This window comes from Carcharhinus amblyrhynchos, chromosome 25, assembly GCF_965287045.1.
Source record: "Carcharhinus amblyrhynchos chromosome 25, sCarAmb.v2.hapA, whole genome shotgun sequence".
NCBI lineage: Eukaryota > Metazoa > Chordata > Chondrichthyes > Carcharhiniformes > Carcharhinidae > Carcharhinus > Carcharhinus amblyrhynchos.
Window position 1 is genome coordinate 13,015,317 of NC_137348.1, and position 231,351 is coordinate 13,246,667.

The 231,351-nt window shown below is 42.6% G+C and overlaps 2 protein-coding genes across 6 annotated transcripts; one reads left to right on the plus strand and one right to left on the minus strand.

Annotated features, from left to right (window-relative positions):
* Window positions 1-272: 272 nt before the first annotated feature.
* LOC145358264 (netrin-G2-like) lies at window positions 273-120,820 on the plus strand. Of its 3 annotated transcripts, XM_080212134.1 has the most exons (15): window positions 273-477; window positions 1,138-1,722; window positions 21,940-22,583; window positions 81,638-81,810; window positions 86,150-86,176; window positions 90,351-90,416; window positions 94,771-94,809; window positions 95,144-95,179; window positions 96,888-96,926; window positions 106,990-107,055; window positions 107,966-108,031; window positions 110,151-110,222; window positions 112,663-112,830; window positions 116,516-116,650; window positions 120,360-120,820. In XM_080212134.1, the coding sequence occupies exons 2-15, from the start codon at window positions 1,489-1,491 to the stop codon at window positions 120,581-120,583; spliced, it is 1,989 nt and encodes a 662-aa protein (XP_080068260.1). In that variant the 5' UTR covers window positions 273-477; window positions 1,138-1,488; the 3' UTR covers window positions 120,584-120,820. The 3 variants fall into 3 exon arrangements, with proteins under 3 accessions (XP_080068260.1, XP_080068261.1, XP_080068262.1); XM_080212135.1 differs by lacking the exon at window positions 90,351-90,416; XM_080212136.1 differs by lacking the exons at window positions 90,351-90,416; window positions 94,771-94,809; window positions 95,144-95,179; ... (2 more) ...; window positions 107,966-108,031; window positions 110,151-110,222.
* Window positions 120,821-145,617: 24,797 nt separating this feature from the next.
* setx (senataxin) lies at window positions 145,618-230,722 on the minus strand. Of its 3 annotated transcripts, XM_080212469.1 has the most exons (26): window positions 230,645-230,718; window positions 210,479-210,684; window positions 201,694-201,878; window positions 192,304-192,514; window positions 189,377-189,486; window positions 187,777-187,996; window positions 184,811-184,930; window positions 183,299-183,464; window positions 181,356-181,452; window positions 175,959-180,545; window positions 173,525-173,633; window positions 172,209-172,382; window positions 166,978-167,210; window positions 165,765-165,917; window positions 164,215-164,371; window positions 163,158-163,259; window positions 162,525-162,637; window positions 159,003-159,074; window positions 158,061-158,210; window positions 156,418-156,525; window positions 154,173-154,360; window positions 152,831-152,923; window positions 151,913-152,089; window positions 150,332-150,430; window positions 149,242-149,329; window positions 145,618-147,937 (listed from the first exon to the last, which is right to left on the minus strand). In XM_080212469.1, the coding sequence occupies exons 2-26, from the start codon at window positions 210,594-210,596 to the stop codon at window positions 147,155-147,157; spliced, it is 8,613 nt and encodes a 2,870-aa protein (XP_080068595.1). In that variant the 5' UTR covers window positions 210,597-210,684; window positions 230,645-230,718; the 3' UTR covers window positions 145,618-147,154. The 3 variants fall into 3 exon arrangements, with proteins under 3 accessions (XP_080068595.1, XP_080068596.1, XP_080068597.1); XM_080212470.1 differs by lacking the exon at window positions 210,479-210,684 and having other exon boundaries at window positions 230,645-230,722; XM_080212471.1 differs by lacking the exons at window positions 210,479-210,684; window positions 230,645-230,718 and adding an exon at window positions 206,687-206,822.
* Between the last annotated feature and the right edge of the window lie 629 nt (window positions 230,723-231,351).

The following is a 231,351-nucleotide window of genomic DNA, read 5'->3' on the forward strand; positions in this document are numbered from 1 at the left end:
ACTGACTCTCTCTCCCGCTCCCAACATAACGCTGACTGAGAGTAAACTCAAAATTAACTCCTTCAGATCGTTAAAAAAAACACTCCCCTGTGGATTTGGACTCTGGCCTTCCCGCTTCGGCCGTTTGCTCCCACGGCAGCCTGCCCTTTTAAGAGCCGCCGCGGAACTAACGTTTCCCTTTTAAGGTGATTGGGGAGAGCAGAGCCCGGGGCTGTGCAGGAGGAAGTTGCGCATACTTCAGGCAGACCTGCCATAAAAGCACAGATAGTGATTGAAAGTGATGTTAAAAGGATTTAGCCTCCCGCATTAAGTTGGACCGGAGCATTAGCCTAAAGCCCCGGCCATCTGCCCTTGAAGCCGGGAGGGGGAGGCCAGAAGCAGCAAACCCTGAAGGCAGAGTCAGCCTGTTTTATATAAAAAAAACCCAGCCTCCGGCACACGTTATGTTTAAAAATCCGGATCGCCTCTTGGCTGCAGGTTTGTGTCTATCTCCCTTTTTTATTGTCCTTCTGCCTTGTCCCTGATCTCTTCACTTGTGGCCCCAGAGTTGTCCTCATCCCTGCAGTAAAGTGTGTGTGTGTGCTTCTAATCTGGGCCGGGGAGAGGTGGGGGGGGGGGGGAGCTGGCTGCTGTGGGATATGGAAAACCTCTTGTAGATGTGGAGTAAGCGGGAGATAAGGACACGGGCAATCCAAACAACCGGGGGATCTTGTGTGTTGTACCCAGGTCATTTTACTCTTAACCCTTGTATTTCCCCTTCTCAATGAGTTCTAATCTGGGGTGAGGGGAGGGGAGGGGAGGTTCTGGCTGTTGTGGGATATTGCGAACCTCTTGTGGATGGGGGGGGGGGCGGGTAAGGACACAGGCACCCCAAGCAGCGGGAGATCTTGTGTGTTATGTGTTGTAGCCAGGTCATTTCACTCCTCTTAACCCCCGTGTTTCCTTTTTTAATTAGTTCTAATCTGGGCCGAAGGTGGGGGGGGGGAGGAGGTGGCTGTTGTGGGATATGGGAAACCTCTTGTAGATGTGTAATAACCGGGAGATAAGGACACAGCCACTCCAAGCAGCGGGGGATCTTGTGTGTTATACCCAGGTCATTTTACTCCTCTCTCCCTGTGTGTTTTCCTTCTTAATTAGTTCTCTGCAATGCACACGCGGATTTGGAGATGAGTGGACACGAGTAGGAGCTGGACCCCGCGTCCGGATGGGTCGCCAGTGATTTCCCCCCTCCCGGCCCGGTTGGATTTGGGAGAATTCCCGAGCGGTTCCAGTGAGTTTGGAAAGGTGACCAAGAGAGCCTCTGCCTGTGTGAGGTTGCCGGAACGCCTGAGCCTCTGCCCGGGAGGGCTCGCAGCCATGGAGTTAGTGGGATTTCCCGAGCCCCGGGAGCTGTGTCACCGGTGCCCATGCTGAAGCTGGCGCTGCGCCCGGTGCTGTGCGCCCTCGCCATCCGCCCCCGAGCCTGCGTGTGCGCTCCGCCCGGGGACCATGCGCTCCGGCCCCATGCCTATGTTGCAGCTGGCCGCCCTCGTCTACTCGCTGCTGCCGGCCAGGACTCAGTACGACAGCTGCAAGTCGCTGGTGAACACCGATGACGCCGGCCCTTCCTGGGAGTTTTACGCCTGCCAGCCCCGAGCCGTGCCCATGAAGCAGTATCTGAGTGTGAAGGTGGAGCCGGCGGGGGTGACTTGCGGAGACCCTCCTGAGCGCTTCTGTGCCCTGGTAAGAGCCGGGGGGGGGGGGGAGCGGGGGGGTGGAGGAGCTTGTGGAGGGGGGAGAGATGAGGAGCTTGTGGAGGGGGGGGTTGATGGAGAGGGGAGATGGAGGGGTTTGTGGTGGGGTGAGAGGGAGGGAGGGATATTTGCATTTGGGTTTGCATTTCCATCTGTGTGAACCCAGAATTGTTTAAGACAAAGCCTCTCACTAATCCCAGTAAAGTTTCATGTCACAACTGGGAATGGATCGGAAATATCGAAGCACACCCAGAAACTTCAATGTTAAGGGGAGGACGGTGAGAATTGATACTGTATATAGTGTGGAATTCAGTGAGACAGAGGCTGAGCCGCCGCTTTATTTAATGATCCAGGGAATGGAAGAGTTCAGATCTCAGGAGCTGAATCCAGTTCTGTTGGTTTTCCTCTCTCCGGGTCTGTTACACAGCTAGGAACCCCCCAATTACCTACATGTACCATTTTTGAGGGACCTTTTTTTTAAGTGCAATTTCTCTGCGGCTTTCGGCAGCTTATAAAGTTGCCAACAATACGCTGTGAACAAGAAGCAAAACTCCAGAGAAATTCCGAATTGTTAAATTGCGTGTCAGAGATTCCCTCTGAAAGATTAATTCTCCCCTTGTGCAGCGCTCTTGGGGAGCGTGTGGCTCCTGGTGTCGGACTGAAATGTCCCATCCCCCCTGATGGGACATTTCAGTCCGACACCAAGAGCCACACGCCCATTCGGCCGCCACTCTCCGTGCTGTGGGCAGGCGGGACGTGGGATGGAATATTATTGACTGGCTCCAGTGGTATGTTTCATCGCCGTCCCGTTGTACCAGAGTCTGGACCGCTGTGGGGTTCGCTAAACTGGGACTCAATAGGTCGCACAGGAGCCGAAATGAATGAATGCACTTTGCAACATTAATAATTCAGTTAAGAGAGAATGCCGCCGGTTTAGTTTAACAGACACTTGGCTAATAGACATGCAGTTATTCAGAATGGGAGAGGGAGAGTATAATGCATGTGTTTGTTTTTAAATGGGCCAGTTCACTTACGCGGTAATGTGTCCTACACCCGAATTAATAATAGATGGCTAAAATCCTCAAATGTTATTTTTGTTCAGATGCGTATAATGTGAGTGGCTGGGAGGGGAACACAGTGGGGTGCTTTTGTGGCCCCGGGTACAGTCAGTGCTGCCGCTGAACCTTAATTCACTGAGCAGGGGATAATTTCGTTTGAAAACTTTAAAGATGCTTTGGAGTATTGAGCATTGAGTAAACGGGACTCCAGCCGAAGTGATCTTGTAAGGACTCTCAAAAAAAAATACTTTTCACTATATACTAATACATGTGACAATAATAAACCAAAGATGGAATTCCCCTCAACTCTCCGACTGGCCCCGTTTGATTTAATTGCTCAGTAAGCAGCTTTAACGGTCGCGACAGCGGGACCTGTTGTGTACTTTCCAATTCCAGGGAACCACCGCTCGAGTAACACTTGACGGAAATAAATGGGAAGGACGGGGGAGAAATCTCAACTGAGCTTTAATGGGGCGGCTGGTTTTTAAGGCAGTTTAGACTCGGGCATGTGTGCGGGGGAGGGGGGGCGGAGAGTTAGCGAATATTAGCCAGGCTGGAAGGAATACTGGATTATCAGCCTCTCTCTCTCTCCCTCCCAACACACCCCCATGAAACAACTCTTTTTTTGGAGTATCGTTAACAAATTGACAAGGCTTCCCCTGGTCAGTAATAACCCTGTTGAATTTCTGAGACCAATATGTGTGGAAGTGGGGGGGGGGGAGTGAAAAAAAAGTTTCAGATATTTTTCGCCCAGAATTATCGACTCCCACCGATCATCGATCCCACCGTCAGGATTTATGTGAGGTGGATGCGGAACTTTGTGGACCGGAATTATTCAGCAGGGTCAAGGTTAAACCAATTGTAATACTTCCAGAAACCAATCAGTCTCACCTCTGGCTGCTTTAGGAATGGGAGCTATTAGCAAATGGAATCCTGCAATAATTAAACTCGGCAAGGGGATTGCAGGGAACCTCTTTCTCGAGTCTAATAATGTTTCGGGAGCGCAGGGACCTTGAAAATATCATTCACCAGGATCGAAAACAAAAGCTTATCGATGGGGACAGAGAGTGAATGTAACCGATGGCGGGGCAGACTCCAAATGGTGGCCTGTCTAGGTGGGTCCCCAGAGGGTCCAGGTTTTAATCCGCTTTCTATTCAGGGATAGTCACTTATCATAGCCAGAGCACCAACTTGTAGGAAATCAATTTATGGCATTCACTCAGCCCGGGTACCGTACGGAGAGGGCGAAATAAAACTCCTGCAAACTGGAAACATTGCAAACGCACTGTACGGACCGCAGACCAATCATACTTGTACAGAGAAAATTGGCACTCTGTTTAAGCCCCCAAAACGTTCATGTCTCTTTTCCAGCTGTGTCTGGGCTGAGTCCTTGCTTTTCCCACACCTCTGCTAAGTTGGTGCGAGCTGATATGACTAAGTTTTATAAATAGGCCACATGTTTCAATTATTGAGCAGACACAGCAAAATTAAACTTGTTCATTGGGATATCATCAAGTCTTCACTCGCCCGAGTTGCGAGTTCACCGCCAATGCTCAGGGGAAAGGGGAGGTGGGCCTTCGTAATGGATTTTTTTTTGTCGACAATTGACTAGTTTTCTGAGGTACAAATGCGACCGCTCCGACAGGATCGATAGATTGTCCATGGCACAAGATGTCTGAGGGTGTCTTTAACCTGCTACCCCCACCCTATCACCGCCCAAGCGGTAGGGGCTATAGAATCTTTCCTCCCTGTTGAAAGCTGTCCTTTCTATATATTGTGTTTCAGGCTGGGTTCTGAACGGATCCCCGCAAATTCTAAATTATTGCCGCTTTGGGGGAACCAGGCAGCGATTGTAGGTTATTTGGAATTGGATGCAGTGTAATTTTAAGTAATTGGATTTCTATATTACATTCATCTAATGTATCACCTTAAACATTCGCTCCCTCCACCACCGACGCACAGTGGCAGCAGCGTGCACCATCTACAAGATGCACTGCAGTAACTCACTGAGGTTCCTTAGGCAACATCTTCCAAGCCATGCCCTCTGCCACCTAGAAGGACAAGCAGATACATGGGAACACCACCCTCTAAGCCACTCACCATCCTGACCCGGGAATATATCAGCGTTCCCTCATAGTGACTGGGTCAAAAGTCCTGGAGCTGTCCCCTAACTGCACTGGGGGTGTACCTACCATCAGATGGACTGCAGAGGTTGAAGAAGAAAATACCGCCACCTTCCCAAGGGCAATAAATACTGATCTAACCAACAATACCCACCTCCCGCGAGTGAATAAAATTTGAAGTACTTTGGACTGAACTGGCGCTACATAAACGCAGGCGTTTTCTTTAATTTACGGTCAATTTTACAAATAAACATGACCCTGGCTGCAGGCAAGTTTTTCCTAAGCATCTGAACGCCTATAGACCACAGCCCATTAAAGAAAGGTTTGCACTCAGGCAGCGTGCCGCAGTGTGGGCCCACATTGTGGCTGTTCTGTACAGAATCGAAAATCCAGTTACCAATGTGTGTGTGTGAGGGGGTGGCTTCACAGGGAAACTGCCTGCTCTTCAACCAATTAATGCCACAGGATCTTTGACGCCCACCCAGGTCTGGGGCCTCTCTGCATCGAGTGAGCGCATTGTGCGACCCTCAATATTGGAGTTCCCGAGTGCGATTCTCCGACACCGGCTCAGGTGGATTCTGAGACCAGAGAAAGACTGCGACAACTGAGGCCAAGTTCGCAAACCCCTTCCAGCTAAATAGCACGTTTATGAGACCCACCCCACAAAGCACATCGGTATTAAAATACAGCAACATCTAAACGGAGTGAACTCCCTGTCATATCTCAGCCCTTGGAGTCAGTGCAATAAGAACTGAATGTCTAGCTGGTGTGAATTTTTCCCTCTGAGATAGGGCACAGCACTGAAGCAATTGTGTCTGCTCTCAGTCACTGGGCGAGGGTAGATTGGAACCGCACCAATTTGCTCTCTCACTATCCAGTATTACCAATGCAGTGAAAACCTTTCTCTTTAATTCCCAGTGGAAGTTTGAAGAGTGTGTGGGAGCACAGAGTGTAATAACCAGCAACTAGAACAAACTGCAAACTAAAAATGCTGAGTAGGCTGGTCGGGTTCACTGTCGAGTGGGACTAAATCCCTGTCTTAATGCATTTCTAGAACCTTTGTGGCTGTTTATTTGTAATAGTGTCCAGGACTCGGAGTAAGGAGTCGCTAGGGCCTTTCACACATGGAAGCCTGTTTATCTCGCCTGTCAATACCTTGCTGCTAACTCCCATCCAACCGGCTGACACAGCCAACCTCTTTTACTAGGTTAGCGGGTAGGTATCTCAGCTCACAGTCACTTAACACTTAGACAAACTAAATAACGCCGGATACTCGTTGACTGAGAGGCTCTGAACAAAGGTTTGTAAGCGCGCGTGTGTAAGTGTATATTTGTATGTCTCAGTCTGTATGTGCCTGTGTATGTATCTGTCTGTTTATAGGAAGCCGACAGCGCAGAAGGAGGCCATTCAGCCCATCGAGTCTACTTCGACCACAATCTCACCCAGGCCCTATGCTCATAACCCCATGAATTTACCCTAGCTCGACTCCCTGATACTAAGGGTCAATTTATCATGGCCAATCCACTTAACCCGCACGTTTTTGGACTGTGGGAGGAAACCGAAGCACCCGGAGAAAACCCACGCAGACACGGATAGAATGTACAAACTCCACACAGACTCAAACCGGGAATCGAACCCGGGTCCCTGGCACTGTGAGGCAGCAGTGCTAACCACTGTGCCACCGTACTGCCCACTGAGAAACCTCTGTGCAGCAGTGTGTCTGTGTATATGTGTTCCTGTGTGTATTTTTTAATCCGTTCATTGGATGTGGGTGTCTGGCGGGGTCAGCATTTATTGTCTGTCCCACGCCCATTTAAGAGTCAACCACATTGCTGAGGCTCTGGAGTCACATGTAGGCCAGACCAGGTAAGGGCGGCAGGTCTCCTTCCCTAAAGGACATTAGTGAACCAGATGGGGTTTTCCAACAATCGACAATGGTTTCATGGTCATCAGTAGATTCGTAATTCCAGATTTTTATTGATTTTTATCGGTGTGTGTATGTCTAAGTGTCTCTGTTTATGTCTACCTCTGTGCGTTTGTGTCTGTGTGTGTTGTATTTGTGTGTGTGTGTTTGTGTGTGTGCTTTCTGTGTGTATGTTTATCTGTGTGTGTGTCTGCGTGTATGTCTGTGTGTGTGTGCCTGCATGTATGCCTGGTGTGTATGTGTCTGGCTGTATGTCTGTCTGTCTGTCTATGTCTATTCCTGCGTGTGTCTGCGTGTCGATCTGTGTATGTGTATGTCTGTGTGTGTCTGCGTGTCTATCTGTGTGTATGTATGTCTATCTCTATGTGTCTGTGTGTGTCTATCTCTATGTGTCTGTGTGTGTGTGTGTCTATATCTATCTGTGTGCGCGGGTTATTTTCCAATACAATATCGGGAAGCATTTCAAAAGTTTTTTTTGCAACGTTACAAATCCAAACTTTGCCCACTGTCCAAAGGGAGAATGGCGCTGAGAACCGCCTCACAGCGGGGACCGACCCGGATTCCCTGGGAGTTACTCAGGCAATCCCTGACACACGCCTGGAGCGTCTCTCCAGGGTATGCAGATGGGGAACAGAAGGGACTGGATCAGCTTAGTATTAAATATTAAATACTATTTTAACTATCCATTCTAATTGAATTTAAGCACACTGACGGGCGCGAGTGTTTCTGAGCGGGGTCTGGCCTGCGGTGGGGGTGGGGACTGTCCATTTGGAAAGTTCACTGGATTTGAACAGGGGAGTTTACTAAGCCACTGTGTAACAGCCACGATAATTCCCCATGTCCCTGCCAGCAGGGAAGATAGATTTCCTGATTTAAAAATAAATAAATCTGCAGATTTACGAAAAGATGAGCCGGAACTGAGCTTTTAATATTCAGACTTCAACAATTTAATCAGCAGAGGGGTCAGGGATTTGGAGGCGGGATGCCTCAGCTGTGGAGGGTGGGTCAAGACAGCAGGGGAGCCAGCAGCAAGCAGCAGCAGCCGGGGATATAGAGTCTGACCCAGCCACAGAACTTCTTGGATCAGTAACTAAACCTTTGCAGATTATTTATTTACTTCTCGGCTGGCTGTTCTTTGCATTCGTTTTAAGCCCATAACAGAGTTAAGAAAACGGAAATTATTAAATGGAGATAACTATTTATTCCCTGTTCAGTCGAGTGTTGATGTCCAGTTCGGGATGGCGTGGGAAGTCCTACCCAACCAGATTGATAAATGTCCATTGATAAATGTCCTTTTGTGATTTATTACTGTCACACGTATTATACAGTAAGAAGTCTCACAACACCAGGTTAGATTCCAACCGTTGGACTCTAACCAGTTTGGCTGGATTCTAACCTGGTGTTGTGAGGCTTCTTACCGTGTTTACCCCAGTCCAACGCCGTCACCTCCACAACCGAGTGTTAGTATTGTTTCTTGCGCGCTGTACAGCCAAAGCATACCGTTCATAGAGAAGGTAAGGAGAGGGTGCTGTATGTAGTGTTAGAGTCATAGCTAGGGTGTAGGGAAAGATCAACTTAATATGAGGTAAGTCCATTCGAAAGTCCGATAGCAGCTGGAAGAAGCTGTTCTTGAGTTAGTTGGTATGTGACCTCAGACTTCTGTATCCTTTTCTCCACGGAAGAAATTGGAAGAGAGAATGTCCGGGGTGCGTTTATAGTCCAGTTATGGCCCCCTGGTTGTTCACACGTGAAGAACGCATCCCAGGATGTCCAAATGAAACCCTCTGACCGGGACACAAACCTGCGCTGCTGACTGAAGCGATACAGCTGGGCATTTTGAGGCTGGTTGGGTGCAGTGGCTGCTGGTGCAGATACAAAGTTTCTCCACTTGCTACAGTTCATCTCCTCTGATTCCCTATTTCCTTCTCCATCACTTCCCTCTCTCCATAACTGCTTTGCTCGGAAATGGTGATGAGGGTTTGGAAGGGACAATTTGTCACGTTTAGGATTTGGGATAGGAACCCGCTTTGTCCAGGGCTAACATGAATGGACGAATTTCCCATTCTCCTTGTCTATCTGAGCATCCCCTCTCCTCCCTGTTATAGACTCGAAAAGCCCCTTTTAAAGATCATTCCTGATCTTCACCGAAGAACATCTTCGCAATCCCTTATTGAAGGGCGACCTTGGTTTCAAACGATCCTTCTTAAGGAAAAATCGATGAACCTTGAGTGAGAGTCGTTAAGCGGCGCTTGGATTAGTAACTGTTCTTTTAAGAAGGCGTTTCCGGGATATTAATATTTAATTAAACCTGGGAGTTGTCTTACTGGAAGGGAGTGCTGACTGAGGAAGGGAGGGAGACAAAGAGAAGACAATGAAGAGTCCAGATTCCCACTGAGAAAGCCCCTTATCAGTCAGATCATGCTCAACTCCTGGAAAATAACTTCGCATTTTCCACAGATTGGACTTTATGTGGCGCCTTTTATAGAATAAATATTCTGGACAATGTTATAGAATCGCGTTTATATTTAATATCTAGGAAGCCTAAAGGAGACATTTTAAGTGCCTATTTGTGGTTGTCAGTTAAACTCGAAGAGGAAACATTTCACAAGTTTAGATACCAGGGTTTGCATTAAAAAAAAGATAGTGGCGGTTTGAAAAGCGAGCGAAGGAGATCCGAGCCTGGACGAGATGTGTCTTCCCGTCTGTTGAACCCTCGCCCTTTACGTGGATTGACGTGGATCTGCCTGCATTACACTTCCATTCTTGTAATGTCTCCTGTCTGCAACATCAATCCTTCCATTAGTTCAGTTTCATCAATATTTACTGTTGTTTAAGGTCAAACAGGCTTTTTAAAAAATGGACCCATTCAGCAGTTTGACAAGTAAAGAAATCTCAGCCGCTCCATTACCATCCGAATCATTACTCGTCGAAAACGCCCATTTATGAATAATAATGGAACTAATATTTCCCATTAATATTTCATCACAACTCCCCCCCTTTCATGCAAAACCAAATCGTTAAAGCAGGCAATTAGGAACAGATTAGCAAAATTTACAGGCGTCGAGAATGGCATTGGCGAAATTCCCAAATTTCTTCATCCCTGTTGGATGGCGAGTGATCTACAAAAAAAAACCGTGGCTTGGGTTGAGTCCGAAAAACAATGGTGTTTTTTAAAATTTAGACTTAGCGTGTATTCATTTTCACAAGCTTCAAACCAATCCCTTTGGAAGTCCAAAGATGTGCACACAAGGTTACGGGGATAAATATGGCAGAGGAAAGGGCCTGGATGGAATGCCATTGGAGAGTAGGGGTAGACTAGAGGCCAAATGGCCTCTTTCTGCACTATAGGGATTCAATGCTTCTATGGTTCTTAAGTAGATGTCCTTGCAAGGTTTTTAATCAGCTTTGTACACATATTAAATTCAGCTCATTATTCTTGTGGGTGAGAAAAATATCAGCCATGATTGAATGGCGGAACAGACTCGAATGGCCAAGTGGTCTAATTCTGATCCTGTATCTCATGGTGTTCCATTCATCTGGTACATAATTGTAGAAGCAACTATTGTTCTACACCCACTTGTTTTTCAAATTCGGTCTTCGCCTTAGTTATATTCCAATTATAGAGCTGTAGTTAATAATTAAAAAACAACCAAAATGCTAAAAGAGTTAAACTTTCCAGTTCAACATGATTTGTTCGGGGCTCGAGCCGTTAACCTCATATCTCGATCCACAGATACTGCCGGATCTGTTGAGTTTGCCCAGCACTTTCTGCTTTTGTCTCAGATCTCCAGCCAATATGTTGCTTTTATCACAGAGTTTCGGTTTCCTATTAGTCCAGAGACAGCCCCGGAGTCCCCGGTCACCGCTGTCTCCTCTCCTCTCGCCTCCAACACAAGTACAGCCTGCAGTGCCTCTGACATGAGGAATAGCCGATTGTAACCCAGCCTCTTCCCCTCCTCTCCCCATTCTCCAACAGATTAACTTCCTCCACGTCCAGGACACCCTTCCAAACCGTCACTTGGCCACTCCCAGAGTTGCATGTTTGTGGGGCCTTTTTCAATAATTGCCCCCTTTCAAAACTACCATGCACTCCATTGACAGAATCTATGCTTGTAACTGCACAATCTTCGCAAACGTTCTTTTGAAAGTATATAAAATGGCATGTGTAAACTGGAAGCCTGCACTGCTAAAATGCTATGTCGTGAAAATTGACTGTGTTGGTCTCTACGTTGAATGTCCTCCCAAATCAATCTGCTTTTCTCCCCCCCATAGCCACTTGCATTCTTCCACATATTTTAAAGATTTGGGAATTTTTTTAATGAGTAAAATGTTGTTAAAAATGCATCCGGTATACCATTTCTAAACTTCAAAGTTGTCAGATCTGAGAGAGTAAGTTATGCTAATCGCCGCGCTGTCAATTTCCCAGGAGAATTTACATTTTGTTTGAAGTTCATTAAAAAAAAACACTTTCACTTTAGTTAGCATCCAGTCAAAATATCCAATTTTTTTGCTTTTGCATATCTACAAGTTGAAATCAAGATTTTCCAATGCAAAGTGCAACTGTTGAGAAAAACGCCTGGAATTGCAAATCAAAATATTTAACCTGCGCTTAACCCTCTCTCCACTCGCATTGTCTGCACCTGTAAAGACTTGATTACCTGTTAAGACTCGCATTCCAACCATTATCTTGTAATTGTGTCTATATATTGCTCTGTTTGTGAACCAAATCCTCCACTAACCTGATGAAAGGGTAGCGCTCTGAAAGCCCCTGCGACCAAATAAACCTGTTGAACTTTAACCTGGTATTGTGAAACTTCTTACTGAGAATGGGAACAAAATAGAGGATAGCAGAAATGATGGCAGTTTTTATCCCAGATGAGCACATTTTAGATCAAACCCCCTTGTAAGACTCGAACGAGTCTACACCTAGAAAACGGGATTAGGTGGGAGGTCAGGTGTTTAGTCGGTGCTGACTCGTTGGACAGAAAAGCCTCTTCCGCACTATATGATTCTATGGTGTAAGCCTGTCATTGATTTGACAATATCACTAAAGCCTCAGCTTTGCTCTTTAATAAAAATATAATTCCCGTGACGGTTGAGTGATCCCAGCATCTGTTACCCTCCTGATTTCCTGCCAAATTAACTCTTCTGAGCATGTAGATATTCCATAACGTTTCAAATTCACCACAACCATTAACCTGCTTTAATAAAAATAATAGTGGGGGAGGGGAGGAAACATGGGTCAACAATTTAAAGACAAGAACAACCCAACAAATTCCAAAGTTAGACTATAGCAATCACTCTATTTGTTCTCAGGTGTAGAATAGCTGGAGTCTTACAAGAAATTTTGATCCAAAATGTCCAAACCTTATCTGTAGGTGCACCGAATAAATCCAAATCTTACCCATTTCAATGCTTTTAGTAAACCCTGCCAGAACTGTTTTGTTTACCCACTATGATAGTAGCAAGGTTTTTTTGAGGCTACTTCAGTAGTATAGGTTACCTCAGAACTTGAGTGTTGCTGCAAAAGGGGCACGCTATTGAATCTTTTCATCCTGCACTCATCAGGACAGACGCAAAATACCAAATTTGAAAGGAAACAACAATCTTAACAACATGAGAAGAGGGTGCTGATTGGTTGGCAAGCTGCTCTGATTGGTCAAGACATTACCATGGTGAATGCACCAGAGAGTTTCCCATGCTTTTATTCAAAAGCTGCAATGTCTGGACATGGTCATTTTGCCTGCAGAGGAAAGGTGCTGCATATAAATATACATAGCTTCCAGCAAGCAAAAGTGTTCTACATTGTGAGTCCAACTGCTAATCTTAAATTGGCTGTTGGTGTCATTGTAGCACAGCTGGGAGCAAGTGCTGTCCAATTGTGGTATCACATCTAATGTTAGGCATTATGTTCTGAGTGTTGTAAGAACAGTTTGGTTGAGTTTGATCTGCACCCTGCCTATTATGAACAGCCAAAGGATAAAGTATCTGAAACATATGAGTAACAGGTGATGCTGGCTGTTTCACACTGCTAATCTGCAATTGCAGCATGAGTGGTGTTTTCCATTCAAGATGTTATCTCATGCCAAAAAGACATTCTGCACAAGGGAGTAATGAGGTGTGTGAATTTCAGTACCAGGTATGTAGGTGTAAGTCCTAATGACCGGCAAGTGTATCAAACCATACATTCCTTTAGCTGTTCACAACCATACTCAAACCTGTGCATAATAGACGGAATTCTCTTGCTGCGCTGGTCTATAAGTCAGAAATTCCTGCCTGACTGTCAATGGGGTTTCACATTGTCCGCAACTCAGTGGCAGGTGGGATGTGAGGATTCTGGCCAATGTCTAATTCTGCAATTTGGCTGCATTTGCTGAACAATCCTGAATTTGCTAAGAATGACGCTAACACCCAAGTTAAGATTATCACTTTCAATGTGGCTTACTTATACTTGATAGGACTTTAAGTTTATTTTCTATTGTCACAATTAACATTGCAATGAAGTTACTGTGAAAATCCTGCATACACAGCTATCTGTCCTTTGCAGGCAAAAGGAATATGTCCAGACATAGCACATTTTTCGAATAAACAACAGCACAATGCTAATAGCTCCCTCATGCATATGTCACAGCAATGTCTCACCCAATTAAAGCTGACTTGTCAACAAAACAAAATCCCTTTTCTTGTGCAGTATAAATTATTGCTCCCTTTGAAATTTAGAAATCTATCCTGATGAGTGAAAGATGGAAAGCTTCTTTAGCATGTATCCCTTTTCAGCAATACTCATTCTGTTTCACTTGGATTTCCATTAGTACATGATACAATAGAAGTTAATGAAGTTAAATACATGAGTTAACTAACTATTGATGAGATTGCTTCTCCAACCATACTTCACTCATTCCACTCAAGCTGACTGACAATCCTCCAGACATAGTTCATTCACATTGATGCCTAGTTACCACAAAATCATATTCATAGAAGAATAATAGCTTGTGTGTTCCATACTTAGTAGCTGGAGTAGTTTTATATTATTGGGTTTCCTCTTAGCTTGTGATATTTTGGTAGAAAGTAGCAAGCTGGTTTAGTGCCAATCTATAATAATGACTGTTGCCAAATGGGAATATCGTATATACTTTCCTTACAAAGCAGTTACTGTTACTACCAATGTCAAACAGGCTCCATTTTAAAAGCATCATCTGACTTTTAGCTCTGACTTGAAATATTAATTTTTTTTCACTTGACCAACTGTCCATTCAGTTTTATTTTTGTGCTGCTAAGGTTTGAATGATACTAGTCATAGGTTTTTAAGAACATTTTTACATTTGAATATATACAAATGGTTCTCAGCCTTTTCACACCTTAAGTCACACTGAGTCCTTACCTCAATATGTTCAGACATAGGAATTGTCCCTTAAGACCATAGGACATAGCAGCAGAATTAGCCCACTCGGCCCATCGAGTCTGCTCCACCATTCAATCATGGCTGATGTTTTTCTCATCCCCATTCTCCTGACTTTTCCCCACAACCCCTAATCCCCTTATTAATTAAGAAGCTATCCATCTCTGTCTTAAAGACACTCAATGACCTGGCCTCCACAGCCTTCTGTGACAAAGAGTTCCACAGATTCACCATTCTCTGGCTGAAGACATTCCTCCTCATCTCTGTTGAGGAGATGGGGGGTTGTGTGCTCCATTGTTTGGAGGGGGGTGGGCTATGTGCTCCGATGCTTGTGAGGTGGGGGGTTGAGTGCTCCATTGTTTGGGGGGAGGGTTGTGTACTCCAATGCTTGTGGGATGGGATGGTGGTGTGTCTTGAAGCATGCATGATGGTGTGGGGGGAGTCACTCAAAGTCTTTGTGGTGTGGAGTTACCCCAGTTTTTTTGGGGAGTGGTCCCCCATGTCCATGGGCAGGTTTAATTTTCATGCCACTGGGAAGTCCTTTAAAGACTGTGCCCCGATCTCTGGTTCTATCAGAGTGACAGCACAGACCACCCACAGATTTATTGTGCATGGTGCGCACTAAAACCTGGAGAGAAAACACAGCTATGCATTTGCAATGCTGCATGCAGCTTCCTTGTCTCAGGCAGCAGTCTGTGTGCCAAGGGGGAGATTCCGCCCATGAGATGGGAAGTGTATAAAATTTGCGTGTTCAACATCATCTAAAGTGCGGTTGGAAGAAAATGTTAACTTAGCTCAGTAGATAGAAGTCTTAGTTCTGTGTCAGAAGGACCTGGATTAAAACCCCACCAGAATTTGAGTCCATAATCTTGTTGATACTTTGGTGTGGTGTTGCAAAGCCATGTATCATAAAAGAAAATTCATGAATTTACTGGCTGGAAATCACTAAATTAATTTTTAGAAAGACTGAAACCAAATTCTAATGACTTGCAATCACAATCGAAGAGGATTGAAATGCTTCATCCTTTAGAGATTACTGGAATGGTTCCTCATTTGACTGAAAATAATTTAAGATAGGAATGGTCCCAACACAGAATATTTGAAAATAATTATTCCTTTTGAACCATCAACACACCATCTAAAAATCAAAGCTGTGGAGCCTTAGGCTGGTTTCACCTTTGGAAGCTTGTTAGAATTGAGTTTGTCTGATGTAATTAAAGCTTTGGTTGGCTGGAAGAGTTGATTCATAAAAACAGCTCAGTTGGTCTCAGCCCAGTGGGTGAGTTTTCATCACAAATTGATCATAATCAATTGCTGTCTAACTATTCTTCATGTGTTCAAAGAAGACCCAAGCATACCTAGTCATGGTTGCCTTTCTTAGGTTGTGATTAAGACCCGTTTTTTAGGCCAATTTATTGAGTGATATTTTGCGCCTGACCTGTACTACTTCCAATCTGGAAGCACTTGGCACAATTGTTTGGTTTTTAAAAAATGGGAAGAGCTTCCCTGCTCACACAGACATTCCTCACATTGAGGAGCTGTGAAATCTGAGCAGCCAGCTCTGTGAGGCATAAGGGGTTAGACTTTCTTCTATGTGGAATGTTCATAATTTATTTTAATGAAAACCATTGGCTTATAACAACACAAGATATTTTCCATAACTAACAGAACTACATATATATCGCAGTGTGATAGAATAGAAGCTAAATCTAAAACTCTCTGAATAGTAAGTATCTAATCTCTTATCCAGACGACCATGACAAGTGCCCAGAAGCAGTGAGGTGTTTCCATAGGAGGACAAAGAGAAGGGTAAAGTATGCATTATAAAAGTCCTGGGAATGTGGACACTGACGCTGTTGCCATTTGTGTTCTCATCCAATTTTGTCTTCTCCTGAATGGGCTAACCAATGGGCTGAGCTACAGTTCACAAGTGCTAACAGCTCTGTAGTCCTTCACCCAAATGGTCTGAATGCCTGTGCCAATCTGTACTGTGTTAGCATCACAGTCAAGAAGCCTGATCCAGGTCCCACCAGGCACCTACACAGAAATACAATTTCCACTTCAGATCACACTCTCCTTCCTTATTAATTTGGAGGCTACTACTCCAAATCAGCTCAGCTATCCAAACAGAAGCTCAAATCTTAAGCCTTCTTGGCTAACATGTCTCAGTGCTAAATAAAGTGCTACATTTAGCAATTGAGCCACTGAGGGAGATGGACAAGGAATTTAAAACAAACCTGTAAGCATTGTTTGCGATGCTCACTGAAGAAATAACTCTTCAAATGCAGACAATAAAAATAGAACAAAACTTACTCCAACTTATAAATCAAAGAAAGGGTTTAATAAAGAAACACCATTACTCCAAACTTAGCATCACACCCTGAGCCACTCCAAGCTCCCCACAATTCCAAACAGGTTCTTATTTATAGTGGTCAGCTGGTCAGCTGACTATTACATCATTCTGTAATTGGTTCCATGGTTTACTGGGTCAGCTGAGCCTTACATCTTATTCCCATTGGTCACATTACATCCAATACAAAGTTGTCACCGGTTGTATTCTAACACTCACTGAGATCTGATTTCAGATATTCAAAACGTGCACCAGCCACCGTGCTTTGCTCTTTTGCATTCAATATATTTTGATCATCTTTGTTGCAATTCACTTGTTACTTAAAAAAAAGTAATTGATAGTCAATGTGAATGCCAAGACAGAGTGGAAATGAGCCTACAGAGTAGAGAGTCTGGAAGATTGAAAGGTGATTTAATTGAAATATATAAAATTCTTAAGGGCTTGACACAGTAGACACTGAGACAATTCTTCCCCTGCCTCGGCAGTCTAGAACTAAGGGTCAAAGTTTCAATTGATGAGTTCGGCTATATAGCTGGATTAAGAAATCTGTTCACTGAAAGAGTTGTGGGGGATCTTTGAAATGTTCTAACTGAAAAGACTGTTGTTGAGTACATTTAAGAAGTCTCACAACACCAGGTTAAAGTCCAACAGGTTTATTTGAAATCACGAGCCTTCATCATACTCACCTGAGGAAGGAGCAGTGCTCCGAAAGCTCGTGATTCCAAATGAACCTGTTGGACTTTAACCTGGTATTATGAGACTTCTTACTGTGCCCCACCCCAGTTCAATGCCAGCATTTCTACACCATGAGTATATTTAAGAGAGAAAATGATACATACTTGGGTGCCAAGTAAATTAGTGGATGGTGACAAAGGTGAAGTTAAGTTGAAGATCAGACAGTAAAGATTTTATAGATATACAAAAATGGAAAGAATAGTTGAAATGAACGCTGTCTCTCAGAGGTTGAGACTAATTATGGGAAACAAGGAAATGATCTAGACTTTGAAAAAACTATTTTTTATTTAACCTCACTGCATTAAACACAAAAGCATTCCAGGAATAGTAGAAAATCAAGAAGCAAAAGGGATGGAAGAGCTTAACCCAATCAGGATCACTGGAGAAGAAATACTGGGAAAACTATTGGGTCAAAAGTCTGACAAGTCCCCCCGGACCTGATGGTCTGTTTCCCAGGGTCTTAAAGAAGTGGCTGCGGAGAGAGTGGATACATTGGTTGTAAATTTTCCAAAATTCTTTAGATTCTGGAAAAGTCCCAGCGATTTGAAAACCGCAAGTGTAATATTCTGATTCAAGAAAGGAGAGATACAGAAAGCAGGAAATCATAGGCATAGTCTCACGTCTGTCATTGGAAAAATGTTAGAACCCATTATTGAGGATGTTTAGAAAAGCAATAATACAATAAGTCAGCATGGTTTTGTGAAAGGGAATCATGTTTGACAAATTTATTAGAGCTTTTTGATGACAGAACAGGGGGAACCAGTAGATGTCATGTACTTGGATTTCAAAAAGGCCTTTGATAAAATGACAAAAAATTACTGTCCAAGATAAATTCTTAAAGTATTGGGGGTAAACAAGTAGAATGATGGAGGATTGGCTAACTAGCAGGAAACAGAGAATTGGTATAAAAGGGTAATTTTTAACTTGGCAAACTGCAACCAATGGAGTGCCACAGGGGTCAGTGCTGGGGCCTTAACTATTGAAGTTCTTCTTAGATGAACTAATTGTAGCTAAATTTGTTGACAATAAAAAAAACTAGGAAAACAAATTGTGAGGAGGATACAAAGAGTTTGAAAATGGATATAGAAAGGTATAGAAAGGATAAAGAATGGGCAAAACATTGGCAGAATATATATATAGAAAAATGTGAGTTGGCAAGAAGAATAAAAAAGAAGCAGAATATTATTGAAGTGGAGGGAGTGCAGAATGTAAGTTGATGTGAGGAAGAATTTTATTGTGTGGAGTGCTAATGACACTGCTCTTGAAGATGGTGAAACCAGTTAATGTTTTCGATTAATGATTTCAAAAGAAAACCAGACGGACACTTGAAGGTTTTTATTTTATTTTTATTTTCTATGGTCCTATGGAAATAGATTCAAAGGGCCACAGGGATCGACTGAGGGAATGGGACCCACTGGATTATTTCATGGAAAGGCAGCATAGACTGAATGGGCTAAATGGCCTCCAGTTGTGATGTAAATTACTCTCTCTTAAGGAGGAGTTTAGCAATAGCAGTTAGTAGTTTGGATAAAGGTGCCTAATGCAAATAAACTCCAATTCATGTTAGGAATTGCAGACCAAACCACCTGTGGCTCCTGTTGTGTGCAAGAACTGATTGAAGGATAAATTATTTATAGATTTATCCGGATTCAATTTTAACCAAATAAATTAGATTCAGTGTACCTTTATCCTTCACCCATCTAGTCTCTCCCCACGTTAGAAAGCTCTGAATCTTGCAGGACTGCAGTTAGGAGGATACCAGTTGTACTCTGGTACCTCACCAAAATGATTCATTCTTCATGTATCTGAATGCTGGTTGGGTGTTTGATTGTGGGGGGAGCATCATTCCTGAACTCGTTTTCACCCTTTGTCCACAGATTATTTTCTACCAGGAACCAAAGGTAGCAATTTGAATGATTTTTTTCTGCTTCCACTTTTTTCTTGTGTGCCAGTAAAGGCTTAGTTGCTGACATTCTCATCTCCTGAACCCCAAGGTTCCAGTTTCAAGCCCCACTTGAGGCTGACACCCCAGTGCAGTACTGGAGGTGTGTTGCATTGTTGGTGGTGCTATCTTTTGGGTGAGACTCTAAACTAAGGTCCAATCTGCTCCTGGTGATTGCAAAATATCCCGTGGCACTGGTTAAAAGGAGAGCAGGGGAGCTGTCCTTGGTGTCCTGGCTGGTATTTATCCCTCAGTCAATATCCCAAAAACAGATAAAAATAAAATATTGTAGACGCTGAAAATCTGAAATAAAAACGAGAAATGCTGGGAAAACTCAGCAGGTCTGGCAGCATCTGTGGCGAAACAGAGCTAACATTTTGAGTCCAATGTGACTCTTCCTATAGACTCAAAACATTCACCGAAGACCTCCAACTTTGTCCGTGGCTAGAATTCTTTGGTGCCACTGCAGTGAACCGAGTTTTGGCTGAAGCGCCAAATTCTCTGTTCTCACTTGCTGCAAGGCGGGCACGGAAAAGATCGGAGTACCAGCCCATGAACTCTTGAGGGGGATTTTCAGGTTGAGCCTACCTCAGCTCCAGGAATTCCCACCCGAGGTCAACGAACCTTTCAATGGTCCGTGAAATTGTCTGTTCCACCTGCGATGATCCCCGAGGCAGGAAGGACTGGAAGATTTTCTCTCCATGGATGCTGCTAGACCTGTTGAACTTTCCCAGCATCTCCAGTTTTTAATTCCATAAACAGATAATCTCAATATCACATTGCTTTTTGTGGGAGTTTGCTGTGAGCAAGATTGATTGCTGTGAAGATACTTCATTGGCCACAAAGTACTGTGAGATGTTCAGTATTCATGTTAAATACTCCTTTATCCCCCTTCACCAAGCCAGGAGCAACGAGATTGCCATCAACAGATGTGTTGAGGGCAGCACGGTGGCATAACGGTTAGCACTGCTACCTCACAGCGCCAGGGACCTGGGTTCAATTCCTGGCTTGGATCATTGTCTGTGTAGTTTGCATGTTCTCTCCATGTCTGCATGGGTTTCCTTCGGGTGCTTTGGTTTTCTCCCACAGTCTGAGAGACATGCTGGTTAGGTGCATTGTCCATGTTAAATTCTTCCTCAGTGTACCTAAACAGGTGCTGGAGTGTGGCAACCAGGGGATTTTCACAGTAACTTCATTGAAGTGTTAATGTAAGCCTACTTGTGACTAATAAATAATAATTTAACTCTGTGTGCAGTTGGATGGGGGAACTCTTCTCACTTAACTTTTTACCTCTCACAATTTCTTTAGAATATTCTGACTGTCACCCAATGACTTACTGGCACTCTCCAGTTCTCCTAGTCAGGCCTAGTATCCTGTGCAATTTTGGTGTTCTTATCTGAGGAAGGACGTCCTTGCTATAGAGCAAGGACAGCAAAGGTTTAACAGGGATGGGAGGAGAGATATGTCATATGAGGAGAGACTAAATCGGTTAGGGTTAAAGTCACTGGAGTTTAGAAAAGGGGATCTCATAGAAGTGAGAGGGGATCTCATAGAAACGAAAAAAATTCTAACAGGGTTCAGAAAGAATGTTCCCAATGGTGAGGGAGTCCAGAACTAGGGGTCATAGTTTGAGGATAAGGGGTAAACCCTTTAGAACGGAGGTGAGGAGAAATTTCTTCACCCCGAGGGTGGTGAATGTGTGGAATTCACTACCATAGAATGTAATTGAGGTAAAAACATTGTGTGATTTCAAAAAGCAATTAGATATAGCTCTTGGGGTTAAAGGGATATGGGGGGAAGAGAGATCAAGATATTGAATTTGATGATCAGCTATGATCAAAATGAATGGCACAGCAGCCGCAAAGGGCTGAATGGCCTACTCCTGCTTCTAGTTTTCATGTTTCTCCCTTCTGGAAAATAAGAGATACCAACTAGGACTAGAGGACACAGCCTCAAGATAAGGCGGGGGGGGGCGCAGTTTAGAACGGAGTTGAGGAGGAACTTCTTCACTCAAAGGGTGGTGAATCTCTGGAATTCTCAGCCCGTTGAAGTGGTGGAGGCTGCCTCGCTAAATATTTTTAAGACGCAGATTGATAGGTTTTTGATAGGCAAGGGGATTAAGGGTTATGGGGAGAGGGCGGGAAAGTGGAACTGAGCCATGACAGATCAGCCATGATCTTATTGAATGGTGGGGCAGGCTCGAAGGGCTAGATGGCCTACTCCTGCTCCTATTTCTTATGTTCTTGTGTAACTAGTGTCCTACTGCTCCATAATGCAGTCTATAAATGTTTAAAGAAAATGAACTAATGAGGAAAAAAAATTGCAGCTTCAGCAGTAGATGAAGGCAAACTCCAGTAGATATTATATTTGGTTCTTGTTGTGAAATCTCTCTCGGAGTTTACACCTCCAGTTGTACAGAGTGTGGGAAATGTGGTTATCATCAATGATTGGGGAATCCTAGTTTGACTATCTGAGTTGTGACTAAGGACAGCTGCAGAATTACCACTGGAACCTTAATCAGGCAGAGAAACCCTTGGAAATGATGCTTGGGTTATGAAGTTTCATTCGTATTTACCCGATGTCACTGTTGTTTTTGTAAGCATGCTTTGGTAGATAATTTAAAAAACACAAATTAACTCATACTAAATCGACCTTCTTTGATGTTCTCATTTCAGGGCAATCCCTACATGTGCTTTAGTGAATGTGATGCTTCAAACCCAGACCTCGCTCATCCCCCTAAACTCATGTTTGACCAGGAGGGAAAAGGGCCTGTAACTTACTGGCAAAGTGTCACCTGGAGCAAATACCCTGAGCCTCTGCTGGCCAACATCACCCTCTCCTGGAACAAGAGCATCCAACTCACCGAGAATATCGTCATTACCTTTGAGGCAGGCCGACCCACCACCATGATACTGGAGAAGTCCTTAAACTATGGGAGGACATGGCAGCCTTATCAGTACTATGCAGAGGATTGCATGGAGGCTTTCAGAATGGAGGCCAAAAATGTCCGAGATCTCTCACCTGTGACTGCCCTCCAGATAATCTGCACTGAAGACTACTCCAAGTGGGTGGGCTTTGAAAATGAGAAGAACTTGCACTTTGAGGTCAAGGAACGCTTTGCCATTTTTGCAGGCCCACTCCTCCAGAACATGGAGGCTCTGTACAAGAGGATGGACATTAACAAGGGACTAAGGGACTTTTTCACGTTAACAGACCTTCGAATTAGGCTGATTAAACCTGCAACAGGAGGGACATTTGTGCAGAGGAAATACCTAAATAAATACTTCTATGCCATTTCTAATGTTGAAATTATGGGCAGGTAAGGGATCAGATTATTATTGAAATAGAGTCATTTTCAAGATTTTATTTGCTTTTTGTGAACTGGTTTTGGACGAATCATTATTGAAAGTGATGTTACTAACCCTTGAATGTTGCAGTTGTCCAGCTCAGAGGTAAAAGGCAAAATAACCAAAGCTTTTGAACCTCAACAATTTGCATAAAATCTACCAATCCACTGATTTATGAGAATTAGCAAACAAAGGAGCAATCAACTCTTAGGTTCTGAGATTAAGTTTCCATCTTGTCCATACAAGGAAGGGATCCAGCCTCACATCCATTGACTCGGTCTACACTTCCTGCTGCATTGATTAAAATGAAACATTTGAAATAAATATCAATTTTTCAAGGGTAATAATTCCACAATGGATGGTCAGATGAAGAACTGAACAGAATCTATCTGAAAGATTACCTTTGATCTGCAGCCATTATTTTTTAAGAGAATCCTCTACTACTTTTCCCTTCTATTCATTCTGATCTTTTTGTGTATCTTTTTGATTTGGTTTATTATTGTCAGGTGTATTGGTATACAGTGAAAAGTATTGTTTCTTGCACGCTATGCAGACAAAGCATACCATTCATGGAGTACATAGGGGAGATGGAAAGGAGATGCAGAATGTAATCATAGTCACAGTCATATCTAGGGTGTAGAGAAAGATCAATTTAGTGATGGAAGAGAGTGGAAGAGAGTATTTCTGGGGTGCCTGTGGTCTTTGATTATGCAAGCTGCTTCTCCGAGACAGCAAGAAGTGTAAACAGAGCCAATGGATGCGAGGCTGGATTGCATGATGGATTGAGCCACGTTCACAACCTTTTGTAATTTCTTGCAGTCTTGGCTGGTTTATCCCAGCCATAGCTAGCTTCATTATAGTTATCAAAGAAACATGGGAGCAGGAATGGGCCATTCAGCTCGTTGAGCCTGAATTGAGCTGTTTCATGCTATCATAGTTAATCATATTATCAGCTGACAGGAAGCTCTTTTTATAACTCTTTATAAAAACAAGCTTGGGGGTGGGTAGGAGTAGTGGGTTTAATACTGGTCTTTAACCATCTAGACCTGGGTTAAAATCCAGGCTAGATGGTAGGATTAGTGTCTCAGCTGCTTGCCGAGTGGATGTTATGGTTTGGGCTTTCTCCAACACGGCTTCCCTTGTTCAAATCAGCTTACACACTGCCTAATGAATTGATTATAGTATGGGTCTAACACCATGGGCATCCTTCCATCGATAAAAGGCGATGGACGTGCAGCAAACAAATCCATTCAGGTGGGGTGTCTTCATACAGCCCAATCTTTCCGATGGCTGAAGAGGCCCCTTGAGAGGCAGGTTTTGTCATGGGTTCTGCACATGAAGCTATCAGGTATCGCTGTGGTTTGTTGTTTTCAGTCCAGCCAACTGTTGTCAATCTGCTGACAATATGGATTTGCTATCATGTTGATTCGTGCCAGTCCACAGGAGGTGTCACCATTTTCCTTCATCACCAGATAATGACTCCCAGATAATTCATGTCTAATGTCTAACTCAACATTAGCTGAGTTTCTGGATTAATAGCCTAGCGATAATACCACTGCGCCATCGCCTCCCCTGTACGTGACTGTCTTCCATCCCATGGATATACATGAACAAACAAAGCCTCCAATAGTTTGGTGATTGGGAGCTCTGCCTTTGGGAGGACGGCTGCATTCCTGATCTTGTCCTGCCAGGATATATTTATAATGCACTGCAGGCAGCAAAAATGGAAATTATTGATGAATTATCATGGAGTATTCTCACCATGTTTACAAACAGCCTTGAAGTGGAGCTTTGAGTTTAATATTGGTCATCCAACTCTGGCTGTCTCACAATGCAGAAAGTCCTTGGATTTTGTTATTCATTTGTAGGATTTTGGCGTCACTGGTTGGTCATCATTTATTGCCCGTCCGTAGTTGCCCTTAGAGGGTAGTTGAGAGTCAACCACATTTCTGTACTCCTGGAGTCACATGTAGACCAGATCAGGTAAGGACAGCAAATTTTCTTCCCTAAAGGACATTAGTGAACTGGATGGGTTTTCCTGACAATCGACAACGGTTTCATGATCATCATTGGATTCTTAATTCTAGATTTTTTTATTGAATTCACATTCTGCCATCTGTTGTGGCAGGATTCGAACCTGGGTCCCCAGAGCATTAGCTGAGTTTCTGGATTAATAGCCTAGCGATAATACCACTACACCATCGCCTCCCCTGTACGTGACTGTCTTCCATCCTATGGATATACTTGAACAAACAAAGCCTTCAATAGCTTGGTGATTGGGAGCTCTGCCTTTGAGAGGACGGCTGCATTCCTGATCTTGTCCTGCCAGGATATATTTATAATGCACTGCAGGCAGCAAAAATGGAAATTGGTGATCTTCTTGGCAGCTGTTAAGTTGTCCATGCTTCACAGTCATGCAGCAAGGTGCAGAGAACACAAGCCTTAGAAACCTGCAGCTTTGTCCTGAGGGTCAGTTGGATGTATTTCGTCAGTTGGCCAAAGGTGGTAGCTGCTTTTGCTATGTGTGTATCAAGTTCTGCACCAAGGGACAGATTGTCTGTCACGGAGGTAGCAGAAGTTGCAAAGCACTTTCAGTAAGATGTTATTTTGTGTGGTTAGGGGTGGCACCTTGTCTCATGACCACAATTTCCATGATGCTTATAATTAAGGAAAATGCATTACAGGCGTGGGAGAGACAGTCCCTGGGTCCTTGCAGTTGAGTGTCCGTATGGGTGATGAACACAGCACCATCAGGATTCACCGATTAGGGTGCATTGTGTTTTACCTTTCAGTCAGCTGGATCGAAGAACTTGCTGCCTGACCTGATATACAAGTAAACTCCTTCCATATCCGTGATGGAGATAAAGGTCAGAAGCATGTCGAAAATGTCAAATTGAGTGGAAGCTAGGACTCAACCCTCTTTTGTTCCATTCTTCATTCTGAAACTGTCTGAAGTGGAACCATCAAATTGTACAGTGCAGTGCATTGGTCGTGGATGAGAACATGGAGCCTTCTCGGGCAGCCAATTTTCACAAAATCTTGCCGATTCCTGCCCTGCTGAGGATGTTAAATGCCTTACTGAGAGTATGAAAGGAAGGTAAAGGGTGTTACCTGTTCCCTTCCAGCTGATGTATGGAGAAGATCGTGTCAACAGTAGATCTACTGGCTTGGGAAACTTCACAGTGCTTCCAGGTACAGTCAGTCTGCAAGTAGATGGTGTATTTCAAGTCTGACCCTAGCAAAGGCATTCCAACTGACGCAAAGAAATGAGGTGCCCCTGTAACGGTGGCAAGTTCCTCTGTCACCTTTATTTTTGTATAATATAATGACTTTTGCAATACATACCTCTTATGGAACTTGTCCTGCCAGGATATATTTATAATGCACTGCAGGCAGCAAAGATGGAAATTATTGATGAATTATCATGGAGTATTCTCGCAAAGGAGGAGAAGGTTTGAAAGGTGTGGCCGTAGATGGAACTTCCCATGCTTGGGCAGTTTAGCTGGGGTTCCATCCTTCTGTTTGTTAATCAGTCTGTGGCCTTGTGGAGTTCGAGTGATGAGCGTTCTTCATCTGTCTCATCCAAGACAAGAAGCTGTGAGAGAGGCGTCAAGCGTGGACTGGAAGATTGTCTGTCTCACAGGAGTACAGATCGCAATAATGTTCAGGCCAGTGGGATAATTGTTTATTTCTGTTGGTGAGTACTTCACCCTCTGCTAACTTCAGGGGAGGCAACTTTGGTGATTGTAGGATCAAACACTATTGTGATCCATTCGGAAACATCTCATAGATTTCCATTCTTAATGCAGTTCGGATCTCTTGACAAAAGTTATGCCAGTTTAGTTTTTGCAGTAACTCCCTATCTTTTGCACAGCTTGCCTTGGCTACTTCCAATGTTTTGGCTGTTGGGTTTATGTTGTGCATCATGTAGTTTTATTTTTAACAGCACTGACACTTATCATCTCAGCTGAATAGGTCTCTAACCAGTCTGTGTTCTGGGTTCTGCTTTGACCAAATGATGCTTTATCTTCCTTACAGATAATTGAGCTCAGTAACCTCCAAGCCTCATCCATATCAGCACTGGTGCTATCTGGTAAATCCTTGATGAGTAGCAATCATTCTAGCAAGACTGCTGGAATTTGACATTATTAATTGTGTAACATCATTAATTGTCCATCACAAATATTGATTTATGGTGGGCCGTCATGTAAGAAAATGTGAAATTTTCTGGGGTGCATCTTCACTCTGCTGCTGACGAGAAAAGTCATAATCTTCAGTATGGTAGGGGTGGATGTGGCGAACACTGGGTATATTGTGTCTTCTGATAATGATCAGGTCTAGTGGGTGCCAACGTCTAGACCATGAGTGATGCCATGATACCACGTCGCAATGTCTATCCTGAAAGATGGCGTTGGTGATGCAGAGTTTATTCAGGGCACTAAGCTCAATGAGCTGTTGTCCATTAATATTGATCTGACCCACCCCATGATTTTTGAGGCACGTTGGCTGTGGATCATTGTCTGTCCCAGCACGACACTGGAGCCACCAGGATGAATAGCATCTTGCCATTTGGAATGTTCCTCAGAATGTCACCTAAGGTCTTTGTCTGGGACGTTAGCATACAAAGTTGGTGTGTAAGTGCAACTTGGTGTTGACTGTGTCTCCATATGACAGCCGCAGGGAAATGAGGTACTACCGGTGACTCACTGACTGTCAGACAGTTGGTCAGTGCGATCTACATCATGTTTCCAGCGGTCTCCAGCATTTCTTTCCATGCCAGTTGAAGGTGTCATTAGCCACACGAATAGAGCCTGTGTTGGCTCGTCTGTTTTCTTGTTCAGTGGCAGTCTCAACACCAAACTTGCCTAAATCAATCAGGACCATCATGCAAACACGTACTCCAGAATGTGGGTCATTGTTCATGTCGTGGAACATAATCCTCACATTCTAGCTTGCAAGCTGAAAGCTTACCTTTCTTGCTTGTCACTCTAACAAATGCAATCATTTAGCAATGCTTATCGTTGATCAACCAACGATAAGATGGAAAGTATTGCAAAACTAAAACTCTGTCCAGGTTTATTTACAAGTGATTTACAGATTCAGAGACACAGACACGATACTACAATCAGTAACGTAACCTACATATAAATGCGGTCACTGTTTAATTATGTCAATGATTCACCCAATTACTCTGGTAAACTCTCAGAAAGACAGAGTCTCTGCTTATGAGTTACTCACACAACTCTGTACAACATCCATACAATCAACAGAAATTAATTAGAAATAAAAACAAAAAAATGATGGTTGATCTTAGCAGGTCAGTGGAGAGAGAAACAGTTAACATTTTGAGTCCAACATGACTTTTCTGTGAAATTAATTAGTATTGGATTATTTTTGGTTACAGAAATATTTTCCCCTTTCAAATTCAAATGACTTTTCAAAAGACAAGTCATTGAGTTTGCTTACATCAGAGAATGAAATGATGGCGCTCCAACAGATGGCAATAACTTGTCTTAAATCACTCTTTATAAGACCTACACAAACACTATTGACATCAAATTCAAAGCACATACATCCACAGATTAGTATGACAAGATTACAGTTAGATGAATTCAACTGCCAGAGGGCTGAGATGAATATTCACCACAAAACATTCTTCATCAATCCAACAGAGATGAGGACTACCTGAACTGCAAGCAATTATGTGGATTCACCTTCTACAGAATAAAGGGAGATTTTATAAAGAATTGCAATGGACCCATCAGGCTGATGCCATTTTAAATAATAAGTCATCCTGTTTAAACCAAACACTAAACACACACTTAGTCACGAGAATCCAATACAAATGGGATCTTGTTAGTTAGTAGGTAATGGGGCAGCACGGTGGCACAGTGGTTAGCACTGCTGCCTCTCAGCGCCAGGAATCAGGGTTCAATACAGAAGTGATGTTAGGGGTAAGTTTTTCACTCAGAGGGTGGTGAGTGAATGGAATCGGCTGCCGTCAGTGGTGGTGGAGGCGAACTCGCTGGGGTCTTTTAAAAGACTTCTGGATGAGTATATGGGGTTTTATGGGATTGGGGGTTATAGATAGGTCTATAGATTGGTAGGTGTTGATGTGATCGGCGCAACTCGTGGGCCGAAGGGCCTGTTTGTGCTGTAGTGTTCTATGTTCTATAATTCCCGACTTGGTCACTATCTGTGTGGAGTTTGTACTCTCTCCCTATGTCTGCACTGATTTGCTCCAGTTTCTTCCCACAGTCCAAAGATGTGTGGGTTACGTGTATTGGCCATGCTAAATTGTCCCTTCGTGTTTGGGGAACTAGCTAGGGTAACTGCTTGCGGTTATGGGGATAAGGACTTGGGTGGGATTGTGATTGGTGCAGTCTTGATGGGCTGAATGGCCTTTTTCTGTACTGTAGGATTCTATGGTTTCAAATAATGGGTTATCCTAACTGTTAAAAAACCAAACACTAAATATACGCTTTGTCACAAGCATCCAATACAAATGGGATTTTGTTAGGTAATCCAGTTTCTAGTTCATACACTGGACAAGACTGGCACTAACTAATGCTAAATAGATCATTTTACTTACAGCAGTCACACAATGGCTAGTGTGGAACATGGAAAATTGGCACAGTGAGCAGGGTTAGGGGAAGTGGTTCTACTGTGGGGTTATTTAAGCACCATGTATTTGATTATATGATAGATACAAGTTATGATTGCGGCTGTGTTTGATATTGGGGAAGAGTGAAGGATGTTTTCTCTCTGCTATATCTGAGCGACGTGTGCTTGATGGTGACACTGGTGACACAAAATGGACCATTTGTTCCCAGTACTAATGTTCCACACTTCGATAAGCACATATATTGCAAAAAAAATCACATTTATTTTACTTACAAGCCGTGGTAATGAATAATGGAACTTATGTCAAAATGCATCACATCACTTAGACTTGGTATTTACCATGTTGGAGAAGACACATGTCTGTTCTCCATTCCTGTGATAAAGTCTATGCTTCTTTTAAAATCTGTATCAAAAGATCACAGTGACTTTGCAACAGACCTCTATCACTGACCTTATGTTAATACAAGTCTGAAGCTCGTAGGTGTCACATTTATAAAACATTGATCTGATATCTGCACTAATTACACCTGTCATCTTGTCATTGCCTCTGTCCTTGGTAACATTTACACCTCCAGTACATGCCCTAAGCAGTGTGTGTGGGCCAGCAAACAGAATACTGTCAGACGTGAATCTGGTGCAGATGGGGAGATTATACAGACTGTGATTGGAATCACCATCTGTACCAGCACTGGGGAAAGAGGAGGCTGGTTAAGGGGGAAGGGGAATCTGTCCTGTTTTAGCCCCTCAGCACTCTTTAACAAGTGCAGTGACCACACAATGAAGGTGCAGAAAAGGGGGCCTGTGGAGCTGGCAGGACTTCAGGAGGTGGAAACTCGAGGGCCCGAGAGGTGGAGGGAAATGTTTTTGAAAGAAAGCTGGCACAGAAACTTGGAGCTGAGTCAAGTGAAGATGGATGAAATTTCAGTAGCTCACATTTTAAAGAGCTACTCACTTATCACAACTTAAATCAGCAAAATCTGACCATTAGAAAGATAGGATCCATCTAATGCGTTATATTCTGACAGACTCAGCACTGTGTATTTTCATCTCTTACTGAAGTAATATTTCTATGATCCTGATAGGGGAAGGTAATTAGCCACAACCCACAAATGACCATAGGTATCTCTCGCTCTTAGCCATGATGTGGAGTTGCCAGCGTTGGACTGGGGTAGGCACAGTGAGTAGTCACCTCACAACTTTATAAAGTATTGCAATGGACACATCAGGCTGATGCCTTTTTAAATAATGAGTCATCCTAACTGTTTAAAACCAAACACTAAACACACATTTTGTCACAAGAATCCAATACAAATGGGATCTTGTAGGTAATGGGGCGGCACGGTGGCATAGTGGTTAGCACTGCCACCTCTCAGCGCCAGGAACCCGGGTTCAATTCCAACAGGTTTATTTGGTAGCACAAGCTTTAGGAGCACTGTCCCTTCATCATCTCTTAGGGCAGCACATTGGTTGCACTGCTGCCTCACAGCACCAGGGACCTGGGTTAGATTCGCGGCTTGGGTCAGTGCAGAGTCTGTATGTTTTTCCCCTGTCTGTGTGGGTTTCCTTCAGGTGCTCCTGTTCCCTCCCACGGTCCAAGAGATGTGCTGGTTAGGTGCATTGGCCATGCTAAATTCTCCCTCAGTGGAGCCGAACAGAGTGTGGCGACTGGGGGATTTTCACTGTAACTTCATTGCAGTGTTAATGTAAGCCTACTTGTGACACTAATAAATAAACTTTAAAACTGTATTAGTTATATAGTTTGAGAGGTTGTACACCACAGTAAGTGTGGGGTAGGTAAGGGTTGTATCCGCGCTGTTGACATTCTACTGATCCACAAGCTTAGCATCTTGGCCAACCATCTAGCTATCTGAACGAGCCAGCTCCAAGTCCTGATCTAACTTATAAAAATGACACAACCTGAAAAGAAATACAGAAAATGCTGGAGAAATACAGCAGGATGACCCGGGTCACCCAGGCTCGAAATGTTGGCTCTATCCTCTCTCCACCGATGCTGTCAGGCCTGCTGAGAGTTTCCAGCATTTTCTGTTCTTGTTTCAGATTCCAGCATCTGCAGTATTTTATCTTTATCAACCTTAAAAGATTTTTTTTGTACTTCTGTTAATTTAAAATAAGCTGAAAGCCATCATTAGGTAACAATCTCCATTTTAACTACAATCCATGATCTGTGTAAAAACTGTGCTAGTTTTAAGAAGCCTTTATTTCAGTTCTTGATATTTTCTTATCACTGACACACAAAAGCTGACTTGAAATAACACAAGCGGGCAGCATTTTGGAAAGTAATTTAAGTTTTGCTTTGAGAGATATTTGATGAAGGCACCTGGCAGTGAGTTCATTACAAAGTTCACATTTCAAATCAGTAAATTCACCACCTGTGACCCAATTTACAAGCTGGTTACATTGGCAAACACTGGTTCGATTCCTCATATTTAATAAAAATCCTCAAAAGCCTTTCAAATGATTGGAGTCATTGAGAGCATCCTCACCATTAGTGTCCTCACCATTAGAGAGTGTCCTCACCATTAGTGTCCTCACCATTAGTGTCCTCACCATTACAGAGAGTCCTCACCATTACAGAGTCCTCACCATTAGAGAGAGTCCTCACCATTAGTGTCCTCACCATTAGAGAGAGTCCTCACCATTAGTGTCCTCACCATTAGAGAGTGTCCTCACCATTAGTGTCCTCACCATTAGAGAGTGTCCTCACCATTAGTGTCCTCACCATTAGAGAGAGTCCTCACCATTAGTGTCCTCACCATTAGAGAGTGTCCTCACCATTAGTGTCCTCACCATTAGAGAGAGTCCTCACCATTAGAGAGAGTCCTCACCATTAGTGTCCTCACCATTAGAGAGAGTCCTCACCATTAGTGTCCTCACCATTAGAGAGAGTCCTCACCATTAGAGAGAGTCCTCACCATTAGAGAGAGTCCTCACCATTAGTGTCCTCACCGTTAGAGAGTGTCCTCACCATTAGTGTCCTCACCATTAGAGAGAGTCCTCACCATTAGAGAGAGTCCTCACCATTAGTGTCCTCACCGTTAGAGTGTCCTCACCATTAGTCCTCACCATTAGTGTCCTCACCATTAGTGTCCTCACCATTAGAGAGAGTCCTCACCATTAGAGAGTGTCTTCACCATTAGTGTCCTCACCATTAGTGTCCTCACCATTAGTATCCTCACCATTAGAGAGAGTCCTCACCATTAGAGAGTGTCTTCACCATTAGTGTCCTCACCGTTAGAGAGTGTCTTCGCCGTTAGAGAGTGTGCTCACCATTAGTGTCCTCACCATTAGTGTCCTCATCATTACAGAGAGTCCTCACCATTAGTGTCCTCACCATTAGAGAGAGTCCTCACCATTAGAGAGAGTCCTCACCATTAGTGTCCTCACCATTAGTGTCCTCACCATTAGAGAGAGTCCTCACCATTAGAGAGAGTCCTCACCATTAGTGTCCTCACCGTTAGAGAGTGTCCTCAACATTAGTGTCCTCACCATTAGTGTCCTCACCATTAGAGAGAGTCCTCACCATTAGTGTCCTCACCATTAGTGTCCTCACCATTAGTGTCCTCACCATTAGAGAGAGTCCTCACCATTAGAGAGTGTCTTCACCATTAGTGTCCTCACCGTTAGAGAGTGTCTTCGCCGTTAGAGAGTGTGCTCACCATTAGTGTCCTCACCATTAGTGTCCTCATCATTACAGAGAGTCCTCACCATTAGTGTCCTCACCATTAGAGAGAGTCCTCACCATTAGAGAGAGTCCTCACCATTAGTGTCCTCACCATTAGTGTCCTCACCATTAGAGAGAGTCCTCACCATCAGAGAGAGTCCTCACCATTAGTGTCCTCACCGTTAGAGAGTGTCCTCAACATTAGTGTCCTCACCATTAGTGTCCTCACCATTAGAGAGAGTCCTCACCATTAGTGTCCTCACCATTAGAGAGAGTCCTCACCATTATAGAGAGTCCTCACCATTAGAGAGAGTCCTCACCATTAGTGTCCTCACCATTAGAGAGAGTCCTCACCATTAGAGAGAGTCCTCACCATTAGTGTCCTCACCGTTAGAGAGTGTCCTCACCATTAGTGTCCTCACCATTAGTGTCCTCACCATTAGTGTCCTCACCGTTAGAGAGTGTCCTCACCATTAGTGTCCTCACCATTAGTGTCCTCACTATTAGTGTCCTCACCGTTAGAGAGTGTCCTCACCATTAGTGTCCTCACCATTAGTGTCCTCACCGTTAGAGAGTGTCCTCACCATTAGTGTCCTCACCATTAGAGAGAGTCCTCACCATTAGAGAGAGTCCTCACCATTAGTGTCCTCACCATTAGAGAGAGTCCTCACCATTAGTGTCCTCACCATTAGAGAGTGTCCTCACCATTAGAGAGTGTCCTCACCATTAGAGAGAGTCCTCACCATTAGAGAGAGTCCTCACCATTAGTGTCCTCACCATTAGTGTCCTCACCATTAGAGAGTGTCCTCACCATTAGAGAGAGTCCTCACCATTAGTGTCCTCACCGTTAGAGAGTGTCCTCACCATTAGTGTCCTCACCATTAGTGTCCTCACCATTAGTCCTCACCATTAGAGAGTGTCCTCACCATTAGTGTCCTCACCATTAGTGTCCTCACCGTTACAGAGAGTCCTCACCATTAGTGTCCTCACCATTAGAGAGTGTCCTCACCGTTAGAGAGTGTCCTCACCATTAATGTCCTCACCGTTAGAGAGTGTCCTCACCATTAGTGTCCTCACCATTAGAGAGAGTCCTCACCATTAGTGTCCTCACCGTTAGAGAGTGTCTTCACCATTAGTGTCCTCACCATTAGTGTCCTCACCATTAGAGAGAGTCCTCACCATTAGAGAGTGTCCTCACCATTAGTGTCCTCACCATTAGAGAGAGTCCTCACCATTAGAGAGAGTCCTCACCATTAGTGTCCTCACCATTAGTGTCCTCACCGTTAGAGAGTGTCCTCACCATTAGTGTCCTCACCATTAGTGTCCTCACCATTAGAGAGAGTCCTCACCATTAGTGTCCTCACCGTTAGAGAGTGTCCTCACCATTAGTGTCCTCACCATTAGTGTCCTCACCATTAGAGAGAGTCCTCGCCATTAGAGAGTGTCCTCACCATTAGTGTCCTCACCATTAGTGTCCTCACCATTACAGAGTGTCCTCACCATTACTGTCCTCACCATTAGTGTCCTCACCATTAGTGTCCTCACCATTAGAGAGAGTCCTCACCATTAGAGAGTGTCCTCACCATTAGTGTCCTCACCATTAGTGTCCTCACCATTAGAGAGAGTCCTCACCATTAGAGAGTGTCCTCACCATTAGTGTCCTCACCATTAGAGAGTGTCCTCACCATTAGAGAGTGTCCTCACCATTAGTGTCCTCACCATTAGAGAGTGTCCTCACCATTAGAGAGTGTCCTCACCATTAGAGAGAGTCCTCACCATTAGAGAGTGTCCTCACCATTAGTGTCCTCACCATTAGTGTCCTCACCATTAGAGAGAGTCCTCGCCATTAGAGAGTGTCCTCACCATTAGTGTCCTCACCATTAGTGTCCTCACCATTACAGAGTGTCCTCACCATTACTGTCCTCACCATTAGTGTCCTCACCATTAGTGTCCTCACCATTAGAGAGAGTCCTCACCATTACAGAGTCCTCACCATTAGAGAGAGTCCTCACCATTAGTGTCCTCACCATTAGAGAGAGTCCTCACCATTAGTGTCCTCACCATTAGAGAGTGTCCTCACCATTAGTGTCCTCACCATTAGAGAGTGTCCTCACCATTAGTGTCCTCACCATTAGAGAGAGTCCTCACCATTAGTGTCCTCACCATTAGAGAGTGTCCTCACCATTAGTGTCCTCACCATTAGAGAGAGTCCTCACCATTAGAGAGAGTCCTCACCATTAGTGTCCTCACCATTAGAGAGAGTCCTCACCATTAGTGTCCTCACCATTAGAGAGAGTCCTCACCATTAGAGAGAGTCCTCACCATTAGAGAGAGTCCTCACCATTAGTGTCCTCACCGTTAGAGAGTGTCCTCACCATTAGTGTCCTCACCATTAGAGAGAGTCCTCACCATTAGAGAGAGTCCTCACCATTAGTGTCCTCACCGTTAGAGTGTCCTCACCATTAGTCCTCACCATTAGTGTCCTCACCATTAGTGTCCTCACCATTAGAGAGAGTCCTCACCATTAGAGAGTGTCTTCACCATTAGTGTCCTCACCATTAGTGTCCTCACCATTAGTATCCTCACCATTAGAGAGAGTCCTCACCATTAGAGAGTGTCTTCACCATTAGTGTCCTCACCGTTAGAGAGTGTCTTCGCCGTTAGAGAGTGTGCTCACCATTAGTGTCCTCACCATTAGTGTCCTCATCATTACAGAGAGTCCTCACCATTAGTGTCCTCACCATTAGAGAGAGTCCTCACCATTAGAGAGAGTCCTCACCATTAGTGTCCTCACCATTAGTGTCCTCACCATTAGAGAGAGTCCTCACCATTAGAGAGAGTCCTCACCATTAGTGTCCTCACCGTTAGAGAGTGTCCTCAACATTAGTGTCCTCACCATTAGTGTCCTCACCATTAGAGAGAGTCCTCACCATTAGTGTCCTCACCATTAGTGTCCTCACCATTAGTGTCCTCACCATTAGAGAGAGTCCTCACCATTAGAGAGTGTCTTCACCATTAGTGTCCTCACCGTTAGAGAGTGTCTTCGCCGTTAGAGAGTGTGCTCACCATTAGTGTCCTCACCATTAGTGTCCTCATCATTACAGAGAGTCCTCACCATTAGTGTCCTCACCATTAGAGAGAGTCCTCACCATTAGAGAGAGTCCTCACCATTAGTGTCCTCACCATTAGTGTCCTCACCATTAGAGAGAGTCCTCACCATCAGAGAGAGTCCTCACCATTAGTGTCCTCACCGTTAGAGAGTGTCCTCAACATTAGTGTCCTCACCATTAGTGTCCTCACCATTAGAGAGAGTCCTCACCATTAGTGTCCTCACCATTAGAGAGAGTCCTCACCATTATAGAGAGTCCTCACCATTAGAGAGAGTCCTCACCATTAGTGTCCTCACCATTAGAGAGAGTCCTCACCATTAGAGAGAGTCCTCACCATTAGTGTCCTCACCGTTAGAGAGTGTCCTCACCATTAGTGTCCTCACCATTAGTGTCCTCACCATTAGTGTCCTCACCGTTAGAGAGTGTCCTCACCATTAGTGTCCTCACCATTAGTGTCCTCACTATTAGTGTCCTCACCGTTAGAGAGTGTCCTCACCATTAGTGTCCTCACCATTAGTGTCCTCACCGTTAGAGAGTGTCCTCACCATTAGTGTCCTCACCATTAGAGAGAGTCCTCACCATTAGAGAGAGTCCTCACCATTAGTGTCCTCACCATTAGAGAGAGTCCTCACCATTAGTGTCCTCACCATTAGAGAGTGTCCTCACCATTAGAGAGTGTCCTCACCATTAGAGAGAGTCCTCACCATTAGAGAGAGTCCTCACCATTAGTGTCCTCACCATTAGTGTCCTCACCATTAGAGAGTGTCCTCACCATTAGAGAGAGTCCTCACCATTAGTGTCCTCACCGTTAGAGAGTGTCCTCACCATTAGTGTCCTCACCATTAGTGTCCTCACCATTAGTCCTCACCATTAGAGAGTGTCCTCACCATTAGTGTCCTCACCATTAGTGTCCTCACCGTTACAGAGAGTCCTCACCATTAGTGTCCTCACCATTAGAGAGTGTCCTCACCGTTAGAGAGTGTCCTCACCATTAATGTCCTCACCGTTAGAGAGTGTCCTCACCATTAGTGTCCTCACCATTAGAGAGAGTCCTCACCATTAGTGTCCTCACCGTTAGAGAGTGTCTTCACCATTAGTGTCCTCACCATTAGTGTCCTCACCATTAGAGAGAGTCCTCACCATTAGAGAGTGTCCTCACCATTAGTGTCCTCACCATTAGAGAGAGTCCTCACCATTAGAGAGAGTCCTCACCATTAGTGTCCTCACCATTAGTGTCCTCACCGTTAGAGAGTGTCCTCACCATTAGTGTCCTCACCATTAGTGTCCTCACCATTAGAGAGAGTCCTCACCATTAGTGTCCTCACCGTTAGAGAGTGTCCTCACCATTAGTGTCCTCACCATTAGTGTCCTCACCATTAGAGAGAGTCCTCGCCATTAGAGAGTGTCCTCACCATTAGTGTCCTCACCATTAGTGTCCTCACCATTACAGAGTGTCCTCACCATTACTGTCCTCACCATTAGTGTCCTCACCATTAGTGTCCTCACCATTAGAGAGAGTCCTCACCATTAGAGAGTGTCCTCACCATTAGTGTCCTCACCATTAGTGTCCTCACCATTAGAGAGAGTCCTCACCATTAGAGAGTGTCCTCACCATTAGTGTCCTCACCATTAGAGAGTGTCCTCACCATTAGAGAGTGTCCTCACCATTAGTGTCCTCACCATTAGAGAGTGTCCTCACCATTAGAGAGTGTCCTCACCATTAGAGAGAGTCCTCACCATTAGAGAGTGTCCTCACCATTAGTGTCCTCACCATTAGTGTCCTCACCATTAGAGAGAGTCCTCGCCATTAGAGAGTGTCCTCACCATTAGTGTCCTCACCATTAGTGTCCTCACCATTACAGAGTGTCCTCACCATTACTGTCCTCACCATTAGTGTCCTCACCATTAGTGTCCTCACCATTAGAGAGAGTCCTCACCATTAGAGAGTGTCCTCACCATTAGTGTCCTCACCATTAGAGAGAGTCCTCACCATTAGAGAGTGTCCTCACCATTAGTGTCCTCACCATTAGAGAGTGTCCTCACCATTAGAGAGTGTCCTCACCATTAGTGTCCTCACCATTAGAGAGTGTCCTCACCATTAGAGAGTGTCCTCACCATTAGAGAGAGTCCTCACCATTAGAGAGTGTCCTCACCATTAGTGTCCTCACCATTAGAGAGTGTCTTCACCATTAGCGTCCATTCATATCTGACTTCTTTGTTCTTCACCTTGATACTTGGGATAATTCCGCTCAGGGATTTTCACAGGAGTGCAGTTGGTCATCTTATTAACCAAAAAAATGTTCAACAGATTTCTCTTGAATGAGTCCTTAGGGGCCATGGAGATTAAGGCTTGTGAACGATTGTTCCAGCAAAAGCTCTAAATTTGCCAAGGATCTCAAGGACGCCCCCTCCACCCCCCCCCCCCCCCCCTCAGACTTACTGGGTAGGATTTCATTTTGTTTCAGCTGCTGGAGTTTCAGATAGATTTTCTTGTCGTTCCTCTTCATTTTTTTTATCGAGAATATTGTGGTATTTGTAACCTTCTGTTCTTGAGGAATTAATGAGCTGACGAAGGTAACGCATTGGGGTGTGTACGTTTGGAGCTCTTCTGAATTCTTTGCATTTGAACACTTCTGGGCTTAGTGTAATCCTTAGAAACGTATAATTGTCCATTGAAAATGTTAAAGAAGCTTGTCAACCTATGGGGATTTCCTCAGTTTTTTGATTTGATTTATTATTGTCACATGTGTCACATATTGTTACATGTGAAGTCACACAGTGAAGAAAGTTATCTCCAATTGCAGCAGGATCTTGATCAATTGGGCCAGTGGGCTGACAAATGGCAGATGGAGTTTAGTTTAGACAAATACATTTTGATAAATTGATCCAGAGCAGAACTTAGTTAATGGTAGGGTGTTGGGGACAGAACAAAGAGTTCTAGGGGTACATGTTCATAGCTCCTTGAAAGGAGTCACAGGTGGACAGAGTGGTGAAGAAGGCATTTGGCATGCTTGGTTTCATACAGGAGTTGGGACGTCTTGTTGAAGTTGTAAAAGGCATTGGTCAGGCCACACTTGGAAATACTATGTGCAATTCTGGTCATAGAAAAGGATATTATTAAACTAGAAAGAGTGCAGAAAAGATTTACTAGGATGCTACCGGGACTTGATGGATTGAGTTATAAGCCGAGGCTGAATAAACTGGGACTTTTCTCTCTGGAGCGTAGGAGGTTGAGGCTGCGTGGTCTATAAAATAATGAGGGACGAGATAGATAGTCAATATCTTTTCCCAAAGGTAGGGGAGTCTAAAACTAGAGGGCATAGGTTTTAAGGTGAGAGGGGAGAGATAAAAAAGTGTCCAGAGTAGCAATTTTTTCACACAGAAAGTGGTCAGTGTCTGGAACAAGCTGCCAGAGGTGGGTACAATTTTATCTTTTAAAAAGCATTTAGATAGTTACATAGGTATGATGGATATAGAGGGATATGGGCCAAATGTGGGCAATTGGGATTAGCTTAGGGGTTTTTAAAAAAAGGCGGCATGGACAATGCTGTAAACCTCGATGACTCTATGGTATTAGTATACACTGGAGAGTATTGTTCTCGCGTGTTGTACAGACAAAACATACCATTCATAGAGAAGGAAAGGAGCGAGTGCAGAATGTAGTGTTACAGTCATAGTTAGGTTTAGACAAAATGTAAGATAAGTCCATTAAAAAGTCTGACAGCAACAGGGAAGATGCTGTTCTTGTGTCGGTTGGTACAGTTCTGGAGACTGTGCCAGCCAGGCAAGGTGACCAATTGAGAGATACCAGAATTGCACCAGTAGTTGTTTATAATGAAACAAGCTGCCCGGCATTAAATTTTCTCAATGAGGGTAATGTTTTTAGTAATCTTTGGGTCCTAAGCAGCTATGCCGTATCTAACCATTGCATTTTCTTTACTGTAATTGAAGAGTGATGGGAGTTCTATTCAGGAACCCCAGCATTTTGAATGTCTTGAAGGCTGCATATTGACTTTGTACAAACCCATTTAAATTATTTTGGACATGGATTCCTCAGCAACAACATTCTTTAGTAACTTCAAGGTGCATTGTGTAGCTGTCATGAGTAAGTACTGCATCCCTACTGGAGACCTGCTGAGGATTTCACATCCTCTTTGTAATAGGTCTGTGGAGGCAGAGGTCCCTTCACCAAAATCCCTTTTTTTACAAACTCTGAACAGCAGTACACAGAGTCTGAGCAGTCAGCAATCTATCTCCAGGGGTGTTAGAGGAACAGGCATTCCCAGTTAAGTACAAGACAAAGACTCCCTGATTGGCCCAATTGGATGCTTAATCAGGGATATCTTTTAGTGTCCAAACCCAAATAAGCAAAATCAAATTAAGAGATCCTTAATCAGGGACATCTTTTTGTCTCTGGCACCTGGTATTCCCAGGCAATCTCCCATCCAAGTACTGACCAGGTCTAAATCTGTTTAGCTTTTGAGATCAGACTCTTTATTAAGTCCCTCAGACTGGCTGTTGAGTAGGATTCCATTTTGTTTAAGCTACCACATTAAGAGTTTTGGATAGATTTTTTTCATTCCTCTTCACTGGAACACTGAATATTGTGGTATTTGTAACCTTCTGTTCTGACAGGTGTAGGAATTTCAGGACCATTCCCTAAGCTGGCCTTACATAGATATTCGATTCGATCTTGCCAAACTCTGCTGCAGCCCCACAGAAGCAAGCCATGTGCATACGCAGCAAGACCTGGACAATATTCAGGCTTGGGCTGATAAGTGGCAAGTAACATTCACGCCACATAATTGCCAGGCAAAGATCATCTCCAAAGTGGGAATCTAACCATATTCCCTTGACATTCAATGGCACTCCCTTCGCTGAATCTCCCACTATCAAAATCCTGAGGATTACCATTGACCACAAACTTAAATGGACCAGCCATATAAATATTGTGGCTGCAAGAGCAGGTCAAAGGCTAGGAATCCTGTGGTAAGTAACTTACTTCACGACTCCCCAAAGCCTGTACACCATTTACAAGCCACAAGTCAGGAGTGTAATGGAATACTCTCCACTTGCCTGGATGAGTGCAGTGCCAACAACACTCAAGAAGCTTAATATCATCTGGGACAAAGCAGCCCGCTTGATTGGCATCCCACCCACAACCGATGCACAGTGGAAGTACCATGTACCATCTCCAACTCACTGAGGCGCCTTTGACAGCATCTTCCAAACCTGTGACCTCTGCTACCTAGAAGGAGAAGAAAGTAGCAGATGCATGAGAACAAGACCACCCACAAGTTACCTTGCAAACCTGACTTGGAACTACAAGACTGCAATGGTTCAAGGTGGCAGTTCACCACCACCATCTCAAGGGCAATTAGGGATTGGCAATAAATACAGATCTAGCCAGTGAATAAATAAATAAAAAGAAGATAGCATTGTAAATATAGTTGTTGCCATCTTTCTTGCAGGAAAATGGCATTTTCTGATTAATGGAAATTGGTTTTGGAAACATGGTCCTCTCATTGTTGGGCTTCTATCAGTGGGAGCAGAATGTTTTCTCTACTATTTTTTTCACCAATCAGAAAGCATTTTCCAATATATAAGCTTTGTATTTCACAAAGCCATTAATAAAATAAAAAGTGCTGGTAAAACTCAGCAGGTCTGACAGCATGTGTGGAGAGAGAAACAGAGTTTCAAATCCAATGTGTCTCTACTTCAGATTCATAAATCATAAGGGTTTGGGGGCTTTATAAATATCGTGTAGACAAGTGATGGGCAATTTAGGCTAGTGAGTGGGCCACATGAGTGTTTCGCCTTCAACTCATTGGGCCGCATGACTGAAATCAGGTTTGTCATGACCCCATATATTAAGTATATTTAATACATGCTGAATGTTTCATAAGTTGTAGAAAATGCTTAATCATTTATAGATTAATAGAACTATTGTCAACTTGAAATGGTAAAAAAAGAAATGTTTACAGCTTGGACACAGAGGGAGCGCACGGTTCTCACAGTCACTTTTGTGAGCAACCCACATGTACCCCACTTCACTTGCCGTTGCTTTACGTGCGAATCACTTCAGTCACACCAGTAGGAAATAAATTACACGGACAAAGATCAGCAAAATATGGCAACACTGCGCATGGACAATGGACAACAAAATGTCTCATGGGCTGCACTCAGAATCTAGATGGGCCACAGGTTATCCATGGCTGGTGTAGACAGTTAGGGTATAAAAGCCAGGGAGTAATACTGAACCAATATAATCACCAGTTCATCCTGAGCTGGAATATTGTGTCCAATTCTGAACCCTATGAGTTAGGAACCAATTGAAAACTCTCTCAAGGTGGCACTGAAGAGTTTCAGGAGAATGGTTTTAGAGGTGAGTGATTACAATTAGATAGTATGCAGAAGCAGGTGATGTTCTCTTTAGAGCAGAGAAGGCAGAGAGGCGACGCGTTAGAAGTGTTTAAAATCCTGAAAGGTTCAAATAGAATAAAGATAAACTGTTTCAAATAGCTGAGGCATCAGTAACGAGGGGTGGGGGACCACAGGTTTAAGATATTGATAGAAGAAATTGAGGTGACACAAAGAAAAATGACTTTGAGTAGTCAGAATTTGTTATGCACTGTCTGATGGGGTGGTGGAAATAGATTAAATAGTGGCTTTGGTTAAATACTTGAAGAAGAAAAAAATGCAGGAATAGGGAGAAGGGAGTGGGGGGGGCGGAATCAATGGATTTCTGTTTGAAAAAGCCGGCATAGGTTCAGTGGGGCAAGTGGCTTCCTTCTGTGTTATACTATTCAAAGAAAGGAGATTATTCTATGAAAAGACAGTATTCCAGGTACCTCCTAGTAGCATCATAGCATCCCTACAAAGCAGAAGGATGCCAATTGGCCCATTAAGTCTGCACCAACTACAATCCTACCTCGGCCCTATTCCCATAACCCCACATATTTACCTTGCTAATTCCCATGACCCTAAGGGGCAATTTAGCATGGCCAATCAACCAAACCTGCACATCTTTGGACTGTGGGAGGAAACTGGAGCACCCGGAGGAAACCCACACAGACACGGGGAGAAAGTGCAAACTCCACACAGACAGTGACCCGAGGCCGGAATTGAACCCAGGACCTAACGACTGTGCCACCTGCTAGTCCTCCTGTTTCATACAGGGCTTTAAGACTTTGAATCATTTCTCTTTTGCATATAATTCAACTCCAGTTTATCATAAGTGGTTATTTCCCCAAGACTGTTTGCTTCATTTGGGCATCTAATAGACAGGCGCAAGTCATACTGTGTTAATCAAAATCAGCATCTGTCTCTCATGAACAAGGACAGTCCATGATTGGTTTCCATTCAACAATTCTTTTTAGACTTAGACCTTTTAAATGATTCTCTTCAACTTTTCTGTACCCCGTGCATTTCAATTGATTTGAATTATAGTTTAGTTTATGTGAATTATCTGAAGGCATCCTAAAAGATTCCACATAAAAGTTGATTTCTAAGAGATTCTTGGACAGAGTTTGAGTTGGTTAAAGGGAAGGAAACTGAAAGAACATCGTTGAGGAACATGATGGAGAACTGGAAGGAGGAATTGGAGTCCCTCAGGGGGATACTTGCTGCTTCTCACATACATAAGTGACTGAATATAGTTCCAAGGTTGTGAAATTGGTAAATGCCATTAAAATAGGCAAACCAATAGAGAAGGAGGATACAGCTAAGGACTGGCAATTGGAGTTGTATAATTTGTTCAAGTGAGTAGACAGACAGAGAAAGAAACTAATCTTGGCAGAAGTAAAGAAATTGAGCTGGATAATATGTGAAATAATGAACGGAATGGAATTAGGAGTAAAAGTAGACACTGTCTAGATAAATGTCTAGTTATTGTGGTAAAATAACTAAAATGTTGATTATAATATGGCCAGTATAGTGGAATGAAGTCCATGGAGATTATGCTGCTGCTGTACAATACATCTCCTTTGGGAGCAACAAGAATTGTTTCAAATATGAGGGGAATTAACTGTGGGGACAAGTATATATTTTTAAAAAGGCCTCATCTCGAAATGGCGGACAGAACAGTTAAGATAGAGCTTTGTAGAAGTCTATGAAATATTAAGTGGCATTTGAATGGAAAAAGTATGAGCCACTGAAAATAAATGATCAAATATCAAGAGGATCTTCCACACACGGCACGTGTGGCACAGTGGTTAGCAATACTGCCTCACAGATCCCAGGGAGCCGGGTTTGATTCCCAACTTGTGTCACCGTCTGTGCAGACTCTGCACATTCTCCCCGTGCCTGTGTGGGTTTCCTCCAGGCACTCCAGTTTCCTCCCACAGTCCAAAGATATGCAGATTAGGTGCATTGGCCATGATAAATTCTCCCTCTGGGTAATCGAACAAATGTGCAGCGACTAGGGGATTTTCATTGCAGTGTTAATGTAAGCCTTACTTGTGACTGATAAATAAACTTTACTTTTTCACAAAGAGGAGTAAATGCTTTGAATTGCTGACCATGTAGCAGAATAAAACATTCAATGCTTGGTATGCATTGAATGATCAGCTGGGAAATGCCTTTACATGTGTTTGTTTCAGAATACTGGGCCATAAGCTCCTTTGTTCTTTCCAGGACTTATCTCTATTAACATATTACGCTTGTAATTTAGATTTAATGCTGCAGCTTCATGTGTCAGAGCCAATTAAGATCATTATTTCTTTCTGCCAATGTGTTGGAACATTAAGTTGTATTTATATAGCGCCTTTAACATAGACACCACAGGACTGTTAGCAAACAAAACACCAAGCTAGACAGGGAGATAACCCAAAGTGTGGTCAAAGAGGGAAGAGGAAACATAAGTTTAGGAGGGAATTCTGGAGTTTAGGGTCCTGGCAGCTGAAGGGAAGCAGATGTGGCTATATAGCTATACCTGTGTGAGGCGATGAATTTTAAGGTGACTAACAATGCAAAGGAATAAACAGTGAGCTGTTGGGTATTAGTAAACACAGAGGACCAAGGAGCTGTTGGGGTGCAGGTCCAAAATTCCCTGAAGGCAACAAGACATGTAGATAGTGTGGTTAAGAAGGCATATGGGATATTAGCTGAGGCACAGAATACAAGCTATGATGTGGAGTTGCTGGCCTTGGATTGGGGTGTGCACAGTAAGAAGTCTCACAACACCAGGTTAAAGTCCAACAGGTTTATTTAGGATCACGAGCTTTCAGAGCGCTGCTCCTTCATCAGAACAGTGCTCCCAAAGCTTGTGATTCTAAATAAACCTGTTGGATTTTAACTGGGTGTTGTGAGACTCCATACTATTGAATACAAGAGCAGGGAGGTTATGATGAGCTGTGTAAAATGTTCATTAGGCCATAGCTAGAGTACCGTGTGCAGTTCTGGTCGCCACACTATAGGAAGGATGTGATTACATTAGTAAAGGAGATTCACCAGGGTGTTGCTTGAGTTGAAGCATTTCAGTTATGGAGAGAGGATGGTTAGGCTGGGCTTGTTGCTCTGAGAGCAGAGAAGGCTGAGGACAGTCCTGACTGAGGTGTACAAAATTATGAAGGGCATAGGGTAGGTAAGAAGAAATGTTTCCCCTTAGTAGAGGGATCATATTCAGGGGGCATAGATTTAAGGTAAGGAACAGGAGATTTAGAAGGGATTTGAGAAAAACCTTTTCACCCCCATGATGGTGGAATCTGGAGCTCATTGCTTGAAAAGGGTGGTGGAGGCAGAAGCCCTCATAACATTTAGATGAGTACTTGAAATGCCAGAGCATACAGACCAGCTGGAAAGTAGGGTTAGAAGGGTGGCACAGTGGTTAGCACAGCTGCCTCACAGCCCCAGGGACCCAGGTTCAATTCTAGCCTTGGGTGACAGTGTGTGTGGAGTTTGCACATTCTCTTTGTGTCTACATGGGTTTCCTCAGGGTGTTCCAGTTTCCTCCCACAGTCCAAAGATATGCAGATTAGATGGATTGGCCATGCTAAATTGCCCCAAAAGTGTCCCAAAATGTATAAGTTAGGGGATATAGTGGGGTTACAGGGATAGGATTTGGGTGATATGTTCTGTTGGAGCGTTGGTGCAGACTCAATGGGCTGAATGGACTCCTTCTGCACTGTGGGGATTCTATGAATAGATCAGTGTTTGATGACCAGTGCAGACATGATGGGATGAATGGCCTCTTTTACATGCAGCTAAACTCGATGACTCTAGGTCAAGTTTGTTGAGAGTTTCTATTCTTCAGCAGGGCTGTTACTTGCCTGCAGTAAACTATTAAAACAAAAATCTTCAGATCAATGCTGCACCAATCGCTGTGATCAAATCGAGGGATTGACTCTTGGTACAGTGGTTAGCACTGCTGCCTCACAGTGCCAGGGACCCAGGTTCAATTCCTGGCTTGTGTCACTGTCTGTGTGGAATCTGCATGTTCTCCCCATGTCTGCATGGGTTTCCTCTGGGTGCTCCTGTTTCCTCCTCCAGACCAGAAAGACGTGCTGCTTAGGTATATTAGCCACACTAAATTCTCCCTCAGTGTAGCTGAAGTGTGGTGACTAGGGGATTTTCACAGTAACTTCATTGCAGTATTAATGTAAGCCTACATGTAATATTAATAAATAAAATTTACCATCTCACTGGTTGCTGCCAAATTGACTACATCTGAGCACCAGGGCGGGAGGGGAAGCCAAACCTTGACATAACGAAGAAAGCAGCCAATGAGCATCCCCCCCCCACCACCCCCACTCTCCCGGCTGACCAATGAAAAGATGTCCTGTCCACATGGGCATGGATCTTGGGAAGAAGATGGGAGAAGAAGGTTTTGAGGTAAAGCTGAGATGGGGGAAGGTTGTTAATCCCCTCAGGTTAAAGCTAACGGGGGTGGATGCTTTGACACATCTTTGGACATGAAGCTCAATCTTGAATCTTTTATAGAATCCATTTCACATGCAGAACAGACTCTGCAAGAACCAATCCCTGGAGGGCTGGGGCTTTGCTGAACCTGCAGTTTCTGAGCTGGCTCAGTTCCGGACCATGGACAGCAGTTTTTTTTCAATAAATGTCCTGTTCCTATTGATCTAGCGTGTAAAAGGAGACAGATGGAACTTATTAGAAGAGAAACCCCAGCACCAAGATGAAAGAGCAAAGCCTTTCCGCTGACGTCTAAATCCAGAGCTATATTTTCACCCGAGTTTGGTAATGAGACAAATTGAAGCTCTTGATAAAGTGGACACAGTTGGTTTATCCTTGTCCGTTTGTAATATGAGGTCCAATCGATAGGCAGAACAGCAGATAGCTGGACTGCCATCTCCAGCATAACATGTACTGGCTGCTCACAGATACAATATGCCAATCTCTTTCAGGGAGGAAGACAAAAGATAACTTGAGCTCAGGATGCAGCTGCTATCTGGTGTCAGGAAGTTAATAATTGAGCAGAATCATATTGCAGACATAATGAGCTTCCCATTCTCAAGTTGCAGTGTGGTCAAAGATATTTGATTGATTTTTGGATTTGATTTATTATTGTCACAAGTATTGGGATATCGTGAAAAAGTAGTTTCTCGTGTGCTATACAGACAAAACATACCGTTCATACAGTATATAAGGGAGAAGGAAAAGAGAGGATGCAGAATGTGGTTAGGGTGTAGAGAAATATCAATTTAGTATAAGATTCACGGTGGCCCAGTAGTTAGCACTGTTGCCTCACAACTCCAGGGACCCAGGTTTGATTCCCGGCTTGGGTTTCTGTCTATGTGGAGTCTGCACATTCTCCCTGTGTCTGTGTGGGTTTCCTCCCACAATCCAAAGATGTGCAGGTTAGGTGCATTGGCCATGCTAAATTCTCCCTCAGTGTACCCGAACGGGAGTACGGTGACTAGGGGATTTCCTTAGTAACTTCATTACAGCATGAATGTAAACCTACTTGTGACAAATAAATGGATTTTAAACTTTAAACTTTCAAAAGTCTGCTGGCAGCGGGGAAGAAACTGCTCTTGAGTCGGTCGGTACATGATCTCAGACTTTGGATAATTTTCCCAATGGAAGAAGGTGGAAGAGAGAATGTCTGGTGTGCGTGGGCTCCTTGATTATGCTGGCTGCTTTTCCAAGGTAGCGGGAAATGTAGACAGAGTCAATGGATGGGAGGCTGGTTTGCATGATGGACTGGGCTGTGTTCACAATCCTTTGCAGTTTCAATTATATTTTATGTGAGAAAAGCAAATCTTGCAAATTCAACATCCCCACCCCCCCATTCCTCATATATTTTTCCATTGTTCTAAACATACATTAGAAATGGAGTGGGAGAGCTGAGTATCCATCCTGGCTAACAGGGTGGCTACCAATTCTGCTTTGCAACTGGTGGACAGAAGGTGCAAGTGCGAATCTAGGAGCCAGAATGGACTTACTGACATGTTTTCTGGACTAGATACAGGGTAGAAGTGATCAGTGACTGTCAACTGCTCTTGGGCAATGAGGGAGGGGTAATAAATACTGGCCAGCAGCTGATGCCCATGTCCCACAAATGAATAAAAAGTTCACAGACATTGTGATGAGACCCTTGCTAAATGTAACTTGAAATAATACCCAGCCATAAAATTATCACCCGTACATTTAACATATGGACCCCCCTGTGGAGGACAGGGCATTACTGACCTGTCCTATCCAGGCACAGGAACAATACTGATCTACTCATAGATTTTGCCTGCAACCAACTCATCCGTTTAACGTATGGACTCCCCAGACTGGCTGGCTGGCCACCATTTACGGCCCATCCCTAGTTCCCAAGGGCAGCCAGCTCTTCCTTTCAGTTGGACGCAGGGTGGTGAGAGAGCAAAAACAGAGAGACAATTCAACCTTGGGGAGCATCGCATTATCAGCATACATGATGAAAGTTTCACAGGGCAGTAATCAGGAAGAGAAATCCAGGCTGATGTCCCTCTCCCTGCCCCAGACTCAAGAGTATCACATCTTCAATGCACTTACCATTGAACCATTGTGAAAGTGAAGGTTTAATGATAGTTTACTCTTCCACATAATGAACATTGCACTTTCAATGTTTGGGTGGGATTTTACATCCTCACTCATCCCAAAACCATAAAATCCCACCCGAGGTCAATGGGCCTTTCAATGGTCTGCCCATCACTTGCTCCAGTTCCCGTGGCAGATGGGACGGTAAAATTCCAGTCTTTGCCTCTTTTGTTTTATGAGTTCTTGGGATGTGAGCATCATTGGCAACGCTGGCATTTGTTGCCTATCCTTAACTGCCCTTGAGAAGGAGACCTGTTGCAGTCCGTGTGTTGCCCAAAGTGCTGTTGGGAAGCGAGTTCCCGGAGTTTGACCCCATAAAAGTGAAGAAATGGTGATAAGGTCCCAGGTTAGGTAAGTTTGAGACGAAGGGGGAATTTGTTGCTCTTTTCCTTCTGGGTGGTTGAGGTCACAAGTTTGGAAGATGTAATTGAAGGAACATAGGCTGCCGTGCATCTGATGGTGCAGGCTGCCATCACTGTGCATTGGTGATGGAGGGAGATTGTGAATCAATTGGGCTATTTTGTTCTGAACGGTGTCAATCTTTGTGAGATATGCACTCGTCCAGGCAAGTGGAGAGTATTCCATCGAACTTCTGACTTGTGTCTTGTAGATGGTAGTCAGGCTTTGAGGAGTCAGGATATGAGCTAATCACAAGCAGAATTCCCACCCCTGACTTGCTTTTGCAGTCACAGCGTTTATATAGTTCGTCCAGTTAAGCTTCTGGTCAATTGTATCCCCCAGGATGTTGATACTGAGGTTGACAATATGACACTAATGACATTGAATGTCAAGGAAGATGGTTAGATGCTCTCCTGTTGGAGATGGTCTTTGCATGGAACTTGTGTGAGACAAATGTTACTTCTCAGCCCAAGCCCGAATGTTGTTCACTTCTTGCCACTTGCAGGCGTAGACTGCTTCAGGATCTGAGGAGTTGCAAATGATACTGAACACTGTGAAACCAATAGTGAGCATCCCTCTTTTTATTAAAGAGAAGGTTCTAGATGAAGCAGTTGAAGATGGTTGTGTCCTGGACACTATAATGAGGAACAGTTGGCGGTTTAGCCAAAGGTTTACCAGGCTGATTCCGGAGATGGCGGGACTGACGTATGAGGAGAGATTGACTAGGATTGTTTTCACTGGAATTCAGACAAGTGAGGGGGGAATCTCATAGAGACTTATAAAATCCTAACAGGACTAACCAGGGTAGATGCAGGGAGGATACTCCTGATGGTGGGGGAGTCCAAACCAGGGGTCACAGTCTGAGAATTCAGGGCAGACCATTTAGGATGGAGGTGAGAAGACAGTTCTTCACCCAAAGAGTGGCGAACCTGTGGAATTCATTACCACAGGAAGTAGTTGAATGTATTTGAGAGGCAGCTGGATATAGCAATTGGGGTGAATGGGATTAAAGGTTCTGGGGAGAAAGCAGGATTAGAATATCGAGTTGGACAATCAGCCATGATCGTAATGAATGGTGGAGCAGGCTCGAAGGGCTAAATGGCCTCCTGCTCTTATCTTCTATGTTTCTATGGTTCTATGTATGTCCTCGGCTGAGGTGATTGGCCTCCAACATCCACAGCCATCTTCCTTTGTGCTAGGCATGACTCCAACCATTGGAGAGTTTTCCCTGATTCCACTTGACTGGAAGTGTTTGATACAACACTTGGTCAAATACTGCCTTAACGCCTGTTAAAAACAAATAAATAAAAATTCCTCTGAAAAGACCTGGTGTTACCTGGGCATCTAACTGGAGCACTTAGTACATCAGAATAAACAGTATTGTTTGTGATGATTGGCATCAGATACCTGACCAGAGCAGAATGTTCTCCACAATTAATTCTTGTTGAGCCATGGTTATTGTTTCTCTTCCGGCACTGAGTGATGCACAAGGCAGATTTTTAGCTGTTTCCGTAGCTAGCTTTCCCTGGAACAATTTGCTAACCTGTTGCCAGAGCTTTAGGGGCACCACTCCACATCAAGCATGGGTAACCAGGAGTCCCTTCCATTCTTACCGCCTGCCAGATTTGGAAAGTTTTGGCAGGTTGACATTCAGCCTGTTTGGCTGCATTATTGATGCACCTTCCCTGGCCACCAAGTCCTGGGGTGGGATTTGAACCCAAAGTTTTAGACTCAGAGGCAGAATCACTGTGTCATGAGATGTGTTGAGTTGTGGTGCCTAACATCTAAAGAAAGAGTAGGGAAAAGTACTGTATGATTCTCTATTTTCCACAGTTCTCAAAAATCTATAAAGGCTAATCTTTTTCTGTTTTTGGGGACAGCTCTCAGCGCTCTTCCAGGTTGTCCCATTCATAGAATAGAATTCCTACAATATAGACAGAGGCCATTTGGCCCATTGAGTGTGCACTGACTCTTCAACAGAGCATGCCACCCAAGTCCTATCCTTATAACCCCACGTATTTACCACACTAGTTCCCCTAACCTACACACCTTGGGATACTAATGGACAGTTTAACATGGCCAATCCACTTAAACTGCATATGTTTGGAGTGTGGGAGGAAACCGGAGCATCCAGAAGAAACCCACGCAGACGCGGGGAGAACTCCACGCAGACAATCACGTAAAGCCAGAATTGAACCTGGCTCCCTGGCGCTGTGGGGCAGCGTTCTGCCGTTCTGCCACCCCTAATTTTATCCCACCCCTCAGTATTTTTCCCAGCTTTGTAACTGCGGCTTTACTCTGTGCTTGGGGAGGACTTGAAGCAAATGCAATAAATATTTTAACAAAACTATGAAAAATGTAACTGCAGATGAGGTATAATGTATAACTTGCAAGAATCCAAGCAGTTTTATATTGTGATGGATCAGGATCTGCTGTAGGGTAAATATCGATTGTCGTTAGTCAAGCGGGGGGGTCAATAAAATAGCCTCTCAGTGCAAGTGGATGCTTCACATTGAAAACCATCTGGTTAATCCCACTCTGCTGCCCAGTGAATTACACTCTTTAATATTCTTCCTATGAAGCAACTAGCAACTTCTTAAAAAATAATTTATAGCCTCTGCTTCAACAGTTGTTTGATTTAAAACTCCAAATTCCAGTCATGCACTATGTAAGGAACTTTCCTGATCATTTTTAAATAATTGTATGCTCACGAGTGGGACTAAAAATGTTAGGGCAGTCTCGGTTTATATGGTGGCACAGTGTTTAGCAGTGCTGCCTCACAGCGTCAGGGACTCGGGTTCAATTCCCAGCTTGGGTCATTATCTGTGTAGAGTCTGCATGTTCTCCCCGTGTCTGCATGGGCTTCCTCCGGCTGCTCTGGTTTTCTCCCACAGTCTAAAAAGACATGCTGGTTAGGTGCATTGACCATGCCAAATTCTCCCTCAGTGTACCTGAAGAGCGAGGTTTACTTATTAGTCACAAGTAGGCTTACATTAACACTGCAATAAAGTTACTGTGAAATTCCCCTAGTCACCACATCCAGCACCTGTTCTGATACACTGAGGGAGAATTTAGCATGGCCAATGCACCTAACCAGCACATCTTTCAGACTATGGGAGGAAACAGGAGCACCCAGAGGAAACCCAGACAGATATAAAGAGGCTCAGCATAGACAGTGACCCAAGACAGGAATTGAACCAAGGTACCTGGTGCTGTGAGGCAAGCAGTGCTAACTACTGTGCCACTGTGCATTGAGTAACTTCATTGCAGCGTTAATGTAAACCTACTTGTGACACTAATAAAATAAACTTTATTCCCTAGAGTTTAGGGGATCATGGATGATCTGTTTCATGGAATATGGGCATATTTGGCAATGCCAGCAGTTGGTACCCAACCCTAATTGCCCTCGCTCAGTTATTTCAGAGGGCAGCTAGGTGTCACCCACATTGCTGCCAGTCACAGGTAGGCCAGTTCAAGAAAGGATGGTAGATTTCCTTGCTTGGCGAATCAGATGGGTTTTTATGATATTCAATGACAGTTTCATGGTCACCATTACTGAGACCAGCTTTCAATTTCATATTTTGTTCATGAAATTTAATCCCACCAGCTGCCAGAGTGGGATTTGAACCCTTGTCCTGCGCACCTGGGCCTCTGGATTATTCAGCTAACAACTTTACCACTATGCCACCATCTCTCCTTATGAGGGTGTTTGCAATGACCAAAGGAGTTGATAGGTAAGCAGAGCGCAACTATTCCCTCCAAAGCGCAGACTCCAGGGGCAGAATTATACAGCCCCCTTCAGGCAGGTCTGCGGAGGGGGGCGGGGGTCTATAAAATTCTGTGGGTGACTTTCTGCCGCTTACTTGCCCTGACCTCAATATGATTTTACGGGCGATTGGATGGTCTGTTTGATCTTGGCTCATCCTCTCCCTAAATCATGCCCTTAAATGGTCCCCTTTTACAACCGGAGGTGTCCCAGCAAGGTCTGCCACCCACCCCCCCAACATACCACCCCTCCCCCTCTCCCATCTCTTCAGCCTGTTCCTCCCTTCCTCAGCACCCCTCCCCCCTAATTCCCCCTCCATCCAGGCCCTCCTTGTTTTACACAAGCTTAATGGAAATCTAGAACTTTCTTCTTGGAAGGCTGTTACTGCTGGAGCATCAATTGAACTCTCCAAAACTAGCATTGTTCGATTTTGTTAGGCAAGTGTATTGAAGGTTATGGTTTAAGTTTAAAATATTAGTGTCACACTGCAATGAAGTTATTGTGAAATTCCCCTAATCACCACATCCAGCTCCTGTTCTGATACACTGAGGGAGAACTTAGCATGGCCAATGCACCTAACCAGCACATCTTTCAGACTGTGGGAGGAAACCGGAGCACCCAGAGGAAACCCACGCCGACATGGGGAGAATGTGCAGTCTTCACACAGACAGTGACCCAAGCCAGGAATCGAACCCAGGTCTGTGAGGCAGCAGTGCTATCCACTATACCACCCTGAACAGCAAGGTTTGCCTGAGATTTGAACTCAGATCACTGGATTCAGAGTCCAAAGTGCTCACCATTACACCACGGAGGCAGATGGATGGAGTTAGGATTCAAGGTAGTTGTGATTTAATTGAATAACAGTACAGGTTTAAGAGACTGAATGCCCTGCTCTCATTCTGATGTTCCTCAAGATTCTGCCCTCCCATTACCATTTCATTTCACTGACCACTGGGAACACCAGCACCATTTACCATAACACAAACTCAGAGAATCTTGAACAAATCCATCAGGTCACCATTTAACCTTCTCCGTTTTAGAAACATAAAACATAACTTCTCAAATCTCGTCATTGGTAACATCATCCTCAAATTGTGCCTCATCTTTTCCATTTCCTTTTATATCTTCCTTATGACAGAGAGCCAACTCTGTACATAATATTCTGAGTTGCCACTGAACCATAGTCTTGTACAAGGTCATTGTTACTCTGTTTGCATTTTTTATGCCTTTAGTTACAAAACCAAGGATTCCAATTGCATTTTTATGACCTTATCTACTTACATGTCACCTTTAATCTCCCATATATTTGCACACTGAAGTCTCTGCTCAGTTTTATTTAAAATCTTCATCATTCTTATTTCTGAAATGAATTCCTTTGCAATCTGGCACATTGCAAGGTGCCTCTACCCATTCTGCTAATACCAATGTTCTCCTGAAATCTTTTACAGTTCAGCAGACTCCCACTTTGGTCTCTTCAGCAAACTTTTAACATCTTTTACTCGATTAGAGTTATTGAGCAGTACAGCACAGAAACAGGCCCTTCGGCCCAACCGGTCCATGCCGACCGTGCTGTCCTCCCAGCTAGGCCCAATTGCCTGCGTTTGGCCCATATCCCTCTAACTCTTTCCCATCCATGTACTTATACAAATGCTTTTAAAATCTTGTCATTGTGCTGCCTCACCCACTTTCTCTGGCAGCTCATTCCATAGACACACCACCTTCTGCATGAAGATGTTACCCCTCAGGTCCCCGTTAAATCTTTACCTTCTCCCTTTAAATCTATGCCCTCTAGTTTTCAATTCCCCTTTCCTGGGAAAAAGACTATGTCTGTTCATCCTATCGATGCCCCTCATGATTTCATACACCTCAATAAGGTCGCCCCTCATTCTCCTACGTCAATAGGAATAAATCCTAGCCTGGCCAACCTCTGTCTATAATTCAGACTCACTAGTTCTGGCAACATCCTTGCAAATCTTCTTTCTAATTCCTAAGCCCAAAGTATTTATATACTAAGTGAGTAAAGGCAGCCCCAAAACAGCTAACTGTGGAACACCAGTCACCATGTCTGTCCACTCCAAGGAATTTCCTTTACCCTTAAACTTTGTCTTCTGCTTTCCAAACATCTCTCAGGCAGTTTTCTTTCTAATGCCACGTGCTGTTGTTTTTGCCATGAAGATGATTTCTGTCTTCTTGCTGTCCTATTTTTCAGTGCGAACAGGGTGGAAGTGGGACAATAAAATGAACAGAATAAAGAAAATCATGGAGCGGCACGGTAGCTTCACAGCTCCAGGGACCTGTGTTCCATTCCCAGCTCGGGTCACTGTCTGTGTGGAGTTTGCACATTCTCCCTGTGTCTGCATGGGTTTCCTCTGGGTGCTCCGGTTTCCTCCCACAGTCCAAAGATGTGCGGGTTAGGTTAATTGGCCATGCCAAAAAATTGCCCCTTAGAATCCTGAGATGTGTAGGTTAGAGGGATTAGTGGGTAAATATGTAGAGATACGGGGGTAGGGCCTGAGTGGGATTACGGTCAGTGCAGACTCGATGGGTTGAATGGCCTCCTTCTGCACTGTGGGGTTTCTATGTTTAAAACCACTTGCTTATCATCCAAGGGCCATCTATTGCAATTTTGGCCTCGGCTTTAGGTTAGTCAACAGCCTTACACTGGATACAGGCATATGCCTAATGTTTACATTGAAGTGAGGACATTATGACATGCTTGGGCCTCTGGTATCACTTTTTATGTGAATTGGCCCTGCTTAAACCAGCTTGTAAATCATTGCTGATATCCACTGGGAAACAACCAGTTCATCACTACTTAATCCAGCACAGGCACAATGGGCCGAATGGTCTTCTTCCACGTTGTGTCAGTCTATACTTAAAGCTCAATCTTTTTTGAATCCTTTTGCAAGTCTTGATCTCGAAAGCTTCCTTAATTTGAGCTTTTTAATCTCAAGTGTGTTATTTAAATGGAGCCCTCACATTCCATTCCAAGCTTACCTTCTCCATCTCTTAGGGGCTTTAACCCTATCCCAGTTGTCCCCTTTATACTTAGGTGTCTATCGAGTGCCTTTTGTTTGTGTTTATATTGCCTACGTTTTTTCCCAAAGTCCATCATTATCTACCTTGGAGGTCTTGTTTTTAACTTTCAATTTGCCCTGAAATTTATATTCTTCAGCTGTGAGTATATTTATTTGGTGGAAATGAAATGCAAATTTTAAAAATTTTAAAGAAGTCAAATTCCAGCCGTGGCCTAGCCGGCATTTTGGGGCAGCACAACAGCACGGTGCTACTGCCTCATGGCGCTGGAGAAGCAGGTTCGGTTCCGGGCTTGGGTTGCCGTCTGTGTGGAGTTTACACATTCTCCCTGTATCTCCTCCAGTTTCCTCCCACAGTCCAGAGATGTTTGGGTTGGGTGGATTGGCCGTGCTAAATTGCTCCTTAGTGTCAGGGGGACTAGCTAGGATAAATGCATTTGGTTATGGGGATAGGGCCTGAGTGGGATTGCGGTTGGTGCAGACTCGATGGGCTGAATGGCCCCTTTCTGCACTGTAGGATTCTATGATTCTATGTATAGACATGGTTTGTATCTTCCTTATTCCTCATTGCTTAAATAAATTCCCAGCTACTTTCTGAATGTTCCCTGATGTCTATGTTGCCCACTCACTACACTGCATTATCTGAACCAAGCCAAGCAACACTTCCTTTCCTGAAGAAGCAACATGTTGATGAAGAAAACTCTTTTTTTTAACTATTCATTCATGGGACATGGGCATCACTGGCTGGGCCAGCATTTATTGCCCATCCCTAGTTGCCCAAGAGCAGTTGAAAGTCAACCACATTGCTGTGGCTCTGGAGTCGCATGTAGGTCACACCAGATAAGGAAGGCAGGTTTCCTTTCCTAAAGGACATTACCGAACCAGATTGCTTTCAGTTGACAATGATTTCCTGGTCATCAGTAGATTTTTAATTCCAGATATTTTTAATTGAATTCAAATTCAACCATCTGCCATGGCGGGATTTGAATCCAGATTCACAGAGCATTAGCTGAGTTTCTGGATTAAGTGATAATACCACTAGGCCATCACCATCAGTTCTCTATATACTGCAAATTGCTCCCCTTCTCTCAAACATTTACCCCATCTGTTCCTATTTTTGGATAATTAAGGTCTCCAATGGATACAGTTCTATTGTTGATATACACTTTTCTAATTAGTCTACAATCAGTCTCTGAGACTATCAGGAAGTGGGAAGTAGTGCCCCAAGGTGTCCTCTGGCAGGACCACTCTAGTTGCCGTACACATAAATGATTTGACTTCATGATTTGGAAGTATGGGTTGAAATTTGAAGATGATGCCAATAATGTGAAAGGTATTATTATTCCAAAACACAGGCAGATATAAACGAGTTTGCAGCGTTGTGGGACGGACAAACAAATGACAAATGAATTTCAATATAGCCAAATGCTTCATTTTGAAAAGGAGAATAAGAAAGCCATTTATTCTTTGGAAGGCAAAAACCTAAATGGAGTGGAGGAGCAAAGGGATAATTCTCTAAAAGTAGCAACTCAAGATGATAAGGCCATGTTCATTGCAAAGTACTTAGCAGGCTTGTGGAATGTAGAAAATCTGACAACGACCAGTTGGATCAAATGGTCTGCTTCTCTGATCACAGGTTCTGTATAAATTCCATCCCCAGTTTCCTTTCCGCTCTATAGCAGTCTATAACATATACTCTCAGTAATGGGACTGATCCATTGCTACTCCTTACCTCAACCCAAAGCAATCCTGTTTGAATCACTTCTCCATTTAAATCTTTAAGTTGTGACATTATGATATTGTCCTTACAATATTGAGTGGGATTTTCCAGCCACGCTTGCCCCAAGATCGGAAAATCCCGCCCAAGGCCAATGGGCTTTTGTATGGTCTATGTCCCACCCACTACAATTCCATTGGTGGGCGGGAAGGGAAAATTCCACCTAATTGTTTTTTGACACATTCATCTTTTCTTCCTTCCTTACCCTTCCCAAAATCTTTATACCCAGATATTATATAACCTTTGTGATATTTTGGCTATTTCCATTAAGTCTTGATTGTTCATTATAATCACTAACCCTAATAAATGAGCAATTATGTGTCCCTCATCTAAAGGATTTGAACTTCGATAAATACTCCCGCACAAGAGCCAATGGTCACCTGACACAGGTTTGCCTCTCTTTTCTGCATCGCGTCTCAGTATTTTGGTGAATAGAAATAGGGGGAGTTGGTGGTGATTATCAGTCCAGTGATTGTGTCACTGGACTGATAATCCAGAAGCCCAGGGTAATAGCTTCAAACTCCATCAATGCAGATAAAGAACAAAGCACAAAGAAAACTACAGCGCAGGAACAGGCTCTTCAAGCCTGCACTGGCCATGCTGCCTGACTGAACTAAAACCTCCTACCCTTCCAGGGACCATATCCCTCCACTCCCATCCTATTCACGTATTTGTCAAAATGCCCCTTGAAAGTCACTATTGTATATAAGAACATAAGAACTAGGAGCAGGACTAGGCCATCTGGCCCCTCGAGCCTGCTCCACCATTCAATAAGATCATGGCTGATCTTTTCGTGGACTCAGCTCCACTTACCCGCCCACTCACCATAACCCTTAATTCCTTTATTGTTCAAAGATTTATCTCTCCTTGCCTTAAAAACATTCAATGAGGTAGCCTCAACTGCTTCACTGGGAAGGGAATTCCACAGGTTCACAACCCTTTGTGTAAAGAAGTTCATCCTCAACTCAGTCCTAAATCTGCTTCCCCTTATTTTGAGGCTATACCCCCTAGTTCTAGTTTCATCCTATCTGCTTCCACTACCTCCCTGGCAGCGAGTTCCAGGTACCCACCACCCTCTGGGTAAAAAACTTGCCTCTTACATCTAAAAATGTTGATTTTATGTTAAATGTTAAAAAGATGTTGAAATTTGAGTTTCAACAAAAGTCTGAAAACCATTGTTGATTGTTAAATAAAACCCATCTGGTTTGCTAAAGTCCTTTAGGGAAGGGAATCTGCCTTCCTTATTTGATCTGGCCTATGTGTGACTCCAGATCCACAGCAAAGTGGTTGACTCTTAATTGTCCTCTGAAATGGCCTTAGCAAGCCACTCAGTTCAAGGGCAATTAGGGATGGACAATAGTTGCTGGCCCAGCCGATAATGCCCGCATCCTGTGAAAGAATTAAGAAAAGCATTAATCCCCCTCATCGATTGACACGAAGGGGAATTCTTGATGGTAGCCATGATCTTCCTTTGATTTTGGCTTCAGACTTCCTTTTGCTGCTCTTGTGGGTTATGAAGATTGTTAGCAAGCGTTTTGTTTGCTCAGCTATCGTTTGACCAGTCTGGGCCACTGCCGTCTAGTGCTCTGGACACAAGTAACATTTTGTCAATACAATTTTTGTTGGATGTAAAAATTCAACCATTACTCAAAAAAGTTAATGTTGTTCAGTCAATAAAATGGAAAATGATATCTCTGGATATGTTGAGTGCATGAAAGCTTCTTGGTAATGGTATTTTAACATTGATTAAAAAAAAATTAACCTTGTTATATATTTAGCAGCTTAACAGGGAAATGCTTTCTCCAAGCTCGGGGGACTGACTAGCACTCTATCAATAAATTGGATTGCTGCTTATGCAGCAATACAATACTGCAGAACCACTATGAGCTGACCAGGGGTGCTATAATTAGTCTCAGCGCTGGGGGCCAGTGGCGGGGGGGGGGGGGGGGGGTAACAAAAGTTTCCGTGTTCTTATTCCGAATCCAGGATAGTGCATTCATGGGGATTTTGGGTGAAGACAGAAGCAGGTTTTACAGTTGATGTCCTCTTCCGGTTGAAATTTGGCAGAACTCAATATTAATTTCCAAACATGAAAAAGAGAATGATGAGGGGGTGACCTGACTGAGGTCTTTAAAATTCTGAAGGGGGTTGACAGGGTAAGCTTGGAGAGAAGGTTCCTGTTTATGGGGGAGTCTAAAGCTGGGGTCAGTTTCTGTTCTGTAAATACCACGCAGGTAAAGATATCCCCATCCATCATCCTATAAAATCAATGCTTCCATTTTTCTTTGCCAATTTTATTTCCTCCTGTAAGTACTGTTTCTATATCGGAGCGGAACGCCACAGGCATCACTTACCCTTCTGTTTGCTTGATCGCTTGACAATGAATCGTATCCGTGCCTAGAATATGGGCAGAATGTCCTCAGAGCTGCTCCCATTCCACCCACTTTATGGATAGCATGATAGGAATTCTGTTTATGTGCATGAACAGGCTTTCTGCTGCTCTTCTGGTGAAGCTGGGGTGGCAGAGTGGATCAGTGTTGTTCTCCCCTGACATTCATACACTCACACCAGCCAGATAGCAGTGGAAACCTCACCCAATTTTTCTCTCCCTAACTCAGGAGCACTATAAGACTCCTCCTTCTGTCCCAGCTGAGATGAGCTAATTCAACATAGCCTGACGATCAGAATCTCCCTGCTCCATGTGACTCAGAAAGCCATTAGGATAAGTTTATTGAAAATCATCTGCCCACCTTCAACAAAAATCCTGGTTTGCTGAGAAGCTTCTCTTTTTCTGAAGGAGAGAGTATCTTGTCCCCTTAACCATTCGTCATGAATGAATGCTGGCGGTGAGTTGACACACAATTTACCTTTTGAGGGGTGTGAACACAAACCTTCACTGGGTCTTCTCCTCACGGGCATAAATACATTGTATCATTATCAGAGCGGTGACCCTTACTCAATTCTTTTACCTCCTCTGTGGCTTAGTAATACTGAGGCCCACTGTGGTGTGCCTGCTGAATGAGATGACATTAACTAGGAATCAAAGCTCGACACCTTCTGGCCCATCATACAACCTCCTGTCATGCTGGGGCAGTGTATTTACCCACCAAGTTGTTGAGTAAGGCAAGGGAGGAACTAATAGGGGCATTGGCAATAATTTCCATTCCTCTCTGGCCACAGGAGAAGTCATGATGTGGAGATGCCGGCATTGGACTGGGGTAAACACGGTAAGAAGTCTCACAACACCAGGTTAAAGTCCAACAGGTTTATTGGGTCGCAAACGCCACTAGCTTTCGGAACAAGCAACGCAAGCAAATTGGATCCAGAATTGGCTGAGTGGCAGGAACCAGAGGTTAAGGGTTGAGGGGTGCTTTTTGGACTGAAAGACAGTGCCCAGTGGGTCCCGCTGTTTGTTGTTTATACAAATGATTTAGATTTGAATGTAAGACGGTTGATCAGTAAGCTCGTGGTGATATGAAAATTGGAAGGGTGGTAAATAGTGAGGAGGATATCCTTGGATAACAGGGGGATATAGACGGGCTGGTTGATGGCAAATGGAATTCAATCCGGATAGGTGTAAGGTGCTGCATGTGGGAGGGAGAAAGAAGACAAGGGAATACATGATGAACAGCATGACCCTGGGAAGCACCAAGGATCAGAGGGATTTTGTGTGCATATAACTGGTCCCTTCAGGACAGGTGGATAAAGAGGTTAAGAAGGTTAATGGTATTCATGTTTTCATTAGCTGAGGCATAGAGTTTAAGAGCAGGGAGGTTATGCTGGAATTATATAAAGAATTAACTAGGCCAGGGTTAGAGTATAGTGGGCATGTGTATAGGAAGGATGTGATAGCACTGGAAAGGGTGCAGAAGAGATGATGCAGAGGAGATTTAGCAGGATGTTGCCTGGGCTGGAGAGTTTTAGTAACGAAGAGAGATTGTGTATAGACTAGGGCTGTTTTCTTTGGAGCGGAGGAGACTGAGATATATAAAATTATGAGAGCCAAGTTTTGGAAAATGAGATTAGAGAATAGTTGGGTGGTTTTTCTTTGACTGGTGCAGACGCGATGGGCCGAAGGGTCTTTTCTGTGCTTTAGACCTCAATGACTCTAACTCTATCACTCAGTGTTGCTACAAGTTTCTGTAATGCCAGGGAAATGAAAGTATTTCCCACAACTTAAGACATTATTTATCTGTTGTACTTTAATTGGCATCAAAGTAAGTGAATATCCTATTTGACCTGGCGTATGCAGTCTAGAACAAAACATCTAGGTTGGCATCAGATGTAAAAACCCCCCGGTGGTGGTAAAGGTGATTTCATTGTATTGTATAGTTGTGTGTATCAGTTGCAAGTCTAAATGAGGATGATGATTGGACTGTGGTTGGTACACAGATCGGGATTTCCCTATTCTATTGGTCCTAGACTTTTACGTTTCTTATCTACTTCATTAACATGGATATAAAGCTGGTGAGCCAGGATGTAAGAAAGCTCTCTGTTGTTCTACCTTAGAAACTTAGAAAATAGGAACCGGAGTAGGCCATTTGGCCCTTCATGCCTGCTCTACAATTATGATCATGGCTGATGTCCAACTCAGTAGCTTGATCCTGCCTCCCCCTCTATATTCTTTGATACCCTTCACCCCAAGAGCCATGTCTAACTCTTTCTTGAAAACATCCAATATTTTGGCCTCAACTGATTTCTGTGACAGCAAATTTCATAAGCTTATCACTCTCTGATGAAGAAATTCCTCCTTATCTCTGTCCTAAATAGTTTACTCTGTATCCTTGGACTATGACTCCCTAGTTCTGGACTCCCCACCGTTGCCTCACAGCACCAGGGACCCGGGTTTGATTCCCGGCTTGGGTCATTGTCTGTGTGGAGTCTGCATGTTCTCTCTGAATCTGCATGGGTTTCCTCCAGGTGCTCCAGTTTCCTCTCACAAGCTGAAAGACGCGCTGGTTAAATACATTGGCCATGTTAAATTTTCCCTCAGTGTACCCGAACAGGCACCAGAGTGTGGTGACTAGGGGATTTTCAAAGTAACTTCATTGCAGGGTTAATGTAAGCCTAGTTATGATACTAAAGAATAAACTTTAAGAAATCCTTCCCACATCTACCCCTGTCTAGTCTTGTTAGAATTTTATAACTTTCTATGAGATCCTTCCTCATTCTTCTGAACTCCAGCAAATATAATCCTAACCAAGTCAATCGCTCCTCACACATCAGGCTTGCCATCCCAGTCTGGTAAACCTTTGCTGCACTCCCTCCATAGCAAGAATATCCTTCCTCAGATAAGGAGACTAAAACTACACACCTTGGCAGCCAGTACCCATTGCAGTAAGCGACATGTACACTTCACAATTGTCAAGAGAAACTTCCAACCAAGTTGACTCTGGATCTGATCTGGAGTCAGTAGATTTTCCTTCAAATCCCTGCTCCAGACCAATTATCCATGGTTCCAGCAGCAAGCCTGAAGTGAGTTTAGGTGTACACTTCTGTTTAAACTTTTTTCATGGTTGTTTTCATTTGTCAATCGCTTTTCATTCATGCTTTTGCTGTTAAGTAGGTGCCTTAGGCTTGCAATATTTTCCTGGATCATCTTTCATGCTCCAGTTCGTTGGCTACACGGAGAGATTTCCTTCTGATTTCCTGTCTCCACTCCTCCACTTTACAGGAAGAAGTCATGGTTTCCCACTGGCATGGCTCAGGTTGGTGCAGGATCGGTGTGGGATTAAATACACGTTCATTGCAGTCTGCAGAATCTGTCCTACCTCTGGGATGCAGCTCTCTATGGGTGGCATGGTGGCACCGTGGTTAGCACTGCTGCCTCACAGCACTGGGTTCGATTCTCGGCTTGGGTCACTGTCTGTGCAGAGTCTGCACATTCTCACCGTGTCTGCATGGGTTTCCTCCAGGTGCTCTGGTTTCCTCTCACAGTCTGAAAGACCTGCAGGTTAAGTGCAGCGGCCATGCTAAATTCTCCCTCAGTACAGCACCGGAATGTGGCTACTGGGGGATTTTCACAGTAAGTGTTAATGAAAGCCTACTTGTGACACTAATAAAAAATAACCCACACTGAAACTGGAGATTATGAGATGCTCTGGAGTGGTGTGGATGGCTGGTAACCCTTCCAGTTTACACAAGCGGAACAAGATATAACTTTTCACCAAATGGTTCCTTCATTCCCTGCACAAAGCAACTAACATTCATTACTGAAGAATGATTAAAGATCATTTTATCTCGAGTATGAAGAGTACCTTGAAATGTGTGAAGGGTGGTCTGGCTCCACAAAACCCATTTCTCTTCTTGTTACTCAGAAATGCAGTTTTAAGATCCAATATTCATTACTAAATAATGCGTCCCCATTGATTTACTTAGCACTCTGAAGTGTGTCTGTGCTATTGGGCCCAAATCCTCAGCTAATACTTTTGCTGCAGACTGATGGGTCTCAAAGGCTAAAATCAGAAAGAAATTCCCAGTAAAATTGATCTTCTAAATCCAACTTCAGAAGGACTGCTGGAAGAGATGTCCTCTGCAGTTAGAAGTGGTGGATTACACAGTTCCATTAATTGGGAATATCCAGAGTACTTTTCAGTAGCAGAATAATTAACAAGGTTCAGAAAAATCCAGCTTCTGTTCATCAATTCTTACGTTTGACTCTGATTTGCATTCAAAATTTGTGGCTGGCTCTTTTCCTCAGTTTTCCTCCTTCCTACCCTTGGGGTACGACTCTACACCTGGGGGGACATATCATCCTAGGAGCTCTGCTACAGGACAGAGAGGTGATAGGATATCCAATTGTGGATGGAGAGCAATGTCACATCCAACTTCAGCCCTGTTCCCCAACCAGCTTACACACACACTTTCCAGAAAAAAAAACCTTCTCCACTATCTCTAGGCACATGGGTGGCACAGTGGTTAGCACTGCTGCCTAACAGCACCAAGGACCTGGGTTCGATTCCCGGCTTTGGTCATTGTCTGTGCAAAGTCTGCATGTTCTCCCCGTGTCTCTGTGGGTTTCCTCCGGTTTCCTCCCATATTGCAGAAGATGTGCTGGTTAGGTGCATTGGCCGTACTTAATTCTCCTTCAGTGTACCCAAACAGGCGCCCGAGTGTGGTGTCTCGGGATTTTTCACAGTAATTTCATTGCAGTGTTAATGTATGCCTACTTGTGACAACAATAAATAAACTTTAAACAAAACATTTATTACCATTTGCATTGCAATTAAATTCTACAGCAACTTTGGTGAGTAGCTACACCATTTAGCAAGTCCCAAACTAAATTCCCATTCAGTACTTGTGATACTAATAAATAAATAATAAGCATGTGAACCAATTCAAGTATCCCTACTGATGCCGTACTTGAAATCAGATAATGCAGCTAAGATTAGAACTCCAACCGAAGAATCCCTACAGTACAGAAGGAGACCATTCTGCCCATCGAGTCTGCACTGACCCCATGTAGGCCCTATCCCCATAACCCTATGCATTTACCCTGCTAATCTTCTTGAGAAGGTGAGAGGGCATGGGATCCAAGGGGCTTTGGCCTTGTGGATCCAGAACTGGCTTGCCTGCAGAAGGCAGAGAGTGGTTGTGGATGGGTCTTTTTCAGCATGGAGGTCAGTCACCAGTGGAGTGCCCCCGGGATCTGTTCTAGGACCCTTGCTGTTTGTCATTTTCATAAATGACCTGGATGAGGAAGTGGAGGGATGGGTAAGTAAGTTTGCTGATGACACGAAGGTCGGTGGTGTTGTGGATGGTCTGGAAGGATGTCAAAAGTTGCAGCAGGACATAAATAGAATGCAGGACTGGGCGGAGAAGTGGCAGATGGACTTCAACGCAGATAAATGTGTAGTTGTCCATTTTGGCAGAACCAATGGGATGAACGAGTACACTATCAAGGGCAGGAGTCTTAGTAGTGTTGAAGAGCAGAAGGATCTTGGGGTCCGGGTCCACAGGACTCTTAAATCGGCCTCGCAGGTGGAGGATGTGGTCAAGAAGGCGTATGGTGTACTGGCCTTCATTAATCGAGGGATTGAGTTTAGGAATCGGGAGGTAATGCTGCAACTTTATAAGACCCTTGTCAGGCCTCATTTGGAGTACTGTGCGCAGTTCTGGTCACCTCACTATAGGAAGGATGTAGAAGCTATTGAAAGGGTATAGAGGAGATTTACAAGGATGTTGCCTGGACTGGGAGGCATGCCTTATGAAGTTAGGTTGAGGGAGCTGGGACTCTTTTCCCTGGAGAGACGAAGGTTGAGAGGCGACCTGATAGAAGTTTATAAAATGTTGAGAGGAATAGTTAGGGTGGATTCTCAGAAGCTATTTCCCCGGGTTGAAATGGTCGCTACGAGAGGACACAGATTTAAGGTGCGGGGAGGCAAGTACAGAAGTGATGTTAGGGGTAAGTTTTTCACTCAGAGGGTGGTGAGTGAATGGAATCGGCTGCCGTCAGTGGTGGTGGAGGCAAACTCGCTGGGGTCTTTTAAAGGACTTCTGGATGAGTATATGGGATTTAATGGGATTGGGGGTTATAGATAGGTGTATAGATTGGTAGGTGTTGATGTGATTGGCGCAACTCGTGGGCCGAAGGGCCTGTTTGTGCTGTAGTGTTCTATGTTCTATGTTCTATCCCCCTGACACTAAGGGACAATTTAGCACAGCCAATCCACCTAACAAGACTTCCTAGTTCAGGGATGCATGAACTCACTCTTGGGAGAGCTAGCAACCTGTTTTCTCCCTTTGTGATTGGTCTCTGCAGAGTCCTCGTTGTTGCAACAGTTGGATATCAAGACCGAGAAAGCAGCAAAAGAAATAATGCTGGAGATGCTTAGCATGTCGGGCGGCTCCTGTGCAGAGAGAAACAGAGTTAACACAGCTGGGATTCACTGGTCTTATTTGCAACCCCCCCCATTCCCACCTGGGGGTTTCCTTCAGGTGCTCCAGTTTCCTCCCAGAGTCCAAAGATATGTGGGTTAGGTGGATTGGCCATGATAAAATTGCCCCTTAGTGTCAGGAAGAGTAGCTAGGGTAAATGCATAGGGTTATGGGGCTAGGGCCTGGGTGGGATTGTGATTGGTGCAGACTTGATGGACCGAATGGCCTCCTTCTGCACTATAGGATTCTATGGTCTCTAAGTATAAGTAGGTCACTGCTGCTTCCCACAGGAGTGTTTGGGTCACTGGATAGTGGAAAGAGAGGAGTGTGGAATTTCCTGTGCTTGCATGGCATGGGAAGGGGAGGGGTGTAGGGAGTGGAGTGGATTCCAGAGGGAATAATTCCTTCGGAATGCTGTAAGGGGAGGAAAAGATAAATGTTTGGTGGTGGGGTCATGCTGGATGTGGCAGAAATAGCAGAGGGTGGTCGATTGAATTGCAGAGTGGAGGGTGAGAGTGAGGGAAGTCTACCTTGGTTCTGGAGGGAGAGGAAGGGATGGGGAGAGAAATATATGAAACGTTCCTCTGACCCTCTGCTTTGCAGTATTGATTTCCTAACCATTTTCTGCAGGAGTAGCAAAACACCATTCCTAATGTCCCAGCCCAGTGGAAAAGTTTGAGTTTGCCTAAACTGGGTCATTGCCAGATATTCTTGTGATTTTGCGAGATCAGCTTTGAGGATTAAACAATTGCACCATTTCCAATAGATGAATTCAACAAGGAAACAAGGACATCGGCAAAAAAAACCCTCAAGCGATGCAGAACGAGTAAGCTTTCAGAAACAGAGCAAATATCTCTAAATAATTACCAATTGACAAATGGGGACAATATCAATCATCCCAGTCTACGTCTCAGTGACAGCTACAGGCAGAGTGGATCAGCAGCAAGCCTGGGCGCCCAGTTAAGCAGTATCCATTCCAGACTTGATTAAATACAAACAATTTCAGAATCTCAATGCCGTCCACATTTAGCCTGCACGTCCAGCAGGGAAATATAATCTAATCTGATGGATATACACAGACAATGCGAAGAAGCAGCTGGTGACTGAAAGCAAAGCATCAATTGGAGTGAAGTTGCCAGTGCGTTGGAAGTGAATGAGTTTTATTAATCCCATCCTAACCAGTGCTTTATCCTCTGCATTTCATGTTTGTTAAACTGCTATTTCATTTTAGTAATTTAACCAGGGCACAGGAAAATAAGGCTCATTTCTCTTCTCTTTAGCTTCCCCTCTGAGGTGGTACACCATCCTTGGGAAAAGAGGATAAGCAAGCAGCCTATTCCAGCTTTCCAGCATTTCCACTGGTGGTGTGCCCCTATCCTTTAATCTCCTCTCGCTGCTGTTGGGAGTGACTGGCTTCTGTTCGGTGCCTCCCAGCTGCTCCAACTGAGAGCGTGATGTACAAATGTTAGGGAATCACAGACACAAACTCCTTCTCTGGGCCATATGTTCCACAGCACCTTCCTTTGTAAATTCCTATGCACGTTTTAACAATGTTCTGATGTGTGCAGCGGGAGGCTGGATGGCACCATCCTGCAGGACGGTACAACTGAGTCACAGTTTGACGAGATGAAGATTGTTTCAATGAAGACTGTAATTATTCACGTTAAAAAGTCTCACAACATTAGGTTAAAGTCCAGCGTGTGTCACCTTACGTGTAACCCTCACCATTTGGCCTGGGCTTGCAAGATCTTACTAACTCTGCTGGCTGGAGACAATTCACCTTTAACCTGTGTTTATCCCTTACTCCACTCACATTGTCTATACCTGTAAAGACTTGATTACCTGTAAAGACTTGCATTCCAACCATTATCTTGCAATTGAGTCTGTGTCTATATATGCCCTGTTTGTGAACCCAGCTCTTTACTCACCTGATGAAGGAGCAGTGTTCCGAAAGCTCGTGCTACCAAATAAACCTGTTGGACTTTAACTTGGTGTTGTGAGACTTCTTATAGTGCCCACCCCTGTCCAACGCCAGCATCTCCACATCATTATTTACTTTATTGTTGCCCGTGTGACGCCCGCACAAAATGATCACTATATGAAGGTCTACAGAGCAATAGTAACTGTTAATTCTATTGCTAGTGTATGATGGAAAGATAATACAGCAGCCTGTATTTTACCTTCAGCAAGTTTATTCTACATACAGCTCCGCAGAGATACAAACTCCTTAAGATTCGCCCACACCAACTGTTCTGGCCATGTTCACTTGTGCTCTTTTGGAATTTGGACCAAAAATCATCGCTTGTCGTTAATAAGGCAGTTAGCTTAACAATGCGATTGCCAAAGCATGAACTTGCTAATAGATTGAGAGTGACTGCATTTCAAAGTAATTATTGTGTGAATGCATTTGGCTCACCAGAGCGCTCTCATCTCTGAATCAGATAGTTATGGATCAAGCATCACTTCAGGAATTTGAGTACATAATCCAGGCTAACATTATAAAACACTAGTTAGACCTCAGTTGGAACATTGTGTACAGTTCTGGGTGCCACACTTTAGGAAGGATCTGAACTTATTGGAGAGCGTGCAGAAGAGGTTTACAAGAATGGTGCCAGGGATGAGAAACTTCAGTGATGAAACGTTGGAGAGGTTGAGACTATGCTTCTTGGCTAAGAGGAGATCTGACTGTGGTAAAAATCATAAGGGGGTTTGGACTGAGTAAATAGAGAGAAACTGTTTTCCCTTGTAAAAGGATCGAGAATAACAGGACACAGATTCAAAGTGATTAGAAAAGGAGGAAATATGGTGGGAGAAGAAACTTTTTCCCACAGCGAGTGGTGTGGGTCTGGAGTATGCTGCCAGGAAGTGTGGTGGAGGCAGGTTCAATCGAGGCTTTCGAAAGGGAACTAGATGATTATTTGAATAAAAACAATGTGCCAGGGTATGGGGAGAATTCAGGGGAATGGCACAAAGTCATAAGACTTATTTGGAGAGCCAGTGCAGACATGATGGACCAAATGGCCTCCTTCTGCACCGTAACAATTCTTTGATTCTGTGAACACTAAATACTGAGGGAGCGACAAGTTGTTTTTTTGGGTAAAACATTAAAGTGAGCTGGACAAAAAAGATTTTTCTTTCTGTTTTGAGCAAGAGCAGTGGTGTGCTGCAAGATTTCTGGCCAAATCTTATCCCTAAATCAACAACAATGAATCAGATGATCTCATTGCTGGTTGTGGGACCATGCTAGGTGAAAATTGTCTGTTGTATTTTCCTACATTACAATAGGGACAACAGTGAAGTCGATTCTCCGGCGTACACTCCACTGACTGCGAAATATTTTGAAATGTCCTGAGCTCATGGCGGCGCTAATTAAATGCAAGTTCCTTCTTTCCCTATTAAAGGGAAATTAAGAGAAAGAGAAATAAAATGTAAGTAACATTTGTACATGGCAGAAGTGCATGAAGCAATAACCCATCACGTTGAAGCTAGCATTGATGTGCTTACTACATTATTTCATGCATTTTTAAGTTGTCTTTGTGTAATTACTGGTTAATTTAGTTAACAGCACAGATAGTGTGTGATTCCTCAGCTTGATGCAGACTCTCAATTCTCTGTTTCAAACTCTTTGAACAAATAAAATCAGGATGGGGGGGTGCCTGTTAAAACTGCTGCCTCACAGCACCAGGGACCGGGTTCGATTCCCAGCTTGGGTCATTATCTGTGCGGAGTTTGCACATTCTCCCCGTGTTTGCGTGGGTTTCCTCTGGGTGCTCTGGTTTCCTCCCACAGTCTGAAGGATGTGCTAAATTCTCCCTCAGTGTACCCGAATAGGTGCCAGAGTGTGGCAACTAGGGGAATTTCACAGTAACTTCATTGCGGTGTTAATGTAAGCCTACTTGTGACTAATAAATAAACTTTACTTTTTTGATACCCCCACTGGAGTCAGTCCAGCAGAGAGAGAGAGAGAGGAATCTGCTACTGTACTATCCCACTGTGCTTTGCAAAGAGGAAGAACTTCTGCACTTTAAAACATTCCATGTAATTTGTCTTTTGGCTGTGATTTGGAAGGCGGTGTATCTGGGACAGCGTGCGATCTTTGTGCATTATCAGAGCAGTGCAAACAGGCCCAGCTTTCCGAGTGAAGTAATATCATGTGTGCGAGTTAGTGCATTTCAACCTTGGACATAAGTTGAAAGTTTGCTGTCTTGTCAGCACTGCTCTCCAGGATGGAGCAGCAGTATTTAGGACTATGAAGCATTTACAACAGGTTGCAAGATGCATTTAATTCATTTCTAGGATGTGGGTGTCGCTGGCCAGACCAGCATTTATTGCCCAACTTTAGTTGCCCTTCAGAAGATGGTGGCAAACAGCCTTCTTGAACCGCTGCAGTCTCTGAGGTGTAGGTATTCCATGGTGCAGATAGAGGGGGAATTCCAGAGTTTTGACCCAGCAACAGTGAAGAAACGGCAATATATTTCCAAGGCAGAATGGTGAGTGACTGGGGGGGGGATCCTCCAGGTAGTATTCCCAGGTGTCTGCTGCTCTTGTCCGTCCAGATGATAGCGGTTTTAGGTTTGGAAGGTGCTGGCTAAGGAACCTTGATGAGTTCCTGAAGGTACACCTGACTCCCACTGTTCTTCAGCAGTGGAGTGATTGAATGTTTATGGAAGGGGTAACAATCAAGTGGGCTGCTTTTTCTTGGGTGGTGTCGAACGTCTTGAGTGTTGTTGGAGTTGCATTCATCCAGATTAGTGGAGAGTATTCCATCATACACCTGACTTGTGCTTTGGAGATGGTGGACATGTAGGGGGTTAGGAGGTGAGTTATTCGCTGCAGGGTACCTAGTCATTGTCCTGCTTCGGTAGCCAGTATTTATCTGACTAGTCCACTTCAGTGCCTTGTCAATGATAACCCCCAGGGTGTTGATAGTGGGGGATTCAGCAATGGTAATGCCATTGAATGTCAAGGGGCGATGGTTAGATCCTCTATTGTTGGAGATGGTTATTGTCTGTATGGCACGAATATTATGTTCTATTTGTCAGCCCAAGTCTGGATATTGACCAGGTCTTGCTGCATTTGGGCATGAATTCTTCAGTATCTGAGGAGCTGCGAATGGTACTGAACATTGTGCAGTCATCTGCGAACATCCCAACTTCTGACATTTTCACTGATGGAGCAGCTGAAGATAAGCCAAGGACACTACCCCGAGGAACTCCTGTAGTGATGTCCAGGGGGGTGAGATGATTGACCTGCAACACACAACCATCTTCCTTTGTACCAGGTGTGACTCCAGCCAGCAGAGAGATTTCGCCCTGATTCTCATTGATTCCAGTTTTGACATGGCCCCTTGATGCCAAAATCAGTCAAATGCTGCCTTGATATCAAGGGCAGTTAGTCTCACCTCACCTCACGCATTCATGTTTGAACCAAGACTGTAATAAGGACCGGAGCTGAGTGATTCGGGTGGAACCTCAGTTGAGCTCCCGTGAGCAGGTTATTGCTGTGTAAGTGCTGCTTGATAGCCCGGTTGATTACATCTTCCATCACTTTGCTGACGTTTGAGAGTAGACTGATGGGGTGGTAATTGGCCAGATTGGATTTGTCCTGTTTCTTGTGTACGGGACATACCTGGGCAATTTTCCACATTGCTGAGTAGATGCCAGTGCTGTAACTGTACTGGGACAACTTGGCTGGGGGTGTGGCAAATTCTGGAGCATAAATCTTCAGGACTTAATGGGAAAATGTAATTGGTGAGAAGCCTGGGAGGTTACTTCGTTCAGTCAGTCAGACCCTTGCTTTTTTTTGTGAGAAAGTGACATTCTTGGGTCCTGATTCACCAACCTGACTTGGTCATGTATTGTCATTCCGTGTTGTAATCCACGTCCAGACCCCCAAGTTGGTCGTGAGATCCAGTTACGGACCGATAACATTTTGTTTAAAGTGGACAAAGTTTGAGATCCAAGACATTCACTCAGTGAATAAAGCCACAATATTCCATGAATTTTGACCAAACAAAAATAAATTTGATAATACAAGGTCAGAAAGTTAAACCATTTATATCATCTATCTTACATTCTGACGTTCAGGGTTAGTATGGGCCAGATGTGAATTAACAGGCAAACTGTGATCAAACACATCGCCTTGTACACAAAATGGCAAATGCCATCAGGACAGAGTCCATGGATTTCACAACAACCCACCCAGATGTCAGTAACACTGAGTGAACCAATCTCATTGAAACTCTGGATGGGATTTCCCGGCTCCTCCCACAGGCAGGATCTTCCAGTTCCACCAAAATAGACCCATCACAGCGGGTTCCCCAGCAGCAGATCAGGTGAGCCATTCAAATGCCTGTAAACATTGGCAGGACTGGAAGATCCCATCAGTGGCCAGTGGTTCACTAGGGAACAGGAAACCTGCTGAGGGTAGGGTGGTGGGGTGGTGTGTTAAAATCCTAACTTCTGTCTCTCCCATGAAGGATCCCAGACTTCACCTCCGAAGGTTTCACTTTGGAAATCTCTCCACGAATTACTCTAACTTGGATGGCAGCAACAATAGCCCACCTCACATGGTTTCAATCTCGTCTCCCGCGATTCCACTCCTCTAGATACCTGAGTACGTGCTCAAGCTCCAATCCACAAGCACAACATCGGCTCCTTGGCCACACCAAGCAGAGCACCAGAGCTCCAAAGTAATAGCTTCACCCCAACGGTCTGCAGCACAGACTCACCAACCTTCCACTGCTTTTTTTTTGGCATTTTCAGGGACACCTTCTGAGACCTCTTTATCTAGGCCAGGAGATACAGGAGCAGAATTAGGCCATTCGGCCCATTGCGTCAACTCCGCCATTCAATCATGGCTGCTAAGTTTCTCAACCTCATTCTCCCACTTCTCCCCATAATCTTTGACCGCTTTGCAATCAAGAGCCTATCTATCTCTGTCTTAAATACACTCAATAATCTGGCCTCCTGTGGCCATGAATTCCACAAATTCACCACCCTCTGGCTGAAGAAATTTCTCCTCATCTCATTTCTAAAGGGTTGTCCCATTACTCTGAGGCTGTAGCCTCAGATCCTGGTCTCTCCTCCTAATGGAAACATCTTCCCCACATCCACTGTATCCAGGCCTTTCAGAATTCTGTAAGTTTCAATGAGGTCCCCCCTCATCCTTCTAAACTCCATCAAGCACAGATCCAAAGTCCTCAAAACGCTTCTCAATATCAAGCTTTTCATTCCTAGGATCATTCTTGTGAACCTGCTCTGGAGCCTCTCTTAACATCTGCTAATCACAGCCAAAGCCCCTTTTCCCATTTGGAGCCTCTTTTCCTTCTCCTTGTCCACTCCTATACTTGGCACCTAACTGGTACCTCCTTTTGTCCCCGTCTATGACTCTTCTTTTGGGATCTGTTCCTGTCCCGTCACCCTTTAGGCTCCCTGTCCCCTGCCTGGGATATTTATTTTCAATTGCACTCCCCTGTCAGTCACATGATTGGGGTTTTTGAGCCTTTTTTTCTTCAAGCACAGACACACTGGCCCAAAGAACTTCAAAATACAAAATTGCATCTGTGGAGCCCATTCCCAATTGGCACACGGGTGGAAATCGAGGTGTGTCAGGACTCGGAGTTCCCGATCTCCACTCTCAACTGCAAAGTAAGTTTGACCTTCATGACAATCAAAATCCTGGGAGTCTCTCCCTCCCAGCACTGCGGGAGAGCCTTTAGCACACGGACTGCAGTGGTTTAAGAAGATCACCTTCTCAAGATGCGGAGATGCTGGTGTTGGACCGGGGTGGGCACAGTAAGATGTCTCACCAGATTACAGTCCAACACATTTATTTGGAATCACGAGCTTTTGGAGCGCTGCTCCTTCACCAGGTGAGTGAGGAAGGAGCAGCACTCCGGAATCTCCTGATTCCAAATAGACATGTTGGACTTTAACCTGGTGTTGTGAGACTTCTTACTGTGCCCACAAGAGCAACTAAGGGTGGGCAATAAATACCAAATTTGCCAGTGATGCCCACATCCTGAGAATGACTATTGAACAATGATTGATCACACACTGAAAACACTGGTTTCAGAGCACAGTCAATAGAAGCGTGGTTCACTCGAAAGTGCCACACTATGGTAGCAAATTATTGTAGAAGATGCTGTACCAGGTTTATAAACGGAGATGGGAACAGAAAAGTGATTATCCTGCCTCTAAACATTTTCAACGCTATCAAACAGTATGAAATACATCTGCTGCGCCAGACACCCATTCTATTCTGGTACAATATTGGAACCGATGGGGCGGATAACTGTGAACGATTTTTGCAGAAATATAGTTGGATGTAACACTGTCCAGTGTGGGAGACAGCAACTTGGAGCACTGCCCGATCAGAGCGTGGACTCAGTTCCCGATTAAGCAGAAAATAACACGGGCTAAATTGCTTTCCTGCGGCTGTGCGTCTCTGTAGATTGGAGAGCTCACACCCTTTGCCCTGCTGCATGCCCCAATAATCAATTAATAACCCATATTCATGTAACCAAAACCTCAGAGTGCATTAATAGACTGCATAAAAGGAGGAAATGCGCAGATCTGTCACATCAACAGCAAACAGGCTGTTCCTAATGGAGTATCTATGGACTGCCAGCTGCCAAGGTTTGTTTTAAATAAAAGGAAAAGAAAAAAAATCAAGGACAAATGAGGGGCCTTCAGGCTCATTGAGGCTCACTCTTCCCGTAACTCATCCAGCTGCGCACCATCAGTTACATGTTGGTGTTGTCTAACATGATTCCATTACGTTACCTGGGAGCTCAGTCCAAACACTTACCAGCCATTGAGTAAAAACAATTGATCGAAGATCTGTTTTAAATTAATTTTCCACTAATGTTGTTTCGAAATGAGATCTCTCCATTAAAAGTGTGGGCGTGCAGTACTGCTTCTTACAAAATAACCTCCAAAAGTATTTGAAACATGCTTCATTCAATCCCGATTTCCTGTTCTGGGATGTGACATTATAAAAGGTGTTATGGGAATTTAAGTACAGTAAGAAGTCTCACAGCAAAGTCCAACCAGTTTTATGTGGAACCACGAGCTTTTGGAGCGCTGCTCCTTCATCACTTACCTGGGACAAAAGTTAAATGCCCAGATGATCAACAATGTTGACAGGGTGCACTTCTGGTAGTCCAGTTGATTCCATTCTCACCTCAGAGGCAAACTGTTGTGAGCTTGGTCCCTGCTGCAGGATGTAAGTGCATTATCTTTGAGCCACTCAGCACTGAGGTGTTCTCTTCAGATTAAGATATTGATGCAAGCCCTGACGAGGTAGTTCAAGCAGATTTTCAAAATAATTATTCTATCATGGGATGTGGACATCGTTGGCAATTAAATTTGTTATCCATCTCCAATTGCCCTTGAACTGAGTGGTTTCAAGGCCATTTCAGAGGATAGTTAAGAGTCAACCGCTTTGGTGTGTGTCTGGAGTCTCCAGACTGGGTGAGGATGGCAGATTTCCTTTTCTAAAGGACATTAGTGAACCAGATGAATTTTTTACAATCAATGATAGTTTCATGGTCATCGTGACTAAGGCTAGCTTTTAATTCCAGATTTATAAATTGAATTCTTGTCCCCATGTCCAATGATGTTACCACTAAGCCACTGTCTCCCCCCTCTCCCACCATGGTAAGAAGCCCATCAAGGTAGAATAGCTCTGTCCACACTTCTTTCATGTTTTCATGGACGAGTTAGTTACTGGGATGAATTTCACCTCATCCATTGCTTCTTCGTTGCTATAACTGGTAGATCAAGGACTGAAGACCAGCGATAGATAATAGATTGAGCTGAAGACCACATGTGTTGCTGCACTGTACATTCAAGAGCTATCATTGAATCCTGGCAGTAGAGAAAGAGGCCATTCGGCCTATTGAGACTGCACAGACAACAATGCCATTCAGACCCCATAACCCTACGTGTTACCCTGTTAGTCCCCTTAATACTAATGGGCAATTTAGCATGGCCAATTCACCAAACCCGCACATCTTCAGACTGTGGGAGGAAACCAGAGCACCTGGTGGAAACCCACACAGACATGGTGAGAGTTTTCAAACTCCACACAGACAGGAGCCCAAGGCCAGAATTGAACCAGGGTCCGTGGAGCGGTGAGGCAGCAGTGCTAACCACTGTGCCGCCATGCCACCCTAAAAACACATTAACCAATCAGGGTACCTGGATTTGAACTGGGGACCATTTGGTTTGCAGTCGAATGCTCTACCACTGAGCTATACCACCTCAGAATATGAAAGGCCTGCCGGAGGTCAGAAGCCATCCACCCTTACCCCTGGTCGGAGGATTCCTGCTGCTCACTAAATTGGTTAAATTTGAACTTTATTTGTGAGACTCTGTGCCCTGCTTTGCCGTTCCTGAAAACACTGTCTCCCTTGCTGGTGAGGTTGGGAGACACGAGGGGCGGACCTCTTTGAGGCAGAGGAATTCAGGTGCAATCACTCGTGCTTTCTATGCCCTCTGAGGTGAGGTGGCATGTCCTCTTCCACCGACCCGCCCAACTCAGCACAATGCCACCATGACCTCCTGCTGGGCACAAAAGCCCGGAGCCAGTCTCCAGGCACAAATTCTCCACAAAAGTGAACAGTCACCACAGCAGCACTGAGATTGATCATAAGGATAACAGATGGTATCTTGATTCAAAAGATCCAATGCTCCCAGGAGATGCCAAATGGTGGCGTTCTAATTGTATAGATGGGAAAATGGTTGGCTTATGTAAAAAGGCAGCCAGTGTGGCTCAGGTGCAGAATTTGAATACCTTGTGAGGTATGTTTCCATAAAAAGAACTTGAAAAGAACAAGCTGTTTGCACTTTGTGTAAACTAATTTGGTGTCTGTGAGGCAGTTTTGCATAATTGGGAATATTAGTGTGCCAGATGTGCACATTACAACATCTCAAACTTTGTGAGTGCTAGCTGGCATCAAAAACGTGTCCAGAATAGAGCTGGCATTTTTATCTGTATTTTCTTTCCATTCGTGGCCTGAGGTTCCAGACTTGTGCTGGGTTAGACGCCCCTGGATGTGCCGGCCACCTCTCAGAAGCTCAACCAGCTGCCCATTTCTCATCAGTGAGTCTAGACAGGGGATCAAGGCGGGCTATTTAACTGTGAAAGGCTTCGCAGCTGGGACTCATCTGGTTCTGAGCTCGTTTCTACGACACTCCCCAGCCTGAGTTTAGTGATTAGTAACGCTGAGAGCTACATCAGCAACCCAGCTACAAAACAGATTAGCGTCAGCTAACATGGAGTGCAGTGCAAAACCCAGCCAGTTGTGCTTTTGAGAAATTATGATGCCTTTTGATAAGGTAAACAAGGGAGGGGGGATTTATTTCTGCTGATAATTGGGAGCCAAAGGCCATTGAGTAAAATGGTCACCAAAAAAAGAAACAAAGACAGTCATTGGGAGGAAATGTTTTTCTGCAAAGGGTTATTCAGGTGTGGAGAACGCAGCCTGGGAAAACAGCTTGGAACAAAACAAGATGGAGCTTTCAGAGAGTCAGGCTGAGGGCACAACAGACCCCTCCCTCTATCCTGTAAATGATTCCAAATGTAAACTGGAATTTATTGGGTCCGCCCCTCATGTCTCCCAACCTCACCAGCAAGGGAGACAGTGTTTTCAGGAATGGCAAAGCAGGGCACAGAATCTCACAAATAAAGCTCAAATTTAACCAATTTAGCGAATAGCAGGAACCCCCTGACCAGGGGTATGGGTGGATGGCTTCTGACCTCCAGCAGTCCTTTCATATTCTGAGGGGGTATAGCACCACCGAGCAGACCAGACTAATTCAAGAACAGGATATCGCAGCTGCAGCTTTGGTTAGGCCACATTTGGAGTATTGTGTGCAATTCTGGTTGCCAAACTACCGGTAGGATGTTGGTGCATTGGAAAGGATACAGGAGACATTTACCAGGATGTTGCCTGGTTTGGAGGATAGAGACTATGAAGAAAGGTTGAACAAAATTTGGATTGTTTTTATTGGAGCTTTGGAGGATGAGGGGGAACCTGATGGAGGTTCACAAGATTATGACAGGCTTGAATAGAGTGCATAGTCAGAGACTTTGTCCCAGGGTCGAAGGGTTAAAAGTGAGAGGTGGAGAGTTTAAAAGAGATGTAAGGGGCAAGTTTTTCACACAGGGTGGTGAATACAGGCTGTGGGGAGACCATCTTCAGGTAGTTCATGACCCTGAATCAAGTAGACTACCTAGGTTGGTGAGGGTCTGAAATGAGCTGCCAGAAGTAGTAGCAAAGGCGGGTACAATTTTGTCTTTTAAAATGCATTTAGGCAGTTACATGAGTAAGATTGGTATCGAGCGATATGGGCCAAAAGCAGGCAATTGGGTCTAGTTTAATGGTAAATACTGAGCAGCATAGATAATTAGGGCCAAAGGACCTGTTTCCCTGCTGCAAACCTCTGTGACTGTCTGATCGTTAGACTATTAATCCAAAAACTCAGTTAATGTTCTGGGGACCCGGATTCGAATCCCACCAAAGCAGATGTGGAAATTGAATTCAATAATAAAAAAATCTGGAATTAAGAATCTACTGACGACCATGAAACCATTGTCAATTGTCAGAAAAACCCATCTGGTTCACTAATGTTCTCGAGAGAAGGAAATCTGCCGTCCTTATCTGGTCTGGCCTACATGTGACTCCAGAGCCATAGCTATGTGTTTGATTCTCAACTAGGGATGGGTAATAAAGACCAGCCAGCAACACCCAATGCACTTAAATGCAAATGAATGCATTTTTAAAAAATTACAACTGCAGTGCCAACCCAAAGGGAACAGCTGACATCTGTATGCATTCGGACAAGGCCTTTGTTTCATTATTATACCCATCGCCACTCTCATTGGCTGCAACCTTAAGAAATCTTTTATTATTTCAGCTCCCCTGCTTTCCACCCAATCACGCCTCCTTCTTTGTTTGTCAGATTCCCCCTTCCACTGTCTCAAAAACTCTTTCACCAAAACTGAAGAAAAATGGAAATGTACGTCCATCTCAATCTGAAATGTTTCTTTCCACAGAGGTTGCCAGACCTGATGAATATTCCTGGCATTTTTGCTTTTATTTCAGATTTCCAGCATCAGCAGTATTTTGCTTTTGTTGGGTCAGGTGACTAACCTTGGTACTTCTCAATGTGACACCAGTAAACACCTTGGAGATGTACATGACTGGAACAAAGTTAGGGTATCTCCCTTCAAACATCCAAAGCGAATTGCTGTAGGTGATGAGATGGGGCTGGAGTTAAGATTATTGCTTCAATTCTGGGAGATGGATTTTCTTTAGCGTTTTCTCGTGGGACCTGGGCACCGCTAGCTTGACCAGCATTTTTATTGGCTGTCCCAAATTGGCGGTGGTCTGCCTTCTTGAACTGCTGCACTCCATTTATTTACTTTATTTATTCATATCACGAGTAGGCTTACATGAACACTGCAAAGAGGTGACTGTGAAAATGCCCTAGTCACCACACTCCTGAGTCTGTTAAGGTAGATTGAGGGGGATCAGCCAATGCACCTAACCAGCACGTTTTTCAGATTGTGGGAGGAAACCGGAACACACAGAGGAAATCCATGCAGACATGGGGAGAACGTGCAAACTCCATACAGCCGTGACCCAAGAATTGAACCAAGGTCCCTGGCACTATCAGGCAGCAATGCTAACCACCGTGCTACCGCCACCTCCCCCCATATGGTGTAGGTACACTCATTATGTTGTTAGGATTGGAGTTCCAACATTTTGACTCACTGATAGTGAAGGAATGGCAATAAAGTTCCAGGTTAGAGTGGTCAGTGGCTTGGAGGGGATTTTATAGGTGCTGCTGGCCCCATGCATCTGGTGCCCTTGTCCTTGCTACTGAAGGAGTCCTGATAAATTGTTGCAGTGCATCTTGTGGACGGTACACACTGCTTCCACCGTGCATCAGTGGTGTTCTGAGTGCTTTGTCATGGATGGTGTCAAGCTTCTTAAGCCTTGTTGGAACTGCAGTCATCCAGGCAGATGAAGAGTTTCCCTTAACAAAATGTTGATGCTTAAAATCAATTACAACAGTGAATAAATATATTTCCAAAGATATTTCATGGGTTGTGAATCACTTTGGATTATCCTGAGTCTACATAAATGTAACCTCTTTCTTTTCTCTAATTAAAAAGTCGAACAGTTTCTGCCTCTACAATTGGAATGAGAGTAATGAGGAGAATGGACAAAGAATCTGATTTCTGGTGTCCCATTTGTATTGTCAGAATTTTTGGACTGACCATTTAATGGATCACCTGGGAAACAACCTTCCCGGCTTCACCTGAAGGATTGATGGTGCCTGGTGAAGGGAAATCACCGGGAAGGGAATGGGGAGAGAGAAATCCGTCCAAATTGCTTTTTAAATTATTTACTTTTAAGTAACTGTGCATCAATTAGAGGTTGATGAATATCAGAATCCATCGATACAGCTGGTAGTTTAATTCCAGGAAATGGCTGCTGTCTCTGAATCACGATGGCAGATGCTTTCATTTTAATTGGAGCTGCAGATCACACAGTGCTGAGGTTCCCGAGGCACACAGACTCAACCATTCCAATAATTGATCAGTTCCACGCAGGCAGAACCCCCAATTCCAAACAGCGCTGGTGTCAGGAGGTAGTTGCCATTGCAAATTCTTCTCTTGGTCTGTCACGCTCTCTCTTTCTCATTCCAGGTGTAAGTGCAACATGCACGCCAACAGCTGCCAAATCAAGGAAGGCAATCTGATGTGTGATTGTGAACACAACACAACAGGTCAAGACTGCGGAAAGTGCAGGAAGAATTACAAAGCCAAGTCGTGGCGACCTGGCAGCTACAGTCCATACCCAATGGGAACAGCTAACAGCTGTATGTATACTATTGCTGTGTCTTTGCCACTGAGATTACGTTTCAGTCTGTTTCTAATCCTCCAAAGGCTCCAAGTCTGTTGAGCTTTCAAACCCTCGACAGGTCCCCCATCGAACTCTCACAAACAGCTCACAGCTCTGGTCAACTCCAGTGGTTGCCAGTGGGAAAGAGTTTGTCATCCCTCAGAACAGGATATTTTCACCACCTCTTGTATAAAATCACAGATTTGCCCGGGAGTCCACAACTTGCCTTAAAATGTGGCGCAATTTGGCGAATTTCTTGTGTAGCAACGAGGGGTGTTCCAAAAACATGTAAAAACAAAAGGCTGTCTCCATTTAGGGTAAGCCGGTTCAAAGCCAGTTATAAATCTTATCACTCAATAAAATTCAGGCAGACAACAGGTGATTCCAGCCAAATACATCCGTACAGACATTACGGGGGTGATTCTCCCAGGCTGCTGCACGGCTCTGGCAGATCTCACAGGTTCCCCACTGGGCATCTCTGGCTCCAAGTCTTTTGGAGTAATCAGCCCCCCACCAATTTCCGATGCGCAGATAATTCAAGTATTTATATTAAAATTTCCATCCGATAAGCAGGCCTGGGACTGAAGACTCTGGGCACTATAAATTCTCCCCCCTCCCCCCACCAGGAATCATTTACAACAGGCAGCCAGAGCCCACTGGAGAGAACAGAGGCCATTGAGGTCCCCCTCCCCCAGTCAGGGGTAAGGAAGGGTGCCCCCCCCCCCCCCCCCCCCGGGCAGTACTACACAAGAGGCAAAGTGATCATGCCTAAGAGGCACCCTGGCACCGTCCACCAGGCATTGTTGGGCAGTACCAAGGGAGGGGGCATCGGCAGGGACGGTCTTGCTGCCACTGTATCAGAAGATCACTGGGAGAGGGAAGGAAGTGGGTGATCAGGGCTGGCATTTTTATAAAAGGGCTAAATATGCGTGAGAAAAAAAAAGTCAATTTAGTTAATAAAGCAATGACATTATTCTGTCAATGGCAAGGTACCTTTTTTAAAAGAAAGATACAGATATGTCAAATTAGCTAGAATCATAGAATCCCTACAATGCAGAAGGAGGCCATTCAGCCCATCGAGCCTGCACTGACAACAATCCCACCCAGTTCTCATCCCCATAACTCCACATATTTACCCTCCTAATTCACCTGACAATTTAGCATTGCCAATCAACCTAACTCACACGTCTTTGGACTGTGGGAGGAAACCAGAGCAACTGGAGGAAACCCATGCAGACATGAGGAGAATGTACAAACTCCACATAGACAGTGACCCAAGGCCAGAATAGAACCCAGGTCCCTGGTGCTGTGAGGCAACAGTGCTAACCACTGTGCCACTCCCACTGCTCAGTATCATTCATTTTACTATTAACACAGAATGCTGGAAATACACCACAGGTCATTTCAAGAAAGTGAAGAGCAAGTCAAGCTTTGTCTTGGAAGATCCTTGGTTTGATGAAAGGATCTTATCCTCAAAATCCATTTTATTTCTCAGGTGCTGGCAAGCCTGTTGTGAAATTCCAGGATTTTCTGCTTTTATTTCATTTGCTGTACAAATCTAAAAATATTCCTCCACATGTCTGTGAAAAGCCCTGAGTAATGAGTTCACGCTGTCAGCTGCCCAATGGGGGGAACTTGCTGAATTAAACTGTCACACGGTGAAGATTTACTGACCTCCAGAGCTGCAGTAAGTATTACACGGCACCTTGTGCCATTCACGTCTATAATGATCTGACAATATCTCAGATGTGCCTTCTTCATTCAGAGAGACTTTGCATTTAAAACTCAAACAAGTTGTTAAACACCATGAAGCTCCCTTTGATTGCCAAGTCAACACAACAGAGCTGAGAATTGATGCGGGCACCAAGAGGCATGTTAATGAGTTCATCCGGGAGCAGTTTCTGGGCACACATTCATGCGAGAAGAAGGATGTCGCTCAGGAAGACATGGGCACTGGCTCAAAATGCTGACATCCCCTCCCTACACCACATGGACTGTAGCTGCTCAAGATGGCAGCTCATCACCATCTTCTCAAGGGCAATTAGGGATGGGCAATAAATGCTGGCCTTGCCAGTGACGCCCACATCCTTTAAATAGTTCAAAGATCTGAGGTTCCAGCCAGGAGGCTATGTCACACGTGTTTCAGTTCATTCTGAGTACAACATAACTCCAGTACATGTTGTAGGCGCCACAATTTTCTGCATGTAATTTCTTCCCTGGGCAGTCTAGACGGATGAACGTACTCTGGTGGGTTGCACAGCTGTATCACAGCACCAGGGATCCAGGTTCAATTCCTCTGGTCACTGCCTGTGTGGAGTTTGCACATTCTCCCCATGTCTGCATGGGTTTCCTCAGCATGTTTCAATTCCTCCAGAAACATTAGGGTTAGGCTGATTGGCTATGCTAAATTGACGCTAATGCCTGGATTAGCAGGGTAAATGTGAGGGGACTAGGGCCTGGTGGTATTGTGTTCGGTGCATGCTCGATGGGCCAAATGATCTCCTTCTGTATTGTAGAGATTCTACGATTCTAGCTCTCCTTCAGTCGGTGACATAAGACCCCCAGCTCCCCACTCAGCAGTGACTAGGAGTTTCCTCAATGGCCTCTGGAGCTGGTCGGCTAGTCGCTATCTTGAGTGGAGCATGCTGAGTGAGTTTGGCATTTTGGCCACACTGAGATGCTACAGCTGCCAACGTTAACCATCGCTGGAAAAGCTCACACAACTGAGAGATACTGAAAGCTGTTTCCTCTCCTTCACCAATCCTCATGAGGATAGACTCTTTGCTGGACCAAAGTTCCACAGACCTCAGTTGTCCCCCCCCCCATTTCAGTTATTTCCGTGCGGATATCTGGAGCAGTCACCTGGTGCCTGGGATAGAATTAATGCTGATCTCATCAAAAAATCCTGTGTACAGGAATTCTCTGAGTTTAAATAGGCAAATGTGCAAAATTACTGAAGGTGCAAACATTCTAGAAATTTTTCCATCACATTTTACATTGGCTAATTGCCTTAGACATGCAAGGTGAAGGTATGATCATACAGCAGTAACAATGCCCAAGATTTGGGAAACTATGGAATGGGAATTGGTTATTCTGAGTCCAAAGCCAGTGGCTTGCCAACATGGCATGCCAACCAGGATTGAGACCAGCCTGATATTGTTCCTTGGGCCTCAGTAATATTTTGTGGCAGCACTTATCGTTCAGTCCTGCTCCTTTCCAACGCTTGTATCCACAAGGATGATCTTTTAAAAACTTACTAACATTTAATGTTGCTTGTTGGTGGCAGCAACTGCTTAAACGAGAACCCAGCACTCACTGTATATTCATATACTATCTTTAATGTGTCCTAAAATGCTCTGTAGGAGGGTTATAAAAAACATGTGAGCTATATAAGGTATCAGGACAGATGGTCAAAAGCTTAGTTAAAGAAATTAAATTTTAAGGAGCATTTTAAAAGGAGGAAAATTGAGAGGTGGAAAGGTTCAAGGAAAGAATTCCAGAGCTTCGAGTCCCAGAAGTCAATTCAAAACAGTGAGGGCTAAGACTGGTGTCCGAGTCCCTTACTTTGTATATATATATGTGACGGATCCAATGCTTGTTTTAGGAAACCACCTGGCACACCTGTAGTGCTGTCTTCATCAAGATGGCAGTGCCCATAACATTGGTAGGAATTGGGCATGATGGACTACAATTCAGAGTTGGTGCTTTCTGCCCTGGGAGAATGAACATAAAAGAAAAATAATTTTTATCCCCATATCTAGGGTGGACTACTGACCTTCAATGGGATAATATCAGAAGTCAACAACACTTTTGCAAGTTGACGAATGCATTTAAAACTGAACTCTAGTATGTAAAAAGCAACAATATTAATGCAATTGCGGGGGCGGGGGGGGGTTGCGGTGGGAGGCTGTGTTTTCCTCTCTGTGTGGAAATCTGTAATTCCCACCTTACACCGACAGAAAGATTTTAAAGTTTACTTCTTAGTCACAAGTAAGGCTCACATTAACGCTGCAATGAAGTTACTGTGAAATTCTCCTAGTTGCCACACTCAGGCACCTGTTCTGGTCAATGCACCGAACCAGCACGTTTTTCAGGCTGTGGGAGGAAACCAGAGCACCCGGGGGAAACCCACACAGACACGGGGAGAACATGCAAACTCCACACAGGCAGTAACCCAAGCCGGGAATTGAACCTGCATCCCTGGTGCTGTGAGGCAGCAGTGCTAACCACTGTGCCACCCAAGCAAGTAGAGATCAGCAACTGGAGGGAAATACAGCTCTGTCTCTCTCTAAGATCTTCCTCTGTTTCCCTTTCAGGTGTGGCAGCCAGTTCCGCTTATGGCAGTAAGTACAACCATCCCCACCTCTCTCCTTTCTCTGTTCCATTTCCTCCACATCCTATTTTTATTTAAACATTTCATTTTGAACATCTCTTTCTGAAAAAACAACTGAATTTGTTCTGCTTTGTTTTCCAGTCTGCATGCTGTGCTTTTTCTGACAATGTTTTGAAAATTTTTCCACAGTTTTCAACATAAATCAATATTTTGAGAAAGTAATTGTTTGGAATCGCAGGTCCTGACCTGGCACTATCATTTCAGAAGGTTCTTGATCTGCATCGTGTGTATTTTTCTAAACATATTGTAATTTATTTGCATTAGTTCCTGTCACTCATGACCTCCGGATAATCTCTTAGAGTGAACCAACATGTCTAGGTGGGCAGCAGAGACATGACCACAGCTCTGGTTAATATTAACAATTCCAATCGGGCCTGATTCCCAAGTTACACAATGTAGAAGCTGCAGGACAGACATCTATTCCTCCCACTCTCACCGGGGGATCTAAAACAATGTGAAACACTCCTCACTTCATATTGGGAGTGGATCTCTGCGCTGGCAACAGTGGAGGTAGAGTCATAGCATCCTTACTTTGCAGGAGGCAGCCATTCAGCCCATTGCGCCTGTACCGTCAACAATCCCTCCCAGGCCCCATTCCCGTAACTCCACATGTTTATCCTGCTAATAGCCCAAACACTAAGGGGCAATTTAGCATGGCCCAGCCTGCACATCTTTGGAGCTTAAGAGAAAACAGGAGCACCCAGAGGAAACCCATGCAAACATGGGGAGAACATGCAAACTCCACACAGACAGTGACCCGAGGCTGGAGCTGAACCTGGGTCCCTGGCTCTGTGAGGCAGCAATGCTAATCACTGTGACACTGTGCCACCCAATGCTTGAATCCTCCTAACCCATCCCCTGATTTAGGGGAAAGAAGTTAAGGTTTCACAGCATTGCCCCTGAATCACGATCCAGAGACTTTTGGTTATTGTGGTGTGTGACTTGGACATTGAAGCAGAGAGGATAGGGCAAGGCTGTGATATCCTCCACAGTCTCAATGCTGAGGATCACAAGGTACAAAAAAAACAGATATCAAGTCTGACCTTTTGGATTGGTGGTGCTGCTGGTAATCACTCATGGGGAGGAAACTGAGGGCATTTTTTTCTGTTAATGAGAAGAGGAGTGGATTCTTTTCAATGCTGAACAATGACAGAATTTACCATCTCAATATACTGTATTGTGAAGCATGGTGCCTTCTCCAGTCAGCAACAGATTTGTTTAATATCCACCAGAAATAAAAACAGGAAAAGCTGGAAAGTTGGAGCTGAAGTTGGAAAGTGAAACATGCACTGTTTTAAGTGGGGCTCATGGAAAGATTCCACTTCAATAACTAGGCTACTTTTCTCAGCTAATTTAAACAGAAAGAATACTAAATGCTGTAACTTAGTTACAGCTTATTTATTAGTCACAAGTAAGGCTTATGTTAACATTGCAATGAAGTTACTGTGAAATTCCCCTAGTTGCCACACTCTGGCACCTGGTCGGGTCAATGCATCTAACCAGCACGTCTTTCAGACTGTCGGGAGGAAACCGGAGCACCCAGAGGAAACCCACATAGACATGGGGAGAACATGCAGACTCCACACAGACAGTGACTCAAGCCGGGAATCGAACCTGGGTCCCTGGCGCTGTGAGGCAGCAGTGCTAACCACTGAAAACCACCTAAACTGATGCCAAACACCAAGTTAGAAAGATAAACCTCAACTGTTGGAAAGGTAAAGGAGCTATGCCAAAGTCCAGAAACAGAAAAGATGGGTCATCATTTCAAGTAGAGACTTTTGTCAAAATGACTGTCCTAATTTAAATGAGAAGGGTCTTAGACCAAATTATTCACCATGTTGTTTCTCTTTCTTCGTTACCCTGCTGCATACTCTCAGTTTTTAGTGTTACTGCAGTCATGGTGGTTTTACCTTTTCATGCGGTCTGGTTGAGCAGCAGCAGAGAAAATAGCTCCTAGGATTGATTGCCACGACTCCCTGTCATTATTTGGAACCTCCCAGGATAACAATATTTTCGAGCACCAGACGGCTGTTTCTAAATCTGTGATCAGCGGGGAATCAGGGACTCGCGTCACTCCCAGTGCCATCCTGAGTTAACAATCCCAGTACAATACACAGAGCAATTACTTACTTCGCTATAGAGCCTTAAACACAGTAAAACTCTGTGCATCACCGAGACTAAAGCAGCCACGCCATAGATGCCATGGGTACCCGAGAGAAAGTGAATGGGAAAGTAATCAAGGCCGGTGAGCCCTACGTCCGCGGTAGGGAAATTATTGGAGAGGATTCTTTGAGACAGACTTTATTCCCACTTGGAAATAAGTAGATGTATTAGTGAGAGGCAACATGGCTTTGTGAAGGGGAGGTCGTGTCTCATGAACTTGACTGAGTTTTTTCGAGGAAGTGATGAAGATGATAGATGAGGGTAGGGCAGTGGATGTTGTCTACATGGACTTCAGTAAGGCCTTTGACAAGGTCCCTCATGGCAGACTGGTGCAGAAGGTGAGGTCACATGGTGAGCTGGCAGGGTGGATACAAAACTGACTGGGCTAAAGAAGACAGAGGGTAGCGGTGGAAGGGTGCGTTTCTGAATGGAGGGCTGTGACAAATGGTGTTCCTCAGGGATCAGTGCTGGGGCCTTTGCTGTTTGTAATATGTATAATTGATTTGGACAAAAATGTAACTGGATTAGTTAGTAAGTTTGCAGACAACACAAAGGTTGATGGATTTGCGGATAGCGATGAGGACTATCAGAGGATACAGCAGGCTATAGATCAGTTGGAGACTTGGGCAGAGAGATGGCAGATGGAGTTTAATCCGGACAACTGTGAGGTAAAGCATTTTGGAAGGTCTAATATAGATAGGAAATATACAGTAAATGGCAGAATCTTTAAAGAGTATTGATAGGCAAAGGGATCTGGGTGTACAAGTACATAGGTCATTGAAAGTAGCAATGCAGGTGGAGAAGGTAGTCAAGAAGGCATACGGCATGCTTGCCTTCGTCAGTCGGGTATTGAGTTTAAAAATTGGCAAGTCATGTTGCAGCTTTATAGAACCTTAGTTAGGCTGCAGTTGAAATATAGTGTTCGGTTCTGGTCATCACACTACCAGAAGGATGTGGAGGCTTTGGAGAGGGTACAGAAAAGATTTACCAGGATGTTGCCTGGTATGCAGGGCATTAGCTATGAGGAGAGGTTGGAGAAACTCGGTTTGCTCTCACTGGAGCCACAGAGGTTGAGGGGAGACCTGATAGAAGTCTACAAGATTATGAATGGTATGGACAGAGTGGATAGTCAGAAGCTTTTTCCCAAGGTGGAAGAGTCAATTACTCAGGGGGCATGGGTTTAAGAGGTGAGGGGCAAGGTTTAAAGGAGACATACAAGGCAGATTTTTTACAGAGAGTAATGGGTGCCGGTGGAGGTAGTGAAAGTGGATCCGGTAGTGACTTATAAGGGGGTGTCTTGACAAATACATGAATAGAATGGGAATAGAGGGATATGGTCCCTGGAAGGGTAGGGGGTTTTAGTTACATTTTAACATGGCCGGTGCAGGCTTGGAGGGCTGAAGGGCCTGTTGCTATGCTGTAATTTTCTTTGTTCTTTGTCCTTTGACCTATTCCCCTCAGCAGAGATTTTGGAGACCAGAGCCGTAGGTTTAAAGTAATTCACAAAAGGATGAGAGAGGATTGAGGGAGAAATCTTTCCACCCAAATGGTTGGAATTCACTGCCCGGAAGGGTGTTGAATACAGAAACCCTCATCACAGTGTAAACTATACTTGGATGTACCCTTTAAGTGCAGCACCCTACAAGGCTACAAGGAGTGCAATTAAGCTGGATAGCTCTTTGTTGGCTGGCACAGACATGATGGGCCAAAGAGCCTCCCTTCTGTGCTGTAAATGTTCTATATTTCTAGCGTGCAGTGTTTATGGGAGGTAAGTGAAAAAGGGTGGCTCAGGGAATTAGAATGGTTTAAGGAAAGCACTCTGGGGTGTGGGGGCTGCAGGACACGTGCACGCACACACCCACCTACATCCAACAGAAAAAGTACCTTGAAATGATCACAAACTGTATCCTCCAGGTGATTCTGTGCAGCTAAATGTTTGTTTTGTTTTTATGCATATGCAGTTATCCAGAAATCACAAGCGGTGAAGCCACCCCTGGCTGCTGCCCAGAAGCCACAGAAAGTGTCAGGTATCATCACCTCCTCTTAGCTTTCCATCAGACAGCAGACCAGTTAGAGAACAACCCAGAATGAGGTCCGCGGACTCCTGTTAAACAACTACGTGAAGGAGAAAGGCAGTGAAACTGTTTGCATTTTGATTTTCAATTTAATTATTTGGAAAGGGCTACATTGATAACAATATTCTGATGTACAATCAAACCCCATTTAAAAGGATTATGTCCATGGAACCAGAGGAAGATCTCATCATTGAGATGGGGGGCTCAGCCATTGACTGGATCATCCAGGCTCATAGACTTTCTGATGCCACAATAGCCTCCCATCCATTGGCTTTGTCTATACATCCCACTGCCTAGAAAAAGCAGCCCCACGCACCCCAGACATTCTCTCTTCCAGGTTAGGTGAATTGGCGATGCTAAATTGCCCCTTAGTGTCAGGGGGATTAACAGGGTAAATATGTAGGGTATGGGGATAGGACCTGGGTGGGATTGTTGTCAGTGCAGGCTTGATGGGCTGAATGGCCTCCTTCTGCACTGTAGGGATTCTATTCTACAGAAATGCATGTTCCAGACTGACCAGAAATCAGAAATCTCAGCAATGCACTGATTTGATTTATTATTGTCACATGTATTAGTATACAGTGAAAAGTATTGTTTCTTGCACGCTATACAGACAAAGCATACCATTCATAGAGAAGGAAAAGAGAGCGTGAGGAGAAAGATTAACTTAGTGCAAAGTAGGTCCGTTCAAAAGTCAGATGGCAGCAGGGAAGAAGCTGTTCTTGAGTCGGTTGATAGGTAACCTCAGACCTTTGTATCTTTTTCCTGACGGAAAAAGGGGGAAGAGAGGATGTCCGGGGTGCATGAGGTCCTTAATTATGCTGGCTACTTTGCCAAGGCAGCAGGAAGCCTAGACAGAGTCAATGGATGGGAGACTGGTTTGTGTGATGGATTGGGCTTCATTCACGACCCTTTGTAGTTTTTACGGTCTTGGGCAGAGCAGGAACCATGCCAACCTAAAATACAACCAGAAAAAATAACTTTATATGGCGCATCTGTAAAAGTTGGAGAGAGTCATAACGGGCATGCCAAATTTCCTTAGTCTTCTGAGAAAGTAGAGGCATCAGTGGGCTTTCTTAACCATAGCGTCAGCATGGGGGGGCTCAGGATAGGTTGTTGATGATCTGGAGACTAGAAACTTGAAGGTGAGTCGAGAGGAATCAGAAGCTGTAAAAAAAAAGGTTTAGAGATACTAGTACTTACTTAAAGCATACCCAGAATATGACATACACTTCCTAATCTGGCTCCATGTACCAGAAATTACTAGCAGAACAAAAATTAATCGGGAGAATAATATCAATGAGATTTATGAAACAAGACAGACTGTAAAACCATTTCAAAATAAATAACATTTTTAAACCAAGAATGAATGAGATTGGGACATGTTACATCCATTGGGAAATAGGGGTAGGTACGGGTTGAAATGAGACCTACACAGGAATTAGATATGGTTATGGCGAAAACCCCTTACTGAGGCAGATCAATTATCAGAGTTAGTGATGAATCTCAGCTTTTATAATTCTGGTAACTAATGAGAAACATAGAAGCACTAACTGACTGTGTTAAATGCTGCATAAGGGCTCTTCAGCTTGAGCCTAGCTCACCTATTCAACCCTCATCCCCTAATGGTTTGCCTGAGAAAGATATCTTCTGTTAACATGACTAGAGACTCCCTTATTGTTGCAAGAAGTCACTGGGATATTGATACTGTTCATCCTCCAGTGACTTTACAAATCTTTCACAAAGATCCATTACATTGTGGTGTGATACTGAATGGAATAAAGCCTAGCGATTGTAATCTTGAATGCTAAGTGGCAGTCCTAGCGACATTAGGGAAAAAAACCCATCGATAGCATTGATTCTTAAAAAATAAATACTTGAAGTAATTTTCCTTAATGCAAATTGATTCCCAAAGCCCGTGGAAATAAAGTTTAATGGTGTATAGTTCCTTTCATGTAGAACTAGTACTGATTAATCTTTTGGCTAGTGGAGTATTTTCTGTGCAATAGTTCAGAAAAGGCAGATTGTAATAAAAATGAAAGGCTGAGAATTGTGGTGAATTATTATTTTTCACATTTGGGATCATTATTCTTCTCCATAATGTTATGGGTCAGAGCAGAAACTCCAAAGTGCTTTATTGAAACCGCCCAAACTGTAAGTTTTATATGTTGAATTTGGCTAGGAATAGCATGATATGTTTCACTTCAGGTTTGATTCAACAACCCACTAGGAAGCTTTTATCAAACAAAGTTTATTTAAGAATATAGTTAACTCATATAGTAAGAAAATTAGCAAGAACTTTTAACAATTACAAACAAAAAAAGAAAACAACCATAATAATTTATTAACACTTAATTGAATATTAAAGCTGTTCCAACAAGCCAAAACCTTTCATAGACAAAACCCTTTTCACAGGCTTAGCACAGATAGATGAAATCTCACTTGACTGGAATTAGTCAACATGAAGGCTACATTTTCCTTCCAGAAGGCAAAACGTTGCCTTGAGATAACCAGCAGACTTTCCAAATAGAATGAGGAGACAGAGAGAGACAGAGAGACTTCAGCTTCTTTCTTGCTTGATACCCAGACTAAAACTAAAATTAAACTGCAGCCTCAGGACTCTCCAAACTGAACCTTAAACACACTGGAAAGAAACAAAAACTGTCCAAAAACACATGACCTTTTTTCCTAACAATGCAGGATCATAAAACTAATCCCAGGGTAAACATAAACAACCCCATTTAAAGTATTTAAGAAGCAATAAAACGACTGATTGTAGTCAAGCCGGCAACAATGACATCACTGAAGCTGTGAGCTAAGAAACCACAAACTGTGAGAGCTACAGAAATCATGTTTAAAAAAAATCTTTCTTAAAGGGCAATTAACATCACTATGTACGCAGGGAGCACTAACAAAATTTTCAAATAACATATATATATATAAGTGTGATAAATTGTGAAGAGGACAAAGTGACTTCAGGAACAGATTGCAATAAGTTTAATCTGACAACTACCTACCCAGAGATGGAAAAGGAAAAGTAAGCTTGAGGAAATGACAGTGAATGATAACATTTTAGAAATAATCAGCAGATGGCTTGGGGATTAGTCAGATGTTTAATTCTTAAAAGAGAGAGGATAAGTTGACAGAGCTTTATTCTTTTTAAAGAATACATGATGCAAGGTTTTAGAAAATAGAGGATCATGAAAGGGACAATGTTAAATTAATGCAATTCATTGTTTAGGCTGCAGATAGAATAATGGATCATGCTTTGTAAATTACTTTATGCTATGGAGAAGGTACAGAAGGAAGTCACTAAAGGTGATACCAGGGCTGGGGAACTTTGTTTCTTTAGTCTCCCTTCATAGAAGTAGAGTTCTTCTGAATACAACAGATAAAGTTAAGAGGAGACTCTAAATTATGAGGGGTTTTGATGAGATAAATTTTCACTGGTCAGTAAGTCGATGACTAGAGCACATCAATTTCAGATAAAAACCAAAAGAACAAAAGGGACAGTCAAGCGAATTTTGCTTACATAAAAGTTTAAAGTTCATTTGTTAATGTCACAACTAAGCCTACATTAACACTGCAATGAAGCTACTGTGAAAATCCCCTAGTAGGGTGTTGGAACATGGAAACTGAGGGTGGGATTCTCCAGTCTCATCTGTGGTGGACCCGTTATGAACGAGAATGGAAAATTTGGCATTCCAGCCAAAACTTCATTCACTTTCAGCGGTGCTGGAAAATCCCAGCTGCAAACAAGGATGGAAAGTTTTGGCCAATGGTGGGAGCAGAACTCAGAACATCACTTTACAAAGGAAAGTGGATAAATAGTTGAAAAAGAATAAACACTGAGGAAAACGAAGGAGATCAGAGGTATTGGAAGACACCCAGTACTAATGGAAGTTAATGACCCAGCAGATAAATATTAGAAAACTCCCCATAATCCCATCCCTGCTTTAGACTCGGAATGGAAATATTGGACCAGGGATGGAAGTGTCAGAAAACGCCTTTGATCTTCTTGATTGAATATTATCGTTAGTCCGATCAATTTTCCTGGATTGATGTTCACCAAAGCGTGCAAGTTCCTGCAATTCATTTACTGTAGTGTTGTATCTGGTGGTCAGTGTAACTTCTGTAATACACAGTAGAACTTTGTCCCTCTAATTAACAATTCAATTCACTTCCTATGAAACTAGAAAGCAGCAGAAATAAGCGTGTAAATTAACAGTTAGCAATAGACTCTGCGACTGAATTTCCTTCAAGATGTTCTGCTCACTAAACTGCCTTTGTCCCGCTTTTTTAAAAGGAGAGACCATTTCACGTCCTGATAAGGAAGTCAAAAACAGTAAGTCTTTAAGACTAGTTATGGATAGCTAGCAATGGTAGAGCGGTAACTAAAACAGCAATTAGCAGTGCAGAGTGGGGCTTACTGTTGTCTCCAGCATCGCTATTAATTGATTTTAAAAGTTAGCCTGTTTTTTCAGCACTGATTAGCACATGTAGACCATACTTACTGGTACAACAACAACAACCCCCTCTTCCCCCTGCAACACCCATCTAGCAGCTGCTATTCTTCTGAGTACAACTTGTTACCTATACCCTTAAATGATTGAAACAAATTAATATAGATTCTACAATCTAAGGCAACCTCAGAAATTGTGCTTATGTTTCCTGTGAAGGCCCTGGACCAAGTGTTAAGCGAGAAGATAAGAAGGGTGAGTTTACAGTTGTAGTTAAAGTCTGTATTATTAGTGATGAACAAACTCCATGCCTGTTGAATGTAAAACACTAGTTTGGAACCCCTTCCTGTAGAGCTGGTTGCTAGCGCAGATTGTAAACTCTGCTCACAGTTTATGCTGACTATTTTCCTGCCAATTTTCTCCCCATCCCTCTCAAAGGTAGTGGACAGTTCCATAGCTGTCATAGTTCCTTCTTAGCTCCCTTTAGTGCTTGTTCTTCCCGTGTGAGCCCAGATAGAAAGGGTCAGCAGGCAATTTCACCATGGACATTGTCACAGCTGAGCCCAACTCTATCCACACCTGAAGTCTATATCCAGGCATATTCCAGCAGGAGTCATTGTATGGTGATCACACACTTAAATATTCAATTTCTAAATTGCAATGCCCGTGTTATTCTCATTGCTGGGACCAGCTAATATTGTCCACAATTTTTATGCGTCCACCTCGCGCTTCCTTTCAGTTTATTATTGTTTCCATTTCTTCCCACCTCATCCAAATCCTGTCAGAGTTCACTACATTTGAACCTGTTCTTAAGGCAATCACCATTCTTTACCTTCCTGTGGTCACTAAGGTTAAGTAGCAACTTAAAGACTAAAGTTTCAGCGAATGTGTAATTTTATGGATCGCAGCAGCAGACCAAAACGGTTAAAGAATAACTTGAGTGATTCCACAAAATTGTAGGTGGTTCGGCCTACTGAACCGTTTGTTTGCTTTGTTCCAGCAGCTTATACATTCAAGTCTAAGTTTAGTGTGTACTGTTGAATTGGCCCCTGTTTATGCTGATGTGGAAGCCCCTTATCGCCAACACCTTCAGGCCCCTTTAGAAAATGGTGATATCTCATTCAGGCATCAATTACTATTACTAATATGAACCACCTAATGGAAGTTGATGCTACCAGACTTGTTCCCAGCTAAATTGCTGACAATTTAGTTACTGGTACTAGTCACTAGTACTAGTTATTGAAGATCTATAGATAGTAATGGTTAGTAGTGAGAGTCACTCCTTGAGACACTTGTTCCTTGGAAAATATTACTTTGACAAATGGAACAATTTACATTTAAAATACCCAATTAAAGTAAAGTTAAAGTTTATTATTAGTCAAAAGTTGATTTACGTTTACTGTGAAAACCTCCTATCGCCACACTCCAGTGCCTGTTCGGGTACACTGAGGGAGAATTTAGCAAGGACAATGAACCTAGGCAGCACTTTGGTGCTCTGGTTTCCTCCACGTCTTTCAGACTGTGGGAGGGAACTAGAACACATGAGGAAACCCACACAGATACAGGTAGAACATGCAGACTTCACACAAACAGTGACTCAAGCCGGGAATCAAACTCAGGTCCCTGGCGCTGTGAGGCAGCAGCGCTAACTACTGTGCCACCCCGAATTAAATGTAAATTCACTCACTCCGAGATTATTAGAATGCATTTCTTTGCTATAAATAATCAACCTTAAGACAAGATTGCGACAGAAACTCTGTGTACAAGTTGTCAACAGAAAAATGTTGTCCATTAATGTAAGTTACTGAATAAGACGCACTGCCTTGTTATAAAACTGAGTTAATAATTGTGAAACTAAAGTGCCTTCGCATGTAGAAATTAAGTGATTGCACTGATAGAACCTTTACTCTGACGCCTGCCTGTCACATTATACCTATATGATGGTTCACTGCTTGCTTACAAGGAGGACGCACCTCAACCCAAGGACAAGCAATCAAGAAGGGTGAGTCTATAACATGACACATTGACCAGTGACACTTGCACTGACTACTCATGTAGAATTGCAGTGTTATTTTTTAAGTCTAGAATAATCCCCAAAGGATTGAACACCAATCGACCTGTAACTGTCAAAGGTAGAAGGCACATCCATTCAAGTATAAATCTGATAACAGATGTTCCTGTTAAGTGAAAGAGAATGGGAGATTTACTTGCAATAACTGTTAATGGATTCATTTCCTTTTGAAATTCCTCTAAGTGAGCAGTTTCATTGGTAAATCGCAGCATTCAGCAGGTTTCCGACTGCGTTATATTGCTCCTTTGGGTATAAATCTCATGACTTCCTATTACTTTCAATCACTTTGTATTCAGCTGGTAGAATGCGCACACAAATTTTAACACAGAATCTCACTCTCCCAGTGGAATGTTTATCTTCTAAACAATATCCCACCTAATGATCTGATTCTGAACCGTCACTCTGTACGCTGCCATAGGGAATCTCGACAGGCTCCTTCACCTGGTCATGAAGACATTGACTTTATGTGGAAACGAACATAGCTAGGTGGCCCCACAAAACCACCCCCTCCCCCCAGCATACAAATTTGCCACCACGCATATTAACCATTCTTCCTCATTTCTTCTGCATTCAATCATCTTGCTTGTCTGTAGTTGAAGAGAAAAAAATTACAGCCCCCCACCCCCACCAACCGCACCAATTGCAGTTCGGGGTTCTGCCCATGGAGATAGTAGTTCTGGCTTGTTGAATGATCAACATTGATATGCGACATGAGAAGGTCAGGGCCTCCACTATGAGTAATGAAGGGAGTGAATGCAGGGCATGCTGTACGCTGTCCCTGGAGACAAGCCCATTGACAAATTAATCCATTGCCTCTCAGATTCTTTCCTGCCTCAAAATCCCTGCCGACAAGATGAATGTCTTGTATGAACAGTGGTATGTCTTATAATGAGCAACAATTTTCTTCAGATAGGCACTGGAACTAATCCTGTGTTTAAAACGCGAACATACAGGGCAGGCTGTGGGCAATTCCAAAACGGCCTTGCTTGGGTTAATAGTGAGGTTTAAGCAACATTTTAAATTAAATATATAAATTATTTAACAGGCAAGACTAGATGCGAGTCATAATATTAAGCTATCTTGTTTCAATTGATTATATTGAGAAAAGTCACTGAGTATTTTTGTCAACTAAGTTATAATTTTATCTACGTTTGTTGTGAAGGCTAAAGTTAAAATTATTTCTAGAAAGAAACACCAATGTTGTTAATCCAATGTAATAATTCTCACTTCTTGTAGCCATATCATTTCATGTGTGAAGCTGCTGTCACACTGGCTGTGAACTCTCTGAGCTCCCTTGTGGACCAACCCAGACACATTCTGCATTGTCCACGTGAAGAGTTGTTACACTGGCCCGTTTGCATAAGGATAATAGGGAGCAACTAATTGTGCAACAGCTTGCATTTTTAAAAATATTCTTTCAGGGGATGTGGGATTTGCTGGCTAGGCCAGCATTCATTGCCTATTCCTAATCCCCCCCGAGATGGTGGTGCTGAGGTGCTTTCTTGAACAACTGCAGTCCATGTGGTGTAGGTACGCCTACAATACTATTAGGGAGAGGGTCCCAGGATTTTGACCCAATGACAGTGAAGGAATGGCAATATGGTTTCAAGTCAGGATGGTGAGTGACTTGAATAGGAACTTATTAGTGCTGGTGTTCCCATGCATCTGCTGCCTTTGTCCTTCTAGATGGTAGCGGCTGTAGGTTTGGAAGATGCTGCCTAAGGAGCCTGGATGCAGTGCATCTTGTAGATGGTACACCCGGCTACCACTGTTCATCTGTGGTAGGAGGAGTGAATATTTATGAAGGGTGCCAATCAACTGGACTGCCTTGACCTGGATGGTGTCGAGATTCTTGAGTGTTGTTGGAGTTGCACTCATCCAGTCAAACGGAGAGTATCCCATCACATTCCTGATTTGTAGATGGTGGATAGGCTTTGGGGAGTCAGGGAGTGAGTTAGCCACCACAGGATTCCTGGCCTCTGACCTATTCTTGAAGCACAGTATTTGTATGGCTGGTCAAGTTGAGTTTATGGTCAATGGTAACATCCAGGATGATGATAGTGGGGTTTCATTAACGTTAATGTCAGTAAATGTCAAAAGTTAGATTCTCTCAATTGGAAATGCTCATTGCCTGATACTTGTTGGCCTGAATGTTACTTGCTACATGGCAACCCAAGCCCAGATTTTGCTGCATTTGGACATGGACTGCTTCAATATCTGAGGAGTCGTGAATGGTGAAGATTGTGCATTCATCAGCAAACATCCCCACTTCTGAGCTTACGATTAAGCAGCTGACGATGGTTAGGTCCAGGACATTACCCTATGGAACTCTGCAGTGATATTCTGCAGCTGAGGTGACTGATCTCCAGCAACCACAATCATCTTCCTGTATGCTAGGTATGACTCCAACCAAAGGGAGACTTCCCCCTGATTCCCATTGACTCCACTTTTGACAGTGTCCCTTCATGCTGCACTTGACCAAATGCAGTCTTGATATCAAGGGCAGTGACTCTTTATAAAACACCTTTATCGTAATAAAACATCCCAAGGGGCAACATAGGAGCATCATCAATAACACCTGACATGGAATCACATGAGGTGATATTCAGCGAGATGACCAAAAAAAGCTTGGCAAAAGTGGTGGGTTTTAAGGATTGTGCTACAGGAGGAAAGAGGTGGAGAGATAAATGGAAGGAATTTCAAATCAATGATGGATAGGGTCGGAGAAAAGACAGATAAATCAAGAAAAAGTGTTTAAGTGATCCCATGATTGTGTTTGAAAAGGCTATAGATTGTCAGAGGAAGAGAGCAGGAGGGGGAAAGTGTTTCACTGCTCAAGGTCATGGGAAAGATATTAAATATTTGAATCACCACAACATGGACAGTCCTACATCCACGGAGTTGCCTGGTGATGAACATTCATCTTGAGTATTACAAACTAGAGACATTCATTTGACTCCAGGGACAACTGCATTTTGTCGCAGGTCCAGGAGTGTGATTGGTATAGCTTACATCCGTGTTAGAGAATTCCATAAAAAAACAACAGGATGGAAAGGACATTCATGCAAAGTTCAAGTTTGAAAACACAATCACCCGATGTCATTTCAAAGCCCGGGGTCCGCTTGTGTAATTAACAATACCTTGTGTTGTGTTATCCAAGATTCTTCAGCTTCTCGCATGCACCAAGTAATAAAATTCCAGTACGATTCTGAGATCGAAACAAATTTAAGGCTGATTTAATAGTAAACCAGGCTGTACATGTGAAATGAAATGGAGTAAAGAATAATTTACATTGCTTGACTAAAAGGGGAAAGAGCTTCCTTGTGAAGCAAATGTAACAATATCAAAGAAAAATTAACACTAATAGTTTAGGTTAGCAATGAAGATAAAGAATTAAGCGAGTTCTCACTTCTATATCAGTCTGTTCTTTAAGGAGACACTCCAACCTCATTAAGGGTGAAGCATAACTTTGCATGTTGATGTAATGCCACCTCATGCTTCAATCATCCCTCTATTCTTACTCCAATACATAAGCAACTTCCTTACACACAGTAGAATCTGAGAGGGTTATGTAGAACAGCATAGATCATAGAGTCCCTACAGTGCAGAAGGATGCCACCGTCTGCACCAACCCCAGTCCCACCCAGGCCCTATTCCTGAAACCCCACATATTGACCCTGCTAATCCCCTGACAGTGGGGTCAATTTATATAGAGCACATTATTTTCCCCAATTATTACATTGGGCTTTCATCCCATTACTATCTTTCCCGTCACAGAGCGAGTGGCCCCATTGGGTTTGTGCAAGAGCTTTAGATAATGACGAGACAAAGATTACTTTGTGAACAGGAACAAATGGAAGATGCCTCTTTAAGCCACAGGGTCCACAGCTTGTGCTCATCAAGCTATTAGGACCAGCTGGAAAATGGAGGGATCAGCGCCTGGGTTCAAAGCCTCAATGACACACAAGTTGAATTGAATGTTTAACTAAAAAAAGAGAAACAGATATTGGCATTGTCTCTAAAATTGATCAGATTAGTAAGACAAATATATAAATATCGCAGTGTTAGAGAGATTCAAACCTAAAAATGTTATTAATTTTCAGATGAATATAGGCTTTTCTTATGTATGTCCTTGGGACTCTGTGACTGTTTCAGGACATACTTAGTGACAAATACATTAACAAACAGTCAGCATCAACTTTAAGCTGAGAAACAACCTGATCACTTACAACAGACACAACCAAATGGCCTACATGTATTATTGAAATTGGGCTTTGCTTTTCTGGAGACATCACGTTCTCACATTATCCACAGAAATTAGACCACAAAACTGGTATAGTAGGGACTGCTTCACAAAATAAAAATTCAATGTAAAAGATAAATCACGCAGAAGTGGCTTTTATCAACAATCTAATTATATCAGTTTAGTGTAGGCTTGCAGTTCCCTTACAAAGCAAGCACCCTTTCATAGAGTCATAGAGGTTTACAGCACGGAAACAGGCCCTTCAGCCCAACTTGTCTATGCTGCCCTTTTTTTTTAAACCCCGAAGCAAGTCCCAGTTGCCTGCATTTGGCCCATATCCCTCTGTTCCCATCTTATCCATGTAAGTGTCCAAATGCTTTTTAAAAGACAAAATTGTACCCGTCTCTACTACTACCTCTGGCAGCTTGTTCCAGATACTCACTACCCTCTGTATGAAAAAAATTGCCCCTCTGAACGTTTTTATATCTTTCCCCTCTCACCTTAAACCTATGCCCTCTAATTTTATACTCCCTACTTTTGGGAAAAGATACTGACGATCTATCTCATCTATGGCCCTCATTATTTTATAGACCTCTATAAGATCATCCCTCAGCCTCCTACGCTTCAAAGAAAAATGTCCCAGTCTAGCCAGCCTCTCCTCAACTCAAACAATCAAATCTCGGTCGTATTCTAGTAAATCTTTTCTGCACTCTTTCTGGTTTAATACTACCCTTCCTATAATAGGGTGGCCAGAATTTAACACAGTATTCCAAGTGTGGCCTTACCAATGTCTTGTACAACTTCTTGTCCCAACTCCTGTATTCAATATTCCGACTGATGAAATCAAGCATGTTGAATGCCTTCTTCACCACTCTGTTCTTAGGTATTCAAAACCAAGAGGAATTACTTTGGCATCCACGAGGCAATCATGAGATACTCTGCACCATCAGCAGCAGCAGAACTGTATTCAAGCACAATCTGTAACCTCAAGGCCTGACATATTCCCCACTCCACCATCAAACCAAGGCATCAAGCCTGGTTCAATGGAGAACATCCCACTCCTGACTTTCCCAGAGACCTGAGTTGAATCACTGTGTGTGGAGTTTGCACGTTCTCCCCATATCTGCGTGGGTTTCCTCCGGGTGCTCTGGTTTCCTCCCACAGTCCAAAGATGTGCATGTTAGACCGATTGGCCATGCTAAATTGCCCATCAGTGTCCTGGGATGCGTAGGTTAGAGGGATTAGCGGGGTAAATATGTGAGATGACGGGATAGGGCCTGAGTGGGATTGTTGTTGGTGAAAGAGGAATGGCCTCCTTCTGCGCCGTAGGAATTCTATGATTTCTAAGAACATGCCAGGAGCAGCACCAGGCATACCTAAAAATGAGGTGGCAAGCTGGTGAAGTTACAACAGAGGATTACTCGCATGTCAAACAGTGAAAGCAGCACGTGATACATAGAGTAAAGCAATCTCACAATCAACAGATCAGAGCAAGAGTTTGCAGTCCTACCACCTCCAGCTGTGAATGGTGGTGACAAACAAACAACTAGTCAGAAGAGGAGACTTTACAAACATCCCGATTCTCCATCATAGGGGAGCCCAGTACATCAGTGCCAAACACATGGCATTTGCAGCAATTTTCAGGCAGAATGAGTGATCCAATTCAACCTCCTCTTGAGAGCAGCTTCCACAGCACTGAAAAAAACTCAACACGGTCCAGGATAAAGCAGCCAATTGATTGGTTTTCCATTCACCACCTTAAGCATTCACTCCCTCCACCACTGAAACAAAGCTGTGGGTATGTCTCATTGTACAAGATACACTGCAGTAATTTGTCAAGCCTCCAACAAGAGCACTTTCCAAACCCACTACCAAGAAGGACAAGGACAGCATGGGGACACCACCACCTGCAAATTCCCTACCAAGCAACGCACCATCCTGACTTGGGAACCATAATCATTATTCCTTCACTGTCACGGGGCCAAAGTCCTGGAAATCCCTAATGGCACTGAGTGCGTGCATACATCCCGGGAACTGCAGCGGTTCAAGAAAGTGGCTCACCACTACCTTCTAGGGAGGTCTTGCTGCAGCTGTATAGGGCATTGGTGAGGCCGCAGCTGGAGTACTGTGTGCAGTTTTGGGCGCCGCACCTGCGCAAGGATATTTTGGCCCTGGAGGGAGTGCAGAGGAGGTTTACTAGGCTGATACCGGAGTTGAGGGGGTTGAGCTATGAGGAGAGGCTGAATAAACTAGGCTTGTACTCGTTAGAGTTTAGAAGAATGAGGGGAGATCTCATTGAGACGTATAAGATGATGAATGGGATGGATAGGATAGAGGTGGAAAGACTCTTCCCGCTCAAAAAAGACAGTAGGACTAGGGGGCACAGCCTCAAGATAAAGGGGGGGCGGTTCAGAACGGAGTTGAGGAGGAACTTCTTCACTCAAAGGGTGGTGAATCTCTGGAATTCTCTGCCCGTTGAAGTGGTGGAGGCTGCCTCGCTAAATATTTTTAAGAAGCGGGTTGATGGGTTTTTGATAAGAGAGGGGATTAAGGGTTATGGGGAGAGGGCGGGAAAGTGGAACTGAGCCACGACAGATCAGCCATGATCTTATTGAATGGCGGGGCAGGCTCGAAGGGCCAGATGGCCTACTCCTGCTCCTATTTCTTATGTTCTTATGTTCTTATGTTCTTATGTAATTAGAGATGGGAAACCCCACCATCTTATATAAGAATTAAAAAAATAACCTTAGTGAAATGATGTCTATCGAGAGATAGCCCCGTGTAGTACATGCACGTTGACACTGGGCAAAGAGCAGATTGGGCTCAGTGATAATTCCCTCTACGGTGAACCGCCAGCTAGGCTCGCACATGAACCAGATCCTGCAGGATAGGAGAAAAGTAGAGAAAATTGGTGCACAAAACACAGGAGAAAGCTGCGTTCATATTTACAACGATAGGCGCATTTAAGGCAGCTAAACGCATTCCTGACATTTACTGTAGCTCTCATTTAGCAGATCATGAATAATAAAGTATTAAACTGATGTATCTGGATAAACATATCAACAGATTAACATTTGGAAAGGCGAAGACAAAGGATATTTATCTGCTTCCTCAGGTTCTCTGTGCAGCAATGCATTTAAAAAGGAGAATTCCACTCATTAATACATTAAACAGGTCAGGCTGGAATTGAAATAAATGGGAAGATCCAGGCTTTTTATAAAGTTGCATCCTAAATATTCAATAGCATTTTGCTTACAGGGTAAATAAAGACATCAGCCTCTGCCAAACCTTTATGAATCCCCAAACCAATTTATGATTTTGAGTACGGAATATCTTTGTGCAGAGATGCATTCTAAAATAAACTAGCCAGACACTATGGGCAGCACAGTGGTTAGCATTGCTGACTCACAGCTCCAGGAACCCAGGTTCAATTCCACCCTCGGGTCACTGTCTGTGTGGAGTCCACATGTTTTCCCTGTGCCTGCGTGGGTTTCCTGTGGGTGCTCCGGTTTCCTCCCACAACCCAAAGCTGTGGGGTTAGGGTGATTGACCTAAAGCTAAATTGACCCTCACGTCAGGGGGATTCGCAGAATAAATATGTAGAGTGACGGAAATAGGGCCTGGGTGGGATTGCGGTCAGTGCAGATTTGATGGGCCAAATGGCCTCCTTCTGCACTGTAGAGATCCTATTATTTCAGTTTTGTTAATTAGGACACAAACTCCACAAATCGGAAACAGAAACAGAAAACGCCAGCAAGTTTTAAAGCCAAAACACACTGGGAGGTAACCCTTCCTCAGAACCTGGCTTTGTTGCACAATTATCCCATTAATTCTGGTGAAGGAACCCAACACGAACATTAATCTTGTGGGTTGTTTGAAATATTGACTGACCTCTTTGTTGTATTTCATTTATCCTTTCCATCTTAAAAATCTCTTGCATAGGCGGAATGGACCTGAAATGCTGATGACAGAGGCATAATGGTAATGCCACCGGACTAATCCAGGGGCCTAGGCCAATATCCGAGGTCATGGGTTTAAATCCAACCATGGCAGCTGGTGGAATTTAAATTCAATTAATATAAAGTCAGTAATGGTGACTATGACAACTATCATTCGTTGTCATTTAAAAAACCCGCCTGGTTCACTCATGTCCTTTAGGGAAGGAAATCTGCCTTCCTTACATGGTCTGGCTTACGTGCGACTCCAGACCCACTGCAATGTGGCTGACGCTTATATGTCCTCTGAAATGGCCTAGGAAGCCAGTCAGTTCAAGGGTAATTAGGGATCAACAATAAATTCTGGCTCAGCCAGCAACGTCCACGTCCCATGAATGAATAAGAGAAAATAGACGGAAACGCTCCTAACAAATTTGACAAAACTTGCTCAGAGAAACATACAGATAATAATTTATTAATTCAGGATCAGTGGTCCAAAGGAGTGCAGGTTAGGTGTGTGGCCTGGCTAAATTGTCACTGAATATCCAAAAAAATGTGTAGATTAGGGAGATTAATGTAGTAAATATGTGGAGTTACGGGGATAGGGTGGTGGGTGGGCCGGGTAAGATCACTATGCTGACTCGATGGGCTGAATGGCCTCCTTCTGCACTGTAGGGATTCAATGAATTGAAGAGAACTCTGGAATCTGATGATTTGGAGCTGGATTCTGAAATGTACCTTCAATGCCAGAGCTCTTAAAGATACATTGGATAAAAGTAAATTACTGCAGATGCTGGAATCTGAAACCAAAAGGGAAAATCTCAGCAGGTCTGGCAGTATCTGTAAGGAGAGAAAAGAGCTGACGTTTCGAGTCCAGATGACCCTTTGTCATCACCTGGACTCGAAATGTCAGCTCTTTTCTCTCCTTACAGATGCTGCCAGACCTGCTGAGATTTTCCAGTGTTCTCTCTTTTGGCTTCGAGAAAAAAACATTTTTGACAAGGGAACATTTTTCCTTCCTTGAACATTTGTTTTTTTATATTTTCTGATCCCTGCCGGAGATGATTGAAACCAGTTCAAGAGATCACTCTGATATTTTATGAAGTGTCTACTTCCAAACCACCAGATTTATCTAACCATGTGCCTGAGAGACACAAATATCTCATTTTCCAACATAGCGTATGACTACAATTCTCAAAACTCTTCACATTTACAGTGAGACAAAAGGATCTCTCATCTACCTTCTTTCTGGAGGAATGGATGACAGGAGAGACTGAAAAATAGAGTCATAGAGGTTTACAGCATGGAAGTAGGCCATTTGGCCCAACTTGTCCATGCTGCCTTTTTTTTAAAACCACTAAACTAGTTCCAATTGCCCACATTTGGCCCATGTCCCTCTATACCCATCTCAGCCATGTAACTGTCTAAATGCTTTTTAAAAGACAAAATTGTACCTGCCTGTACAACTATCTCTGACAGCTCATTCTAGACACTCACCATCCTCCGTGGGAAAAAATTGCCCGTCTGGACCCTTTTGTATTTAAGCTACTAAAAGTCAAAAATAAAGACAGTAAGAATCATGCTACATATACAGAGGATCAAATTACGCAAAAATACTAGAACTGACTTTAAACACAGATTTCAATAGATAAGGATAGATGAGGAAAGAGGAACATTAATGAGTAGTAAAGTTGATATGTAGCAAAACATGCTGAACATTTATCAGGTGTATACTTGAATGGGGCCAATTTCTACAAAGGAGAAAAAAGGCAAATCTTAAGTTTCTTGTGACTAACCTGGTTTCTGATGTGTGCAGATGTTCCAAAAAGAAAATCAGGGGTTGGAGTGCCCTCTAGTGAAGGACAATTGAAGAGACCAAAAGGTATTCATTTAAGATAGATGGCGCAGCCAATTAGCAAACTGTTCAGATTTTGGGTGAGGGCAAACGACTCAAGGAGTCAATCTTTTTGACTAAACAATTAAACTAAATCAAATTAACTGAGGGACAAATTAAAAGGGGCAACCCCCGAAAAGAAGGGAGCTGGCCGAAACAGAAAGGAAACTCAAAACATCAAACCAAAATGTAATTAAAGGGGTCAATAATACACCCTAGCCCCTGCGGTGCCCAATGGGCACGGAATGACATAAGAGGTCGGGGACGCATTGCAGAGTTGAACTATTTAATATGAAATGACGTATTTATGGAAAAAAATATAATTTAGCACAAAAGCTCAAATCTAAGCAGTTTGCTTCTCCTCAGTAGATTGCGCCATATTTAGGTCATAATATCCTGGAATCGTACAGCTTAAAGAAAGACTTGCGTTTATGTAGCACTTTTCATAACCTTAGGATGTCCCAAAGTACTTTAAAGCCAGCTAAGTACTTGTAGCAATTGTTGTAATAACTGTGGTAGCCAGTATGTACACACAGCATGTTCCCACAAACAGCATTGTGATAACAATCAGGTAATTTGATTTTGTCATGTTGATTGAGGCAAATTTTGTTCAGGATCCTTGGGACAACTCATCTGCCCTTTTTCAAACTGGTGCCATGGGATCCTTTATGTCCACATTGAGAGAGCAGATGGGATCTCCATTTACTGCCTAATTCGACTGATGAAGGCATGAGGGAGAAAAACGTAGGGACATTTTAATGAGTTTGAAAGTTGATAATGCAGTAAAACATGCTGAGCATTCATCAGGTGTGCACTCTGAGTACAGCTCATTCCTAGGAAGGAGGAAAATGGTAATGCTTAAATTTCTTGTTACTCACCTGGTTTCTAATGTGTGCAGATGTTCCAAAAAGAAAATCAGTGTACGGATTTCCAACCAGTGAAGGAAAATTGAAGAGACCAAAAGGTATTGATTCAAAATAAATGGTGCAGTCAATAGCAAATAGCAATAGCAAACAGTGCAGACAATGCAGCACTCCTTCTGTGCTGCACGGGTGAATCACCCTGGATTTTTTTGCTTTGGGGTAGGACCTGAATCCACAGCCTTCTGACTCAGAAGCGAGGACATTATCAACTGACCTACAACTGGCACAGAGGCTATTCAGCCAATCATGGTTCATTGAAAGACTGTCCAGTTTCTCGCACTGCCCTGCTCTTTTCACATAACCCTACAGTTTTCAAGGATCACAAAGACAAGAGAGGCCATTGAGGCCCATTAAGCCTGTGCCAGTTCTCATTTCACATCAGAGACATCACAGCTTCACTGCCTGACTAATCTGGGGAAATACCATCGTCCACTGGGATCACAATCAGACAGGTCTCAGTGGCAGACAAGTCCTTCACTCCATCAGGTTACTGCCTGGGCAGGACTCCCATCTACTCCAATTCCATCTCCTTGTTTTTCTTTTGATTCTTCATTGTTACGGCAAATTCACTTTCAAAAGAGGCCCCAGGATTGCCTCGTTCCCATCCTTCACAAACCCTCTAATCCACCACGTCTCTTATTTAAGCATTTTTTTCAATCCAGCCTCTCAATCCCCTTCCTGGATTTATCCTTGGATGGTTTGACGTTTATTTCCTCTTGTGGAATTTTTTGGGTATGAAAAGCGATATATAAAATGTAGGCTGCTGTTATTGTCCCAATGCCAGTTCCTGTCCATGTTTCACCCCCACAGAAACTCTTATCCATGTCTTAATTGCCCCCAGGTTTGATTTAACCATGCTCTCTGTACCTGTTTTCGAGCTCCACTTTATCCGAACTCAGTTTTGTCCAAACCGCCACCAACACTGAGTTCTGTACACTGTCACCTCCCTGCTTTCTGACACTTGGAGAACTTCACTGACTTTCCAAACCCCCAGTGCACTGAATTCAAAATCTTCACAAGTCCACATATGGCTTTGACACACAAATGTCGCAGCCCACACAGCTGGTTTTGTGGTGGTGATCTTCCGGACATTTCCTCCCCATCTCTGATCTGATCTAATTCAACCAATATCCAAATATTCAACCAATATCCAATCACAGCACGGGTTGCTAGACAGTGTTGAGGTCATGCCTACCTTTGCCCTCTTGACTTTGAGAGGCAGAGGCCAGTTGTAACGCCCTATTGCCAACTGGGCTGAGATCAGCTAGGAATATAGGAACAGGAATAGGCCATCCAACACCTTGAGCTCACTCTGCCATTCAATAATATCATGGCTGATCTGTGGCCTAACTCCACATACCTACTATAAGCCCATATCCCTTAATACCCTGCTCAATAAAAATGTCTGTCTCAGACTTAAACTTAACAATTGAACCAGCATCTATCACCATTTGAGGAAGAGAATTCCAAACCTCCCCCACTCTCTGTATGTAGAAGTGTTTCTAACATCTCTCCTGAATGGCTAGGCTCTATTTTTTGATTACAGCCCCTGATTCTCGAGCCTTCAACTAGTGGCAGCAGTTTATCCTTATCCGCCCTGTAAATATTTTGTAGATTTAACAGATCATCCTTCAACCTTCTGAATTTGAGAGAATGAAGGCCTAATTTGTCCAATCTCTCCTTAACCCTTGGAATCCAGATATCATCCTTGTAAACCTGCATTGAACTTCCTCCTGGGCCTAAACATCCTTGCTAAGATGTGATGCCCATACCTGCTCACATTGCTTGAAATGGGGTCTAACTAGGGTTTTGTACAACTGCAGCATAACAGCTGCATCCCAATACTGCAGTCCTTTAGATATGAAGGGCAGCTAACCCATCTCTGACTAAGCATTCCTAATCCATGTAGTTCAGCATAATTATCCATTGATAGAAAGACCAACAATCCTGTTAAAGGCTCCACTAACTTCGATGTAATATTCAAATATTGCCTTCTCATTATTACTGCTAATTTCAAACTGTTAACAGCCCCTGGCCGCTGCCAGTGACTATCCAGCCCAGTGCTGGTTGCTCGCGTTTCTCTCCCAGATGATTCACAACACTGACTATTCTGAACATTTACGCGTGGTGATAATGGAAGGAATTTTTAAATTTTTCAAGCACCAGGGAAAATATCAAAGCCACTTCAGACACAACCAAGATCAATGCCAGATGACCAGAGAAACTTTAAAGGTAGGACAGTAATTAGAATAGATAATACACTTAGCTTATGTGCTATTAGAGCAATATTTAGGGTCACGGCATTTAGATTGCTTCAGAGTTATTGTGTGTTTAGATTTTGGTTTATTTTTCTGTTCTTTTTCCACCTCTCCCCCTGCCCCTCAGAATATTGACAGTTAGTGAAACTAAGCCGTCCCGTTCCTCAATCTCCATTATAAATGCTACAGGCGTCACTCAGCGGGTCAGCTAAATGCATTATATCCTGGGCTTGGTTCATTCATAAATCGGCAACATCCCGTTTGATCAAGTTTAAAACTGGAAGCATAAACAACGCTTGTGTAATGAATTCTTCAGATTTGACCAGTGAATCCCGAATCGGATTCTCCTTTTAGCAGCAATCCTGAATGTCTGTGATCAATAAGCAACTGGATCCTGGACTGGGAAAGATCCAACTATGAGGTGATGCCGGCGTTGGGGTAAACACAGCAAGAAGTCTCACATCACCAAGTTAGAGTTCAACAGGTTTATTTGGTAGCAAAAGCCACTAGCTTTTGTAGCGCTGCTCCTTCATCAGGTGAGTGAGATAGACTCCTACAGACCTGATGAAGGAGCAACGCTTCAAAAGCTAGTGGCTTTTGCTACCAAATAAACCTGTTGGACTCTAACCTGGTGATGTGAGATTTCTTACTTTGAAGATCCAACTGTCAGCAGCTCCGCACGGTGATCCGAGGGCAGCAAATCTGGACACAAAACTTGATGTTAAGTTTTTTTATTACAGCATAAACTCTGCCTGATTCATTTCAAATCAATTCCAGGTAAAGTCAAACCTGTTTCATCCAACGGGGGTTCATTGCCAATTCTTGTGAAAACAAAATCCATCTCTGAATCAGAACAGCCCATTACAAAGTGCCTTTCTGGCTGGTGATAAATGCCTTGATGTGGAGATGCCGGCGTTGGACTGGACACAGAAAGAAGTCTGGTATAGATAGATACCCTGTCAACACTATCACAGAATGGTTACGGCACAGGAGGAGGCCATTCGGCCCACCATGTCTGCACCAGCTCTCCCGTTGAACAGGGTGACATTCCCTGCTTTTCCCCGAACCCCCTGTGTGGTGTTTCTATTCAAGCAATCATAACTGAGGTGTGGGATGTGCTTACTATCTGCTGCGTTACTGTCTGCAATTACAAAACCATGCGCATCTGAAGAATTTACCTGTGAAATGTTCCCCTGAGACTTCCACAATTTCATCTCTGAGTTATTTCTTTTTTTATTGAAAAAAGGAATGGTTTGAGGCTCATCTCTGTTGTGAACCCAATCCGACAGGAAACCTCATCTTGGCTACAGTGTGTGTTTTCTTATTGAGCAGGTATGGGGCTATTAGAACTGTGCTCTGGTTCTCTGTAACTATCATCCAGAGAGTAGATATAATGACCAGAGTACTCAATGGGTCAGCCTCCGATCACAAGAAACGCTTCGCTTATTCTGTTTGCTGCAAAATAATCCAAAGGGATAACTGCCCGCAGATTAATAAAAGCAGCTAACCGTTCAGTAAGGATATGTTGGGATTTGTTTTGTGTATGAAGCGAGGCGCTCAATAAATGGAAATAAGAACTTCAGCCCCTGCCCCACTGCCACCCTAAACCTGGTTCGGATTAATCATAACCTTTGAGAAAAATGGTGGGAAATGGTGAGTGGCAGCGTAATCCAAGTCAGGTCAGGTTCGGGCGGAGGTTGAGGAATCATCCACCGCTACCGGTAAGAGGAACGTTTGATTGTTGCCTTCCAGTCTTCCTCCTCCATCCAACTGACCAAAGGTAAAAGCCTCCCTGATCCATTCACCCTCCCATACCAGGCTCCTGAGGCTACCCCCCCACCCCCCGAAGGCCATTGCTGGTGTTAATCACCGCATGGATCAAATACTTCCAAATATTGCTCTTGGCCATACTTTACATAAATTTAAAAGCAGAGTTTGTCCTGCGGTTGTCAAATAAGTTTACCCAGCCTTGACAAAGGCAAAATACTGCGGACGCTGCAATCTGGATGCGGTCTTTACCAGGTTGGAGTTTATCCTCATTGACTAATTCGAGAAAGAATTAAAAGCTGCGCACTGTGGAAAAATTTCAATTTTTTTTCTATTTAGTCTTTCAAATCCATGAATAATTTGTCATCTTTCTATCACTTCTTCTTAATCAATCTTTTCATCAAATATTTTTCACAAATTCATTACATTGATTTTGTCATATGTAAAAAATCAAGTTTTCTGTTTGAGAAATTGCCTCTGAAATGATTCAAGTGTTTAACAAAATTCTACCTTTGTTCCTGAAAATTGCCTCTCCCTTTCGAGGTCTTGAAGGTTTGCATTGATGTTTTTTGTTGCACTGGACTCCCCCCCCCCCCCCCCCGCCCCCCATCCATCTTCCTCCACCCCTCCCCTCACTTTCACTCCAGACTGTGAATGTTACGGCCACTCCAATCGCTGCAGCTACATCGACTATCTCAAGATTGTAACTTGCGTCAGCTGCAAACACAACACCCGGGGGCAACATTGTCAGCACTGCCGATTGGGTTACTACCGCAATGCCTCCGCAGAACTGGATGATGAGAATGTCTGCATTGGTCAGTATGAGCAGCCTTAACTCCGGGCAGGTTGTACAGATTTATTTTAACGCTCACCCTTAACGAAAGGCCAGCTTTCATCTCAGATTATCCATCAAAATGAATGGCGGAGCAGACTCGAAGGGCCGAATGGCCTATTCCTGCTTCTAGTTTGTGTGTGTCTAACCCAATGGACCTTCTAATGAAGATCTCCAATTAATTTAGAATTTTAGACAAGTCGATTATTCCGGTGACTCCTCTCCAGGAGCTATCACATTGAGAATTGGTTGTGGGAGATGTATGTGATGTTGGACTCCATGGGATCTCTCCATCATGCCAGGTCTGACATGTTTTGTTTTGAATTTGGCAGAGTATTTCATGCAAAAAAAAGTCAGTCAGCAGCTGCAGAGATGTGGAGATGCCAGTGTTGAACTGGGGTGGGCATAGTAAGAAGTCTCACAACACCTGGTTAAAGTCCAACAGGCTTATTTGGAATTGCGAGCTTTTGGAGCAGTTCTCCTTCAGCAGGTGAGTGGAGAGGTAGGTTCATAAACACAAAGTCAAAGACATAATTGCAAGATGGTTACAGATTACTTATTCATTCTTTATGATGAGTAAACTGATAGCCAAGTTCCACACGCATGAAGATGGCCTCAACCATGATCTTGGGTTCATGTCACACTACATGTATCTCCCACCATACTGTTTGGGTTTGCTAAATCCAACTAATTGTCCTGGCTTGAGACAATTCACACCTTTTTAACCTGTGATTATCCCTCTCTCCACTGGCCAGTTGTTTCTGTATCACGTCTGCCTCACCTTCCTGGTTCGAAACCGAGCAGGGAATTTTCCTTAAACTTTCTCATGTCGGGTAAAAGAAAAATAGCTTGGGGGAATTACAAGTGGTAGAGTGCTTGCTTCACATGTGAGAGGCAGTGGGATCGATGTCCACATTCTTCACCTTAAAAAAGGCCACTGACTGTACTTGTAAAGACTCGCATTCCAAACATTCTTCACATTCCAATCTATAATTATCTTGCAATTGTGTCTCTGCCTATATATGCTGTGTTTGTGAACCTACCTCCACTCACCTGATAAAGGAGCAGCGCTCCGAAAGCTCATGATTCCAAATAAACCTGTTGGACTTTAACTTGGTGTGTTGTGACTTCTTACAGCATCTGCAGAGAGCATAGGGGAGTTAATGTTTCAGGTGTGAACTTTTCAGAGTTGGAAATACAACAGATGAAAATTTATTTAAACAAGACAGAAACAGGTGAAGTTGAAACTAAGACACAGCTATTTTCTTTGCTGGATAGGGTTTATTGACTTTATAAATGACAATGGCTGGGGCAGTGGTGGGGTGATGGTATTGATTCTGGATTAAATTTATTGACTTAGTTCAACACTATTTTTAAATCATTTGTGGGACACGGGTGTCGCTGACTGACCAGCATTTATTATCCATCCCTTGCTGCCCTTGAAGGGGCAGTTGAGAGTCAACCACATTGCTGTGGCTCTAGAGTCCAGACCAGGTAAGGACAACCTAAAGGGGAAGGTTCACTAACCTGTTGGGTTTTTCCTAATAATGGGTTTTTCTGACAATCAACAATGGTTTCATGATCGTCAGTACATTCTTATTCCCAGATTTTTATAATTGAATTCAAATTCCACCATCTGACATGGCAGGATTTGAACCCAGCTCCCCAGAAGTTAGCTGAGTTTCTGGATTAATAGTCTAGCAATTATGCCACTAGGCCGTTGCCGCTCCTACTCCAACCCTCTATTGCCTCAGCCGTCTCAATTATACTCTTTTGGAATCAACAATTAAACTATTTATAGCCATCACCTACTGAACAATATAATTGCCATTAAACTTTAACAATATAATAAGACATTGACACACAGCATTGCTTACTCTGTCCATATCTCAATCCAGTTTGCTACTAAAACCCTCATCCTTGACTTTGTGAACTCCAGACATGATTATCCCAATGAACACATGACCTGATCCTATCCCCCATCTTAAAGTGATCTTTAGCTAATCCAAAAAAAACTCTGCCTCTTTTCTATTCCGTACCAAGACCTGCTCAGCAATAATCTTGGCATACATTAGCTCCCACTCCTCTAGAACCTCAAACTTTACTCCGGCATTTAAATCCCTCTTTGACCTTCCTCCTTCCCATTTCTGTAATCTTTGGTAATGACAAACCCCTCCAGAAATGAATTCTTCCCTTCTAAGATATTTCTTAAAACTCACTTACTTGACCAACTCTTTGGTGCAGTGACACCTGAAATCATTACAGTTCTGGTGAGAGACAGAGGCAGGGTGAAGGGGACACTTCGAAACAAGACATATGCCCTTTAACAAGCCAACCACACAGCAAAGTCATAGACTCAGAAATTTGGAGCAGAAGTAGGCAATTCATCTCATTGCGCCAGCTCCACCATTCCATCAGATCATGGTCAGTCTGAAGGAAGCCAAAAGTATTCCTTCAGAATTCTTGCAGAGATGACTCCACAGATGATTCAGTGAACCTATTATATTTGGATATACAGAATCTAGACTGGTGCTGTTCACAAACTTCACTTTAGATTTGACTCTCCCATTTGTCACTAATCTTCAGTCAAGAGCACAAATTAATTTAGAAACAAACTCTTTCATTATTCTTCCCATGAGATGCAAATAATTCTCATCAAGTGCTTTAGCCTGGCCAAAAAAACTCTTAATACAATCTTCCTCCCAAAGGTGCTCCATCCAGTGCCCCAGTTGAGAAAATCAGCTTTCATTTCAGCAGGAGTTTGGATTGATTGACAGGACCTGAAAGCCCACACAGCTGAAAGGGAGTGAACAATGCAGTATTTGGCTTCTGTTATATAAGGGGCTTTATTAAGACTTAATGCCATGCTGGAGTGGTGCATTCATTCGACTTTAACTGGTAAGTGTGCGGAGATAGGATGGGCCTGGATGGGATACTCTTTCAGAGAACTGGTGCAGACTTAATAGGCTGAATGGCCTCCTTCTGCACTGTAGGGATTCTATGAAAGGTTCTGAGTTTGAATCCCAAGGTTACCTGCCACTCAAGAGACAAGGACTTGACATGTTAATTCTTCTGTCAGTTACACCCCAGACTAATGAAGGAATAAATGAGCAATAAAAGGGGAAAGTGCAAAAAATAGCAAGATGACAACAACTCACTGGATCACAGAACATTTTCACAGAATTCTGCAGTGCTGAAGGCGGCCATTTGGCTCATTGAGTCTGCACTGACCACAATCCCACCCAGGCCCTATCCCCATAGACTCGTGCATTTACCCTAGCTAATGATCTTGACACAACAGGGCAATTTAGCACAGCCAATCCACCTAACTCACACACCTTTGGACTGTGGGAGGAAACCAGAGCACCCAAAGGAAACTCACACAGACACAGGGAGAGTGTGCAAACTCTGCACAGACAGTGACTCAAGTTGAACCCAGGTCACCATAGCAGTGCTTGCTACAGTGCTGCCTTTCTTGTCAAGATTGGTGAAGAATTGTCTTGACAGCACAGGAGTCCACAACAGTCTTGAGCTACCTGTGTTAAGGCTTTCTCGATAACATGCTGGGAACAGTTTGTGAAACTTGGGCTGATGACATGTTGGGAGCAGGTGAATGCCAGGCCACTGCTATCTCATTGCAATGTAAAAACATTATCTTCATGTTACAGAATGTAACTGCAACCAACTTGGATCGAGACATGACCGCTGCAATGAGACCGGGCACTGTGAATGTAAAGCAGGAGCCACAGGCCCCAAGTGTGAAGATTGTAAACCAGGATACTACTGGAGACTGGGCTGCTTTCGTAAGTATCTGTAGGACAGTGAGTTGGAAGACTTACTGCAGACCATTAAAGCTAATCCCATTCCAGCATAGCGTTTAGCTCAGTGCTGGCTATACCTGGCCCAAATACCGAGAGCGCCATCAACAATGTCCGATTGTGAAACTCAACAAGAAGTCACTGTCAATGGCCAGTCAATGAATAGTGAAAAAAGCCAGAGAATGTCTGATGGCACACAGCATCCTGGGGAAAGTGCAGAATCATAGAATCCCTACACTGCAGAAGGAGGCCATCCGGTCCATTGAGTCTGCACCGACCACAATCCCCCCAGGCCCTATCCCCATAACCCCATGCATTTACCTTAGCTAGTTCCCCTGACACTAAGGGGCAATTTAGCAAGGCCAATCCACCTAACCCACACATCTGTGGGAGGTAACCAGAGAACCCAGAGGAAACCCCCCCAGTCACGGAAAACATGCAGACTCCACACAGTCACCCAAGACCGGAATTGAACCCCGGTCCCTGGTATGGTGAGACAGCAGTGCTAACCACTGTACCACCATTACCCATCTGAACACTGGTGCAAAAGCAAAATACTGCGGATGCCAGAGATGTGAATTTTAAGAAAGAAGCAGGAAATATTGGAAATGTTCAGTGCATCAGACAGGATCTGTGGAGAAACAAAATGAACAATCTACTTCAATGATCTTCCATCAGTTCTGACCCGACATTTAATTGAAGGCCATCAAACCAAAATGTTAACTTGAGGCATGTGTCCCAGCCCAAATAAAGAAATAAGAGGAGGAAATGTACTGAGGAACATTGTGGGTACAATTACTAATGTAAAAGCAGTTTACCCAAAGTTGCCATGGAAACACAAAGGCAGGATAGCAACATTGACCCCCAGTAGTTAATGGAACTGAGAGGTGAGACTGAACCACCACCGCCTCCCCCCCACTCTGCCACCGCCACCACTCCAAAATACAGTGGTCTTCAGGAGTCTGGATTTCACAGGCTTCTCTCCCATTGTAACTACCAACATTATGATGCCAGGATATTTTGGTCTTGAAGGGAGGTTTTAGAAAGAGAAGACAAGAGGCTAAAGTGCTGTTTGCAACTGTAGGAAGCCACCAAAACCTTTTATAGCCAATGAGGTGTAGTCACTTTACATGAAAGTGCAAGGTCCCACAGAGAATGATGAATCACTGGTATTTTCTGTCCCAGAGGGCAGTGGAGGCTTAATTACTGAGCACATTCAAGACTGAGATTGATGGATTTCTACATTTTAAAAATATCAAGGAATATGGGAATAGTTCAGGAAAATGGTGTTAAGCAGATGATAGCTATGTTCTCATTGAATGGCAGAACAGACTTGAAAGGCTGAATGGCCTACTCCTGTTCCTGTTTCTTATGTTCTTACATTCACAAATAAATGACTAGATAATCTGTTTAGATGTTGGCTGAGAACTAAATATTGACCAGGACCTCAATGAACTGCCCAACTCTTCCGCTGACGTAACAATGTTTAATGAGAACCAGAGGGGGCAGACAGGTCACATGACCTTGTTTAAATGTCTCTGTGGAAGGCAGTAACACACTGGAGTGCCAGTCTGAACAGTTGCTCAAGCTCACAGAGCGGGACTTGACCCAGTTTCAGATTCAGGCAAAGGTCACAGAGTGAAAGCGATAAAGTGATCTCGCCCTGATTAAAGTGCCATACAATTTCCGATGCCAGTGATGTTCAATATAACTTCATTGATTGCAGAATGTTCTGAGCAACAATTTAATGTGTAAGACTTAAATTTGTAAAAGAAAATTACTGGTAATACACAGCAAGTTAATCAGAAATGCTGAGTTTGCAGCATTGTTTAAGTTTCAGATGTTCTGTTTCAATTGCAGACAGGAGGGAGGGGTGGGTTAATTTAAATGGTTTCTATTCTCCCCATTTGTAAACAGAAAGGTGTTTTGGTTTCCCCTTGTATAAATGGTGGTGTATTTCCCAACTCCTCTCAATTTTGGTGTGATCCAATTTCTATTAATAACCCCACAATAAACTCAAGATAGGATGAGCTCAGAGGGCTAATTTATTCACACATTTAATATGCAGGAGGGGTGTGGCTATGTAGCTTTCCTGTGTATTCATACAATGAGAGAGAATAGAGAAAGAAAGATTTACAGGACAAAAACCACAGGGCAAAGAATTATTATTTTGCATAAGTCCAGAATCAAAGGTGTATCATTTTAGAGATCAGCAGGCTGAAAACTGATGCTGGCTAATTCACTTTTCCAGCGTAGATGACTTCCACAATGGGATAGGGACAACGAGATGAATTAGTCTTGTAGGCACTGGTACACAAATACCAGTAGAAACTGCGTAGATGGAGGGAGGTGGTGGGTAGATATTCAAATCTGGATAGAGCCTTTTTTTCTGAGCTGCTGCTTGTTAGTTGGAAAATGGCAGACAGATTGGTAGGACAGCAGCCGAAATTTAATCACACACCTGCCCCGATTCCGGGTGTGGGCAAGGCTCGGAAAACGGCATTCTCCGTTAGCCTCAGGCGGGATCATACTGACCTTGGGCAGATGTGCTGATAAAGTCTGCAGGTGCAGCAGGTGATCAAGAAGGCGAATGGGATGCTGGCCTTCATAGCGAGGGGGATAGAATATAAAAGCAGGGGGGGTCTTGCTGCAACTGTACAGGGCACTGGTGAGGCCGCAGCTGGAGTACTGTGTGCAGTTTTGGTCGCCGCACTTGCACAAGGATATTTTGGCCTTGGAGGGAGTGCAGGGGAGGTTCACTAGGCTGATACCGGAGATGAGGGGGTTTGACTATGGAGAGAGACTAAATAGACTGGGTCTGTACTCGGAGTTTAGAAGGATGAGGGGGGGATCTTATAGAGATGTATACGATAATGAAAGGGATGGATAGGGTAGAGGTAGAAAGATTCTTCCCACTTAGAAAGGACAGCAGGACTAGAGGGCACAGCCTCAAGATAAGGGGGGGGGCAGATTAGAACAGAGTTGAGGAGGAACTTCTTCACTCAAAGGGTGGTGAATCTCTGGAATTCTCTGCCCATTGAACTGGTGGATGCTACCTTGCTAAATATATTTAAGTCATGGGTATATAGGTTTTTGATAGACAAGGGAATTAAGGGTTATGGGGAGAAAGCGGGAAAGTGGAACTGATCCACTTCAGATCAGCCATGATCTTATTGAATGGCGGGGCAGGCTCGAAGGGCTAGATGGCCTACTCCTGCTCCTATTTCTTATGTTCTTAAAGTTCCGCTCAGAAGATTCCTTCAGGTGACTCCTATCATTAGTTTTGACAAAGATGTGTATTCTTTTGTTGGATTCTTGAGCTTGTTAAAGTTCAACCATTAAGAATTTGAGAAAAAGATGCAGGATCCTTTGTTCTAGCAGACTGGTAAACTCAGGTGGTTAGGCCTGGCTTATGAAATGCAGATGGGCTTTGTATGATTCTCTTTGAATTTTATCTCTGCAACCACAGGGTTGATGTCTCCACAGAGATAATGAGCTGCAAATTTCTTCCACACTGCTAGATTAGCTCCTATTGTTCAAAATTACAGGCAGGCACAACTGCAGCCTTTTCAGAGTCCTTGAGTTAAAATTTTGTATTATATATAAATAAAAGTACTGTGAGGTCTTGGTTCCTTTACACATAGGTGTTTAGACTTTTTGATGCTGTATCATTTTATGATTCTATTCCCTGCAGCAAACATTTGTGACAATGAACTTCTGATGTGTCAGAACGGCGGGACCTGTCACCAAAACCAGCGCTGCATCTGTCCCAAAGGCTATAGCGGCATCCTCTGCGAAGCTGGCAACTGCGACCCGGAGAGTGGCAACTGCAACACGGCCTCCACCTCTTTCCCCGGCCCGTGGACGGTCCTGGTCTCCGCACTGACATTGCTGCTGGCAATGGCTCCCTGCGAATAATGGACAGGCAGCTGGGAGACTCCAGACCCAGGATAACCTGCCTGATAACCTGCTTCAGGAGCCGGAGGCTCTTCTGATGACACCGTGCCGCCGGCATGGCGTCCAATGGGAGTGTCACTTTATAGATTCCATGTATCTAAAACAAAAGGTGATGATGACGAGACTGTATAAGTTGACGCGTGTTGTACCGTATCCCACAGTGAACGTTGCTCATAATCCGTTTAGGGAGGGGTGGGGGGGGAAAAAAAGATATTCTAGGGAGTAATTCCTTCACGAAAGCCAATGGAACATTTAGGAACTATTGTGGCAAGTAACTGCAAATTGGACTTTTCAAAATTCTGCTGCATAACCCAGTGTCATCTATTGCCTAGATGTACTGATGCCTAAAGCACTAGTGGCTGCATTTTGTTTTGCAAAATACCAGGTTGACAGAAGAGAGGTTGGTTCAATTTGTGATGAGATTTGGTTTTCAAAAGGTGGAGAGCTGGTGTATAACATGATGAGCAGTATTATTCTACCAGATTCAATAGTTTTTTTTGTAGAAATGGTTATTTTTGCTCTATTTAAATGTTAACATATTATGAACATTTTATTATACAGTGACAACACACTCAGTAAAGTGACTTGTTACATCATAACTCTGGTATTCTTCATATTTTTCCTACAGTTTTTGATTTCTGGCTCATTCTTGATTGGGCTACTGACTGGTGATAGGAGAATTGGGGAAAGGGAGGGTTAATGAGAGCAACTTTAGCATTTGGAACGGTGTGGGCTGCAAGTACTGAGTGGGGCATCTGTGAAAATCTAAGCCTAGCCTGCCCAAGATAGACAGAAACCACAGAATTCCCACAGTGCAGAAGGCAGCCATTCAGCCCATCAAGTCTGCACTGACTCTCCAAAAGAGCATCTTACCCAGGTCCACCCCTCAGCCTTATTCCCATGACTCCATGCAATTACCGTGGCTAATCCAACTAACCTATATATTTTTGGATACCTAAGGGGCAATTTAGAATGGCCAATCCACCTAACCTGTACACTTTTGGACTGTGGGAAGAAACCAGAGCACCCGGAGGAAACCCACAGACACTGAGGGAAACATGCAAACTTCACACAGTCACCCAAGTCCAAAATCGAAGCTGGGTCCCTGGGACGGAGGCAGCAGTACTAACCATTATGCCAGCAAAAGCTCTCGGGAGTGTCATATATAGTGCCCGAAGGGTGAAAAATACCATTTTTCCAAATCCACACTTCCCAGGCAGTGATAGCGGGCTGTGATCAGGAACAGTAATCCACTCTCTGACTGAGACCAACTGATGAAAGGCAGACAGGTGGCAGACACACTTTTCACCTGAACTGTTGTATTATTTTACACACTGACAAGCTCCAATGATGATGTCACACACGAGAAACACAATTTATCTTCGGTCCAGTACATGTGAGCTGATTGAATTCAATGCTAATTAGCCGAATTGTTTTTTTTGTTGCTGCACTCCAGTGGGTCACCTTGTCTCCGGCATCAGTTGGTAGGAGCACTCACATCTCTCCTGGGTAGCCGAGCAGCCAGATGAAAACAAAATACAGCAGATGCTGGAATCTGAAACAAAAACAGAGTACTGGAAAAACTCCAGTCTGGCAACATCTTTCCCTACAGATACCACCAGACCTTGAGCTTTTCCAGCATTCTCTGTTTTTAGTCGACTTTGCATCTTGAGACTGGGAGAAGGGAAACTGGCAATGTTTCCTTTGTCACTAAATCCCTGGATTCCCACACAGGAAAAGACTTGGAACAATTTTAGATTCAGTTCAAGTGGATGGGAGCTAACCAGGTTAAAGTGCTGCAGATACAATATACTCACAATGGAATTGGAAAGTTTAAAAACACACTTTCAGTTTCAGGGATTAGCTGCCACAGCACTGACATTTCTCATGTTGAAGAGTAATTAAATAAAATGTAACTAAAGAACTATACTTGGCATGGTGTTACTTGTTACCCCCTTATTGGTTTGTCTCAGATGCCCTTTTGCTGCATCAACTCCCCCACCACCTAATCACCACTGGAGCTTAAACACACAGGTTAGGTAGGAGATAGGAGTAAGCCATTTGGTCCTTTGAGCCTGCTCCACCATTCATTATAATCATGGCTCATCATCCAATTCAATAGTCTGATCTCATCTTTCCCCATATCCTTGAACCCTTTTGCCCAAGTGCTATATCTAACCCCTATAAAACATTAAATGTTTTGGCCTCAATTACTTTCTGTGGTAGCATATTCCACAGGCTTACCACTACTTGCTTAAGAAATTTTCCCTCATTTCAGTTCTAGAAGGTTTACCCATTATCTTTAGTCTGTGACCCCTGGTTCTGAACTCCCATACCATCAGGAACATCCTTCCTGCATTTTCCCTGTCTAGCCATGTTATAATTTTATAGGTTTCTACAAGATTCCAGGTAAAGAGGCCAGAATTGCACATGGTGTGGCCTCACTAAAGCCCTGTACTTTTGCAGCAAGACATTCCTGCACCAGTACTCAAATTCTCTCACTATGGAGGCCAACATAACATTTGCCACCTTCACTGCCTGCTGTACCTGCATACTTATCTTCAGTGACTGGTGTACGAGGATACCCAAGTATAACCGCACATTTCCCCTCCATCAATTTATAGCATTCAGATAATCTGCCATCCTGTTTTTGCTACCAAAGTGGATAACCTCACATTTATCCATATTGCATGGCAGATGCAGTACATTTGCCCAATCTTTCAACTTGTCCAAATCACACTGAAGGATCTCTGCATCCTCCTCACAGCTCACCTTCCCACCCAACTTTGCCTCACCAACAACTTTGAAGATATTGCATTTATCTCCCTCATCTGCATCATTAATATATATTGTGAATAACTGGGATCCCAGTGCTGATCCCCGCAGTATCCCACTTGTCACTGTTCACCATTTGAAAAAAGGCCCTTTTATTCCTATTCTTTGTTTCCTGTCTGCCAAACCAGTTTTCTATCTAAATACACTAACCCTGATCCCATTGTTTAGTTTTACATGTAATATCTTATGTGGGGCTTTGTCGAAAGCCTTCTGAAAGTCCAAATAAACCACACTCACTAGCTCCCCCTCATCAACTCTTGTTACATCCTGAAGAATTCCAGTAGATTTGACAAGCATGATTTCCCTTTCATAAATCCATGCTGACTCTGTCCAATTCTGCCATTGTTTTTGAAGTGCTCTGCTATAAATCCTCAATAATAGTCTCTAGAATTTTCCCCAGTACTACATTAGGCTGACTGCTCCTGGTTTTCTCTCTACCTCCTTCTTTAATAGAGGAGTTATGTTACCTACCATCCAACCTGTAGGAACTGTCCCACAGTCTACAGAATCTTGGAAGATGACCATCAATGCATCCAATATTTCTTGAGCCACAAGTACTCGGAATGTAGATCATCAGACCCTGGGGACTTATCCCACTGATTTCCTCATCAATAATTCTCTACTAATACAGATCTTCTTCAGTTCCTCCGTCTCACTAAACTCTGTGTTCCCCAACATCTTCGGTATACTGTGTCCTCCTTTGTGAAGCAGAACCAAATTATGTATTTAGTTGGTCAGCCATTTCTTCGTTCCCCATTATAAATTTCTGTTTCTAACTGTAAAGCACGTTCATTTGTCTTCACCCATCTTTTTCTCTTCACATACTTACAGGAACTTTTATGTTCCTCACAAGCTCACTCCCATACTCTATTTTCTGTCTTAATCAACCCCTTGGTCCTCCATTGCTGAATTCTAAACTGTTCTCAATCCGCAGGTCTGTTGATTTTTCTGGACAATTAGTATGCCTTGGATCCAATACTATCCAGACATGCAGCTTGTTCAATCATGGGCAGTGGAATTATCCCGGTCTCCGTTTAGCAGTTTGAGTACATTTATCTTTGGTAAACATCACAAACAGACTCCATCCTCCCCCCCCCACAGACAGAGCGCTGTGTGACAGCTCATATTCATCATCTCAGAATGGTCTCTCGTGTAATAGATTCTGCAGTTTTTAACCAAGACAATGGTACTCTATTTTAATCATCGCAATGCAGACACATGAGATTTCCAGAATTAAGCACAAAGCTTAATTATAAAAATAATCCCAATTCAATGAATGCACCTCAATTTCAGCTATAAACCTTTTAATCCTTATTCTGCTTAATCTGCCTAAAAGCCTAAGCAAAATCCTGTGGAGAAATGGCAGTAATTCCTCACTGGGGAAATCAGGGACTGATTTGATGAGCTTCCGCCGTGAGAGAGGAGCTCACACAGGATGAGCTTCCGCCGTGAGAGAGGAGCTCACACAGGATGAGCTTCCGCCGTGAGAGAGGAGCTCACACAGGATGAGCTTCCGCCGTGAGAGAGGAGCTCACACAGGATGAGCTTCCGCCGTGAGAGAGGAGCTCACACAGGATGAGCTTCCGCCGTGAGAGAGGAGCTCACACAGGATGAGCTTCCGCCGTGAGAGAGGAGCTCACACAGGATGAGCTTCCGCCGTGAGAGAGGAGCTCACACAGGATGAGCTTCCGCCGTGAGAGAGGAGCTCACACAGGATGAGCTTCCGCCGTGAGAGAGGAGCTCACACAGGATGAGCTTCCGCCGTGAGAGAGGAGCTCACACAGGATGATGGTAAGAACAGCATTTCTGACTCTTGTCGCATCTTGCCAAGCATTTCACAATCTTATTGGTTCTCTTTAGTTGTAGTGCTCCTGTGGCCAAAGCTTTAAATAGAGCCAGAGGACAAAGACTCATTTCAGACTGGTGTTTACTTTGTGGTGTACTGGGGACAGCAAGAGAGTTGGTGGCTGTGGCTGCTCATCCAAATGTAAAGAAAAGATAGTTGGAGCTAAAATGTTGTCTGATTTCAAGAAGAAATTAGGTATAACTTTGGGGGCTAAAGGGATTAAGAGAAATGGAGGGAGGGGGAAGAGGATCAGGATATTGAATTCAATGATCAGCCATGATCAAAATGAATGGCGAAGCAGGCTTGAAGTGCCGAATGGCCTACTCCTGCTTCTAGTTCCTATGCTGACAGCTACGGTTCAGTTGGAAGGCGGGAAAGCCCCACTCCAAAAACCTGAACAACATAAATCTAGGCTGACCCCTCAGTGCAATTCTGAGCAAATGGCTAGAGAATGAGGTGTTAAATTGAAACCCTTCCAGCGTCCTGACCACTAGTTGAAATCATTAAATGGAATGACCGCAAGATCGTGATCAAATCTGATGGGCAGAGTCAGAGTCACTTTGAAAATTGCATTCAGGGTGAAACTGGCTCACACCACTAAATAATTAATTATCTTATATATTTTACACATTAATGCAATCAAGTCAGTTGCCATTCTTGATATTTGAATTGAGGTTTGGATGCCAGAGTCTGCAGTACATTACTCACACACCCAGAAAATTTAATGCCAAAGACTCCAGCTGAGCTTAACAATGTCTGAGACAAATACTATTATAGGAGAGGTTGATTCCAGGCTATCGTTTTCAGTGTCTCTTTAAACGTGATGTTACCATCACGTTTTAAGCCTCGTAGTTTAACCAGACGCTTACTTAAAAAAAACTATTTGCTACAGAGTGATGATTCGAGCGTTGCAGGGTAACATTTTATCGCAGTTAATTGTCAATAGTAAATACTTCATTTACTCAAATCAGGAGTTTAAAAAAAATAAATCCCCTTCCATTAGTCTTACTAACACAGAGTTCAGGCTGCCTCATTAGAACCATCAATTCTGCAACAGATCCAGGATTCTAAGGAGCATAAGGATATTTTTCTTCAGGAAACAAGAATGAGATTTATTATATACATATATGCACACATAATATATGTATATATAAAATATATGTATACTTAGAGCATATTTGCTTGTGGAGTTATTGTTTCACTTACATATCTCATCAGTAAAGTAGGGAAAGATATGCACAAACTATGGGTTCCTGGGCTTACATCTCGACTCCTGTCTCCATAAACAGAACTGGTCATAAGAGAAACATTCAGCATCTGGATGCAATGGAGCAGAGGTACAGCATTCACCCTCAGTCAAAGGTCACCAAGGAAGAATAGAAAAGGCTGGCCCACTTTTGACACCTCATTGACTGGGAACCTCCGAATTACATACTACTAATCAGTAAATTAAATCCAGAGACTCATTTCCAGGGGAGTGGGGGTCAATGGGTGCTATTCGGATTGGCGGATGGTGACTAGTGGAGTGCCTCAGGGGTCAGTGCTGGGGCCTCAGCTATTTACCATTTATATAGATGATCTGGAGGAGGGAACCGAGTGTAAGGTGTCAAAATTTGCTGATGACACCAAGATTGGAGGAAAGGCAAATTGTGCGGAGGGTGTGGAGAGTCTACAGAAGGATCTAGATAGGCTGGGCGAATGGGCCAGGAACTGGCAAATGGAATTTAATGTTGGCAAGTGCGAGGTGGTCCACTTTGGTAGGAATAATGGTAGGAAGGATTATCACTTAACGTGGCGAAAAACTGCAGCAGGCGGCGGTGCAGAGGGACCTCGGGGTCCTTGTGCATGAGTCGCAAAAACCCAGCTTGCAGGTGCAGCAGGTGGTCAGGAAGGCGAATGGGATGCTGGCCTTCATAGCGAGGGGGATTGAATATAAAAGTAGGGAGGTCTTGCTGCGGCTGTATAGGGCATTGGTGAGGCTGCAGCTGGAGTACTGTGTGCAGTTTTGGGCGCCGTACTTACGCAAGGATATTTTGGCCTTGGAGGGAGTGCAGAGGAGGTTTACTAGGCTGATGCCGGAGTTGAGGGGGTTGAGCTATGAGGAGAGGCTGAATAAACTAGGCTTGTACTCGTTAGAGTTTAGAAGAATGAGGGGAGATCTCATTGAGACGTATATGGTGATGAATGGGATGGATAGGATAGAGGTGGAGAGACTCTTCCCGCTCAGAAAGGATAATAGGACTAGGGGGCACAGCCTCAAGATAAAGGGGGGGGAGCGGTTTAGGAAGGAGTTGAGGAGGAACTTCTTCACTCAAAGGGTGGTGAATCTCTGGAATTCTCTGCCCGTTGAAGTGGTGGAGGCTACCTCGCTAAATATTTTTAAGACGCGGGTTGATGGGTTTTTGATAGGAGAGGGGATTAAGGGTTATGGGGAGAGGGCGGGAATGTGGAACTGAGCCACGACAGATCAGCCATGATCTTATTGAATGGCGGGGCAGGCTCGAAGGGCTAGATGGCCTACTCCTGCTCCTATTTCTTATGTTCTTATGTTTAAGGCAGGAGAATAAGGATGCATTGCACTACACTAGAAGAAAGCAATCTTGAGGCAGTTATAGGGAAAATCAGGACTGGGAGGTTCAAATTACAAGGAGAGGCTGGATTGACTGGGTTTTTTTTGCCCTGGACTGTAGGAGGAAGAGGAGTGAACTTATGGAGGTTTATAAAGTCATGAGGAGCATAAATAAGGTGAATAATCACGAACAGTCCCAGGGAAGGGAGTCCAAAACTAGAGGGCATAGGTTTAAAGTGAGAGGGGAAAGATTTAAAAGGGATCTGAGGGGCAGTTTTTTCAGAGGGTGGTGCGTATTTTGAATGAGCTGCGAAAAGTGGTGATAGAGACGGGTATAATTATAACACTCAAAAGACATTTGGACAGATATATAGATAGGAAAGGTTTAGAGGGATATGGGCCAAACACAGGCAAATGGGACTAGTTTAGTTTAGTTTAGAAAACCTGGTTGGCATGGACAAGTTGGGTCAAAGGGCCTGTTTCAGTGATGTATATCTCTATGTTCGACAGCAGAATATTGAAGGTAAAATCTTAAGGGTGATTCAAGTACCAGTTAGTGGGTGGGGAAGAACCCAAGTTTTTCTTGATTTCCTCATCTCCATTTACCATTATGCTGTGAACGTGCTTTCCACTAATACATTATATCGTTACTGTGAGTGTTCAGTCAGTCCACGTACAGAATCTAGGCCCATAGCCCCAGCCCACTAGTGGGACAGCAATGCATGGGAAGGTGGTAAAGGGCAACATAAATGACAAGTGACTGATCCCAAAGGTTTTAGTTGTGGGAATGTCAACTCACCAAGAAAGCCATTCAAGGTAAAGCAGCTCAATGGAGGAGCTTTATTTTAATAGCAAACGTTCTTCACCTCTTATATTAAATGTTGACCAATTTGTAGCCAGATCATTTTAACACAATAAACCCAATGGATCAGACTAGGAAATAGAATGAAAGAAAGTGAAAATTAGAATACCAAAGATGTCAAGCACTAATTATTACTATCGAACACATTCCATTATGCAGGAAATACTGTTGAGAAAATAGAAATCCAACGTTAAACCTGAAAGAAAAGCTAAATAAAACCTGAAGAACTTTTTCAAAGGAACATAAAAAATGGAGTCGAGAAACGTGGGCACGGTGGTTAGCACTGCTGCCTCACAGCGCCAGGGACCCAGGCTCGATTCCCGGCTGGGGTCAGTGTCTGTGTGGAGCTTACACATTCTCCCCGTGTCTGCGTGGGTTTCCTCCGGATGCTCTGGTTTCCTCCCACAGTCCAAAGATGTGCAGGTTAAGTGGATTGGCCATTAGTCAATAGGACTAGCTAGGGTAAATGCAAGGGCTTATAGGGATAGAGCCTGTGTGGGATTGTGGTCAGTGCAGACTCAATGGGCTGAATGGACTCCTATTCTGTAGGATTTCTTTCCCCTCTCATCTTAAACCTATGCCCTCTAGTTTTGGACTCCCTTCCCCTGGGGCTATCCATGGCTATTCACCTTATCTATGTTCATGATTTTATAAACCTTTAAGTTCACTCCTCTTCCTCCTATAGTCCAAGGCAAAAAAAAGTCCCAGCCAACCCAGTTCCTCCTTATAATTCAAACCTTCCAATCCTGATTTTTGCTATAACTGCCTTAAGGTTGCTTTCTTCTAGTGTAGTGCAATGCATCCTTATTCTCCTGCCTTAACTTCCTTGAAAATATGACTCGGGATTTAATTTATTGTTTAGTAATATGTAATTCTGTGATGTTCCCAGTTTGTGAAGTGGCAAAAGTGGGTCAGCCTTTTCTATTCTTCCCTTTGACTGAGGGTGAATGATGTGTCTCTGCGCTCCATTGCGTCCAGATGCTGAATGTTTCTCTTGTGGCGAGCTCTGGTTGTGGAGACAGGAGTCGAGATATAAGCCCAGGATCCCTGTTTTGTTTATAGAAACGTGCTTCTTCTGCAAGTGTGTTAAGTACAAAATCAGGTTTAGCATTTTGAGAAACAGTTTTCACTCCACATCTGGCTGCGTGGACGAGTTGAACTGGTGTCCTATTTGGACATGCAAAATACAATTCAAGTAGCATTATCAACAGGTGCATATTCATGCACACTTCCAACCCACTGACTACAAAATAACTAGGGGACATTGAATAACTATTAAAGTAATAAACTCATATAATTCATATCACCATTATTACAAGATCAAGAAATGAAATGGTACACACAAAAAGAGTGGACTACAAAAAGAGCAGTTCATGGAAGTGTATAGTCTATTCTAACCACTGTTCTAATTTCCTGATGTAGATTATGTACAATTTCCCCTTGATTATCCCAGTGTAAATTCAACAAACAGTCAGGCTATTAAGTGCCTTGGCATTGTTTATTTCTTAAGTGATTGTTTTCTTTGAAATGTCTGATTCTTGGTCTACACCACCTGGTTTAGTATGTTCTATCAGAAGCTTGAAGGAAGGACAAGCGCAGAGGTTTCTCAGTAGAATGCACATCTCCACCATGTTGTATTAACTGAAAGGTATTACAATTATGCAGCTCTTCCTTGAGCCTTTTCCCTGCTTAGTTGATGCTCTGTGACAATAAAGTTGAGAAAATAATTATTTTTAAGAGCTTCCATCTCAATCAGAAGGCTTCAAGCCAATTCATGTTCAACAACCTGCTCTGAAAATTCTGCTCACATTTTGACAGCGGTGACAAATTCCATCACAGCAGCTGAGATAATAACAATATTAAAATAAATCACCCCATCTCCTTTCATTCCTGAGTATTTACTAATAATGGAGTTTATCTGCCTCCATAATTACAACGAATCAACCATTGTCATATTGGCTTGCACATGAGGCACAGCTGCCTGGGCAAGGTACTCCCTTCCTCGTGTCTTTCCAGAAGGGATAATAGAAGAACATTTTGGTGCAGGAACTAAAGAACATTTATCTTAGCTACACATTTTAAGTCATACATTACGTATCCTCACTCCTCTCACCAAGCTTTTTATATTTAAAAAAAATTCAGCTAAGGGCACTGGATGCTTAGGGCCAGTACTAGACTGTTATCCACACTAGGCAAACCTTCAGCCTTGCAGCATCTCCCAACCATAAGACCGAGGAGCAGAATTAGGCCACTCGGCCCATCAAGTCTGCTCCGTCATTCAATCGTGCCTGATTTTTTTCTCATCCTCATTCTCCTGCTTTTTCCTCATAATCCCTACTCCCCTTACTAATCAAGAACATATCTATCTCCATCTTAAAGACATTCAATGACCTGGCCTCCACAGCCTTCTGTGCAAAGAATTCCATGGATTCACCACACTCTGGCTGAAGAAATTCCTCCATCTCTGTTTTAAAGGATTGTCCCTTTAGCCTGAGGTTGTGCCCTCTGGTTCTAGTTTTTCCTATTAGTGGAAACATCCTCTCCACATCCACTCTCTCCAGGCCTCGCAGCATCATGTAAGTTTCAATAAGATTCCCTCTCTAAATGCTAACGAATACAGACCCAGAGTCCTCAATTCCAGAGATCATTCTTGTGAATCTCCTCTGGACCCTTTCCAAGGACAACGCACCCCTCCTTTGATATGGGGCCTAGAACTGCTCACAACACTCCAAATGGGGTCTACCCAGAGCCTCATACAGCCTCAGAAGTACATCCCTGCCTTTGTATTCTAGCCCTTCCAAATGAATGCTAACATTGCATTTGCTTTCCTAACTGCCGACTGAATCTGCAGGTTAACCTTAAGAGAATCTTGAACAAGGTCTCCCAAGTCCTTTTGTGTTTCTGATTTCCTAAGCATTTTTCCATTTACAAAATAGTCTATGCCTCAATTCCTCCTTCCAAAGTGCACAACCTCACACTTTTCCACATTGTATTCCATCTGCAACTTCTTTGCCCACTCTCTGAACCTGCCCAAATCCTTCTGCAGCCCCCTCACTTCCCCAATACTACCTGCCCCTTTATACATCTTTGTATCATCTGCAGACTCAGCAAAAGTGCCTTCAGTTCCTTCCTCCAAATTGTTAATGCATATTGTGAAAAGTTGTGGTCCCAGCACTGACCCCTGAGGCACACCACTGGTCACCGGTTGCCCTTCTGAGAAAGAACCCATTATCCCCACTCTCTGCCTTCTGCCAGTCAGCCAATCCTCTATCCACACCAGGATTTTACCTTTAAGATCATCAGCACTTAACTTATTTAACAATCTCCTATGCGGCACCTTGTCAAAGATCTCTGGAAATCTATATAAATCATGTCTGGGGAGGGAGTATGAAAAGCTGGGAATGGAATTAAAAAGTAGAACCAACAAGGTGGTTATCTCTGGACTACTGCCTGAACCGAGTACAGACGGGCGTAAGGTTGATAAGATTAAGGAAGTGAATGGGTTTGAATTTATGGGGCATTGGCATCAGTATTGGGGTAGGTGGGACCTGTTCAGGTAGGATGGGGTTGGTCTGAACCGTGCTGGGACCAGAGTCCTGGCAAATCGTGTAAATAGGACTGTAGGTAGGGCTTTAAACTAATTGGGGGTGGTGGGGGGGGGGGGGGGGTGGTGGTGTGAGGGTAGGTGACATTACGGGGTCTAAAGGAGAGGGTACAGGTAAGGGAAGAGGCCAAGGATGTCCCAATGATAAAGGGAGTAGGGGGCGTGAGTATGGTTGGTGGCGTTCTGGCAAATAGGGTCCAGGTGAAGGCTGGGATGAAGGCACTATCTAAATGCATGAAGCATTTGGAATAAAGTGGATGAGCTGGTGGCGCAGATCAGCACAAATGGATATGATCTGGTGGCCATTACAGAGACGTGGCTGCAAGGTGACAGGGACTGGGAGCTGAATGTCTAGGGGTATCAGATGTTTAGGAAGGATAGACGGGAGGAAAAAGGGGGGGGGGGGGGGCGCAGAGGCGTAGCTCTGCTGCTTAAGGATAGCATCAGGGTGGTAGCAAGGGATGATATAGGAACCAAAGAGCAGAAAATGGAATCGTTGTGGGTGGAGATTAGGAACAGCAAAGGGAGGAAGACGCTGGTGGGTGTCGTTTATAGGCCCCCAAATAATGATCTGGAGGTGGGGCGGGCTGTTAACGCGCAAATAAGTGCGGCGTGCAGGAATGGGACGGCGATAATTATGGGGGATTTCAATCTACATATTGATTGGTCTACCCATGTTGGTCACGGTGGGCTCGAGGAGGAGTTCTCGGAATGCTGCCGGGATAGTTTCCTTGAACAGTGTGTTGGAGCCGACGAGGGAGCGAGCTATCTTGGATCTGGTGCTATGTAATGAGGCGGGTAGAATTGGGGAACTTGTGGTGAAGGATCCTCTTGGGGAGAGTGATCATTGTATGGTAGAGTTTCTGGTGCAGATGGAGGAGGAGAAAGTGGGTTCCCGGACACGCGTCCTTTGTTTGAACAGAGGGGAGTACGGAAGGATGAGAGAAGAATTGGCGAATGTTGACTGGGGGAGCGCGTTGGAAGGTAGGTCTGCTGAGGAGCAGTGGAGGATCTTTAAGGAGATCTTTCTTGGTGCTCAGCAGAAATTTATTCCGACGGTTAAAAAGGATTGTAGGAGGAGAGGTAATAAGCCGTGGAAAACGAAGGAGGTGAAGGAAAGTGTTAAATTAAAAGCGGAGGCGTTTAGAGTAGCTAAGAGTAGTGGGCGAGAAGAGGTTTAAAAGTCAACAAAGATTGACAAAGAAGTTGATAAAGAAGGGTAGGAGAAACTATGAAGCTGGGCTAGCGCTTAATATAAAAAAGGATAGCAAGAGTTCTTATAAATATATAAAAAGGAAGAGGCTGGCTAGGGTGAACGTTGGACCCTTAGAGGATGAGAGGGGGGACTTAGTGGTAGGGGATGGGGAAATGGCTGAGGCCTTGAATAACTTTTTTGTTTCTGTCTTCACGGAGGAGGACGTGAATAATTTGCCGGGTGATAGTGATGGAAAGATGGTAGGACAGGAGGGTCTCAATGACATTATTGTTACTAGAGAGGCGGTGCTCGACAGACTGGAGGGACTGATTGTGGACAAGTCCCCAGGACCGGATGGAATGCATCCGAGGGTTCTGAAAGAAATGGCGGAGGCGATAGTGGATGCCTTGGTGGTTATTTTCCAAACGTCGCTGGATTCCGGGGAAGTGCCGGAAGATTGGAAAACGGCTAATGTTACGCCGTTGTTTAAGAAGGGTGGCAGGCAAAAGGCAAGGAATTATAGGCCGGTTAGTTTAACGTCTGTGGTAGGTAAAATGTTAGAATCCGTCATCAAGGAGGAAATAGCGAGGCATCTTGAGGGGAATTGCTTGATAGAGCAGACGCAGCATGGTTTTGTTAAGGGGAAGTCGTGTCTGACAAATTTATTGGAGTTCTATGAGGATGTGTCTAGGGCGGTGGATAGAGGAGAGCCGGTGGATGTGGTCTTTCTTTTCAGAAGGCGTTTGACAAGGTGCCTCACAAGAGGTTATTGCAGAAGGTAAGGGGGCATGGAGTTGGGGGTAGGGTGTTAGCGTGGATAGAGGATTGGTTGTCAAATAGGAGGCAGAGAGTGGGGGTCAATGGGTGCTATTCGGATTGGCGGTTGGTGACTAGTGGAGTGCCCCAGGGGTCGGTGCTGCGGCCTCAGCTATTCACCATTTATATAGATGATCTGGAGGAGGGAACCGAGTGTATAGTGTCGAAATTTGCTAATGACACCAAAATTGGTGGAACGGCAAATTGCGTGGAGGGTATGGAGAGTCTGCAGAAGGATCTAGATAGGCTGGGCGAATGGGCCAGGAACTGGCAAATGGAATTTAATGTTGGCAAGTGCGGAGGTGGTCCACTTTGGTAGGAATAATGGTAGGAAGGACTATTACTTACGGGGCGAAAAACTGCAGCAGGCGACGGTGCAGAGGGACCTCGGGGTCCTTGTGCATGAGTCGCAAAAACCCAGCTTGCAGGGGCAGCAGGTGGTCAGGAAGGCGAATGGGATGCTGGACTTCATAGCGAGGGGCATTGAATATAAAAGTAGGGAGGTCTTGCTGCAGCTGTATAGGGCACTGGTGAGGCCGCAGCTGGAGTACTGTGTGCAGTTTTGGTCGCCGCACTTACGCAAGGATATTTTGGCCTTGGAGGGAGTGCAGAGGAGGTTTACTAGGCTGATGCCGGAGTTGAGAGGGTTGAGCTACGAGGAGAGGCTGAATAAACTAGGCTTGTACTCGTTAGAGTTTAGAAGAATGAGGGGAGATCTCATTGAGACGTATAAGATGATGAATGGGATGGATAGGATAGAGGTGGAGAGACTCTTCCCGCTCAGAAAGGACAGTAGGATTAGGGGGCACAGCCTCAAGATAAAGGGGGGGCGGTTTAGAACAGAGTTGAGGAGGAACTTCTTCACTCAAAGGGTGGTGAATCTCTGGAATTCTCTGCCCGTTGAAGTGGTGGAGGCTGCCTCGCTAAATATTTTTAAGACGCGGGTTGATGGGTTTTTGATAAGAGGGGGGATTAAGGGTTATGGGGAGAGGGCGGGAAAGTGGAACTGAGCCACGACAGATCAGCCATGATCTTATTGAATGGCGGGGCAGGCTCGAAGAGCTAGATGGCCTACTCCTGCTCCTATTTCTTATGTTCTTATGTCCACTGCTCTCCTTTAACTAACTTCATTGTTACCTCCTCAAAGAACTCAATCAGATTTATCAGACATGACCTCCCCTTGACGAAGCCCTGCTGACTCAGTCCTATTTAATTATGCACTTCCAAGTACTCTGCAATCACATCTTTAATAATGGACTCTAAAATCTAAAGATAGTGACCCAAGCCAGGAATTGAACCCAGGTCCCTGGAGCTATGAGGCAGCAGTGCTAACCACTGTGCCACCCTCAGTGGCACTAATAAATAAATAAACAGAAAGGGTTGATAAGGTTGGTGTGTATGTAGTGTCCCAGAAGACATTTTGATAAAAATCCCTGAACAGACTTGCGTGAATGCCCACGTGCTTTCAGGGGAAAATAGTTATATTTTGTGCGGGAAGGTGGCCCCTGAGGATTTAATTTTTGATTTAGAAAAATACAATTGGTTTCCAGTAAATGATCATGGGACCAGGTTGCTTGGGAGATTAAAAAAAATCAAAAAAGGGTTAATAAGTTTATTATAAGGTTGAGCGAGTTCCTAATGGTCACTTTCAAATGTGATCCTTGCTGGCTTCCAATCTTCCATCCCTTAAAATTTATTTATTTATCCAATTATTTATTAGTGTCACAAGTAGGCTTACATTAACACTGAATGAAGTTACTGTGAAAATCCCCTAGTCGCTATACTCCTATTCAGATACACCGAGGGAGAATTTAGCATGGCCAATGCAACTAACAAGCACATCTTTCAGTTTAAATCTAAATTCAAGATTTCATGAAATCTTGGGTCATCCAACATTTTGCTGCCCTTGTTCCACCCCATACAAAGCTTTGTTTTCCAATTACACCAGTCTTTGCTGCCCACTTTGGTTACTTGCTGCCCCAAACAAAACCTCAAATTTAACATTCCTTTCTTTCCATGGGCTAATTTTCCTCTGTCTCTGTAATCTCCTTCAGCCCCAAAATTTCTTGGAACACCCCAATCTGCTGCCTCTGGCCTCAAGTATATATGGAGATATCAGTCGATCTCGATGTTTCATTCCCACTGCTGAAGCCTGTTTGTAGTTCCATGCGAAATTGTTTCAGTTTTTTGCCACTGTCCCCCCACCCACAAATGTTGATGCTATGGGCAACTGCATAATTTACCTAGCGGTTGCATGAGGCTTGATCAATCTGACCCATGAACTCTTGGAATTCAGTGTAATCATAAACCCACAGTTCATCACTCACTTGTATACACAGCATTCTCATGCAATAAATGGAGACATTTTTCGTTATTCTAAGGACACTCGTGAATTTGAAGAGCAATGTTACACTTTTTACCGCTAGTACACGGCCCCATGCAGGTTTAAGCCTCTGCTCCAAAAGTCTTCTTTATTAGTGTCACAAGTAGGCTTTCATTGACGCTGCACTGAAGCAGCTGTGCATATCCCCTACTCACCACACTCTGGTGCCTGTTCGGTTACACTGAGGAAGAGTTTGAAAGGAGAGGGAGAGGGAGGTCCCAATCAAAAGCCAAGCATTTCCTCAGAGAAAGTGAAATGGAAAGGAACGTCAGTGTTACTGGTGCAAACCTAAACCACAATCACTTTGGAGGTCAGCGGTTAAGGCAAAGAGCCAAGAACAGAGGTCAAATAGCTACCTGCCAGTGCCAGGGAGCAACACGGTGGCAAGCACTGTTGCCTCATAGTGCCAGGTTCAATTCCCAGCTTGGGTCACTGTCTGGAATGTGCATGTTCTCCCCGTGGCTGCAAGGGTTTCCTCCAGGTGCTCCGGTTTCCTCCCCACTGTCTGAAAGACGTTCTAGTTAGGTGCATTGATCCAAGGGCGCCAGAGTGTGGCGACGAGGGGAATTTCACAGTAACTTCATTGCAATGTTAATGTAAGCCTTACTTGTGACTAATAAATTAAAGAAAACTTTTAAAGAAATCCAGCTGAGGAAAGCTAGAGAAGCTTCAAACATAGGATGGGAGGTGAGAAAACAGATTAAGACGATCAATATTTTCAAATTTTACAAAATCTTTTGACACTAAAATATTTTCTTCTCAAGATACTGAGATCAAAACTTACCATTTTTGGTACTCTGCTGCCCTCTGATGTTCATTAAAAAAAGTTCAATGTTATTGGAAAATCTGAAATAATATAACAGTTGTAATACCCTTTTATCCTCATGTTAAAGTTGATTCCAGTACTAAATTTTCAGCCAAAAAGTAGTAGTTAACGCGAACACAGGTAATAGTTGAGGGGTTTAAATCCACTCTTTCCCATTGCTTTGTTATTGTAGGAACAGCTACTTCCAAGCTGCCATCAGGCGTTTGAATGGATCTACTTTACATTAAGCTGATCTTTCTCCACACCCTAGCTATGACTGTAACACTACATTCTGCACTCTCTTGTTTCCTTCTCTATGATGTTGGAGCACATCTGCTGCCTTCCTCTCTCCTCCAATCATCCAATCACTCCACTTTTCCATCATGTGTATTTAGAGATGGTCTACAGAGATATCCCATAACTGGCTGGATAACAGAATTATTGCAACATCCCTGCTTGCAATCAACTTTCAGCTACATCATCAAGGTGTAATCTATTTTCCAGATGTGAAGACTTATTGCATTACATAATCCTCCTGATATTTCTTTGTCCGTATAGCGCACAAAAAACATTTTTCATTGTATGCTAATACATGCGACAATAATAAATCCAATCAAAGTGACTTTTTCTGACAACCCCACTCCCAAAAGTAGCACATAAAAATTCAACTTTTTGGTTCCTTATTTCTAATAGCTTCTATGAAGAGATGTGTTCCTTAAATTCAAATTCACTAAGTTCAACAACAAAAGCAATATGTACAATTTACAAAATTTCACTGTGTTTTCACAGTACAGAAAAATATACTTACCCACAGTGCGTGCACTGAACACGTATTAAAATCCATAAATATTACCCTCCATCTTGTTTTCAGAATCATGTAATGCACCAGTCTGTTCTTAGAATAGCATCATCATATGGATCAATCATCATCAGTAATCACATTATCAGCCGTATCACTTCACAAATAATCATCCCCAGTGCCTTGAATTGGATATCTAATTTTTTGAATGATTTTGACAACAACCTCCGGTCTGATCTCATCCCAAGCCTCCGCCATTCACTCAGTGTTGCTGATGTTGGAGCCTATCTGCTGCCTCCCTCTCTCCTCTGATCATCAAATCACTCCACTTTTTCATCATGTGTGTTTAGAGATAGTTTATGGAGATTTCCCATGACTGGCTGGATAACTGAGAACTATTGCAACATCACTGCTTGCAATCAACTTTCAGCTACATCATCAAGGTGTAATCTGAATATTTTCCACACGAAGATTTTTTGCATTAGATAATCCTCCTGATATTTCTTCAGCCTCATTTCTAACCCATCTCCATCTATTCTTTGTCCTGAATGTGGCTGCTTTGGGAGTTTCTCTCTTCACCATTGGCTCAAGCTTTCTCTCATAAGACCATAAGTTATAGGAGCAGAGTTAGGCCATTAGGATCATCGAGTCTGCCCCACCATTCAATCATGGCAATGTTTCTCAACCCCATTCTCCCACCTTTTCCCTGTAATCTTTGATCCCCTTACCAATCAAGAACCTATCTTTATCTTAAATACACTCAATGACTTGGCCTCCAAACCCTTCTTCGGCAATATATTCCATAGATTCACCACCCTCTGGCTGAAGAGATTTCTCCTCATTTCAGTTCTAAAGTGTCACTCCTTTACTCTGAGGCTGTGCCCTCGGATCATAATCTCCCCTATTAACGGAAACATCAACTCCACATCCAAACTATACAGGCCTTTCAGTATTCTGTAAGTTTCAATGAGATTCCCCTCCACCCCCATCATCCTTCTAAACTCCATCGTGTACAGACCCAGGGTCCTCAAGGCTCCTCATACGTCATGCCTTTCATTCCTGGGATCAGAGTCGTGAACCTCCTGTGGATCCTCTCGAAGGCCAGCACATCCTTCCTTAGATAAAAGGCCCATTAGACTTACACAGCACAATGCAAATCTAATTTTAGGCCAGGTGTCCACTAACCCTGTTTTCTCCCCAACTTTGCTCACTTTTTACCTGGCTGGTTTGTCAAAATTCAATGTTTCCAATACAGGCCAGTTTGTATCCATTCTTTTGATGATTTTTGATTATTAACCCACTGAAATGCAATTAGCTGTTGCATTAATTTCTGCTGGGAGATTCTCTGAAATCTTGGTCTTCTGTTGTGGTACAAAATTACTTCTCTTCATAAACCTGGCACATCAATCAGAGCTGGTTTTGAAAACTGCAAGGCCCAATTTCCTTGCTTGTTTCAGGGCAAGATTCGGATAGATCCTCAAGAAACAGAGTCCATTCTGGCGATTTGCATTGCCACCTTTTGTAACTGCGTTTGCAAATTGTGGCCACATCCTAGGCTTTCCTCTGTGTATCTGCCTCAACTGTGTAGAGAGCTTCATCCAATCTCTAAAGTTCTTCCCTGGTATCTTGAATGTGCTAGCTGCTGAGCAACTATTTCTCTGCTCTGTAATCTCAAAGTTGGAACTGGGCCGTTTATCTGCCATACCTTCTTAGTACAATGTTCCCCCATTAAAGGGCAGCATTGGTGGGAACGCAGCATGAGGTGACAGCCTTGACATTATGCGTTGACATGCACAGACATGAAAATCTGAACAGCCACCTTCAGTGGTGAGCTGTTTTGGCAATATGTAGATTTGCACCAGAATGAGTTTGATTTCAGTGTTGCCAAATACAGAGAATTTGGATTATTTGGCTAAAAATCAGACATTGACTTATGCAAGATGTGAAAAATGAATTACATTTTGGCCAAACATCAGGGGTTGCCTTTTATACATGATTGATCATTACTCGAGTATCTACAGTAAACCTTATCAAGAGTGCACCGTAATGGTCCTGTGGACAGATGCAAGGGAAATCTTTCCTGGCAAACTGACAACAGCACTTTTTTTTTCAAGAAATGAAGTATCAGGCTCCACTTAGTGGGACAGATTTAGCAGCCAGTCCTTGGATGCCACCTACAGTCTGTATAACAAAGTTAAAGGGGTTATTTTTCCTGAGACGTTAGAAAAATGAATTAAGTACTCCCACAAGGATGTGATCCTATTACTTAAAGCAGATTAAGTTGACAGAATACAGCCATTGTTGCAAGTTTTAAGGTTGCAAATATAAATCCTGCCATAGAATTCAGGTGATCGTGCATTCTCCTCAGTGATGGAATCTTTTGGGATAGATTCGCTTGATGTACAAGAGATTTCTCCCCCCCATTTGGTTACAACAGAATGGGTTGAAGTTGAAATCCAAAGAACTGATGCTCATTTCAAACAGAAGTGAAGCCTCTTGATCAAGTCTACACAGAAAATAGGAATCTGTGTGCAGATCAGACTAGGCCCTTAGAAGGTCACATTGCCTGAAAAGTTAGGAGCAATGTTTGAACATATGGGTTGGGGGAGAAACTAACAAAGTGATGGCCAGGCTGGCACCTGAACACATGCAGGCCCACATCAAACATCAGATTTTCAATGCTGCACTTAAATAACTGACTTCATAATGAGCAAGTGATTACACTACACTTTGGAATATCATGAAAAATTCTATATAAATGCACACTGGTTAGCACTGCTGCCTCACAGCACCAGGGACCCGGGTTCGATTCCTGCCTTGGGTCACTGTTTGTACGGAGTCTGCACAGGTTTCCACCCACAGTCCAAAGATGTGCTAGTTAGGTGCAATGGCCATGCTAAATGCTCCCTCAGTGTACTTGAACAGGTGCCAGAGTGTGGTGACTCGGGGATTTTCACAGTAACTTCATTGCCATGTTAATGTAAGCCTGCTTGTGACTAATAAATAAACATTAAATTTTAATGAACAACTCACTTTTGCCATTCAAGTTGAAACTGTAGGAAAATACTCAAGAGACTGAGCAAATGGTGGGATTACCACCAGAGAATCCTTCAGTGCCTATTTCCTTTCACCATGCTGGCGTTGGATTGGGGTGGAAGAGGTCTCACAACATCAGGCTAAAGTCCAACAGGTTTACTTGGAATCAAAAGCTTTCAGAGCGCTGCTCCTCACCGAGTAGAGTGCTCTGGAAGCTTGTGATTCCAAATAAAACTGTTGGACTTCTTACTATTTCTTTTAGAATACAACATACCAGAGTGTTGTTCATTACACCACTGTTATATTTTAATGCTTGATCATCTCAGGGAGACACTGGCCCCAGGTGACATGAATTGTCAGGGTAGGAGAAGCAAGGTACCTGACTAAAATTAGGCGTAAAAATGGTGATCAGGAAATGTAATAGGACAGCAACGAGACATCTATATTCTGTTGGAACCAATTTGGATGCTTTAATCAATTTGAGTCTGATCAAGGATGACAAAACTCTTCAGCATGGAGATATGTTAAAGTAAAATTTGAAGTTTATTTATTAGTCACAAGTAGGGTTACATTCACACTAATGAAGTTACTGTGAAAATCCTCTAGTCACCACACTCCGGCGCCTGTTCGGGCACACTAAAGGAGAATTTAATACGGCCAATGCACCTAACCAGCACATCTTTGGACTGTGGGAGGAAACCAGAGCACCCAGAGGAAACCCATGCAGGCACAGGGAGAATGTGTAAACTCCACACAGTGACCCAAGCGGGGAATCGAATCCAAATCCCTGGCACTATGAGGCAGCAGTGCTAATCACTGTACCACCGTACCGTCCCACATACCTTGGTGTTGCAACTGCTGCACTTAGACATTACATATTTTGACTGAGAAAGCTGCTGCAAGATCAATAATTGAGCAAGTAGGGATACAGAGTTTGTAAAGAAATGCCATGCACACAGTCATTAGGCAGAATAGCCAGAATTCTCCAACCTTACATGCAACTGTGATTCTCTGTTCCTGCTGCAGTGAATGGGAATTTTAACTGAGTGCCAAAGTGTCCGCTCTCGCTGCTGGCAGTGATGGTCTTACGAGATTGGAGAATTCTAGCCAATAACTGATTGATGATAAATTCAATTGCACGGTGTTTAGAAAAGGTATAAAGATAGGGTCCAAATGGACTGGAAACGTAAATGACTTCTGAAGGAACACAAGCGACTCAAAGGATGAAGCAGGGGTTCATGCAGCATTCGTTATAGTGTCTTCTAACCAATGGCATAAACAAAGTAATTTAATTCTCACTTACACCTTGAAAATCATTACTCAGCCACTGTAAGGTATCAAGTTTGTTTGTGCTAAATAACGCTATTAATGTGAACCAATGTTGAATAATCGGTTTCCCCAAGTCCTAATGTCCAAACAAAAGGGAACCGTGCTGATCCATTATTTGTGCACAATGAACCATTTCATACGGGAGTGTGTTCCAGCACATGGAGATATAACAAGCTGGAGATTAAAGTTAGTTACAAGAGAGATGCATTTGAGAGCAGCCAATAGATTAGTGTTGTTCTATTGGATCGATCTCTGGCTTCTTTTGTCCATCTCATCTGTAATGATTTTCAGTTGGTTTCTAGGATGTAAGCAAATCACTCCACCACTTATTAATCCAAATTAATAAGCTATGCAGGTTCATTTAAAACAAAGGACAATATGAAGGTCAGCTACTTGTATTTTATGAATTGAGATACAACACAAGGATTGAATAGAAAACATTACTGTCCCTCAAAAACCACTCTTACTAGACTTAATGCAACCTGGACGACTATGAAATCTGTCTAACCTATTTAATCCCCTGAGAGTAATCTTTGCAAAGATATTTATCCTTACAGGTATCAAACTAATCTTGTGTAGAGCATGCCACTAATTTTAAACAGCTTAACTCCAACCCAGAATAGTTCTCGACTTACCCCGGAGTGGGTTGAGCTGCGATCAGCAACATGCTGTGCTGATGTCACAAAGCCAACTTATGTAAAGTGATAGTAATGAGGGCAGACAAGTACTTCACTCCAAGTAGAAATACTTGGTTCACCAAGTATGCAAAAGATCAAATAGTACTGTATAAATTAATGGTGCTATACGAATATCAAATGTCAGCTGTGCTTAAGTGGGTAGCATTCTTACCCGAGTCAAAGAGTTCAAGCTCCGCTCCAGAGGTTTAAGAATATAATTGACAGACGTTCATGTGCAATACTAAAGGGGCACTACACTGTTGAAGATGCTGTCTGCCCCCTTAGATGGATGTAAAAGATCACCATGACATAATTTGATAGGAGAATTATCAATAGTCATCACTAAAATTATATAGCTTATTGAGTTTAAGTTTACTTAAAAGTGTCACAAATAAACTTACATTAACACTGCAACAAAGTTACTGTGAAAGTCCCTCGTCGCCATACTCCAGCACTGTTTGGGTACGTCGAGGGAAAATTTAGCATGGCCAATGCACCTAACCAGCATGTCTTTTGACTGTGGGAGGAAACCGGAACACCAGAGGAAACCCACGTGAATGTGGGCAGAATATGTAGACCCGGCACAGTGTCCCAAGCTGGGGGTCCGTGGCATTTTGAGGCAGCAGTGCTAACCACTGTGCCACCATGAGTTATTATACACCAAACTTGCATGGGGCTTTTTAAGTAAAAAAATGTTATTCATAAATAGGGGAGGATTCAAAATAATTAATGTAGTGCACGTAATCAGATTTCACCAAGTTCTAACATCAGATTTGTTGAGTGCACATCATAAAAACCAAACTGTACCAACCATCACCCATAGATTATTCAACGATACCAATATCTTGAGTAAATCAAATTCAATGACACTACGATGTCTGTGAGATTACTCCTGAATATGAAATGATCGTTTGTACCTGGAAGTCATGTACATCTTATAAATTTATCTTCAAACTACAACCACAACAATTGAGGGGTCATAACTTTCAGCCTCTCATGTAACATTGCACCTCTACAGTCCGTTCTCATTTGAGGAGCAAGTGCAATGTAATCTAACTTCTTTACAATAGATGCCAGTTTTAACTGGTAATGGAAGGCAGGATTCAAATAAGGCAAGCTAAACAAAGTCAAAGTTACTGTCTCTCCAGCCTTCATCACTGACTGGGTAAAATGCACGGCTATGAAAACTCTGTACGAGCAACATAGGCCTCAAAATTTGTTCTCTCCCATTTGATCAGTTGGGCGACATCCACCCAAATAACTGACATAAGCAATTGACTGGTACATTGATGCTAATTTCCCTGTGGAGAGAAAGCAGAAAATCAGAGAAATTGTTACCTTGCTGTTGACATTCCTGATTAAGTGAGTTGATTCCTGTGTCATAAGGGGAGGCGATGGCCCAGTGGTATTATTGCTCGGCTATTAATCCAGAAACTCAGCTAATGTTCTGGGGACCTAGGTTCGAATCCCGTCATGGCTGATGGTGAAATTTGAATTCAATTTTAAAAATCTGGAATTAAGAATCTACTGATGACCATGAAATCATTATTGATTTGTCAGAAAAACCCATCTGATTCACTAATGCCCTTTAGGGAAGGAAATTTGCCATCCTTACCTGGTCTGGCCTACGTGGCAATGTGGTTGACTCTCAACTGCCCTTGTGCAACTAGGGATGGGCAATAAATGCTGGCCCAGCCAGCGACTCCCATGTCCCATAAATGGAAGAAAAAAAACAGGCTTCTAACTGTTGTAAATTAAATAAAGGCATGATGCTGAATTCTTGGCTAAACAGAACTAATCTGTCAAAAATTTTGGATGATTTTTTATTTATTTAGTAAATAACAGGTAAACTAGAATTTGCATCCACTGAGTTTCATTGATTCTTATTTGTTCAAAACATTCAGAATCCAGTTTTCTGCCAAGCAACTGCTTTTCTAGTTCAGCAGGGCACTGTGGTGTGGCATTAGTTTGAGATTTCTATATAATGTGTATATGTCAACATCCACTGCACTATAATTACATTTCCAAAAAACCCACTGGACAAATTCACAAAGTATTAGAATTTTTCTTTAATTCCACACACAGATGGCTGGCCAGTTACTAATTTGCTGCAAATAAAACTTGGTGATAATGATATAGGTACTGCTAACAACTGAAAATGAAATGACCCAGTGTGCAAGCACTCTAATGAATGTTAATTATCTAATTTGTACAAAATGCTTGGTACTGGCAAAAGTCATTTAAAAAATCAATTTTATTAAGTATGAAAGAAAATGTTTGACATCTTAGTGTCTGCATTTCTTTACTGGGAGAATTACAAATATCCCAACTGCAAACTACAATGCCTAACAATTTAAGTTCAGTCTCGTTCATTGCATAAAATCAGTAAGCCTGGCATCTCATCATTCTGACTCAGCAGTGCAAACTTTAAAATGAATGCTGCAGTCGACGAGTTTTTCCAGTAGTGCAGGATTCTGTGTTGCTGTGTCAGTTAAAGACAAAGATTAAAGTCAGTTAATATACAATATGTATATATATATATATATATAAACACCCACTGTACAGTAATTACATTTCCGAAAAAAAATCCAAGAAGCATTAGGAATTTTTTTTTAACTTTACATACAGATGGCTGGCCAGCTGCTATTTTGCTGCAATTAAGATGCAGGATTTTGTGATAATTATATACATACTGCTAACAACTCTAAATGAAATCAGTGTGTATGAACTCTAAAGGATATTAACCTTCTAAGTGGGACAAAATGTTTGTATGCAATTAAAGCACAGATTCACCAACCTTGCACTTCCAAATAATATGTTTGAAACAGTCTGAAATCCATGTGACATCCTGTAAATAAGATGCACAATGGAAATGCAACTTCACCGAAAATTAAGTGGGAGACATTCAAAATCGCCAGGAATTAGTTCTGTCCAGAAAGTTTTGAAAGAGACACAGCTGAACGGTGGTGGGGTTAAACTGCATGGTCATTCTGCCACTCTCACCATGTCTGTTAAAAACCCATCCTAACTAAATCAAGTATGTGAAAGGACAAAATGTGAATTCCTGCCGTGCCATCACATTTCAAAATCCAGGTAAATCTTGCAGAGTTGAGAGAAAATGCGTAACATAGAAATGCGTAAAATAAACGTGGTTCATAAACATGGTTAAAATATCAGGGACTGTTCCTATATTCCATGATCCATGTAAGAAGGGCTCACATCTTGAACCTAGTACCAAGTGAGATTAGACTAGAATTGTGTGTCTGCTCAACTAAGATTCTATTTCTGTCAAAGCTATTTAATTACTGATGATGAATGGCACAACATGCTGGAATATCACTGCAAGTGATGTTTTCAGTTCCTAAAAAGGTAGATTTTGGCCTTGTCATCCAGGGAGACCCAAGCTTGCAGCCAGCGACATGCATCAAGCTACCCCTTGTCTTTCTGCACTGGGACAGTTTCTCACTGGTTATTTCCTTGTAGACGTATTCAAGTGGCCAGTCGGATAGCAGTTTTGGGTGTCTCTGGAGCAAGTCACCTGCTTGCTCTCAATCATGGATTTGGGGGAAAACAGGAAAACATTCACGAATACAAAATTAAAATGGTGCAGCTTATTTTCAATAAACAGCAAAAATAAACAATGCACCATTGTAATCATAGGCCAAAAGAAATAAAGTCTATAAGTCTGACTTTCTACATTATTGCTTCTGTATGTTGTACCAGCCCTGTGGGATAAAGCTAAATATATATAGAGACAACTTCTTAACATCACATTTTCATTTCCATCGCGTATTTTGTTCTCCATATGTGTCTTCTTTCTCCTTTTCATCCCGTGTTTGTCTCCAGGAACCAGGACACTCATCAAGTCCATAAACTATATCTTTGTCACTTCGATACACAGAGGTCCCAGAAGGAAAGGCCCAGCTTCTGTTTGGAGTAAAAGTATTAGGTTTATCATCACTAGCCCGTGAAAGAGTATTTCCATTAGACTGACCAAAGTGTGAAGAAAGAGAAGCACCACGCCCACCACTCAATGCTGGCGAATCAGGTGGATTTACTACATGCGCCTCTATAGGAGACTGATTGGCTTGTAATTGTGGCGAAGTCCCCTTCGGCAAAGCCCTTCGGGCCAGTCTAGGATCCCTAGGTTTGGTCTGAGCAGGTGACTCAGACCTAACTGATGTCTGAGGCAGTGAAACAGGAGCTGATATCTGAGGCTGTACAGTAGCAGAAGCTTCTGTCCGATGCAAATTACGGAGTAACGAAGCCGTTTGTTGAGAAGGAATCGGTGCTTTTCGGAACTGTCCGATGCTGGGATCAGCTGCCTGACGTGTAGCAGTTTTGAAGCTTAAACCATCATTCCAAGAACTTTTTCGTACAAGATTGGGAACCTGTTTCTGTTCACTTATTAGTGCACTTGGGTCAGAAATATTTCTCTGGAAAGCAGGCCTGGGCTTCAGAATCTTTTGGCAGTCTTTCTTGTATTCACTTTCAGATGTTTTCACAATGGCACCTCTCTTCTGCGCATCCTGAATCAAAGCATTCCAGTCTTTATTTTCCTAAAATGCACAAAGAAGAAATGGCAGTTGTCACAAGCACAAATTCATCCTTCACAAGTAAAAGTAAACAAGCTCATTACAGAAAAGCAAGATGCTTATTCTTTAAAATGTTCAGGTACAAAGCCAGTTATTCAGTGTGAACAGTTCCAACAATGAAACCATCACACTACCAAAGCATTGTTGCAACTTTAAGCAACTAAATGCTATCAATTTTCTTTTATTATATCCAATTCAATCCAATCAAAGTCCAATTCGAAGTCTCAACAAGTGAGACATTCAGATCAAGCTGACAAGACAGGAAAGCCTCTTCCTGTCTTGGACTTGATCTACATGATCCAAGCTCATTGGAGCAGGCATTGCACCCCCTCCAGTGCTTGATCTCATTTACATCTTAGCCAAAAAAGACCAAGGTGCCATTTTAAAAAATTGTTTCAAATGAAGCCTCAGTGTAACCTCACTGACTTCCATCAAGTGCAGGACGCCAATACTACATCTGATCTTAGCCAAAAGGCCAAGAACTAAATTCTATCAAATGATACAATCTCGCAAGGAGATTTAAGTGATCGACAGCCCACTTTTCTCTCACTTGCTATTCCTTCTTCCTCATCTGTTGCCACAATATTACAGCTGCTTTTCTTTCTCTGTCTAGCACTGATTAATCCCTCAATTTATGATTTTTTTCTTTGAAATCGATATTTGGTAACTGATGGATTCTTGAAGAAAGTGCTCTCCTGGCCACATAGTGTTCTAAAACAGCCTCTTTATAATATTTAGATGAGCAACCTGCATCCCAATTGGGTTGGACACCCGACATTCATCCCGCCTCTGTTAAAACTGGAAGTGTTATGTTTCGAGGCAGATTGGGTCCCTGTTTCAGATTTTGTTTTTGCAATTTAACCTTTGATAAGGCTCCAATCTACCTATTTTTGGAAATTAAGAATTCTCCATTAATAATGAGCGAACCACATACATTCAAATAAGATTTACTGTAAAGTATTACAGCAAGGTGGCTAAATTCAGACTTGTACATGGAAAATTTTTCAATTATACCTAAGATGTGTGGGTTAGGTGGATTGGTCATACTAAAATTGTCCCTTAGTGTTAGGGAACTAGCTAGGGTAAATGTATGGGGTTATGGGACAAGGCCTGCATGGGATTGTGGTAAGTACAGACTCAATGGGCCAAATGGCCTTCTTCTGCACTGGAGGATTTTATGACTTTTTAAAAAAGTATTGATATTGTTGACTGCCAACCTCGACTGTTGAGTATAGCTCCTATAAAATCAAAATTGATCAATTACAAACCATGAGAGTTCTCAGATTTCCCAGAATGAAGAGACTCAGTCGAGCTCGTGTAATTGTAACATTCATTCTCTGTCGGTCTGCTAAGAATCTGGAAGAGTCAGATAGAATGACATTAGTAACACTGTTCCTTTCAACTCAATACAAACTACACATCTAATCATTTGAACAAAGGTGTTTAAACTGAGCTCGCTGAATCCTTGTGGATTCATAAGGCCTTCAGATTTCTGCCAATTTCTGCACTAATGGTTTCCCTTTGGAATGTAACACTGTCTTTTCAAAGTTAGGGGAGGCCACTCCTCTGAATTTCACTGGGAGAGATGCTGATGGTCAGCAGAGGTCCCCAAGAAGACAAAGCTTGTTGGTACCTGGGTTGGGTTTTTATACTTGTAATGGACCTCACACAAAAAGGGATGGCCATAGCCCTAGTATAACAGGAAGCAAAATATCTATTTTTTCTTCTGCTCACCTCTACAAAGATAAACTCTCATATATAGTAGCAGATTCTTGAAATAAACTTAAAGCTTGCTTCTGTTGCCCACAGACACATTAAGATAGCATGCATCATTCCCCCCTCACTGAGATCCATTCCCAAATTTGCAAAGAATAATACTGAAGGAAATCCTAAAGTTTAGCAGATTGACATGGCTGAATCTGAGAACCGATAGATAACCCTTGATATTTTCAGATCTGCAACCGATACAATTTTTAATTTCTAGTTCCAGTTGATTGCTAACTCCTCTCCCTATCTAGTGTCTAGCACAAGACTTTGTGTTGAAATTTGGTCTGGTCATTTCTGGGCATCATATGTGAGAGGAGCCTCATAATTCACCCAACTATAAAACAGGAAGAGTCACTTAATAGTTCACAGGCATCTTGGAAAGAGCATGCCAGATAGAGAGCTAGAGTGTGAGATGAAAACTGAAAACAAGATGATTTCAAAAGAATCAGTTTCCTTTTGCAATTTCTCAGCTTCCTAGCCTCAGACGAAGAAAGGTCTGTAAAGAAGCATGAAGAAATTGAAAAAAATAAATAAATTTAACTGAAATGTTGTAGGGCCAAACAGTAGCAAATGAAAGAAAAATCACTTCACCCAATAGTTCCTTGAAGATTGCTTGCTCTGACACAGGTAACAATTATGCAATCCTTTTCACATCCTTGAAACCCATCTACTGTGCCCACCTGCACTGTCCTGAAAGAGGAAAATCAATGTGTTAACTTATATATATCCCCTTTATGACAGCAAAACACTGATTATACCTACCATAAAAATGGAGGATTACTGGGCAATAGAAATATGCATTCTGAAGATGGGATCACAGTAAATTGATTCATATTTCAGTCTAATCCAGGTCTATGGAAAATAAACACTGTTCAACAATCTTATTTTTTGTTTGCCCCACTTATTAATGTGCTGGCTTGCCCGCTGGGGTGCAGCTGAACTAATATCAGGTACACTCCAGTACTGTACTGCATTTACGTGCAACTATCAACATTTAACATTGGAAACTGAGGGCCAGAACCACCGTGGCGCTGAATGTGATCTCATCAAACATCAAATTATTTCCAGGTGGGACCACAGGAAAGGGACCTGGAACAGAAATCCCAGCTCGTTTTGCCTTCCTTAATGCAGAGGTACTGAGGTTAATTGTAATGCCCTCATAATTAATAACCCACCATGTTCTGCATTTGTCCACTGTCAAAGGGATAAGCTCAGTGCATTGTAGATTGTAGGAAGTCATGAAGATTACTTTTGAGACAAGCCTAACCATCACTTTACAAGATTTTGTTTGTTTTCACTGACTTGCTCAAAACGAGCTTTATATATGGAGGAAAGTTTGGTCTAATTTCAGTCAGGTTGCTATACCATGCTAGTATCTGGTTCTTCTTTCTAAAATGTAGACATCTCCTAGCAGTGGCCATGAACTAAAACTACTTTCCACTCTTTTGATGAGAAATATGGGTCACATTTTAAGACCAAATTGATCACATCACAACCACCTTATACAGCATATGCATTTTGTAAAATAGTCCATGAAAGTGGCTTCCTGGTGCATTATAGCCAACCTCTTGACTTTAATAAATCTTGACGACTAGGACAAAAGCAGTCTAGACACAGTTTGGTTACGTACCAGTTTAGCCAGGGCCAAAAGATCATAGAAAACAAACACCACAAAAATGAGAGAGTGGTAACTATGCAAATAAATAACAATAAGCAGAGCGAAAGCTGACCTCAATGGGGAAAGATGCCTAATCGTCAAATGCTAATTTTTAATTATTTGCATGCTTATTGCTAGCCTTCATCTCATAAATGTTTTAAAATCCTATGATGTTAGCCAAGACAACCTGGGAGCAACAATTTTGTAAAACATCACTTGCTGCGACACCCGGAACGGGAACTCTGTCCACACATCAGGACATGTGTCTTTGTCAGGTGCACAATGCCTGTCACGGAACCTCAGCAACAACGTGCAAAGTTCAAATTCAAATTCCATTTAAGCATATGTCACTTTGCTAATTCCAAACTCAAATCTGAACACCAAGCTCTTTCAGAAAGACCAACCACTCAACAAGCTTTTTCCAAACTTGCAGGCTTACAGAAGCGAGTATAAAAGTTTTGTATATGTAATGAAAGCTCAACATGCAAGGTTTCAGATAGCAACTATTCACATACCTGCTTTGTTCCAGTCCAGCCTTTTTACACTCTTGCTCAATTTGATTTATGATTTTCTGTTTCTGTGCATTGTAGGGGGTGATCACTCCAATGTTACGACAAGTTCCCTTTTGTTTCTCTGCAATCATGCTGATTAAAGCTATCACCAGTTTCACTTCCCGAGTGTTGCTGTAAGAGCTGCAAACAAGAGGTAGAATAAAGGTGAGAAACAAAGGATAAGAAAAAAACATGTTATGCGCTGTCTGTGAGTGCAATGGGTAGTTTCCAACTGTACCAGAATATTTCACATTAAATTACAAGCAGCACAGTAATGACTAAATAATCCCCTCAACTTACACCATCAACAATTACCACATTCCCAAATATACAGAGCTCGATTTTAAAACGACAATTAGCTATTAGGGCTAACACACAAAGTATATTCTAACCATCCTCAGTTGTGGGGTTGGCACCATACCCAAGGGGCAACATGTCACCTAATATGATCCTGATTAACACAGACCATAAAGCTCAGATCTATGCTGAATTAACAGTTGTGGCAGGAGGTCTGCTAAATTGGCCTCAGCTTGTCTGGGCTGGGGAGGAGCAGGGTAGGCAGCTGAGAAAAGTCGTCATCTCTACAGCTGCCAAAAATGTTGCTTTGGGATTGAGCAGTAGGAAGGATTACTGTTGGCTTCTGTCCCTCATCATAATCCCACGGGACAGATATCTTGCTTCTATTTGGCACTTCTGCACAACCTTCACACAAGGAAATATTATTGAGAGCAAAGAAATGTAAATGATAAACAGTCCTGAGAACAAAGATTACTCTGGTGAGAACTGCAGCACTCCCCCATCTGCTTACACCAATAGTCAGCCTCTTATCATTGCATATAATAAATAAGATCGATGAAAAAGGTAATCAGGTTTAAAACGCACTCTTTCTCCCGATATTCACATCCATCCGTCACATCAAACAACATGTATGACTGGAAAGGCCAGTTTGGAGAACAACGTTGCATCTCTATCTTCCTGAAAAGACACAAGGGGCGACAGCAAGAGAAGGACAGAGATGAGAAATAATAATCATGTACAGTAGAGCCATTAGAAAAGTTGCATCTTATTTCAAAAATAAAAACGATTGATTTTGATTATTACAATGCTGCATAATTTTTAGCATTTAAAGTTACAAATATGTTTATATATAATCTACATTTCAATAGCTTACTTGTCCAGACCCAATTTAGTAAGTTCCTTCAGAGGGCAACAGCCTTCACTACATCAGAGGTCACAGGCTTCTCTCATAGTGAGACTTTAGTTTTGAGTTGTTAAAAAAATGATAGTGAACATCCCAGAGAAGCAGTTCCAATAATTGTAAAATGTGAAAGCAATCTTACCGTATGATACTTCAGCTATTTCCATTGTGCTATTTATGTAAAGTTATGAAATTTAGAAGAGGAAGATGAATATTTTGGTGGGGATTCAGCATCCAGTAAAATGCACTGAACGCTTCCAGGTTAAAGTGCAGATAATAACACCACAAAATAAATTATTTTATTTTCTATTCAAAACTCTTCACTGTTGATATACAACCAAAAAATTCTTAAGTGGTTGCAGGAGCAGGAGGGCCTGAGTGTACATGTGCATAGATCAGTGATGGGTAGCCTAGGCTAGTGAGTGAGCTGTATTTAATGCACACCAAATATTTCATGACAAATTATAGAAAATGCTTAATCATTTATATATTAATGGAATTATCAATTTCAAATAGTAAAAACAAAATATTTTCACTTTGGATGAGGCAGGGGCACACAGCTCTCAGTCAAAAACAATCAGTATGCACCTCACGTCATTTGCTTTATGTGCATATCACTTCAGTCATACTGGTAGGAAAAAAACTACGTGGACAGAAATCAGCAACCCTGTACGTGGACAACAGTCAACAAAATGTCTTGTGAGCCACACTAAACTGCAGACTGCCCACCACTGGCACAGATCATTGAAGGTGTCACGACAGGTGGAGAAAGCAATTAAGAAAGTACGCAAAATCCCGGTTTATTAATAGGGACATAGAGTACAAGAGCAAGTAGGTCATGCCAAACTTATACAAGACACTAGTTAGATCTCAGCTGGTGTACTGTGCATATTTCTGGGTGCCACGTGATAGGGAGGATGCAAGTGCACTAAAGAGAGCACAGAAGAGTTTCAACAAAATGCAAGATCATCCATGTGAAATCCAAGTAGTAATATACAAGAGACATATTAATCCATGCCCACTTACTCATCAGTCTTCAACAAACTTCCATAAATGTACTTGGAGGGGAATAGACAGATGTCAGGATGCATCCTGTATTGGGTTAGTAGCATCACCACTGGGCTCCGTCCACAAATGTCCTGCTTCACTTCATCTTGCAGGCACTTTTGCAACCGGCACATCATTGATTGGCCATAGTTCAACTCTCTTGCTTTCTATGAAAAGTAAAAATTTAAATGTTTTAAAATTGCTTTCCAGCCATGAGACATCAAAAATTTTAAAAATGACACAAGTGGCACACAATATAATTTTATATAAAATAGAACATTTAATAATGGCTTATTTCAGCAGGGGCAACCATGTTGTGATGGAATCATGCAATTCACTGCAGCAAGAACAAATACTTCATTAATTTGATCCTGATGTTTGGTTAAGAAAGCAGAAATATAAGACCATAAGGTGTAGGCCATGCAGTCCCATGAGCTTCCTCTGCCATTTAGTAAAATCATGGCTGATCCCTGATCTCAACACTTTTCTGCTCTATCCTCTACTCCCTTAAGAATCCAAAAATCTATTGTTAAGAATGTGAACATGAACATACCTTGTTCCAGATAGAGGCAGAGAACTCCATTTCCCAGCAAGCCCGAGACATGATGCATGCATGAAGCGCAGTAGGGTGACAGGTAGTGCAGGCTCAGCACGGACTTAAAGGTATTTGGGCCATGGTAGAGATCACTAGGGCTTCCATGGGATGATGGTGCAAAAACGACCACAAAACCTGCAGTCACAGTAAGCCCACGTGACTGGGTGTGTTGGGAGGCAAAAAAAAAGGTTCCAAGCAGCAAAAGTACTGCTGTTGGCAGACACCAAGTAGTGAGGGCTCAGGAGAAGTTCTGGGGAGCTGAGGAGGTGGCAGAAGGTTGCTGGTTCTGTGATGGAAAGGATCGGGGCTGAGAAGAGATCATGGGAGCCATTTATAGCAGTGCAACTCGGAGGCTGAAGTTTGGCAAAATCTGGATCAATGCCAGCTCAGTGAACCTAGTGGTCTATTGAAAAGCTGAAATTGTGCCAGTAGTTAGAGTTTGCAACTTTGTAATTTCATGAAGGCAACCTCAGGAGAAGAGACTGACCCGTTGGGAAGTGTGCAGTGGTTGAGGCAGTCTGAGTCAGAGTAGCTTAAGGGAATTCAGAGACTTCATGATGGAGACAGCTTTCCTGTGATTATGTAACCCATCATGGGCACCACCTGGATGGGATTCTGAGAAATCCATGGGTCAAAAGATGTGCGGTTTAGGTTGATTGGCCATGGTAAATTGTCCCTTAATGTCAGGGTGACTAGCTCGGGTAAGTGCATGGGTTACAGAGATAGGGGCCTGTGTGGAATTGTGGTCAGTGTAGACTCGATGGGCCAAATAGCCACCTCCTGCACTGTGGGGATTCTATGATTCTGTCTTGGTCACATCTGCCAGTTGTTGTGGCTGCACAGCAAAAAGCTGGCAAGTTCTTTTTTTTTTCATGATAATTAGAATTTAAGTTAGCCATTCTACATTGTTTTACTTTTGTGACTTTGCATAGTAGTTTATTCTGCTTGTTTAAAACTGTGAAATCTTATAGCTTTATTCCCTTAGTATCTACAATTTCAAACTTCGACAGCTTTAAACTACAGGCAACTGATCCCTAACCAGATCGTAACACTATCAATCTCAGATTGCTTATTTTCAACCACTGAGCATCTCTGCAGTAGAGAATTTCAAAAACCCACAAACCTCTGAGTGAAAAGATTTCTTATCCTAGTTAACCCCCAAAGACTCGTTTAGCAAGTTAGCAGTGGATAATGATTTTTAGGGTATGATGGCTAATTCTGCACTCAGACTTCAAGTAGCAACATTGCCCGTGTGCTGAAGTTGAACAAGGAAGAATCATATACACTAGTTTCATTTTGTTCTGTAGGGACAGGAACGCTCCTATTGTGGAAGGAAATCAAAGAGAAGAAATTTTTTTCATAGGGTGATGGGTGGAGGAGACCATTCCTTTCTCTCAAGCGTATGGCTGTAGGGAAAGAAACAGATCTCACAGGAAATGGAGTGGCAGGAGCCTGGGGTGAGATTTTGGGGGGGGGTGGTGGTGGTACTGATGTGAATGAGTGATGGGCAAATAAGGAACAAAAATGGAAATTTGGGATTTTAAAAATCCAGTCAGTAAACTATTACACAAAATTGGCCAAAATTCTTGATATGCAAGAGAAACTCAACATTTCTAAAGGTATTCTTACCATGGAGATTATGGTTGGTGGCAGTTGCTCACGGTCTCCAACAAGAACAAGCTTAGGACAACGAAATATCAAAGGGATCAGTATTTCAGTTTCACAAGCTTGCCCGGCCTGAAAAGAACAGGAGAAATAGCACAGTGAATGCTAAACATGTGATGGTTAACTCTACACTTTGTTTCCAAGTAACAACATCTGAGAGAAATCAACAAACAGGAACAGTACGTGCTAGCTTTCTGTTCTGCAAGGATGGGAATGTTCTCACAGTGGGAGGTTATTGGCTATCCATACCTCAATTACCAAGTCTCAACTGAAATGGCAACTCAACTATTAGAGGGGAAATTCATTCATTTTTGACCAAGGCCCAAAATCAAAAGCAGTGACTTGCTTGAGGGACAATGGTTGTTGCCAAAATTTCCAAGCATGAAAAGATGAATGTTGTACAAGAGTGCCTGATGATGCAAGGATTTCTTTTTTTAAAAACCCACAATTAATCACTTTGCAATTCCTCTGGGAAACATGCCAAGTCACTCTTGATAACTACAAGAGACACCACTTTCAGCCAATCACTTTTCAGAATTCACCTGGAAGAGTGGGTCTCACAGTGGGAAGACTGGATGCTGAGCTTTGAAAAGGACCCACAGAAAAAATAGGTTTTAATGTTGAAGCAAACACAGCTATGTGTTATATAATGGGTGGCATGGTGGCACAGTGGTTAGCACTGCTGCCTCACAGTGCCAGGGACCTGTGTTCGATTTCCAGCATGGGTCACTGCCTGTGCAGAGTCTGCACATTCTCCCCGTGTCTGCCTGGGTTTCCTCCAGGTGCTCCGACTTCCTCCCACAGTCCAAAAATGTGCAGGTTAGGCACATTGGCCATGTTAAGTTCTCCCTCAGTGTACTCACTCAGTGTCGGAGTGTGGTGACTAGGGGATTTTCACAGTAACTTCATTGCAGAATTAATGTAAGTCTACTTGTGGCAATAATAAATAAGCTTTTAAAAAAACTTTATTACCATTTGCATTGCAATTAAATTCAATAGTTCAGCAAGTTTTGGTGAGTAGCTACACCATTCAGCAAGTCCCAAATTAAATTCCTGTTCAGTGCTCTGACAAAGGTGAACCCATTGGCTAGTTTTGATTTTACAAACTCATTGATGAAAGGCAAAAAAGCACAACTTTCTTAAGATGAGCTAGTGCTGAGCAATAAATGCCAGCCTGGCTAGTAACGTCCAAACGCTAAGAAATATTTGCTTGGTCTCCAGCAAACAAAGCAAGTATTGGCAGAATGCAGGTGACATGGTGAGATCCCTGTGGAAGGACTACAGATAAGGGTGACTCCTGCTACAGGGCAAAAGACAAGGTTGCAAGGAGCTTTGACTGTCCATCTAGCATGCCTGCATGAACAAATTTAAAAGAGTCACCCAAATTGAACTTTCAGTTTGCTTTCTCTGCCAAAATATCTTCACTCTATTCAGCTGAGAACTTATTGGACCTGGTGTGAGAATCACATCCAAAATGTTAACCTTTCATTCCCCTTTCCAACACTGATCTATATATTCCACACAATTTCATCGTAGAATTGTGACCTTTCTTTTTATCCTTAGTGCTTATCTAGTTAACCATCAGCGCGAAATTAATTTCTACCTACCTCATCCACAACAACACAGCTAAATGGTTCATGTCCCAGTTTTCGGAATGACATCTCCAAAAGCATAATCCCACTGGTACTCAAAGTGCAGCAGATGATGTGCGAATCCAGGATAATACTTTGCTGCACGTCCTGGGTTCGGCCTCGAAGCTAAAAAAGGCATTGAGGAATTAAATTTAAAGCCTCCAAATTGGTTCAAAAGCAGGACATTTATGGTTTCATGGTTAGGAAAGAACAGGAAAATGATATTCTGACATAAATATTACTACAGCATCAAAACTTTAGCGCCTCTTGTAACATTCCTCCTCCACCACTAGAGCTGATACCAGCTACTAGACCAAGATGTTATATGGGGGAAGGTTTACGACTGAGAAACCCCCGAATATTGCAATAATTAACATTTTACTGCTCTATCTCAAAACAAGTCCTCCCTATTATAACATAGATGCATCCAAGCATCTTCTGGCTGTTTCATTTGTCAACTTTTAATTTTAAGATTAGAGTAAACCATCATCTAACAACTGGAATATTATTAACCACATTACTGATTAGCTTCTCAATGTGTGATCCACTGTATCAGTGCATCAGCAACACATTAAAGAATGTTAAAGTACTGAGTTATGCATGTGCAGTTATTGAACATGGCTGTACAATTTATTCTCCAGTAAGCCTTAAGATCTAAGTTAAAGTATTTACATTTAAATTATTTCTACATAAAAATGTTTTGAAGTGCTTCACGACATGAAATTCAGTTTCAGAATGCAGTGACTTATGGACAGATTCTTTAGATGATTGCAACTATTCAAAGGAATAAAAGGTATTCACTATAAAATATATTAAAATAATCAGTAAATGAACAAGTGGCTACCAATGTAAATTGCTGCCATTTTACAGGTGTAGATGCAAGATCGTCAAAAAATAGCCAAATCTTTCAGTTCTTACTTCCTTCAGTTTGCGTCCAAGTTCCTCCCTCTCCCTCTCTAATTTTCTCTTTTCTTGAATTGCCGATTCAATCTATAGAACAGGTGGCAGGATAAAAAAAATCTTGTTTCCAAATGACTTCTCAAACTATCACCCCAACATATATTAATGTCTTTCCAGTAACCACATACACTTCTTTTGAAACATATATACAGCCACTTTAATGTTCTAGGATTACAATACCAATTATATATGTTAAATATGAATATAAAAGTAGGGAGGTCTTGCTGCGGCTGTATAGGGCATAGGTGAGGCTGCAGCTGGAGTACTGTGTGCAGTTTTGGGCGCCGTACTTACGCAAGGATATTTTAGCCTTGGAGGGAGTGCAGAGGAGGTTTACTAGGCTGATGCCGGAGTTGAGGGGGTTGAGCTATGAGGAGAGGCTGAATAGATTAGGCTTGTACTCGTTAGAGTTTAGAAGAATGAGGGGAGATCTCATTGAGACGTATAAGATGATGAATGGGATGGATAGGATAGAGGTGGAGAGACTCTTCCCGCTCAGAAAGGATAGTAGGACTAGGGGGCATAGCCTCAAGATAAAGGGGGGGCGGTTTAGAACAGAGTTGAGGAGGAACTTCTTCACTCAAAGGGTGGTGAATCTCTGGAATTCTCTGCCCGTTGAAGTGGTGGAGGCTGCCTCGCTAAATATTTTTAAGACGCGGGTTGATGGGTTTTTAATGAGAGAGGGGATTAAGGGTTATGGGGAGAGGGCGGGAATGTGGAACTGAGCCACGACAGATCAGCCATGATCTTATTGAATGGCGGGGCAGGCTCGAAGGGCTAGTTGGCCTACTCCTGCTCCTATTTCTTATGTTCTTACGTTCTTATATTGCTGATGATACATGGGCCTAAGACGGCCCAATGTGATTTTGTTTCTGTCTTCACAAAATGGCATGTGAACTCTTGATATACTATTGTTCAGATTAGGAAGTTACTTCCCACTGTGCTAGGTATTAATATTTCAATAATTATGGCAGAACAGCCACAGATATTTAAAATTTTAATAAGATCTGAAAGCAAGCAAGGCGGTAACTGCAGAATTTGAACATGGGATTAATGCATTCCAGATGATGCAATCAAACTAGGGCCAAGTGGGTATAGACAGAGTGAACGCAAGCAGGCTTTTTCCACTGAGGCTAGGGGAGAAAAAAAACAGACAGCATGGGTTAAGGGTGAAAGGAGAAAAGTTTAAAGGGAATATTGAGGGGCGGGGGGCTTCTTCATGCAGAGAGTGGTGGGAGTGTGGAATGAGCTGCCGGATAAAGTGGTAAATGCGGGGTCACTTTTAACATTTAAGAAAAACTTGGACGGGTTCATGGATGAGAGGGGTGTGGAGGGCTATGTTCAAGTGCAGGTCAGTGGGACTAGGCAAAAAATGGTTCGGCGCAGACAAGCAGGGCCAAAAGTCCTGTTTCTGAGCTGTAATTTTCTATGGTTCTATGTTGCAACCGAAGCCTGTTTGGTCATATTGTAGAAGGTGGTCATTTTTGATCATGTGGTTTGGAGCTGCCCATTATTCACAGCATGAGGACCACTGATCAAGGAAAGGATGGATATAATCAAGAGGCAGAGCCTAAAAATAAATTTTCACTTCAATTAAATAGGTTTGTGCACTAAGCAAAGCGAACGAGGAAGGAACCACTTAATGCAAGCTACAGGACGACCAAATGATACAACAGGAAAGGAAGCAGGATAGGAGAGAAATGCAAATTACTGTGATGCTGGAATCTGAAACAAAAACAGAAAATTCTGGAAAATCTCAGATCTGACATCATCTGTGTGTAGAGAACAGAGCCAAATGTTTCAAGTCAGTATGACCTTTCGTCAGAGCACAGATACAAACTGGCAGAAAGGTACGACTCATTATAGAGAATTAAAGAACATTCAAGGGGCTGTGTTTTTCTCATTCCTCTGTACTAAAGTGATTCACTTATTTCACATTAATAAAGTCACTGCACATCCAACGACAGTATTCCTTGGATGCTTACAACTCCAATGTACATCTGTTAAAGAATTACCTAAAGCTACAACACAGAAACAGGCCCCTGAGCCCAACAAGACTGAGCTTCATCAGGAACTCCAGGTTCCATTGCACCACAGAGCGTCAAGTGATACGCAAAGGAACAAGTTTATTTTGATTTAATATGAAGAAAAATATCATCTAGAATACACAGAACCTTCCTGACCAAAAATGTAATTTCTTGAATGCTTCTTTTACTTTTTGTTTGGGTTCCTTATGTGTTAATAAATTGCATTTATAACTATAGGTAGAAATTTTAGATTGATCATAAGTACAAACTACATCCTCAACTAAAAGAGGCACTTTCAATAGCAGCGTTGCTTCAGCAGGGAACTGAGCACTGCACACTTTTCAAAATTTCCCTTATGCAGTGTGTTGACATTGCCAGCGTGCAGTTTTAAAATTGCATTCTTCATTTCTGCTATGTTACAGCACATGTATAATAACTCTTTGAGGAAAATAGATGAACCTTTACCTCACTGCTTTAACCACTTTGATATTTAAGTTTATATATTAGTGTTACAAGTAGGTTTACATTAACACAGCAATAAAGTTACTGTAAAAAAAAAAAAATCCCCTAGTTGCCACACTCTGGTGCCTGTTTGTGTACACTGAGGGGGAACTTAGCATGGCCAATCCACCTAACCAGCAGTCTTTCACACTGTAGGAGGAAATCGGAGCACCCAGAGGAACTACATTTGGACACAGGGAGAGAATGTGATTCCACACAGACAGTGACCCAAGCCAGGAATTGAATCAAAGTCCCCAACGCTGTGAGGCAACAGTGCTAACCACTGTGAGGCAACAGTGCTAACCACTGTGTTGTCACTTTGCTGAGGATTTTGGCATCATTATGGGTGCAAAATGATTGTGCAATCCTGAAACGCCATACCCAGCTTTCTTGAATGAACAGACATTAACTTGGTTGTTGCGGAAAATAATTAAGGGAAAAACAATAAAAAGTTGCTACCAAGGGCAATGCAGCACTGAATACTTAAAGATTGTGGACCAGTAAGACCAGGGAGTTTGGCAGGTTGGGGTGGAACTGTTATGGGATCCTATCATAGCTCGATAACTTTTTTCTGGAAATAGTTTTTAATTGTGTCGACAGAAGAGTGAACAGAAAAAAATCTAGGCATTTATATTAGAGGGCACTATATCAAGCTTACGATTTAAATTTCCATCAAGTAATTATTGGTGGAATAATCAGTGTACAATTTAGCCATTCCTCTTCCTTTCAGATTTGGTTACAACTAACATTTATAGTTAATTGTTATGGATACTGTACTGAGAACATACTACACTCACAGCAGTTAATTCACTTGCATAAGTGCAATACAAGCACTTCCTCATATTCTTCAAAAATACCGAGACATTCGATCGTGTAAGCTCTTCAAACAGCGCGCTAATAGATCTCCTCCACACCGCTGCTCATCCCACAACAGTGAGATATCAGAATTTACCTGCTCCTTGTCATTTTTGATAATGGCACATTTCTTCCCCAGTTTATCAAGTCTCCAATCCAACCAATCCTTTCGACTCTGAATGACATGATCGGATTCAGATTGGCCCTTCTCTGCAAAGCCAAAGCCAACAATTTTGGATTCAAGAGCAAGAATAATCACTTAGAGGCATTTAAACTCATAATATTTTATTCAACAAAACGATAGGCATCAAAATCATACTCAATGAATCTCTGATCAGAGCATGGGTGAGTCATGCACTACACACTATAACATTTTGCAGTTCGGCTTTGCACTGAATTGAAACTATTTCATCTACTGAAAACCAAAATTAATACCAAATATTTCCCACACAAACTATACCTTTCCTTTCGTGCCAATTTATTTAACACTTGGAGAAAAAAATGCAGGTAGTGTACTCTGACAAGATTTCTCCCTTCTCATCAATGCGTGGTGGGAAAAAATTCCCCCCAAATTTGTCAAACACCGATTTGCTTTTTAAAATTCTGTACTGCTGCCCTCAATTAACTAACACATTTCAAAATATTTGGTATTTTTATCTGATTCTCTTCTCCACCATGACCAGAGTATGATATAAATTTCATGTTTTTCCTCCCAAATGGAAACACTTACTCATTCTATGATTCACTTGATAATCCAAACTGAACCTTGACACATCAGAATGGATGGTTCTCTCTGTGCCCAGTCTTACCAGGTTCACATCTCCACAGTTTCCTGCAGAGAAGAAACATTGAACAATTAACACCATTTCTTTTTTGTGAAACTTTATGGTATGAACTCTAAGTTGACTTTGATTTGATTTGTCACATTTATTAACATAGTGAAAAGTATTGTTTCTTGTGCGCTATACAAAGCATACCATTCATAGAGAAGGAAATGAGAGAGTGCAGAATGTAGTGTTACAGTTATAGTTAGGGTGTAGAGAAAGATCAAATTAATGCAGGGTAGGTCAATTCAAAAGTCTGATGAAAGCAGGGAAGAAGCTCCTCATGTGTCAGTTGATACGTGACCTCGGACTTTTGTATCTTCTTCTCGATGGAAGAAGGTGGAAGAGAGAATGTCCGGGGTGCATGGGGTTAATAATTATGCTGGCTGCTTTGCTGAGATAGTGGGAAGTGTAGAGAGAGTCAACGGATGGGAGGCTGGTTTGCATGATGGATTGGGCTACATTCACGACTTTTTGTAGTTTCTTGCAATCTTGGGCAGAGCAGAAGCCATACCAAGCTGCGATCGACAGCAATTAAGGGGAACAGCCACTTTTCTTTTTAAGTGTTGTCTGATTATGGGGCAATTATATTTAAAAATAAACAGCTCCATATCATTAAATAGGTTATATTCTTTAGTCTGGTGATCAGAAATGTCACAATATTTTCCTGATGTTTGCTGTTATAATCAAATTTTCAAAATGTATAGTTTGGGGGAAGGAAGAAAAAGAAGCATCACCAGAGGAGAAAGAAATTCTCAAATGGCAATATTCATGCTGAGTTATAGGATTCCCTGTTCTTTAGCAAATGGATGTACATGCCACCTGGTGGATAATCAATCACTGCAAGTTAATGAAGACAAGTCAAATTTCAACTTGTTGAATACCATTTTGGATCATTAAAAAAAATTGAGATTTGGAAATTGAATTGCACCAAGTTAACTTTCAGAGGGGCAGACAGTATACCTAGTGTATTATTCTTATCTTTGCACTTCGACTTAAAATCAACAATGATTTTCTTCATGAGATCGTCAATGGCTGCGTTCGATGGTGCACACACAAGAATCCTGGTTCGTTTAGCTCTAATGTTCCTGCTGTAGTATGGCTTAACATTCTCTTGTTCCTAGATTCAGAAAATATAAACAAGCATGAAAAGACAGTGGGTAACACCTCTGAATAATATTTCCTATCCTATTGCCTTTTAAACAAAGATGCGCGGGTTAGGTTAATTGGCCATGCTAAATCTTACCCTTGGTGTGATGGGGGGGCATCAGCAGGGTAAACATGTGGGGTTACAGGGATGGGGTCTGGGTGGGATTGTTGATGGTGCAAGTTTGATGGACTGATTGGCCTCCTTCTGTACTGCAGGGATTCTGATTCTGAACAAAATGATTTGAAAGAACATACCAGCACCAATTTAAATATTGGAGATTTTGTTTTCGGAACAGGCAAGTAAACAAAATATATAATACCTCTGAAGTTAATGCAGCCACTTTTAATATGTGTTTCCATAAGCATAAAGTGAACAAAATCACAATGGTTGAACTGACTATTCTAAACAAACATTTGTACGGCAATTTTCCTAATGCTTAATATGCAAGATTCCCTGAAGAGCTCGTTATACCTAAGAGCTAGCAAACATATTGGTAGTACCATTACATGATGCTCTACGGTGGGATTCTAACTCTTTGAGCAGAAAGACAGACTTGCATTTCTAAGGCACTTTTTATACTACTGCTGGATGCTTCAAATGTGATGAAATTCTTTTAAAGTGTAATCTCAGTTGTAATGTAGGAAACACAGGAACTTGCTCACAGCAAACTCACACAAACAATAATTCGGTGACCAGGTGATTAAATATTGGCCAGGGCACTGGAGGAAAACCCCCGTTCTGCAAAATTGTGTAATGGCATCTTTTGCATCCATGCAAGCAGGAAAATGGGATGTCAGTTTAACGTCTCATCTGAAAGATGGCACCATTGACAGTGCGAGCTGGGTATCATCCTTGATTTTATCCTCAAGCCAGAGAACGGAGCTTGAACCAAAAACACGTGTGACTCAAAGGCTATGTGCCACCAAATGACCTACAGCTGACATAAATTAAAAGTAACTGTTGGAGGGAGCAGAGGCCAGGTATCTCTCTTCGCCTAGGCAGACCATTGTGCTAGACCACTCTCAAAAACTTCCAAGAAACTGCCAGTGAATGATATGGGGAAAAGCCAAGGAATAAGTCATCAGCCTGAGCCCTCCAGCTGAAGACCAAGTAACGTTAATCAACTGTAAATGGGAATAAAGAGTAAAAGTGGAATTAAGTATATTCACTTTATGCTGCTTCTCTCAGACTTTCATCTACATTTTGCAACACCTGGACCCCCAACAGAACTCAGGTTCAAGATTTTAGATTAGCATTGTCTTTAACCACTAAAATATAAAATATTTCCTATTTTGAAGTTTGCAGTTAAAAAGGCTAACTTTTCAGAATTATATAGATACATTTCATTTAATGAGGGCAGTACCTCATTAAGTAAACGGTGCAGGAACCCAACAATCGTTTTTGATTTTCCCGTTCCAGGAGGACCCTGTATGAGACAGATCTTGGGAGTTCTTGGCTGTTTGGCCATTGCATATGCCAGGTTAATAGCCTTCTGCTGATGCTCATTGTAATCATCCTGTGTCGGGAGAGAGAATTGTAAAATGGAGTACCCAAAACAATGAGTAGCCACATACTGTTCAACTTATAATCCTAACACTGACAAGCAAAGCTGATGATAATACACATTTCTTGGGACATGGAGGCCTCGAGGGGAAGGGAAAAGGGAAGACACCAACTATGTTAATACAGATTACAACTAGCAAATCATTTGACACAGAATTTGAATCAAACAACAGCAACAGCTGTCCAGTTTAGAAACTTTTGCATGAGTAATTCCACAGAAATGACATTACTGTACAATCATTCTCTTCATCCGAATGTCCATTTCAATCAAATATATGCATTAATCTAATTTTAACTCGTAGTTTTGTGAAGATCATTATACATTTCTGTTAATGTACTTCTGTAGGAGTAACTGAGCTGAACAGAAATTAATCTGTAAAGTCATTCACATGAAAAACTGGCTTAAAATGATGAATGGGATGGATAGGATAGAGGTGGAGAGACTCTTCCCGCTCAGAAAGGATAATAGGACTAGGGGGCATAGCCTCAAGATAAAGGGGGGGCGGTTTAGAACGGAGTTGAGGAGGAACTTCTTCACTCAAAGGGTGGTGAATCTCTGGAATTCTCTGCCCGTTGAAGTGGTGGAGGCTGCCTCGCTAAATATTTTTAAGACGCGGGTTGATGGGTTTTTGATGAGAGAGGGGATTAAGGGTTATGGGGAGAGGGCGGGAATGTGGAACTGAGCCACGACAGATCAGCCATGATCTTATTGAATGGCGGGGCAGGCTCGAAGGGCTAGTTGGCCTACTCCTGCTCCTATGTTCTTATGTTCTTAATTCAACATTCAACTGGTGCAACAGGCAAAATTATCACCATAAAGTTCAAAGCTGTAGTTTCCAAGTTATGTTTTAGAAAACTGAACAGCAAATTTTAATTTATATTGAATAAACCAACATTGAAAAATCAAATGCAGCAGTGGAACAAAGCTGCAAGAATTTAGATTACTGCTTTTACACAAATGAAGTAATTACATTTTTGCTTATATTTGTGATTCATTGCTAGATTTTACTTACTGCATTGTTCAACTTTGGACCCTCCACTAGATCTCGTTGAGTAAAGTGTGTGAAATTGGCTGATAGAATTGGTCTGAACAGGGGAGACTTGGCCAGAAAAAGTAATCCTTTGAACTGCCGCATGGTAGTCACAAGGGAACCAATTACGGCACACTTCACTGGCTTGTTTCTCATCGCACTAACATTCCCTCTTGTACGTATTGAAAGGTAAAGAGTTGGCTGTGAACGACCCCCTGTTCAAAAAGGAAATCAGGTGAAAGGCAGTTACAAAGTACAAGAAAGAAAAAAACCGATGCAGGAGAAAGTTCAACATCAAAAACAAAAACTGCTGGAAAATCTCAGCCGGTCTGACAGCATCTGTGGAGAAAAAATAGAGCCTTCTCAGATTAACTGAGAAATCTCTGCTGATTTTCTTTGTATTAGCTCTGAAGGGTCATCTAGATTCGAAACGTTGACTCTATTCTCTCGCTGTTTCAGATTCCAACTTTTGCAGTATTTTGCTTTTATCAATTTAAAAAATCCTGTTTCCAGCCCTATGAACAGGAAACGAAGAACATGTTACATAGAAAACTACAGCACAAACAGGCCCTTCTGCCCACAAGTTGCGCCGATCACATCTATACCTACCAAGCCACAGAACTATCTGTAACTTCCAATGCCATTAGATCCCATATACTCATCCAGAAGTCTTTTAAAAGACCCCAGCGAGTTCGCCTCTACCACCACCGATGGCAGCCGATTCCACTCACTCACCACCCTCAGTGAAAAACTTACCCCTAACATCTCCTCTGTACTTGCTTCCCAGCACCTTAAACCTCTGTCCTCTCGTAGCGACCATTTCAGCCCTGGGAAATAGCCTCCGAGAATCCACCCTATCTATTCCTCTCAACATTTTGTAAACCTCTATCAGGTCGCCTCTCAACCTTCGTCTCTCCAGGGAGAAGAGCCCCAGCTCCCTCAACCTATCTTCATAAGGCATGCCTCCCAATCCAGGCAACATCCTTGTAAATCTCCTTTGCACCCTCTCAATAGCTTCCACATCCTTCCTGTAGTGAGGCGACCAGAACTGCGCACAGTACTCCAAGTGGGGTCTGACAAGGGTCTTATAAAGTTGCAGCATTACCTCCCGGCTCCTAAACTCAATCCCTCGATTAATGAAGGCCAGTACACCATACGCCTTCTTGACCACATCCTCCACCTGCGAGGTCGATTTAAGAGTCCTATGGACCCGGACCCCAAGATCCTTCTGCTCTTCAACACAGCTAAGACTCCTACCCTTGATATTGTACTCCTGCATCCCGTTGGTCCTGCCAAAATGGACCACTACGCATTTATCCGCATTGAAGTCCACCTGCCACTTCTCCGCCCAGTCTTGCATCCAACTTCTGACATCCCTCCAGACTATCCACAACACCACCAACCTTTGTATCGTCGGCGAACTTATAACCCATCCCTCCACTTCCTCATCTAGGTCATTTATGAAAATGACAAACAGCAAGGGTCCTAGAACAGATACCTGGGGCACTCCACTGGTGACTGACCTCCATGCAGAAAAAGACCCATCCACAACCACTCTCTGCCTTCTGCAGGCAAGCCAGTTCTGGATCCACAAGGCCAAAGCCCCTTGGATCCCATGCCCTCTCACCTTCTCAAGAAGTCTTGCATGGGGGACCTTACCAAACGCCTTGCTGAAGTCCATGTAAACCACGTCCACCGCTCTTCTTTCGTCAATGTGTTCAGTCACATTTTCAAAGAACTCAACTAGGCTCGTAAGGCACGACCTGCCCTTGACAAAGCCGTGCAGACTATTCCTGACCATTCTAAACTTCTCTAAATGCTCATATATCTTGTCCCTCAGAATCCTCTCCATCAACTTACCAACCACTGAGGTCAGGCTCACCGGTCGGTAATTTCCCGGGCTATCCCTGTCCCCTTTCTTGAAGATAGGAACCACATCCGCAATCCTCCAGAACCTCTCCCGTCTCCATTGACGATGCAAAGATCATCGCCAGGGGCTCTGCAATCACTTCCCTCACCTCCCACAATAACCTGGGGTACATCCCATCCGGTCCTGGCGACTTACCTATCTTGATAGAATTTAAAAGTTCCAACACATTCTCTCTCTTAATATCCACACACTCAATCTTTTCAGTCTGCTGCAAACCTGTAGTACAACCTCCCAGATCACTTTCCACCGTGAATACCGAGGCAAAGTACTCATTAAGCACCTCTGCCATGTCTTCCGGTTCCACACAGACCTTTCCCCCTTCATCTTTTATAGGTCCTATTCCTTCTTTTCTCATCCTTTTACTCTTCACATATTTGTAGAACACCTTGGGATTCTCCTTAATTTTACCCACCAAGGCCTTCTCATGTCCCCTTCTGGCTCTCCTAATTTCCTTTTTAAGCTCCTTTCTACAAGCCTTATACTCCTCTTGATCCTTAACATCTCTTAGCTCTCTGAACCTTTTATACACCTTTCTTTTCTTCCTGACCAGGTTCACCATAACCTTCATGCACCACGGCTCCCGCGACCTACCAAAACCTCCTTGTCTCACTGGAACGTTGTCGTGCAGAGCTCCAGTCAAACATTCCTTGAAAATCCGCCACCTTCCTTCAGTACTTTTCCCCAAGAACACCTCCTTCCAGTTTATTCATCCAATTGTCTGCCTGATGTCATCATATTTCCCCTTACTCCAGACAAACACCTTCCTAGCCTGCCTGATCCTATCTCTTCCCAATGCTATCGTAAAGGAGATAGAATTATGATCTCCATCCCCGAGACGCTCTCCCATCGAGAGATCCGTCACCTGTCCTGGTTCATTAGCCAGCACCAGGTCAAGTACAGCCTCTCCTCTCGTAGGCTTATCCACGTGCGGTGTCAGGAAACCCTCCTGAACACACCTAACTCCTCCCTATCCAAACCCCTTACCCTAGGGATGTTCCAGTCGATGTCTGGGAAATTAAAGTCTCCCATCACGACAACTCTTATTACTACATCTCTCTAGGATCTGTTTCCCTATCTGCACCTCAACTTCCCTGTCACTGTTGGGCGGCCTATAGAAAACACCCAGCAAAGTTATCGACCCTTTGCTGTTCCTAACTTCCATCCACAGTGACTCCGTAGACAGTCCCTCCACAGATTCCGCCTTCTCTGCAGCCATGACACTGTCCCTGATCAACAGTGCCACTCCGCCACCTCTTTTGCCCCCCCTCCCTGTCCTTCCTGAAGCATCTGAATCCCAGCACCTGAAGTACCCAGTCCTGTCCCTGAGACATCCAAGTCTCTGTAATGGCCACCATATCACATTCCTAAGCAGCAATCCACACCCTAAGCTCATCTACATTGTTCACTGCACTCCTGACGTTAAAGTAGATGCACCTCAGACCCTCGGTCTGGGCACTTCCCTTCTCCATTATCCGTCTAACCTCCCTCTCATACCATCTACAGTCCTTCTCTACCTGGGAGCTAACCTCCTTGCTCTCAGTCTCCTCATCTCTATTCCCTCCCCCCAACCTTTCTAGTTTAAAGCCCCCCCCCCCAGTAGCCCTAGCCAATCTTCCCGCCAAGATATTGGTCCCCCTGGGATTCAAGTGCCACCTGTCTTTACTGAACAGGTCACACCTGCCCCTAAAAAGGTCCCAAATGATCCAGAAACCGGAATCCCTGCCCCCTGCACCAGTCCCTCAGCCACACATTCACCCTCCCCCTCATTCCATTTCTGCTCTCACTCCCGCGGCGCAGGCAGCAATCCTGAGATTACTACCTTTGCATTCCTCTTTCTCAGCTGTCTACCTAATTCCCTATAATCCCTTTTCATGACCCCTTCCCTCTTCCTGCCTATGTCAGTGGTACCTATGTGAACCACAATCTCTGGCTTCTCAGCCTCCCCTTTCAGGATGTCTGGGACGCATCGAGACATCCCGGATCCCAGCTCCAGGGAGGCAAACCACCATCCGCGACTCCCATTGTAAAAGAAAAATGCCAAAATGATCAGCGTTAAGGATGATCACTTATGAATGAATTCACATTTAAAGTCAGCGATTACTTGATTAAATTGAACACAAGGTCGTCGCCCAACCAACTTGCAAGTCTTCCTCCACAAACATAATCATTCCAACGTTCTATCAATTCTGCACTGCAGACTCCTGGAAATGTTTGTCTTTGATTCTACTGTCAACTAAGGCAACCAGAAGGAGAGGAATGGATTGGAAGTAGAGTTGATGAAAATTTATGGATGGGGGTAAACACAAGAAATGGCACAGATACAATCATCAACGTACTGGAAAAAGAGGTGAGGGATCTGTGTACACATGCACAAAGACGACTGCACATATTAAGCTTGATGGAAGATTGAAGAGCAGCACCTTATCTTTCAATTACATACTTTACGGCCTCCTGGTATTACCTCCGCACAAGACCAGACAAATGAAACTGTTCCAACGTATCAGCCAATTTCCTTTCTGGGGTGTGTTAAAACATTCTTATTTTTTCCAAATGATGTGACTGGAGAGAGATAAAATTTTGGCTAGATATTTTAGATGACCACTCTAACTTTAACCATTTATTGCAATTATTGAAGTGATATCTACAGTGTCAAAGATTGATTTAAATAACATTTAAAACCCGAATTTGCAAAAAGCAAAATGTTTTGTTGTAACTTTGTTAGCATCAGAAAGGAAGTAGTCTTGTGGCACAGTAGATAGCACTCCTGACCCTGAGCCAGAAGTTCCAGGGTCAAGTCCCGCTCCAGCATTTAATGGCCAAGGAAGGTACATTAATAATGTGGCCAAATAAATTAAGCATCAATTTACAATGCCTTCCAATGTACCTCAATAAAAGTGGTAAGGATTCCCAATAAGCCATATAATGGAAAGAAATTGCAGTCCCAACCATCACTATCCATGCACATGCATGCTAAAGTCCATGTTGCCACAAAAACTCAAGAGTCCTTGGGGGAGTGGTTGGCTCAGTTGGTTGGTGTGGATCAAAGTGGTACCAGCAGGACAGGATTTAATCCTTATTTGGGTAAAGTGCCTCCTGGCTCTACCAGTGGTGGAAATTATGCCACTGTGGGCCTGACCCAATTTTGGGCAGAGAATGGATGAAGTAGCAGCATCAGAAATGTCGAAGGGACTTGAACTGTCTTCCTCAATGATTTGCTGTTAAAAGGAACTTTAAATCTCCTACATAAAATAGAATTAATTCTCTGCATTTCTACCAAACTCACCAGTTGAAAAACGTGACGTTCTTGAGATATGGCTTAAATGTGGAATTAGACTATTATTCATGATCTCGCCTTCTTCTTGCATGTAGTAATTCTGATTGAGGGGTAGCCACAAAAAGACAACATCATCCTCCTTCGGGTGTAGCTGTTTTTCAACCTCATCATCACGTAGAGCAACTGGATAAATAAAGAAACTGCAGTCAGCAATAATTGATGAACAGTCAACTAGACTCAAAAGGTTGGCTCTATTCTCTCCCAACAGATGCCATCAGACCTGCTGAGATATTCCAGCATTTTTTATTTGTTTCAGATTCCACCATCCGCTGGATTTTGCTTTTATAATTAGTAGATTATTAACTATATACACAGCATAAAGTAATTTCTCTATTAGATTGAATTCAAAGTTTAAACAGCTGTCATGTGACTATGATGAAAACTGACTCTTTGGGTTGACTTTAGACTCAAAGCAACCGAATTAACCTGGTTCATCAGCATCACAATTCACCTCCAACTGGAATGCATCAAATATAAATTTGCCATGCATAGTCTCCATGGTGAGCTCAAACTCCCTTGAGCACAAGAATGATCTCCTGCAGTTGCTGGAGTCTGAAACCACTACATTTACAGTCTGCACTGTGTCAGCTGAAATGCAGCAGTTATTGTCACCACCTCAACCTACTTAATCACAGAAATAATGAAGCCAATTTATACATATATAAAAAAAATTAGCCACCTAGTAATGGGGCATCTTTTGTAGTCCAATTGTGACAAAAATAAGTTTTCTGTTGTAATGGAAAAAGATCACAGCCTTGATCTCCTTTAACAAAACCTGGCTTTGCAGTGAAAAACCTTTAAGTAACAAATGTGAATAAGTAGTGTAATAGAATGCGATCAAAATACCAATAATAAAAGGATCTTAGCTGCAGATTCAGCACATTTGGTACAAATACATGGAATTATTGAAAATGGGCTGGGTTATACAACAAGGAAAAATTCTGAGCTGCTTACAAACCAGATGTGAACCCATTCAGGCAATCGTGTGATAGGTCATCACTACAAAGCAGTCTGGCTTCAAACTGATGCTAAATTTGTAATATAAATTCAGAATCTGACTTAGTTTTAAATCAAAGCCAGAGGAAAAAGATTCAGTTATCTCTGGAGTCAATCTCCCGTCATGGGCTTAATATTATAAAAGTGCTGTTGTTGATGTGCCATATCATTTAAATTCATCCTGATTCCACACAAAATAGTGATTCTGGAGAGGGAAAGCAATGTTGCAATTTAAGTTTAGGAATATATGCTCCATTTTTTGCTCTCACCTTGAAATTCCGCACAGTTTATTTGACCCTCCACACGATAGTTCTTCAAAGTCAGAAAATTCTGAATCATTTTATTTGTCTGTTTGGATTCCTTCATTTTCTGAGCTAACTGTATAAAAGGAACGCTGCAATTTAGAATTAAGATTAAGAATATTTCATTGAAGTTGTCAGTCATTATGTTTGCCAATTGCTACATATTTTATTGATGTATAGGGCTACACATATTAAACTTGTTCTAATCCTTTTCCATCCTCCATGTTGTGCAGAAATACCAATATCTTTCCTGTGTTTTCTCCAAGTTCATTACTTTGGGTTTTCCTTAGTTCATCAGGTTTTAAACATAGATTGTTAAATGACAATCCATCTCACACTATGCACTGGTAGCCCTGTGTGACAAGATGTTGATCTCTGTTCTGGGTGTATTATACATGACAAGTAACAAGATGATCTTTGCCTTACACACTAGCTCTATCTGAAAGTTTATCATAAATATATTTCCTGACTGTCCCACACAAGTTGTTTGACTGTATAATACTCAATTACTCAGTATAAATGTGACCCTCTTTGTTCTTAGAATGTATTTACCTATTAAAATACATAAACTTTGTTCTTGTACAGCTATCCAGTTAGCTAAGCAAATTAGTCAAGGTAAACAGACCAGAGAAGGTCTGATATCGATCTGTGGTCTGTTCTGTGCTAGCTAGCTGATACCCAACATGTATCAGTTGGGTAGCAGTGAGAGGAAAAGGAGGGTTCCTGTTCCTGAACTCTACCCAGTAATTTGACTACTGTACGTGGAGAATAATGCTACTTGCGGCAGAATAGCTGTCTAAAAATATGTAAGGAAACATGGAACATAAGAACATAAGAAGTAGGAGGAGGAATAAGCCATCTAGCCCTTCGAGCCTGCCCCGCCATTCAATAAGATCATGGCTGATCTGAAGTGGCTCAGTTCCACTTTCCCGCTTTCTCCCTATAACCCTTAATTCCCTTGCCTACCAAAAACCTATCTACCCATGACTTAAATATATTTAGCAAGGTAGCCTCCACCACATCAAGGGGCAGAGAATTCCAGAGATTCACCACCCTTTCAGTGAAGAAGTTCCTCCTCAACTCCGTTCTAAACTGACCCCCCACCACCCCCCCCCCATCTTGAGGACACGTGTGAGGTAATGGGGCAATAAAGACCAATGGAACTATATGTGGATAAGGATTAACATGCAGATGGAGAGGAGAGAAACACAGAGAAGTCATCTGAAACAATGGGGAAAAATCTGGTCTGATGAATGGGGGAAAGCCCCATTTCAAACTTGTCCCTTTAAGACTCTTACACAATCACTTGGACCTGGGATGGCAGATCAGTCATAGGAGAGATCAGGTCGCTGAGGATTATATTCAATTGAGTTTATAAGAGTGAGGGGGGATCGCAAAGAGACTTATAAAATTCTAACTGGGTTAGACAGGACGGATTCAGAAAGAATGTTCTCAATGATGAGGGAGTCCAGAACTAGGGGTTATAGTTTGAAGATAAAACTGTAAAACCTTTCAGAACTGAACTGAGGAGAAATTTCTTCACCCAGAAGGTGGTGAACGTGTGGAATTCATTACCACAAAGTAGGTGAGGCCAAAACAGTATCAGATTTCAAGAATAAATTAGATATAGCTCTTGGGGATCAAGGGATATGGGGAGGAAGGAGGGATCACGATAGTGAATTCACTGATCTGCCATGATCAAAATGGGGCGGAGTAGCCTCAAAGGGCCAAAGAGCCTATTCCTATTTCTAGTTTCTGTGACTCCAATCATTTGGACTCCAATCTCTCTGACCCTAGTTAGCACATAATCAGCAACAGCTCTCCAGTGTCACAGGTTCCACACCCAAGAACCTACATATTTGCATCCAGTGATTTCATTTGTTGACATTGAGCAAACTTCCACAGTTTTACTGGCAAAACTCAACACATATACACGCACAAGACTGAGTTCACATTTTATGAATATTGCTGCATAATGTGTATTCCAAAGACAGTTTCCATTCTAATCATGTACTTAAGAAAAAACTGACAGAAAATGCCAATTGCAAGATCTTTAACATATTTTTAACATAGAGCAATTCTGTCAATTGTCTATGCTGGTTATTCACCAAAGTAATCCAAAACTATTCCCACAACATGCTCTTTCTCCAAAAATCCATCTTCATCTTTTCCTTTCCTGATTATATTATCCACTTAATCAAATTGTGGGAACAAAATCTCTCCATTGCAAAAATAAACAGATTCAAATGCAACTGCTGAATTCAGACTTTTCTGCCATGAAGTCCATCTGAGTGTTTCTCAAAATTCTCTTACCAGATATAGTTCAAACATTTCATACTGGTCTCAACAATCAATAACATTTCTATCATGTTTCATTGCCTGTACAGTACATCATGCTCACCTGTTCAAATAGGTTTAGCATCAATAAAGGGCAAAATGTCTGGAAATACTCTTCATATGATTGAAACCTTTCAGGCACCTCTCGTGGTGGAAATTCACAGAGGGAATCTGGTGCCCCAAATTGATCGAATGAGTCAAACATCTGATTGGTCCACTTGAGGACAGTATTGATGAGGTAAGATTGGTCACGGTGTTGATTTTCTGTCAGACCCAAATTGAGATTAGGTGAAGCCTGTCTGGATTTCCCAGGTGGTGGAGGTGCAAAGGTGGATGTCAATGCTGTATCTGGGGATGGAAAACGCGACTGCATTCGAAAATTCACAGCTTTGTTTAGTGTTTGAAGAACATTATTAGAGGCTGCAGCTTTTGCAACAGGGGTTGGTCTTGATGCTACTGGCACAGCAAATGTCGCTGATGAAGATTTTTGAACTTGAACTTTAGAAGCTGCTCCTCCACAACGTTTGGGGACAGTCTCCAAGTCTATAGCGAGTTGGGCATTGCGCGAAGTTGTGCTCGAAGCAAAAAGTTTGGTAGTTGCAGGTCTTACGCTTTTTGGGATAGACTGAGGCAATCCTGGTTTGATAAAATTATCAGCTTTGGGTTTGGATACAGTATGCTTCTTACAAAATTTCTCTGAGGATACAATTACATCTGTGCACCCTATGTGTTGGCATCTTGCCTCATTTGGACTTGAAGGTTTTTTTCTGGAATCTTCCTCTTCTGTGGTGTCACTATCTATATCCATATCTATGGGATCCCTCTGTGTCAACATTATGAATGTGTCATCTTCCACGTTTTCATCTGTACTAATATCCATTTCCAAAGGATCACGTTGTGTTAAATTTAAATCGTCAGCTGCATTGATACTTGACAGTTTTTCCTTAGTCGAAGTCACATTCATTGCGCTATGTTCTCTTTCTAATGAAGTAGATGTAACGTAACTATTACCTTTGTCCACTGAAGTAGACTGGTGCTTCTGACTCTTTTGGACACCAGTAGAAAGAGAATCCCAACTTTTTTCAGTCGACAGAGCTCTTTTTAGTGAAGCACTTCCATCAAGTGTGGATGTACTTTTCCTCTTCTTCCCTTTACTGCACTGTTGAAGCTTACACTGTCTTAGGTATTGAAGATCCTGAGAAATCAGCAGTCGTGGATTTGAACGTATTGTTAATTTCTGCGGCATGATAAGCTTCGCCTTCTTACAGTGTGAGTGCTCAACAGTCCCCATTGTTTGACCATAATTACGCAGTTTGTTCAATTTGTCAAGGCTACCCTGAGATAGGTCGAACGCTTTACGAGCTTTCTTCTTAAGGCCAAGTTTTTCAACAGTTGAAGTAGGTTCAGGACGTTTACGCACCTTCTTTGGAGATGAGCTGCAATGGGACTTCACTGAATTTAAAGTTGAAGGAAATACCTTTTGCACATCCCTGGCAGAGGACTCGGAAATATTAGACATTGATGTCCGAGAGCCTTTTCTCTCTAAATTTTTATTTGGCTTATTTTTTGTCATAGTTTTCTGGTCTGGGCAACTGGCAATGGATTGCTTATTTAGGTTGTATCTGTTTAAATCATTTTTAGAAGTGGCTTGAGATAAATGTTTTTCTCTTTTTCTACCTTTTGATAAATCAAGTTTATTCCTTTCTCCACCTTTATCAGTCTTATTCTTCATTGATATTACATTTTCTGTATGGGAGTCTGTTAATTTCTTTGTAGGTGCGCACTTCAGCTTACTTTGATCAGACCTCATTAGGGATCTGAGGCAATTCAGATCGATCAGTTTTTTGCTATGGATTTTTTTTTCATTTGTATGGCTCGAAGTATCAGAAATTAACCCAGAATGTGAAACAGTGCTGCGGCCAACAGAAGTATTTGCATCTGTAGAGCTGGACCGAGAAGAAACCCGTTTCACTCCAAGTTTTTCAGTGTGTGGATGACTCACTGCTGCTTCTTGCCTCTTCTTCAAATGTGCTTCTGCCTCCTCGACCACCTTTTCAATTAATTCATCCGACACATAATCTGTATCATAGCCCCATTCATTAAGCATACTGTTAACTTCCAATTCATCACTGTCAGATGGCACATGGAACTCATCAACAGGTCCCATCTTTTCTTTGTCAACTGCTTGCTTGTGCTGTGGCTGAGCATCTTCCCAAACAGAATATACCTGTTCTTCACTTTCAAATTCAAAGAACTGTGAATCATCTTCCTCAAAGGCTGAGGAAGATTTGTTGTTCACAGGCATTTCTGGCTGGCAAGACTTATTTTGCTCAATTGCATCAGAGGCACCCTGTATTGAAGTAGCATTGTCTGTTTTATCAGCATCAGATGTGTGAACTACCAACACATTGGAAGTTTCTTTTGGAGGTTTTGAATCAGAGATAGTGACAACTTCCGCATTCTTGTCAATGGTGGGCTCTTCCAAAAGTGAGTCAGATTCACATTTTTCTTTACTGTGAATGGAACCACACAACTGTACCTGACAGGCAACTTTTACTTTTCTAGCAATCTTGTTTAGAGATTGGATTGTGTGAAGTTCTTGGGGGAAATCATTGAATGAATGAGCATTTAAAATAGAAGCAGGTAGGGGGGGTATAGCAAGGTCTTTATCTGTCCGTGAGTCATTCTCCTCCGAACTTAGAGAAACCCTTTCCTTCAGTTTCTTTCTTAATTCACTGAATGGCACATCATCATCACTATCACTGTTGTTCAAATTATGATGCGAAGTGTTCGATAGACTAAGAGATTGGGGTGCATTGCCAGACTTCGCTGTATCCACTGATGGTAATGGAGAAAGTAACAAATGGTCAGAACTTTGTGCCTTTTCTATTTTGTCAGAAAATGGAGACAATGTGGGAAGGTGGGAAGAAAGCAAATGTTTTGTACTGTTGTCATGCATCTGTTTTCCACTGAAATTTAGGTTCTGACTAGCATTGCTATTGCTCTTATTATCAAACTGCCTGTCAACTCCTGTGTTAGGTAACTCCTCAAATATCTTTTCTTTATTAGGAGAACTACTACTTTCCTTCAGCTTCTTTCCCTTAAGGTTAATTGTTTGCAGCTTTACTTTCAGATTGAACAGTTTGCTTGGATCAATCTTAAACTTACTTGACCCAGCACTGACTGATTCTATGTTTTGAGGTAAATCACAGTCAGTTGCCACAGGATCACAGGTTGAAGGGACCCGAGATTGAACATGCTGATCTTTTTCAGCAGAGACCTTTTCAGGCTTTGCTGTGCTCTTGTTCACAGATTCCTGAAATTCCAATAACATAGAGCGTTTCCATTTTTCTTTATGTGAAACACTGCGAGTGACTTCAAGAGGCTCGGGTGGCAAATTATCTTTGTGCAAACAACTTGCAGTAAGATCCACAATGGAACTGGATTCATGTATGGGTGCACCAGTGTGTTCCAGAGTATGCATCTGTCTGCTCTGTGGATCATCCACATTGACATGTTCCAAAGAATGGCAAGGAGAGGGAGGAGGGGAAATTTCTAATACTGCAGGTGTTAGTTCCTGTTCATTACCTGTATCAATAACATTTTCATCATCATTACTGATCTTATTGACGAAGGTATTGTCATCATACAAGGTAAACTCAGCCTTAAATGGGAGGAGTGGTTCTACAAATGATTCTTTAGGTGCATCTTCCAGGGCCTTGCATTCAGCCATTGTTTCTTGATTCGGAATACCTTGCTGAATAGCTGACCTTTTGCTGTCTAGTTGTAACTTTGAAGGAGATGGTGGACCCAGGCCACTGTTATAACATCCTGGCATCTTTCCCCACTCCCCTGGCTCTTCTCTTTCAGATTTAATTGAAGGATACTTCAATTCACTTCCTCTTCCAAGTGTGCTGCTTAGCTGTTTTACTTCAGAGGTTTTATCTTTTGCACTTTTAACTAACTGTGTTAAACAGGACTGCAAATCCTGCTGTTCACTGGGACTTAGCTGCCAACCAAGGATAAAGGTGCTTCGCAATTGTCGATTCAGTTTATCAAGGAACTGTTGGAATATGTTTCTTTGCTGAGAATGACACCCCGTTTTCAGAAAACTACGAATTAACTGAACACAGGCTTGCTGGACTGAGCTAGTGATAGAGGAACATGCCACAGAGGACACAGTAGCAATTGTGGTGGACGTGACCTTGGCGTTACTTGTCGCTGATGCCATCTTCTCACTGTTTTGGTTGAAGACTCTGGCAGGAAGAGTGGCACATTTCACCAATGCTTCCACCCACTTCTGTGAACTGTACCACAGTAAATGGAGATGGTTTTTATTTCTGTGGAGTTCTATGATGGACACCAAGATAAGGATGAAAAACTCAGATGCTTTATCACAGAAGTCTACTTTCCGATTCAATATATCCTTTATCTCCGAATAGATATGGTGAACAACTTCCCCAATGTAGGCTATGCCAAGATCCTTTAGGTCCATGACCGAATCAACAAATGGAATGAACCACAGAAATGTACTGTTGTGTACACGCATGTCTTGTCCAATGTCACACTGAAGCACATTTACAAGAGTTTGCATTTCATCATACATGTTTGGGTAGTAGTCTGGGCAAATTGCATTTCTCCAGCCAGCTTCCTATGAAGAGCAAAAAAATTAAGTAAATTTCCATTTAAATGTATTAAAATTACGACAAATTTATAATAGTCACTCTGAAAAATATGAAAAAAAGAGGCAGCAGACCCTTTGAGTCTGTTCTGCTATTCAATATAATGGCAGCTGATCTTATACCATAATTTCACCTTCCTCCACTGTTCCTATATCCCTTAGTTCCCTCAACATGCAAAAACTAATCGCTTTCTGACTTTGAACATATCCAATGACGGAGGATCCTTATCCCCTGGGGTGGGGTGAGAGGTTCCAAAGATCTGCAATTCTTTACATGACAATATTTGGACCTTAAAATGCATAGCCTTCGGAAAAAGCCCCAGTCTAACCAGCCTCCCCACATAGCTGAAACCCTCCAGCCCAGGCAACATCTTGCTGAACCTTTTCTGCACCCTCTCAGGTGCAATTGCATCCTCCCTATAGTGTGGCAGCCAGAACAGTGCATACTACTCCAGCCATGGCCCGACAAGCATTTTATACAGCTCCATCTTAACTTCCTGCTCTTACATTCTATGCCTCAGCTAATAAAGGCAAGTATCCTATATGATCCAGAGGTACCAGGCCTCTGATTAAGCCAGTAGCATTGGGAGTTCAGGCATCTTTTTTATTTAGATAGTGATCTTGGAAGTAACCAATTAGAAGATTGCCCCAAGAAAAAGAACTCCTCCAGTCTGGCTCCCAGCATCCAATTTCCAATTCCTGTTTGGACCCAGCAGTAAGATCACAGGGCAAATGTTGCCTGATGTATATGGGCTAATATTTCACAAGGGAGTTTAGTACCTTGCTTTGTTTTTTCGAGTTGTAGTCATAGACAATCTGGCTGCATGAAACCATGTTGTCGTCATCATCCAGATCACACTTTATCTTTGTGTTATTTCTAAAAACCAAATATCAGTACAATTAGTTATTAAGGTTAAAGCAGATAAGATTTAAACTATATTTGGGTGAAATGTTGGAAGTTGTTTACATTTACATTTTAAAAACATGACTTCAGAACAGCATCTTCTAAAATATGAGTTCTTGAAAAATGCTGCAGTGAACTACCACCCAATTATTAACACATTTTTCAAGAAACCTTTCAGCCATAAAAAGGAAACTTGCATCCTGTCAACCTAAACCGCATTTAAACAAATACTATTATTTGTCACTTGGATGCTCACTGCCGAAAAGTTGTACTTTTGTCATCCATTTATTCAGAAGGCTTCGACCAGACCACATTTATTGTCCACTCATAGTTGCAGTGAGAAACTGATGTTGGACCACCTTCCTGAACCATTGCTGTCTTCATGGTGGTGATGTTCACATGATTATGATAGCGAGTTTCAGGATTTTTGCCCCTGTGGTAATGAAGGTATTATAGTACACACCCAAATCAGAACAACATAGAGAGGAACCTATAGGTGTTGCCATGATGTTGCATTTTTCATCTTGGCAATGTTAGAGATCATGCAACAGCTGAGTGCTGTCAAGCATGGCACAGTATTGCAAGACATCCTTTAGGTGCAGCACCTTGGCCTGAGAATGGAGAGCAGCAACAGGGACGAGTGGCAGGGTGCCAATTAAGCGAGCATTGTCTTGAATGGTGCTCAGCTTCAGTGGCGCCAATCAAATTAATTGTTAACTACACCCTCACCTTACATCTAACCTCATATTGTCTATAACCATTTCCCAATCATTGGGTCTATAGGGAGACATGAATAAAGACAAGAAAACAACACCTAGATCCTTGCAGTCCATCCTGATTGGTCAGTGCACCAACAACTAGTCCCTCAATCACACGATCTCTTAGGAAGGGCAAAAAAAAACAAGTCCCACCTAAAATTTTATCTCTCTCCAACTTCTCATTCAGGCCGAACTCAAAAGATGTGGAAGCATGGGTGTCTCATTTGACCAAATGCTGTTTCGAATGCTGCATCCTATCCTTCAAGGCCGTCTATTTCCATCTCTGCAATGACTCCTCCAACTCACCTCCAAACTTAACTCCTCTCACTGGCCTCTCGGTTTCACCTTGCACATTGCCAATTATCCAAACCCTGCTGCATGCAATCTATCCAGTACAAGATGCTGTTCCCTTAACACCACATCCTCTTCAACCTCCCAAGAGTCTCATCACCTAACATTTGCAATTAAAGTATTCCCACAATTTCCTCTATTCACCTACCACTGCAATGGTAGTGCACACCTTTGTTCTTCACACTCCAGTGTTCTTTTTCCCCAGTTTCAACAGCAAAACCATTAGTTACTTTTGGCTCCACATTATGGAGTCTTTTCCCAAAACCTTTCACAGCTTGCCACTCAATCAGAAGCCTCTTGAAAATCTACATCTTTGAGCATGCTTTGGTCAGGCTCCTGAACTTATCTACTGATGCTTGGCATTCACTTGCGCCTTTGTGACGCACCTTTGAACATTGTAAAATATTGGAGGCACAGTATAAACACAAACAGTTATTGTTAAGATTTTTGACTTCTGAAATAATTTGTACCTCCCATCTTTCATACATTGTGTGATAACGATATTATTCTCAATTATACCTGCGCCACATTATGTTGAATATACTATACAAACTGAGCAAATACTATTAAAAATCCATTTCACATTCACTTTGACCAAATTCTCACTGTAGTAAATCAAAGTGACAGCCCAATTATCACCACAGGAAACAACACTAAATATTTTTACTTCCTCTTTCTTTTCAAATCTCCTTTTCCATCAACTTACCAACCTTGTATTACGAATTTTTTCAATCTCGTTGTTGTAACTCTGGCTTCTAATAATGGTCTGGAATGCCTCTGTGGGGTCAATGAGTTGGCCCCAGACTTTTGACCCAAGTCGATCAAGGATCACCATGAAGCACTGCAGGGCTGGCCAGAATGGGTCAGAAGCATCATCTACAATAACAACCATCACAGAGAAATTACTTTAAAATTCTAACATTCCAACTTTTAATGGTTTAAAAGCTAATTACTCATGATTCCAAAATTCACAAAAAAGCGCTTTAACAGAAAACAATTCCAATCAATTCAGTGTCAATTTATACAGGCTTCAGAAAACTATCAAACTAATAAAGTTTTAACAGCACAAGTGGCTAATTTTGCAATAGAAGCAGGGTGGGAATTTGCTCCGTCCTGTTACACCCAAGATATATTAGTCTAGATTTATTGACTGCAAGATTGATTGCTTTATCAGATTTTCTGCAAAACTAATAAGAAAATCTAGACCAATATTCCGAATTAATTTTGTAGATAGGTTGAAAATCCTCAGCGATTTTGGTCAAGATATTGGACAGCCTGTGAAGTAATTAAAGATCTAGGACATGCTTGGCCACAAAAAAACTGCATTAATGTCTGACATCAAAGTTTAACCAAGTCAGGTTAATTTAGGGTATTCATTTCCTGAGAAGAAAGGTACTGAAGATCTTTGTGCACTAGAGTTTAAAATGAACTGACTAAAAAAAGGAGGTAAGACTTGACAAGTTTTTCTGGGTATGAAGAGAAAAAAGTACCAAAAAGCTAAAAATATGCAAAGCTCTTACTTAAAAAGCAGCAATTCTGACATGTCTAGATTTTTAATAAAAGCACCAAACTAACTAGAAACATTGCCTTGAAGCATTTTTTTTTCTTCAACTGACAAAAGAGTTGCTAGTAACTCAAAATGCTCATAACGACACTAGTTTCATCCTAAACTTTAGGAATATGTTAATGTTATAAATTAAATAAGCTTTTCTTGAAAAACAGTACAGTTTATACCATATTTTCTAGTTACTTTTATTTTTGCTAATCCAGTACGGCATTTGACTAAATTACCTTGTATAAGTGATATTAGTTTCAATTTTATACACATGCAGATAACCCACGGGCACCACTTTATGTTGAAAATACTTTATAAATTATATTAAGCTTATTTAATATTTTGACCAAAACTTCAGTGTACTGCTACAGGAAACAGTATTAAATGTCTACTTCCTCTTTCCTTCAAAGTAGGCATTGTGGTTCAGCGTTTTTTTCCACTTGAAACAAAATTACTCCCATTGCACCTCATGACGTTACAAATGTGCACTGCGAAGTCTGGTCAGATCATTTAGGGAGTAGATAGTTAAGATGAGATTTATTTGCCTACAATGCCCCAAACTAAAATATGGGTTAACCCTTTTAAAATAATCATGTCAATGCCATCAGACTTGCACAATCATCGGACTTTATAACAATATCACAACTACAGGAATATTCAGGCATACCAGGTTTACTTTTCATCATGGTGTTCAGAATTGACTTCATGAAGTCGTTTTGTTTATCTTGAGCAAGCAGCAGTGAGTCCATAGCTTGTTCATCCAATACCATCAACAGCATACAGATACCTATGCAAGCAAAGATTTATAAAGCACAAACAGTTCATGTCAATGAGTTTCTCAATAGCAACATTTTAATTAATTAACTTCAAACCCTGTTCTATTCATTTTAAGAAGAAACCAAATACAACTTATTTTATTTGTAAAAGATTACACTCTCATTAAATTCAACACAAACACAATGCTGTGCTTTGGCAGGCTCATTCAGAATATGGTTACTCAGATCAATAGAGAGATTGGATTTCCCATAAAAGGATGGACTGGAGCTTTGCCAGAACAGGGAGATTATTTTGATCAGAGGATCTAAGGGACAGTCACTTTTCAATTAAGAGCATGCTTGAAATCCAAATGGAAATAGTGAGGTAGCAATCTTGACGACTCTCCTGGAAATACACTTGCAATAGGACTTAATATGCTTGTAGTGATACAGGTGAGTAAAAAATAACTTTATAGAACTGCAAAGCAAATCAGGTAATTTGTTACCTGCAGGAACAATATACAAAAGCAACAGGACTGCAGGTCAAAATTGGAATAGTTTGTACGAATATGGAGACTCCCCATTTTAGGGAGGAAAAGCAATGGGAAGCTGCAGCACAGATTCATTAGGATGTTACCAGCAATGATGAGCACAAAGTGATTCAAGAATTTACAGCATTCTTGACTTTAAACCAAGGTCAAAGAGGCTGCATAATAGAGGTCACAAAAGATCATGAAAGGTTATGATAAAGGTAAATAGAAAAGATCATTTAACTTGGTTGACAAGACTGTTAGGATCTCCCTAGAGATTGAATAAATTCAATCTTTAGTAAATAGTTGAAAGGATGAAATGACAAGATTTCACATTTTAAGGCTTTTACAGTAATAGATCAACACCACCATTGATGAAACAATATTTTTATAAGCAAATTGCACTTTAATCTACAGAATGTAACTTTTCCTTTTACTTTTAACACACCTGAAAAAACCCACCTCAAGTGGGTTTTTTACACTGTTCCTAAGTAGTTACTTGACTTTCTTGAACACAATCCAAAGTGATTACTCCTAAGCATTTACTTGTATTTCTTTCCTTTTACCACCTGGTAACATTTAACCCAGAACAGACTCTCAAAGGGAAAATTTTCCTGGAGATTTTATCTCTAGCAAGGTGAGTCTTCCTCATAAACCTGGTTCCTCCAAGTAAGCATTAGTTCCCACCCACTTTCGTGCATGGTGAACCATAGAGACCTGTTGCCTCACTCCTTACTACCTACTTGCTCTCTTTCTCCCCAATCCTGACAGACTGAATTATCTAAGAGCTTCAGGAAATGTCTTTACAAAAAGCTACAACGCAATCTCAATCATTTCCCCAAAGACCACCCCACTCTGAAAACCCATGGCAATGTGAATCAGATGAGCCTCATAAGGTAGAAATGCTGATTATTCTTTAAACCCCAAGCTTATTCCATCCTGGAAATAAAGGGACAATTAAATATAACTGTTTACAACCTAATATTCTCACCACCTTCCTGGAACTTGGGAGAGAAGCAGTCGAACCACTATAAACACAAATGTGGCTGCCATTATCTCTAAGCATGAGCACCTTGCACCGGTGAAGGGTAATCTAGGCTTGTGAGTGGGTTGCAAGAGTGGTTCTCCTTAATCTCAGCATGCTGCAAAATTGAAATCAGGCATGTTCACTAAGTACGATCCTAGAATAAGGCTGAATATGTTTAATGTACATCAAATATCTCAAAAGTTACAGAAAATACTTAATCATTCATATATTTATACCTGCCATCAACTTCAAGTGGTAAAAACAAAAGAAATATTACACACAGCTCTCCCAGTCAATGTTGTCTGCAATCAGCATACTTCACATGCCCTTGCTTTACGTGCACATTAGTTACTTTGCAGATGAAAACCAGCAAAATATGGCAATTCCACGCACAGGCAACAATCAAGAAAATGTCTCGTGGATCGCACTCAGTACCCTGATGGGCCACATGTGGTCCCCAAGGCACAGGTTACCCACCACTGCCTTGCATCTTCATTTCAGCAAAAGATCCCAGCCTCCCCTTAATCTTTAACAGCCACATAACCCAGCCTGTCATCAGACAACTGCAGAACAAGTCACATGATCCCATTCATCTCCCCTAAACTAAAGGCAGTCCCAAAACATAATCCTATAAACCTACAATCATTACTATAAACCTATGTATCATTACTATGGCACAAATTTAAGATAAGAATCATAGGTGATTAAAATTTTATTTTTAAATTTAAGAAGGGAACAGGGAGATGGTGATGTAGTGGTAAAATCACTGGACAAGTTATCCAGAGGCCCAGGTTAAGACTCCAGGGAGAGGTGTTCAAATCCCACCATGGCAGCTGTGGAATTATGTTAAGTTAATAAAGTTTTTAAAGTTGAAGTTTTAAAGTTTATTTGTGTCGCAAATACGCTTACATTAATACTGCAATACTGTGAAAATCCCCGAATAATTAATAAATCTGGAATTCAAAGCTAGTCTCAGTAATAGTGACTACGACAACCACCATTGAGTAAAACCTACGTGATTCACTAATTCCCTTTAGGAAAGGAAATCAGTCTGGCTAGCAGATGACTCCAGACCCACACCCGTGTGGTTGAATCTTAATTGTCCTCTGCAAGGGCCGAACAAGCCACTCAGTTCAGAGGCAATGAAGGAAGGGCAGTATTGAGGAGAAAACAACCATTATGGATGAAATTTGTCTGAGCTTCATTCTTATTGCGATATCTGATTGACCAACAGTTGCCTCTTTCACCAATAGTCTGTCACAGTTACATAGATATAGGCACAGATCTACAGCAGAACTTTTATGATCATCATTACACTCACCAATCCAGTAGTTCTTGTGGTTGGTAACATCATAAAGATGGGGTGGCAAAAGAATAAATTTTCCTTCTTCTAACCCATAACTGTTATAGAAGTCTGTATTTTCAAAAAGGTCCAGTTCAATGACCTTCAGTAGGCAGCTTATTACCTCCTGTAAGTCATAAAAATCATCTCGTTCCACCTTTCCAAGAGATCTGGCAGCAAGGATTGCCCATCTTCGGATCTAAAAACAAACAGAAGTATTAATAAATCTGTGTGCCACTAGAATTTCTTTAAATAGGCAAATAGTTTTCATTTTTCTCCCATCAGTCACATATTAGTTGTTACCAAGCATAGATGGCATGCTCCTTAGAATACCAAATTTGCTTCAAACCAAAAACACTAGAAAGCATACCTGCTCCAGTTCTATAAGCAAAGCCCCCAGAACATCAAACAGCATCAAAGTAACCATGTAGTCAAAGTGAAATGTGCAGATTTTTAAAAATTCACTCATGGGATATGAGCTTCACTGGTTGGCCAACATTTAATGCCTATCCCTAGTTGCCCAAGGGCAGCTGAGAGTCAACCACATTGCTTTGGCTCCGCAATCATACATAGGCCAGGTAAGGTAATGATGGCAGATTACCTTGCTTAAAGGGCATTAATGAACCACATGGGTTTTTCTGACAATTGACAATGATTTCTTAATCCCAGATTTAGTGTTATGGTGACTAATAAATTTACTCTCAATGAGAACCAAGCCAATGGTGCACACAAAACAATTTAAATGTGTCAATTGCAACCTTCTTACAAAATTTTTTAAAAATTAAAACTTATGAATTACATGGAGGAATTACAAGGCTGTAAGAAAGGGACTTGATAGTTTACTTCTGATTAAGCAAATGGATCTAAATCCCGTGGTTATGTTTAACCTGTCACCCACTCATGGACATAAGAGACAAGAGTAGGCTTTTCAGCCCCTTGAGTCTACTCTGCCATTCCAAAAGGTCATGGCTAATCTGGTTGTGCCCTTAATTCCATGTTCCTGCTGCCTCTGATAACCCATGAGTCACTTGTTAATCAATCCCTTCCATCTTATTTAGTGTATACAGAAATTTAAGTCAATTTTCAAAGCCGTTTTATTCGTTTATCTGGTGGAAGCCAAGCAACACTGAACAAATTTTTGCGATTGATCAGAAATAGGTCATAGAGATATCTACCTTTATTTGAGAATGCCTGTGCTTTCAAGAGAATAGAGTTTATACGTGTAAACTTTTAGGTACATGTAAACTTTTAGGTAAATCATAGGTTTAATTTTGGAATTTATATACAATTGCTACACCCTCTGGTCTGTGGCTCAAGTAACAAATTGTAGTTTTAAAAATATTGCCAAATTATTGCGAATTGTCTAACTACGGGGTGGCACAGTGGTTAGCACAGCTGCCTTGTAGTGACAGGGACTTAGGTTCAATTCCGGCCTTGGGTGAGGGTGTGAACCTGTGATGCATTTCCTGTTTTTACTACTTCAGTTTTTCTTCTAAGCAAACGAAAGAGGCTTCCAAAGAAAACCAAATACTATTGATCATTCACAAGGTTAACTATTCCATAGTCAAATAAGACTCACCGTTTCACTTGGGTGTACCAGAAGTAGATAGATACCAGGATATTTTTCAAATATCTGAAAGGAGAAATTCACCTGCTCCATTTTACTAAGGGCCTCAACACATAGCTCACCTGAAACACAAGGTGCAATTATTTTTGTACTGTCCTCACAGTGTTATTGGGAAGTAGATTTTCAACGTTCCAGGAGTCACTGAAATCAGAGACCCCACGTAATTTGTTAGAAAAACTCAATCACCGCATCAAGTCATAAATGATCCAAGCTCCAAGAATTTTAACAAATTTTTTTCACAACTTCCATCATCTCAGTGTTCCCAATTATATCCCAACAGCTTTTGCATGACTTCATTCAGATGGAGAGATGGTTACAGACACAGCCCAGTGGCATAAAAGCAAAATTTGTGAAATAGGAAGATTATCCATCCATGTCATTTAATCTCACTCTCCAGTTAACAAACGGAAAAACTTTCCACATTTTCAAGGTACGTGTACCTTTAACATAGCAATATGCTTGGAGGTATTGGTAATGCCAGGTGAGAAGGGGTGAATTGGCTCTCTTCCATTCAACCTCCTTGGTTGGTCACAACAACGGTTTAATTGCTTTTTCATAAGGGCACGCTTTTTCTAAATCAAAATGTATTTAACTATTTAAGTTGCGAACAATTATAAAGGGATAATAATCACACACTGCAGGCTGAACCTCAATCACACAGGGAAGCTATGTGCAAATGACAGGTTTTGATTAAAGTAAACCCAGATAAGGGTCAAGGACCATCTAATTGAATGACGTGTAGCTGCAATTCATGTCTGCCCATTAGAGCAAGGAACGAGAGAAAGGGAGGTTGAGTTCCATTGGTCAGAGATAAAGCCATCATTTCTTGACAATATAACATCCACAAGTTTTAATTGGACATTATACTCTTATGTATGCTTAATGTAACCTTAACTATAATTGGATAGAGATAACTCCTAAACATCTATGGGTATATGCTAATTGTAATTGAAGCTGTGACTTTAATTGCCTATGCATTTCTTAATTTTTCACTCTGAACGATTTCATTCAGAGTCCCATGGCAATAGTTTTCTTTAATAAATTATCTTGAACCAAGCTGTTACTTTGGCGAACAATAGTTTTAAATACAACAAGAAAACATCATAACAGCCCCTAACTAATAAGGAGCCAATAAAACAAAGTTTCCTTGAATCAATGGAACAGAAAATATATTAACCACACACGCAGCTGTCAGAAGTTGTGCATCCTTTGATTGTAGATTTTACATGCTGCAGCCAATTTAGGTTAGCTGGTTTCTTGGATAAGTTAATTCCAAGAGGTAGAAAGAGAGAATGAGAGTGAGGGTGAGGACAAGGGCAGGCTCTCAGCTTACCTCCTCTGCTGAAGACTTCCTTAACACTGCCTCTGTTCTTGCAATCTCACTCTAGTGGCTGGCAGCCTGACCTTGAAATACTTTTTGTGTATTTCCAAAAGGTTTTTGGCAAATCTGTCTTTATCAGCCATTGCTTCAATATCTAGTATTTTGCATTTTTCCTGTCTCTTTCTGACATAGTTATGAATTTTGATGGGAATCTGGATTATAGGAAATGTCACTGTCTTCACACCACCAAGGGTGATTTGTTTGTTTCTCATCTCCATCTTGCAATGTGTCCTTGCATTTTTACATTGTTGCGTCTCAGTTCAAATTGCAAAATTTTCAGTTAGTTGGAAGTTAAAAGTCATACTTACAAAATTAAAGGGGCATAGCCTCGTAATAGTGTTAGCAAACAAAATTTGATAAGCAGATATTAGCTTTGAAGGAGCATTTCAAAGGGGAAGAGAGAGGTACAGAAGCAAAAGGATTTAGGAATTTAGGGTCCAGACTGATGAAGGCTCCCCAGCCAATGGATGGGCTATGGATATTAAGGACTAGGAAATTGGAGAAAGCAGTTTATAGAATCAGACAACTGGAAGAAGGCCATTTAAGCCCATCTTATGTGCCAGTCGTTTCAAAAAGCTATCCAATTTTGCCCCAAGCCAAGATCTCAATATTGATAGTAAGAGAGATGACATCCTCACACCTCTCGCTGGAATTGAGGGCACTGGGAAGAGTGGATGAGATGGCTAAGAATAGATTGTATTTTTATTTCAAGATCCTAGTGTAGTCAGCAGTTTTGGTGGAGAACAAGGCCTAATAACGATTAATATGTTAAAACCAGACATGGGAATCAATGGGCCAAATGAGTTTTACACATAGGGATTAAATACTTATACAGGGAGAAGAGTCAGTGTGAGAGATAGGAAATATACTGGAAATGAAGGTAAAGATAGAAGTGAGGGAATGTATGAGTAAGAATTCATAGAGTCCATACGATCACTACAGTGCAGAAGGAGGCCATTTGGCACAGCAAGCCTGCACTGACAACAATCCCAACCAGGCTCTATCCACATAACCCGATGTTAATCCGCTGAGACTAAGGGGCAATTTAGCATAGTCAATCAATCTTTGGGGTGTCAGTGGAAAACGGAGGACCCAGTGGAAATCCATGCAGACATAGGAAGAATGTACAAACTCCACACAGTCACCCAAGGCTGGAATTGAACCTGGGTCCCTGGTGTTGTGAGATAGCAATGCTAACCACCATGCCACCCACAAATTCAAATTTGAATTCAAAACCATTTCCTGCATCATTACATCAAGTGCAATTGATTTAACTGACTTCAAAAGCCAATGAGAACATTTTGACCATGGCAGTTAAAAACAGATCAAGATATTTCTAAACAGAAGTCTAAAGATTTATTTGAGTGTTAAGCTGGTTTACTGATTTTTTTTTTCAATAAGATGCAATACTTCGCATTGACGGGGAGGAGGCCATTTTAACATGTGAAGTCCTTAGAAATGTAGCACTTATTCATTGCCATAATTAATAATTACTTACTAAGACGTTCATGAAGCAGCAGGTAAGGGTATTTGAGGATCTCCAGAATGGGAACCCTTAGGTTGTTCTCAAAGTCTGGCCCTGTGTACCCACGGAGCTGAATTTCCTGCTCGTCTTCAATTAGAAACAACTCATCATCCTCCTCATTCACTTCTTTCAGTGCATTTTCAAAATGCTCTATCAGTCGCTTAGTCTCTATTTTCCACAAATTCTGAAAAATATATTAAATAATGTAGCTCAACAACTAATTGGATTTAAATTCAACTCAAAACCAAAACAGTATTTTGAAACAATTGCAACAAAAATAGCCCAGCATATTGACACACAACTGGCACAACGATGTCCTTCTTGTAGACTGAACTGTTCATCTCAGCAATAGATTAGGGGAACAAAGGCCACACTTCTTGTTGTGAAGTGGAAAGGAAAATCTTATGCCAAAGTAACCCAGTGATCTTCCTGGTGCTCAGTATATTCAGCTCCTTTGGCATGAACCTGAATGAACACCTTACCATCTAGGAAACGGCTTCAGGCGGAATATTTCCTCCAACTGAAAGGTAGCAGGCAGGCGGAGATGTAGTTGTATTGGTACTGGACTAGTAACCCAGAGGCCCCAGGGGACCTGGGCATGAAGTCCATCATGGCAGACGGTGAAATTTGAACAAATTCAACAAAAAACTGGAATTAAAAGTAAAACGATGCCCGTGAAACCACATTCAACTATCGTGAAAAAGAAAACTCATTGTGTTAATTGATGCCTTTTAAGGAAAAAAGTCTGTCACTTTACCTGGTCTGACTACACGTGACTCCAGATCCAAAGCAATGTGGTTGATTCTTAAGTGGCAGCATAAGCCACCCAAATGCATCAAACCTTTAGAAAGTCAAGAGTGAAGCAGATGGACCACATGGCATTGACATAGGCACAAACAATTATGGCGAATTCCGTCATGTCAACTCTTCTAAGCTCCTTCTCACTAATATCTGGTGCCAAAATTAGGAGAACTGTCTCACAGACTAGTCAAACAACATTGTCACACTAACAGAACCACCATACAGACAATACCTCAGTCACCACCAACACCATCCCTGGTGGGTATGCCCTGCCACACCAGCAGGGCAGACCAAGCAGAAATGCTGTCTCAGTGGCCTGCAGTCAGGAGGGAGTTGCCCTGGAAGTCCTCAACATTAACTCTGGACCCCGTGAGGTCCAACAGCACCAGATCAAACATGGGCAAGGGAACCTCCTGCTGATTGTTACCTTCAACACCTCATCAGCAGAATTCCACCCCCCCCCCCCCCGACCCCTTTACCACCAAGCCAGGGAATTAACAGTGGTTCAATAAAGAGTGCAAGAGAAAATGCCAAGCCCAGAACTAGACACAACCAAAAAAAAATCAAGCTGGTGACGCTACAATACAGGACTCCCTGCATAACAAACAGAATAAGCAGAAGTGATCAATACAGCTAAGTGATCCCAGGACTAATCAGGTCTAAGCTCTGCAGTTCTGCCACATCCAGTGGGGAATGGTGGTGGACAACTGAACAATATGGTGTGTGTGTGCGTGCGTGTGCGTGCGTGCGCATCGGCATTGTCCATAGTAAATCCAGAAACCCATGGCAATGCTCAAGGGATCTTGGTTTGAATCCCACCATGGCAGATGGTGAGATTTGAATTCAATAAATAAAATCTGGAAACGTAAGTCTACCAATACCATGAAACATTGCCAACTATGCAAAAGCCCATCTAGTTCAATAGTGTCCTTTGGGGAAGGAAATTAGTTGTCTTTACATGGTCTTGATTATGTGTGACCCCAGGTCCACAGCTATGTGGTTAACTCTTAAATATCCTCAAGGATGGGCAATAAATGCTGACATTACCAGCAATGCTCTGTTAGAGATGAATATAAAATGTGGTTAACATAAAATTATGATTCAAGAAACAGAACTAGGATCTTGTGACTATACAACAGCAAACAGACATAGTTTAAACAACACAGGATGGGACAAGGATGAGGGGAGAATGAATGTTATCTCATGAGAGCAAACTAAGCAGGACAAAAACCTACGATTCGGCATATTGCTAACCCACATTATGGGAACAACTGTGGTTTTAATCACTAATACAGGGTATGAAAGTTGCTGAGGCTAGACAGAACTATAGTCAAGGACAGTGAAGAAACTGCCTATTGTGTAGGGACAACACTATATGTGTGGTGGGCAGGAAGGCACGTACACCACCTCCTGTAGGAATGTATGGAGGCCCGGACTGTGAAACAAACGGTAAGCAAGATGTGTGGTTCCTGCAGCTGAACATATTTTGTAACTACAGGAGGATGAAGGCCACTAAGATAGTCAGAACATCAGTGATTAAGTTAGCAGAAGACTGAATACAGCCGGTCTGGACCGTACATGTTAACAGTTCTTGATAAGGCGGATGAGTTCCCATGAGAACTAATCAAGTAAGGATATTGAATCAACCCTACAATGTGCACTCTTGCAATAACAGGAAAATATGGTTAGAGGGGAGTAGAGGGGCTTGGGACATGAGCCAACATACAGCACAGCCTGTGCCTAGGGGCACCTTGAGCCAATAGGGGAATGACAACACATAAATAGGATAGGGACCACCAATTAGGGGAGAACAAAGTATCGTGTAATTGATTAATATGCTTGTAAAAATAGTATAAAGCCCTTGCTTAAACTCGATGTAAGGTGTGCCTATTTAGTTGGACATCCGGTCTTGCAAGAACGTTAAATAAAATATCTTGCTCCTTCGGAACTTGACTCGACTAAATTGTTTGACTGTGAGCTGCGTTTCTCACATTAAATATCCTCAAGGATGGGCAATAAATGCTGACATGACCAGCAATGCTCATATCCCATGAACAAATTAACAAGAGACTCACTGGAGGAGGTGGCTGTACAAGTATCTCAATCATGGAGGAGCCCAGCACATTAGTGCAAAACAAAGCATTTGCAACAATATTCAACCAGAAGTGCTGAGTGCAATATCATCATGGCCTCCTCCAGAAATCCTGAGCATCAAAAGTACCAATCTTCAGTCAATCGATTTACTCCACATGATATCAAATATCTGAAGGCATTGGATACTACAAAGGCCATCAGCCCTGACAATACTCCAGCAATTGTACTGAGGTCTTGCGCTCCAGAACTTGCCGTGCAACTAGCCAAGCTGTTCCAGAACAGCTGCAACACTGATATTGACCCGGCAACTCTGGAAAATTGCCCAGGTATATTCTGAAGACAGAGGAGGACAAATCCAACTAGGCCGACTATCAGCCCACTTGCTATCATCAATAAAGTGACGGAAAGGTCACTAACAGTGTCATCAAGCAGTATTTGCATAGCAATAACCTGTTTACTGACGGTCATTGCTCCTCCAGGGTCAGTTTGCGACCTCATTACAACCCTGATTAAAGCATGGTCAAAAAGCTTAACTCCAGTGAGAGCTACTGCCCTTGACATCAATGCAACAGTTGACTGAATGTAGAATTAAGGAGTCTAAGAAAAATGGAGTCAATGGGAATCCGGGGGAAACTCTCCCTGGTTAGAGTCATACCTAGCACAAAGGGAGAAGTTGTGATTGTTGGAAGTGAATCTCAATTCCAGGACATACCTGCAGAAGTTCTTCATGGTGGTGCCCTAGGTCCAACCATTTTCAGCTGTCAATGACCTTCCTTCCATCATAAGGACAGAAGGGGGGATGTTCAATGAGGATTGTACAATGTTCAGCACCATTTGTGACTCCTCAGATACTGAAGTAATCCATGTCCTATCAGCTAGACCTGGACAATATCCAAGCTTGGGCTAACAACTAACATTCATGCCACACAAGTGGCAGGCAATGACCATCAAAAGAGAAAATTTAACCATTGCCCCTTGACACTGATGGCATTACCATCACCAAATCCCCTGCTATCAATGTCCATAGGGTCACCATTATCCAGACACTGAACCAGCTACATAAATACTACAGTTACAAAGAACAGGTCAAAGGTAGGAATCCTGTGGCAAGTAACTCATCTTCTGACTCTCCAAAGCCTGTCCACCATCTACAAGGCACAAGTCAGGAATGTGGTAGAATACTCTCCACTTGCCTGGATGAGTGCAGCTCCATCAACATTCAAGAAGCTTGACACCACCCAAGACATAGCAGCACTTGATTTGCACCCAATCACAAACATTCATTCAGTCCATCACAATGGCAGTAGTGTCTACCATCTACCAGATGCACTGCAAGTATTCATCAAGCACTTTCCAAACTCATGATCGCTACACTCTAGAAGGACAAGGGCAGCAGACACACTGGAAGCAAAGTCATAGAGATAAAGGAGCATAAGAAACAGGGAGACTGAGAGTGGAGCCAGAGAGAGAAAGGAGTGCGAGAAATTCTGAGACTAAGACCAGAGGCAAGGAGATAAGAGCGTTACCTTGATCCATTACACAGGGAGTATCATGAGAGCTGCACTCCGTGACATCACAAGTTCAAAAGTGATGTTTTGTACAGAAGGGCTCCTGATTGGTTAGTCGTGGTCAAGTGATTCTTTTCTCTTATCTTCAATTTCCATTAATTTTCATACCTATAAGGTTCTAGAGTAGTGGTACCTAGGCTAGTGGTAGAGTAGTACAGTACCAGGATTTAGAACAGTATTTAAACTGTTGCTTACAGAATAGCATGTTCAGTATTTTGTTTAGTGAAAATCTAACACTAGGGACCATCTAGTTAGCAGAAAATCGATTTAATAGAAATTTACTTTTAATTTAGTAGTTGTTAGATGGCAAAAATGGCAATGGAGTAGTATACTTCTCCTGTGGAATGTGGGAAATTAAAAAGAGTTCAAACATAATAAGAACATAAGAACATAAGAAATAGGAGCAGGAGTAGGCCATCCAGCCCTTCGAGCCTGCATCCCTGATGACTACATCTGCAGGAAGTGTGTTCAATTGTAGCTCCTTTCAGACCACATGGATTGGTTAGAGTGGCAGTTGGACACACTTAGAAGCATACAGGAAGCAGAAATCATCATAGACAAGGCTTTTAGAGATGTGACAACCAAAGTATACCGTTTTGGATACTGTTTGGGGAATTATTACCTATTTGGGATGGGGACAACAGCAGCCAGAGTACTGGCTCCGCAGTAGACTCTGTTATGCAGCAGAAAGAGTTGAAGTGCAACAGAGAAGTACGAATAGGGGATTCCATAGTCAGGGACACAGATAGGCGTTTCCGCAGCCGCAAAGCAGACTCCAGAATGGTGTGTTGCCTCAATGTCCCACACCATCTCAAAAACATTCTCAAAAGGGACGGCAAACAGAGGTTGTGATACACATTTGCACTAATGACACAGCAGAAAGAGTGACAAGATCCTGTAAAGGGAGTTGAGAGAGTCAGGTAGTAAGGGGAAAAGCAGGACCAATAGAGTTGTAATTGTGGGATTACTCCCTGTGCCACGTGCTAGTGAGGCTAGGAATACGAAGACAGTAAAGTTAAATGCATGGCTAAAGCACTGGTGTAGGAGGGAGGGCTTCAGATATGATGGAGATAGGGAGGAAGGGGGAGAGAGAGAGAAAGAGGGGGGTAGAGAGAGAGAGAGAGAGAGAATGAGTTAGATGCATTCAGGAGGGTTTCTTGAAGCAACATGTAGCTCTCCTTAATGAATACTTTGTATTTGTATTTACAAAGAAGGACACGGTGGATGGTGAGTCTAGAAAGGGGTATGTTGATATTCTAAGGCATGTCGATATAAAAAAAGGTGATGTTATGTGCTTTGAAAAGTATTACTGTAGACAAGTCCCCAGGACCTGATGGATCCCTGGGATCCATTCCAGGATACTGAGGGAGGCAAGGGAGGAAATTGTTGGGACCTTGTACCAGATCTTTAGACACAAGAGGGATCCCAGAGGACTGGAGAATAGCCAATGTTATTCCTTTGTTTAGGGAGGGTAACAGGGATAATCCAGGAAATTACAGGCTGGTGAGCCTTATGTCAATGGTAAGAAAATTACTGGAAAATATTCTTGGGGATAAAATTTACTCACATTTGGAAAAATATGGATTTATTAGCATTAGATAGCATGGCTTTGTTTGGGGGAGGTTGTGGCTCACAAACTTGACAGTTTTTTTGAGGAAGTGACGAAGATGATTGAAAGCGTGGTGGTGAATGTTATCTCAATGGATTTTAGTAAGGCCTTTGACAAGGTCACATATGGCAAGCTGATACACAAGGTGAAGTCACGTGATCTGCAGTGAGCTGGTAGGATGGATACAGAAATGGCTTGGTCACAGAATACAGAGTAGCAGTGGAAGATTGATTTCCCTGCTGGAGAGATGTGGTGTTCTGCTGGGATCAGTGTTGGGACCTCTTATTTTTGGAGGAGAATGTAGGCTGTCTGATTAGTAAGTTTGCAAGCGACACAAAGCTGCAGATAACAAGGAGGATTGCCAGAAGACACAGCAGGCTACAGAAAGGCTGGAGACTTGGGTGCAGAAAAAGCAGATGGAATTTAATTCAGACAAACATAAGGTGATGCATTTTGAAAGGTCAAACATAGGAGGGAAGTATACAGTAAATGGCAGAACCCTTAGAAGCACTACCATTCAGAGGGATTTAGGCGTGCAGGTGCATGTTCCCCAAAAGTGGATAAGGTGGTTAAGAAGGTGTTATGGCATGCTTACCTTTATCGGTTGGGGCATAGAGTATAATGTCATGTTGTGGTTGTATAGAACTTTAATTAGGCTATATTTGGAATACAGCATACAGTCCAGGTCACTAACGGCCAAAAGGATGTGGAGGCTTTGGAGGGGACATAAAAGCTTTACCATGTTGTTGCCTGGTTTGGAGGGTATTAGCTATAAGGAGAGGCTGGTCAAACTTGGTTTGTTTTCACTTGAACATCGGAGGTTGAGGGACGACCTGATAGAAGTTTATAAAATTATGAGAGACATGGATAGAATGGATAGTTGGAGTCTTTTTCCCAGGGTAGACATGTCAATTATAGGGTTCATAGCCTTAAGGTAAAAGGGGAAGTTTAAAGGAGATGCGAAAGCCAAGTTTTGTTTTATAGAGGGTGGCAAGTGCCTGGCGTGTACTGCCGTAGCGGGTGGTAGAACAAGATACAACATTTAAGAGGCATCTTGATAGATATGTGAATAGGCAGGGAATAGAGGAATCCAGACCAGACAGCAGCAAGAGGTCATTAGTTCAGAAAGGTGTTGAAGTCTTGGTGGTCCGGAGGGCCTGTTCCTGTGCTGTATTGTTCTTTGCAACAGCACCACCCGGAAGTTCCCTTCAGATTATTTGTCATCCTGAAATAGAAGTATACCACCACTGACTCAAAATCTTGCAAATCCCTCTCTAGCAGCAGGGGAGGTACCTCCACCACATGGACTCCAGTGGTTTAAGAAGCCAGCGAACAACCATCTTCTCAAGGTCAATTAAGAGTGGACAATAAATGTTGCCTGAGTCAGTGACATCCACTTCCCATCATAGAATCCCTACAGTGCAGAAGGCGGCCATTTGGCCCATCGAGTCTGCACCAGCCATAATCCCACTCAGTTCCTATTCCCACAAAACCCTCATATCTACTCTACTAATCCTCCTGTCATTAGGATCAATTTAGCATGGCCAATCAATCTAACCCGCACATCTTTGGATTGTAGGAGGAAATCATAAATAGATAAAAAATTAAATGGTACAGTACCACTAATGTATTCAATACAACGCAACTTCGCTGCTAGTTACACATGCTCAGACATCTCTGCACTCTATTTTGTCAAGTATACTTACAGCAACCAAGATACATCTGTTGTGTCTTTGTCAACTACAGACCAATCATATATTTACCAATACGTATCAATGATCTGGTATGCAAGGGACAATTTCAAAGTATGCAGATAACATGAAATTTGGAAGCATTGTAAACTATGAGGACGACAGTGTAGAACTTCAAAATGGCATAGACAAGTTGGTGGAATGTGTAGATAGATGTGTAGCCAATGAAGTTCAATGCGGAGAAGTGTAAGGTGCTGCATGTTGATAGGAAGAACTTGGAAAGACAATACAAAATAAAATGTATAATTCTCAAGTGGGTGCAGGAGCAGAGGGACCTGGGTCTATATATGCATAGATCACTGAAAATAGCAAGACAGATGGAAAGAGCAGTTAATAAAGCATTCACTATCATGGGTTTTATTAATAGGTGTATAGAGTACAAAAGCAAGGAGGTCATATTAAACTTATACAGTACAATAAGTTAGATATCAGCTGGAGTACTGTGTACAGTTCCGGGCACCATATTATAGGAAGAATGTGAATACATTGAAGAATGCAGAAGAGGTCTACAAGAATGGTTCAAAGGATGAAAAGCTTCGCTTATGAGTACAGATCGGAGAGGCTGGACTGTTCTCCTTGGAGAAGGCGGCAGCAATGAGGAGGTTTCATAGACGTGTGCAAAATCGTGAGGGGATTGGACAAAGTATGCAAAACTTTTCCCACTTGTAAAAAGGTCAAGAACGAAAGAGTAAATTTTAAGTACAAAAGAAGCAAATGTGACACGAGGAAAAAACTTTTTCCTACAGCAAGTGGAACACACTACCTTGAAATGTGACAGGTTCAACTGAAACATTTAAGAGGGCATTAGATGATTATTCAGATAGAAACAACATGCAAGAGTACGAGGAAAAGGTAGGTGAATGGCATTGTCATAATGCCCATTTGGAGAGACGATGCAGACACGATAGGCTGACTAGCCTCCTTCTGCATCATAATAATTCTGTAATCCATTACAACCGACTGATCATTCCCACCACTAACCAGTAAAACCGAATCCCTGGTTCACAGCTTTGGCTTCCCAATGTGCTAGACTGAATTATGGTTCTCTCAGATTAGAGGATCAGATATGAGAGTTGGAAGTCAATTGGCTCAGTTAGCAACAGTCTATGGCTTGGCAATTTCTTCATTTAAATTACACCTGCAAATCTGTCATTTCCTTTCAATCCTGAAAGTGTCTCCATATTTAGTGTTCAAAACGAGTAGAAGGCTTTCAATTACATATCTTCTGAACTTGTGTCATGTTTGGAATATCATTTCAATGTCTATCACTGGGATGTCAATTACTCTCAATTCTTCCAAAACGTAGGTGTTCCTTTGGAGGAGCCAGAGAATTCTGCATTTTTTGTTGCGTATAAAAAGTATGGCATTTTACACTTCAAAACATTTATATTTAAAGCTTCATGGCCAGACATAATTTTAAAACAGTGTCAATTTGCAAGAAATGTTACCTTTGTGGTTATTAGCACAGATTTCAAGGAATTCACAACACATTGCATTCTTCAAGACATAATATTGTCTGCAGATTAACTCCTTACATTACCTTGTGCGCTAACGGGAGTTTATCACGTGCTTGGTGATAGTCCACCACACATTCCAGGCAATAACAAAGGTCTTCATTTGCAGCTTTTAATTCCTGCGGAGAGAGCTCCTCACAACTGTAGCTGTGTAGAAACTCGATTGTTGACTTGCCTTGAGGTGTGCACCAACGACAAGTGCTCATTTTCCCTATTGGAACATGAAAAGCAGGTTTAATGGTATGTTATGTGTTAGCATACAGAGTAAAAATACAGTACAGAATGGCATTGTAGAAATATAGTGACAATAATTTGAAACCAATCATGAAACTGTGTCAACTGCAGATGAACACAGCATCATTTAATTAGGATAATATCGTGTCTCAAATAACAGGTGCACTTTAATTGTTTCTAATGAATACAGCACTTCCAGTAAGGATTAGTGTGTGTTTTAAATCCCAAGGGTTGTCTGGAACATAAGCAGCACATATTGTGGAAGAAACTGCAGACTCTAGTTCATTCATGCAAGTGCCCTGGACTAAAAAAATAACAAAAATGGCTTCTGAAGTCATAACTTTGCAACCATAAAGTTAACCTCCATCTATTCATTAAATTTTCATAGTAGAACTGTACTAAATTAAACTCATTGTCCTTGGTGGAAGTATTTATTTTTTTCCAAATTCACTCTTTAACTAACTTCTGAATTGCAAGATTCACTGGATATCACATGTCCATCTCCATTAACCTTCTGCAGTGTACGCTCGTCAGTGATGCATAGGAATTGTCACAAACAGCTTCCCTAAAGTAGGTGTAGGGATAATACTGATAAAAGGACAAAATTCCACACAAGCAATCAAATAACTTCAAGGAAAGCAAGGAATTTACGGGAAAAAAAAATTATGCCTAGTCGCTCAGATCTTAAGTAACATTCAGAGTCCCAAATCATAATAAAGCTATTGCGTTTGTTCATCTGAAGAATCTTGGCGCATGCAACATTTTAAAGTAACCAAGTGGAGGTCAATGTTTGTTAGACTGTAATGCAAACAAGCCACCACAGAGCTACATCCTCAAAATAAAGATACTAGCCACTTCAAGTTAATAATTCAAATCCCCTATTTTAAGTTATTAGAAAACTTTAAATAGTCTGTTAATTAAACTGAAGGAGGCTTTCTGCCATCTTAACACAGCAGAAGTAGTACAGAAAAACAAAACTTGGCTATACTTCACAGGTATCCCCTTTAATCATTAAACTGCTAGAAAAATTCAGATTTTGCTTTCACTGTCCAACAACTGTCCCTTAAGGCAGAAAGCGCCAACATTTAAATATTTCCTACAGGGTATAACAGCTGTTGATGTTGTTTATTAGACAGAATATTATCATCTCACAAGAGGGTAAGGCATAAAGAGGTTATTTAAATTGTTAGTGAAAAATAGCTTGAGTAATTGCGTACAATAGGTTCAGAAATATTGGCAAATTCATTGTTCTTACACTAAAAGTAGCAGATTTAACATTTGAATTAAGCAACATACATATAGTAAAATGGGAAATTGGTGCTAAAAATTGGATAATAGAATAATTTTAAACTTTGACATAAGATCTTAAATTTAATCAAAGCCATGAAATTAACAAAGTTGATTTGCATAAAACGCTAGGTACAACAACAACTTGTATTTACATAGTGCCTTTAACACAATAAAATTTTTCAGTGTGCTTCATGGGAATGTCATAAAGTGAAATTTTATACCAAGGCTTATGAGGAGATTAGGGCAGATGATCAAGAGCTTGGTCATAAGCATCTTAAAGGAAGAAAGAGAGATAAAGAAGCAAAGATATCAGGGTGGGGTGAAATTCAGAGTTTAAGCCCTTACCACCTGAATGCATGGTCACCAATTAAAATCTGGGATGCCCAAAATGCCAGAATTGGAGGAACATCAAGATCTCAGAGGACAGTGGAACACGAGAAGATTACACAAATAGGGAGGGGTGAGACATAAGAACATAAGAAATAGGAGCAGGAGTAGGCCATCTAGCCCCTCGAGCCTGCCCCGCCAGTCAGTAAGATCATGGCTGATCTGTCGTGGCTCAGTTCCATGTTCCCACCCTCTCCCCATAACCCTTAATCCCCTTGCCTTTTAAAAACCTATCAACCCGCGTCTTAAATATATTTAGCGAGGCAGCCTCCACCACTTCAACGGGCAGAGAATTCCAGAGATTCACCACCCTTTGAGTGAAGAAGTTCCTCCTCAACTCCATTCTAAACCACCCCCCCCCCTTTATTGAGGCTGTGCCCTCTAGTCCTACTGTCCTTTCTGAGCAGGAAGAGCCTCTCCACCTCTATCCTATCCATCCCATTCATCATCTTATATGTCTCAATGAGATCTCCCCTCATTCTTCTAAACTCTAACGAGCACAAGCCTAGTTTATTCAGCCTCTCCTCATAGTTCAACCCCCTCAACTCTGGTATCAGCCTAGTAAACCTCCTCTGTACTCCCTCCAAGGCCAAAATATCCTTGCGTAAATGCGGCAACCAAAACTGCACACAGTACTCCAGCTGCGGCCTCACCAGTGCCCTGTACCATGGAGAGATTTGAAAAGAAGGATGAGAATTTTAAAATTTGGGCATTGCTTAACCAGGAGTCAAAATACATCAGCAAATACAGGCACAATGAGCAACCATAAGCTCAATGAGCAAACATGACTTGGTGCCAGTTAGACAAGAAAAATAAAGAAAAAATAATACCATAGAAGACTCCTCTCTGTAGATTCTTTCACAAGCCCTTTGCAGGAAAGAGGCAGAAATTGTACCTCAAGCTGAATTCATTCTGGTGACACTGAATCTCTTGACCCCCGCTAAACAAGATATTTATGAAGTGATTATTCAGGGGAAAATCAGAGGCAACAGTTTGTGCATCTTAAGTTGTACGTGTTGATCTGCCTGAAATGGAAAAGCTGCCTGGCATCAAAAAACTCTCACCTTGAGCACAAAATTCAGAAAAACAGTTGATGATGATGTGCAGGAAGTTCTTTGCAGCTCTCATTAAACCCGCACTCTGCAATCAGACTGTGTAATTTGTTATATTTTATTGGGATTAAACCTGGACACTCTTGAGCACATGTGGTAAAACTAGTGATCAGTTCTCCAATTTTTTTTTAATTCAGGTGATCAACCCTCAGCAGGAGAAAATAAACAAACCCCATTGAAAGTCGACTGCAAACAAACGTGACCTATTTAAAGCTGCCTTCCAGTGAGCTTGTTCACTGCACATTTCCTCAGGAGGTTATTTTTGTACACCACAAACAATGTGAGAGACAAGAGAGTCAAGTGAAAAGGAGTTCACTTAATACAAGCAAGTGAAAAGGTAAAATTGTTGAAATTTAACGAATGACTGGATCTACTGCAGCTAGTTAATTTCATCGGGCACTTCTGGCTCCTCCCAGTTTTAATAGAACCCAAGTAAACTAAACATTAATTAGAAATAAACAGCAACAAAAATTATTAAAATTTGTCACTTTTTCAAAGCATCTTTTTTATATACAAAGTGGATATGATTTTTAAGAACATGAATTCAATTTGGTGAATTCAATTCAGTTCACCACAGACTGGTGTGATCTTAGAAAGACAGGTTACTCGATTGTGGTTTTCCATGAAAAAAATCATTCTGCTAACTGGAGATGTTCTTGTCCAAACGAGGCTTTGAGCATGCTTTCAAATCAATTAACCACTTCACATTACTGAGCAGAGGTGAGAAATAAAAAGGTACAGAAACAGCCAAATCCACTCAAGTGAAAACTGACAATCGCCATGTGATACCCTGGAGAACAGTTATAGGGTGCAAGACTTTCCACAGGATTCACAAAAATGTGGATTTCTCACACCCTGCAGTTTACATCCGAGTGCCAGTAGGAAACTGATTGCTGTGCTGGCAATGGTGCCAATTTCAACAGAAAAGGGCATTTTCACTCTGGCACTGCTGACAGCTGTTTTCAACACTATCAAGGTTTAGGAAACAATTTATCCTCAACTAACCAGAGAGAACTTTTTTTCTCTCCCACAGAAGGAGCAAGCTTCTTTTTCCAAATCTGGATGTACAGAATGAGAAAAATACATTACGAGCATACACAATTAAGTTTAATGGGGGAATGGCCTTACATTTGGCCGACGCCATCTAATATAGTCATAGTGTTATGCACAGGGTTACAAATCCAGACAAATGTGAGGCAATGCATTTTGGAAGGTCTAATAAAGATAGGAAACACACAGTAAATGGCAGAACCCTTAAGTGTATTGATAGGCAGAGGGATCTGGGTGTACAGGTACACAGATCACTGCAAGTGGCAATGCAGGTGGAGAAGGGAGTCAAGAAGACATACGGCATGCTTGCCTTCATCGGCCAGGGCATTGAGTTTAAAAGTTGGCAAGTCATGTTGCAGCTTTATAGAACCTTGGTTAGGCTGCACTTAAAACATAGTGTTCAATACTGGTCGCCACACTACCAGAAGGATGTGTAGGCTTTGAAGAGGGTGCAGAAAAGATTTATCAAGATGTTGCCTGGTACGGAGGGCATTAGCTACGAGGAGAGGTTGGAGAAACTTGGCTTGTTCTCACTGGAATGACTGAGGTTAAGGGGCGACCTGATAGAAGTCTACAAGATTACGAGGGGCATAGACTGAATGGATAGCCAGAAGTTTATCCCAGGATGCAAAAGTCAATTACTAGGGGGCACAGGCTTAAGGTGCCATGGGCGAGGTTTAAAGGAGACGTACGAGGCAATTTTTTTTAAAAAACAGACTGGTGAGTGCCTGGAACTCGTTGCAAGAGGCGGCAGTGAAAGCAGATACGATAGTGACTTTTAAGGGATGTCTTGATAAATACATGAATAAGATGAAAATAGAGGGATATAGTAACGGATTTTAGTTCAGTCAGGCACATCCTACAATATCCTTCTATATATTTACATCAACCTCGCTCAATAATTAGTTTGCTTCATTTTGGATAATTGCGATAAATTCCCACTTACTGGACAAGCTAGCAACTTGCTCCACAGGTTTGTGACACTTCGTGAAAAGATAATTCCTGCTATCTAATCGAGTTACGAAAACAAATTCCGCATGGTGAACAACTCTGCATTGGTCCTATCCAAATTGTAACAATCCTTGTAAATGATCTCCATGGAGACCAACAATCTCCTGAAAAGAAATTTGAACCAATTCATGGCTGAACAGATGACGTGACAAAATTCTGTGTTTTAAGATGTTTACAGTAACAGAATAAAAGCACAAAGCACTGGCTTTGTAGGCAACTTATATTTAAACTACAGAATAGGACTTCTAAACAACCGAAAAAAAAGTTATCAGTTACATTGACCTTTAGGTAGACATTCAGTTCTCCCAGAACGAGTCCAAAATAATTCCTAGCTCCTGATCTTTTCTTCTGCATGGTGGTCTTTTCCTTTCCCAGCCTGGAAACATTTTTAACTCCAGACCTATCTTTCACAGGGCATGTTTTCCTGACAACTTCTACTTTCAGTTTAGCTTCCGACCTTATTTTAATTCATGAATTTGCTTTTCCAATTTGAAGGTGATCCTCTCGCTGTTTTCCTGCCTGACCCTGTCCCTGCTCTCCCATCCTTCCTGTGTCTCGCCCAGACCCTAACTTTGCCAGTTTTCAGGGATATCTTTCTCATTTTGTTTCCATGGCAAATGAATCACACAGGCCTTGTATTCAGTTAGAAATGCACATTAGCTATTCCTTGGATCTTTATTTGTTTTAATGTGATAAATTGCCCCTTAGTGCCTGAGGGTTGGCAGGGTAAATAAGTGGGGTTGCAGGGATAGGGCCTGAGTGGGATTGTGATCCGTGCAGACTCGATGGGCTGAATGGCTGCCTTCTGCACTTCAGGGATTCTATGATATGTTGAGGGTCAGCTGACCTGGTGGACAATGTAACGAATGGCAACATGATGTGGTGATCAGCTGACCTGACAGAAATAGAAAAAAAGATGGGGATTGTGGAGTGCATTTGTGGCCCAGGGCATGGCCCAATGGTGGCATAATGATGTTTCTTTATTAAGTCTTTTCTTTGATTAACTTTGTGAAGCAAGCTCCTGAAATGGTTTTGACTTCCTTATTGGATTACGAGGGTATTGTAATATATTGGTTGTTACTGGATTTGTAACCCAGAATTTGCAAAATACTATGAAAAACATAAGAACCAGGAGTAGGCCATTTGGCCCCTCGGCCTGCTCTGCCATTCAATAAGATCATGGCTGATCTTTTCGTGGACTCAGATCCACTTATCCATCTGTCACCATAACCCTTAATTCCTTTATTGTTCAAAAATGTATCTGCCCTTGCCTTAAAAACATTCAATGAGGTAGCCTCAACTGCTTCACTGGGCAGAGAATTCGAGATTCACAACCCTTTGGATGAAATTCCTCCTCAACTCAGTCCTAAATCTGCTCCCCCTTATTTTGAGGCCACATCCCCTCGTTCTAGTTTCACCTGTCAGTCTTATCTATTCCCTTCATATGTTTCTATAAGATCTCCCCTCATTCTTCTGAATTCCAATGAGTATAGCCCCTGTCTAGTCAGTCTCTCCTCATAACCCAACACTGAACTCTGGAATCAACCCAGTGAATCTCCTCTGCAACCCATCCAGTGCCAGTATGTTCTTTCTTAAGTAAGGTCAAAACTGCACCACTACTCCAGGTGTGGTCTCACCAGCACCTCATACAGCCACAACATAACCTCGCTATTTTTGAATGCCATCCCTCTAGTACTGAAGGATAAAATTCCATTTGCCTTCTTAATTATCTGCTGCACCTGCAAACCAACTCCTTGTGATTCTTAAACAAGGACACTCAGATCCCTCTGCACAGCAGCATACTGCAATTTTTTACCACTTAAATAATAGTCCATTTTGCTGTTATTCCTACCAAAATGGATGAATTTACCAAGATTGTATTCCATTTGCCAGACCCTTGCCTGCTCAGACTATATCAACTTTGCAGACTTTCAGCATCCTCTGTAAACTTTGCTCTGCCACTCACCTTGACATACATTTGATTCCCAACTCCAATCTTCTACATAAATCAAACAATTGCAGTCCCAACACTGATCCCTGAGGCATACCACCAGACACTGATCACCAACCAGAAAAACACCCATCTACCCCCCACTCTTTGCTTTCTGTTAGTTAACCAATCCTCAATCCATGCTAATACATTACCCGTAACACCGTGCACCTTTATCTCATTTGGCAGTCTTTGGTGCGGCACCTTGTCAAATGCCTTCTGGAAATCCGGATACATCATTTCCACAGGTTCCCCATTGTCCACTGCACATGTAATATTCTCAAAGAATTCCACCAAATTGTTAAACACGACCTGCCCTTCATGAACTCATGCTGCATATTACCAATGGGACAATTTATATCCGGATGTCTCGCTATTTCTTCCTTGATGATAGATTCAAGCATCTTCCTTACTACAGAAGTGAAGCTAACCAGCCTACAGTCACCTGCCTTTTGTCTACCTCCTTTTTTAAACAGTGACGTCACATTTGCTGTTTCCAATCTGCTGGAACCACCCCAGAGTCCAGCGAATTTTGGTAAATTACCGCTAATGCATTTGTTATTTCCCCTACCATCTCTTTTAGTACCCTGGGATGCATTCCAACAGGGCCAGGAGACTTGTCTAACTTTAGCCCTATTAGCTTGCCCAACTTGGATCCCTGGCGCTGTGAGGCAGCAGTGCTAACCACTGTGCCACCATGCCGCAGAAGTTGGTAACCTAAAAATATCAAAATGTGTTCAAATCTACAGCCTACACAAGAGGTTTGGTCATCTGCACAAACTGCTCGAGCTGCACTTGTATGGTTTATGAAATCATAACCCTCAAGACACTCCTATTTATCAGTTTCTCTTGCAACTGGTCGAATTAGAATTCAGAGCTAGTAGGAAAACTCCCAATCCTATACAGTGCTCACATTGTTCAATTCTTAACTACACAAATTCAGCTCTCAGTAAGTTTCACAGACATAAATATATACATATACATCAGTCTTTCCTGTGTCCTCATGCACAGAAATTGTGTTACAAACAACACATTTCTTTGAGGCTTCCCCACACGCACACATTTGTTCAGTTTGCACTTGCAGCATTTACAGGTCCGCTTACCACATCTGGAAACAGCTAAAGATCTGCAATTTAAAGTGATTGTAAATGAACTACCCATTATAATCCATCTCTGTAATCCCACAAATCATTTCATATAAAACATGAGGTCATGATGGCTTCAAAAATACTTTTAAACATTTGGTGGCATATCATTGTATGTTAGGCTTATTTTTGATTGAATCTGAAACTAAAAAAAATCTTAGGGAAACAAATTCAACATGCTAAAATTAACTTATACAAGCCTGTGTTACATTTTATTTTTCTTTATTCATTCAAGGAATGTGGGTTCTGTTGGCTAGGACAGCATCTATGAAAGACTGTGGATGAGACATTAATTAAACGGGCTGCTTTGTCCTGAATGGTGTCAAGTTTATGCATTAATTTCACAAGTAGGCTTACATTAACACTACAACGGAGTTCTTGTGAAAATTCCACAGTCACCACACTCTGGCGCCTGTTTGGGTACACTGAGGGAGAATTTAGCATGGCCAATGCACCTAACTAGCATACCTTTCGGACTGTGGGAGGAAACTGGAGCGCCCTGCCCTGCTTTTGGAAATACAAAACATTATACTGCTTTGAAATGTATTAAAAATATTTTTGCACGTATTTCAGTTTTATTCAATATCATTACCTGGATAACTGCTGAGAAAACCTACGAAGGTACAGAGAACGTACAAACTCCTCACAGACAGTGATCCCATCCAGGAATCGAACCTGGGTCCCTCAAGTCTCGTTGGAGCTGCATTCATCCAGGCACTTACCAACTTACATATTTTTAATGCATCTTGTCACGAGCAATGAGCAATAAATGCTGGTCTAGCCAGCAATGCCCATAGCCTATGAATAAACCAGAAAAAAATTCAAAAATGAAACAACACTCTGGAAAATGTTTCTTTTAGTTCTGACAAGAATTTTAATATTATAATAAACTTGCTAAACGCTTACACAGGTATAACATAGCATAATTTTACACAGGGGTTTAGAACAGTAAACTTTACAACTGGATTTTTCTGTGTTATACATTTCATATGTATGCCAGTGGTAAACATGTGGATGTTGGTTGTGGGGGAGGGCGTGGCAAAATGGGGAGGGGAAAATTTCTCAGCAGTTATCTAGGTAAGGATATTGAACAAAACTGAATTACGTGCAAAAATATTTTTACTACATATTCAAAAGCAGTAGTGTTTTGTAGCTCCAGAAGCAGGGCAGATACCGATACCTATAGAGACCAAGTAGGCAAAGCAATAGAAGTAGTCGTGGGGTAAACTGTGGATTCCAACATGAATTAGGATTATCTAGTTCTGTTTAGCTGCACAAAAAAAAAGACGTGAAGGTTAATAAACTATGGAGAACATTGCACTTGTGGTTTACCAGGAGGTCTAAACCAGATATACGGTGGAAGGAAAGAAAATAGGTACAAAACATTTACCTAATTAATTTTGGCTGGTTACAATGCTGACATTTTAACCGCTGACATTGTTTTTCATACCAGTCTCAGAAAAATATTAATAACTCATTTGTAATTTGGTGCCAGAGCCTTAAGGGCAGCAAGACAAAAATTTTCTCCAGCCCTAACCTCCCGCACACGTTCATTTAGAGCTGTATGCTAAACAAACAGAGCCAAATGTGTTTTTTGACAAATTTATAAGCTTATTTTTCAGATTTTGAGTGCTTAAAAAGAGAAAACTAGGTAAGAATCATTGAAAAATCATGTTTTTAAAACAAAATTGTTTGCATTTCACCAAAATCTAGGAAAGCAAACAAGGGACTTAAAGTAATCGTACGCTAAATGACAATCCACAATTATTTATGTAATTCATAGGAATCACTGCTATGGGTCAACCCAAGAATAGCTTACACCTTTAATGTTTTGAAAATAATTAAAAGTGAAATTGAAGAACTGATATGAAAATCTTTTGTTGCTAGCCACTGCAACCAGGGTAGTGAAATATTCAAGATCATTGGAAATTATGCAAAAGGTACAGTTGCAATCATGCTTTAAATGAACACTTGCTGCGATCTGAGCAAGCCTTTGACCAATGACCCAAGTCATCTTTAATGGTCAGTGCATTGCTGCCCATGTTCCATAACTGACTAAGAATGAAAAACTGAAAATTGCGATTGCGTAAATTTGATCCTCAGAAACTGAAGATACAATGTGTAGGCAGCAAAAAGGAAAAGTCAAGTTTGACCAACCTTACCAAAGAAGCAGAAAGGGTAGATGAGAATAATGCAGTATGGAAAAAAGTTGGCCAAGTGACAAGAAGCAGAGAATGGGGGCGAATACTTGCTCTGCAGACTGGAGGAAGGTATGCAATGGAGTTCCACAAGATTTGGTACAATAACTTCTGCTCTTCTTGATCTATTTTAAATGATCTAGATTTGAGTTTGTACGGCCAAATTTCAACAATGTCAGATGATACATGGGAGTATTGTAAAGAGATGGGTGGTGACAGATGTCAAAGGGCACAAACTCAAGGCAGATAAAATTTAGTGCAACGAAGCATAAAGTGATAAATTTGGTGTGAAGAACAAGGTCAGGCAATATAAAATATAGAATTTTAAACATGATTCAGGAACAGAAGGACCTGGAGAGTTACATGCACAAGTGCTGAGGGTGTCAGGGCAGATTGGGAAAGTGGTGAAAAGGCACACAGGATCCTGAACATTATAAACGGAGGCACAGAGTACAAAGGCAAGGAATTTATGGTGAACCCTTATAAAACATTTGTTCGGCCTCAAATGGAGTATTATGCACAATCTGTGACATTTTAGGAAGGATATGAAAATATCATTGGCTACAGAAAATAACAAGAATGGTCCCAGGGATGAAAGACTTCAGTTACATGGACAGAGTGGAGAAGTAGAGGCTGTTCCCTTTAGACAGAGAATTGTATAGGTATTCAAAGGTATCGAGGCAGAGTAAATAGGAAGATACCATTCCGATTAGCTGGCATGGCCAGCATGTGCTGCAGGTACATCCAATAGCAATATAGTCCCAATCACCTTTTTAAATTGAAATGTAAATTGAATGGCAAAAGAATTGAAGGCAATATGAGGAAAAACCTTTTTCACACTGTGATTGATCAGGATCAGGAATGCACTGCAGTATGGTGCCCTATCCGTGGGTAGAGGCAAATCATGGTTTTCAAAAGGAAACTGGATAATTATCTGAAGAGAAAATGTCAGTGGTTATGGGTAAAGAGCAGGGAGTGAGACCAGTGGAGTTGTTCTTGCAGAGAGCACAAAGGGCTCAATCGCCTCTTTCTGTGCAGTAATCATTCCATGATTTCCAAAAAGCCTTGGATAAGGTACTGCATATTGGACTCTTGAGCAAGGTCAAAACATGTGGAATCATAGGATCCCTACAGTGCAGAAGGAGGCTGTTCGGCCCCATCAAGTTTGCACTGACTCTCCAACAGAGCATCTTACCCACACCCGCAATGCCTGCTCTATGGTAAATGTGTTACCCGACACATTTACCATGGCTAATCTCCCTAACCTGCACATCGTTGGATACTAAGGGCAATTTAGCATGGCAAATCCAACTAACCCATGCATTTTTGGAGTCAGAGGAATGGATAGCAAACTGGCTACAAAACCAAAAAGAGAATAACGGTTAAAGGTTACTCAAATTGCTAAATATTGGTTCAGAAGATGACAGCTTCAGCAACACTTGAGAAGCTCAAAACAATCCGAAAAAAAAGCAGCGTGATTGATTGGCACCCCATTTGTCAACTCAAACTTTCCCTCCCTCCACCACAGGCTCACTGCGGCTGCCATGTACAAGATGCACTATAAAAACTCACTGTTCCTTTGACAGAATCTTCCAACCTGTGACTTCCACCACCTAGGACAAGAACAGAATGTGCACAGGGACACCATCACCTCCAAGTCATGCACCATCACTACTGGGTGTAGCTATAACACAGATTGTCATGGTTCAACAGGCACGTCACCACCATCCACAAAGACAATTAGGCAATAAATGCTGGCCTTGCCAGCAATGTCACCTTCCATGAATGAGTAAAAATAAGTAACTTTACAGTATGTAGTTTTATATTTGGTTTTGAAATGACTGTAAATTTCATGTTTCAAGAACCCAGCAAAACACTAGAGCAATTTAAAAGCACTGGATATTTAGGTATATCTGTCTTTTGAAAAAACTATGCATCATTGGTTATTTTGCTTGCCTGGTGCCATTTTTGACATCATAACTGGTGCAATATGTGAAATATTTTGCTAAGTTTCTATATGACCAAACACTAAATACAAGTGCACTCTGGTTTCTCTTGATCCTATAAATAAACACAAGAACACAGCATAGAAACTAGAAGCAGAAGTAGGCCATTCAATCCTTCATACCAGCTCCGCCATTCATTTTGATCATGACTGATCGTCAAATTCAATATCCTGGTCCCCCTTCCTCTCCACATCCCTTGATACCTTTAGCTCCAAAAACTGTATCTAATATCTTCTTGAAATCAGACAACATTTTGGCCTCACCTACATTCTGTAGTAGTGAACTTCATACATTCACCGCTCTCTGGATGAAGAAATTTCTCCTCACCTCAGCTCTAAGAAGTTTACCTCACAAACTATAATCCCTAGTTCTGGATTCCCCCATCACGGGAGCATTCTTTCTGAATCTACTCTATCTAACCCTGTTAGAAATTTTATAAGTTTCTATACAATCCCCTCACTCTTCTAAACTCCAGTGAATGCAATCGTAACCAATTTGGTCTCTCCTCATATGACATTCCTACCATCTCAAGAATCAGCCTGGTAAACCTTCGCTGTACTAAGAACATAAGAAATAGGAGCAGGAGTAGGCCATCTAGCCCTTCGAACCTGCCCCGCCATTCAATAAGATCATGGCTGATCTGAAGTGGATCAGTTCCACTTTCTCCTCATAACCCTTAATTCCCCTGTCTATCAAAAACCTATCTACCCGTGACTTAAATATATTTAGCGAGGTAGCCTCCACCACTTCAACAGGTAGAGAATTCCAGAGATTCACCACCCTTTGAGTGAAGAAGTTCCTCCTCAACTCTGATCTAAACTGCACCCCCCCCCCCTTATCTTGAGGCTGTGTCCTCTAGTCCTGCTATCCTTTCTAAGCAAGAAGAATCTCTCTACCTCTACCCTATCCATCCTCTTCATTATCTTATATGTCTCTATAAAGATCCCCCCTCATCCTTCTAAACTCCAACGAGTACAGACCCAGTCTATTTAGTCTCTCTTCAACTCCATCTGTAGCAAGGGCATCCTTCCTTAGATAAGGACACCACAATATTCCAGGTGTGGTCTCAACAGCACCCTATACAATTGCAGCAAAATATCCCTTTCCCTATACACAAATCAGTTGGCTATTTGGCCCTTCAAGGTTTCTCCACTATTTGTTTAAGATCATGGCTGATCTGGTTGTGGTCTTAACTCCACTTTCCTGCCCCCATATTCCCTGACTCCCTTGTCAATCAAAAATCTATCCAACTCAACCTTAAATATACTAAATGAATCAGCCTCCACTGCTCTCCAGCAGAGAGAATTCCACAGAATAACAGAAACAAAATTCTTCATATCTCAATCTTAAATGGAAGAGCCCTAATTTTTAAACAACGCCCCCAAGTTCTTGAATCCCCCATAAGAGGAAATGCTGCTCTGCACAGACAGTATTGAGACTCTTCTGGATCTTTACATTTCAATACATTCATCACTCATTCTTCTAAACTCTTATGGGTATAGATTGGCCCAGCCTCTCTACAGAAACTAACCCCTGCATTGCAAGCATCAGTTGAGTGAACCTTTTTTAAATTGTTTTCAATACAATATTATCCTTAACTAAGGGTGGGCAATAAATTTACCATTTATATAGATGATCTGGAGGAGGGGGCTGAATGAAGGGTGACGAAATTTGACACAAAGATGAGTGGAAAAGCAAATTGCGTGGCAGGTGTGGAAAGTCTGCAGAGGGATCTGGATAGACTAAGTGAGTGGGCGAGGACCTGGCAGATGGAGTATAATGTCAGTAAGCGTGAGGTTATCCACTTTGGCAGAAATAATAGTAGGAGGGATTATTATTTAAAAGGCGAAAAGCTGCAACATGCTACAGTGCAGAGGGACCTGGGGGTCCTTGTGCATGAGTCGCAAAAATCCAGTCTGCAGGTGTAGCGGGTGATCAAGAAGGCGAATGGAATGTTGGCCTTTATAGCGAGGGGGATAGAATATAAAAGCAGGGAGGTCTTGCTGCAACTGTACAGGGTACTGGTGAGGCTGCAGCTGGAGTACTGTGTGCAGTTTTGGTTACCGCACTTGTGGAAAGATATATTGGCCTTGGAGGGAATGCAGAGGAGGTTCACTAGGCTGATACCGGAGATGAGGGGGTTGGACTACGAAGAGAGACTAAATAAACTGGATCTGTACTCGTTGGAGTTTAGAAGGATGAGGGGGGATCTTATAGAGACGTATAAGATAATGAAGGGGATGGATAGGGTAGAGGTAGAGAGATTCTTTCCACTTAAAAAGGTTAGCAGGACTAGAGGGCACAGCCTCAAGATAAGGCGGGGGGGGGGACAGTTTAGATCAGAGTTGAGGAGGAACTTCTTCAGTCAAAGGGTGGTGAATCTCTGGAATTCTCCGCCCGTTGAAGTGGAGGAGGCTACCTCGCTAAATATATTTAAGTCACAGGTAGATAGGTTTTCGATGGACGAGAATTAAGGGTTATGGGGAGAAAGTGGGAAAGTGGAACTGATCCACTTCAGATCAGCCATGATCTTACTGAATGGCGGGGCAGGCTCGAAGGGCTAGATGGCCTACTCCTGCTCCTATTTCTTATGTTCTTATAAATACTGGTCAGCCAGCGGCGCCCATTTCACACAAATGAATAAAAAACCCTGAAGTAGGAGACTAAACCTGTGCACAGTATTACAGATGTGGTCTCACTAAAGCATTGTTACCTCTCTACTTTCTTACTAAATTCCCCTTGCAATAAATGCCATCATTTCATTTGTCCTCCTAATCACTTGCTGTACTTGCATACTACCTTTTTGAGATGCACCAGGGCACCCAGATCCCTCTGCAGAGTTCTGCAGTCTCTTTCAATTTTGATATGTTTTTCTATTCTTCCTGTATGGTGGACAAGTTTGCATTTTCAAACATAATATTCCATCTGCCAATGTTTTGCCTGCTCAAATTAGTCGATCTAAATCTCTTTGTAGACTCATGTTTCTTGAAAACTTACTTTCCTAACCTATCTTTGTGTCAACAGCAAATTTAGCAACCATATATTCAGTCCTTTTATTCAAGTCATACATGAGGCACGAGCACAGATACCTATGTACTGCAGAAGGAACAGTGTGCCAACTCAAAAACAACCAATTTGTCCCTACTTTCTGCATCCTGTTAGCTAACCAATTCTTCATCCTTGCTAATATGTCATCCCTGTACCTTGAGCTCTTATTTTGTGAAATAACCTTTGATGTGATACCTTACTAAATGTTTTTTGGAAATCCAAGAACACTACATCATCCTCTTTATTCAACTTGCTTGTTACTTGTTAACTAAAACACAACTTTGCTTTCACAGATTCATAGATTGTGCTTAACTATTATGACTCTCTAAATGTCCTGCCATTATCTTCTTAATAATGGATTCTAGTATTTATCCTATAAAAGGCACAGCTGCCTCAGCGCCAGGGACCCGGGTTCAATTCTGGCGTTGGATCACTGTCTGTGTGGAGTTTGCACATTCTCCCTGTGTCTGCATGGGTTTCCTCCCACACTATAAAGATGCACAGGTTAGGTGGATTGGCTATGCTAAATTGCTCCTAGTCTCAGGGGGATTAGCAGGGTGAACATGTGGGGTTACGGGAATAGAGCCTGGGTGGGATTGTGGTTGGTGCAGACTCGATGGACTGAATGGCCTCCTTCTGCACTGTAGGGATTCTATAATTCTAAAAGGTGGGACTTGCATCGATATGGCAGGAATTAGGCTACGTGATTTATAGAATCAGAGTTATAGAGGTTTACAGCATGGAAACAAGCCCTTTGGCCCAACTTGTCCATGACGCCCTTTTCTTTCAAAAACCCTAAGCTAGTCCCAATTGCCTGCATTTGGCCCATATCCCTCTATACTCATCTTACCCATGTAATTATCTAAATGCTTTTTAAAAGATAAAATTGTACCTACTTCTACTACTACCACCTCGGGCAGCTTGTTCCAGATACTCACCACCCTCTGTGTGAAAAAATTGCCCCACTAGATACTTTTATATCTCTCCCCTCTCACCTTAAACATATGCCCTCTAGTTTTAGACTCCCCTACCTTTGGGAAAAGATATTGACTATCTAGCTGATCTGTGCACCCCCCCCCCCCCCCTTATTTCATAGGCCTCTATAAGATCACGCCTGAGCCTCCTACGCTCCAAAGAGAAAAGTCCCAGTCTATCGAGCGTCTCCTTATAACTCAAACCATCAAGTCCCGGTAGCATCCTAGCAAATCTTTTCTGCACTCTTTCTAGTTTAATAATATCCTTTCTATAATAGGATTACCAGAACTGCACACAGTATTCCAAATGTGGCCTTACCAATGTCTTGTACAATTTCAACAAGACATCCCAACTCCTTAATCATTTCTAGATTACCATCTCCCTCCTTTTTTGAAAGGGGGTATTATAAATTTTCCAATCCACCAGGGCGTTTCCAAAATGCAAAGAATTTTGCAAAATTCCAACCAATGCATCGACTATCTGTGCAGCCACTTCAACTAAGGCTTGAGGACGTAGGTCATCAAGTCCAGGGAATTTGTCAGCCTTTAGTTCTAGTAGCTTCCCAGTGCTTTTGCCTCGTGGTTATGATCACTTTAAGTTTCTCCCTCCCTTTTACCTCTTTACTTTCAAGTATTCTTGGGATTTTTGTCTTCAACATCTTGTTTCCCGTTGTTAATTCCCCAGCTTTACCCAGTAAGACCCACTCTCATTTACTCTTTTCCTTTTTAAATACCTGTAGAATTTTTATGATCTAGCTAACTTTTTCTTATATTCTTACTCAGCCCTCATTACTTTTAAGTAATTTGTTGCCTGTTTTGAAAATACTACCCAATGTTCTAACCTATAAATAATCAGGCTCACAACACCAGGTTATAGTCCAACAAGTTTATTTGGAATAATGAGCTTTCAGAGCACTGTTCCTTCATCACGTGTCTGCTTTCTTGTATCTTTGTAGAAACTTGATGTCTGTGTCGATGTTCTTGGAGATCCTCTCCACTTTAAGGCGGTGGTTTGCGGTGTCAATGGTAACCATGATGCGGAAACGCTGGCGTTGGACAGGGGTGGGCAAAATAAGTCCAACAGGTTCATACGGAATCACAAGCTTTCGGAGCATTCTCCTTCATCTTACTATGCTCACCCAATGCTGGCATCTCCACAATATAAGTAATCCTCACAGCATTGTACACTTTCAGTCTAATATCCTTAACTTCCTTAGGTAACTCAGGTTCCTTCTCAAAGTTTATTTCTTAACGGGTATACCTTTGAGTTATGAAATATCTCCTTAAATGCTTGCCATTGTTCCGGTTCTATTCAAATTTTAACTTTAGCCAACTCCATCTGCATAAACTTAATCTAATAAAGGCATATACACTAGAAAGACTGCACTTCACACCTCAAACCTAATGTGAAATTCTACCATGATGACTGTTGCCTGGAAGCTCCTTTACCATAAGGTCACTAATTAATCGTGCTTCATTGCACATTACCAGATCGAAAATAGCCTGCATCGTGGTTGGCAAGAGAACATTCTCCTGAGAAACTTTCCTGAATATGATGTGGCAACTCAATTTCTAGGCTGCCTTTGTTAATCTCATTTGTCCAATCTGTATGAAAATTAAAATCACCCATTGTTATTGCAGTGTCTCACACACAAATTCCCAATACTTTTTCCTGCATGTTTTGTCCTAGTATAGATTGTCAGGGGGTCTACAAACTATTCTCAAGTGTTGCCTTACAATTCCTATTTCTCATCTCAACCCAAACTAATTTTACATCGTGATCTTCTGAACTAAATTCATCTCTCACTATTGAGCTAACGATATATTTAATTAACAAAACTATCCCACCATCTTTTCTGAGCTTCCCATCCTTCAGCTACGTCAGATTCAAAAGAACATTGGATCAAGACAGCCCAGCAAGCTAAGTAACAGGACATCTCATTTAGTAGCCAAACAAGTCTAATTTATTTTCATACCTCTCAAGTTTGCATTTTAAGTGGATTAGAATGTCTTGAAGAAAATTTATCTGGACAGCTGCTTAAATTTAAAATGAAAACCTAATTTTAATCTGAGTCCAAGAAGTTCCAATTAAGTAATTTCAGGTTCAAGTAAATCAGATTCTGTTTAGGCTGCTTTGTCCCCTTAAAAATAACACCGCAAAGGAAATGGTTACGTTTCTACTCATGCATGACACCACTTCCCCTGGGTTTGCACAAACTTTTATACCAGTGCAGGTGTGGTAAGTGAAGAGGGAATTATCTGGACATTCAGATATTACTGCTTGATGGATTTCATTTTGTGCAAATGGGCAGCTGTGTCTCCAACATCACAACAGTGGCTACACGCCAAAGTATTTGATTGGCTGTAAAGTGCTTTGGGACAGCCTATGGCTGTGCAAGGAGCTATATAAATGAAAAGTTTGTCTTTTATTCTAAATGGATTCATTTTAAAAAGCATACATGACGCCAGACAAATTAATATGCAATCACTTTATCTGATCATTCACTGAATGCTGGTGACAGGCAGATGAACTCATCTGCTCCCTGGTCATTTCCCTGGTTGTATATTTAAGCTCTGTCAAACAAGATGTTTTTGCTTATGAGGCCTGAACAAAATATTTGGAAATCAGAAGAACAATAATCACATCATGACATTAGTTGATTGATTTGGTATGCCATCGTCAATAGCATGGAGAGGGTTAAATGCAGGGAGAAGCAGAAATTACAATTAAGACAATATCCTGTAACATTATGTCGTATCTCAAAATAACCCTACCACTAGTGACAAACTGATAAACACAAGTATTTTGTCCCAATTTTCCTTTCTTAAAATCAAACTCCAGTAACCACAGAGCAAAACAAACACAAGAGGTTCTGCATTACAGCCTGAAATTGGCCAGTACATTCCAATTAATAAAGTTCTACAGCCAGTTAAAGGGCATGCTGATTTACTTAACCTTTGTTAGACTTTGTAGTCTTAAAAGAATTGAACTGCACGGTTGTAATTTTACAATTTTGTACAACACATCAGAAAGGTCGAAGCAAACTGACCAACAGAAGCCATCCACAGCAATCATCTGTCTTTTCCCTATCCTTTCACAGTCTCATTTTCAAATGTAGTATGATGCTTTGAGATGTCCTGAGGTTGTGAAAAGCACCATATAAACACAAGTCTTCTTTCATTCCAAAAATAAAACAGAATCTGGTCTGTTACCTCCCAGATGTCTGTGTTCTCTTTAACTCTCTCCTCTTCAACATTTCTCTGCTGTTATCTGCCTACTTATTTCCTTCCTTTCAATGAATAAGTGGCAGATGACATAGAAAAGAAATACCGAAAGCTGCAGGCAATGGGACCCTGTGTGAGAACCTCTCTGGCTACGTCGAGGGCATCCTGAAACCTGTTGTACAAAGAACCCCAAGCTTCTGTCGCAAGACTACAGATTTCCTACAGAAACTCAGTACACATGGAGTAGTTGAACCATGAGCATTTTTCTTCACAATGGATATCTCGGCAGTTCACACTCTACACCAGCATCCCCCACGACGACAGTATTGCTGCAACTGCATCAGTACTCATCCACTTCATCCTGGACCACAACGTCTTCACCTTCAACAACCAGTTCTTCATTCAGACACACAGAACAGCCATGGGGACCAAATTTGCACCTCGATGTGCCAACATCTTCATGCACAGGTTCAAACAAGACCTCTTCACCACACAGGACCGTCAATCAACGCTTTTACATTAGATACAGCGATGAAATTTTCTTCCTTTGAACTCATGACAAACAATCACTGCAACCACTATATGACGACGTCAACAAGGTCCATCCCACCATCAGACTCATCATGAACTACTCTCCAGAATTGGTTGCATTCTTGGATATGCATCTCCATCAAGGTCGGTCACCTCAGCACTTCACTGTACTGCAAGCCCACGGATAACCTCACGATGCTCCACTTCTCCAGCTTCCACCCTAAACACGTTAAAGAAGACATCCCCTATGGACAAGCCCTCTGTATACACAGGACCTGCTTAAATGAGGAGGATCGCAACAGACACCTACAGATGCGAAAAGATATCCTCATAAAAACAGCATATGGTGCTCGACTCATTGATCGACAGTTCCAACGCACCACAGCGAAAAATCGCACTGACCTCGTCAGAAGACAAACACGGGACACAGCGGACAGAGTACTTCATCATCGTCCAATATTTCCCCGGAGTGCAGAAGCAAAGACATCTTCTCTGGAGCCTTCAACAAGTCAACCATGAAGATGAACATCTTGCTAAGGCCATCCCCACACCCCCACTTCTTGCTTTCAAATAACTGCACAACCTCAAAACAGACCACTGTCTGCAGCAAACTACCCAGCCTTCAGGAGAAGGTGGTGGAGGCTACCTCGCTAAATATATTTAAGTCACGGGTAGATAGGTTTTTGACAGACAAGGGAATTAAGGGCTATGGGGAGAAAGCGGGAAAGTGGAACTGATCCATTTTAGATCAGCCATGATCTTATTGAATGGCAGGGCAGGCTCGAAGGCCTACTCCTGCTCCTATTTCTTATGTTCTTATGAGAACAGTGACCGTGACATCACACAACCCTGCCACAGCAGCCACTGCAAAACACGCCAGATCATCAACACGGATGCCATCATCTCACATGAGAATACCATCCACCAAGAACACAGTACATACTCTTGCGACTCGGCCAACGTTGTCTACCTAATACGCTGCAAGAAAGGATGTCCCAAGGCACGGTACATTGGCGAGACCATGCAGATGCTATGACAACGGATGAATGAACACTGCTTGACAATCACTAGGCAGGAGCATTCTCTTCCTGTTAGGGAACAATTCAGCAGTCACAGGCATTCAGCCTCTGATCTTCGGGTAACTTTTGTCATGCTGTCCTCTCATCTATTAACAGAAGTTCAAATTTCTTCCTCCAAAGTTATCAGTCTACGGAGGTCCTAACAATGATCTTTGAAATTCTGAATGTTTCTGTTCAAAGCAGCCTTCGTGACACATGACAACACAGAAGCGCTGAGCAGAAACTGATAGCCAAGTTCTGCACACATGAGGATGGCCTAAATCGGAATCTTGGGCTCATGTCATACTATCTGTAACCCCCACAACTTGCCTGGGCTTGCAGAATCTCACTAACTGTTCCTGGCCGAAGACAATACACACCTCTTTAACCGGTGCTTAACCCTCTCTCCATTCACATTGGCTGTACCTTTAAGACTCAATTACTTGTAAAGACTCACATTCCAACCATTACCTTGTAAATTGAGTTTGTCTCTATACAGGCCATATAGATGTTGTGAGACTTCTTACTGTGTCCTAATATACCAGTTGTGCATGAGTCGCAAAAACCCAGCTTGCAAGTGCAGCAGGTGGTCAGGAAGGCGAATGGGATGCTGGCCTTCATAGCGAGGGGGATTGAATATAAAAGTAGGGAGGTCTTGCTGCGGCTATATAGGGCATTGGTGAGGCCGCAGCTGGAGTACTGTGTGTGGTTTTGGGCGCCGCACTTACGCAAGGATATTTTGGCCTTGGAGGGAGTGCAGAGGAGGTTTACTAGGCTGATGCCAGAGTTGAGGGGGTTGAGCTATGAGGAGAGGCTGAATAAACTAGGCTTGTACTCGTTAGAGTTTAGAAGAATGAGGGGAGATCTCATTGAGACATATAAGATGATGAATGGGATGGATAGGATAGAGGTGGAGAGACTCTTCCCACTCAGGAAGGACAGTAGGACTAGGGGGCACAGCCTCAAGATAAAGGAGGGGGGGGGGGGGCGGTTTTTAGAACAGAGTTGAGGAAGAATTTCTTCACTCAAAGGGTGGTGAATCTCTGGAATTCTCTGCCCGTTGGAGTGGTGGAGGCTGCCTCGCTAAATATTTTTAAGATGCGGGTTGATGGGTTTTTGATAAGCAAGGGGATTAAGGGTTATGGGGAGAGGGCAGGAATGTGGAACTGAGCCACGACAGATCAGCCATGATCTTATTGAATGGCGGGGCAGGCTCGAAGGGCCAGATGGCCTACTCCTGCTCCTATTTCTTATGTTCTTATGTTATGTTCAAACGTGCAGATACAGCTAGTAGTTAGGAAACTCACAAGGAGTTGAAGCGAAAGGCTTGAAAATCCACGTGGCAGTAAAAGAAACCCACTGGGAAAGTGAGATTTAAGATTCCCAGACTGAGAAAAAGAACAGTTCAGAAGTAAACTCTCAGGAGACAAGAATCATCTTGGACAGGTTCCAGGATAATTGAATATCAACATAAAAGAATTTTTAAAACTTTTGCATGGATGTAGATATTGCTGTCAAGGCCAGCTTATATTGCCCATCTCTAATTGCCCTAGAACTGACTTCCCAGACCACTTACAGGGCAGTTAAGAGCCAACCACATTGCTGTCAGTCTGGAGTCACTTTAGGCCAGAATAGGCAAGACAGTGGATTTTCTTCCCCAAAGGGCATTCATGAACCACATAGTTTTTTACAACAATCAATGGTCACTAATATGGAGACTAGCTTTCAATTCCAAATTTAAGAATTTAGTTTAAATTATTCCAGCTGCCGTAGTGTGATTTGAACCCTTATCCCTAGAGCATTAGCCTAGGTCTCTGGATTACTAGTCCAGTGACATTACCACAACAGCACCATCTCTCCTTAAATATATGTGAAGTGTTTTTCACGTGAAAAACAAGGGGAATATCCTATTTTGTGATTTAGAGGAAAATATGCTACAAAGCTTGCATTTACTGACCAGTGTTTTTCTTCTTTTGTTACAGTAAAAAAGTCATAAAATGTGAAGTTTTGTCATGCTGTCCTTTCATCTATTAACAGAAGTTGAAATTTCTTACTCTAGAGTTATCAGTCTATGGCGGTCCTAACAATGATCTCTGAAATTCTGAATGTTTTTGTTCAGTTATAAATTACAGATGCTTTTTAAGTAAAGACTCAAACAATATAAAATAATACCTTTTTCCCACCCATTGTAGTTAGAGGCACCTCAAGTGAGTATTTGAATGCTATTCTTTAATGTTGGTAAACAGGATTTGTGCAAATGCAGTCTGGGTGTTGTGCCTGTTAATTTTTACTCTCCCTTGTCACTTTGTTTGATTTGATTTATTATTGTCATATGTATTAACGTAGTGAAAAGTATTGTTTCTTGAGCCCTATACAGGCAAAACAAAACGTTCATAGAGAAGGAAATGAGAGAGTGCAGAATGTACTATTATAGTCATTGCTCAGGCGTTGAGAAAGACCAACCCTCAGCCATTCACCCCAACAAATGCTCATGCAGTCAAAGCAGGGACATCTTATGCAGGAAATCATTGAGCACAAACACGTAAAGCAATGCACTGAGGGATAATTCTAGCTCACTCCATCACACCTAACATATATAATTTCAAAGCTTTTCTAAGAAGATTTTATTTCCTGTAAGCAAAATCTAAGTAGCTGAAATTGGGAGAAACTAAGCAGATTATTCAAACAGAATTTTTTTTCCTACGTTCAATGTATGTTTCCCATCCCTCACCAAAAAAAAGTCTGATTTTTTTTGCTCATATTATTGCATTTGTTGCTAACCCTCCACCCCACTTCATCTTTTGAAGGTGTAGATTCTTGACAGTACCAAGAGGTCCTGTGGTATTTACCCTACATTGATACATGAGGCCTCGACCGTTAGTGTAAAAGATGCTATTCAGTCCTGAGAAACAGTTGCCTATCTACAAACATTTTTTTCAGCAGCAATCACTGGACAACAAAATAAAAGTTTGCCACACCAAGTTTAGCATTCCAGAGTTGCTGCTTTTTATAGCAACCCATAATAATGTAAAGTGAAAAGACAGTTCCTTTTGCACACTTTATTCCATCTTTGATACTGGGCTTGAGAATTTAACACCGTAATTATAATTTCTTTGTTATATGCTTTAAATTTAGTCTGTTCAACGCAGGAAAACATATAACAGGAGAACATAATTGAGAAATAGGAAATATGAAGTATAACCTGATGAATCTGGTAGCTTAAATTAGATAACCCTACAATGGTTTTCAAGACATCTGTTGTAAAGCTGAAGTGAAATGCCAAAGACAATAGATAATCTAAGACGATGTGGTGCAGCAGCTTTTCTGGAACGCTCTATTAGGGCAGTCTCACCTTAGGGCATTGGTTTGCAGCGAGTTTGATACCTGCACCTGCTAAATGTGCCAAACAGCTGGTTGTGTATTGCTGTCTAACCAACAGAGCAAAAAAATCTGTGCACCAGTATCTGACAGTACCATTGACAAACATTAAAAAGATTAAAAACAAAGTTTAAAAGTTCCTATGAGGAGAGACTCAGGATAATTTTCCAAGACTGAATGACCTTTTATATCAAATGCTTTGGAACTGAACATGGTAAATGGCATGATGGAAAGACCAGTCTATTCACAGAAGTACAGTGGGTAGCACTGCTGTCTCAGTGCTAGGGACGCAGGTTCAACTCCCGGCTTGGGGCACTGTCTGTGTGGAGTCTGCATGTTCTCCTTGTGCCTGCATGGGTTTCCTCCGGGTGTTCCAGTTTCCTCCCATAGTCCAAAAGATGGGTTGGTTGGCCATGATAAATTTTTCCTCAGTGTACCCGAACAGGCACCAGAGTGTGGCATCTAGGGGATTTTCACAATAACTTCATTGCAGTGTTAATGTAAACCTACTTCAAACTACGTCTTTCATCCAGCACCATCGTTTTCCTATTGAGCACAAGTCCCTTCATCCTGTCATTCTCCTACTGTCTGCCAGTCATATTAGCCCATCTCAGCTCCTCCATCCTCTGCATCATTCCCACTTCTGTAGAACTGTTTCTATCCCAATCTAGCCATGTCTGCTCCCGTGTTTCCCATCCATGTTCATTCTTTCCAATCTCCCTGCTCGTCGTTCCATCCCTTCTTTCTGCACACTTCATACTCCTACTCTCCGCACATTCCCTCTCTCTTCTCCCACTCCTTTCCAAATCCACTTCCTATTTCTCCCCTCTTCACAGGCCTTTTTCCCATGGACCTTCCTCTTTCATAGAACCCTACAGTGCAGAAAGAGGCCCTTCAGCCCATTGAGTCTGCACCAAACACAATCCCACCCAGGCCCTAAACCCACATTCCTACATATTATACCCACTAATCCTTCTTACCCACGCATCCCTGGATACTAAGGGGCAATTTCTTAGCATGGCCGATCAACCTAACACGCACATCTTTGGACTGTGGGAGGAAACCGGAGTACCTGGAGGAAACCCACACAGACATGAGGAGAATGCGCAAACCCCAAACAGATAGTGACCCGAGCCAGGAATCGAACTCAGGACCCTGGAGCTGTGAAGCAGCAGTGCTAACCACTGTGCTACCATGCCGCCCACAGTTTCACCTCTCTCCTCATCTTCCCCAGCTTTTCCACACCCCCTCCATCTTCCAGACCCTACTCCTCACCTTTCCCTTCTTTTTCCTCTCCACCCCTCCCCACAAGGCGTGCACCACAACCGACGCACTGGGGCAGCCACGTGTGCCATCTACATGATGTACTGCGAGAACTCAAAGTTTTTTTGGGGCAACACCGCCCAAAGGCCACAACCAGTACCATGTGGAAGGACAAGGCCAGCTGATACTTGGTCATGCCTCTACATGGAGGTTCCCCTCCAAGAGATGCACCATCATGACTTAGAAATATATCATTGTTGCTGTGCCATAATCAAACTCCTTCCCTAGCTGCACATGGACTGCAGCGGTTCAAGGCAGCTCAGCACCACGCTCAAGGGCAATTAGGCTTGGGCTCTAGTCAGCGATGTACACATTCTATGTATGAATAAAAACAACAATCACATTGTGGTGGGATTATATAATCTTGACCACATGTCATGGACATCTGCAAACACAACGTGGCCATGGATCAAATGAGGGGAACCAAATGCGACTCAGGAGAATTTTAACGGTTGTTAGGGATTTACTATGTAGAGTGACCCTTGACCCACTTCATCTGACAAAGGGGATGGAGTCTGCCTCTAAACCAAACGCTGCTGAATGTTAGCATCACTGGCAGTGAGATACCAGCCACTGCATGTTCTGGGTTTGGGCCCTAATTATCCTTTTTTCCTAATAGTTCAGTTTGCATGCGTTTCGAAGGAGAGGATGGAGGGTAATATTAATGGGCCTGGGATCTCATTCCATTGAAGAATGAAAATTGCCACAATGACTGGGTCAGAATACTCAATGGAACGGCTGACTTTTCAATGGCATTGTGAGTAGTGACAAATATACAAAGAAAAACTTCCTGCTTCCACATTGCATGCCCAACCAGCTGTTTAACAACATAGGAATAGAAGCAAGTCCACAAATTCCCTATCTGCACCAAATCTGATGTTTGCTTCTGTGGGCATTGCAGGCAGGACCAGTATTTGTTACCCATCCCTAATTGCCCCTCTGAGCACAGTTAAGAGTCAACCACATTGCTGCAGGCCAGACAGGGTCTGGAAAGCAGATTTCCTTCCAGAAAGGACATTAGTGAAACAGGTGGATTTTTATGACAATTACAGGCATTTATGTGGTCATGATTAGTCACGGCAGGTTTTGATTAATTAAATGAATTTAAACTCAACCAACTGCTCTGGTGGGATTTGAACTCATTTCCCAGAGCATTATCATGGGCCTCAGGATTACTAGTTTCATGACATTATCACCAGCCAACCTTCTCTATCTATTGAGTACAACTTCAGCCCTCAAAACCATTATTCCTACAAAACTCATATCTCCAAACTCTGTGGCCTAGGGCTCAGTTCCTACTGGATCCTGGCCTTCCTAAACCACAGACTGCAATCAATGACAGGTAACAATACCTCCTCCACAATTATCCTCAACACTGGTGTCCCACAAGGTTGTGTCCTCAGTCCTAGCTTCCTCCTTATACACCCATGGCTGTGTGTCCAAATTCCCCTCCAACTTGATTTTCAAGTTTGCTGATGACACAAACATACTGGGTTGGATCTCAAACTATGATGAGCAGCAGCACAGGAAAAAAAATAGAAAACCTGGTGATTTGGTGTGATGACAATATTCTCTCCCTCGTGGCAATAAAACAAAGGAGATAATTGACTTCAGGAAGCGTAATGGAGGACATGCCCCTGTCTACATTAAGGGGGGTGAAGTGGAAATGGTGGAGAGCTTCAAGTTTCTAGGTGTCCAGATCACCAACAGCCTGTCCTGATCCCTCCATGCTGATGTTATAGTTAAGAAAGCCCACCAACGCCTCTACTTTCTCAGGAACTAAGGAAATTCGGCATGTCCACCATGACTCTCAACAACTTTTACAGATGCACCACAGAAAGCATCATTTCTGGTTGCATCACTGCTTTGTATGGCTCCTGCTCTGACTGAGACCACAAGAAAGTACAAACGGTCATGAAGTCCAGTCCATTATGCAAATCAGCCTACCATCCATTGACTCTGTCTACATTTCCCACTGTCTCAGGAAAGCAGCCAACATAATCAAGGACTCCAAGCACCCCATTCTCCCGTCCACCTTCTTCCATCGGGAAAAAGATACAAAAATCCAAAAACACGTGCCAGCCAACTCAAGAACAGGTTCTTCCCTGCCGCTTCAGACCTTTCTCATTAAGTTGATCTTTCTCCTCACCCTATTGGTGACTGTAACACCATATTCTGCACCCGCTCCTTTCCTTCTTTATGAACAGTATGCTTTGTCTGTATAACGCACAAGAAACAATACTTTTCACTGTGTCCCAATACATGTGACAATAATGAATCAAATCAAAATCAAATCCTAGTTATGACAGTAACAATTTGCACCCTCCCCTTCTCCCTATATACTCTATGAACGGTGTGTTCTATCTGTAAAGCGCACGAGGTACAATACTTTTCAGTGCATACTAATACATGTGGCCATAACAAATCAATTCAAGGGGAGTGGTATTAAGTTTAAGTGTTAACTCATTTGAGGCGGCGGCGCGGCCAGGACGGCCCGAATGGCGGCCTGCTGCCCCACAACCAGTCTGCAGCTGCTTTCGCTCCGTGGCCCATTCGTGTACACGTCCACCAGCAGCACCCAGACAAGGTGGCCCAAGAGAGCCCGCGCACCTTCCCCCCCCCCCGGGGCCGAACTCCCTCTCCACGCCACCCCCCCACCGGGTTCCCTCTCCACGCCACCCCCCCACCGGGTTCCCTCTCCACGCCACCCCCCCACCGGGTTCCCTCTCCACGCCACCCCCCCACCGGGTTCCCTCTCCACGCCACCCCCCCACCGGGTTCCCTCTCCACGCCACCCCCCCACCGGGTTCCCTCTCCACGCCACTCCCCCACCGGGTTCCCTCTCCACGCCACCCCCCACACCGGGTTCCCTCTCCACGCCACCCCCCCACCGGGTTCCCTCTCCACACCCCCCCACCCCGTAGCCGAGTTCCCTCTCCACCCTCCGCCCCACCCCGTGGCCGAGTCTCCTCTCTTCCCCCCAGGCCCGGGCCCTGGGCCGAGTCCCGGCCACTTACCATGTTGAGCTGCGGCCTCTGCCGCCACCCGGTTGGATTCCCGTTGAACTTCCAGCCAAAACTTCCGATTCTCACGCAGGCCCTACCACCGGAACTGACGCATGCGACCCAACCGTTGGGCGGGTTTTTTGAAATCAGACGGCGGCCGCGGAAGGACCGAACGTACCGGATCGCCAGAGAGGCTGGGCCGTCTTCAACACACACACACACCTGAGGGAAACACTTCAAACGGGCAGCAAAAAATCTTATGGTAGGACAATTGAAGGATACTGGAGGATTTCACAGTGTGTGATGTAGAGATGCTGGTGTTGGACTGGGATAAACACAGTAAGAAGTCTCACAACACCAGGTTAACGTCCAACAGGTTTATTTGGTAGCAAACGCCACTAGCTTTTGGAGCTCTGCCCCTTCGTCAGAGGAGTGGGGAGTTCTGATCACAGACAGGGCATAGAAAGGCACATAGACAGTTTACAGATTAGAATTATTGAATAGACTGGGTCTGTACTTGTAGTTTAAAAGGGATCTTATAGAGACATATAAGATAGTGAAGGGGATAGATAGGGTAGAGGTAGAGAGATTCTTCCTGCTTAGAAATGATAGCAGAGCTAGAGGGCATAGCCTCAAAATAAGGTGGGGGGGGGTGCAGTTTAGAACGGAGCTGAGGAGGAACTTCTTCACTCAAAGGGTGGTGAGTCTCTGGAATTCTC

Excerpts from the sequence above, each read along its gene's own strand:
- LOC145358264 (XM_080212134.1), top strand. The coding sequence starts at position 1,489 with ATGCGCTCCGGCCCCATGCCTATGTTGCAGCTGGCCGCCCTCGTCTAC. Across the intron at positions 22,584-81,637 it reads AATGTTGAAATTATGGGCAG|GTGTAAGTGCAACATGCACG; the intron begins GTAAGGGATCAG and ends TTCTCATTCCAG. Across the intron at positions 90,417-94,770 it reads GAAGCCACAGAAAGTGTCAG|GAGAGACCATTTCACGTCCT; the intron begins GTATCATCACCT and ends CTTTTTTAAAAG.
- setx (XM_080212469.1), bottom strand. The coding sequence starts at position 210,596 with ATGAATGCAGCTCCAACGAGACTTGAGGGACCCAGGTTCGATTCCTGG. Across the intron at positions 173,634-175,958 it reads TGCTAAACCTATTTGAACAG|TTAGCTCAGAAAATGAAGGA; the intron begins GTGAGCATGATG and ends CCTTTTATACAG. Across the intron at positions 152,924-154,172 it reads AGTTTGTTGAAGACTGATGA|GAAGATAGAGATGCAACGTT; the intron begins GTAAGTGGGCAT and ends GTGTCTTTTCAG.